This window comes from Aegilops tauschii, chromosome 1 (genome assembly GCF_002575655.3).
Source record: "Aegilops tauschii subsp. strangulata cultivar AL8/78 chromosome 1, Aet v6.0, whole genome shotgun sequence".
NCBI classification, from domain to species: Eukaryota; Viridiplantae; Streptophyta; class Magnoliopsida; order Poales; family Poaceae; genus Aegilops; species Aegilops tauschii.
In genome coordinates this window covers 433475536-433763760 of record NC_053035.3, presented here as the reverse complement: position 1 = coordinate 433763760, position 288225 = coordinate 433475536, and the positions used below count along the sequence as shown (strand labels likewise).

Below are 288225 nucleotides of genomic sequence, written 5' to 3'. Positions count from 1 at the left end.
CGTTCCCGTATCCAGTCCAAGCCCGTGGTTACCCGGCCGGAGGCGCAAGCTGCATGCCGTGCGAAACAGTGGGTGGCGCAGGACATATCGAACCGGTCTGACTGCGGGTCGTTAAGGCCAACTCCGCCGCGCGACCCTATCCTGTCCGTCCCCGTCTGTTTGGGATAAAACAGACAAACCAGACGGCCCAGCGCGCGGGCGCAAACGGACTTTTATCCGTTTTGTGTCCGCTTTCGACCCATCCCTGGTCCAACTTTGCGCCGGTTTTGGGGTGAAACGGACAGAGCGCGGACGGGCGGAACGCGCGCGCTTGTCCTCCCCTGGCCCGCCTGTTGGTGGCACAAAGCAAAACCCCCCGCCCACCCATTTGGTGCCATTCCCACCAAACCCTCGCACGTCTCTCTCGCCACCCCTCTCCCTCCCCCGTCCATGGCCGACGCCGACCGAATTCCGGCGGCCTGGCCGTCGACCCGCCCGGAAAGGTGAAAAAGAAGGCGGCCAAGGCACCAAGGAAGCCACGGTCGGAGTGCACGCCGGAGGAGATCGCCAAGTTGGACGCCGAATCAGCGAAGAGGAGGGAACGGAGAGCGGTCGTCAAGGTCAATGCCGCCGCGGCCAAGTTCGCCGCCCAGCGCGATGCGATGGAGGCCGCGCGGCACAAGGCCACGGTCGACAAGAAGGAGGACATCGTCAACAAAGCGCACACCCTCCTCATGCTTGGCATGGATCGTCCCGCCGGTTTCCCTGCAGCGGCCGTCGGCCCGGCGAGCACAGGCTCGTCGGTCGCCCAGCCTCAGCACTGCCTGTCGCCGACGTCGCGGACCACGCCCATGTTGCCCGGCTTTCCTCCACCAAGGCACGACGGCCAGACCCGTTTCTCGGGGTCGCCGGACGTCGGCTTGTTCGCGCCGTCCATACCGCGCCCCGCGGCCGTCATCGACCTCAACGTCACGCTTGGGTCCAGCAGCGGCGGCCGCCGTCCGTCGAGATGCAAAGCAAGCAAGCACGGGCACCATGCCGGCCCCTGCGTCTTGTTTGACGGAATGCCAACACCAACGCCATCGGTTGACGACCCCTTCTACAACCAGTACATGGAGGACGTGATCTTCGAGGGTGGGAATGGTCGTGCCTACGACCCCGAGGAGACCCAAAGTCAGGATGGCCGCGCCCAGTACGTCCCCGATGAAGAGGCCGACGATCGTGCTAACTACGACCATGGTGACTCGTGGCATGAAGATGATGACATCTATGTCGAAGGTGATGGTGATGAAGAAGGCAATGACGTTGATATTAGTGGCGAGCCATGTTCATCGATGAGCTCACCCAAAGAGCGGAAGCACAAAAGAAGAGGAAGAGCATTCACACGGGTTCATATACACAAGATGAGGACAAGTTGATTTGCCAAGCTTGGATGGAGATTAGCCAAGATCCGAGGACCGACGCACAACAAAAGGGCATTGTTTTTTGGACGAGAGTCCACAAAACATTCCATGAAAGGAAGATGTTTGAGCCCTACCAAATTACAAGCAACCGTGGCATCGGCTCGATTCAAAAGAGGTGGTTGTTCATCCAACAAGAGTGCAACAAGTATTGCGCCGCATTTGAGAGCGTTGAAGCACGACCCGTGAGTGGTCTCGGCGTTGGGAACATGGTATGCTCTCCTCTTCCTAGTCCTTTCCTTGCTATGGCCATGAGATTTCGGCCTTGTATATGTTTGCATGTTCACTTGTTGTTGATCATGTCGTGTAGGCATTTCAATCTTTGGAGGCATTCAAGGCCCGGCACAATGGCAAGCCATTCACTCTTACGCATTGTTTGACAATCATCAATAATTGCCCTAAGTTCAAGGACCAATACCGTGAACTTCAAAGGAAGAGAGGATTGAAGACGGCCAAGTTCTCCAGAGGTGGAGATGGCGAGGCGTTGAAGAGGCCGAGGGGCAAGACCAACTCCAAGGTTGACGACATACGTGATGCCTCATCCATGGCATTGCATGACACTTTGCATGGCATGATGTCTCAAAAGAATGTGAGGGACGTGAAGAAGCGGCAAAGCAAGGATGAGCAAATGAAGCAATACCTAGACCTTTAAAGGAAAAAGCTTGAGATGGAGGAGGTGGCCAAGAGGAGGAAGATCGACATGGAGGAGGCGGCCCGACAAAGGCAGCTAGACATGGAGGAGGCGGCCCGGCAAAGGCAGCTCGACATCGAGGCCGACAACGTCAAGGCCAGGCAGAGGCAGCTCGACATAGAGGCCACCAATGCCGCCACCAAAGCGAAGGAGGTGGCCCTTGCGATCATGAGCGTGGACTTGTACGAAGATGAGCGAGAAGACGAGGGCCTGGTTCGAGGCCAGGCAGAAGGAGATGCTCGACGCCGAAGGCCTGAACTAGGTCGTCCGATTGGCCGTGGCCGTTGTCGGAGTAATGGGCCACGAGTAGCCTAACTCGAGTCCAGAACCTTTCAAGACATCGGGGCCGGCTGCGCCCCTCAAGACGTCAAGATAGAGCGCCGCCTTCTGGTGGCCGGCTGGCCAAACGGCCGACTGTCAAAAGACGGCCATGCTCAGGAAGGCGACTCCAAGACGGGCCGACTCCTAGCAGGCGGCCTCCAGAGAGGTCGGCTCCAAGCAGTCGGCCCATGGCGCCCTCAAGGTCTGCGCACCCATTAAGAAGACGAGACAGGGTGAGGCTACAGTATAGCCCATCACCCCCATATCCAGGGCCGGGCATGACCACAGTGCTCCGTACAGGCGGAGATCTCCGCCCGACGCGGCACTGTTGCCACTCCACCCCTGACGTCACCCCTGTCAGGCGGAGCCCTGCTCCCACGACCGCCTGTCGGTACGGCCTGAAGACGGCGGGCCCTACCAGGAGGCGAGAGTCCGGAAGACGGCGGAAGCCTCACCAGTCGGACCTGAGGGAGGTCGGCTCCTAGCAGTCGGCCCGTTCCTTCCTCGGGGCCCCACGCGCCATCAACCAGATAAGACGCGGTGTGGCTACAGTGATCTCCCACCAAGCGGCGGGACTGTAGCCACGCCCCCCTGACCAAGCCTGCGTCATTAGCATCACATCTACAGTAATCAGCAGCCGGCAAGACCCGCGAGCGGCGGGAGCGGCCTGTCGGCGCCGTACCAGACCAGTCGGCGGGGCCCATCAGGCGGCGGGCCCCAGCAGCCGGCGGAGAAGCTGGCGACCGGAGACACTGACAGCCGGGTCCTACACCCGTCCGGATTACCATTGTACCCCTGGGGGGTAGGCCTATATAAACACCCCAGGGCACCCATGCAAAGGGTTCCAACCTGTTAGAATTAGACTCACACCTAGGGGGAGAGGAGAGCAAGCTCTGCCTTCTTCTACCTCTAGCATACAGCTCGAGGAGCACCTTTGTACACACTAGTGCCTTAGTGATCATGCGGAGACCCCGTAGAGTAGGACTAGGGGTGTTATCTCCTAGGAGAGCCCCGAACCTGGGTAAAATGCGCCGGCGTTCGTGTCTACGCCTCATTCCGCTTCCAGGCACCGGCGACGTTCTACTTGCTCCCACCATGATAAGCCATCCATTGGCATATGTCGCACCCAACCCCCGACATTTGGCGCCCACCCTGGGGTGAGGTGCATCGTCTCCCGGAGACCTGTTCTGGACGGGAACCCTGTTCCTTCCTGGCGAGCGCAGCCAGCCCGGCACGCCCGATGGCATCTGCGCCGACGCGCTGCACGTCGCGGAGGTCGCCTGCGCGGCGAGCTGCCTCGCTGATCTTGTTGGCCAGATTCGCCTCTCCGACGAGCCCGCGTCTGATGCGGGCATCGACGGCCCTGAGAGCCGCCTCGTGAGCCTCCTCGATCAGCTCCACGTATCCAGCGAGCCTGCTGCTGACTTGGAGTCGGTTGGCTCCACCGACCCGATGTTGGTCGACTCCGACACGGCGTCGCTTGACGCGTTCTCCACCAACGTGGTGGTCTACGACGAGCCGCTTCCTTGTGCGGACAGCGGCGGCAGCACCGTCACGGAGGTGCTCGTCATCAGCCACGGCGAGCACTCTGGCGGAGGTGGCCAGGATCCGTTGCAGGCGGCGATGTAAGACCTGACTGCGCCCATCCCGAAAGACGCCGATGCTGAGACGCCGGAAGCACGCCGTGTCCAGCTCGTCGAGAGCGCCAACCGGCTGGCCAGCATGAGACGCCTTTCGGAGGCCTACCAGCGTGAGATGGACCGTGCCGTCGGCAGCACGCCGGCTCCCGGCGGGCCTAGCCGCATTGGCCAGATCCGGCAGCGTGGTGCGACCATCGCCAGCATGTTCGGGACCGATCTTCCCGTCTACGCCACGCCTGCGGAGAACATACGGGCTGCCCAGGCGGCAGCAGGCGAGCTAGACAAGCTCGAGGGCGACGAGCGTCGCCACATGACGGAGCAAGTCCAGCAGCTCCTCGACGTGGCTGCTGAGCAGTAGGAGGCCGGGTGCCGCACTGAAGCGCCCAACCGGCGAAACGACGACCCGCCTCCTCGCCGAGACCAAGGCGCGACGTCCCGGACGCCGACTGGTGGCGTCCGCGATAGAAGAGACAAGAAGCCGGCTGCTAGCCGCAGCCGGACTCACATCACCATCGAGCCGACCAAGACGGCCGCCCAAGAGCAGTGCGGCGGCAAAACGACTGTCCGTCTCCTCCCCCCCGCAGGGAGAGGCGTATTTCCCCGCCGCCTATTGATCACCCGTCACTCGGCGACCGCCTTGGCCGCCGGGAAGGAATCGGAGAAAACGATGCCCGCCACCGGATCGATTGCCTCAATCGATCCCTGGCGCTAGAAGAAGAAGATGAGCTGGGTCCGCCTTGCTTCGGCCCCCGCAACCGAGACGAGCCTTTCCCCAGAGGGTTCACGCTCCCCAGAGATACGCCCAAGTATACCAGCTCCGTTAAGCCGGAGGACTGGCTGATCGACTACTCAACAGCCGTCAGCATCGCCAACGGCAACAAGCGTGTTGCCGTGAAGTACTTTCTGCTCATGCTCCAGGGCACAACCCGGACGTGGCTGAACAGCCTGAAGCCCCGCAGCATCAACAGCTGGGTTGACTTCACCGAAGCATTCATCTGCAACTTCACCAGCACGTACAAGCGGCCGCCCAAGCCTCGCCAGCTCTCCTTATGCGTCTAAGGCCCCAACGAGTCGACCCGTGACTACCTCACGCGCTGGGCCGAGCTGCGCAACTCTTGCGAGGGCGTGCACGAGGTGCAGGCCATCGAGTACTTCATTGCCAGGTGCCGAGAGGGCACCCTCCTCAAGCACAAGCTCCTCTGCAACGAGCCGGCGACCCTCGACGAACTGCTGATCATAGCAGACAAGTACGCCACGGCCGACTCCTCCATGAAGACGGAGATCCAAGTTAACGTGTCGGGCAAAGTGGCCCCTCAAGCTCCTCGGACCCCGGCTGGTGAAGTCAGCCGGCGACAGCAACCGAACGACAACAAGCGCAAGGCTCTGCAGTCGGCTTCCACGAGCCGGCAGGTGGCAACAGTCGAAGATCAGCAGCCGGAAGGGTAGCCTCCCCCCAAACGCCAGAAGGGCGGCAAGCCCAATTGGATACCCGCCTTCTCGTACGAGCAGACTCTCGATGCACCCTGCAAGTTCCACAGCGGCGCGAAGCCGTCCAATCACACCACTCGGGAGTGCCACTGGCTCACCAGGATCGCCAAGGGTGACGGACTCCAGCCTCCTTCGCTTGCCGGCCCGCCGCCTCCTCCTCCTCAGCAGCCGGCGGTCCGACCAGTCGGTGCGATACAAGATGAATACCCTGAGGAGCATGGAGCTTATGTCGTGTTCACCAGTGTGGCCGACGACAGGCGCAGCAGACGGCAGCAGCAACAAGAAGTAAATGCAGTAGCATCAGAGACTCCCGAATTCATGCATTGGTCTGAGAAGCCCGTCAGCTGGAGCAGAGCCGACCACCCGGAGGTGATGCCCAATCCCGGCTCTTATGCTCTGGTGTTGGATGCCACCTTTGCCACGGAGAGGCGAGCTGCTCGCTTCTCCCGAGTTCTAATAGATGGCGGCAGCAGCATCAACATCCTGTACAAGGATACTATGGAGAAGTTAGGGATCAAACAAAGGCAGCTTCAGCCCAGTCGGACAGTATTCCATGGCATAGTTCCTGGCCTTTCCTGCTCACCAATCGGCAAGACCCAAATAGATGTCCTCTTCGGAGACAAAAATCACTTTCGCCGAGAGCCAGTGTGGTTTGAAGTGCTGGACCTTGAGAGCCCCTATCATGCGCTGCTTGGCCGGCCGGCTCTGGCCAAGTTCATGGCGGTCCCCCACTATGCTTATCTCAAAATGAAGATGCCGAGCTCCAAGGGAATCCTGACCATAGCAGGGGACTACAAGAAGTCGTCCGCCTGTGCAGCTGACAGCAGCCGGCTAGCCGAGTCCCTCGTGATTGCAGCAGTGAAGCGGCTCCTTGAGCGGGTTGTAGCTATGGCAGGCAAGCAGCCGGAAATGTCACCCAACCCCAAGGAGTCGGAAGCCGAGGGCTCGTTCAAGCCGGCCAAAGAAACAAAGAAGATACCCTTGGACCCGGAGCACCCGGAGAGGCACGCTGTCATAGGTGCAAACCTTCACAGCAAATAGGAAGGCGAGCTCGTCGATTTCCTCCGTGAGAATCGGGACATCTTTGCATGGTCTCCCAAGGACATGCCGGGTGTTCCGACGGATTTCGCCGAGCACAAACTACATGTCCGACCTGATGCCAAGCCAGTCAGGCAGCCCTTGCGCCGCCTGTCAGAAGAGAAGAGAAGAGTTGTTGGAGAAGGCATAGCCCGGCTTCTAGCAGCCGGCTTCATCATGGAAGTGTTCTTTCCCGAGTGGTTAGCCAACCCGGTCCTTGTGCTAAAAAAGAATAAGAAGTGGCGCATGTGTATCAATTATACCAGCCTCAACAAAGCATGCCCCAAAGATCCCTTCGCCTTGCCGAGAATCGACCAAGTGATAGACTCCACAGCCGGATGCGAGCTGTTGAGCTTTTTGGATACATACTCAGGGTATCATCAGATCAAGCTAAACCCGGCCGATAGGCTGAAGACCGCCTTCATCACGCTATTCAGATCCTTCTGTTACCTGACCATGACGTTCGGCTTGAGAAATGCCGGCGCCACGTTTCAGCGTTGCATGCAGAAGTGCCTCCTCAAGCAACTCGGCAGAAACGCCCACGTCTATGTGGACGATGTGGTGGTGAAGACGAAAAAGCATGGAACGCTGCTAGAAGACCTCAAGGAGACCTTTGAGAACTTGCGCCGATTTCAGATCAAGCTCAACCCAGAGAAATGCGTCTTTGGAGTACCAGCCGGCCAGCTTCTTGGCTTTCTGGTCTCAGAGCGCGGCATAGAGTGCAACCCTGTGAAGATCAAGGCCATCGAGAGGATGGAAGTACCCACCCGACTGCTGGACGTGCAAAAATTCACCGGCTGCTTGGCATCCATTAGCCGTTTCATTAGTCGGCTGGGCGAGAAGGCTCTTCCCCTGTACCAGCTCATGAAGAAGACCACTTTTTTCGAGTGGAACGACAAGGCGGATGAAGCTTTTCTCCAGCTAAAGAAGATGTTGACCACTCCGCCTGTCCTGGCGGCTCCGACTCCCAAGGAGCCCATGCTCTACATCGCCGCCACCAGCCGGGTGGGCAGCACAGTCATAGTGGTGGAACGCAAAGAAGAAGGCAAGGCACTGCCAGTTCAGAGGCCGGTGTATTACCTGAGTGAAGTACTATCCGCCTCCAAGCAAAACTACCCCCATTACCAGAAGATGTGCTATGGCGTGCACTTTGCCGCCAAGAAATTGAAGCCATATTTTCAAGAGCACCCAATCACTGTGGTCTGCACAGCTCCACTTGGCGAGATCATTGGAAGCTGAGATGCCTCAGGCCGAGTGGCCAAATGGGCCATAGATTTGGCCCCCTACACCATCTACTACCAGCCTCGCACCGCCATGAAGTCACAAGCACTGGCCGACTTCCTCGTCGACTGGGCCGAGACCCAATACCTGCCGCCAGCGCCAGACTCCACCCATTGGCGGATGCACTTTGATGGTTCCAAGATGCGCACCGGATTGGGAGCCGGCATCGTCCTCATCTCTCCCAAAGGCGACAAGCTCAGATATGTGCTGCAAATCCACTTTGCCGCCTGCAACAACGTTGCCGAGTACGAAGCACTCATTCACGGGCTCCGGCTTGCTAAGGAACTCGGCATTCGCCGGATCCTGTGCTATGGTGATTCCGACTTGGTGGTCCAGCAGTCGTTGGGCGACTGGGATGCCAAGGATGCAAACATGGCGAGCTACCGCTTCCTCGTACAGCAGCTCAGTGGATACTTCGAGGGGTGCGAGTTCCTTCATGTGCCAAGAAATGACAATGAGCAAGCTGATGCCTTGGCACGGATCGGCTCCACCCGGCAGGCAATACCAGCCGGCGTCGCCCTGCAACGCCTCCTCAAGCCGTCTGTCAAGCCGTCACCAGAATCAGACTCCATCTTCGTGTCGGCTCCTCCTGAAGCAGTTGGATCCGACTTGAGGACCCCAGCAGCCGGCGCGGGGACTTCGACAGGCGGCTCGGGGACTGCAGCAGTTGCACCCGGCCCGTGGACTTCAGAACCCGGCTCGGGGACTGCAGCAGTCGGCCCGGGGATTTCGTCGACTCAGCAAGCGGCAGCCGACTCCAACCCGCCGCCTCCCGGCCCAACTGCCCTCGTGCAAGTAGCAGTCCTAGCAGTCGAAGAAATTGCAGCACCTTCATGGGCCCAGCCCATCCTCAACTTTCTGGTGAACAAAGAGCTGCCGACTGATGAGATCTCGGCCCGGCAAGTGCAACGCCGGGCAGCAGCGTACACCATCATCAACAGAGAACTTGTGAGGCGCAGTGTCACTGGTGTCTACCAGCGCTGTGTATAGCCAGAGCAAGGCCAAACAATCCTCAAAGATATCCATCAAGGCGAGTGTGGTCACCATGCGGCTTCAAGAGCACTCGTGGCCAAAGCTTTCCGCCACGGTTTTTTCTGGCCGACTGCTCTAGAAGACGCCAAAGACTTGGTCCAGAAATGCAAAGGGTGTCAGAAGTTTCGCTCCAAGCCACATCAGCCGGCTTCTGTACTCAAGACCATCCCCATTGCCTGGCCCTTCGCTATTTGGGGGCTGGATATGGTGGGACCATTCAAGACAACACGCGGCAGCATGACTCATCTGCTTGTCGCGGTGGAAAAGTTCACCAAATGGATAGAAGCAAAGCCAATTAAAAAATTGAATGGTCCGACTGCTGTGACTTTCATCTCCGACATCACCATCCGGTATGGCATACCACACAGCATCATCACCGACAATGGCACAAACTTTGCCAAAGGCGCCTTGGCCCGTTTCTGCGCGACGCAGGGCATCCGACTGGACGTAGCGTCCGTTGCCCATCCGCAGTCAAACGGCCAAGTGGAGCGGGCAAACGGCCTCATTTTGTCCGGCATCAAGCCCCGACTGGTCGAGCCTCTGGAGCGTTCGGCCGGCTCTTGGCTCGATGAGCTGCCGGCCGTCCTCTGGAGCCTGCGCACAACTCCGAACAAGTCAACCGGCTTTACGCCTTTCTTCCTCGTCTACGGTGCCGAGGCTGTCATCCCGACAGACATAGAATTCGACTCCCCTCGAGTCACCATGTACACCGAAGAGGAGGCAGAAGAAGCACGACAAGACGGCGTCGATCTGCTCGAAGAGGGCCGGCTGTTGGCACTCAGCCGGTCCACCATCTACCAGCAGAGCCTGTGCCGATACTACAACCAAAAGGTCAAGCCAAGATCCTTCCAAGAGGGAGACCTTGTGCTCCGGCTGATCCAGCGAACAGCCGGCCAGCACAAGCTCTCGGCACCTTGGGAAGGCCCCTTCATCATCAGCAAGGTGTTGGGCAACGACTCCTACTACCTCATCGACGCTCAGAAGCCTCGAGCACGCAAAAGAGATGACTCCGGCAAGGAGATGGAGCGACCATGGAATGCAAACCTCCTTCGAAGGTTTTACAGTTGATGCAGTATGTACCACGCCAACTTTTGTATTAAGTACGAAGACTTCGGGTCCCCCGAGAAGAGCTCAGGGACTGCCCTCTTTATCTATATGATAAGTATTATGCCTATCAGCGTGTTATTTCATTTAGTCCGCCTAGCACCGGGTTCGACTAGTCGACCCGGGGACTCGCCGCCTTGTGCTATGTAATGCTTCATGCAGTCGGACAACTAATGTGTTGGCACTTAAGCCTTCTCCTGCCAGAAGCCGCAGCTCGCAGAGCGACTGTTCGGCGGGCAGGAGTCAAGGTAGAAAAGGTGTCCGCATGAAAAATGGCCAAGGACCCAAAGCATACACATAGTTCAAGCCGGTTTCCTGTTCGCCGACTGGCTGCCGAGCAGCCAGCCAGCCGGCTTCTACTTAACTTGCTAGAAGACTCTAATCGGCTAAGTACTTGCCTTCCCGAAAGTGGCTAAGTACTTGACCCAGCCACAGTCCGCAGAGCGGCTGTTCGGCTGGCAAGACGGCAACTGAGGGAAGGCGGCAAAGGAAAAAGGCCAAAGAGCAGAAAGCAAGGAAAGATGGAACCCGGCAAAATATTTACATATCAAAAGGCCATTGGCCAACATTCAATAGAAGTTTGAAATACACCCCGCAGGTGGAATTGTGCGAAGTTAACAAAGTTTGTCGAGACTGATGAGCAGGTAAAAACAAAAGGTAAATTGGCAGCCTAGGAAGCAGAAGACGGGTTCGGCGGAACGGTGGAGTCGGTGGTGCCGGTTGGTGGAGCGGCCGGCTGGTCGGTCTCCGCTTGGTTGCCTTCAGCAGCAGCCGGCTCGCTCGGGCGTGGCTCATTGCTGGAGGCGCGGTCGAGCTAAGGCTGGCCGTCCGCTCCGACCTCTGGCGCCTCCTCTTCACCTTCCTCCTCCTCCTCGTCCTATCCCTCGTCGCTGGAGTCGATCACCTCGGCCGAGTCCTTGCCATCCTCCGGGTTCAGCCCGAACCACTCTGGTGGCGCCTCGGCACCGTTCTCGGCCAGCTCCGGGATGAAGATGCTGGTGTTGGTGTACTCGGCGATTACCGCCGCCCGCTTGACAAGATCACCCTCCACCGCCACCAGCTCCTCCTGGGCCTCCTGTCGAAACGTGGTCAACTGGGCTAGATTTAGCCCAGGGTACCACGCCTTGACGAATTCCAAGGCCCGGCGTGCCCCGGCCCGGGCCGAGGAACCCTTCCAAGCCTCAAGGCGGTCGGCCGCCACCTCCAGCCAGTCGGCAGTCCGGCTGGGTGTACGTGGAGCCGGCATGTCTGGCCACAGGGCGGCGATCGCCTGGGCGCCAACGCGCTGAAGACGGCGCAACATCCGATGAGCCGGCCAAAGACGGGCCTCGATGCTGAGGAGCTATTCGCTGAGGGTCCGGGGGGCGTCGGCAGCAATCTGTGCGCCTTCCGCCCTCCGCTCTTCACGATCAGCCTCGATGGCTTGATTGGCGGCGTTAGAGTGGCCGGGGAAGAAGTCTGCCCAAACAGAAAGCAAAAGAGCCGAAGTTAGAAACAAGAAGCCGGCTTGGTCAGAAGCCGGCGGCTCAAAAAAAAGAGCAAAGAGAGAAGCTCACCGTCGACCATGTCCTCAATCTCGCCGAAGCCGGCAGTCAGCAGTGCCTCCTTGTCGGTCCAGGCAGAGCGCTCGGTCTCAAACTCGGCAAGGAGACCGGCATCCTTGTCCTCCGCCTCCTTCTGGGTCTTCTTGAGAAGCTCCGCCTGCTCCGCCAGTTGCGTGACTAGCCAGTCATGCTCCTCGGCCAGCTTGTTGCAGTCCGCCTCCTTGGCACGCAGCGCGGTGTTGGCTTCGCCCAACTGCTGCTGTAGGGCGGCATTGGCCTCTGCAAAAGTAGAAAAAAAAAGGACATCAACAATCAACAAAGAGAGATATAGTTGCCAGGAAGATCTGGCCCGACTGCTCAGCAGTCGGCCCGAATCTCGGGGACTACAGCCCGCGGGTGCGCCGGCGCGCCCCCGCAGAGAAAAAAGTTATCAAATATCAGCAGAGAAGAAGAACAGTTGCCGGGAAGATCCGGCCCGACTGCTCAGCAGTCGGCCCAAATCTCGAGGACTAAAGCCCGCGGGTGCGCCAGCGCACCCCCGCAGAGAAAGAAAAAGACTTACTCCGGCTCTCCGTCAAGTCGACGGTCCGTTGATCCAACTCCTGGACTTTGGAGTTGAAGGCGGCTGCACGGAGGTTGTGATAATCCTGCAGCAAAGATATCAGCCAATATTAGTACTCGAAGCTTGCGAGTTAAAGTTCCGAGCCGCCTGCTCAGCAGACGGCCCGAAACTCGGTGACTACACCTAGTGGGTGCGCTGGCGCGCCCCCACGGAGCAATACAAGAATTAAAAACAATGAAGCAAGAAGCATATCCGAACGGCTGCTCGCGACTCCAGGAACGCATTGTTGCAGCGCTTGAGTGCGTCGGCTTCAGCGCGGAGCTTGGCCTGGACGTCCAGGATCGCCTGATTCAAAGGGCCGGTCCCGCCTCCCCGCACCCAGTCAGCGGGCGCGGCGCTAGTCGCCTCGGCATCCGGGATCGAGGAGCTCGCGGCTGCGGCCTCCAGCGGGCGTGGCGCCGAAGCCGCCTTTGCGAGCCGGCGGCGTGAGGGTGTGCGGACCTCGGGAGTCGGGCCCATCACCATCTCGTCTCCGGCTGGTGGCCCTGGCGAATCAGCCGGTTGCTTGTCTCGTGCCTCCTCAGAAGGTGGTGGCGGGGGCACGATTACGTCCGACATGACGACATCGCCGCGGTCCCTCTCCATGACCGGGTGCTCGTCGCCGGCCCCCCCGGCCGGCACCACGAACCCTGGCGGTGGCGGCGCGGAGCTCAAGGGGATGACGAATAGCGCCGACTAGCGGCGCGCGGCCTCTTCGGCCCGTTCCTTCGCCGCGGTAGCGGCCTTGGCCTCCGCCAGCTTCTTCAAGGCGGCGGCTTCCGCCCTGTCTACCTCTGCCTTCTCCAGGCGGGCGGCTTCCTGCTCCTCGCGCGCCTCCCGCGCGTTTAGCTCCGTTGCCTCCCGGAGGTCGGCGGCCGGATCGATTCGCCGGGTGGTGGTGGAGGTCTCCGCCGACCCGACGATGGAGGCGGCGGCCGACTTCTCGAGAGAGAGCGAAGCCCTGAATCAAGAAAATAAAGCAAAGGATGTTCAGAAAAGATCGGCAAGAAAGAAGAGCACAAGGAAAAGATACTTACGCCGACACCATAGGAGGCGCCTTTGGGAGCTTCTGGTACTTGGCCGCCTTCGCTGCGGCCTCCTTCCGCCTGGTCGCGGCAGTCGGATTCTTGGCGGCGCGCTGCCGAACAAGACGGTGCCTTGTTTACGCTTGCGCGTGCTGCCTCGAGCAGTCGGCTCGACGGAGGGGCCCGTGTCCGCCCTGCCGGCGCCCCGCGCAGGGCGCGGATCGTCTTCCTCCTCCTCATCATCGGGCTAGGTCTCGATGCCACCTTCTTCAGAGCCACCTGCTTCGTAGACGCCGCCTGTCGCGGTGTCCTCCAAGGCGGCTGCCCCCAAGTCGGGGTCGTCCACGTCGCTCAGCGCCCGGTCCGGCTCGTAGTCACCACCCGCCCCTACGATGGCGGCCGTCGCGTCCGACATGTAGATCTGTTTCAAACAATGAGAGGCCGGCTGATCAAGACCAAGATCAAGATTAAGGCAAGGATCAAAAAGAAAGAATTGGAAAACTTACCGCGGGCGGCGGGTCGGCGCGGGAATATGGCCGCTTGCCGAAGCTCCAAGACCCCTCCAGCTTGAAGCCGGAGATCTCGTTCACCAAGTTTGCGACCTCGGCAGCCGGCATCTCCTTGGTGCTCAGCCGGCACGGGTCGTGATGCCCGCTCATCCGGTTGATCAGGTGCGGCCGGCCTTGGAGCGGGAGAACCCGGCGCGCGACGAAGACAACCAACAAGCCGGTCACCTTGAGGCCTTCGGTGTTGGTCAGCTCCCGGAGTCGTTGGATGGCGGCGGCGCCGTCTGCTAACACCGGCTTCGGTTTGTAGCCCCAGCTGGTCCGAGGCTCGGCCGGCGGGCCGGCTACATAAGCCGGCAGGTTGATGAAGTCGGCGGCCGGGTCCACGTTCTCCACGTAGAAGTAAGATTGCTGCCACATCTTGACCGACTGTGGCAGCTTGATGGTGGGGAAGGCGTTCTTCGGCGACGGCCGGCGAACCGCGATGAAGGCACCACACTGGGCAGCCACCTCCCAGACAAAGGTGCCCAGCTTGGTGTAGAAGAAAGCTCCCCACAGCTCGATGGTGGGAAGGATGTCGAGATAGCCTTCGCACAGCGTGACGAAGGCGGTTAGGAGCATCACGGTGTTGGGCGTGAGGTGATGAGGCTGGAGGTGATAAAATTCAAGAAACGAGCGGAGAAAGCCGCTCGCCGGCAGGCCAAAGCCGCGGATGAAGTGCGAGCGGAAGACGACCCGCTCGCCCTCCCCCGGCGCCGGCGAGATCTCTCCCTCCCGCGGCACGCGCGCCTTCATGTGACCCGCACCGGGAAGGCGGCGCGTCTCGCGGAGGAAGGTGATGTGGTCTTCGTGGACGTTCGATCCATCCCAGTCTCCTCCCCGCTCGCGCGCCATGGAGAGCTCGACGGAGGAAATGGCGCGGCGGGGGAGATGAGAATGGAGCGGGGCAAAGAGGGCTCGGGGCGGACGAGCTTGACGGAGACGAGCTGCGGCAGCGCTCCGGCGTGGCTCGGGGGCGCTGCGGCGAGAGGAAAAAGAAGGAGGCAAGAACGGGGTGGATGGGTGCGCGTGCTCCGCCGCTCCCTCTCTCCCCCCACTTATAGCCTGCGGGCTATGAAGCCGAGGGGGCGGGCGTGGGATTGTGGGATTAACTGTGCCCACGACCCCACGTTCCCACCTTTACCGCGCGAGTTACTGCGCGCAGTAACTCCGTATGGAAACTCAACCGCTCGCCTCGGCCGCAGCGGATCCGCTGGCGTGCCGAGGCCCGGTGGTGGCGGGCCCGGCCCGCAGTCGCGTCCCATCACGCACGTGGGCTGCCAGGCTGACCCGGCTGGCTGGCGCCACGTGGTGCACCCACGACAGGCGGCGGGCCTAGAAGCTTAGCTAGCACGCCGCCTAGTTCCCGCCGTTACATTCGAAATTCCAGATAGATCCGACTGGACGCGTCCGACTCCCCTCAGGTGGCTTGCCAGGAGTCGGATGAAGCTTCCACCCATAAGCACCCGGAGGGGGAAACTGTTGAGGCTTCTCGGCTCCTCAGCCGCGGCGCCTCACCAGCTTCGGGGACTACTGTCGGAGTAATGGGCCACGGGTAGCCTAACCCGAGTCCCAGAACCTTTCAAGACATCGGGGCCAGCTGTGCCCCTTAAGACGTCAAGATAGAGCGCCGCCTTCTGGTGGCCGGATGGCCAAACGACCGACTGTCAGAAGACGGCCATGCTCAGGAAGGCGGCTCCAAGACGGGCCAACTCCTAGCAGGCGGCCTCCAGAGAGGCCGACTCCAAGCAGTCGGCCCATGGCGCCCTCAAAGTTTGCGCCCTCATTAAGAAGACGAGACAGGGTGAGGCTACAGTATAGCCCATCACCCCCGTATCCAGGGCCGGGTGTGGCCACAGTGCTCCGTATAGGCGGAGATCTCCGCCCGGCGCGGCACTGTTGCCACTCGACCCCTGACGTCACCCCTGTCAGGCGGAGCCCTGCTCCCACGACCGCTTGTCGGCACGGCCTGAAGACGGCGGGCCCTACTAGGCAGCGAGAGTCCGGAAGACGGTGGAAGCCTCACCAGTCGAACCCGAGGGAGGCCGGCTCCTAGCGGTCGGCCCGTTCCTTCCTCGGGGCCCCACGCGCCATCAACCAGATAAGACGCGGTGTGGCTACAGTGATCTCCCACCAAGCGGCGGGACTGTAGCCACGCCCCCCCAGACCAAGCCTGCGTCATTAGCATCGCAGCTACAGTAATCAGTAGCCGGCAAGACCCGCGAGCGGCGGGAGCGGCCTGTCGGCGCCGTACCAGACCAGTCGGCAGGGCCCACCAGACGGCGGGCCCCAGCAGCCGGCGGAGAAGCCGGCGACCAGAGATACTGACGGCGGGTCCTACACCCGGCCGGATTACCATTGTACCCCTGGGGTAGGCCTATATAAACCCCCCAGGGCACCCATGCAAAGGGTTCCAACCTGTTAGAATTAGACTCACACCTGGGGGGAGAGGAGAGCAAGCCCTGCCTTCTTCTACCTCTAGCATACAGCTCGAGGAGCACCTTTGTACACACTAGTGCCTTAGTGATCATGCGGAGACCCCGTAGAGCAGGACTAGGGGTGTTATCTCCTAGGAGAGCCCCGAACCTGGGTAAAGTGCGCCGGCGTTCGTGTCTACGCCTCATCCCACTTCCAGGCACCGGCGACGTTCTACTCGCTCCCACCATGATAAGCCATCCATTGGCATATGTCGCACCCAACCCCCGACAGCCGTTCTTTTTGGAGGCTGGCATGGGTGCCGCCCGCCCGCTGGGCCGCTGGCTGTGTGCCGGCGAGAAAAACATTCATTTTGGAGGCCGGCTGTGTTGCCGGCCGCTGGCTGTGTTGCCGGCGAGGACAACTATTCATTTTGGAGGCTGGCTGTGTTGCCGGCTGCTGGCTGATGCCGGCGATGGACGTGTAGACCGCTGGCTGTGTTGCCGGCGTGATGAACTGGGGCCGCTGGCCTGATGAACTAGGGCTTGGCATTTAAAAGTTGCTCCTTTTTTTAAAATAGACGCGGACAGGATGGGGCAAACGGATGTGGCCGCGTGCTAGGCGCACGGCCATCGCATCCCAGGACACGCCCGTACACGACCCCATTGCCCTACCCAAACGGACAGAATCCGGACAAAACGGATGTCTGTTTGGGGTTGCGCGGTGGAGTTGGCCTTAAGATCCGTGCTTGAGCCGCTTCTGCCCGCTCACTCAAATGATGATCTCTTTCACGACGTCATCCACCGGTCCTTGACCTCAGCGGAGACGGTCGCCCGTCGTCGCCACAGCAAAAATGCCAAGGCATTGCGGCTAGGCGTCAGGGAATCTGAGCGGCTAGCACGGCGAAGACTCGTGCCGCCCAACGCCTAGCTGGTGTTGGGGATATCGTGCGATATAATGCCAGGGGGTGGCTTATCATGGATGGGGACAAAAGTACATCACAGGGCTCTAATGCCTGGGAATCTTACCCGAGGCTCTCGTAGGAGATAACACCCCTAGTCCTGCTCTGCGGGGTCTCCGCATGATCACTATCTCAACAAGGTAGCTACAAGCTTGCTCCTTGAGCTGTTTGGTTAGAGGAGGAAGAAGAACAAAGCTAGCCCTACTTTCCTCTCTATGTGTGTGTCTGATCTCTAAGGTTCTGAACCCTTTGCATGGGTGACCGGGGGTTTATATAGGCCTACCCCCAGGGGTACAATGGTAATCCGGCCAGGTGTAGGACCCGGCCGTCAGTGTCTCTGGTCGCCGGCTTCTCCGCCGGCTGTTGGGGCCCGCCGCCTGTGGGTCCCGCTGGCTACCGTGATCTCGGCCGGCAGGTAGGGCCCGCCGCCTGTGGGTCATGCCGACTGTTTTGCACTGTTGCCTTGCTCCTGATGACGGAGGCTTTGTCTGGGGGAGCGTGGCTACAGTCCTGCCGCCTGGCGGGCGCTACTGTAGCCACACCCCGTCTTATCTGGTTAATGGCGCACAGACTCCGAGGAATAAAGGGGCAGCCTGCTGGAAGGCGGCCCACTCCCGCTGCCGCCTGGTGGAGCGTCGCCACCTTCTAGGGCTCGCCGCCCGCGGGCCGTATCGACGGGCCATCGTGGGAGCATGGCTCCCCATGACGTAGGTGATGTCACGGGCCGCGTGGGAACAGTGCCGCGCCGGGCGAGGGGTGTCCGCTTGATACACCGCACTGTAGCCACGCGCTGCCCTGGATTCGAGGGTGGCAGGCTGCCCTGTAGCCACGCCCTATCTTGTCATGATAATGTGGTGCTAACTTCGAGGGGACGAGGGGCCGCCTGCTAGGAGTCGGCCTCCCTCATGGCCGTCCTCTAGGTTCCGCCGCCTTCTAGCAGCCGGCCGCTTGAACCAGCCGGCCCAAGAAGGCAATCGCTCATCCGAGAGATGTGAGGGGCGCAGCCAGCCCCGATGTCTTGAAATACTATGGGGGGCTGATGAGGCTACCCGTAGTCATTTACTCCGACAGCCGGCCTTCCCTACTCATCCTCGTCCACTAATGGCGCGGCCGCCGCCGGCACCAGCGATGAATGCCCCGCCCCCCAAAAAAATAGCAGCATATGCCGAAAAGTACTACCGCCTGCCCGGAGACCCCAAATGGTGAAGCCGGGCGGGTCGCCTATCTATCCTAAGTCGTTTATTACTCATTGATTGTATTGGATCGATGAACTCAGTATACTTTGTGAATTTGGTATATCTATGTCTGATCCGATGAACTCAGTATACTTTGTGAATTTGGTATATCTATGTCTGATCTACGCTAGGTTCAATTTATCTACGTATTGTTGACCATGTTGGAGTTTAATGTATTAGGGGTTCGGACCACCGCCGTCCGCGGCGAAGACACGGGGGCCAAATTTAGCAAGTCCATTTGTAGATGCTCTAACGGAACCCCGTTTAGTTTCAAAGAAATTTTCATGTGAAACCCAACCTTAACATCCTACGGTTCAAGTTTGCTATGTCGAGTGGCCCAACATGGATCAACAGCATATATAGACTGGAATAAGGAAGATGCAACAGCAAGAGGACGGGCAAGCCGCACCTGCGGCCCTAGTTTGCTCTACTAGATGTCTAAAATAAAACCCAGTGACCCAGAATGTAGAATAGCACGAACAAGCGCACAGTAAACCAGCATCCACATGCATTCCTGCTACGTGCACCACGGCACCAGGACCCCAGCTGGCAGATACATACATCATACATTCTGCTACAGACATCTGTACGGGCACAGCATGTTCAGCACTTCAGCTACTACAACTACAAGGGTTTCTCCTACCCAAGTTACCCAGCAACGCCTACTAACCGGCGGCAACGGCGATGAAACCAGAAGGCAGCCCAAAATGGGACACAGGCGACCGACATCGTCGAACGCATCGCCGCACCGATCGCACCACCGTCAAACGGTTACTACCACTACAGCGTTCCAAAATACAGGGAACCGTCGACCTCATGACCGGAGGCCCGAGGAGCGGACCCTTCACTCGTCCGGCACCACCTCCATGTTCTGCTCCTCGTACCTCACCCCGACCAGGAACTGGATGCTCACCTGCACAACCAGGACGGCATTGTCATCGAAACAGATCACCCCCGAACACATACATCACCGTTGACGTCGAGTTTGGTATGAAGGGCGTACCTGCTTTGGGTCATACACGGCGAACTCGTTGTACTCGAGCGGCCCGTGCTCGTTCCCCGACGGCACCAGCTTGCCGCAGGGCACCTTGACGCCGTCCCTCCAGGTGAGGTGCTCCGACTCGTCCGTCGTCTTCCTCCCCACCCCCTTCACGCCAAGCTTCTTCTCCTCCAGGGATTTCACATCCTATATATCGTGTCCAAAACAGAAGGACAGCATCAGTAGTGAGTAACAACAGGTTTAAAAACATCCTGACATATGTGGGTATGCATTACACAGGGTGGATCGAGTACCTCTGCTCCTGGTGTGCCTGTTATCTCTTTGATCTCTTTCCCCAGAGAGGCCACTGCCAAGACCAGGTATCCTTCTGGACGGTCCACCGCCGTATAGCCATAACGAGCGGCTTCAGCCGCCGCGTCCGAACAGACTAAGGCTCGACCAAACTGCACCAACAGCATATGAGATTTCAGCACCATGCTCAGCCTATCTACTGGCACAGGGATCGACCACGTAACAGAAGAATTACCATGTATCCGGGCACAGGCAGATGACAAACAGCAGGCAGGAAACCTTTATGCAGATGCCTAAGCAGGTTTGAGCTTCTCGTTCCTGAGCAAAACAAGAGGTTGACAAGTTTAAAAATCAAGTGACAATATCAGCAATCAGCAACACATCAGGTGACCACAAGATGCACGGACGTACCACACCAGAGAAGAACTTTGTTTGGCAGTTTCTTTATTTCTTCATAAGAAGGGAATGCACTGGATTCAACAGCATATATCCGATCCACAGACACACCGTAGACCTGAAAGAGAGCAGATCATAAGCCAGTACCATGGGTGAAGAAAAGCTAAAAGCATAGCAGAGTACGACATATTACCACGTCGTCGACCTTGACCGGTTCATATGTTTTCTCCAGGTACTTGACAATCATCTTGTAATCCTCTGAGTCTTCAGGAACGCTGTTGATTGAACAACCCAGTTTCTTGTAGCATTCGGACAGCGGATCATCTAAGGTTGAATCGAACATATCTCCTATGAGATGAGACGCAACATTTATATCACGGATCGTCTCGAAACCAGAGGCCACCTGCATTCCAAACAAACCTTGAGATCATCATGAATAGGTCAACTGATTGGAGATGGTGTGAGAAGTGTGGCATGCAAACGTACATTGTCAGCAATCTGTTCAAACCCCCTCATTATATACGGCCGAGTTGTGGGGAACAGGGTGAACCACTTGTTGCTTATCTCTATCCACAATGCATCAGCAGCAGGGCCAGACTCCGGCGCTGCTTCCGCGTCTCGGATCCATTCAAGTAGCACTTCCTCCCCTGCCAATTGGAACAGTTGATGATATAGACTGACACGTGAGGCAAGCAGAAATGTTTGAGGGCAAACCTCTCTTCAAATGGAGATCCGTAAGCATCCCAACAGGAAGATCAGGCAGATCCTGGGCCATCTCTGTCAGAGCATACCTGTGACACAGACCAGTAGGTAACATTTTTACCATCTCTTGGCAAACTGATGGCCCCTAAATTTAGGAGGCTATACTATTACATCCATTTCAATGATTCCCCAAGAAACATAGACATGTTGTTTTCCAATTATTTCCCTAGACAAATTTAATCGACATTTTCAACTAGCGACACAGAAGTTAACTGATACCTATATATTTCTTGTCCGCACAGTTGCTTTAGAAGAAAAGAAATGGCAGGGTCAAGCTTGCAGTGTGCTGCTGCAGCTCCCAGCTGACGGAGTGCTGCACCTCCATGACGCACGTCAAAACCAACATCCTGCCAAGAAAAGAAAAAAACAGTGATGTTTCTGGGTGCTACTCCAAAGCATGGAACCAGAGAAAGAAGAAACTAAAAGATGTACCATGTCTAAGGGGTACATCTTCATACTCTTCTTCTCAAACTTCTTCTCTCTCTCCCATGGCTCGAACTCATTTCCAGTGACCTCCTCAAATAGACGGGCAAATTCCTTGATAGCATCATTGACACAGTTACCAAAATCCTCGACCCGTTCCTCTGCCATCTGATCATGGCCAATTGGACCCTTCTTGTAGAAAAGGTGCAGCTGTTTTTCAGGTAGCATGATCAGCTGCATAATGCAGAACCTGCATAGATAGAACAGTTTCTAAGTGCTTGAATCAATGTACACTTCACCTCCACTCAGGCCTCATCGCATATGATATAAAACACAGAAGTACATACTGGTTCATCTCAGATCCTAACTCGCAAATTGAACACGCGCAGTTGTAGATGATGCCATCCTTCTCGAAGATATGCCCACCGTCCTTGTCCAGTTTAGAGTCCTTGTGCACCGATCGTTTGCCAGCAAGTTTCAGCTGCCCAACCAAAACAGAGCTATTGATTACCTGACTGGAGCTGCAATTATTGAAAGTGCAGAAGTAGAAGGCAACTGATTACCTCTGCAGCCAAAGTCTCGATGGCCTCCTCGCTTGGATCAAGCTTGTCCAGCGGCAGTCCTCTGCCCTCCGGAACAACATCCGATACAATATCATAAGCAGCCAAAGGCTGGGCTTCCTTCTTCTGAATGCTATCAACTATCCAGTTCTCACTCACTACTGGAGTTCCACGCTCCCTGCGCATGCATGGTTCAATTGTGAAACGAACACATGATCAGAAAGCGTAATGTGCAGGAGGTAACATTCCATCTAAAGTAAAAATTAGATAGAAATGAACTGCTTCCATATGTGCTAAACACATTTTGGAGCATTGACCATATTGGAAGACAAGAAAGTGAACGGCAAGGGATTATTACAGTGCTTCAGCAAATCCTCCTGAGCCCCCCTTGTCTCTCTCGGCTGGAGAAGCAACTACACATGTGACACCTGCAAGGCAAAGGCACAGACATCAGCAACGGCAGCAGTTCATAGATGATGCAACAGAAAGGATAGTCCTACACGACACCCACCAAGCACAGAATTATTCACTTTCCCTCCATGGTTCAGAATCTGCTCCTTGAAATAAGCCTGGCCATTTTCAGAAGCAATAGAATCAGATATGTGCAACTCGTAACCATAATGTAGAAGGGGGGACAATGTTCAAATACTATACGTGTGAGCGTGACATCCGTCCGGACAATGCAATCATCATGCCCGAGAAGATATGTGCCTCTTCGTCCACATCACGCTTAGGGTACCCCTTCCCTTCTTGCTGCTTCAGCCACTGCAGGGGAACAAGCCAATTATTTCAGATTGTAGACCGCTCGCCAAGTGAATGCAGCACTGGTAAAAAAATATACTAGGAAGAGTGTGGCCTCATTACCTTGTTCACAAAATCATTGCTGATGTCCTCCGGCACCTTTATAGGATCAGACCTCCTTGGAGGATTGCTGCTGCTGAAAATGCAGCTTGCCCACTCACTGTATTTGCCAGTGCACTTATACTTCCACCCCTTGCACTCGAGCTGGCCACCACACATTGGGCACTTCTCAAGCGGCCCGTAAAACATCATATCCTCACTGAAATCGTCAAGCATGTTGTTAACATTTGGCAGAACATTTAGCATCTATGAGCAAATCATCAAGCATGTTGTTAACATTTCACTCTGAATGTCAAATGGACTAATACCAGATTTGCACAACTGCATCTTCTGGTCCAGAAGCGTCTTGATCATTGGCTTCGAGGATCTTGCGCATGTCCTCCACGGAGAGGTGCTCTCTTATGGCCTTGCAGAAGTCTTCAAACTCTTTCGTTGAGTTTTCCTTCCCATCTAGCTCAGACTCCCCACCCTTGAGCTTCTTGGTCTTCGTTGGTGCCTCCGGCTCGACCGGCTTCTTGTTCTTGGAGGGTCGCTCCTTTCCCCCTTCCTGCTCTTTGTGCTCTTCCTTCTGCCCTTTTGGGGCATTTTTTCCTTCTTCAGCCGCATGAGTCCGTGATCTTGTCTCGTGTACCTCCAAGGACATCAACATTTTCGTGAGCAACATACAGATACTAGGGGGAAAAGAAGTGAGCCATACATTCGATTCAACGGCTACGGACCTCCTTTCCGGAGATCAAGTTTCTACTGGCCTAACCACGGGTCTTGATCACAAAGTTCTAAGGTCAATTCTCTAATGAGAACAGACTCTGTCCACAAGGGCCATCAAGCCAACTATATGGAAGGACCCAGTCCCACATTCCCGCTCGTGTTCCGTTTTCCTTGTGGTTCCCGTAGTCGAAGCAGCTTAAAGAAGGTCAGGTTTGGAACTCGTGAGGGATGTTTCGTTGCATGTGGATCTTCCGCGCCTACTTTGTCCTAAATTTGGAAATTATGATGTATTTTTTACATCCTCAAGGTTCATGCCACATGCGAGTAATGCCTGAGGAATACGCCATCATAATTTCTGAAGGATGGTAAATAACTCGAATCCATTATATATGAGGACATTTCAGAGTCGGAAACACAGCAAGCTAAACTACACAAAAAGAAATGCAAGAACACGGAGATATTTGTCATACACATACATCAGAAAGGAAATAATCAAAAAACAATTCACTAAAATCTAAATCTAGAACTCCTGGTTCTAGTAAAGCACACCCCCTCTCAATACGAATAGCAAACTTTATACAGATAGGAGTGACCAGTTACTGCCATTATTTTTACATCCTCGAGATTCTTGCCAGATGCAGTAATGCCCATGTTCACAGTTGAAACTGGGAAATAAGTCGGACCACAAACATCACATACGAGGGCATTTCAGGATCAGAAAACAAAGATAGGTGGAACAAGAGGTCATCATAATCCCTAAAGGATGGTAAATAACTCTGAATCCGTCACCTACGAGAGCATTTCAGAATCAGAACCATGGCAAGCTAACTGCAGACAGAAAAGGAAATGCTAGTTGAACTGGGACAGGCAGCAAGAACTCGTCGGTGTGCTTGCCTGATCCATTGCAGCCATGAGCAACCAAGGATCGAGCAAAAAGACGCGACCAAATCACTAGATTAGCAAGAACGACTACCACAGGGCAATGTCAATCGGCGGCGTTTAGAGAAATGCATAGAGCGGTTCAGAGGACGACGCGGGAGAGCGGTACCATGGTGGCCGGATTGCGGTGAGATGGAGGCGCCGAGAAGCATCAAGGTCCCGGTCCGTCCTTATCCCGGGGCCTAAATAGGCGGGGCGGCGAGCAGAGGGGGGGGGGACTGGGGACTGGGGACTGGGAGGAGTTTGGGTGTCGCCGCCCGTGCGCTCCAGGTGTGGCCTCGCCCGCCTGTCCCCGTGACACGTCGCCTGCCGCCCGCTCTCATGCAGCCCGCTCTCGGCGAGCGCACCGAGGAGGAAGTGGGAGATGTGGGGGGAAACCAGCAGAGCCAGTTGGCAGAGGACCTCGGAGGCTCGGATGCGGTCGGATGAAACCGGCCGCGGTGTCCACCTCCGATTTCTCTGCCTCGTTATTAATTTTTATAAATTTTATAAGTATACTACTTCGTCAAAAACGATCTCATATTATGAGATGAGAAGAGTATAAACTAAAATGCATTAATGGCCATTTATCTTATCGAAGGTGCTCTGGTCACTCTAGTGAGAAAAATGTGATTTATGTTTAGGTATTTGATCGACACGGCACGGGGTTTCAGCCGGCAAATGCACAGCCATGCTATGTGTTTTCCGCAAAATCATTAGGACTTTTTATGGTTTTGCAAATTGTGCTCTGCCTTGCCGAGTTTGCATACGATCAGAGGCGGCTGGGCATGGGCGAATGATCACCGAGTGTGGATGGAGAGTCGTTGCCAAAATGCTTGTCCTCTAACCGAAAGAGGTGGTGATGTCTTCTTCTCGTTGACCCGTAGGTGCTCCACCTCCTTAATTACGGTAAGCCCAAACTACTCAATCTCCTCTTAATACCATGTTTCTGGAATTTTACTCATCAAAAATGGGCTTCTTTATCTTGACATTGTTGGTCGTTAGCGGTACAAGATGATTTAGATTAGGAAATGTGCTAATGTTTGGGCAGGGGTTCGGGGTAGGGTTTTTGTTTCGAAAATAAATAAATTGAACGCAACCTGTGAAACAATTATGATCATGGAGATTATTGTTGAAAGTTTAGGCGGCAATTATTTCTACGTAGAGTTAACCATGGCGGGTACTTTCTTTGGCACCGGTAGTAATCAATCCTAAGTTAATGGCCATGGCATTTGGTATGACTATCTAGATAAGGATATATGGGTGCCTCTTCTAGTTGAGAACATCATGGAGGAGATTCAGTATGCCATGGTAAGGTTAAAGGTTATTACTTTGTATTTATACTTGTAGTCAACATGAATGGTTCAAGATAAATTAGAACTGAGGATGACACAAGAAAATGCCTTGATTTCGTGTCAATTGGGACCATTTTCAGAGTATTTATCTTGATCATGATGAGAGCTTGAGGGCCATCATTTTGGATGATGTTCTGGAGTTCCCACTAGCTTACTTGCCCCCAATTCTCAGCCCTTCGAAGCCAAGGAACAATGTCCAAAGAAAGACACACTCAAGTCAAGTAGAAGACCCTAAGGCAGAGCATGTCATCAATTCAGAAAGTGTCCCAATGCCTATATAAATTGTGTATCCAAAGCTAGACATCGACAAAATGTTCTAACCTAGAGGCCACAAAGCAAGACGCACAGAGCAAGGTGGAGCATGAAGACTAGAAGTAAGAACAAGTTTGTCTTTGTCGTGGAGGAAGAAGATTCAACAAGAGGTGATAAAACATCAGATTATTGAGATTTAGATTCGGTCTAGGAAAATAGTGGATAATGATTATGACATAAGTGGTGGTGTATATAAATAATGTTGATGAGGATGAAGCTGAGAAGACAAAGAAAGAATATCAAACGAGAAAGAGGTGGAGAAAGGGTACAATAAAGAAAAGAGAAAATTTTCACTCATGATGACTCTGAAGGAGAGGATCTTTAGGCATGAGAGTCAGATGAAGAATCCGTCCAATTAAAATTCAAAACTTCCAAAAGGAACAAAAAATATCCTAGTGTCGAACATCACACTGCCATAGTCGCGGCCATCGAAGCATGGTGAGCAACGACATTGACATCCTCTCAATGTCACTCGAAAGTGAAGATATTCGCTGTTTTACGTCGATGTTGTGGCCCTCGCCACCTTCGGGGTGGAGCAGAGAAACCAACATGTGCATTAGGCATCAAAAAAAGTTTTGCACTACGAGATGCCAAAACTTTCAACACAACTAGCGAGCAAACATGTTTTAGTAACTATATGCTTCTACTTCTAATAAACCCTTGGTCTCAACTAGTGTTTTCTCTTGATTTCGTCATCTCTTTGCATATTATATGAACTTATATAATTTCTGCTATTTATTATTTGCTTGCGTCCATCCTTCATTTTTTGTTGATGGACTAAGACTTGACGCATTTTGTTTTTTATTCAATGGAGATTTTGTTTTATATGAGCTAATCCAACATCACACTATACTAGTTTGCGCTCCGGTGTACTATGTGAGAACTTCTGATTCGGCGGTGCTCTACGCGAGGAGTAGTACACAAATCATGCAATCATTTTCGCTCTCAGTTTCCATCTCTGTGTCACAATCATGATTATGTTTTATATAAAAAATGATTATCCTAACCATGTCCAAATTCATATTAGCAACAGGCCCTAAGAATGAAAATTTTCTAGTGGATCCAAAAATTCATAAGTGGAGGTAGTGTGACCATCAAAGTTAATGATGATGTAGGTCATTACTTTCAAATAAAAAAAGACTACGGGAGGGTGATCCCATGTCCACAATGTTATTTAACATTGTTACTAACATGTTGGATATTCTGAGTGAATGCACCAAGCATGACTATCAGATTGTAGGAGTAGTGGTACACCTTGTGGATGGTGGCCTCTCTATTATCCAATATGTCGATGACATAATTCTTTTTATGGAACATGACCTGGACAAGGCTCGAAATCTGAAACCCTTGCTTCCATCGTTTGAGAATCTGTCGGTCCCAAAATTAACTTCCATAAAAGCGAACTTTTCTGCTTTGGAGAAGCCGTTGAGGCGGCTGCCAATTATGCCGACCTGTTTGGTTGCGCACATGACCAATTCCCCATTAAATATCTGGGGATACCAATTCACTATCGGCATCTTACCATTGCGGAGTGGAAACATGTAGAGGAGCGTCTAGAGAAATGGTTGAGCAGTTGGAAAGGCAAGTTGCTCCCAGCTGTAGGAGGCTGGTTTTGATTAACTCTGTCCTCACAAAGATGGTTCTCTATATGCTTTCTTTTTTCCAACTCCCAAAAGGGGTCCTGCAAAGGCTGGACTATTTTAGATCCAGTTTCTTTTGGCAAGGAGACTATGAAAAGAAAAAATATAGGCTAGCCAATGGAGCATGGTTTGTAGGACGAAAGACCAAGGTGGCCTTGAAATTTATGACCTACAGGTCAAGAATGAGGCCCTACTTAGTAGATAGTTGTTCAAACTTCTTACGAAGGATGATGTTTGGCAAACCATGCTGCGCGAGAACTATCTAGGCCAAAAGGCAGTGTCTCAGGCCTATTGAAAGCCTGATAACTCACTTTTGGGCTGGCCTAATGGTGGCAAAGAAGCATCTCTTTCGCTTTGGGTCTTTTCGATAAAGGACGGGTCAGATATTCGTTTCTGGGAAAGACATATGGCTAGGCAATGCCAGTCTCCGAGAACAACACCCAACCTTGTATACCATTGCTCGCGATAAGAATAATACTATTGCACAGGTGCTCAGTTCATGCCCTCCGAATATTTGGTTTAGGAGGGATTTGATTACCCTGACTTATGTCATCGCATAATCTTTTATTTCGGTCGGATTCGATTAACCTGACACAAGGTTAGGATGTGTTTTGCTGGAACCTTACTGCATCGTGGTCTTTCACAGTAGACTCTATGTACCGTGCACTCACACATTCTAAGGTACCAGTGAGTAATAACAAGAAAATTTGAAAGTCGAAGATTTCACTAAAAGTTAAAATCTTCAAGTGGTATTTTTATAGGGGAGTTGTGTTAACCAAACACAATCTTGCACGATGAAACTGGCTAGGGAGCAAGCAGTGTTGCTTTTTGGCTCATGACGAGACAATCAAACACCTCCTTTTCCAATGTAAATTTGCATGTTCTACATGGTAAGTCACCCAAATAGCGTCAAATTTGTATCCACCCATAAGTGTTGCCAATATATTTGGTCATTGGCTGGACAGTATTCCAAATAGGTTCAAACGCTAATAAGAGTGGGAGCGTATGCCTTACTTTGGTCGCCTTCACTATGTAGAAAAGATCTGATTTTAGTGACAAAAAAGCTTATCCTCTACTGGTTATTTTTCATTGTACACACTTGCTTCGTACTGGTCTACGCTACAACGACGGGAGCACCAACCGTTGTTCAAGACAGTGTGTACGCAGCAGGCGACTACTGAGGTTTTTTCCGAACATGAGTGGCAGCATAACCTCTGGATCGATCCACTACCACTTTCGACATAGGCATAGTGTCAGTTTATAGGACTATCATTAGAAATTTGTCGGTTTTGTTAATTTCCTTTCATCAGACTTTTGGTGTTTGGTTGGGTGCATCCTAATTATGCAGAGACCGGGAGTTAGTCATAATGTTTTGTATCAGCATGATGCTATATTTTGAGATAATAAAAATTCTCTTTATAAAAAGAAAAGGGTAATACACATCAAGTAGATAATGAAGATTTGACAAATGAACTTTAACATGAACCGGATACTTCAAAAATTAGCATGAACAAACTCACGTTACTTTTGTTCTATGGATGACCACGAACAACACTCACGTGCCACCTTTGACCATGACCAAACTTGTAGCAACAATTCTCTTTCTTTGATGACCATAGTCGCGGGCACCACGCATGGTAGGCAACGATGTCAATATCCTCTCCATGCTGCTCGCAAGCGAAGATAATCCGCATTCTATGACGTTGTCATGGGCCTCACCATCTTCGGGGCGGAGTAGGAAAACCAACATATGCATTAGGCATCAGCAAAACTTTTGCACTCGGAGATGCCAAAATTTTCAACATGACTAGCGAGAAAACGTGTTTTAGTAAGTGAGTGCATTCCACTTCTAATAAACCATTGATTAAGAGGGGAGGTGGCTATGGCCTCCTCCTCAGCGTGGGTTGATCAATGGACTTCAACCCCTGGGCCTGGTCCAGCATTTTCTCGATGATTTGTCATCTCTTCGCATCTATACTAAAGATTCCCAAGCTCGTCCTCAACGAGGGCGAGGAGGGAGTCGAGAGTGATGGTGAACTGCGAATGAAGCAAGCAGGGGCAATCAAGAGAAGGTTGACAGCGATCAAGGGAGAGGACGAGGGAGGCACTTACAAGGGGCGTCGAAGGACTGGCGACGATAGATGGCGTCCTGGAGGCGGGCTCATAGGGTGGTCTTGCCGGCGGCGATGTTGTTGTCCTTGACAGGCACACTGTCACCTCCAGCGCGTGCCATGTCCTTGACGAGGGCGAGGGGTCGAGGGTGACGGTGAACTGCAATTGAAGGAAGCAGGGGTAGTCAGGCGCGGGAGGTAGACCCAAGGAAGGAGTAGGAGGGGCACTTAACTAGTGGAATGACAAGAGCAACCCAGACATGCATGCATAAACTTGGCCAACCGGACGTGCCACATGGCTCTGGCATCTGCTTCCTGCAGCGTTTTGGGCATGCCTGACTACTTCTGGAACGTGACAACCATCCTCCACCGGTGTGCACTTAAGAGTCACTCCACCCCTTTACACTTTGTATGTTTAAGTGGAAGTTGTGCAGAACCTTCCTCGCCAGTGTCTTCAATTATGTATGTTGATACTTTCTTCTGTCAAAATTATTCAAAGCAAACTAGGATTGATCTAAAACAAAACTTTGGAGATATGTTTGTTGTTAACCACACTTTCACTATGGTTTTGCTAAAATTCTGTTCTACCAAGACATAATGTCTTAATCAATGCTATATTCACTAGATCTTGCACGGAGATCCATGCAAATTTCTTTTGCAGTTTTTCTCTTTTTAATATTTTATTTGTAACTAAACATAATGATCCTCTTTTGTAATCGCTAACCCAGATTGCAACCCATGAACACACAAGGAAACACGGAAATATATAGTGGTCGCTAGGTCCGGTTACTCAAACACGGCTGGCTAGCTTAGGCATCTCCAACACCGACCTCTAAATCGGACACGGTATCCGTCCGCGGACTGGTCCAGACTAGTTCATGGACATGGATGTGGGAGTCGGTCATCCACCGCATCCTCTAAACATCCGTCCAGGTCCGGCCAATTTAATGAAAATGGCAAGATTTTTGCCTAGTTTGAAAAAGAAAAACATTGAGAGGGAAGAGAAAAACAAACATGAGAAGCATAAAAAATAAACAAGAAGTAGACGTGTAGGAACGGTCACTTGTAGACCAACACACACTTTAGCAGTATCCTATGGGGACGGAGAAAATGTCTTGGACGCATCAATGGGCATGTACATGATAATGCTCTACCCAGTACAGTACCCGTGCATTACAAGAGATTTCCAGTTTCAGTATATATGGCAGTGATCACGGGATTACTGGCATGTGACTCATTGAGTGGGCTGAGCGATCAGACAAAAATTTGCACTAAAATCCAACGTTACACCCTAGTAGTTTGCACTCTATGAACTTCCAAACCTGTCTACTGCGTCACGTGCATCTATTATTATTCAAATAAAAAGCCAGAAGGACATATGAATCAAATGAACATTACCCTATCTCTTGAAATAATTTTATGAATGATGGTAACCAAAGGATCTAAACTCTAAAGCATTTCAGTTTTGATCATTTAGGAGAATGGCTGTGGAGCATTACAAATTTATTTAGAGCATAAAAAAGAAAGGATGATCTGAAACATGGTAAACAAATGGATAGGAACCCAAAAGTTTCCATGGATGATCAACATACATGAACACAGATCAAATAGAATGTGCCCAGACTTCGGTGCTAATAGAACATGGACAACATTTGGAGAAGGGAAAGAATGGATCTAGAACATGATCATTTGCTCCACGTGAATGACACAAGGTAGTGTTCATTAATTTCCCAGGGGATATTCCCGAATTCTCATGCCCCGACCGACTTCACCACATCGCCGCGGACAAGGCCGGTAATAACATATTATATATGAACACCAAGGCAAAATAAAAATATTATATTAAACTTTTATATTCTTCTAAACATATTATTTCATCAAACTACAATCTAAATGATGAGGACATGACTACCTTGGATACGACCAAAAATATTGCATACATATATATTTGTGAGGTGATTTCTAATGCAAACTATGCAATAATTTATTTATGTCATCCAGGAGAAAGATACTTCATAAACTTCTGTGTCATGTTTAATTGCAGGTGTATGGGACGTTTGTACAATCCACATATGAAGATAAAGGAAAAAGAGAAGTTTATGTGATGTTCAAAAAGTCTCCTCACGTCACTTTTAGGCCAAGAGAAGATAGAGTCCAAGTCTCTCACGTTCCAGATTCAGATTCGGACTGCACAGACATACCTGACTCAAAACGCCAATAACTCTTTCATACGGACTCCGAATTGGGTGATTCTTATTTTTTTGAAAGTAGATTTCGTGCACTTTCCAACCCAATTGGATTCACCTTCAAATTCATTCGGAGCGTTGAGTTATGGACGAAACAATCTGATGCTGCAGCAGAATCCGAGTCAAACTACAAGTCCAAAGATGTTACGTCACCTCCACTTGGGCCCATTGGCCTCTTGTACGACCTAGGGTTAGTTTTAGGCTGCCTTGGAACGTCCTCCCACCTCCTTGGCCGCCATCCCTTGCTCCTATATAAGTAGATCCATCTAGTAGCTTTTTCCTTGGAATTTGTTTAGTTAAAAGTTAGCCAACGCAACTTCGTGTACTTCGTTTGTGTCCAACGACCAGACCAAGACCGCTTCCGGATCCCCACCATTATCAATACTTCATCTATATTCGCAATATTCAGATTTCTTTATCATATTCTTGCTTGTTCTTCAATTGCTTGCAGGAATAGACCTTCGTGGTCAGATTGATCGTGCTCCAGCGTGGTCAATAACCTCTCGGAGTTGGTTTAGCGATTGCTAAGGCGCAACGTCGTGCACGTTTGTAGTCGGATCGTCAAAGTCGTCTCCACCAAATCGATAGTTATCATCTCATCGAAAGATCGGGACCCTCACCTCTATCAACTGGTATTAGTTTTCAGGTTGCTCGGTGAGAATTTCCAGTTTTCCCTAGATTAGATTTATTTTCTTACCTATTGTCCAAGAAAAAGCCACAAAAAAAGTTAGATCTATTCGTCCTTTGTCCAAGCCAGTCTGAGCCTTTGCAATTTTCTTTTCATTGTTTGCATTATTGAATTATCGGTTGCATCGTCGTGTCGAGTTGCTGGTCTTAGCGTCTAGTTCTTTAGAGTTTCGAGTTCTGTTCACATGTCGTCACGCCGCCGCCGCACCATCATTATCGCCCTGCCATATACCACCACCGCTTATCCGCTACTTCTCTGAGTCCATATACCACCACCGCTCCGAGTTCATATACCACCACCGCTCCGAGTTCATATACCACCACCAATCCGAGTCCACATATACCACCGTCATATACCATCACCAGTCCGAGTTCCTCCAGATTCATCTCTGCCACCAGTCTGAGTCCAATGTTTGTTCCTTTATTTTCGAGTTCCAAAGCACGCGCTACTACGAGTCGTGAACAAGTCGGATTCCCCAACTTCCGTGCTACCCGTACAAGAAAAATAGTTCTAGTTTAAAAAAAACAAAGTCTGAAAAATTCTGGCTAGGCAATTTTTAGACCATTTGTAGACTTTTTCGAAAAAAATTGTTCCGGAGCAAAAAAAAGAGAAAAAAATTCAGAGTTGCTCCTCCCTTGTTTACATGCAGCGCCGTGATTTTGTTAGTGTTCTAGGCTCGCGTCTCTAGCACGGTCTAGCCTAGGACCAGCACAATAACATCGTTGAGCGTTTATTCAACATTGCACCTCTGAATTGATTAATCCTAATCTTTTGCTACCAAATATTTAAGCCTTCCAAGCTCCACATATTTCTACACCATGTATACGTACGTTCCCCTGGCAATAGTTTTACTTAATCTTCGAAGTTATTTGACACCGCTGGTTGCCTGTCACCACCTGCTGCATGGTAAGAACTTGTAAGATATTGGTATTTGTTATACTGTGAGCGTTTTACCTCCACATCCTAGTAGTTCATACGAACATTATTCTCGGATTTTGTTTCTTGTTTTCTACTAACTATGGCAGGTTCCGGAGTTGTTAGTTCTTGGGCTTCATCGATCGTGGGAGATTTGTCATCATCTACGAAAATACAACAACCGTCACAAGAGGAGCAACAACATAAGAATGCACATAATCAGGTTAATGTTTCCATGCCACCATTTACTGGTCGTTTTAGGCTTGATTTATATATTGAATGGGAGTACCAAATAATGCTATATTTGCTTCCCATAATTTTGATGAGCATGAAAAATTTCAAGCTGCGGTTAGTACTTTCAATAGCTTTGCTTTAGTTTGGTGGAGTGAATATTGTCGGTTAAACCCTAATTTTATACCTACTACTTGGGATGATTTAAAACTTGTCAAGATTCGTTGATGTTTATTATACTCGTGGCATGATGAAGAAATTACAACATTTAAAACAAGGCACTGACACTGTATCAAAATATTATGATGATTTAAAAACTACCTTGTTGCACTCATTTTTAGAAGAAAGTCAAGAAGATTTTATGGATATATTTTGGGAAGGATTAAACCGTGATATTCAAGAGATACTAATTAATGAAGGGTGTTATCCTATGGACCATTTGTTTCATCTTGCTTGCAAAGCTGAACAGAATATAAAACGACGTGTTGCCCACAAGGAGAACAAGCGCACGGTGCACATTCCAAGAGTTGATACGATTGTTTCTTCAACTACTGGGCATACTATGACAACCACATCCATTGTTGTGAGGACTACATTACCTACACTATGTGACATATCACCACCGAGAGTGCCTACATCATCTGAGTTGATCATCAAATGTAATGACAAAGGTACTGATCTTCCACCTCCACAGGAGTATGATGAATGCCTTCTCAATTTCAATGCACCATGTGATGACCTACCCACTACTTTGATCACATGCATCACCTATTTTAGAGGACTATGTTGATGATTTGACTTTTCCATGTGATCAAACAAATGCAATATCAACAATGTCGAGTGCATCCATTGAATTAACTGTTGATGCAAAAGAACTATGTGAATTAGGGACTAAATCAGATTTGGATCAAATACATTTGAAAATAATTGTGCCAATGTTTAATCATTTTGATATGACCTCTAATCTTGGTGATGATTATGTGACCAATGACTTATTGCATGTTTGCTTATTTAAGCATGTTATAGCATGTAAATTTGATGCAAGTAAGGTTTATTCATCAATATTCGGATGGTTTAGTGATGAACATTGTCAACCTTTTGAAATGAATAAGAGTTTCACTTATATGTGCAAACTGAGTTGCAATATTTTCCTGCCTTCTACTTCTTATGATAATATTTTGGCTTCAGATTTTATGAACTATGAAAGTTACTCATGTATACATGTGTCACTTGTGCAAAACCAAGGGAAGTAAAAAATGGATGACATATACATATACAACATATACACCTTGTCTCTTTTGTTAGCTACATTTCAGATTAAGCAACACCGAGGACGGCTTTGTTTTCAAGAAAGGGACGATGATGATGACATGACTACCTTGGATACGACCAAAAATATTGCATACATGTATATTTGTGAGGTGATTTCTAATGCAAACTATGCAATAATTTATTTATGTCATCCAGGACAAAGATACTTCACAAACTTTTGTGTCATGTTTAATTGCAGGTGTATGTGACATTTGTACAATCCACATATGAAGATAAGGGAAAAAGAGAAGTTTAGGTGTTGTTCAAAAAGTCTTCTCACGTCACTTTTGGGCCAAGAGAAGATAGAGTCCAAGTCTCTCACGTTTTGGATTCAGATTCAGACTTCACAGACATACCTGACTCAAAACACCAATAACTCTTTCATACGGACTCCGAATTGGGTGATTCTTTTTTTGTTGAAAAGTAGATTTCGCGCACTTTCCAGCCCAATTGGATTCACCTTCAAATTCGTCCGGAACGTTGAGTTATGGACGAAACAATCTGATACCGCAACAGAATCCGAGTCAAACTACAAGTCCAAAGGTGTTACGTAACCTCCACTTGGGCCCATTGGCTTTGTACGACCTAGGGTTAGTTTTAGGCTGCCTTGGGACGTCCTCCCACCTCCTTGGCCGCCACCCCTTGCTCCTATATAAATAGATCCATCTAGCAGCTTTTTCCTTAGGATTTGTTTATTTAAAAGTTAGCCAACGCAACTTCGTGTACTTTGTATGTGTCCAACGACCAGACCAAGGCCGCTTCCGGATCCCCACCATTATCAATACTTCATCTATATTCGCAATATTCAGATTGCTTTATCATATTCTTGCTTGTTCTTCGATTGCTTGGAGGAATAGATATTCGTGGTCAGGTTGATCATGCTCCAGCGTGGTCAATAACCTCTCGGAGTTGGTTTAGCGATTGCTAAGGCGCAACGTCGTGCACGTTTGTAGTCAGATCGTCAAAGTCGTCTCCACCAAATCGATATTTATCATCTCATTGAAAGATCGGAACCCTCGCCTCTATCACTAAAAGAGTACGATGTTTTGCACTTAGTTGGCATAGTTAATCACACAACAATATTGCTAGATATTAAATATTGTATTCTTTGTCATACGGTTGTAACGTACATTAGTAAAAATATGCCAAGTTTAAGTTATATCTCTTAACAAGAGTTTATTTTGATTCATATTTTGATGATTTGCATAAATTATATAGTGTACACATATATAGATATATTTGTGCGGGTGTGTGCACCTATGTTTATTTTAATATCGTTAAATATCATGATAGAGTTTTCTAAAACATATTGTTTAACAAAAATCTTAAAAGTGGTTTCTAGTGTATTTTAGGTAAATATTTGTAGAAATTTATAGAGTATAATTGAGTAGTTGGCAAAGAAATCTTGCAAATTATGCTCAGTTATAAATTGACAATATGTGCATCCTCTTTCCTTGATACTGAAGTAACATTGCTTATAGTAACCATTTGTGGAATAATGAAAATGATGTCAATTCTATTTGTGCATAATGTGTTTGGATTTATCTAGTGTAAGTGTCGGTCTTTCAAATCAAAATTTGTGCATGGAATTGCACATATAAATCTACTTAACACAATGTTGATTATAATTATTCGGACGTCCATCAGAGCCTAACTACACTTAATCCCAGTAGTGGTTTGTTTATAAATAGTACATGCTATTGGTTTGCAATGTGGACTTTGCTCATTCAAATTTAGAATTTTGTTTCCCCCACATATTCTATGATATTTTGACCGAAATCGCTAATTAAGGGATACCCCTTGCAAATGCCACTCCCACCTTCTCAGATTGGGACAAGTAGCAGACTGTATGTACACCACCTACCACAACTTGGGATTTTTTTTCGTAGATCATTTATTCAAAATGTTTTTGTCTCTTAAATCATGCGTCCAAATCGCGAACATAGTTGGATTTCTTTCGTAATGATCTTTGAAACTAGATCTCATGTTAACAGGTATCGACGAACTTTTTCATGAAAAAACTTGGAGGAAAAAATTCTGAGCCGGAAGCACGATTTCCTCCCACGTTTTTTCCCTTTCTGAGAGGCACAACTACCTCTTGCGGAAGCAAATCTGTGCCTCTCAGGGAAGTAAAAAAATGGTTTTTTCCCTTTCCGAGAGGCACAACTATGCCCCCCGTAAAAGCAAACTTGTGCCTCCACGAGAAGCAAATTTGTGCCTCACGCAGAAGAAAAAAAATGTGTTTTCCACTTTTCAAGAGGCACGGTTGTGCCTCACATGGAAGCAAATATGTGACTCCACGAGAAGAAAATATATGTCTCTCATGGAAGAAAAACACGTTTTATTCCCTTTCTGAGGGGCACAACGGTGCCTCTCGTGGAAGAAAACCTGCGCAAACTTGTTTTTCCTTTTTCCGAGAGGCACAACTATGCCTCCACGAGAAGCAAATTTGTGTCTCTTGCGGAAGCCAAAAAGGATAGAATGCATTTTTCATGCAATTTTTTTTCTAAAACCTAGGGAAAACCGGGCAAAAACCGATCTAAAACCCGAAAACGCGTACATAAAAACAAAACAAAAAATCCAAGGGAGGGCGCAGAACGCGACACGTGACGACGGCTGAGAGCACGCCACTTGACACGCTATCGGCCCACCAAAAGTGACATTTACAGGGCTTCCGCAAGGAGTACCCCGTGATTGGTTGCTATCTCTTTTGACCTAATGGATAATAGCATGGTGCTTATAACAATATAATTCAGTGTTTGGGGCCGTCATCCTCTCAGGGCCCGGGGTGGCCGCCAAGTTTGCTCGGCCTATGGGTTGGCCCTGGCTGCAGCACTCGACTATGTAGCTCATCTTCTCCTTCTGCTGCTTGAACACGAGCATTGCCGGAGTCATGGCCACCTTGACAGCGTCCGACACGGTGACAGTCACCTTGTATGTCTCTGAGGCCTGCTCGGATACCTTTGTCACTGTCCTTGTCAGCGTGCCCATGTGGGTGCAGCTGTCGAACACGACCACCATAGAAGGGTAGTTGAGGTTGCTGACAACGCCAGGCAGAGTCGTCATGCAATTAGCAGTCCGAATGAACCTCCTATATGTGATTATATGATGCAAATAAAGTCTCAATACATATCTATATGTGATTATATGATGCAACTAATAATTATAAGATACATATACTCAACTATAAATAACTACTAAATGAATACAATGTGAAGTGCGGAGGGGAGGGGGGCAAATGCCCCCATCCACTCCATAATGATGTTGATGTTAACTTCTAGAAATCATTTTTTATAATTTATTTAAGTATGTACATATATTGATCCCTTATTTAAGATAGACCTTGGCTACCACTCCATAATGATGTTGATGTTAACTTCTAGAAATCATGTTTGGGGCCCTGCGTAAAGGAGTGAAAATTGACACCATATAAGAAAGTGTGATGAGGGAAGGAGAGAGCCCGGTATATATAGACGGTCGTGTGCTACATTCCCCTTCCTTTGCCTTTGAGGTGGATGTGCTATTTGAAGGAAATATGCCCTAGAGGCAATAATAAAGTTATTATTTATTTCCTTATATCATGATAAATGTTTATTATTCATGCTAGAATTGTATTAACCGGAAACATAATACATGTGTGAATACATAGACAAACAGAGTGTCACTAGTATGCCTCTACTTGACTAGCTCGTTAATCAAAGATGGTTATGTTTCCTAGCCATAGACATAAGTTGTCATTTGATTAACGAGATCACCTCATTAGGAGAATGACGTGATTGACTTGACCCATTCCGTTAGCTTAGCACCCGATCGTTTAGTATGTTGCTATTGCTTTCTTCATGACTTATACATGTTCCTCTGACTATGAGATTATGCAACTCCCGTTTACCGGAGGAACACTTTGTGTGCTACCAAACGTCACAGCGTAAATGGGTGATTATAAAGGTGCTCTACAGGTGTCTCCAAAGGTACTTGTTGGGTTGGCGTATTTCGAGATTAGGATTTGTCACTCCGATTGTCGGAGAGGTATCTCTGGGCCCACTCGGTAATGCACATCACTATAAGCCTTGCAAGCATTGTGACTAATAAGTTAGTTGCGGGATGATGTGTTACGGAACGAGTAAAGAGACTTGCCGGTAACGAGATTGAACTAGGTATCGAGATACCGACGATCGAATCTCGGGCAAGTAACATACTGATGACAAAGGGAACAACGTATGTTGTTATGCGGTCTGACCGATAAAGATCTTCGTAGAATATGTGGGAGCCAATATGGGCATCCAGGTCCCGCTATTGGTTATTGACCGGAGACGTGTCTCGGTCATGTCTACATAGTTCTCGAACCCGTAGGGTCCGCACGCTTAAAGTTACGATGACAGTTTTATTATGAGTTTATGTATGTTGATGTACCGAAGGAGTTCGGAGTCCCGGATGAGATCGGGGACATGACGAGGAGTCTCGAAATGGTCGAGACGTAAAGATCGATATATTGGAAGACTATATTCGGACTTCGGAAAGGTTCCGAGTGATTCGGGTATTTTTCGGAGTACCGGAGAGTTACGGGAATACGTATTGGGCCTTATTGGGCCATACGGGAAAGAAGAAAAAGGGCCTCAAGGGTGGCCGCACCCCTCCCCTTGGTCTGGTCCGAATTGGACTAGGGAAGGGGGGCGCCCCCTTCCTTCCTTCTCTTTTTCCCTTCCTCTTTTCCTATTCCATATGGGAGGTGGAGTCCTACTAGGACTAGGGAGTCCTAGTAGGACTCCACACTTGGTGCGCCCCCTCCTAGGGCCGGCCTCCTCCTCCCTTGCTCCTTTATATACGGGGGCAGGGGGGCACCCCAGAGACACAACAATTGATCCTTGAGATCTTTTAGCCGTGTGCGGTGCCCCCTCCACCAAATTACACCTCGATAATATCATTGCGGAGCTTAGGCGAAGCCCTGCGTCGGTAGAACATCATCATCGTCACCATGCCGTCGTGCTGACGAAACTCTCCCTCAACACTCGGCTAGATCGGAGTTCGAGGGACGTCATCGAGCTGAACGTGTGTAGAACTCGGAGGTGCCGTGCGTTCGGTACTTGATCGGTCGGATCGTGAAGACGTACGACTACATCAACCGCGTTGTGATAACGCTTCCGCTGTCGGTCTACGAGGGTACGTGGACAACACTCTCCCCTCTCGTTGCTATGCATCACCATGATCTTGCGTGTGCGTAGGAAATTTTTTGAAATTACTACGTTCCCCAACACTATTTGCTTCTTGGCTGTGCAGCTAGTGGTGATTGATGGGTATTAAAATCAGTAAAACTAGCTAGGCCCTTCCACAACGATTTGTGAACCATAACCATCCGATATGGCTTATGGATACATCAGATCGTTCGGTCGTCCGACGGAGTGTCCCTCAACCTCGATCTAGTTGGGAAATAGGAACATAGTTTGTGCGTTGTAACAGCGAATACACTATTAAAACATTGTCATGACAATGTTTTAATAGGCAAGGAAAAACATAAAAAGGCTATATGTTTTTTTACCTCCTCGCCGCATCCTGATTCATGCCCTTCTTGCCTATTGTGTACAGCGACGTGACACCGTGCACACCATTGGCTAATACCAAATCTGCTTTAGGAGTTTTTCTACATTATAGTTTTCACCTATATATTTTTTGTAAGAAGTAAGATCATGATTCAAATAAAGTTGTTCATGCTGACCACTGCTCGCCCAATAATTGTTGGGGAACGTAGCAGAAATTCAAAATTTTCTACGCATCACCAAGATCAATCTATGGAGTTTACTAGCAACGAGAGGGAAGGAGTGCATCTACATACCGTTGTAGATCGCGAGCGGAAGCGTTCAAGAGAACGGGGTTGATGGAGTCGTACTCGTCATGATCCAAATCACCGATGATCCTAGCGCCGAACGGACGGCACCTCCGCGTTCAACACACGTACGGAGCAGCGACGTCTCCTCCTTCTTGATCCAGCAAGGGGGAAGGAGAGGTTGATGGAGATCCAGCAGCACGACGGCGTGGTGGTGGAAGTAGCGGGATTCCAACAGGGCTTCGCCAAGCGCTGCGGGAGGAGGGAGATGTGTCACGGGAGGGAGAGGGAGGCGCCAGGGCTTAGGGTTTGCTGCCCTCCCTTCCCCCCACTATATATAGGGCCAAGGGAGAGGGGGGGCGCAGCCTTGGCCCTTCCTCCAAGGAAGGGTGCGGCCAGGGAGGAGTCCATCCTCCCCAAGGCACCTAGGAGGTGCCTTCCCCCTTTAGGACTCTCCCTTTATCTTATCTCTTGGCGCATGGGCCTCTTGGGGCTGGTTCCCTTGGCCCATATAGGCCAAGGCGCACACCCCACAGCCCATGTGGCCCCCCGGGGCATGTGGACCCCTTGGTGGACCCCCGGACCCCTTTCGGCACTCTCGGTACAATACCGATAATGCGCGAAACCTTTCCGGCGACCAAAACAAGACTTCCCATATATAAATCTTTACCTCCGGACCATTCCGGAACTCCTCGTGACGTCCGGGATCTCATCCGGGACTCCGAACAACTTTCGGGTTACCGCATACTAATATCTCTACAACCCTAGCGTCACCGAACCTTAAGTGTGTAGACCCTACGGGTTCGGGAGACGCGCAGACATGACCAAGACGACTATCCGGTCAATAACCAACAGCGGGATCTGGATACCCATGTTGGCTCCCACATGCTCCTCGATGATCTCATCAGAGGAACCACGATGTCGAGGATTCAATCAATCCCGTATACAATTCCCTTTGTCAATCGGTATGTTACTTGCCCGAGATTCGATCGTCGGTATCCCGATACCTTGTTCAATCTCGTTACCGGCAAGTCTCTTTACTCGTTCCGTAACACATCATCCCGTGATCAACTCCTTGGTCACATTGTGCACATTATGATGGTGTCCTACCGAGTGGGCCCAGAGATACCTCTCCGTTTACACGGAGTGACAAATCCCAGTCTCGATTCGTGCCAACCCAACAGACACTTTCGGAGATACCTGTAGTGCACCTTTATAGCCACCCAGTTACGTTGTGACGTTTGGTACACCCAAAGCATTCCTACGGTATCCGGGAGTTGCACAATCTCATGGTCTAAGGAAATGATACTTGACATTAGAAAAGCTCTTAGCAAACGAACTACACTATCTTGTGCTAGGCTTAGGATTGGGTCTTGTCCATCACATCATTCTCCTAATGATGTGATCCCGTTATCAACGACATCCAATGTCCATGGTCAGGAAACCGTAACCATCTATTGATCAACGAGCTAGTCAACTAGAGGCTTACTAGGGACATGGTGTTGTCTATGTATCCACACATGTATCTGAGTTTCCTATCAATACAATTCTAGCATGGATAGTAAACGATTATCATGAACAAGGAAATATAATAATAACCAATTTATTATTGCCTCTAGGGCATATTTCCAACAGTCTCCCACTTGCACTAGAGTCAATAATCTAGTTCACATCACCATGTGATTAACACTCACAGGTCACATCACCATGTGACCAACATCCAAAGAGTTTACTAGAGTTAACAATCTAGTTCACATCACTATGTGATTAACACTCAATGAGTTCTGGTTTGATCATGTTATGCTTGTGAGAGAGGTTATTAGTCAACGGGTCTGAACCTTTCAGATCCGTGTGTGCTTTACGAATATCTATGTCATCTTGTGGATGCTACCACGCGCTACTTGGAGCCATTTCAAATAACTGCTCTACTATACGAATCCGGTTTACTACTCAGAGTCATCCGGATTAGTGTCAAAGTTCGCATCGACGTAACCCTTTACGACGAACTCCTTTTCACCTCCATAATCGAGAAAATTCCTTAGTCCACTAGATACTAAGGATAAGTTCGACCGCTGTCATGTGTTCCATTCCCGGATCACTATTGTACCCCTTGTCCAACTCATGGCAAGGCACACTTCATGTGCGGTACACAGCATAGCATATTGTAGAGCCTACGTCTAAAGCATAGGGGACGACCTTCGTCCTTTCTCTCTCTTCTGCTGTGATTAGGTCTTGAGTCTTACTCAATACTCACACCTTGTAACACAGCCAAGAACTCCTTCTTTGCTGGTCTATTTTGAACTCCTTCAAAATCTTGTCACGGTATGTATTCTTTGAAAGTATCATCAGGCGTCTTGATCTATCTCTATAGATCTTGATGCCCAATATGTAAGCAGCTTTATCCAGGTCTTCCCTTGAAAAACTCCTTTCAAACAACCCTTTATGCTTTCCAGAAATTTTACATCATTTCGGATCAACAATATGTCATTCACATATACTTGTCAGAAATGTTGTAGCGCTCCCACTCACTTTATTGTAAATACAAGTTTCTAACAAACTTTGTATAAACCCAAAAACTTTGATCACTCCATCAAAGCGTATATTCTGACTCCGAGATGCTTGCTCTAGTCCATGGAAGGATCGCTGGAGCTAGCATACCTTTTAGCATCCTTAGGACAAAACCTTTCTGATTGTATCACATACAACCTTTCCTTACGAAAACTGGTAAGGAAACTTGTTTTGACATCCATCTGCCAGATTTCATAAACGCAGCTAATGCTAACATGATTCCGACGGACTTAAGCATCGCTATGGATGAGAAAATCTCATTGTAGTCAACTCCTTGAACTTGTGAAAATTCTCTTTGCCACAAGTCGAGCTTCATAGACGGTAACATTACCGTCCATATCCGTCTTCTTCTTAAAGATCCATTTATCTCAATGGCTTGCCGATCATCGGGCAAGTTCACCAAAGTCCATGCTTTGTTCTGATACATGGATCCTATCTCGGATTTCATGGCTTCTAACCATTTGTCGGAATATGGGCCCACCATCGCTTCTCCATAGCTCGTAGGTTCAGTATTGTCTAACAACATGATATCTAAGACAGGATTACCGTACCACTCAGGAGTAGTACATATCCTTGTCGACCTACGAGGTTTGGTAGTGACTTGATCCGAAGTTTCATGATCACTATCATAAGCTTCCACTTTAATTGGTGTAGGTGCCACAGGAACAACTTCCTGTGCCCTGCTACACACTAGTTGAAGTCATGGTTCAATAACCTCATCAAGTCTCCACCATCCTCCCACTCAATTCTTTCGAGAGAACTTTTCCTCGAGAAAGGACTCGTTTCTAGAAGCAATTACTTTTGCTTCCAGATCTGAAATAGGAGGTATACCCAACTGTTTTGGGTATTCTATGAAGATGCATTTATCCGCTTTGGGTTCGAGCTTATTAGCCTGAAACTTTTTCACATAAGCATCGCAGCCCCAAACTTTTAAGAAACGACAACTTAGGTTTCTCTATAATGATGTTGATGTTAACTTCTAGAAATCATTTTTTATAATTTATTTAAGTATGTACATATATTGATCCCTTATTTAAGATAGACCTTGGCTACCACTCCATAATGATGTGATGTTAACTTCTAGAAATCATGTTTGGGGCCCTGCGTAAAGGAGTGAAAATTGACACCATATAAGAAAGTGTGATGAGGGAAGGAGAGAGCCCGGTATATATAGACGGTCGTGTGCTACATTCCCCTTCCTTTGCCTTTGAGGTGGATGTGCTATTTGCTTCTTGGCTGTGCAGCTAGTGGTGATTGATGGGTATTAAAATCAGTAAAACTAGCTAGGCCCTTCCACAACGATTTGTGAACCATAACCATCCGATATGGCTTATGGATACATCAGATCGTTCGGTCGTCCGACGGAGTGTCCCTCAACCTCGATCTAGTTGGAAAATAGGAACATAGTTTGTGCGTTGTAACAGCGAATACACTATTAAAACATTGTCACATTGTCATGACAATGTTTTAATAGGCAAGGAAAAACATAAAAAGGCTATATGTTTTTTTACCTCCTCGCCGCATCCTGATTCATGCCCTTCTTGCCTATTGTGTACAGCGACGTGACACCGTGCACACCATTGGCTAATACCAAATCTGCTTTAGGAGTTTTTCTACATTATAGTTTTCACCTATATATTTTCTGTAAGAAGTAAGATCATGATTCAAATAAAGTTGTTCATGCTGACCACTGCTCGCCCAATAATCTCATAACCGGACTCGCCAAGATAAAGAAGAGGTGCCGTGTTGTATTTCTATGATGTTATTGTTTTCTATACATGCAATGGTAGTTTCCTAGGAAAATATTATGAATAAAACAAATGAAAGAACAACAAGGGATGATTTTGTCGGATCCGACACGAAGGTATATAAAAATAGATCAAGACCACGATCAATTGACATATAAATCTTATTCCAAATGGACAACCGAAATTCTGCAAATGAATGACAATTGAGAAACTGTTATTAGGGTTGAAATGAGATTGGTATATGAGATGAGTGTTTCCTCCTAATTTTACTTTTCAATCGGTCACTTGGAAGAATGAATGACTGTTATGTTTCTAGTGATTTGGTTAGAACTTGAATTCAATGTTGTATGCAGCACTACTTGACTGCCTTAGCACTACTTGACTGCCTTAGCACCTTTTCTAAGACACATGTACTAATTCAGATCATGGCCCTTCCTGAACCTAACCATCCGGCCTATTTCCACGTAAGGGTAACAAAGGAAGTAGCGTCAATAGTTCTAGGGCCATCAAGCAGTAATGATATGACAATATCTGTGCTATGTGGTAGATAGATTATTTGTTAATTATTTGAGATTTCATGATATTGTTTTAGAAGATTTCATGGATATATTCTACTTTACTTCCTTTTGCATATTTTGGTTCCAACATTAGCATAATTGTGATCTGAATTATGCTAATGTTGGAACCAAATATGCAAAAGGAAGTAAAGTAGAATATATCCATTGATGAGAGTGGGGCATTTTGGAGGCGAAGCTACCCGAGTCGCGTTATCTGGGCCATAGGTTGTTACGTTGTGATGGTGCTGCTGTGGACGTTGGAACCACACGGCATTTGAGCCCATTTTTTTGAACACCCCAAAACAAGTGCTTAAAAGTTTTGAAAAAAATTGACCAAGTGGAGGCAGTGGGCGCAGGAGGCGGCGACAGCCTTTGAGGCGGTGGACGTCGGCGAGGCGGAGCCGCATTCTCCGGCACCCCGTATGGTGCAACAGTCTAGGCGCCACAACCGCGTCGTGGTGAATGTCGCCGGCTCGTCCTAGGATGGATCCATCATTGATCTGGCGTACACCGACACCGTTCGGATTTCGGGCTCTGACGAGGAAGAGTAGGGCATGAGAGACGGCGGTGCCTTGAGTCTCATGAGCCGCCTCGTGTCCCATGCCCTACTATACCTTATCGGCGACGGGACCAACACTCTGGGGAGCGCAGCCGGTCGCCGGACATGGCCACGGCGGAGCCGGACGAGCTCCGCTTAAAGATCGGTTTATGTTCTATGTAATAATATGGATTTGAGGTTTGTAATTTGAGGTGTCCGGTTGTAGAAACAAATATTTGAGGCGTGACCGATCACTGTCCGCGGGCGCGCCCCGTCGCGTCCGCGGGCTTTGATGGGTCGTATTTGTCAAGTCCGACTATAGATGCTCTTAATACTGATATTTAAGTAATGAACCTTTGCATGGTGAATCTTCTATATCTAAATAGCTACCCCACTAACTATTTTAGAGCACCATGCCATCTCATCAATCCCAATAAATTTTAAAAGTAACTGCATGCATGCATGCAACCAATTTCCGCGCCAACGCGCAGGTGTCATATATCTAGTATTCAAAGTATCTGGAACCATTAACATATACATTGATAATGCCACCCGCTTATGGATTTTGAAAGAAGATCAACGCCCAGGAAACATGGGACGTTGTTGTAAAGCTATCACAGGCACAATCACCGGATACTTCTGTCCATTGATATTTTGTTAATAATCGAAGAGAGGATTCCTCTTACGAGGGGGGGGGGGGGGGGGGGGGGGGGGGGGGGGGGATTCCTCCAACCTCTACACTTGAAGGTGCACATAGTCGCAATACTTCTAAATGAAAAGTACCGAAGTCCACCTGATGACCTAGTCTCTTCCGTTCGATGACTACCCCTTCATCCGGAATTACTTGTCGGAGAATGATAAAAATGAATATATCTAAAACTAAAATATGTCTACATACTTTCATTTCTCCGACACATATTTTCAAACAAAGGGGGTAATATCTTAATAGATTATACTCACGAAAATATCCATTCTCCATCAATAGACTAGCTCTATGAATCTTGGTTATTTGGTAAGCTAACAATAAAATGACAATTTACATAGTACATACATTGTTTTTTAATATGAACCTTGGAGATACACAAAATCTTCCCGTGCCAGAAAAAAAAATGATCTTCTCAAACAATATCATGAAATCTCAAATAATTAACAAATAATCTATCTACTACATAGCACAGATATTGTCATCTCATTACTGCTTGATGGCCCTAGAACTATTGACGCTACTTCCTTTCTTACCCTTACTTGGAAATAGGCCCGATTGTTAGGTTCAGGAAGGGTCATGTTCTCAGTACTTAACATAGACACTACGTCTGACATGGTGGGCTGGTCATCTGCATTCTCTTGCACACAGCTTAGTGCAATACTAACGCATCTCATTATATCTGATGAAGAAATATCCAAAGCCAGCGATGCATCTAGGAGCTCAAGGCACCTTTTTTCCTTCCATGACTTCCATGTCTTCAATGATTTTATTATAGAATACATCAATGTCACTTCATAAAACAAAATTAATGTCAATATATGTACTAGATACAAAGAAGACTCACGTCCCCAAGAAGGTTGAAGAAGCTCCCTTGTTGGTCGAAACACGAGTTTCTTTTTCCACTAATTATCTCAAGAATTAGTACACCGAAGCTGAATACGTCAGATTTGGTGGAGAAAGATTCCAGCAGAAGCATACTCAGGAGCCGAGCCATATAACCACTGAAACAGTACCAAATGGGACACATATTAATGTATTTTCTGAACTTGTGTTGAAATCAGCATGGACTGATATGTAGAAACAACTTACTATGTCCCAACAATCCTTGTTGTGTTTCCTTCAATATCATCTGAGCTGAATATCTTTGCAAGTCCAAAATCTGAAATTTTAGGTTGCATTTCATTGTCCAATAGAATGTTGCTTGCTTTCAGATCTCTGCGTATGACCCGCAACCGAGAGTGCTTGTGCAAATATAGAAGCCCTTGCGCTATGCCTTCAATTATTGCTAGGCGTTTATTCCACTTTAGTAAAGCCCTTTTTGTGTCATCTGCTAATAAGTTGAACATACATATAAAATTATGACATGCCTTCAGTTAGGAAGTCAGTGATGGCTCATCTAAAAGAAAAGTCAAGAAATTATAGCCCAGGATGGCATTCCTAGAGAGACGGAAGTAGTACCAAAAATAAAGAAGTCCAAACTCTTATTTGGCAAATATTCGTATATCACCATTTTCTCCCGCCGTTGAGAGCAACATCCCAAGAGCCTAACCAAATTTGTATGCTGGAGCTTGGCTATGAGTTGGACTTCATTTTTGAACTCTGTGAAACCTTGTCCAGAATTTGAAGCAAGTCTCTTAATAGCCATCTCCCGCCCATCTGGAAACTGGCCCTGAAGGTCAAAAAATGGTTAATGATGTCCCTTTTCAGTTTTTTTTAGAGCTGGATGTATCTCGTAACCCAAGGCTAGCCATGCCTAAACACAATCAACGTTACTTGAATAAAATGTAAACTTAGGTACGATGTAATTATAAGATAGAACTCCCTATAAATAATATCATTTTGGACATGTGTCGAACATGTAAATTTGACCATTACATCTCGTATGGGTTTGTTAGTAAAATGAAAAAAAATGGAAGTTATATTTTTAAGAAGAATGTAATGACGTTATGTTCACTAGACCAATCTAAATACCTTATAATGTATTGACTACTTCTAGTTTTTTTGCAAGCTTTCACAACGTCATCTATTTTGCAGACCGGCATAATGATGAATAAGTTATTTTGCAACTATGGTATGGTATTTCTTTATATTTTGCACACCATTCCATTTTACCTTGTATACAGGGCCAAAGCCCCCTTGTCCCAATTTATTTTCGTCTGAGAAGTTACTTGTAGCATTCGATATTTGCGAGAAGTCGAAAAAAGTGAACTCTGAATCCTTTCCTTCTAACCCCCAAACTAATTCATCTTCGTTGACATTTATGTTAGGCTTGTCCTGCAAGCCAGCCTTTTCTGAATATAGAAACAAGAATGCATGTTAGATTTTGATCAACGCAACCGTTTGCAAGGAGTGTCTGATAGCAATATAGCATCTCGAAAACTTACCTTTCTTGTGTGCTCTGATCAATACAAAGCAAACAATGAAGCAGAATAAAGTTGCTAGTAGAGGGACGATGATGGCGTTGACCAAAATCTTCAAGTTACGATCTAGCATAAAAAATTTGACATGGGTACAAGTGGTTAGTTGAATAATTTGATGTTGCATACTGCCATGTATGTACACATCAAGTTTGTAATCCTTAATTTAGGAACGATTGCTATCTTTATATTACTCCGTCAGGAATTACTTGTCGATCAAACGGATGTATCTAGATGTAGGGAGTATAATACATGCAACTCTCTTGTCTGGTTCAAAATTTTTTTTAGGGGCGATTGGGATGATACAACGTGACTGAGGGCACGGCCTGTAGACTTTCATAAACGGAGAGTGGGAGACATAAAAGAAGAGTCAATTACACAGGTGGTGCTAGAACTTGGTGCAAATGGTCACTTTGGTGCTAGAAGTTGTGGTGTACATCGAAGTGGTGCAAAAACTTGGCTTGGGCGTGCAAATATTAACAGAAAAAGATTTCGGCCAGGTTTCGAACCGCGACTACAGGCTACCAAAATCTCCACCCTACACGTTGATTCGTTCAATAATTGATAACAGCCATATAAATATTTAGTAAGGACACATGTGGAGCTTAAGTGGGCTGCAGATATTGTAACCCTAGAGCCGCCGTCGAGTAGCGTTTTTGCTCCCTACCGCCGATCTTCTGAGTTTACCAGGAGCGCCGGGGCTTGTGTCCTCGGTTGCGGCGGCTCTAGGGTTCCACAAAGTCACCCGATCAGTTGGTTCTCATCGGGTAAGAGATCTACATGGCATCTGACGGAGCCTCGGGCTCCTCGGGGGTCAACGAGATGGAGAAGATGATGCAGGAACTAGGGCTGAAGGAGGAGGATCTTGATGATGTGATCTTCAACGAGAGAGAGGCGCCGCAACCAGAACCTAGATGGATTGCGCTGGCCCGGGTCAACACCAATAAAACCTATAGCCAGACATGGTTCTATAGAAACATGCGATCTGCATGGGATGTAGCGCAACAGGTGAAATTCAAGCCTCTCGAGGACAACCTCTATACGGTCCAGTTCGCTTGTCTTGGGGATTGGGAGAGGGTCATGCAGGATGGCCCATGGAATTTCAGAGGAGATGCGGTGATCCTAGCACCGTATGATGGGATCACAAAACCATCGACAATCAAGCTTGAGACAATTGATATCTAGATACAGATCCATGATGTCCCTGACTTGTATGCTGTTATGGTGCCACAGCTTGCATCAAAGATGGGGGAGGTGCTCTTTGCAGAGACCAATTCACATGATTTCACTGGTAACTTCTACCGCGTCTGGGTGCGAATCAATGTCTTCAAACCACTAAAAAACGCAGTGTCCATGATCAGAGGGGGCGAAAGGCAGATTTACAGAGTCAAATACGAAAGACTGCCGGATTGGTGTGTGGTATGTTAGGCCACCTGTATAAGGAGCATGGAAACGGAGTTCATCCTCCATTGGCTTTGGTTTTTAAGGAGCTCAGATCGGAATGGTTTATGCATAATGGTCAAGGACCTGGTGAGGGACAGGGCCGCAGAGGGGGTAGACGTGGTGGTCGAGCTGGAGGTCGCACAGGCTGGCGATCGGAGGGGAACCGATCAGCAGGTCGTTTTGCTGATGAGAATAGGAACCAAGACCACCAGGGTTATGGCAAAGGAGGAAAGGAACATAGTTCTGAACAGCCTGCTGATGTTGATATGTCAGACCCAAGCAGAAAGAGAATTGATAGGAAGGAAAGGGAGAACAACATGCCAGCATCCGGGACGTCACACAATGTTAACCCTAGCAAGCTCCAACTGGCCATTGTGCCGTCGGCCACAACACTAACCAGTCCACCTCCTCGGAGAGACCTGAAAAGGACTAAGGTGGATGGGGAGGAAAGCGAAGAGGGTACAGGTACTGTGAGAAATTTGGCGGGCTCCTTCGAGGAGCGCCGCCGAGCCCAATGAGTGTACTGAGCTGGAACTACCGTGGCGCGGGCAAACCTGCGGCAGTTCGAGAACTTCGCGAGTTCGCGAGGAAGTTTGCCCCTACCGTGCTTTGCATCGTTGAAACTCAAATTTCAGGAGCACGTGTAGAATCATTTTCGAGTACATTGGGTTATGATAATGCCTATGCTATAGATAGCCAAGGCAGAAGTGGCGGGATTGGAATTTTCTGGAACAACAATATTAGCATTGAGATTTTGGGTGACTCGGTATACCACATTGATGCAAAAATTGTGGAGAATGGAAGAGATCCGTGGAGATTAACGTGTGTTTATGGTGAGGCCCAAACTCACTTGCGGCACCAAACATGGGACCTGTTGAAGGGTTTGTCTGCTTACAACCCTCTCCCATGGCTTTGTATTGGAGACTTTAATGAAGTTTTACGTCCGGACAAGCATGAGGGTGTTGCAAACCGTAGCAATGCCCAGATTCAGGGATTTCGAGACGTTGTTGACGTATGCATGTTGATGGATCTGGGCTATCAAGGCAGGTTCTGGACTTTCGAGAAGAAAGTGACGGGAGGCTCCTACACCCGTGTCCGTCTGGACCGAGCGCTGGCAACTTCTGAATGGTCCACCATGTTTCCTTTGGCAAGAGTAACACACATAACTTCGGCATCATCTGATCACGGACCGATAGTTCTGCAGCTTGAGGAAAACATACCTCGGTCAAAACCTAGTTTCCGCTACGAGGTTATGTGGGAAGGCCACGAATCATGGAGGGACACAATCACAGCCAGGTGGAATGAGAACCCAGGCGAGACAAGTGTGGAGGCGTTACGCAACAAACTTACAGAGCTGTCCAGCACCCTCGCTAAGTGGAATGCTGACACGTTTGGGAGTGTCCCAAAGGAAATAAAAAAAAGCAAAAGCAGAACTGGAAAGGCTCCGCAATGCTCCTTCTCGGACCTCGCCGAATCATATGGAGATTAAGCTGAACGAACGTCTCGTTGAGCTTTACCATAGAGAGGAGATTATGTGGAGACAGAGATCAAGGATAACATGGTTAGCTGAGGGTGATAGGAACACTAAGTTTTTTCACATGAGAGCAAATATGAGGAGGAAGAAGAATATGATAAGGGCGCTTTCTAATGCGCTGGGTATACGCACAGACAATTCGGTAGAGATGAAACAAATGGTGACCGATTTTTACCGCAATCTATATTCCTCAGAAGGGGTCCAGGGCGTGGATGAGGTCCTACAGCACGTACCACAGAAAGTTACCCATGAGATGAATTCTGCTCTATGTGCTCCATACACTGTTGATGAGGTAAAGAATGCACTATTTCAGATGTTTCCCACGAAGGCCCCGGGGCCAGATGGGTTTCCAGCACATTTCTATCAGCGTCACTGGGATATATGTGGGGCTGAGGTAACCAATGCAGTGCTCAGGATAATAAGAGGCGAAGAGAGTGCGACGTGCATAAATGATACTATTCTGGTCCTAATACCCAAGGTACCGGATCCCACTCTCCTAACACAGTTTAGGCCTATCAGTCTATGCAATGTGCTTTACAAGATAGTGTCGAAAGTGGTAGCCAACAGGCTAAAGTTGATACTACCGGATATCATTTCGGATGAACAGTCCGCCTTTGTCCCTGGAAGGTTAATTACTGATAATATCATCTGTGCCTACGAATGTTTGCATTTCATGAAGAGGAATAAATCTAAATCCAATAGTTTTTGTGCACAGAAGCTGGATATGATGAAGGCCTATGATAGGCTTGAATGGCCTTACCTAAATGCAATTATGGGCAAACTTGGTTTTGCAACATCCTGGATTGATATGGTGATGAGCTTGATCACCTCTGTATCTTTTTCAGTCATGTTCAATGGTGAGAAGTTGGAAAGTTTCACGCCGACAAGAGGTATTCGGCAGGGAGATCCTATTTCCCCTTATCTTTTCTTGATTGCAGCGGAGGGCCTTTCGTGCCTTTTAAAACATAGTTCTCAGTCATCATCCCTTGGTGGGATAAAGGTGGCTAACACTGCTCCAGCAGTAAATCACCTCTTGTTTGCAGATGACAGCCTGCTGCTTTTTAAGACAAGTACTCAGGGGGCAAATGAGGTTTCAAACCTACTGGATGCTTATTTTCAGCATCAGGTCAGAGAATCAACCATGATAAATCTTCAATCTTTTTTAGTAGAGGATGTCCTGTGAGTCTTAGAGAGGAGGTGAAAAACATTCTTAATGTTCAAAATGAATCTCTAAGTGATAAGTACCTAGGCATGCCTACAGATGTGAGACAGTCAAGGAATGGAGCTTTTAAATACCTCAGAGACAGAGTGTGGGAGAAAATAAAAGGTTGGATGGAGAAATTGTTGTCAGCAGCAGGCAAGGAGGTACTGATTAAATCAGTGGCCCAAGCTATTCCAGTGTTTTCTATGTCTTGCTTCCGGTTGCCTAGAGGGCTATGTGAAAGTGTAACGCAAACCTTCTTGGGTTGCCTGGGATTTGATGACAAGACCAAAGAGTTTGGGTGGCCTTGGTTTCCGGGATATAGAAATTTTTAACCTGGCCTTATTGTCAAGACAAGCATGGAGAATCTTGAATGAACCATCAACTTTAAGTGCTAGAATTCTCAAAGCTGCATATTTCCCAAACTGCTCTATTCTTGAAGCAGACTTGGGGGCACACCCATCCCAGGTCTGGCGTTCTATTCTAGATGGGAGAGATATTGTCAAGCAAGGAGCAATTAGAAGGATTGGAGATGGTGCTTCAACTAGCATCTGGTCACAAAACTGGATACCCAGGACAGGGGTGATGAAACCTATCTCATCACTTGTACCAAATCCTCCACGCTTGGTTTCGGAGCTGATTGACCACTCCATGGCGTCATGGAGGGAGGACTTAATTCGCCAGGTGTTCCTTCCGGTTGATGTTGAGGCAATCTTACAAATCCCACTCTGCTCATGGCAAGTTGATGATTTTTGGGCTTGGCAAGAGGATAATAAAGGCCGGTTCTCTGTCCGATCTGCGTATCGTATGGTTCTCAAAATGAAAATCAGCCGCGAGGCGTGGCTAGAAGAAAGAGAGGACCCATCAAATTCGGAGGCTGAATCCAAGGGATGGCTATCACTCTGGAAGACCATGGTACCACCGAAGTTGAGATTTTTTGCTTGGCGTTTAGCACAACATTCACTCCCCACGGGAGATGTGCTTCTTCACTGCAACATGGCAACAACTGGCTCATGTCCTCTCTGTGGAGCGCATGACAATTGGCGCCACGCCTTGCTGGAGTGTACTGCATCCCGTTGTGTATGGGCTTTGTCAAACGAGGAACTGGTTGAGCATATGACCATGACTACGCAGACAGATGCTAAGCTCTGGCTCTTCTCAATGAGCGAGTCCCTCCCGCCGGATCAGTTTCTGTTGATGACTGTAACTTTATGGGCAATATGGAGCGCTCGCCGGAAGGTGATACATGAGGATATCTATCAAACTCCTTTTGCAACTGACAGATTCATCATGTCTTATCTCGCGGACATTGAGTTTCTACAAAAGAAGAAGGACATGCCACTTTCGATGCCGAAAACAAAGCCAAGGTCTTGGATAGCGCCACCACCTGAGCACATGAAGATCAATGTGGATGCAGCTGTTTCCAGGACAGGGAGGTTTGGTGCTGCTAGTGCTATATGTAGGGATGAAGCAGGAGGTTTTGTGGGAGCATCGACACTTGTTCTCAATAACATCTTTGATCCCCAGATTCTCGAGACCATAGCAATACGAGAAGCTATAGCTCTTGCTCAAGATCTCTATATCAACAAGATGACCATAGCATCCGACTGCAAGGTGGCCATCGATGCGATCAAGGAGGGGAGTGCTGCAAATTTTGGTGCAATAATCAGAGAAGTTAAAGATACCTCTAGTAATTTTTCTTCTTGCTTTTTTAGTCATGAGTTCAGGACCTCAAATGAGGAGGCCCATAATCTCGCAAAGTACGCTTTATCCTTAGAGTTTGGCCGCCATGTTTGGCTAGGTCAGCCCGGAGATCTTGTATTCGTCCCTACAAACATTGTGACGCAATAAAGCTTTGTGAGATTCTAAAAAAAAGATATTTTAAAACATAAGTAATAAAAATTATGATTTGTTTGTTATCCATTGAGAACGTCGTAACCGGAACATCGTATTGGTTGGACAGGTTTGCTCTCTTACCTTGGTCGCGTGTTTGAGTCCTGGCCTCCCCTTTTTCCTGATAATTTTGACCAGCGGGATGAAAAATGGCACTTAGATATGGATTTCTTTTTGCCAAAATATATATTCCGAGGGAGTTCTCAAAAAAAAAATCAGGCCACACACCCCCTCTCCAAGGTCCAGTGGCTGACAGCAGGACCCATGCGCCTAGTCAGCGCAGATTCCATATACCATTGCATGTTCGAGCCAAGTTTTTGCACCACTTTGATGTACACCGCAACTTCTAGTATCAAAATGACCGTTTACGCCAAATTCTAGCACCATCTATGTAATTGACTCATAAAAAACTTGTACTTTTTTTTTGCGAGTGAAAAATTTGTATTACTCAACCACCAAAAGATTACAATCAGCGGAGGCTGGCTCAACCGCAATAGAGGGACCAGAGCCGATCCAAGTCATGGTTCTACCCTCAACACGAGTAAAATTTGCTAGACTATCGCTAACCTTATTTTGTGAGCGGCTAACATGAGTAATACTATTTTCTCGAAGAGACAAGAGATATATAATCTCTTTAACTAAAGAAGCATAAACCGATCTATCGTGGTCTCGACCTTGGATCATCTTAACTGCATTGTCTGTGGGCTCAAGTACATTTATGGTGGGAGTATAACATCAAATTAATAAGAGTACTACCCCTATCTTAAGAACACCTGCTAGTTTTGGGAAATCAGGAAGATGCATGTTCGTAATTTGCTTACTCTTGTATATCTGGCTTGGCAGAACGACAGGCGCCGGCGACGGCGTCGCAGTCGTGTGTGTCGTCGTGTTCCTTACGTTTCATCCAACACCCGACGATCCAATGCTTTTCATATACATGGGCTGGCGTTGGTAGAACTGGTGAGTACCGTACCTGAAATTGCACCACACACCGACAACCCATGCACCTTGCCGGCTGACGACGGAGCTAGAGCTAGAGTATGTCCCAACGAACATCTTCTTGATGCCGTCGAGGCAGTCCCGGCAGTCATCAGGCGGCAGGTCTTGGTTGCACTGCGCCAAAGAGTAGATCGACGCGGTGGGGCGCCGGTGCTGTTGACATCGACGCGGCCGGTGGCGTACCTCGCCGTCGTCAAGCTGTACGCCGCCATCATGGCGATCTCGTCGATCATCTCACTGACGACGCTCTCGCCGTTGCCAGGATGCATGGGCTTGACTTTGACGTCGTCGGGCCAGACGACCACTAGTAAACTTTCGGTGGCATTACTGCCGTATGAGGCGAAGTCATGGCTGGAGTAGCTGAGGACGCATTTCTCGTGCAGGGCACGAGCGTCCCTGTTCAACGGGCACAGCTGCTGCACGTCGCCGAACGCGGCGCCGATGCAGTCGCCGCAGGCGGACGCGTCGCCGCGGCAGAGCCCGAGGCCGTAGACGGTGTGCGGGGCAGCGCCGACGGAGCCCTTGGTGAAGAGGCCGGACGAGGCGTTTTTGCGGAGCGCGGCGGGTAGCAGCTCAAGGTTGGCCCCGTAGGTGCTTTGGGCCGTGTAGTCGCCGCCGGTGACGCCGCCGCAGAGGTGTCCCAGTGGATCGGCATCGCCAAATGGCAGCAAGTAGGCAAGGAGCAGGGCCAGGACGATCATGACGCGCTGGTTCTGGATAAGCATCCGCGGGAAAGTGAGAAGAGAGGAGGAGCCGCATGCATGCGGATCGAGATATACATCGGCATCGATGAGTAGGAAAACCTGCTCTTGCCGGCAGTCTGATCGATCGGTCCAGTGATGCATGCACGGATGGCTTCCCTTGCCCGTACGTTTTTTGCAGCTGGGCTCCTACCCTTTTTCTGGATCGATGATGTCCACGTCTTAGCTTGCCTAGTCAAATTAGTATTTTGCTACTACTATATGACTGTAAAGAACACACGGATGTGATGGTCATGCATGTATCTGTTCATCAGGAGCGCATGCAATCTATTTATATCTACGGAGCTGCTAAAAAGTCGACTATGCAGCCGTTCGATCTCGTGTTGCTTGTAGATTCACGCTGGCCCACTTTTGTCTTTGTTTCAGCCTGTGTACGTCACAGACCGGCCCGTTTTGCTTGTTTTTTTTTGGAGCGATTCTTCTGATGTCTTGTTTGGGCCGGCCTTGATTCGCGCGAGCATCTCGCGTTTCTTTTTGTGGGCTGGGGTAGGTGAAGAGGAAGTGGCAGCCCCATGGTAATTAAGAGGAGGGGATTGGCAGTTGTGAGTCCATTTCATCCTCTGTCTCTCTCTATCCTTTCTCTGTGAAAATCCGAAGATCTCTGAAGCGAATCGAAGAGAAATCGCCGTGCTCCTCCACAGCCAACGAGAGGATGGGCGACGCTGCGCTGATGGTGACTGCAATCCCATCTTTTCTTTTTCTTTTCTGTTTGTTAGTTGGTGAGATACAGTAGATCTGAGTGGATTTTTTGGGTTTCATTTTTTGTTTGGACCAAGTCCAGATTAGTAGATCTGAAGCATAGAATCATCCCCTTTTTTATTCAACCGGGGGTGGTAATGTAGTGCGTATATATGAAGGGATTTGAGTCCAGATTATAGCCTTGAAGCATACAGTGGTCAGTCTATTTTTGTTTGTACGCTTCTTGCTTCAGATGTCTAGGTCTCAAGAAGTGGTTCTCTCATATCCCCTAATTTGGACTTCGGACATCTAGATCTATCACTGATCCATCACCTAGGGAGAGGTTCAGTCCCTTGTTTGTTTATCTTAGTCCAGGGTAGTAGCTTTTTAAGAATATGATTTTCGGCAGAAACAATTTTTTTGTGAACATGTTTGAGGAATATTACTTAAATCAAATCCCCTCATGTGTATTTGCTGAAGCTATCACTAAGGGTGGTTCAGTCATTTGTTTGTTTATTTAGATTACCATAGTTGTTCAGTAGCATGTCTCTTTTAAAAGAAAGAGAGATTATCACTGAATGTACAAGTAGGAGTGGGTATCTTTTATTTGTTTTTTCAGAACCCCTATCTAACCAGTAGCATGTTATTTGAAATATTTTCTTTTGTAAACAAGAGAGATTACTACTGAATTGTATCACTAGAGATTACACTGAAATCTTTTTTCTCTATAGAATGTATCAGTAGCATGTTTACTTGTTTTTGCCAGTGCTTTTGCTAAGACCCTATTTAATTAGTAGCATGTTCAATTTTTTTTCCACGGAATCAAAAGATAATGATTACTGCAACTAAGTTTCCAGCAGCAGCATGTTTTTTCAGTTTTCTTTTTTTGCTTAAACCATATGAATCAGTAAGATGTTCATTTTTTGTGTATGAATCAAGATATTATGGTCTCTTGATAGATTCATCTTTTTTTATCTCCACTTCGTAATGTAAATATATATTTTTTGGTCATCAGCGGCGACGCCAATGAAAATGATCATTATCTAGAAATCCTTTTTGTTCAGAAACATACAAGTATCACACTAAAAATCATTAGCTGAATATGTATGAGTCTCACTAGCACAAATTAATGTTTTGGCGGCTTTTTTATGTGCAGAGGAGATGGTTTGCAGAGTTTGCCTGAGCCCTTGCTACCGCGAGAGCAGGTCAAGCGACATTAGCATGTATGTCTGGGAGTTTAAAAACACAGGGATAAATCAGCAGCCTGTATTTTTTCATTGTATGATCCTTATTTTTTAGTTTGTACTCATCATCACGGAATATATTATTTTTTGAAGCAGAGGGGAGCCCCTAGTTTAACTAGTTGTTTACATTGAATTTTTTTAATCCAGCGCGTCAAGCTCTTCTGATTCATTTTTCTGAACCCATGTAGAATGTAGAATGTGGAATGTAGATTTTTGTAGGATTTCAGGGTTTTGATGTTCATGTTCAAAACCATGTAGACTTGTTGCTTGTTCCCGTCATTTCCTGTAGGTCATATTCCAGTCCTTAGTCATGCCTAGAAATATATGCTAGTTTCTAGACTGAATTTTTAGGTTGTAGCAGCTTGACCTTTTTACATCAGTGCTTGATGCATCAGGTAGATTCATGATTGTTTGTTTCTTTTGATTTATTTTGTGTTACAATCTTTTTTATCCAGTCTAGGACACACATACTGTCATGATAGGTATTTTTTTACTTTTCAATTTTTCGGCCATGATTGTTTTTCATAACCACGAGGGTGCTTTTTCTAATTTTTTACAATGATTATTTACTTCATTTGTTTTGTTTTCACTTTTTTTCCGTGTCAACAAAATAGATTGTGCCATGCAACGAAAGGAATAGTTTCAACAACCTGACAGGAGATACGCTGAAGTTTAAGGCAAACAAACGGGCGTACACCGTCAACTGCCACAAGGGGCCTAGAGAGAGTGCAATGTATGGGAGTGAGTGGAGGAAGTTTGTTTCAGACAACAAGTTGGGGAAGGGTCAGCTGGTTCTCTTCTACTTGGACCAGCCTTCCCCAAGGGCAGTTGTCTGTGTGATTCAATTCGGGAATGACACTAAAGATGAAGGATCCAAGGATGATGATGACTGCATGGAAGTTCCAGATGAAGAAGACGAGGATGGAGAAGCCAACAAAAAACGATGATGACGACATGATTCGCACTAGGGTTCTTGATCTGACTCAAGAAGAGGAATCAGATCTGGGAGGGCTCCTTCTGCTCAGCAATGGGTTCATAGGGTTGCCATTTTGTGCACCGCCTCACGAGGACTGATGTTTTTTTTGGGGAGCATGGTATGTATCCATTTTCTCACTGTTTTTTTTCTTTTTTCTTTTTTGCATGTATAGTTTTTAAGTAAGTGGTGCAAACACTTTTGTTCTATGTTAATCCTGAAACGGGGATCTTTTGCATTAGTGAAACTGTTATTTCTGAAATTTGTTTTTTACTTTTGTTTTTATTAGTTTAACTATAACTCAAAACCTTTCTTGAAATCTCTTAAATCTGGAAATGTTTTTACTTTTTCTTGCTAGTTTTAATCTGAAATTGCTTTTTAATTTGTTTTAATCCCACACTAGGCATGCAACTACATGTCTTGTAGCTTGGTCTCAACTAAGGGGCGGGGGACCTTTGTTTTGTCGGAGGGGGCAGCGTCGAGAGAGATGGGGCCGAGTTGCATGTCCCACACTAGGCATGCAACTGCATGTCTTCTAGCTTGGTCGCAACTTGGGGGGGGGGGGCTTTGTTTGGTCGGAGGGGGCGGCGTCCAGAGAGATGTGGGCCCAATTGCATGTCCCACAATAGGCACGCAACTGGATGTCTTCTAACTTGGTCGCAACTGGGGGACCTTTGTATTATTAGAGGGGGCAACGTCGAGAGAGATGGGGCCCAGTTGCATGTCCCACAATAGGCACGCAATTGCATGTCTACTAGCTTGGTCGCAACTGGGGGGACATTTGTTTTGTTGGAGGGGGCGTCGAGAGAGATGGGGCCCAGTTGCATGTCCCACACTAGGCATGCAACAAACATGTCTTCTAGCTTGGTCGCAACTAGGGGGGCATGGTTTTGTCGGAGGGGGCGGCGTCGAGAGAGAGTGGGCCAGTTGCATGTCCCACAACAGGTTCACAATTGCATGTCTTCTTACTTGGTCGCAACTGGGGGGGGGGGCCTTTGTTTTGTCGGAGGGGGCGGCGTCGAAGAGAGGGAGCTCAGTTGCATGTCCCACACTAGGCATGCAACTACATGTCTTCTAACTTGGTCACAGCAGGGGGAACCTTTGTTTTGTCGGAGGGGGTGGTGTTGAGAGAGATGGGGCCAGTTGCATGTCCCACACTAGGCATGCAACTGCATGTCTTCTAACTTGGTCGCAACAGGGGGAACCTTTGTTTTGTCGGAGGGGGTGGTGTTGAGAGAGATGGGGCCAGTTGCATGTCCCACACTAGGCATGCAACTGCATGTCTTCTAATTTGGTCGCAACTGGGGGAGACCTTTGTTTTGTCGGAGGGGCGGCGGCGAGAGAGATGGGGACAGTTGCATGTCTCACACTAGGCACACAACTGCATGTCTTTTAACTTGGTTGCAACTGGGGACATTTGTTTTGTCGGATAAGGCGGCGTCGAGAGAGAGTGGGCCAGTTGCATGCCCCACAGCAGGCACGCAACTGCATGTCTTCCAGCATGGTTGCAACTGCATGTCTTATAACTTGGCTGCAACTCAACCTCCATTTTTTGTTCTAGGGGAAGATGCGTTAGTTGCATGTCCCATAACAGGCACGCAATTGCATGTCTTCTAACTTGGTCGCAACTGGGGACCTTTGTTTTGTCGGAGGGGGTGGCGTCAAAAGAGACGAGCCCAGTTGCATGTCCCACAATAGGTGCAACTGCACGTCTTCTAACTTGGTCGCAATTGGGGGGGCTTTGTTTTATCGGAGGGGCGGCGTGTAGAGAGAGGGGGTCGAGTTGCATGTCCCACTGTAGACACGCAACTGCATGTCTTATAACTTGGTCGCAACTGGGGGGGGCTTTGTTTCGTTGGAGTCGGAGGGGGGGCGACGTCGAGAGAGATGGGCCAATTGCATCTCCAACAACAGGCGCAACTGCATGTCTTCTAACTTGGTCGCAATTGGGGGACCTTTGTTTTGTCGGAGGGGGCGGCGTGTAGAGAGAGGGGGGGCAGTTGCAAGTCCCACACTAGACACGCAACTGCATGTCTTCTAACTTGGTCGCAACTGGGGGACCTTTGTTTTGTCGTAGGGGGCGGAAGCGAGAGAGAGGCGGCCACTTGCATGCTCAACCATTGTCACGCAATTGCAATGCCTTTTCAACACACACGCAACTACATGTCTTATAACTTGATTGCAACTGGGACATTTGTTTTTGCCGGAGGGGGCGACGGTAAGAGGGAGGGCGCTAACTGCATGTCCAACTATACTCATGAAACTGCATGTCTTCTAGCATGGTCATAACTTAGTGTCTTCTAACTTACTTGCAAGTAGGGGCCTTTGTTTTGTCGGAGGGGCGGCAGTAAGAGAGAGGGGGCAACTAGTCATGCAATTCCAAGCGCTGTCCCCTAGACTATAACTACATGTCTTTTTACAAACATTTTTCACAACTAGACTTTTCTGCCTGGTCGGAAGGGGGCAGCTTCCCCGTGAATCCTCTACCATCGCTATGTGTCACACGAGCACCATAACACCCCCGTTTTCTGCCATGCCCGCAAACACAAATCAAGCACCCGATCTCACTACTAGTTTGTGTTTTTTCTTTTTTTTCTTTTTTTTAATCATATACAATTTTTTCCTTTTTTATTTTTGCATTTTTTTTGTTTCCCAAGGATTAAGAAAAAAATATATTTTTTGTATCAGATTCTTACAGCGGAGCTCATTTTCTCAAAAAAGGAGCATATTAAAGGAGAGAAGAGTTACTTGTCGAGATCCTCGGACACATTTTTAATGTTGTTGTGAAGGAACGGAGTGACTATAGACGGTGTGTTGCTGTTTTTTTATTTTCCTTTAAGTCTCTGGAATATGGACCCAGGCTCAACATCTTTCTAGAGGCCACCCAGCGGCACTGTTTGAATTGAGAAATGAGCATAGACAAAGAGAGGAAACGAGAGAGGAAGGAAGCCGCATCACGGGGGCGGGCACATCAAAGTTTTCCGCGGCGGAAGTCGTCGGCGACAAGATGCTCGGCGCCCCTCCAGACTCCTCGCGCCCTGCTGATGAGGTAAGCTACAGCCCCTTTTCCCCTCTCTCCCCTCCATCCCCCCAAATTGTGCCCCCATTTGCGTGTACACGGGGTGAAATCAAGCTGCGGATGTCAATTTTCTATAGTCTAGGGTTCGATAATCTGTTGAGAATCACGATTCCAAGAGGGAATTGCAAGTCGAGAAGAGGGATTTTTGGTGTTTTTCTGTGCTTTTTTGCGCGAATCATGAATCTGAGACAGTGAATTAGTGTTTGTCGGCTCGAGCTTGTACTTTTCTGTGGTCGGAGTGACTCTGGTTGGATGGATGGTTGTGCACAGCTGCCGCGACAGGAGGATTCGCCAGCAGTTGTGCTGCTGTGCATCTGGATGGGGAACTGGCGGGGTCTGCCGTGAGGTGGTGGGCGCCGGTGGTACTGCCCGACGAAAAGGGGGCAGGGGCAGCGCGGCTGTCTTCTCCATCGTCCACCGGCGCTGCCCTGGTCAGTGTACGTCCTGGACTCACCAGATCCGGACCCAGGCCCCATTCTCATGGTTGGAATTTGCACCCCGGACGCATTCACATTCACTCTTTTGATCTGCACATTTTTTGTTTTGGTAGGAGTACATCTGAATTTTATGTGCTTGATGAGAGTGTCAATCTAATTCTGTTCATTGTCAGTAGACATTCTGTGTTTGTGAATTTACAAAGTATCCAAGTTCACTGTTAGTAGACATCTCTGAATTACTTAAGCAACATGCTTGTAAGTGGTCAGTCCTCCTGTAGTACTACCGTGCAAGTGATCTGCACCTGTTAGTTGTTTGCGTGCACGTATATATATGATGTAGCTACAGAATTCCTAATGCCAGTTTTTGAGACATATATGGTGCCCCGACCCATTCCCTGTTGTATGTATGTTTTTGGTGGCATGAGGATGCCACTGCTGCTATTTTTTAAATGTTTGAGTTAACTGATGCATACAGTTGAACAAGACTCTGTTTGATTTCATTCAGGTTGGCCTTAGTGAGGTGGTTTTTTGATGTTTTTTGTATATGAATACTTGAAAACAGAGATGATGAAACTGGTGCTTTTTCTATGAAACAGTTAATTTATGCATGTTTTTCTGTATATGAAATTATTCATCACTGTGGATATGCTTTTTGCTCTAGTGTGAAACAACTTTAAACTGGTTTTGAAGCAGAGCACATTTTTTGTTAGAGCCTCACATTTTCTGTTTGTTTGCTTGACAGTGTCTGTTCATCACGACTAATTACGGGATTTGCCTGGGTTCTAGTCAAGAAGTATAGTTCATAAAGCAGAGTAGGAAACAATTTTTTTTTGTTTTTTTACATCGTCTGGGCCCACAAACAAACAACTTCATGACCCAGCCCAATCACAACAATAAAGTGAGCAGCCCAGCCCAAAAGTAACAAACAAACAGGGGGGAAAAGAGAATAAGCCCAGGTGCTTAGCCGGATACAACCCAGAAGAAAGAGAGCTAGTTAACAGGCCTAATATACATGTGATGACGTCAGCCGACTGAGACTTCGCGAAGTCTCAGTCGACTTAGACCTAGACAAACCCTTATATCTATATCTATACCCTATTAATAAAACAAGGTGCGTTTTTTATTTTTTTATCCGTTCACCCACATTACTATTTTTATTTTCTGAGATTTTTCTACTATTAGAGATGGTACTAATTTTCGGGAGCAACTAGTTAACGAGCGCTCCTTCGGGAGCCTCGTAACGATCAGCGCCACTGGCGCGCTCTCAGCCATTCGCCACGTGTCGCGCTCTCGACGCTCCCTCCGGATTTTTTTTTATTTTTTCGCACGCGTTTTTGGCTTTTTAAACGGTTTTTTCTGGGTTTTTTCGACATTTTGGTTTTCCCCCGGTCTTTCTTAGCTTTTCGATCAAAAAAAATTTCAAAAAAAAATTTTTGCGTGAAAAAAACATGTTTTCTTTTTTTTTTCTTTCGCGAAAGTCACGGTTTTTCTTCTGCGAGAGGCACGGTTGTGCTTTAGCGAGAGTCACGGCCGTGTCTTTCGGAAACGAAAAAAAACGTTTTTTCTGTTTTTTTTTCTTTCGCGAGAATCACGGTTTTGCTTCCGCGAGAGGCACGGTCGTGCTTTCGCGAGAGTCACGGCCGTGCCTCTCGGAAAGGGAAAAACAAAACGCGTTTTCTGTTTTTTCTTTCGCGAGAGTCACGGTTTTGCTTCCCCGAGAGGCACGGTTGTGCTTTCGCGAGAGTCACGGCCGTGCCTCTTGGAAAGGGAAAAAAATACGCGTTTTCTGTTTTTTTCTTTCGCGAGAGTCACGGTTTTGCTTTCACGAGAGGCACGGTTGTGCTTTCGCGAGAGTCACGGCCGTGCCTCTCGGAAACGAAAAAAACGCGTTTTGTTTTTTTTTTTCTTCCACGAGAGTCACGGTTTTACTTGCACGAGAGGCACGGTTGTGATTTCGCGAGAGACACGGGCGTGCCTCTTTAGGAAAGGGGAAAAACCGTGCTCCCGGTTCGGTTTTTTCGCCCGGTTTTTTTCGTGAAAAAAAAGTTCGTCAAAACCTATCAACATGGGATCTAGTTTTGAAGATCTTGACGCGAGGAATCCAACGGTGAAAACGGTTCGAGATTTGGACGCAGGTTTAAGAGATAAAATGTTTTGAATAAACGGATTTATGAAAAAAAGGAAAACTTCCAGGTTGCGACAAGTGGCGCGCTGTATGTGCGCCACTTGTCGCGATCTGGGAAAGTGGAGTGTTCTTTGCAACGAGTACTCCTTAACTAGTGATTTCGCTAATTTTCATTTTGTGGTATTGGGTTATGAAAAAACGTTCGGTGCTGTTATTGGGCCACATTTATTTTATTGGGCTAAAGGTGTGTTATATACAATGAATTTTTTCCCATGTGCATGGGCTGTCACCCACATGGGCCGCGTGCATGTTTTGATATTTTTTATTGTTTGATGCCCATGTGGGCCCGGTCTGCATATATGGGGCTGAAGCCCAACAAGAGGAGACAAAAATAATTGCTTGTGTGATGATTTGAACCCACAACCTCCAATATACGGCAGATCCTATTTGACGCTCGTTAGCGTCAAAAGGTCGTGCCTTCGCTGAGGCGAGCGTACAGATGGGCCGGCCCACGTAAGGGATTCACACGTTATTCGTTCTGTGCTGCTTTCTTTGCTGTTTCCTGCTTTTTTTTGTTTTCATTTTTCTTCTGTAGTTTCTTTGGTTCAGTTTTTTCAATGTTTTGTCCAGTTTTTAGTTGTTTTGTTCTAATTTTTTTCCTTTTACCTTTCGTTCTTTTCCTTTTCGTTTACTTTATGTTGTTTTCTTCTCATTTTTATGTGTTATACAAAAGTTCAACGTGTATTACAAAAATGGTCATCGTATATTAAGAAATGTTCAACGCATATTATTGAAAAGTTAATCATGCAATATATAAATGTTCATCGTTACAAAAATATTCATCGTACATTAAGAAAATGTTCACGATATATTACAAAAAAGTTCACCGTACATTACAAAAATGTTCAACGAATACTACAAAATGTTCCTGTGTATTTGAAATTTGTTCAGCGTATTTTGCACAAATGTTCAATGTATATTCGAAAAAAATTCAATGTATATTTGAAACATGTTCAATGTATATGTTAAAAAATCAGTGTATATTACAGAAAATTTCAAGGTACATTTGAAATTGTTCAGCGTACATAAAATATTGTTCATGTTTTTCAAAAGAAAATTCACTTTGTTTTTAAAAGAAACGCGTTATGAAGATTTGTTCACGTTTTCAAACTTTGTTCGCATTTTTAATAAATTTTTTTGCATTTTTTCAAGAAATATTGAAAAGATTGAAGAAAGAAAAAACGGATCTGCCATAATAACTGTAGTACTTATAAACTAGCGCTGCAGTTCACCCTTTTAGTTACTTTCCTGAGGTAGCGAGTTCGAAGTTCGACTCCATGCGCCAATTAAAGGCTTTCTCAACTCTTAATTACGACGCCTGATAACGGGCCGGCCCGTTTTGCGCGCCTTTTAGCGGAAGGTCGTCATTTTGACGCACGCGGGCGTCGAGCAGGGACTCTCCCAATATACCATTACTTACAATATTACCAACTGAGCTAGATCAGCCTGTGTTGCATTAGAATGATATTCTTTCTATTAAATAGCGTTTTTTTATGTCCCATACGTGGGCTGGCTGGCCAGTCCACACAACACCTAAAAATATTGGCTTACCTTTTCAGCTAATTAAATAGTACCACCTTGGACTTTTACATGAAATACCCCCAATTTATATATGTATGTGAGTTATCTACACCAAGCCAACTCAAGAACGAAAGAGAGAGAAAGTGTGGGTCTCCATATCCCAAAGGAAAATATGGCAAGGAGCGAGGGGCGGATTGGCGTATATTAAATGAGATCTTCTTGAGAATTGAGGGGAAAGAGAGAGGCGAAATTAATTGGGATTGGCTGAAATTAAAAGGAAATAATCAAGGCGCTATGAATCAAATATGGAAGGATAAAAGCAAGCAACAAATCATGTCAAATAACATGCGTGAACGTGTCATCTAAGTTGAGACGCCATGAGTATGGAAGGGAAAAGGAAGCAAGAAATAAGGTCAAATAATATGTGTGGCGTGTGACCTGGTAAAAGAAGAAGGTACAGACCATGGTGTCTAGGACATGGACATATTTTTCCAAAAGAAGATGCATATTGAAATCCTCACGTTGTCGGAGTAATGGCCCACGGGTAGGCTAACCCGAGACCCAGAACCTTTCAAGACATCGGGGCTGACTGCGCCCCTCAAAACGTCAAGATAAAGTGCCGCCTTCTGATGGCCGGCTGGAGGAATAGCCGGCTGTCCATAGGCGACCGAGTTCCAGAAAACGGCGTCAAGACATACCGATTCCTAGTAGGCGGCTTCCAGAGAAGCCGGCTCATAGCAGTCGGCCCGTGGCCCCTCAAAGTCTGCGCCCTCATCAAGACGAAGTGCCGCCTTCTGGTGGCCGGCTATTCCTCCATCCCCCCAAATCCAGGGCCGGGCGTGGCCACAGTGCCCCGTACAGGCGGAGATCTCTGCACGGCGCGGCACTGTTGCCACTCCCCCCTTGGCGTCATCCCTGTCAGGCGGAGCCCTGCTCCCATGACCGCCTGTAGGTACGGCCTGAAGACGGCGGGCCCTACCAGGCAGCGAGAGCCCGGAAGACGGCGGAAGCCTCACCAGTCGGACCCGAGGGAGGCCGGCTTCTAGCAGGCGGCCCGTCCCTTCCTCGGGGCCCCACGCGCCATTAACCAGATGAGACATGGAGTGGCTACAGTGATCTCCCACCAGGCGGCGGGACTGTAGCCACGCTCCCCTGACCAAGCATGCGTCATTAGCATCACGGCTACAGTAATCAGCAGCCGGCAAGACCCGCGAGCGGCGGGAGCGGCCTGTCGGCTCCGTACCAGACCGGACGGCGGGACCCACCAGGCGGCGGGCCCCAGCAGCCGGCGGAGAAGCCGGCGACCAGAGAGACTGACAGTCGGGTCCTACACCCGGCTAGATTACCATTGTACCCCTGGGGTAGGCCTCTATAAGCCCCCCAGGGCACCCATGCAAAGGGTTCCCAACCTGTTAGAACTAGACTCACCCATAGAGGAAGGAGAGAGCTAGCCTTGCTTTCTTCCACCTCTAGCAAACAGCTCAAGGAGCACCATTGTACTCACTAGTGCCTTAGTGATCATGCGGAGACCCCGCAGAGCAGGACTAGGGGTGTTATCTCCTAGGAGAGCCCCGAACCTGGGTAAAGTGCGCCGACGTTCGTGTCTATGCCTCATCCCGCTTCCAGGCACCGGCGACGTTCTACTCGCTCCCACCATGATAAGCCATCCATTGGCATATATCGCACCCAACCCCCGACATTTGGCGCCCACCATGGGGCGAGGTGCACCGTCGTCCGAAGACCTGTTCTGGACAGGAACCCTGTTCCTCCCTGGCGAGCGCAGCCAGCCCGGCACGTCAGACGGAGTCTGCGCCGACGCGCTGCATGACGCGGAGGTCGCCGGCGTGGCGAGCTGTCTCACCGATCTCGTTGGCGAGATTCGCCTCTCCGACGAGCCCGCGTCTGATGCGGGCACCGATGGCCCTGAGAGCCGCCTCGCGAGCCTCCTCGATCACCTCCACGTCACCAGCGAGCCTGCTGTAGACTTGGAATCTGTTGGCTCCACCGACCCGATGCTTGTCGACTCCGACACTGCGTCGCTTGACGCGTTCCCCACCAACGTACTGGTCTACGACGAGCCGCTTCCTCGCGCGGAGAGCGGCGGAAGCACCGTCACGGAGGTGCTTGTCATCGGCCACAGCGAGCACTCCGGCGGAGGTGCTCATGACCCGCTCGATGCGGCACTGCAAGACCTGACGGCGCCCATTCCAGAAGACGCCGACATCGAGATGCTGGAAGCATGCCGCGCCCAGCTCGTCGAGAGCGCCAAGAAGCTGGCCAACATGAGACGCCTATCGGAGGCCTACCAGCGCGAGATGGACCGCGTTGTGGGTGGCACGCCGGCTCCTGATGGGCCTAGCCGCATCGGCACGGTCCAGCAACGCGGCGTGGCCATCGCCAGCCTGTTCGGGGCAGGTCGCCCTGTCTACGCCACGCCCGCAGAAAATATACGAGCTGCCCAGGCGGCAGCAGAAGAGCTGGACAAGTTCGAGGGGAAGAGCGTCGCCAGATGGCGGACCGCGTCCAGCGAATCCTCGACGCGGCTGCTGAGCAGCACGAGGCCGGCTGCCGCACTGAGGCGCCCAACCGGCAAAATGACGATCCGCCTCCCTGCCAAGATCAAGGCGCGACATCCCGGACGCCGACTCGTGGCGTCCGCGGAAGAAGAGACAAGGAGCCGGCTGCCAGCCGCAGCCGGACTCGCCTCACCATCGAGCGCGACCAAGATGGTCGTCCAAGAGCAGTGGAACGACGGGATGACTGTCCGCCTCCTCCCCCTCGCAGGGAAAGGCGCGTCTCCCCGCCGCCTGTTGAGCACCCGACACTCGGCGACCGCCTTGGCCGCCGAGAAGGAGTCGGAGAGAATGATGCCCGCCACCAGATCGACCGCCTCAACCGATCCCTGGCCCTAGAAGAAGAAGATGAGCTAGGTCCGCCCTATTTTGGCCCCCGCATTCGAGATGAGCCCTTCCCCAAAGGGTTCACGCTCCCGAGAGACACGCCCAAATACACCGGCTCCGTGAAGCCGGAGGACTGGCTGGTCGACTACTCCACAGCCGTCAGCATTGCGAACGACAACAAGCGCGTTGCCGTGAAGTACGTTCCGCTCATGCTCCAGGGCACGGCCCGGACATGGCTGAACAGCCTGAAGCCCCGCAGCATCAACAGCTGGGTTGATTTTATCGAAGCCTTCATCCGCAACTTCACCAGCACGTACAAGCGGCCGCCCAAGCCCCGCCAGCTCTCCTTGTGTGTCCAAGGCCCCAACGAGTCGACTCGCGACTACCTCACACGCTGGGCCGAGCTCCGCAACTCTTGCAAAGGCGTGCACGAGGTGCAGGCCATCGAGTACTTCATCGCCGGGTGCCGAGAGGGCACCCTCCTCAAGCACAAGCTTCTCTGCGATGAGCCGGCGACCCTCGACAAGCTGCTGAGCATAGCAGATAAATACGCCACGGTCGACTCCTCCATGAAGGTGGAGATCCAAGTTGATGCATCTGGCAAAGTAGCTCCTCCGGCTCCTCGGGCCCCGGCTGGTGATACCAGTCGACGTCAGCAACCCAACGACAACAAGCGCAAGGCCATGCAGCCGGCTTCCACAAGCCGGCAGGTGGCCACAGTCGAGGACCAGCAGCCAGAAGGGCAGCCTCCATCCAAGCGCCAGAAGGGCGGCAAGCCCAATTGGCTGCCCGCTTTATCGTATGAGCAGACTCTTGATGCACCCTGCAAATTTCACAGTGGCGCGAAGCCGTTCAACCACACCACCCGGAAGTGCCATTGGCTCACCAGGATCGCCAAGGGTGATGGCCTTATGCCTCCTCCGCCTGCTGGGCAGCCGCCTCCTCCTCCACCCCAGCAGCCGGCAGTGCGACCAGTCGGAGCCATACAAGACGAGTGTCCCGAAGAGCACGGAGCTTACGTCGTGTTCACTAGCGTGGTCGACAACAGGCACAGTAGACGACAACGACAGCAAGAAGTAAACGCAGTGGCATCAGAGACCCCTGAGTTCATGCATTGGTCCGAGAAGCCCATCAGCTGGAGCAGAGCCGACCACCCGGAAGTAATGCCCAACCCCGGCTCCTATGCCCTGGTTCTGGATGCCACTTTTGCCACAGAGAGGCGAGCTGCTCGTTTTTCCCGAGTTCTGATAGATGGTGGCAGCAACATCAACATCCTGTACAAGGATACCATGGAGAAGTTAGGAATCAAACAAAGACAGCTTCAGCCCAGCCGGACTGTATTCCATGGCATAGTTCCTGGCCTTTCCTGCTCACCAATCGGCAAGATCCAGATAGACGTCCTCTTTGGAGACAAAGATCACTTCCGCCGAGAGCCAGTCTGGTTTGAGGTGGTGGACCTTGAGAGCCCATACCATGCACTAATTGGCCGGCCTGCTCTGGCCAAGTTCATGGCGGTCCCCAACTATGCTTACCTCAAGATGAAGATGCCGAGTTCCAAGGGAATTTTGACCATAGCAGGGGATTACAAGAAGTCGTCTGCCTGCGCGGCAGATAGCAGCCGGCTGGCCGAGTCCCTTGTGATCGCGGCTGAGAAGCGGCTCCTTGACCGGGTTGTGGCGATGGCAGGCAAGCAGCCGGAAATGTCACCCAACCCCAAGGAGTCGGAAGCTGAGGGCTCGTTCAAGCCGGCCAAAGAGACAAAGAAGATACCCTTGGACCCGGAGCACCCGGAGAGGCACGCTGTCATAGGAGCAAATCTTGACAGCAAATAGGAAGGCGAGCTCGTCGATTTCCTCCGTGAGAATCGGGATATCTTTGCATGGTCTCCCAAAGACATGCCGGGTGTTCTGATGGATTTCGCCGAGCACAAATTGCATGTCCGGTCTGATGCCAAGCCAGTCAGGCAGCCCTTGCGCCGCCTGTCAGAAGAGAAGAGATAGCCCGGCTGCTGGCAGCCGGCTTCATCGTGGAAGTGTTCTTTCCAGAGTGGCTGGCCAACCCAGTCCTTGTGCTGAAGAAAAACAAGCAGTGGCGCATGTGTATTGATTATAGCAGCCTCAACAAAGCCTGCCCCAAAGACCCATTTGCTTTGCCAAGAATTGACCAAGTGATAGACTCCACAGCCGGAGGCGAGCTGTTGAGTTTTTTGGACGCATACTCAGGGTATCACCAGATCAAGCTGAACCCGGCCGACAGGCTGAAGACCGCCTTCATCACGCCGTTTGGAGCCTTCTGCTACTTGACCATGACGTTCGGCTTGAGGAATGCCGGCGCCACGTTCAACGTTGCATGCAGAAGTGCCTCCTCAAGCAACTCGGCAGGAACGCCCACATTTATGTGGACGATGTTGTGGTGAAGACGGAGAAGCGTGGAACGCTGCTAGAAGACCTCAAGGAGACCTTTGAGAACTTGCGCCGATTTCAAATCAAGCTCAACCCGAAGAAATGCATCTTTGGAGTACCAGCCGGCCAGCTTCTTGGCTTCCTGGTCTCAGAGCGCAGCATAGAATGCAACCCCGTGAAAATCAAGGCCATCGAGAGGATGGAAGTGCCCACCTGACTGCTGGACATGCAGAAATTCACCGGCTGCTTGGCGTCTATCAGCCGCTTCATCAGTCGGCTGGGCGAGAAGGCTCTTCGCTTGTACCAGCTCATGAAGAAGACCACTTTTTTGAGTGGAACGACAGGGCGGACGAAGCTTTTCTCCAACTCAAGAAGATGTTGACCACTCCGCCTGTCCTGGCGGCTCCGACTCCTAAGGAGCCCATGCTCCTCTACATCACCGCCACCAGCCGGGTGGTCAGCACAGTCATAGTGGTAGAACGCAAGGAAGAAGGCAAGGCACTACCAGTCCAGAGACCAGTGTATTACCTGAGTGAAGTGTTGTCAGCCTCCAAACAAAACTACCTCCACTATCAGAAGATGTGTTACGGCGTGCACTTTGCCGCCAAGAAACTGAAGCCATACTTCCAAGAGCACCCAATCACGGTGGTCTGCATAGCTCCGCTTGCTGAGATCATTGGAAGCCGAGATGCTTCGGGCCGAGTGGCCAAATGGGCCATAGATTTGGCCCCCTACACCATCTACTACCAGCCTCGCACCGCCATCAAGTCACAAGCACTGGCCGACTTCCTCGTCGACTGGGCCGAGACCCAGTACCTGCCGCCAGCGCCGGACTCCACCCATTGGCGGATGCATTTTGATGGTTCCAAGATGCGCACCGGTTTGGGAGCCGGCATCATCCTCACCTCTCCCAAAGGCGACAAGCTCAGATATGTGCTGCAAATTCACTTTGCCGCCTCCAACAACGTCGCCGAGTACGAAGCACTCATACACGGGCTCCGGCTTGCCAAGGAACTCGGCATTCGCCGGATCCTGTGTTATGGAGACTCTGACTTGGTGGTCCAGCAGTCGTCGGGCGACTGGGACGCCAAAGATGCAAACATGGCGAGCTACCGCTTCCTCGTACAACAACTCAGCGGATACTTTGAAGGGTGCGAGTTTCTCCATGTGCCAAGGAATGACAATGAGCAAGCAGATGCCTTGGCACGAATCGGCTCCACCTGGAAAGCGATACCAACCGGCGTGGCCCTACAACGCCTCCTCAAGCCGTCTGTCAAGCCATCGCCAGAGTCGGATTCCATCTTTGTGCCGGCTCCTCCTGAAGCAGTCGGATCCGACTTGAGGACCCTAGCAGCCGGCACGAGGAATTCGGCAGGCGACCCGGGGACTGCAGCAGCCGCACCCAGCCCGGGGACTTCAGAGCCCGGCTCGGGGACTGCGGCAGTCGGCCCGGGGACTTCATCGACGTAGCAAGCGGCAACTGACTCCAACCCACCGCCTCCCAGCCCAACCGCCCTCGTACAAGTAGCAATCCTAGAAGTTGAAGAAATTACAGCGCCTTCCTCGGCTCAGCCCATCCTCAACTTTCTAGTGAACAAAGAGCTGCCGGCTGACGAGATCTCGGCCCGACAAGTGCAACGCCGAGCTGCAGCATACACCATCGTCAATAGAGAACTTGTGAGGCGCAGTGTCACTGGTGTTTCCAGCGCTGCGTAGAGTCATAGCAAGGCCAAGCAATCCTCAAAGATATCCATCAAGGAGAGTGTGGTCACCACGCGGCTTCAAGAGCACTTGTTGCCAAAGCTTTCCGCCATGATTTTTTCTGGCCGACTGCTCTAGAAGGCGCCAAAGACTTGGTCCAGAAATGCAAAGGGTGCCAGAAGTTCCGCTCCAAGCCTCATCAGCCGGCTTCTGCACTCAAGACTATCCCCATTGCCTGGCCCTTTGCTGTCTGGGGCCTGGACATGGTGGGACCATTCAAAACAGCGCGAGATGGCATGACTCATCTGCTTGTCGCGGTGGGCAAGTTCACCAAGTGGATAGAAGCAAAACCAATCAAGAAATTGAATGGTCCGACTGCTGTGACTTTCATCTCCGACATCACCATCCGGTATGGCATACCACACAGCATCATCACCGACAATGGCACGAACTTCGCCGAAGGCGCCTTGGCTCGTTTCTGCGCAACGCAGGGCATCCGACTGGATTTAGAATCTGTAGCACATCCGCAGTCAAACGGCCAAGTGGAGCGAGCAAAGGGCCTTATTTTGTCCGGCATCAAGCCCCGACTGGTCGAGCCTCTGGAGCGTTCGGCCGGCTGCTGGCTCGACAAGCTGCCGGCCATCCTCTGGAGTCTGCGCACAACCCCGAACAAGTCAACCGGCTTCACTCCTTTCTTCCTCATCTATGGTGCCGAAGTCGTCATCCCGACAGACATAGAATTCGACTCCCCTCGAGTCACCATGTACACCGAAGAGGAGGCAGAAGAAGCACGACAAGACGGCGGCGATCTGCTGGAAGAGGGCCGGCTGTTGGCACTCAGCCGGTCCACCATCTACCAGCAGAGTCTGCGCCGATACTACAACCGGAAGGTCAAGCTGAGATCCTTCCAAGAGGGAGACCTTGTGCTCCGGCTGATCCAGCAAACAGCCGGCCAGCACAAGCTCTCAGCGCCTTGGGAAGGCCCCTTCATCATCAGCAAGGTGTTGGGCAACGACTCCTACTACCTGATCGACGCTCAGAATCCTCGAGCGCGCAAGAGGGACGACTCCGGCAGGGAGACGGAGCGGCCATGGAATGCAAATCTCCTCCGAAGGTTTTACAGTTGATGCAGTATGTACCACGCTACCTTTTGTATTAAAGTACGAAGACTCCGGGTCCCCCGAGAAGAGCTTGGGGACTGCCCTCTTTTATCTATATGATAAGAATTATGCCTATGAATGTGTTATTTCCTTTATGCCGCTTGGCACCGGATCCGACTAGTCGGCCCGGGGACTCGCCGCTTCGTACAATGAAATGCTTCCCGCAGCCGGACAAGTAATGTGTTGGCACTTAAGCCGTCTCCTGCCAGAAGCCGCAGCTCACAGAGCGACTGTCTGGTGGGCAGGAGAAAGGAAGAAAGGGTGCCCACATGAAAAATGGCTAAGGACCCAAAGCATGTGCATAGTTCAAGCTGGCTTCCCGCCTCTACGACCGGCTGTTGAGCAGCCGGCCGGCCGGCTTCTACTTAACTTGCTAAAACGTTCTAATCGGCTAAGTACTTGATCTAGCCACAGTCCGCAGAGCGGCTGTCAGGCTGGCAAGACGGCAACTAAGGGAGGGCGGCAAAGGAAAAAGGCCAAGGAACACAAAGCAAGAAAAGATAGAACTCGGCAAAAATATTTACATATCAAAAGGCCCTTGGTTGACATTCAACAGAAGTTTGAAATACACCCCGCGGGTGAAATTGTGCAAAGTTAACAAGTTCGTTCGAGACTGATAAGCAGGTAAAGCAAAAGATAAACTAGCAGCCTAGGGAGCAGCAGACGGGTTCGGTGGATCGGAGGAGTCGGTGGCGCCGGTTGGTGGAGCGGCCGACTGGTCAGTCCCCGCTTGGTCGCCTCCAGTGGCAGCCGGCTCGCCCGGGCGTGGCTCGTTGCTGGAGGCGCGGTCGAGCTGAGGTTGGTCGTCCGTTCCGACCTCTGGCGCCTCCTCTTCGCCTTCCTCCTCCTCCTCGTTTTCCTCCTCGCCGCTGGAGTCGATCACCTCGGCCGAGTCCTCGTCATCCTCCGGGTTCAGCCCGAACCATTCTGGTGGCGCCTCAGCGCCGTTCTCAGCCCGCTCCAGCACGAAGACGCAGGTGTCGGTGTACTCGGCGATTGCCGTCGCGCGCTTGACAAGGTCATCCTCTACTGCCACCAGCTCCTCCTGGGCTTCCAGCCGAAACGTGGTCAACTGGGCTAGATTTAGCCCAGGGTACCACGCCTTGACAAACTCCAAGGCCCGGCGTGCTCCAGCTTGGGCCGAGGAGCCCTTCCAGGCCTCAAGACGGCCGGCCGCCACCTCCAGCCAGTCGGCAGTTCGACTGGGAGTGCGCGGTGCCGGCATGTCCGGCCACAGGGCGGCGATTGCCTAGGCGCCGACACGCTGAAGACGGCTTAGCATCCGGTGAGCCGGCCGAAGATGGGCCTCGATGCTCAGGAGCTGCTCGCTAAGGGTTCAGGGGGCGTCGGCAGCGATCTGTGCACCTTCCGCCCTCCGTCCTTCGCGATCAGCTTCAATGGCCTGATTGGCGGCGTCAGAATGACCAGGGAAGAAGTCTGCCAAAACAGAAAGCAAAGAGCCAGAGTTAGAGACGAGAGGCCGGCTCAACCAGCAGCCGGCAGCTCAAAGAAGGAAAAAGAGGGAAGCTCACCATCAACTATGTCTTCAATCTCGTGAAAGCCGGAAGTCAGCATCGCCTCCTTGTCGGTCCGGGCGGAGCGTTCGGTCGCAAACTCAGCAAGGAGGCTGGTCTCCTTGTCCTCCGCCTCCTTCTGGACCTTCTTGAGAAGCTCCGCCTGCTCCGCCAGTTGCGTGACCAGCCGGTCACGCTCTTCAGCCAGCTTGCCGCACTCCACCTCCTTGGCACACAGCGCGGTATTGGTTTCGCCCAGCTGCTGCTGCAAGGTGGCCTTGGCCTCTGCGAGAGCAGAAAAAGAAAAAGGCGTCAGTAACCAGCAGAGAAGAAGCACAGTTGCCGGGGAGATCCGGCCCGACTGCTCAGTAGTCGGCTCGAATCTCGGGGACTACAGCCCGCGGGTGCGCCAGCGCACCCTCGCGGAGAAAGAAGTCGTCAATATCAACCCAAAGAAGATCAGTCGCCAGGAAGATCCGGCCCGACTGCTCAGCAGTCGGCCCGAATCTCGGGGACTACAGCCCACGGGTGCGCCAGCGCGCCCCCGCAGAGAGATAAAAAGACTTACTCCGGCTCTCCGACAAGTCGACGACACGTTGATCCAACTCCTGGACTTTGGAGTTGAAGGCGGCCGCACGGAGGTTATGATAATCCTGCAGCAAAGACATTAGCATTCGAAGCTTGCCAATTAAAGTTCCGAGCCGCCTGCTCAGCAGCCGGCCCGAAACTCGGAGACTACACCCAGTGGGTGCGCTGACGCGCCCCACGAAGTAATACAAGAATTAAAAACGAAGAAGCAAGAAGCGTACCCGGATGGCCTCTCGCGATTCCAGGAACACCTTGTTGTAGTTCTTCAGAGCGTCGGCCTCGGCGCGGAGTTTGGCTTGAACGTCCAGGATCGCCTTGTTCAGAGGGCCCGTCCCACCTCCCCGCACCCACCCAGTGGGCGCGGCGCCGGTCGCCTCGGTGTACGGGATCGAGGAGCTTGCGGCGCCGGTCTCCAGCGGGCGTGGCGCCGAGGCCGCCTTGGCAAACCGGCGACGCGTCGGGGTACGAACCTCAGGAGTTAGGCCCGTCGCCATTTCGTCTCCGGCCGGTGGCGCCGGTGGATCAGCCGGCTGCTTGTCCCGCGCTTCCTCGGAAGGTGGTGGCCGGGGCACGATTACGTCAGGCATGGCGACGTCGCCGCTGTCCCTCTCCATGACAGGGTGTTCGCCGCCGGCTTCCCCAGTCTGCGCCACGAACTCCGGTGGTGGCGGCGCGGAGTTCAGGGGAGTGATGAATATCGCCGACTGGCGGCGCGCGGCTTCTTCAGCCTGCTTCTTCGCCGCGGTGGCTGCCTCGGCGTCCGCCAGCTTCTTCAGGGCGGCAGCCTCCGCCCTTTCCACTTCCGCCTTCTCCAGGCAGACGGCCTCCTGCTCTTCGCGCGCCTCCCGCGCGTTTCGCTCCGTTGCCTCCCGGAGGTCGGCGGCCGGGTCGATTCGCCGGGCAGTGGCAGAGGTCTCCGCCGACCCAACGATGGAGGCGGCGGCCGACTTCTCAAGAGAGATCGGGGCCCTAGATCAAGGGAGACAAAGCGAAGAAACTCAGACAAGATCAACAAGGAGAAAGTACGAGAGGAAGGCAGTACTTACGCGGACACCAGCTGCGGCTCCTTCACCGCCTTGCGGAAGCGGATGGCCTTCGCGGCCGCTTCATCCCGCTTAGTAGCCGCGGCCGAGCCCTTGGGTTTCTTCGGCCGGCTGGCGAACAGGCTCGGCTCGGCCCTGCGCTTGTGTGCACCACCTCGGGCTGTCGGCGCGGCAGACGAGCCCACGCCCTGCTGGTCGGACCCCGGCTGGCGCCGCGGGACGACTTCCCCCGCGTCGTCATCTGGCCAGTCCTCGAGGCTGGATCCGAGCCCTGAGCCGCCTGCTTCGCTGCCTCCTCCCTCGGCGTCGTCCTCCAAGCCCGCCGCCCCCAAGTCGGGGTCATCCATGTCGCTCTCCGCCCGATCGGGGAGGAATTGACGCTCCGGCCCCGCGGCGCCGGCAGCCGGCTGGAGGAGGAGGCTCTGTTCAAAGGCCGATTGGTCAGGTTGGACAAACGGAACTCGGCAAAAAAGAAAGAGAAAGAGAAGGAAAGGAAATTTACCATAGGCGGGGGGTCGGCGCGAGAATACGACTCCTTGCCAAACCGCCACTCCTCCGTGAGCTCGCAGTTCGCAAGGTAGTTCACCATGTGGGCTACCTCCGCGTGAGGCATCTCCTTGGTGCATAGTCGGCTCGGGTCCCGATGCCCGCTCATCTGACAGATCATGTGAGGGCGGCCTTGGAGCGGGAGCACCCGGCGCGCCACGAAGGTGGACAGCAAGTCGGGCCCGGTCAGGCCCTCCGACTGTGTCAACATCCGGAGCCGCGCGGTGGCGGCGGCTCCATAAGGCGACAGTGTCTTGGCCCGGTACGACCAGTTGGGCCGCCTCCTAGCCGGCGGGCCGGCTGCGTAAGCCGGCAAGTTGACCCAGTCGCCCTCCGGGAAGACGCTCTTCACGTAGAAGTACGACCGCTGCCACATCTTCACCGACTTGATCAGCGTGATGGGAGGAAACGGATTTTGGGCCGCCGGCCTCCGCACCGCAATGAAAGCGCCGCATTGAGCCGGCACGCCCGCGACGAGGGTGCCGAGCTTGGTGTAGAAGAACTCCCCCCAAAGCTCAATGGTGGGGAGGACGCCGAGGAAGCCTTCGCACAGAGTGACGAAGGCGGACAACAGCACCACCGTGTTTTGGGTGAGGTGGTGCGGCTGAAGATTATAGAACTCGAGGAAGGACCGGAAGAAGCCGCTCGCCGGCAGGCCAAGGCCCCGCAGGCAGTGCGAGCGGAAGACGACCCGCTCGCCCTCCTCCGGCGCCGGCGAGATCTCCCTCTCCGGCGCGAGGTGGACCTTCACGTAGTCCTTGCCGGGCAGCCGCCGTGTCTGGCGGAGAAAGTCGATGTGGTCTTCATGAACTTTGGAGCCGTCCCATGCTCCGGAGCGCGCCGTAGGGGGCGTGGGGTTGGCAGATGACCTCATCGGAGACAAACCACCGCAGCGCTCGGTGTGGCTTGGAGGCGCTACAGCGAGAGGAAGAAGAAGGAGGAAAGAATGGGGTGGAGGGGCGCACGTGCTCCGCCGCTCCCCCCTCCCCCTACTTATAGGCCTACGGGCTACGAAGCCGAGGGGGCGGGCGTGGGATCGTGGGATTAACTGTGCCCACGACCCCACGCTCCCACCTTTATCGCGCGAGTTACTGCGCGCAGTAACTCCACGGGGAAACTCAACCGCCCGCCTCGGTCGCAGCGGATCCGCTCGTGTCCCAAGGCCCGGTAGTGGCGGGCCCCGCCCACAGGCGCGTCCCATCGCGCGCGTGGGCTGGAAGGCCGACCCGGCCACTCAACGCCACATGGCATGCCCACGACGGGCGGCGGGCTGGAAACTTAGCAAGCAAGCCACCTGGTTCCCGCCGTCGCGATTCAAAGTTCTGGACAAGCCCGCGTGGCTGAGGCCGACTCCCACTAGGCGGCTCGGCAGAAGTCTGACGAAACTCCTCCGCGAGCACTCGAAGAAGGAAACTGCTGAGGCTCCTCAGCTGCTCAGCTGCGGCGCCTCACCAGCTTCGGAGACTACTGTCGGAGTAATGGGCCACGGGTAGGTTAACCCGAGACCCAGAACCTTTCAAGACATCGGGGCTGACTGCGTCCCTCAAAACGTCAAGATGAAGTGCCGCCTTCTGGTGGCCAGCTGGAGGAATAGCCGGCTGCCCATAGGCGGCCGAGTTCCAGAAGACGGCATCAAGACAGACCGATTCCTAGTAGGTGGCTTCCAGAGAAGCCGGCTCCTAGCAGTAGGCCCGTGGCCCCTCAAAGTCTGCGCCCTCATCAAGACGAAGTGCCGCCTTCTGGTGGCCGGCTGGAGGAATAGCCGGCTGCCCATAGGCGGCCGAGTTCCAGGAGACGGCATCAAGACAGGCCGACTGCTAGTAGGCGGCTTCCAGAGAAGCCGGCTCCTAGCAGTCGGCCCGCGGCACCCTCAAAGTCTGCGCCCTCATCAAGAGGACAAGGCAGGGTGTGACTACAACGTAGCCCATCCCCCCAAATCCAGGGCTGGGCGTGGCCACCGTGCCCCGTACAGGCGGAGATCTTTGCACGGCACGGCACTGTTGCCACTCCCCCCTTGGCGTCATCCCTGTCAGGCGGAGCCCTGCTCCCACGACCGCCTGTCGGTACGGCCTGAAGACGGCGGGCCCTACCAGGCAGCGAGAGACCGGAAGACGGCGGAAGCCTCGCTAGTCGGACCCGAGGGAGGCCGGCTTCTAGCAGGCGGCCCGTCCCTTCCTCGGGCCCCCCCGCGCCATTAACCAGATGGGACACGGAGTGGCTACAATGATCTCCCACCAGGCGGCGGGACTGTAGCCACGCTCCCCTGACCAAGCATGCGTCATTAGCATCACGGCTACAGTAATCAGCAGCCGGCAAGACCCGCGAGCGGCGGGAGCGGCCTGTCGGCTCCGTACCAGACCGGACGGCGGGACCCACCAGGCGGCGGACCCCAACAGCTGGCGGAGAAGCCGGCGACCAGAGAGACTGACAGCCGGGTTGTACACCCGGCCAGATTACCATTGTACCCCTGGGGGGTAGGCCTATATAAGCCCCCCAGGGCACCCATGCAAAGGGTTCCCAACCTGTTAGAATTAGACTCGCCCATAGAGGAAGGAGAGAGCTAGCCTTGCTTTCTTCCACCTCTGGCAAACAGCTCGAGGAGCACCATTGTACTCACTAGTGCCTTAGTGATCATGCGGAGACCCCGCAGAGCAGGACTAGGGGTGTTATCTCCTAGGAGAGCCCCGAACCTGGGTAAAGTGCGCCGGCGTTCATGTCTACGCCTCATCCCGCTTCCAGGCACCGGCGACGTTCTACTCGCTCCCACCATGATAAGTCATTCATTGGCATATGTCGCACCCAACCCCCGACACACGTACATAAACAAGGACCCACTAAATCCTCGCGTATATAAAACAGACCCATATACATCTGAGGTTCGATGCAAAAAAAAACATCTGAGGTTATATGGGTGGCCAACACTTACATTTTTTTAGGGACACACATACATCTATTGATATGTATGACTGATCTAAATGCATCACAGAAAAAATTCTCATACTCGTGAAAACATAGATCATCATGAGGCAATGTCTATATGTTCAATTTCGTTTTGAAAAAAATAAGTTTCCAGTCAAAACATAATATGAGCGGACATGAAAACAAATATAAAGATTAAAAACAAAATATGCAACCGTTAAGAGCATCATCAACATCATCTATAGTTTCAGCTATCGATCCAAATATGTATGATTTTCACAAAAAAGTATTAAAGATTGATAAAAATGAATGGCGAGAAAAGGAAGAACAAGAAATAGTGTATCCCATTATTTGGTGCACATACGAATGTATTAACCAATAATTAAAGATACATAACAAAAAAATTATCCCAAGTCCAATAGTTATTCCTCGAGATATATATGGAAATTGCTTAAATCATATTATATATTTGAATTATATGTCAATTCCAATGTGAGGGAGATAGATACTGCATTAGGACCTGCACTTTTGAACTTAGATCGGCCGAGAGAGGAGAAACAATGCACAAGTGGCCAGTCTTTGGAAAATATTCATGGGTCGCAGCAGTATGAAATTCTCGTAAGCTGGCAGGGCAAGAATTTTGATGTGGAATGGACATTTGAGAAGGGAAGGACTGACAATGGATAACATCCATCGCAAGGCAACAATGCAAACACATCAACATTACATTTGCAAAGATGCAACAAAGAAGAAACAAACATGTCACTACTAGGAAAAGGCCTACTAGTGGTGCACCAGTTTTGCCTACTAATGGCGCACTACTGGTGCGCCACTAGTACCACGCCACTAGTATTAAATACTAATGGCGCACCACTGGTGCGCCATTAGTATCTGGTATACTAATGACGCATCACGCCGTGCGCTGTTACTATCTGACTTAGTAATAGCGCACCACATAGAAATGCGCCATTAGTAACAAAATTTTTTTTAAATATTTTTTCGGAATTTTTTTAATTTTTTTCTTAATCTCGGGTCACTATGGCTTAATCTCGGATCAATATGCTTAATCTCAAGTCAAATCGCACTAAGTGGTCAAACTTCCCGGAAGGTCACCCATCCTAACACTACTCCAGCCCGAGCGCGCTTAACTTCACAGTTCTATCCAACCCCAACACCACCTCACTTAACAGGCACTTGTTGATATATCTACCATATCAATCCTATTAAACCTTGTTGATGTCTAGGACTTTGTTCATGTTCATGAGTATGATGAAATTTTGAAAAATATTTCAAACTTCCCGGTCATATTACGTATCATTTTTTGAAAAAAAATTCCAAAAAAAAATTCAACACCAATTTTTTTCTGTTACTAGTGGCGCACCTAGCAAATGGTGCGCCACTAGTAAGTTTGAAATTTTTTGAATTTTTTTGCCTCTAGATCTTGAAAGCCCCGTAACTTTTTTTCTGTTAGATTTTTGAGGATTTTGAAAATGTTTAACGGGGTTTCCCCCATTAAATTCGGATGTAACTTTTCGAGTAGATGATTTTTCATATAAAAAACTTTTTAATCCGAGTTCGTATGCAAAAGTTATGCCCATTTTACAAATTCCAGAAAGATTTTGCAAATAAAGTCGAAATTCATATTTGTAAATTTTCCCAACAACTAGACCACATATCACATGGGAAACTTATTTTCTTTTATTTTTTTGACATTTCCATTATTTTCTTTTATTTTTTAAAAAACTGAAAAGGCGGTCCAGGGGGTGCATTCGATGGAATTTTTGGGTCAAGTTAGTAATGGCGCACCGTGGGAGTGGTGCGCCATTACTAGTTTAAAAAAATAAAAAAAAATGAAAAAAATTGAATTTTTTTTACTAGTGGCGCACCGTGGATGTGGTGCGCCATTACTAGTTAACTAGTAATGGCGCACTATTCCTTGGTGCGCATTACTAGTTTTGGGAAAAAATAAAAAAACTGAATTTTTTTTGAAAAAAAATTACTAGTGGCGCACCGTGGATGTGGTGCGCCATTACTAGTTTAACTAGTAATGTCGCACTATCCCCTGATGCGCCATTACTAGTTTAAAAAAAATTGTTACTAGTGGCGCACCGTGAATGTGGTGCGTCATTAGTATTTGGACACTAAAGGCGCACCAACACATGATGCGCCATTAGTATATAGTAGTGACGCACCACATGTCTGGTGCGCCATTAATGTCCATATCATCTATAACCCTTTTCCTAGTAATGCGTACTGCATTCTCTCTACTAAGCTTTGAAAAAAAGGTAAATTCATGCTTTGGGGCACCTTTTGTTTCAACTCGACAAAGTGAAGAAGCCAAGTGGGGATACGGGTGGGCCACTATGTTAAAATAGAGAACATGGCTCCATGGGGAAGGGATGTCGGCAATTCGGCATGCCTATTTGACTAGGACATTTGACTTTTTTCTTCCCGTTTCAACGCACGGACATGCTTACTAGTATTAGCTCAAGTGTATTGCGGGTCAGGGCCAAGGCATGTGCAGTCTGTGCCCGCACATGGCCCCAAGTTTGTAGGGCCCCGAATTTCATAGGCAGCCCGTAGGCTCATTAATCACATGACCTCTTACGCACGAAAAAAACGGCCCATAGGACCATCAATTTCACAAACCGATCAGGAAAAAGGTTATTATTGCTATTTATTCACTCCTACCAGATTCGAACCCGCAACCTCTCCTAGTAAAAAACTGCGACAATCAAGTCAGCTGTTGAAGTCTGCAGTCCCGATAAAGGATAAATATTTATAGTTACTCCTGCCTCTGTATATTTTCCAAAATGCCTCATTCATCTAAACTTGGAGGCGTTTTTGTTTGATGGATTCATACATCCCAAACGCCTTAGTATATCCAATCGCTTGAAGCATAATGAGGAAACAACTTTGATTTTTTTAGTGTTTTCATCAAAGAAATCTATATTTGATGTTTTACGCACGCATCCTGCACATGGAGGATGACTCGGTCTAGCACCACAAGCGCAAACATACGTTCTTTCTTAACGAGGTAGCCCATCTTAGAGTTTAGCATAGGGCCCCTGATCTTGCCGGCCCGGCCCTATTTATTTGCACTGGTGACTATTTGTCTTCTCTTGTGGACATAGAACAAGGTTGTTGATTGCCTACTTCACATATGTAAAGGTATATTTAGGACAAAAAAGAGTGCAACCGAGGAACCATGTTAGCAGACCATGGTAGCATGTAAGACATAGTACTTTGTAAAAGTTCAGCGGCGCCGCAAAGCGCGCTAACGCTTCTAGTATTTATGTATACAGAACCATAAATTCTTCAATAGGTAAAGCTCGAAGCTCGTGAGCTAAACGAGTAGCTCGTGACTCGGCTCAAATTGACTCGAACTCGAAGAATAACGAGTCGAGCCAAGCTTTATTTTAAGATTGTTTATAGACCAAGTTAAACGAGCCGAGTTCACGAGTACTCGTGTAACTCGTTAGGCTCGGTATAAAAATCAGTCACCCAACACCACCTTGCATCCCAGCCAGTCGCATATAGACACAACACATGGCTCATCCGCATAATACTAGGCCCAAACGCTAAGGAGACACGCGCCATGATTCCTCTCCTTCCATCCGTAGCGAAATAGTGAGAAACCAGTCTATCGATTCCCCTCCTATCTCCTTTGTTTTTGAATCGTGAGTTCGCGATGGCAGCAATGCCGCGTAAGTCCACCTCTCGGGTCATGTACATGTTACTAACTTGCTGATTATTGTGGTCAATGTGGAATTGTGGTCATGTACATGTTACTGACTTGCTGACATGTTGATGGTACTGACAATTGTAAGTTAAGCTACTTACACTTGTTTGTGAACATTGTACATGCTTAATATATGCACATATTACATTCCCAATTAATAATTTGTTATCATAATGTTTTACGTTCACACCTATAACGAACTTAACAAGCTAAATGAGCTAGCTCGCGAGCTATACGAGTCGAGCCAATCTTGGATTTGAGCTCGTTATGGTAGCGAGTTGAGTCGAGCTAGCTCGTTAACTAAACGAGCTCTAGCGAGTCGAGTCGAGTTGGCTCGACTCGGCTCGAATTCCAGCCCTAGGTAAAGCTATAAAAACTATTGGTTGTAGTTGCTCTTTTGTAGCTCACATAAATGACCATTAAATTACTGTACTTTTCCCGTCCCGAATTGCTTGTCGCGAAAATGAATGTATCTAGATGTTTAATTCTGGACGGATGGAGTAGTCAATATGACAGAGCAATATAAGATCTTGAATAGTAGTATGAAAAAGAAGACTAGGATGTGCTAGTCCCATGTAGAAAGTCTAGTTAGCTCTTAAGTGATATGGAGAAAAATAAGCTAGCACCTTGACATTTCGTTAGACTAGTTTTCAGCATCCAGAGTCTCTGGAAAAGTTGGAGCTCAGACGATTGGACGGTTAGAAATTCCTGCGCGTGCGGCGCGGGCGCGATAGTGGCCGCTAACAACCAGTGGACTGGACTAAAGCGCGACCACAACAGGGCGCCATCCGCGCGCAGTTCCGACGGCATCCTCCACGACTCATGTTTTTGCCACCGGGAGACCAAGTCATTGCAGTCTGCATGCGCCTTGGTCGATAGATATGGATCTATCACGTTCCGCCACCTGCACCGTCGCGGCCGTCGCCGTCGTCTGCCTCATGTTGCCGCGTCCCTGCGCGCCGGCCGGCGACCAGCTGGCCGTCGGCGAGCTGCTCTTGCTCGGGAAATCCGTCGTGTCCGACGGCGGCGCCTTCGCTCTGGGCTTCTTCGTCCCGGACGATGCCACCCCGGCCAGGCAGTACCTCGGCATATGGTACAACAACATCCCCGGCCGCCCCACCGTCGTATGGGTGGCCAACCGGGAAACACCACTCTTCGCCAACCGCACTTCCTCCTCCTCCGGCCCGGCCCCGGCGCTCGCGCTGGCCAACGACTCCACCCTCGTCCTGTCCGGCGCCGACGGCGGCGTTCTTTGGACATCCGGCGTGCCCTCCGTGGGTACCTCGTCCTCGTCCTCATCCGCCGTGCTTAGGAACGACGGCAACCTAGTCGTCCGGTCGCCGAACGGGACCGCGCTGTGGCAGAGCTTCGACCACCCGACGGACACCCTCATCCCGGGCATGAAGGTCCGGATGAGCCACCGGACGCTGCGGGGTGACATCTTCGTGTCTTGGAAGTCCCCCGGCGACCCGGCGCCGGGAAGCTTCTCCTACGGCGTGGACCCCGGTACGTACATCCAGCTGCTCCTGTGGAACGGGACGCGCCCCTACTGGCGCTCTCCCGTGTGGACGGGGATCGCCGTCACCACCAACTACATCGGTGCTGGCACCGTCATCTACACGGCGGTTGTCGACACCACCGAGGAGATCTCCACGGCCTTCACTGTCTCCGACGGCGCCTCGCCCACGCGCTACGTGATCACCAGCTCGGGCGAGTTCCAGGTCGTCAGCTGGAACGGCACCGCGTCGGCCTGGGCAACGCTCGATTCGTGGCCAGGGTCCAGCGGGTGCAGCCGGTACGGCTACTGCGGCGCGTACGGGTACTGCGACGTCATGGCGGCGGCGTGCAGGTGCCTCGACGGCTTCGAACCGGCCAACGCGGCGGAGTGGAGCGACGGCAGGTTCGAGCAGGGCTGCCGGCGGAAGGAGGCGCTGCCGCCGTGCGGCGTCTTGGATGGGGAAGGATTCCTGCCGATGCCGAGCATGAAGGTGCCGGACAAGTTCTTGCTGGAGGGCGGCAACCGGAGCGCGGAGGAGTGCGCGGCGAGGTGCGCGGCGAACTGCTCGTGCGTGGCTTACGCGTACGCCGACCTGCAAAGCAGCAGTGCCAAGGGGGAAGTGAGCCGGTGCCTCGTCTGGGTCGGGGACCTCGTCGACACGCAGATGATCGGCGGGCGCATGGCTGTCAACGGCGAGACGCTCTACCTCCGGGTTGCCGTTGCTGCTGCTGCTTCCAGAGGTATACGAAGGCAACCGAGGTGAACTTTGGGTCCAGGGGTGTATATACACCCTATATAAAAAAATAATTTAATAATTGAATAAAAAAGTTAGAAAATTCTGAAAATATTTTTGAAATAAACTTGATCTTTCATTGTACTGGTAAAAATATTTCACAAAATGAAAGATTTTCATGGACTTCTTTTCAAAATAGACAAAACTTTCGGTCAAAATAGCATGACTTTACCGAACTAATTCTGCTACACCTACTACCCATCCCGTAAACTGATTTCCATGAGTTTAGGATTTTCGCAGTATCAAACACCAAAAATGCTAAACACACGGAGCTGCTACGGGACTTTCCAACTATACTTTACCAATGCCCCCCACCCTCGTATACCTGGCCATGGGCCGCGCCCGGCCGGGCCTAAAAAAGCCCACGGCAAAAAACTGAGGCCCAGGCCCTACCATCGGGCCTAGTTTTCAAGCCCAAGCCCGACCCATCTGGTAAAAAGCCCTTAGGGCTTAGGGCCATGGGCCGGGCGTGGCCTCTTCCTTAAAATGCCAATATGCCAAGCCCAAGCCCGTCCAAGCCCTGCTGGTGGGCTCAAAACTCAGGCCCAAGCCTGGCCCACGGGCAAGCCCATCAGGCCTAGGCTCTGGATTTTAGGGCTGGGCCGACAGGGCCGGGCCGGAGATGGCCAGGACTACCCCCCTCCCCCCTGCCCTGATTTTCATGGGGATGGGCCCCCGGCCTACCCCTTAATCCAATCAAGAATTGACAACTCAATCTCGGTCCGTAAAGGTTAAGTAAACGTCCGTGGATGTAGCATCGCTCGTACAAACTCACCAAACGCAAGGCATGGCTAGATGGTGGAAAACCCGCGCATTTTATAAAAAGCTCAATGAAAAATGTATTTCTGAGTTTTTAAGATCGTGGCAAAACACATAGAAATTACTTACCCTTTTGTAAATTGTAATCTTTTATGTAAAATAATACCAATCGATCATTAGCCACATGTGTTAATAACAAACTTACTTACCATTGGGATAGAAAGCAAAGATACACTTTACCGGGTAATTTTCCATTTACCATGTGTGTGGTTTTTCCATAATTGTTCCAAACTAAGAATTACGACACTAGGTTAAAAAAACATTCTGAAAACTTTCTCATTTCACTCCTCAAGCAGGTTCGTTTGGCCAAAATTTGTCAAATTTCTGTTAGGATTTTACCGAATTCTGTAAAGAAAATCGCCCCTTTGGCCGATTCAGTTCTTTGATCAAACTTTGCCTGCATTTGCATGTGCAGGAAGAAATGCAAGCAAAAACGCACTGAAAATTGTGCTGCCGGTGGTAGCAAGTGTCCTGATGCTCACATGCATTTTCTGTTTATGGTTCTGCAGGCTCAAAGGTACACTAATTTCATTAAGCAAAATTTCAGTGATAAATTTAAACTAAACTACCAAACGGTCAGCTTGGTAGGCTACCAACAAACAATTCCAATCAAAATTTAAACTAAACTGAAGCAAAGAAGTACAGATAGGTTTATTTTTCTTCCACTCTTTTAGTCATCTCTAAACATGTCATGCTCATGCATTTGGTGATGGAATATATTACAGACAAGGGAAGAAGAACCAACTCAACCGAGAGCCAAAACAAGCTGACCGCGTCTAATTGGAATGAAATGGGCCAAGGAGATCACACTGAAGATCTTGAGTTGCCATGCATACGGTTTGCCGACATTGTTACCGCCACACGGAACTTCTCCGAAACATGCATGATCGGACGTGGAGGCTTCGGCAAGGTTTACAAGGTACTATATATTTTTTACCTATTTTTCTAATTTTCAGTCCCTTGAAACTTTCTCATCCGATGCGAGGAACAGTTTTAACACCTTATAAACATTGGTCGATGCACCCCAATGACAGTACAGTAATCTTTATCTCACTTGTTTCTTGCTCATTCGAAAGGGAACATTAGACAGGGGTCAAGTGGTTGCTATCAAGAGGCTGAGTAAAAATTCAGATCAAGGAGCAGAGGAGTTCAAGAACGAGGCCATTTTGATCTCCAAACTTCAGCACAGGAACCTGGTTCGTCTCCTTGGCTGCTGCACCGAGGCAGCAGAGAAGCTGCTCATCTACGAGTACCTGCCCAACAAAGGCCTGGACACCATCCTCTTCGGTACGTATACATTCAGGTCTCTTTGATTCATAGGATAGGGATATCATGAGAATAGAATAACCATAGGAAATAAGATGACATGTATCTCAATTTCTATAGGAAAAAGATGTCATTTGATTCATATGATAGAAACTTTTTCACTGGGTCTAGGGCTCTAGGCCAATTTTTTTCTTCTTATTAATCTGAAGTATTGGTTCCTATCCTACATAGGAGTAAGTATCCATTCCTACAAACCAAAGGGCTCCAAAGAAGAATTTCTGTAAAATTCCTATCCTTTAGAATTTCTACAAAATTCATGTAAACCAAATGAGGCCTAAGTAATAAGAGTACTACAGCAAGTTACTGAACTTATTCTTTGCCACAGTTCATCAAGTTTGTTTGCTGTAGACAGTGCAATGAAATCGGTGCTAGACTGGCCGACGCGGCTGGGGATCATCAAGGGCGTGGCGAGGGGGCTCCTCTACCTACACCAGGACTCTCGGCTGACGGTGATACACAGGGACCTCAAGGCCAGCAACGTGCTGCTGGACGCGGAGATGAGGCCCAAGATAGCGGATTTCGGCATGGCCAAGATTTTCGGTGACAACCAGGTGAAGGCCGACACCAAGCGCGTCGTCGGAACATAGTGAGTAATCTCAACACTTGGGTGAATTTACAGAAAGGAAAAAGGAGGGTTCACTTTGGTTTAAGTTGGCTATTACTAGCATTTGCCATAAATTACTGTAGCACCTCCCCTGACAAACAAACAAAAAATGTGTGGACAGTGGCTACATTGCTCCCGAGTACTTGACGGCGGGCGTCTTCTCCGTCAAATCCGACGTGTACAGCTTCGGCGTGCTGCTCCTGGAGATTGTGAGTGGTGTCAGGATCAGCTCTTCCGATGGCATCATGGAGTTCCCGAGCCTTATTGCCTTTGTAAGCACCTGCATTAATTAGAACTGCCAAGTTCATGCAGTTAACTTCCTTTCTCAGTACAGTCCATTCCATGTTATTATGTCTAATTCCATATGTTGCTTCGTGTAGGCATGGAGCTTGTGGAGGGAAGGGAAGGCAAGAGACCTGGTGGATCCATCCATGGCAGGGAGCTGTTCAACTGATGAGGCATTGCTCTGCATCCACGTCGGGCTGCTCTGCGTCGAGGACGAACCAAGCAGGAGGCCGCTCATGTCATCCGTCGTGTCCATATTTGAGAACGGAAGTGTGTCCTCCATGTCGCTCCCGACGCCGATCCAGCCTGCATATTTCACAATGATGGAAGAGAGGAGAGACGATACTGTGAACACCAGAAACACAATGACCATGACGGTTCTCGAGGGAAGGTAGCATCAGTGCACTCCGAATGCTTGTAGCTTAGAGCATCTCAAAACTGCCGTTCAGAGTACTTTGGGCGAAAGACAGTGCTTCAACAACAGATGATGTTCAACAACAGATGATGTATATGCATATGATGATGCAAATTATTTCATTATGCCAAAAAAAGGCCTCCTGCTTCTACATATTTGGAGCGCCGCTACCGGTGATGTAAAAACACAATCGTAATGAAACCGGTCTTTTTAAGGCACTTTATGCCAAAAACATGCAAGTTGCGACACGTCTGACCATTTATCGTTCCTTTTTTATCGTGAAAACTTCAGAAAATACAAAATTTGTCGAAAACCAAAACAACTTGTCATGATGCCTTAAATTTATCATACAAGGTCGTGAAACAGATTTGGGGCCTTTCAAGAATTTCGAGAAACAACGTGTTATCGGACGGAGCGTTCTGTCCTACCTAGACACTCTCCGTTGAACATGATCTAGTTTGGGAAATTCTTGAAATGACTCCATCTTTTACAAGCAGGTGAGAATTCCCATGTAGGCATTCATGCTAGGTTTGAACGATTTCCGACACCGTATGCAACTTGTGGCATGTCCGACCTTTTTTGACCGAGAAACTCCAAAAAAAAAATCAAAATTTTGTTGAAAAACAAAATAAGTTGGCATGGTGCATTGAATTGGTCATACAAGGCCATAAAAAATAGGGTAATTTCAAGGATACCGAAAAACAACGTGCTCTCAGACGGAGACTTCTGACCTACCCGAACACCCTTCGTTGAACATGGTCTATGTTTGGACATTCTTCAAATGAACCCAACATTTGCAAGCAGGTGAGCATGCCCCATGGTAGGCATCCATGTCAGGTCTAAATGATTTTTGACACTGTATACAAGTTCTGACATGTTAGACCATTTATCGGCCTCTTTTAACTGAGAAAACTCCAGAAAATGCAGAAATTGTTAAAAAAAATAACTTGGCATGGTGCCATTAATTGGTCATATAAGCTCATGAAAAGAATTGGGGTCAATGGATGCAAGGAGACTTGCTCTCAAACGGAGTTTACTAGCCTCCCGAACACCCTCCGTTGAATATGGTGTTTTTTAGACATTCACGAAATGACCTCAGCTTTTGCCAGCAGGTGGGCACATCCATGGTAGGTATCCATGCCAGAATTGAAGAAGAAAAAAAAATGTCTGCCACATGTAGCGACGATTGTGTGCTTGCGATAAGGACGTCAACTCCATGGGCCAAGCTAACTAGTTGCACAAAAAAATCACGAATTTGAAAAAAGTTCGTGAATTGAAAAAAAAATCATTGATTTGAAAAAAAATCACGATTTTGACAAAAAAGTTTACGAAGTTGATAAAATATTATGAATTTGAAAAACATTCATTCATTTGAAAAAAGTTCACGGATTAAAAAACAAGTTCATAAATTTGAAAAAGTTCACAAATTTAAGGAAATATTCATGAATTTAAGCAAATGAAAAATAAAATAGAAAATAAGAAAAACAAAGAATAAAATAAAAAATAAACAAGAAAACTAGACCGAGAAGATGCACAACAAGAAGAATAAAAGAAGTAATTAAGCATAACTAGTGAGGTGTCCGAGATGATTACCGTGGGTGGAAGTAAACCAAAAGGTTGGGAGTTTGAATCCTAGGCACCTATTTTTTGAAGACTGAAAAAAGAAAAGAAGAGAAAAGAAAAATGGGCCATGCCGGGATGGAGGGGTGTGCGCCGATTTGTATGACGGGCGGGCTGATCGGCTGTGTATGTCTATGTACAATTCGTAGTGCCACATACCGAGGTGAGTATACCTTATGATCAAATGATGTGAGGGGGGGGGGGGTGTATCGAAGTAAGGCTCTATGGTCATGTGGCCATGACTTTCGGTAGAATATTTCCAAATTTTCATATCTCAAGACATAAAATGGTCTTTGTGAGCAGTTCTCAAGGTTCAGTTGATTCGAATCCAACGACTCACCTTTTTCACTATTTCTTCTGTTCATCCTTTGTCATCTTTCTCTTCCTGTCCTGTGCCCTAACCCAACAACCAATCCCCTCTAGCGGTGCTATTTGCTCGGACTATCTTTTCAAACCTCAAGCGGAAACGGGTTTTCTTTTCGGCGATGGTGCTCCATCCCAACCCTTTCATCACTAACACTCTCCTCACCTCCGCCAGCGTTGTCGCTCCATGTAGGTTTCACCCCCCCCCCCCCCCCCCCCCCTCGCTCTAGTTTTCGCCTCCACTGTCATCGCTGCATCGTGTCATCTCTGCCTCCAACGTGGTACGAGTATGAACCATGAAGAAATTGCTCGGTTGGGAGCTGATGTGATTTAAAAAAAATGGTTGCCTGATCAATAAACCTGGCGTGTCAGGTCTACAAAGTGGTCTCTCCTCTTGGTGTCACAAAAGAAAAACTTCCTTTTTCATTTCATTTCTTTTCTTTCGATAAGACCTCACTCTGCTTTCCTCTGCTCTGCTCCTACTCGTGTCCCGGTCACGCCACCTCCCGACCCCCCAAATCGCGAGACCACCCGCGGCGGCTGGCCGGCCGGCGGGATAGGCGACGAGGCGAAGTAACTCGAGACGGCGCGGGCGGACCGCTCCGTGTGGCTCATGAAGCGCTCCCCCATCGTCTCCCAGGCCCGGCAGGGCGCCTCCGCCTCCTCCAGCGAAGCTAACCCTAACCCGGCCGTCGCCAAGGTCGTGCTGTCCCTCGACCCCCTCAGCTCCGCTGAGCCCTCCCTCCAGGCAAGGACCTCGCCCCGCCCAGCACCCTGATGTTCCCCTCTTTTTTGATTGGTGTGCGAATTTGTTGAGTAGAGTTGCCTCGATTAAGCTGCAGAAACCAATGGGTTGGTACGGTAGAGTTGATGATCTAATTGGATGGCATACTGCTTGATAAGAATAAACTAGGGCTAGAGACAATTGTGCTCATGAACAACAACCTTCCTTCTAGTATATATATAATTTGGGGATTATTTTGAGTCCACAGGCTAGGCTAGGAACAAGCTTGGGGAAGACTGGTCAAACTGCAGTATAATTTCTTGGTAGCTGAAGAAGTGGATGGGCAAATCATATGTTTGATGCTAGAATTGATTGAGTGGGTGGGTTGTTTTTGTTCGAGAGAAACTGCTCTTTGCTAGATTTAATTAACTGTGTTTTGCATACACTATGAAGAGCATACAGATCTTATGCAGATTGAACTTAGTACATATAAGATGCTCATTTGAAGAACTGGATGGCATACTGCTCTGTCCTAACTGTTAATTTTTCTTCATTCTATGCAAGTATCATTCTCAGTATTTCTTGCTTGTGGTGCTTATCGTTCTTACATCATGTTATTTGGGATGACAGTTCAAGATGGAGAAGGCTCCAACTAGGGAAACTAGCACTTGCAGTTTACCAAAGAGTTCCTCCTTGAATATGTCCTTGAATTTAAGGAAATGAAAAATGAAAGAGAAAAAGAAGACAAAGTAAAGAATAAAAAATTGCGGTAAAAACAAAAATAACAAGAAAACTAGACTGAGAAGATGCACAATGAGAAAAATAGAAGAAGTAATTAAGCACAACCAGTGATGTGTCCAAGTTGGTTACACTGGTAGAAAAAAGGCCTTTAGTCCCGGTTCGCAAAGGCCTTTAGTCCCGGCTGTGCAACCGGGACTAAATATGCGCGACTAAAGACCCCCCCCCCCCCTTAGTCGCGCCTCTTACGAACCGCGACTAAAGGCTTTAGTCCCGGTTCTTGTGGCTGACCGGGACTAAAGGCCCGTCCTTTAGTCCCGGTTAGTCCCGGTTCTCGTGGCTAACCGGGACTAAAGGCCTCCTCCGCAGGTTTAAACCTGGTTTTTTTGCGAATTTTTTTAATTTTTTTAATTTTCAAATTTCTGAATTATTTTAACCTCTAATCTCTAATCACCACCCCTCATCACTGCTTAATTTATCCTCTAATCTCTAATCACCCCTCATCATTCCAAATCATCTAACTTCCCGGACGGTCACCCATCCTCTCACTACTCCAGCCTGAGCACGCTTAACTTCCGGGTTCTATTCTTCCTCGTTTCCAAGTCTGCACTTGTTGTTTTCCTGACAATAGTAGGATGTCAATTCTATTAACCCTCAGGAATTTAGCTTGAGCATGAAGTGACACATTTCACTGTTTGAGTTTGAAGCTATTGTTTTAAAAAACAATAATTATTTAGTAACACTAATATTTCTGGAATAATTAGTTTGACCATTGTTTGACCACAGTTTGACCACAGTTTGACCAGATTTGACCAAAATTTAAAAAAATAAAATAATTATTTCGTAACACTAATATTCTAGAATAATTAGTTTGACCATTGTTTGACCACAGTTTGACCACAATTTGAAATTTTTTGATTTTTTTTGCCTCTCCAGATCTTAAAAGCCCCGTATCTTTTTTTCTGTTAGGCTTTTGAGGATTCTAAAAATGTTTAACGGGTTCCCCCGGTTAAATTCGGATGTAACTTTTCGAGTAGATGATTTTTCATATAAAAAACTTTTTCATCCGAGTTCGTATGCAAAAGTTATGCCCATTTTAAGAATTTCCAGAGAGATTTTGCAAATAAAGTCGAAATTCATATTTGTTAATTTTCCCAACAACTAGACCACATATCACATGGGAAACTTATTTTATTTTATTTTTTGACATTTCCATCATTTTCTTTTGTTTTTTCTAAAACTGAAAAGGCGATCCACCGGGGGGGGGGGGGGGTAGAGTTTGAAAATGAGGCCTCAAATCCCTTTAGTCGCGGTTGGCCAGACCAACCGGGACTAAAGGTTCGGGCCATTAGTCGCGGTTGGCCAGACCAACCGGGACTAAAGGTCTAACCTTTAGTCCCGGTTGGCCTGGCCAACCGCGACTAAAGGCCTTTGGGCCAGCCTGAGGACCTTTAGTCCCGGTTGGCCAGGCCAACCGGGACTAAAGCCCCTCCCGTCCGCCAGCGCGCGCTGGGCCCAGATAGTTGGTCGCGGGTCTCCTCCCGAACCGCGACTAAAGACCCCTTTGGTCGCGGTTCGATTATTTTGGGGACTAATGGCGGCGTATGGAAGCCTCTTTTTCTAATAGTGTTACCATGGGTGGAAGTAAACCAACAGGTTGGGAGTTTGAATCCTACCTCAAGCACCTATTTTTTGAAGGTTGAAAAAAGAAAAGAAAAAAAAAAAAAATGAGCCATGCACGGGACGGACGGGTGTGCGCCGGTTTGTATGACGGGCGGACGGATCGGCTGTGTAAGTGTGTATGTCTACGTACAACTCATAGGTGCTACATAGGAAGGTGAGTAACCTTATGATCAAATGATGTGAGGGAGATGTACCGAAGTAAGGCTCTATGGTCACGTGGCCATGACCTTTGGTAGAAGATTTTCAGACCTGAAGACATAAAAATGGTCTTTGTGAGCACCTAACTGCTTGCTTCTCAAGGTTGAGTTGATTCGAATCCAACGACTCACATTTTCTACTATTTTTTCTGTTTATCCTTTGTCATATTTCTCTTCCTCTGTCCTGGCCCAACAATCAATACCCTCTAGTCGTGCTATTTGCCCGACCATCTTCCCAACCTCAAGGGGAAAAAGGTTTTTCTTTCTAGCGATGGTGCTCAACCCCCAACCCTTGCACCGGCAACACCCTCCTCGCCTCGTTGTCGCTCCACGTAGGTTCCGCTCCCCCCTCGCTCCAGTTTTCGTTCGCTGCACCCTATCACCTCTGCCTCCAACGTGGTAAGAGCGTGAACCAGGAAGAAATTGCTCGGTTGGAAATAGAGAGTTGTATCAATTATAAAAGAGGAAAAACATACCATTTGTTGTTGCTTGGCACAAGAAACACTTATAAACAGAAGTATTCCCTCATGCGCCAGGGAAAATTAGATGCTAGATTTTTCTATTTAGGGAGTGGCCATAATGGCTAGCTTTATTAACTTAAACAACGATTACATCATTTGCCAGGACAGAAAGGATCCAGTCTGGAGGGTCATCAACCCATTTAAAAGAAATTTATTCAAATAACTAACTTTGGCTGCTAGTTATTATCATGAGCAATTTTAACATGGTCCCTCTTAGCTCCTCTTTTCACATGATATAGTTAGTATCGCGTTATTCCAAAGTGGTGGAACACATTACATAACATGGACACCAATGTGGCGATACAATGAACATGCCTACACGGATCACCTCGAGAAGCAAGCAAAAAACCACCTATATAGTCCTTTTCCTAAGGGATAATTAGATTTATGCCCCTAGTTGTGTCCCACTTGTCCGTTTTACCCCTAATTACCAAAAGTCACCGGTTCTGTCCAAATCACTTTGCTCCTCTTATGCTTTTGCCCTTTGACTGTTTGACCGTCAGTTTGCAAACTTCATAACTAATTCATACTAAATCAGAAAAATGCAAATAAGATACCAAAATGTTCAGAAAAACATCACCTATATGTCAGTGTCATTTGCATTCATGAAAAAAGTGTTGGAAAGTGCCCATTCGAGTTTTAGCTCATATGCTACCACCATGAATAGTAAAATCTAAAAAAGTTCAAAAAAATTCAAAAATAATTTGGTGGCAAAGAATGGCAAATGTATTAAGTGCCTGCCAAGTTTCATCAGGGAATAACATTCGTGGGTGCCGCGGCAAGAAAAACAATCAACACTCCAAAATAGATTATTTTTTTGCCACGACTTCCACGAATGTCGTTCCCTAATGAAACTTGGCAAGCACTTAGAACACTTGTCGTTCTTTGCCACCATAAATTTTTTGAATTTTTTTAGAGTTTACTATTCATGGTGGTATCAAAAGAGCTAAAACTCGGATGTGCACTTTCCAACACTTTTTTCATGAATGCAAATGACACTGACATATAGGTGATGTTTTTCTGAACATTTTGGTATCTTATTTGCATTTTTTTGATTTTGTATGAATTAGTTATGAAGTTTTCAAACTGACGATCAAACGGTCAAAGGGCAAAAGCATAAGAGGATCAAAGTGACTTGGACAGAACCGGTGACTTTTGGGAATTAGGGGTAAAACAGACGAGTGGGACACAACTAGGGGCATAAATCTAATTATCCCTTTTCCTAAACACAACCAAAAAAGGTTTATCGCTTACAGTCCCATGTCTTATCCTTATAAACATGCAAACCTAGGTCTCTGCATGGCCCCTTGTCAACACATGAAACTATCTTATATCCCGAGAGATCTATGCCATGCCTCTCAACCCGGAACACCCCAAACGATCTTAGGCCCTCTTCACTGCCGGCGGCCACGTGTTTAGGCTCTCCTGATGACGACTCCGGCACCTGCCCGGTAATGTGCCAATATAGCACATCAGAGCAAAAGCTTCTCAAGTCGTGGAACTCATCAGGAGAGGCATGGCACATCAGAGCAAAAGCTTCTCAAGTCGTGGTGATCTAACTGGATGGCATACTGCTTGATAGGAATAAACTAGGGCTAGAGACAATTGTGCTCATGAACAACAACCTTCCTTCTAGTACTCCACAGGCTAGGCTAGGTACAAGCTCGGGGAAGACTGGTTGAACTGCAGTATAATTTCTTAATAGCTGAAGAAGTGGATAGGCAAATCATATCTTTGATGCTAGAATTGATTGAGTGGGTGGGTTGTTTTTGTTCGAGAGAAACTGCCTTTTGCTAGATTCAATTATGTAATCACTGTATTTTGCGTACACTATGAAGAGCATACATATCTTATGCAGATTGAACTTAGTACATATAAGATGCTCATTTGAAGAACTGGATGGCATACTGCTCTATCCTAACTGTTAATTTTTGTTCATTCTATGCCAGTATCATTCTCATTATTTCTTGCTTGTGGTGCTTATCGTTCTTACATCATGTTATTTGGGATGACAATTCAAGATGCAGAAGGCTCAAACTAGGGAAACTAGCACTTGCAGTTTAGCAAAGAGTTCCTCCTTGAATATGCTCTTCCTTCTCCTCCTCCAGCTCCTTGCCATCACCACCCTCCCTTTCTCTGCCAACAACGCCACCCAACTAGTCTATGACACGGAGGGCAATGTGCTAAGTAGCAAGCAAAATTACTACATCCTCCCTGCTAAACGTGCGACCGGCGGGGGCCTCAGAGCTTTGCCTACTGGCCTGCGGTGTCTGCACTTCGTGTTCCAGGAGCGCAACGAGGCTGTCTTCGGCACCGCCTAGCGATTCACGCCACTACCAGAACACGCTTCAGCCAGCGAGCCGATTCGCCTGTCGAGCGACATCTGGATCGAGTTCCATGATTTTGATAGCTTTTGCTCTGAAAGGCTAGATTGGCACCTTACCAATCAGGTACCGGATTCGTCATCAGGAGAGCCTAAACACGTGGCCGCCGGCAGTGAAGAGGGCCTAAGATCGTTTCCGGTGTTCCGGGTTGAGAAGCATGGCACAGGTCTCTTGGGATATAAGATAGTTTCATGTGTTGACAAGGGACCATGCAAAGATGTAGGTTTGCATGCTACTAAGAACAAGACGTGGCTGACCGTGAGCAATAAGCCTTTTATGGTTGTCTTCAGGAAAGAGAGGTTATAGGTGTTTTTAGCTTTTGCTTGTTTCTGGTGTTGATCTGTGCGCAAGTCCATTGTATTGCAACAGGAAATGCTTCTGGCACGAGTCAAGAATGTGCTGTATTCTGCATACAGTATGAAGAACATGTACTGATCTTATGCAGATTAAACTTGGTGCTTCGAAGACGCTCATTTGAAGAACTAGATGGCATACCGCCCTGTCCTAACTGTTGATTGTTGTTCATTCTTCTATGTCGGTGTCCTACTCATTTTTTTCTTGCCTGTGGTGCTAGTGCTACCATTCTTACGTCATGTTATTTGCAATGACAGCTCAAGATGGAGATGCCTCAAACTAGGGAAACTAGCACTTGCAACTTACCAAAGAGTTGCCCCTTGAATATGTTCTTCCTCCTCCGTCTCTTCGCTATCGCCATCCTGCCTTGCTCTGCCAACAACGCCACCCAACTGGTCTATGACACAGAAGGCAACGAGCTAAATAGCAAGTCAAATTACTACATCCTCCCAGCCAAACCTGCAAGCGGTGGCGGCCTCAAAGCCATCCCAACCGGTCTACGGTGCCTACATTTTGTGGTCGAGGAGCGCAGCGAGACGACTCTCCTCGACACGCCCATGCGATTCATGCCGTTGGCAGAACACGCTTCTACCACTGAGCCGATCCGCCTTTCGAGTGACATATGGATCCGCCTTTCGAGTGACATATGGATCGAGTTTCACGACTTGAGAAGCTTTTGCTCCGAAAGGCTAGATTGGCACCTTACCGAACAGGTGCCGGAGTCGTCATCAGGAGAGCCTAAACACATGGCTGCCGGCAGTGAAGAGGGCCTAAGATCATTTGGGGTGTTCCGGGACGGATCTCTCGGGATATAAGATAATTTCATGTGTTGGCAAGGGGCCATGCAGAGACCTAGGTTTGCATGTTTACAAGGACAAGACATGGCTGACTGTAAAGGATAAACCTTTTATGGTTGTGTTTAGGAAAAAGACTATATAGGTGTTTTTTTGCTTGCTTCTTGAGGTGATCCCTGTAGGCGAGTTCATTGTATCGCCACTGTGGTGTTCATGTTATGTAATGTGTTCCCCCACTTTGCAATAAAGCGATACTAACTATATTATGTGAAAAGAGAGGCTAAGAGGGACCATGTTAAAGTTGCTCATGATAATAACTAGCAGCTATAGTTAGTTATTTTAATAAGCTTTCTTTTAAATGGGTTGATGACCCTCCAGGCTGGATCCTTTCTCTCCTGGCAAATGATGTAATTGTTGTTTAAGTTAATAAAGCTAGCCTTGATGGCCTCTCTCTCAAAAAAATAGAGCATCTATTTTTTCCTGGCGCATGAGGGATACTTTTATTTATGAGGCGTGCTACGTGTCTGCCGGCTGATGTTTTTAAAAGATCGGCCGGGTCGCGAGCCATTAGATCTGGCTGGCATATGGCGTCCAACGGCCGCATCATTTGTAACAGAGTTTATGTTGCAGAAATTTGCAACAAAGATGATGCTGCAGTTTTTTTTTTCATCTTCATTCACTTTTTCATCTTCGACGGCTTGGTTGATGCCCCAAGTCTAGAAGCCCAAGCACGCAATGAAGCACTTGCACTGGCCCAAAATCTCAACTTGTCACATATGGTGATAGCTTCGGACTGCATGCAAGTTATTTCAGACATCAATGGAGCTACACTATCTTCTTTTGCTTTAGTTTTGAATGAAATAGGTGATAGAAAGAAAGACTTTGTAAAAGTTACTTTCCTTTTTGAGAATAGGGAGGCAAACCGTGAAGCACATGTCTTAGCTAAGGCAACTTCATCCCTCCATGTAGGTCGGCATTTGTGGCTAGGGAACCCAACTGACATTGCTTGTATTCCTTCGGTTTTGAACATTGAATAAATCCCTAGTTCATCTAAAAAAAAGTCCAAGATTGGCACGAAAAAAAAAGGCACCACATCAGATGACATATCTGATTGAGACCAAACTATGTCTCAGTCAGCTGAGTTCTAGGCGGTCCCTTCATTTTTTAAATGGAGCCGGGGAGCTCCTCCTTGTTTGTCTAAAAACAAGTTCTAATATTTTCTAAGCAATGTTTGATGGAAATATTTTTTTGAAGCACTTTTTAGATATAATCACAATATTTCTGGTCGTATGAAACATATTTTGTCTACGTAAATAAAATATACCGATGCAACTTCTATTTTTGTTTGTTCGAAAATGGTCATATTTAATTGTATATTTTTTGAACAGTCAATTCCAACTAATTTTTATTTGCGGGGGACGCATATTCTAACTAGAAGACCAAAATATAACAAGACGGAGCAATCTCCGGTTTCCATGCAAACGCACTCCCCAGTCTGATCCAAACAAGAAAACTCTGACCGTATGAAAACAATTTTTAGTTGCCATAGAAATAATTTGGGTCTGTCTAGGGCACATCTAGATTGAAAATCCATTTCTGCACCCGAGCTCATCTGCACCCGCGCCGACGGAAAAATCAAAACAAATACTAGAAAAATTCAAAAAAATTCAAATAAAATTTGTGTGGTAGACAATTTGATGCATGAGGCCCGCTCCAAATTTCAAATCATTTGGACATATGAGTAGCTCTCAGCAAAAAACACAAATTGGGAGTCTGTAAAAATGTTTACTGTTCATATACTGTTTTGACCCGATTTGTCTTTTTTGCTGAGAGCTGCTCATATGTCCAAATGACTTGAAATTTGGACGGGCCTCACGCATCAAATTGTCTACCACACAAATTTTATTTGGAATTTTTTGAATTTGTTTTGAGTTTTTTATGATTTTTTTCTAACCGGGTGCAGATGAGCCTGGGCACCAAAACACCCTACTCACATCTAGATGTGCTATAGTTATTGTACATCTAAATGAGTGAATCAAGTATAAAGAGGAAAAGAAAAAAATATTCACACGAATCTCAACATAAGATCAATAATATAGGACATAGATGTGCAATACTTATGGCACATCTAGATGTGCTTTAGCAAAATTAAAATAAATTTAATCGAAAACAAACAAAGATCCTTTTAGGGTCCAAAGCAAAAAGATTATGTAGGAAGGCAAACCAAAATTTAGGAAGGCAAGATCCTCACGATTGGTACGCACTACACTAACGTGATCGCAGGCTTCAGGACGCCCGCCGGGATCGGCTTGCGCACGCCGTCCTTCTCCTCGGCGCGCCCCGCCACCAGGATGTACCGGCCGCTGGGCTCGTTGCCACCCACGGCCACAGTGATGGCCGTCTCCTCCTCATTGTGCACGGACAGCGTCGTCGTGCTCGAGCCGAACGGTGCGCAGCCGGCGAGGCTGCCGTCCATGTTCACGTCCTGATATATACAAGCAGCACACAAGTGCACGATGCAAATGAGCTAACTGGGCTCATGGTGTGCTACACACCTAGCTGCATGCAAGTTACTTGATCGACTGTGCGCTGCACCTGTACATATACATACCTGAGTGCTTGCCGCCATCTTACGCGAGTGGGAGTGAGAGCAGATTGACCGGAAGCTGTGAGTGAAGATGTTCGTCGGATTGATCTGCTGTGTGAGTGAGGGAATGGATCACGGTGCGCTGCGGTAAAATCTGCGGCGGCCGTCGATGTTGAGTCGATCGAGATTGATATAGTCGAGTCGTTATTGTGAAATAGTTTGGAAAGCGTAGAACCCTTTGTCTCGGGCCGCATTGTATATATTGAGGCAAAGCCTTGATGCACACGTTACAGAGAGATCGAGAGAGAGAGAGAGATCGATCGTGAGGAGGAGATCGACCAGGAGGTCGTTATAGAAGATAAGGGAGAAGAAGAGATAGAAGTTTAAACACCTCTCATATCCCTATACAATAATTCTAACACCCCCCCTCAATGTAAACCTCAAGCCTTACTAAGGTTGTGATTGTACTTGAACTCGTCTAGTCTTCTCTCGGTCAAGGGTTTAGTGAACCCATCAGCAAGTTGATCCCCTATGGGAATAAACCGAATCTCAAGCAGCTTTCGAGCTACTCTTTCTCTGACAAAATGAAAATCCACTTCAATGTGTTTTGTTCGTGCATGAAAAATAGGATTTGCTGAAAGGTAAGTTGCACCAATATTGTCACACCATAACCGTGCAGCCTTTGGAGCTTTAATTCCAAGCTCATAGAGTAATGTTTGTATCCACATCACTTCAGCTGTAGCATTTGCCAACGACTTATATTTAGCCTCTGTACTTGATCTTGAAACAGTAGCTTGCTTTCTTGCACTCCATGACACAAGATTAGATCCCAGAAACACGGCAAAACCACCAGTAGATCTCCTATCATCAGTACACCCTACCCAGTCCGCATCAGAATATGCAGTAACAAGCAAGGAAGAGGACTTGACAATCTGAAGTCCAAGCCCTTGAGAATACTGAAGATACCTTAGAATTCTTTTAACTGTTGTCCAATGAGTAGTTCTAGGAGCATGCAAATATTGACTACCTTGTTTACTGAGTAAGAGATATCAGGACGTGTAAGGGTCAAATACTGCAAAGCACCTACAACACTCCTATAATTTGTTGCATCCTCTGGACCAAGAGCTTCTCCACTGTCAACTGTAAGCTTTTCTGAAGTGGAAATTGGTGTACTGACTAGTTTGCAATTCTCCAATCCCACCCCCTTTAGAACATCAGCTGTATATTTCTCTTGTGATAGAAGTATGCCATCTCTGATTTGCTTTACCTCTATGCCAAGAAAATAGTGAAGTCACCTAGATCCTTGAGAGCAAATTCAAGCTTTAAATCCTTAAGCAAACAAGCAGTGGCCTCTTGACTTGAACTAGCAACAATTATATCATCAACATAAACAAGCACAAAAACAGTGATATTGCCTTTGCTATAAAAGAACAAGGATGTATCTGTCTTGGATGATGTAAACCCAAGATGTTGTAGCAGCATGCTCAACCTAGAATACCATGCTCTTGGAGCTTGCTTCAGGCCATATAAGGCTTTGTCCAACTTACATACATAATGTGGTGTGCTGTGATTTTCATAACCTGGTGGTTGCCGCATGAACACTTCTTTCTCAAGAACACCATGAAGAAACACAATCCGGAACATCTAGCTGTCTTAAGCTCCAACCTCTGGAAACAGCAATGGACAAAACAAGACGAATAGTAGTTGCTTTAACCACGGGACTAAAGGGATCATCATAATCAATTCCAAACCTTTGCTTGAAGCCCTTTGCAACCAACCTTGCCTTGTTTCTGTCTATACTTCCATCAGATTTTCTTTTAATTTTGTATACCCACTTACAATCAATTATATTAGCACCACGTTGCGGTGGTACTAGATGCCAAGTCTGATTTTTTATAAGTGCATTATATTCATTATCCATGGCTTCCTTCCAATCCTTGTTAGCAAGAGCATCATGCAGATTAATAGGTTCGCCAGTAGTGGCAAGAAAAGCACGCTTAGTCGGATTATACTTTATTGTACCATCATTGTATTGTTTTTCCTTGACAATACCAGACCGAGACCTGGTGTGTCGACGAGGAGGTGAAGGAGCCAGAGAAACAGTTGATGTTGATTGTGGCGCAGGAGATCTTGCTGCTTCAGCGTTGTGCACAGAAGATCCAGGCTGATCGGGCTCCTGATCCAAGGAAGATTGGCGCTGCTGGTGCTGCTCCTCGTCTGACGTGCAGCCAGAACCGACCGACGAATCAGAACCACCCAGTGGGTCCCGCGTTGTCGCAGCAGGATCGACAGGATCGGCCGCTGGGTCCCCAGGCGATGTGGCGGCCAGGGACTCGCTCCCCCCCCGCACGCCTCGCTCGATGGGCGTCTCGGGGCGCGCAAGAGAAGGTTGGCGCGACGCGCCTGGACTGGTGCGGCCCACCCGGTCGGCTGCGCTATCGGCCACCAGGGGGCGCAGGGGCGAATCTGCGCGGGATCGCGTGCCTGTAGTCTGCCGCAAATCCGTCTGGGATCGCGCGCTGGCAGCAGGATCAGCATCGGAGACCGTTTCTGGTTTGTCCTGTGTGCGCATAAAATGACAAGTAGAATCTGCACAAAAGGCATTAGAAACACAATTTTCTGTGGATTTTTGCACATGATCATGATCAGTTAATTCACCCCCGTGATCAGGATGTGTAGTAGAGTCTGATAGAAGTGCGATTTCTGCACGAAGCAAAGCGCCCGCATTGGGATGAAGTTTGGAAAAAGGAAATAGTGTCTCATCAAAGATAACATCACGAGAGATATAGATGCATCCGGTAGATGGTTCAAGACATTTGTATCCTTTATGAAGATTACTGTATCCAAGAAAAACACACTGTGTGGAATGGAACTCGAGTTTGTGATGATTGTATGGACGTAAGTTGGGGTAACAAGCACACCCAGTTTTTTTGAGATAATTGTAATCTGGCTTTTGATTATACAATCGTTCTAAAGGGGTAGAGTTGCCAATAACCTTGCTGGGGAGGCGATTGATAAGATATGTGGCTGTGATAAAGGCCTCATCCCAATACTTGAGAGGCATGGACGCATGAGCTAAAAGAGAGAGAGACCAACTTCAACAATATGACGGTGTTTGCGTTCAGCAAAGCCGTTCTGCTGATGAGCATGAGGACAAGGCACATAATGAGTGATCCCAATGCTACGGAAAAAGGAGTTGAGTTTTTCATACTCCCCTCCCCAGTCACTTTGGACCGATATAATTTTCCTATCAAAGTGTCTCTCAACAAGTTTCTGAAATTCTTGGAAGATGGAAAAAACTTCAGATTTATACTTGAGCAAATAAATCCATGTAAACTTGCTGTAATCATCAATGAAGCTAACATAGTATTTTTTTCCGACCAAATGAATCTCGGGCATGACCCCATACATCACTGAAAATCAATTGTAAGGGAGCATGAGAGACACTAGTAGACTTAGGATAAGGAAGCTGATGGCTCTTGGCACATTGACATGCTTCACAGACAGACTCATTATTTGAACTAAGTGACAAAGGAAGATTGTCTTTATTGACTACTTGCCTAACTATGACTGATGAGGGATGACCTAATCTTTGATGCCACCTCGCCAAAGAGGGCTTGATGACGGAGTAGACTCGACGATGCTTGTTGCTAAGTGCTCCGGATGAGATGGGGTAGAGGCCGCCAATGCATCTACCGCGATAGAGAAGTGCCCTCGTTGCCCGATCCTTAATGAAAAAATAGCGAGGGTGAGTCTCAAAGAAAACATTGTTATCGGTGGCTAAACGAGACATAGAGGCAATGTTTTTGTCAGCTTGAGGAACATGAAGAACATCCTTAAGAACTATATCACGTTGAAGATTAGGGGAATTAAGCGAAACTTGACCAATGTGACAAATATCCATACCTTTACCAATGGTGGTGTGGATCTGATCGGTGCCATGGTACGTCTCGCGAAGGGCAAGTTGCTCTAGCTCATTGGTGACGTGGTCCGTAGCACCGGAGTCAACATACCAGACGCCGTCCCCGCCTTGCTCGCACATAGCGGCTACAACCAAACGAGCATCCGGGACGAAATTTTCATCATACCGATGCCAACAGTCGATGACCTCATGACCGGCCTTCTTGCAGAGCTGACAGCGAGGGCGGCCATGTGAGGAGGAGGGGCGGCGGCCAGTGTTGGAGTTGAAGCCGCCACCCCCATGGTTGTTGCCGTAGCCGCCGCCCTCGGTGTTGTGGCCGTATGTGCCACCAGAGCGGGCGCCATCGCCCGAAGACGCGCCACGTCCGCGACCACCGCCACGGTTGTCGCCCTGGTGACCACGGCCACGGCCGCGACCCCGTGAAGCGGAGTATGCAGATGATTGCCGGAGATCGCCGCCGTGGAGGAGGGTGAGGCGGGCATCAAAACTGAGGAGCTGACTGTGCAACTCCGGAACCGTGATCGGTTCTACCCGTGCAGCAAGAGCAGAGACGACATGATTATATTCCATGTCAAGGCCAGCAAGAATCTTGGAGACGATCTCCGGATCGGAGAGCGCCGACGCTGTGCACGCGACTTCATCGGTGAGGGTTTTGATCTTGCCGAGGTACTCTGCCATGGACATGTTACCTTTTTTAAGGTTGGTGAGCTCAATGTGGGTGTTGATCGCCTGCGCTTGACTCTGAGCGGCGAACATGTCGTTGATGGCGCGCCACACCGCGGCCGGCGTCTGGATCGTGGCCACCTGGGAAAGAATCTCGCGGGAAAAGGAACCCATCAAGAACCCTTGAAGTTGTTGTTGTTGGGCATACCAGAGATTGCGGGCGAAGTTGACGACTTGCTCTTCTTTGCCATCCTTGGTGATGGTGAGAGTGGCCGACGGTGGCGGGCTCGTTGCGTCGAGGTGGTGCTCCATCTGGGCACCCTTGATCTGGGGAAGCACGATGGCGTTCCAAAGCAGGAAGTTCCCCCTTGTCAGCTTCTCGTGTGGTGGAGATCCGAGAAAAGAATTGGTGGCTGTGGATGAGGAAGCAAAGGTGGAGGCGGAGGAGGTGGTGGTGATCGCGCCCATGATGTTGGGCGACATGGCGGCGGAGGTGGTAGACATGGCTCGGTCGCGAAGGTAGCTAGATGCGATCTCTTTCAATCTGATGAGGAAGAGGCTCTGTTACCATGTGAAATAGTTTGGGAAGCGTAGAACCCTTTGTCTCGGGCCGTATTGTATATATTGAGGCAAAGCCTTGATGCACACGTTATAGAGAGATCGAGAGAGAGAGAGAGAGATCGTGAGGAGGAGATCGACCAGGAGGTCGTTACGGAAGATAAGGGAGAAGAAGAGATAGAAGTTTAAACACCTCTCCTATCCCTATACAATAATTCTAACAGTTATCACATGATGGAAAGAGTAACGGTGAAGAGCGATAACGAACGAGGCACAAACCGGAAGCAACGGACTCTCTCTGGCATGCATGCTCGCATGCTGCTGCAGCTCCTAGTAACTTAGACTAGTAGAATGCATAGGCTACTAGTCTATGTTACTATCTTCATAGTGGGTAGTGTCATATGTGTGGTAACATAGATGAGTTTATTACTTTGTAGACACATTTTACATTGGTAAGCGCTATGTGATGGTAACATACTATGTTACTCTATTTGACTCTCTCCTCATTAACTACTTGCCACCTCATCATTTTTGCTTATATGGCATCTATGTTACTACTTATGTTACTCCCACTATGACTAGCCTTAGGCTAGCCATAGTGGGGTAACTTAGGTAGTAACTTAACACATTCCAAGACAATTTTGCTTATATGACAAGTATTTAATGAGGAAAGAGGTGTTTGCGGTAACATAATATGTTACTGTAACATAGCACTTTCTGAGGCAAAATGAGTCTATGAGCTAATAAATGAAGCAATCTATGACACTACTACTATGTTCGTTTGCACTATGAAGATAGTAACTTAGACTAGTGTCATAAGCATGATACTAGTATAAGTTACTCTCCACTATGACCAGCCTTAGTAACAGTGAAGATTGCACAACACAAGGGCTGAGACCTTCCTCGCTAGTGCTACTATTTCCCAAACGATATATAGGGTAGGATAAAGCACGTACCTGCCATTTAATTCCTCGACGGCGAAACGAAAGGCGTACGTGCCAACTTGCTTGCAGCCGCCCCACTTGCAGTGACGACCATGTAACTAATTCGTGTTAAATTCAAGCGTGGCGTTGCAATGCATGGCTTCAAGTTACATACAAAAAACGGCTTCACGCTACATTCGTGTCGAGTGCCAAAAAAGCTTCTCCTTTGCAGGTAATTTTTCATTGTATACATTCGCTTCGTACTAGTCTACGCTACAACGATCGGAACACCAACCGCTGTTCAAGGCAGTGTGTACGCGGTTGAAGCAGACGACTACGGAGGTTTTTTTTCGAACATGGATGGCAGCATAGCCTCTGGATCGATCCACTACCACTTTCGACATAGGCATCGTGTCGGTTTATAGGACTACCATTGAAAATTTGTCGGTTTTGTTAATTTCCTTTCATCAGACTTTCGGCGTTTGGTTGGGTGCATCCTAGTTATGCAGAGACCGCAAGTTAGTCATAATGTTTTGTATCAGCCTGATGCCACATTTTGAGATAATAAAAATTCTTTTTATATATAAAAAGGTAATACACATCAAGTAGATAATAGAGATTTGACAAATGAACTTGAACTGGATACTTCAAAAATTAGCATGACCACGAACAACACTTACGTGCCACCTTTGACCATGACCGAACTTGTAGCAACAATTATCTTTCTTTGATGACCATAGTCGCGGGCATCAACGCATGGTAGGCAACGATGTCAATATCCTCTCCATGCTGCTCGCAGGCGAAGATAATCCACATTATATGACGTTGTCATGGGCCTCGCCATCTTCGGGGCGGAGTAGGAAAACCAACATATGCATTAGGCATCAGCAAAACTTTTGCACTCGGAGATGCCAAAATTTTCAACATGACTAGCGAGAAAACGTGTTTTAGTAAGTGAGTGCATTCCACTCCTAATAAACCATTGATTAAGAGGGGAGGTGGCTATGGCCTCCTCCTCAGCGTGGGTTGATCAATGGACTTCAACCCCTGGGTCTGGTCCAGCGTTTTCTCGATGATTTGTCATCTCTTCGCATCTACTAAAGATTCCAAGCTCGTCCTCGACGAGGGCGAGGAGGGAGTCGAGAGTGACGGTGAGCTGTGAAGTAGGGGCAATCAGTATAGGAGGGTCTGCATGGATCAAAGGGAGGAGGATGAGGGAGGCACTTACGTAGAGCGGGGTGTCGAAGGACTGGCGACAGATGGCGTCCTGGAGGCGGGCTCATAGGGTGGTCTTATCGGCGGCGATGTTGTTGTCCTTGACCGGGATGGACACCGTCCCCTCCAGCGCACGCCATGTCCTTGACGAGGGCGGGGAGGGAGTCGAGGGTGACGGTGAACTGCGATTCAAGGAAGAAGGGGCACTTAAATAGCGGAACGACAAAAGCAACCCAGACATGCATGCATGCATGAACCTGGCCAACCGTACGTGCCAAATGGCTCCGCCATATGCTTCCTGCAGATAGCGATTTCCGTTTTGGGCATGCCCGACTACTTCTAGAACGTGACAACCATCCTCATCCGGTGTGCACTTAGAGTCGCTCCACCCCTTCACACTTTGCATGTTTAAGCGGAAGTTGTGCGGAACCTTCCTCAGACGTGTCTTCAGTTATGTATGTTGATATTTTCTTCTATCAAACTTATTCAAACCAAAACATTGGAGATATGTTTTGGTGTTAACCGCACTTTCGATATGGTTTTGCTAAAATTCTGGTCTACCAAGACTTAGTTATGCCTTAGTCAATGCTACATTCACGAAATCTTGCACGGAGATCCATGCAAATTTCTGTTTTAGTTTTCTCTTTTTTTAATATTTTTTGTAACTGAACATAATAACCCCCTTTTGTAATCGCTTACCAGGATTGCAACCCACGAACACACATCGAAACAATCATAGAGGCCAACATCAGGAGAGTACACGGAAACATATAGTGGTCGCTAGGTGCGGTTGCTCAAACACGGCTGGCTAGTTTACCAACACCGACCTCTAAATCGGACATGGTATCCGTCCGCGGACTGGTCAGTACAACATCCTCTAAACATCCGTTTAGGTCCGGACAATTTAATGAAAATGGCAAGATTTTTGCCTAGTTTGAAAATAAATCACCGAGAGGGAAAAGAAAAACAAATAGGAGAAGCATAAAAAATAAACGCATGAAGTAGACGCGTAGGAACGGTCACTTTTAGATCAACACACACTTTAGCAGTATCATATGAGTAGGCAGACGGACAAAATGTCATGGACGCATCAATGGGCATGTACATGATAATGCTCTGCTCCGTATAATACCCGTGCATTACAAGAGATTTCCACTTTTATATATATGACAGTGATCATGGGATTACTGGCGTGTGATTCATTGAGTGGTCTGAGTGACCCTTGTAGACAAGGTTGCAATCAAACAATTTTGCACTTAAATCCAACATTACACCCTACTAGTTTGCATTCTATGAACTTCCAATCCGTCATGTGCATTTAGTATAATTTATTCAAATAAAAAGCCAGAAGGGCATATGAATCAAATAATGAACATTACCCTACCTCTTGAAATAATTTTATGAATGATGATAACCAAATGATCTAAACTCTAGAGCATTTTAATTTTGATCATTTAGGAGAAATGGCTCTGAATCATTACAACTTTATTTAGAGCATAAAAGAGAAAGGATGTGGAACATGGTAAACAAATGAATTGAAATTCAAGTTTCCATTGAGGATCAGCACATGAACATAGATCCAATGGAATGTACCCAAACTTCGGAGAACATGAACAACATTTGGAGAAGTGGAAAAATGGATCTAGAACATGATCGTTTCCTCCACATGAATGCCACAAGGTTCACCACGATGTGTTCATTGATTTCTCAGTGATATTCCCGAATTCCCATGCCCCGACCGGCTTCACCACGTCACTGCAGGCAGGGCCGGTAATAACATATTATGGACCCCCGGGCAAAATAAAAATATTATATTAAAGTTTTATATTCATCTAAACATATCATTTCATGAAACTACAACCTAAAAGAGTATGATGTTCTACACTTAGTTGGCATAGTTAATCACACAACAATATTGCTAAAAATTAAATATTGTATTCCTTGTCATACGGTTGTAACGTACATCGGTAAAAGATATGCTAAATTTAAGTTATATCTCTTAACAAAAGTTCATTTTGGTTCATATTTGATGATTTGCATAAATTATATAGTATATACATATATAGATATATCTGTGCGGGTGTGTGCACCTATGTTTATTTTAATATCATTAAATATCATGATAGAGCTTCCTAAAGCATATTGTCTAACAAAAATCTTAAAAGTGGATTCTAGTGTATTTTTAGGTAAGTATATTTGTAGAAATTTATAGAGTATAGATTGAGTAGTTGGCAACCAGATTTTGCAAATTAAGCTCAATTATAAATTGACAATATGTGCATCCTCTTTACTTGATACTTGATACTGAAGTAGCATTGCTTATAGTAATCACTTGTGGAAAAATAAAAATGACGTCAATTCTATTTGTGCATAATGTGTTTGGATTTATCTAGTGTAGGTATCAGTCTTTCAAATCGAAAGTTGTGCATAGAATTGCACATATAAATCTACGTAACACAATGCTCATTATAATTAACGTCCATCAGAGCCTAACTACACTTAATGTCACTAGTTGTTTTTTTATACATAGTACATGCTAATGGTTTGTGGACTTTGCTCATTCAAATTTAGAATTTTGTTTCCCCCACATATTCTATGATATTTTGACCCAAATCACTAATTAAGTGGGTACCCCTTGCAAATGTCACCCCCACCTTCTTAGGTTGTGACAAGTAGCGAACTGTATGTATGCCACCTGCCGGAACCTGAGATTTTTTCCTTCTCTCATAGATCATTTATTCAAAATGTTTTTGTCTCTTAAATCGTGCGTCCAAATTGCGACCACCGTTGGATTTCTTGCGTCCATATCTTTGAAACTAGATCTTATGTTAATAGGCTTCGACGAACTTTTTTCACGAAAAAAACTTGAAGAAAGAAAACCCGAGCCAAAAGCACGATTCCCACTCCCTCCACATTTTCCCTTTTTGAGAGGCACATCTGCCTCTTGCAGAAGCAAATCTTTGTCTCCACGAGAAACAAATCTGTTCCTCTTGCGAAAGGAAAAAATGTTTTCCCCTTTCCGAGAGGCACATCTACGCCCTCTTGTGAAAATTAACTTGTACCTCCCAGAGAAGCAAATTTATGCCTCACGCAGAAGAAAAAAACGAGTTTTCCCCCTTTCTAAGAGGCACAGTTGTGCCTCTCATGGAAGCAAACTTGTGCCTCCACGAGAAGAAAATCTATGTCTCTCATGGAAGAAAAAAAAAGCAAGTTTCATTCCCTTTCCGAGAGGCACAGTTGTGCCTCTCATGAAAGAAAATATGTGCCTCCACGAGAAGCAAATATGTGCCTCTCGTGGAAGAAGAAAAAGGTGTTCTGTTCCTTTTTTCGAGAGGCACAGTTGTGCCTCCACGAGAAGCAAATTTGTGTCTCTTGCGGAAGCCAAAAAAATATAAAATGTATTTTCCATGCAATTTTTTCCAAAACCTAGGGGAAACCGGGCAAAAACCGATCTAAAACCCAAAAACGCATAGAGAAAAAAATAATCTTGAGGGAGCGCGCAACATGCGACACATAGCGACGGCTGAGAGTGTGCCACTTAATGCGCTATCTGCTCACCAAAAGTGACCTTTGCGGGGCTCCCGCAAGGAGTACCCCTTGATTAGTTGCTATCTCTTTTGACCTAATGGACAATAGCATGGTGCGTATAATAGTATAATTCAGTGTTTGGGGCCCTCATCCTCTCATGGCCCGGGGTGGCCGCCCTGTAGGCTCGCCCTATGGGTTGGCACTGGCCGCAAAACTAGACTATGTAGCTCATCTTCTCCTTCTGCTGCTTGAACACGAGCGTCGCTGGAGTCATGGCCACCTTGACAGCGTCCGGCGCCGTGACAGACACCTTGTATGTCTCCGAGGGCTGCTCGGAAACCTTTGTCACTGTCCTCGTCAGCGTGCCAACGTGGGTGCAGCTGTCTAAGACCACCACCATAGAAGGCTAGTTGAGGTTTTTCACGCCGCCGGGAAGAGTAGTCACATGCAGTTGGCCATTCAGGAACGAACCATCTATATGTGATTATATGATGCGGAGTGGAGGGGGGCAAATGCCCCCGTCCACTCCATAATAATGTTGATGTTATCTTCTAGAAATCAATTCTTTATAATTTATTTAAGTACTAGCACAAATGCCCGTGCGATGTAACGGGAGAAAACAGGACCCGGAGAAAACATGGATGGAGACTGCCGCCTTCTATTTCAACACGGCATCCTATTTTAAAAATAGTAACTGGTTCAAAGTTATTCAATCAAATACTAACGGTTTATTCCTATAGATTTTTTTAAACAGTTTCGAAGTTATAATTCACTTCTGTGATGCTTAGATTAGAGTACGTATAGGTATGTGCTTCGCTGAAGAGAAAGGGCGAGGAATGAATGTGCGTCGAAACAAGCGCTAAAGTTTCTCTCTCGCATCGTGTCTCTCCCTCGACCACTGTGCGCTTCATCAATCTATCGGCTTCACAAACTAATGCTTAAATTGTAAATCAAATTGGAAGATCAAATGCAAGCACCATGCAAGAGAACTGAATGAGATGACACAAGAGCTAGCTAGCTTTTGTTTTTACGGTAAAAACCACTGTAATTGGGCCAATGAACCCTGAGCTTTTCTCAATGTAATATCATAAACAGTGTAACTATTATTTGATACCAATAAAGGGAACCACCATCACCTCCCCTAAAAGAAGCAGCAGACTGCCCACGAATTTCCATACTTTTGCATGTTCTACTTCAACTATCTGCCTTGATCCTTCATCAAGAAACACGTTCCTCGATACAACTTCCTGAAAGTTAGAACAATATCACGGGCATAGCCAATACATCACTATTACTTTGTGAAAGTTTCTGCTGAACTATCCTTACTGTATGTTCTAAAAAATAGAACTCTCCTCCCTGTACGAGAAAAGCACACCTACAACGGCAGAACTGCATCAACTATGAAATATACCACACTGATTCTACAGAAAACAGGAACACCAAGAGAGAGTGAGGTATAGAAACAAACATGTCAATTATTATTAAGTAACCAACAAAAGGGTCGTGGGAAGCAAATATATATAGAAGCATCTCAAGAAAAAAAAGATGCACAACAATAAATAACTGAAGCTAATTTGTAAAATATTGGCAGCAAATTAATGTAGAATATTGATATTTGGCACTTTATATGACAATGAGAAAATAAGCCAGGATGAGTCACCTCAAATAATTTAACCGTATCATCTTCATTATGGTTCAAATGAGAGAGAAAATAGAAAGGCATTAAGCAAAAATTCCTTGTCAGCAACCATTGCACATATTTAGTTTTAGAAAGTACAATAGTTCATTTTGCATACAGAAACAGGTCAACATTCTAGAAACAGATGTGTTCTTCATCTAAAGTCCAATTGACATAAAAAATTCAAGTTGCAGCTGCATTCTGTTGATACATTGCTCAGCAAATTTTTAGAATTATAAGTCAACTTCCAGTACAAAGTATGACTACCGCATCTTAAAAATGCACATCTAATAGCTTGTAAACATGGTCAAATTGATGCCTCCTAATTTCGCATATATTTTTCCAAGCAATACAATATTTCTTCTCGCATACCTACAGTGTATATATTGTTCACAAGAGAATGAGAGAAGACCATGATCTTCCCAGGCTCTGCATGTAAGAGGAGCAACAAACCTAATTGAACTACAGCTTGTTGACCGAACATGGGGCTGGTCGTGGGCGATGTTGGCGCCTGTGCTCTCCTAGGTGAGGTGGTGAGTGCGCCTGTTGAATGGCGGCCATGGAGCTCCAAATTGGAGGAGGAGAGGGTGGTCTCCAGTCTTACTCCATCGGTTGGTAGCCATGGAGCCCCAATTTAGAGGTTGAATGGATGTTGGATTCCGCCATACTCGTGGAGAAAGATAAATGCAGTGTTTCGGTTGGACCGAACTCGGGAACTGTCTAGCTGTCAAAATTTGTGATGTGAGCAAAACCATGGACAGATATAAACTGAAAACCAATACAGTTTATTTTATACAAGTACGCTTTGAAAGAAAAAACCCACATAAAGAGGGTCCAAAGTTGATGATGAGAGGCAAACTAATATACCCATATTTGAAGTATGGTCATGGAAGCAACCTGCATTGGAAGGGTGTGCCATGGTCCAGTAAGTATGACCTTTACGAAAAATGGTAACTGAACAATGCAAGGAATCTATGAACAGTGCATATAGAAATCTGAATGGTATATAAATGAACAATTACCACTTACTCGAGTATTTAACAAAAAAACTACCACAATTCATGAAACCATGCCTACAAACTATCACTTTACAAATTTGTGCCAAAAACAACTATTTTCTCACTAATCCTTGACTAAAAATTATCAAGTCTGAAAAGAGCCCGATTTGACTCGTTTAAACGCGTTTCCGACTAGTTTGACACACATATAAGCGGACTAAAAAAGCAATCAGGTCCCTAGTTTTTTTTCAAATAGCATAAGCGGGCATGCAGCAGCGGCGGCCGCAAGTAGCAGCGGCGGCATGCATCGACGGTGGCTTAGCTCGGGCTGCGTCCGTGAGCTAACTAGCTCCGGCTAGCCGCGGTACGCACGGGAGCTAGCTAGCTTTGGCTGTGTCCGTCCGTGGTGCGTGGAAGCTAGCTAGCTCCGCCCACCCAAGGAGCAGCAGCGGAGGCAACAGTCGTCGCCCGCCCGAGAGCACCAGCAGCAAGGAGCAAAGCGCGGCCAACGGAGGAGCGGACACCAGCAACGGCTGGCCGCGGCCGGCGCTAGAGCACGGGCCTCGAGGCGCTGCTCGACGACGGCGGCCATGTCCACCACGGAGAGCGCCATGAACGAGCTCGGATGCGTGCTATGGCCGCCACCAAACACGGCCGGCGTAAAGGGACTCCATTTCTTTTTTTTTTCAAAATTAACAGGGATTCGATTGCTTTTTTGCGAAACTTATGGGGACTAGATTGCCTTTTTAAGGGAGATATAGGAGGATCAAGAAGATAGACACTGACGTGTGGGCCAAGTCTATCATAATCGAGTTTAAACGAGTCGAATCGGGCTCTTTTCAGACTTGGTAGTTTTTAGTCAAGGATTAGTGAGAAAATGGTAGTTTTCGTCACAAATTTTAGTTTTTTGTTAAATACTCCACTTACTCAATAGGTCCAGTGAGATACGATGTAGCACTTTGGCAGCCAAATTATCTTGCAAAATGCAAATACAGTACATAAATTATTGGATTTGCCACCAGAATAGCAAATTCAGGTTAAAATTTTATGTCAACAAACACATATCGGTTCCGGTAGGTAATATGCAGTGAAGACTCCATGTTGTAAACGTATCACACAGATGCTACATTGCCATTTTGAAAGGATAAAGCAGAGTAGAGCTAGCAGCAACTGAAAGTCTGAATACTAAAACTATCTAGCCTCTGCACCACGGCTAGCTCTACCATGTGAACTATTTGCTACAGAGTTAATAAATGTCTGAATGATTACCAACATGAACATGAGTTGCATCCTCGTTTGATTTACTCCATTGACCCCAATCCAATTTCTTCACTCCTTGAAGCCGCAACGTTTCACTTCCTGACATAGCATCCTGTTCATCAGTCATGTTCTCAGTGTACTGTACATTTGCCATTTGCTGAAGAGTTTCTACATGGCACATCAATTTAAACTTCAGACAGCAAGCAAGTTTCGACATAGCCAGCAAACCTCAAGTACAAGAAGCTCAGTACCCAATCCTTTCGTCGGTTGATTAACTATGTATTGGAAAAGGCATTTAAGCTCCGTGGAAAGATGCTTCTTGTAGATGTTCAAGTTTATTGGTTCAGAATAGAAGCATGAAGATAAAGATTGAAGATAATAACAATACTGGGAAGGAAAACACAAGCACCCCAGTGATTAGAAGGTATATAGAACTATTGCTTGCATTTTCAAAGCATTAGGATTGAAGACTAATCCAAAGAGCCGTAATTATCTAATGCGGTTAACCAAAATAATAACAAAAATCTGTTGTCTTGGCAAATCGGTGATATTTCGGTGTGCACTTCTATAGATAAAAGGTTAATATTTTCTTATCATTGGACATTTGGATTTAATCTACATGCTTGCAAATTCAAAACAAAATCAACGTAGCAATTTTCAGGAACCAACAAAAGGCAGTGTCGGGGGTTTGGCGCGACATATACCAAATGATGGCTTATCATGGTGGGAACTAGTAAGACATCGCTGGTGCCTGGAAGCGGGATGAGGCGTAGACACGAACGCCGGCGCACTTTACCCAGGTTCGGGGCTCTCCTAGGAGATAACACCCCTAGTCCTGCTCTGCGGGGTCTCCGCATGATCACTAAATCAACAAGTAGCTACAAGTGCTCCTTGAGCTGTTTACTAGAGGGGGAAGAAGGGCAAGGCTAGCTCTCTCCTCTCTCTACGTGGTGTGTGTGAGTATCTCAGGGGCTGAACCCTTTGCATGGATGCCCTAGGGGGTTTATATAGGCCTACCTCCCAGGGGTACAAAGGTAATTGGGCCGGGTGTAGGACCCGGTTGTTAGTGTCTATGGTCGCCGGCTTCTCCGCCGGCAGCTGGGGCCCATCGTCTGGTGGGACCCGCCGGTTGTCTCGTGTTTGGTCGACCGGCCGCGCCCGCCGCTGGCGGGTCCTGCCGGCTGCTTAGTACTGTAGCCGTGCGGCTGATGATGCTTGCTTTGTCGGGGAAGGCATGGCTACAGTCTCGCCGCCTCGTGGGCGTTCACTGTAGCCATTCCCCGTCTCTTCTGATTAATGGCTCACGAACTTCGAGGGAGGGGAGGGCTGCCTGGTCAAGGCTCGGCCTCCCCCTGAGCCGACTAGTCGGGACTCGCCGCCCTCTGGCTTCTCACAGACAGGTGGGGACCATCGTTGGTGGACCGTACCGACAGCCCGTCGTGGGGGCATGGTCTTCTCTGCCATGGGTGACGTCATGGGCCATGTGGTAACAGTGCCGCGCCGGGCGGGGGATGTCCGTCCAGTACGTTGCACTTTGGCCACGTTCCGCCCTGGATTCGGGGGTGGCGGGCTGCACTGTAGCCACGCCCCGTCTCGTCATCGTAATGTGGGTGCTAACTTTGAGGGCACGGGGGCCGCCTGCTAGGAGCCGGCCTCTCTAGAAGCCGCCTGCTAGGAGTCGGCCCTCTTCGAGGCCGCCTCCCGGAGTCCGCCAGCCTTCGGGAGCCGGCCGCTTGGACCAGCAGGCCTCAAGAAGGCGGCACTTCGCCCTTGATGCTTGAGGGGCGCTGCTGGCCCCGATGTCTTGAAATGCCAGGGGAGACTGATGAGGCTACCCATGGTCATTTACTCCGACAGTAGTCCCCGAAGCTGATGGGGCCCCGTGGTTGAAAGGGCGTGAAGCCTCAGCAGCTTCCTACTCCGAGTGGTTGGCAATCATGCTTCGTCCATCTTCTGAGGCGCCGACAGCTAGGAGTCGGCCGTGACCAGGCGGGCCGCCTGGTGTTTTCGAAATGTAGAGGCGGGAGCCAGGTGGCGTGCTGGCCAGGTGCCAGGCCGGCCGCCTGCTACCCGCACGCCACGTGGCGCCAGCCTGTCGGGTGGGCCTGCCAGCCCAGGCACGCGACGGGACGTCGCTGCAGGCTGGGGCCCGCCACTACCGGGCCTCGGCGCGCGCAGATCCGTTGCGGCCGAGGCGAACGGTTAGGATTCCGCGGCTCAGTAACTACACGCCGCTATCGCGTGGCAAATGTGGGGGCGTGGGTCGTGGGCGCAGTTAATCCCACGCCCCCCAGATTCTCGACCCCTCGGCTTCGCCGCCTGGCGCTATAAGTAGGGGGGAGGAGGGGGCGGCAAGCGCACGCGCCACCTACTCTCCCTTCATCTCTTTCTTCCTCCTTCCTTTCTTTACCGATGCGGCGCTCCTGCCTCTCTGCCGAAACGCCGCCGCAGCTCGTCGTCGCCGAGCCCTTTTCCTCTCGCAGCGCCGCCGCTCTTCTGTGGGTCGCTTGCTCTTCGCCGCACCGCACCTCCATCAAGCTCCAAGCTCTCATGGCGCGTGACAAGGCGAACTCCGGCGCCTGGGACGGCTCCAATGTCCACGAGGATCACCTCGAATTCCTCCGCAACACGCGGCGGTTGCCCGAGGCGGGCTATGTAGAGGTGCGCGTCCCGCCGGCGAAAGAAATCACGCCGGTGCCGAAAGACGGCGAACGCGTCGTCTTTCGGTCACACTTTCTTCGTGGCTTCGGCTTGCCGGCTAGCGGCTTTCTCCGCTCCTTCCTCAAATTCTACCACCTCAAGCCTCACCACCTCACATCAAACACGGTGGTGCTGCTGTCGGCCTTCGTTACGCTCTGCGAAGGCTACCTCGGCATTCTCCCCACCCTCGAGCTCTGGTGCGAGTTCTTCTACACCAAGCTTGGGGTTGCCGCCAAGGACACGCCGGCTCAGTGCGGAGCATTCGTCGCGGTACGACGCCCAGGAGCCGGGAACTACTTCCCGCCCATCAGCTTGACACAATCGGTCAAGTTGTGGCAAAAATCTTACTTTTATGTCAAGAACGCCCACCTGACGGCCGACTTCATCAACCTACCGGCTTATATAGCCGGCCCGCCAGGCGAGCCTCGCACCAACTGGACCTTCAAGCCGAAGGCGCTATCGGCTGCCTCCACTGCCGCTATCACCCGGCTCAAGGTGATGGTGGAGTCGGAGGGCCTCCAGGGGTCGGATCTTCTGACCGCCTTCATGGTGCGCCGGGTGCTCCCTCTTCAAGGCCGGCCTCATATGATCAGTCAAATGAGCGGACGCCGAGACCCGTGCTGACTGAGCACCAAAGAGATGCCGAGCACGGAAGTGGCCCTGCTGGTGAACCATATCTCGAACTGCAAGCTCCCGGAGGAGGAGTGGCACTTCGGCAAGCTGTCGTATTCTCGCACGCGTCCGCCGCCCGCAGTAAGTCTCTAACTCGCTTTCCTTATAACTTGTCGGGTTCTGCTTTGCCGTCTGATCAGTTGGTCATGATGCAGATCTCCACGACCCAGGCGGCGGCCGACGCCCTGGAGCAGGACCATGAGTACCTCCCGGACAGGCCGGTGAGCGATGCAGACGACCCCAACTTGGGGGCGGCCGCCTTGGATGAGGCTGACGTCATAGGCGGCGGTGGCGGAGCAGGCGGCTCCGGAGGAGGAGGCGGCCTCGATGAATGGCCGGACGACGACGGGGAGGAGGTCGAGCCACGTCGCTCGCCTGGTGCCAACAAGACGGGCGTGAGTTCCTCAGCCGTGCCGGCCGCACCAGTCGGCGCGCGGAAGCACCGAGCAGGCCCACCGCAGTTCGGCAGTCGGCCGAAGAAATCGAAGAACACGGCCGCCGTGAAGGCGGTCCTGTTCCAGAAGGCCACGAAGCAGCCACCGATGGTGTCTTCGTAAGTTTTTGCTATCCCTTGTGTTTCCTTTTCTTTTGCTAACTCCTTCTTTTGTGTTTCTTCTTGTCTTGAACAGGGCCCCGCTCTCTCTTGAGCGGTCTGACTTCGCGTCCGTGATCGGGATGGCGGAGCGCTCCACCAACACCCGCCGTGTAGACCCGTGCGCCGAGCTCCTGGCGGCAACGAAGCAGAACGCGCAGGAGGCGCGCGAAGAGCGGGAGAGGGCGGAGAAGGAGAAGGTGGACGTGGCCAAGGCAGCGCAGGAGGAGGCCAACGCAGTGGCCAAGGCCCAGGCGGACGCCGCGGCTAAGGCCCAGGCGGACGCGGCCGCCAAGGCACAAGCAGAGGAGGCAACCCATGGCCGAACCCCGCAACTCATCATCCCTCTGCGCGGTGCGCCGCCGGCGCCAGAGATCCATGCGCCGACTAGAGGAGCCGGCGACGACCAGCCGGTCATGGAGAGGGGAGGGAGCGAGCCCGTTGTTATGGTGGCAGAAGCGACCCTGCCCATGCCGACCGTCAACACTCAGGCCAGTCGGCCTGAGGTGCCGCAAGCGCCACCAGTTGGTAGCGAGCTGGTGGTGGGGGCGACCCCGGTGGTGCGTACCCCGGTGCGTCGCGGTGTAGAGAAGGCGGCCTCAGCGTCACGGCCGCAGGAGGCCAGGGCGGCGAGCTCGTTCACCCCTAATACAGTGGCCACCAGCCGCGCCCCGCCAGAATGGACGCCTGGGGGCAGCACGGCCGTCTTGAACACAGCCGCGCAAGACGTCCGGGCCCTGCTCCAGGCCCAGGGCGCCGCCCTTCAGGAGTACACGAAGGCGTTCGTGGGGACGCGAACCGCCGTTCGGGTATGCCTTTGTTTTTTATTCTTGTCTTTGTAATCTTCCGTGGGGGTGCGTCAGCGCACCCACTGGGTGTAGTCCCCGAGTTCCGGGCCGGCTGCTGAGCAGGCGGCCTAGAACTTTCAGGTAGGTTCGAGTGCTGACTTGCTTTCTCTTCTTGTCGTCTTCCTTGCAGGACTACCACAACATCCGTGCGTCCGCCTTCAACTCCCATATCCAGTAGCTGGCCAAGCAGAACGCAGACTTGGTTGAGAGCCGGAGTAAGCACTCCATCTTCTTTCTCTTGTGGGGGCGCGTCAGCGCACCCGCTGGGTGCAGTCCCCGAGATTCGGGTCGACTGCTGAGCAGTCGGGCCGGATCTTCCCGGTGTTTTCGTGTTTCTTCGTTGATTGTTGATCGTACTTTCTTTTTCTTGTCTTTGCAGAAACCAACGCCGCCTTACGGCAGGACCTGGGCGAGGCCCAAACCGCGCTGCGCGCCAAGGAGGCGGAGTGCAGCAAGGCTGCTGAGGAGCGCGACCGCCTGATCAAGGAGCTGGCTGACCAGGCGGACCGTCACAAGGCGGCCCTTCAGAAGGCGAAGGACAACGAGACCAGCCTCCTGGCCGAGTTCGAGACTGAGCGCTCGAACTGGGGCAAGGAGAAGAAGGCTCTGACCGATGGCTATAGCGAAATTGAGGACATGATCGATGGTGAGTTGCTTCTTCCTTTGTATGGTCGCCGACTGCTGATGAAGTCGGCTTCTTGCTTCTAATATTTTCATCTTGTGCAGAGTTCTTCCCTGGCTATTCCGTCGCCGCCGGCCAAGCCATCGAGGCACACAACGATGAGCGAATGGGCGAAGGCGCGGAAATCGCGCCCAACGCGCCCCGGACCCTCAGTGAATAGCTTCTCGCCATCCAGTCGCGCCTTCAGCCGGCTCATCGAATGCTGCGCCGTCTGCAGCGCGTTGGAGCCCAGGTGCTGTCCGCCCTCTGGCCCGAAGCCAACATTCCGTGCACCCCCAGACGGACTGCCGACTGGCTGGAGGTGGTAGCTGGCCGCCTTGAGGGGTGGAAGGGCTCCTTGGACCAGGCGGGTGCACGCAGGGCCTTGGAATTCGTCAAGGCCTGGTACCCCGGGCTGGACCTCGACCAGATGGCCACTTTCCGGTAGGAAGCTACCGGGGAGTTGGCGGCGGTGGCTGCTAAGCTCACTCAGCGTGCAGCGGCGATCGCCGAGTACACCAACACCGACAACTTCATCCCGGAGCTGGATGAGGAGGGTGCCGAACTGCCGACCAACTGGTTCGGGCTGAACCCGGCTGATGGCGAAGACTCGATGGAGGAGATAGCCTCCAGCGATGAAGGTGAAGGCGAGGAGAGCGAGGATGGCGAAGACGACGTGCCGGAGGGCGGAGCGGATGACCAACCTCAGCTCGATCGTGCCTCAAGCAGCAAGCCGCGTGCGGATGCGTCAGCTGCTGCCGGAGGTGACCAAGCCGAGATTCACCAGCCGGCCACTCCACCAGCCGGCGCCGCCGACTCCACCAGCCTGCCAGACCCGCCTGCTGCTCCTCTGGCCTAGGCGGCCAGTTTTATCTTTCCTGCTTAGTACTTTATTTTGAAGAAAACTTGTTAATTCGCGCAATTCCACCCACTGGGGGTGTATTCAAACTTTGTTGAATGCTGGCCAAGGGCCTTTTGACGTGTAAATATAATCTCGCGCGAGATGTGCTTTGCCGATTTCTACTTTTCTTGCTTTCTGTTCTTTGGCTTTTTTCTTTGCCGCCTTCCCTCAGCTGCTGCCTTGCCAGCCATACGGCCGCTCTGCGGTCCGTGGCTAGGTCAAGTGCTTGGCCACTTTGGGGAGACAAGTACTTAGCCGTTTTTAGAACGTAGCAAGGTAAGCAAGAAGCCGGCCGGCTTCTCGTCAGCCAGTCGGAGAGGAAAGGAGTCGGCTTGGGCTATGTGAGTACCTTGGTCCTTAGCCATTTTTCATGTGGGCACCATTTCCTGCCTTTGACTCTTGCCAGCCGGACAGTCGCTCTGCGAGTTGCGGCTTGTGGCAAGAGAGGGCTTAGGTGCCGGCACACTACTTGTTCGACTGCAGGTAGCACCGACATAGTACAAGGCGGCAAGCCCCCAGGCCGATTGGTCGAACCCGGTGCTAGGCAGAAGAAAGAAATAACACATTCATGGGCATAATACTTATCATATAGATAAAAAGGGTAGTCCCCGAGTGCTCCTCGAGGGACCATGATGTCTTGCTACTTAATACAAAAGGTAGCATGGTACATACAGCATCAACTATAAAATCTTCGAAGGAGATTTGCATTCCATGGGCGCTCCGACTCCTTGCCGGAGTCATCTCTCTTGCGTGCTCTGGGCTTCTGTGCGTCGATGAGGTAGTAAGAGTCGTTGCCCAAAGCTTTGCTGATGATGAAGGGGCCTTCCCAAGGGGCTGAGAGCTTGTGCTGGCCGGTTGTTCGCTGGATTAGCCGGAGCACAAGGTCTCCCTCTTGGAAGGATCTGGGCTTGACCTTCCGGTTGTGGTATCGGACCGGCTGAGTGCCAACAGCCGGCCTTCTTCCAGCAGATTGACGCCTTCTCCTCGTGCTTCCTTCGCCTCCGCCTCCGTGTACATGGTGACGCGAGGCGAGTCAAACTCAATGTCGGTTGGGATGATGGCCTCGGCACCATATACGAGAAAGAATGGAGTGAAGCCGGTTGACTTGTTTGGGGTGGTGCGGAGGCTCCAGAGGACAGCCGGTAGCTCGTCGATCCAGCAGCCGGCCAAGCGCTCTAGTGGCTCGACTAGTCGGGGCTTGATGCCGGGCAAAATGAGGCCATTTGCTCGCTCGACTTGGCCGTTTGACTGCGGATGGGCAACGGACGCTAAGTCCAGCCGGATGCCCTGCGTCACGCAGAAACGGGCCAAGGCACCTTTGGCAAAGTTGGTGCCATTGTCAGTGATGATGCTGTGTGGTATGCCGTACCGGACGGTAATGTCTGCGATGAAAGTTATGGCAGCCGGACCATTGAGTTTCTTGATTGGCTTTGCTTCGATCCACTTGGTGAATTTCTCCACAGCGACAAGCAGATGGGTCATGCCGCCGCGTGCTGTCTTGAATGGTCCCACCATGTCCAGCCCCCACACGGCAAAGGGCAGGTGAGAGGGATGGTTTTGAGTGTGGAAGCCGGCAGGTGTTGCTTGGAGCTGAATTTCTGGCATCCCTTGCAATGCTTGACCATGTCCTTGGCATCCTCCAAAGCAGTCGGCCAGAAGAAACCATGGAGGAAAGCTTTGGCGACAAGGGATCTGGAGGCCGCGTGGTGGCCACACTCGCCTTGGTGGATATCTTTGAGGATTGCTTGGCCCTTCTCCTGCTCTATGCAGCACTGGGAGACTCCAGTCACGCTGCGTCTGACAAGCTCTCTGTTTACTATCGTGTAGGCTCATGCCCGGCGCTGCACTTGCGGGCCGAGATCTCATCTGTCGGCAGCTCCTTGTTCGCCAGAAACTTGAGGATGGGTTGTGCCCATGATTGTGCTTGAATTTCTTCTGCTGCTACCACAACTACTTGTACTAGGGCGGTTGGGTTGGGAGGTGGCGGGTTGGAGTCGGCCACCGCTTGCTGCGTTGTTGAAGTCCCCGAGCTGGGCTCTGAAGTCCCCGGGCCGACTGCTGCAGTCCCCGGGCCGGGCTCTGAAGTCCCCGAGCCAGGTGCAAGTGCAGCAGTCCCTAAGCCGCCTGCCGAAGTCCCCGGGCCGACTGCTGAGGTCCCCAAGTCAGATCCGACTGTTCCAGGAGCAGTCGGCACAAAAATGGAGTCTGATTCTGGCGAGGGCTTGATAGACGGCTTGCGGAGGCACTGAAGGGAGACGCCGGCTGGTATTGCTTGACGGGTGGAGCCGATTCGTGCAAGGGCATCAGCTTGCTCGTTGTCGTTCCGTGGCACGTGAAGGAACTCACACCCTTCAAAGTATCCGCTGAGCTGCTGGACAAGGAAGCGGTAGCTCGCCATGTTTGCATCCTTGGCATCCCAGTTGCCAGACGACTGTTGGACCACCAAATCTGAGTCGCCGTAGCACAGGATCCGGCGGATGCCGAGTTCTTTGGCCAGCCTGAGCCCGTGTACGAGCGCCTCATACTTGGCCACATTGTTGGAGGCGGCAAAGTGGATTTGCAATGTATATCTGAGCTTGTCGCCTTTGGGAGAGGTGAGGACGATGCCGACTCCCAAACCGGTGCACATCTTCGAGCCATCAAAGTGCATCCGCCAATGAGTGGAGTCCGGAGCTGGCGGCAGGTACTGGGTCTCGGCCCAGTCGACGAGAAAGTCGGCCAGAGCTTGGGACTTGATGGTGGTGTGTGGCTGGTAGAAGATGGTGTAGGGTGCCAGCTCAATGGCCCACTTGGCCACTCGGCCAGACGCATCTCGGCTTCCGATGATCTCAGCAAGCGGAGCAGTGCAGACAACCGTGATTGGGTGCTCTTGAAAGTATGGCTTTAGCTTCTTGGCGGCAAAATGCACGCCGTAGCACATCTTCTGGTAATGAGGGTAATTCTGCTTTGAGGCTGACAGCACCTCGCTCAAATAGTACACAGGCCTCTAGACCGGCAGTGCTCTGCCGTCCTCTTTGCGTTCCACCACCACGACCGTGCTGACCACCCGACTGGTGGCGGTGATGTAGAGGAGCATGGGCTCCTTAGCAGCCGGAGCGGCCAGAACAGGCGGCGTGGTCAACATCTTCTTCAACTTGAGAAAAGCTTCATCCGCCTTGTTATTCCACTCGAAATGAGTGGTCTTCTTCATGAGCTGGTATAGGAAAAGAGCCTTCTCGCCCAGCCGACTGATGAAGCGGTTGATGGATGCCAAGCAGCCGGTGAACTTCTGGACGTCTCGCAGTCGGGTGGGTATCTCCATCCTCTCGATGACCTTGATCTTGACAGGGTTGCACTCAATGCCGCATTCGGAGACCAAGAAGCCAAGGAGCTGGCCGGCTAGTACTCCGAACACACACTTCTCCAGGTTGAGCTTGATTTGAAATCGGCATAGATTGTCAAAAGTTTCCCTGAGATCTTCCAGGAGCATGCCGCGCTTCTCCGTCATCACCACAATATCGTCTAAATAGACGTGGGCATTTCTGTCGAGCTGCTTGAGGAGGCACTTCTGCATGCAAAGCTGAAACATGGCACCGGCATTTCTCAAGCCAAATGTCATGGTTAGGTAGCAGAAGGCCCCGAATGGTGTGATGAAGGCGGTCTTAACACGGTCGGCCGTGTTCAGCTTGATCTGGTGATATCCTGTGTAGGCATCCTGGAAACTCAACCGCTCGCATCCGGCTGTGGATTCAATCACTTGGTCAATCCGAGGCAAAGCAAATGGGCCTTGGGACAGGCTTTGTTGAGACTGGTGTAATCAATGTACATGCGCCACTTGTTGTTCTTCTTCGGTACAAGGACTGGGTTGGCTAGCCATCCTGGAAAAAACACTTCCATGATGAAGCCGGCTGCTAGGAGTCGGGCTATCTCTTCACCAACAATTCTTCTTTTTTCTTCCGACAGTCGGCGGAGGGGTTGTCTGACTGGTTTGGCATCTGCTCTGACATGTAGCTTGTGCTCGGCGAAATCCGTCGGAACACCCGGCATGTCTTTGGGAGACCATGCAAAGATATCCCGATTCTCATGGAGGAAATCGACGAGCTCGCTTTCCTATTTGCTATCTAGGTTAGCACCTATGACAGCGTGCTTCTTCGGGTGCTCAGGGTCCGAGGAAATCTTCTATGTTTCTTTGGCTGGCTGGAAAGAGCCCTGGGTCTCTAACTCTTTGGGTTGGTGATATGTCCGGTTGCTTGCTGGCCATGGCCACCACCCGGTCCAGGAGCTTCTTTTCAGCGGCGATCACCAGGGACTCGGCCAATCGGCTGCTGGCTGTAGCACAGTCGGCCGACTTCTTGTAGTCTCCAGCTATAGTGATAATGCCCTTAGTTCCTGGCATCTTCATCTTGAGGTAGGCATAGTGTGGTACTGCCATGAACTTGGCCAGAGCAGGTCGGCCAAGCAGTGCATGATAAGGGCTCTCCAGGTCTACTACCTCAAACCAAATTGCTTCGCGACGAAAATGATTCTTGTCTCCGAAGAGGACATTTATCTTGATCTTGCCGATTGGTGAGCAGGAAAGGCCGGTACAATGCCGTGGAAGACAGTCCGACTGGGCTGGAGCTGCTTCGCTTTGATGCTCAACTTCTCCAAGGTATCGCGGTAAAGGATGTTGATGCTGCTGCCGCCATCTATCAGGACTCGGGAGAAATGAGCAGCTCGCCTCTCTGTTGCAAAGGTAGCATCCAATACCAGGGCATAAGAACCCAGGAAAGGCATCACTTCCGGGTGGTCAGCTTGGCTCCAGCTGATGGGCTTCTCGGACCAGTACATGTATTCTAGGACTTCAGTGGCGACAATGTTGACCTCTTGGTGTTGCTGACGCGGACTGCGCTTATCGTCAGCCTGGCTGGTGAAGACAACGTAGGCTCCATGCTCTTCAGGAAATTCATCTTGGATGGCGCCAACTGCTGGGCGAGCCGCCGGCTGCTGGGGAGGCGGCGGCGGCTGGCCAGCAGGCGGGCGAGGCAGCAGTCCTTCGCCTTTGGAGATTCGGGTGAGCCAGTGGCACTTCCGGGTGGTGTGGTTGGACGGCTTCGCACCACTGTGGAACTTGCAGGGGGCATCGAGGGTTTGCTCATAGGAGAAGGCGGGCAGCCAAGCCGACTTGCCGCCTTTCAAACGCTTGGGTAAGGGTTGCCCCTCTGGCTGCTAGTCTTCGTCCGTTGCCACCTGCCGGCTGGTGGAAGCCGGCATTCGGGCTTTGCGCTTGTTGTCGCTCTGTTGCTGGCGCCGACTAGAGTCGCCAGCCGGCGTTCTGGGAGCCGAAGGGAGCACCTTTCCAGAGGCGTCCACCCGGAGCTCCAACTTCATGGAGGAGTCGGCAGTGGCGTACTTGTCTGCTATGATCAGCAGCTCGTCGAGTGTAGCCGGCTCGTCGCAGAGGAGTCGATGCTTGAGGAGGGTGCCTTCTCGGCACCCGGCGGTGAAGTACTCTATGGCCTGCACCTCGCGCACCCCTTCGCAGGAGTTGCGCAGTTCCGCCCACCGCGTCAAGTATTCGCGGGTGGACTCGTCAGGGCCTTGAACGCACAGCGAGAGCTGGCGGGGCTTGGGCGGCCGCTTGTAGGTGCTGGTGAAGTTGCGGATGAAGACCTCAGTGAAATCTACCCAGTTGTTGATGCTGCGGGGCTTCAGGCTGTTCAGCCACGTCCAGGCCGTGCCCTGAAGCATGAGCGGAACGTACTTCAGGGCGACGCGCTTGTTGCCGTTTGCTATCTTGACGGTCATGGAGTAGTCAACCAGCCAATCTTCTGGCTTCATGGAACCGTTGTACTTGGGCGTGTCTCGTGGGAGCGAGAACCCTTTGGGGAAGGGCTCGTCGCGTATGCGGGGGCCGAAACAAGGTGGGCCCAACACGTCTTCTTCTTCTAGCGCCTGGGATCGAGCAAGGCGGTCGATCCGGTGGCGCGCGTCATTTTCTCCGACTCCTTCCCAGCGGCCCAGCCGGTCGCCGAGTGTCGGGTGCTCAACAAGCGGCGGGGAAGCGCGCCTCTCCCTGCAAGGAGGAGGAGGCGGATAGTCGTCCCGTCGTTCCACTGCTCGTGGGCGGCCATCTTGGTCGCGCTCGATGGTGAGGCGTGTGCGGCTGCGGCTAGCAGCCGGCTCTTTGTCTCGTCTATCGCAGGCGCCGCTAGTCGGCGTTTGGGAGGTGGCGCCTTGCTCTCGGCAAGGGGGCAGGTTCTCAACCCGCTAGCCGGGTCCTTCTGCGCGGCAGCCGGCTTCTTGTTGCGCGGCAGCCGCGTCAATGAGCTGCTGAACGCGCTCCGTCATGGAGCGACGCTCGTCGCCCTCGAGGTGGTCGAGCTCATCAGTTGCCTCCTGGGCGGCTCGTATGTTCTCCGCGGGCGTGGTGTAGACAGGGCGGTCTACCCCGAATATGCTGGCGACCGCAGCGCCGCGCTGCCGGACCGTGCCGATGCGGCTGGGCCCGCCAGCAGCCGACATGCCGCCAACAGCGCGGTCGATCTTGCGCTGGTAGGCCTCTGAGAGGCGTCTCATGGTGGCCAACTTCTTGGCGCTTTCGACGAGCAAGACACGGCGGGCTTCCAGCGTCTCGGTGTCAGCATCTTCTGCGATGGGTACAGACAGGTCTCGTAGCGCCGCCTCAAGCGGGTCTAGGGCGCCGCCACCAGAAGCTCCGTCATGGCTGATGACGAGCACCTCCATGATGGTGCTGCCGCCGTTGTCGGCGCGAGGGAGAGGGTCATCGATGACCACCACATTGGTGGGGAAGGCGTCAAGCGATGCCGTGTCGGAGTCGACAAGCATCGTCAGTGGAGCCGATCGACTCCAAGTCGGAGGCGGGCTCGTTGGCGATGTCGAGCTTGCCAAGGAGATCGACGAGGCAGCTCTCGGAGCTGACTGCGCCCGCGCCCGCGGATATCGCCAGCAAGGTCAGCGAGGCCAGCCACTGCGCAGGCAAGCTCTACGCCACACAGCGCGCCGGCGCAAACGCCATCGGGCGTGCCGGGCTGGCTGTGCTCGCTAGGGAGGAACAAGGTTCCCGTCCAGAATAGATCTCCGGACGACGGTGCACCTAGCCCCACGGTGGGCGCAAAATGTCGGTGGTTTGGCGCGACATATGCCAAAGGATGTAGTCCTGCTCTGCGGGGTCTCCGCATGATCACTAAATCAACAAGTATCTACAAGTGCTCCTTGAGCTGTTTGCTAGAGGGGGAAGAAGGGCAAGGCTAGCTCTCTCCTCTCTCTACGTGGTGTGTGTGAGTATCTCAGGGGCTGAACCCTTTGCATGGATGCCCTGGGGGTTTATATAGGCCTACCTCCCAGGGGTACAAAGGTAATTGGGCCGGGTGTAGGACCCGGCTGTCAGTGTCTATGGTCGCCGGCTTCTCCGCCGGCAGCTGGGGCCCGCCGTCTGGTGGGACCCGCCGGTTGTCTCGTGTTTGGTCGACCGGCCGCGCCCGCCGCTGGCGGGTCCTGCTGGCTGCTTAGTACTGTCGCTGTGCGGCTGATGATGCTTGCTTTGTCGGGGAAGGCGTGGCTACAGTCCCGCCGCCTGGTGGGCGTTCACTGTAGCCATTCCCCGTCTCTTCTGATTAATGGCTCACGAACCTCGAGGGAGGGGGAGGGCCGCCTAGTCAGGGGTCGGCCTCCCCCTGAGCCGACTGGTCGGGACTTGCCGCCCTATGGCTTCTCACGGACAGGTGGGGACCGTCGTTGGTGGACCGTACCGACAGCCCGTCGTGGGGGCATGGTCTTCTCTGCCATGGGTGACGTCATGGGCCATGTGGTAACAGTGCCGCGCCGGGCGGGGGATGTCCGTCCAGTGCGTTGCACTGTGGCCACGTTCCGCCCTGGATTCGGGGGTGGCGGGCTGCACTGTAGCCACGCTCCGTCTCGTCATCGTAATGTGGGTGCTAACTTTGAGGGCACGGGGGCCGCCTGCTAGGAGCCGGCCTCTCTAGAAGCCGTCTGCTAGGAGTCGGCCCTCTTCGAGGCCGCCTCCCGGAGTTCGCCAGCCTTCGGCAGCCAGCCGCTTGGACCAGCCGGCCTCAAGAAGGCGGCACTTCGCCCTTGATGCTTGAGGGGCGCTGCTAGCCTCGATGTCTTGAAATGCTAGGGGAGACTAATGAGGCTACCCATGGTCATTTACTCCGACAGGCAGATCGAGTGCATCTTTAGTAGCACGTACGAACTGAACAAAACATTTGACAGTAGCATCGACATTGCTATTTCTACAGCACCACCTAAACAAAGAAATTCGGATAAATTCTAATTTAACCATGTTTTGCTATATAAAACCACAACTAAATTAATTCTACCTTGTTGGGACCTGTAGTAGTCAGAGCTTGTCGTCGACCACGTTTCCCACATCAGAGAGCACATCCTTGAGATCACCAAACGATTTAGCCAGTGGCTCATTCCCGAGCACCTTGCCTTCAAACAACAGAGACCACCATGCAGACTCCCTTGATTGCAGACTTGAGCCCCCCAATTTCTTCTGCAAACCTGGCTTCGCAGACCTAGGGATCACAACTGTCGAAGTGGGAGCTTGAGAGGATGGCTTAGGAACCAAATGCACCCTAAACCATTATACAGAAATTGGTTTATTTACGGATGTGCCAAAACATAAGCTAACTACAATACTTACAATACAATAGTTATGAAATTCTTACACAGGGAGGAAGCATGCAAACAATGGCTACCCTTCATGGCAAGTATTTCTTCGAGAATATCCAACATTTTCCAGACTGAGCTCCTGTTGATTTTAGAAAAGCAAGATAGCCGTTCTTCTCCTATTTGAAAAGGCAGTTCTCATAAATATAACATAAAGAACGGTTTTTCCTAGCTGGGCTACGCGGTATCCCTATCTCAGCCTTCTATTCTTGCCCATGTTTTACGGAGATATGTGCACGCAGCAGTTGGCGCCAGATGCTTTCCTTAATCATCTGCCGCGAAGTCTACGAATTTCTAATTTTGGACGGGCCTTAGTAGGCCACTGTTCACGACATGACTTGACGTGCGCAGCTACAGCTGTATTGCCTGCTCACCGCTTTATGCCCCGGATCGACGCCTCTACTCTCGTGCTTTCCATCAGACAGCTCTCTGGGTTCTTGCGTGCATGACCAAAGTTCTTAGGCTAGCCACAATGGTAGTAACATAGAGTAGTAACATGCCATGTTACTACTCTATGTTACTATCTTTACAATCGGGAGTAACATATGTGTGGTAACATACAACACTTCATTTATTAGGCTATAGACTTATCTTGCTTTGATATGTGTGATGTTATTCATACTAGTAGTAACTAGCTATGTTATCACATGCCTCTCATTCTTCATTTGTTGCTTACTACATCATCTATTTTATCTAGATATGTGTGATGTTACTACCTATGTTACTCCCACTGGGTAGGCTTATTGCCACACCGGCCAAATTTGGCTATGTACGTTAATATGTTTAATCCACGTGGCCAGCGCCAAGTTCAAAGACTGAGAAAGTGTGCTGGCGAGTCTGTAAACCCCATCCCATTTGCTACAGTTGCAATTGCATTCATCGCCTATCTGCCTCCTATCTTAATCACCATTGGGTAACTGGGGCGGTGAATCTCTTGAGTCACTAGCACATTGCATGGTATCCTCTGAATGAGAAAGACAGGTGGGTCCATATGTGCTCCCAGTGTCATAAAATAAAAACTAACCCCATCAGGTGGGTGTGAAAAAAGAACCCGCTCCACCCGTGAGCACAAGACCGGCCGCAGCCTCCTTTTCAGCACCTCCTGCGCCCGGGATGCTCTGCATGCTACATGTACTATTAAAATAATTAAGGGAGGCGGGTGGAACAGAGGAGCGGCTGGAAATGATGTAAATACAATAGTTGGGGCGGGCTGTGCGGGTGGATCCCGGGACCGACCATCACCGCAGACTAGGGGTGACATTTTTTTTAAGATACATACAAGCATGTGTATCATATATTAGAGAGAGAAAGGGGTAAAGAGCCCCATCCGCCAGAGTCTTACATGCGATTACAATACATGCCGACTCCCCATCCACCCACAAGCTAACCAACTATTCGCCCGCTACCCACCTAGCTAGAGAACCAAGGAAGGGGGAGAGGTCGCCCTTGAGCAGACCAGCCGCACTCCAAGCCCGGGCCTCGCTCTCAACCCTAGCGATCACCACCTTGGAAGAGGGGGTCGCCCCTTCAAAAACTATCGCATTCCGATGCTTCCAAAGTTCCCACAGTACCAGAGACACCATGGTCTGTATGTCCTTCGCTTCCTTCTTGGAGGGGGCCCTCCGGGCGCAGGCATTGCACCACTCCACCACCGCGTCGCCGGCCTCCGGAGTGAGCTCCGGTCTACCGAGCGCACCAAACACCTGGTGCCACACTACTCTGGCGAGAACGCACTGGATGAGCACATGATTCAAGGTCTCTGGCTCTTGATCGCACAAGGGGCAAGCAGCCTGGTGGGGCAAGCCGCGGCGAGCTAAACGGTCCGAGGTCCAACATCTATTTCTTCCCGCCAGCCAAGCAAAAAATCGGCACTGCCTCGGCGCTTTCGAGCTCCAGGCCATCTCCGCGAACGGTGCTGATTCCATGCCCAAAACTTAGCCGCATAAGCTGATCGAGCAGAGTACATCCCGCTCGCCTCCCAGGCCCATGCCGTCGAATCCTCCACTGTAGGCCGGAGTTCCACCTCCATAACCCTCTCCCAGAGCTCAAACACCTCAGAAAGCATCGTGGTGTCTATATCTGGCCCAATATCCAGGGCCCATGCCCCATTCCTCATGGCCTCATGCTACCTCTTGAGCACTGCGTTGGTTTTTCCTTGAAGAGGAAAGGGTGATGCAGTAAAGTAGCGTAAGTATTTCCCTCAGTTTTTGAGAACCAAGGTATCAATCCAGTAGGAGGCCACGCACGAGTCCCTCGCACCTACACAAACAAATAAATTCTCGCAACCAACGCACTAAGGGGTTGTCAATCCCGTCGCGGTCACTTACGAGAGTAAGATCTGATAGATATGATAAGATAATATTTTTGGTATTTTTATGATAAAGATGCAAAGTAAAGAAAGCAAAATAAAAACGGCGAAAGAAATAGCTTGTTGTCGGGAGATTAAATATGATGGAAAATAGACCCGGGAGCCATAGGTTTCACTAGTGGCTTCTCTCGAGAGCATAAGTATTACGGTGGGTAAACAAATTACTGTTGAGCAATTGACAGAATTGAGCATAGTTATGAGAATATCTAGGTATGATCATGTATATAGGCATCACGTCCGAGACAAGTAGACCGACTCCTGCCTGCATCTACTACTATTACTCCACACATCGACCGCTATCCAGCATGCATCTAGAGTATTAAGTTCAAAAGAACAGAGTAACGCTTTAAGTAAGATGACATGATGTAGAAGGTTAAATTCATGCAATATGATATAAACCCCATTTTGTTATCCTCGATGGCAACAATACAATACGTGCCTTGCTGCCCCTACTGTCACTGGGAAAGGACACCGCAAGATTGAACCCAAAGCTAAGCACTTCTCCAATTGCAAGAAAGATCAATCTAGTAGGCCAAACCAAACTGATAATTCGAAGAGACTTGCAAAGATAACCAATCATACATAAAAGAATTCAGAGAAGATTCAAATATTGTTCATAGATAAACTTGATCATAAACCCACAATTCATCGGTCTCAACAAACACACCGCAAAAGAAGATTACATCGAATAGATCTCCACAAGAGCGGGGGAGAACATTGTATTGAGATCCAAAAAGAGAGAAGAAGCCATCTAGCTAATAACTATGGACATGAAGGTCTGAGGTAAACTACTCACACATCATCGGAGAGGCTATGGTGTTGATGTAGAAGCCCTCCATGTTCGATGCCCCCTCCGGCAGAGCTCCGGAAAAGGCCCCAAGATGGGATCTCACAGGTACAGAAGGTTGCAGCGGTGGAATTAGATTTTTGGCTCCGTATCTGGTAGTTTGGGGGTACGTAGGTATATATAGGAGGAAGAAGTACGTCGGTGGAGCAACGTGGGCCCCATGAGGGTGGAGGGCGCGCCCCCCTACCTCGTGCCTTCCTGGTTGATGTCTTGACGTAGGGTCCAAGTCCTCTGGATCACGTTCGTTCCGAAAATCACGTTCCCGAAGGTTTCATTCCGTTTGGACTCCGTTTGATATTCTTTTTCTGCGAAACTCTGAAATAGATAAAAACAACAATTCTGGGCTGGGCCTTCGGTTAATAGGTTTGTCCCAAAAATAATATAAAAGTGTATAATAAAGCCCAATAATGTCCAAAACAGAATATAATATAGCATGGAACAATAAAAAATTATAGATACGTTGGACACGTATCAAGCATCCCAAGCTTAATTCCTGCTCATCCTCGAGTAGATAAATGATAAAAACAGAATTTTTGATGTGGAATGCTACTTGGCATAATTTCAATGTAATTCTCTTAATCGTGGTATGAATATTCAGATCCGAAAGATTAAAGACAAAAGTTTAATATTGACATAAAAATAATAATACTTCAAGCATACTAACTAAGCAATTATGTCTTCTCAAAATAACATGGCCAAAGAAAGTTATCCCTACAAAATCATATAGTCTGGCTATGCTCTATCTTCACCACACAAAGTATTTAAATCATGCACAACCCCGATGACAATCCAAGCAATTGTTTCACACTTTTGATGTTCTCAAACTTTTTCAATCTTCACGCAATACATGAGCGTGAGTCATGGATATAGCACTATATGTGGAATAGAATGGTGGTTGTGGAGAAGACAAAAAAAAGGAGAAGATGGTCTCACATCAACTGGGCGTATCAACGGGCTATGGAGATGCCCATTAATAGATATCAATGTGAGTGAGTAGGGATTGCCATGCAACAGATGCACTAGAGCTATAAGTATATGAAAGCTCAACAAAAGAAACTAAGTGGGTGTGCATCCAACTCGCTTGCTCACGAAGACCTAGGGCATTTTGAGGAAGCCCATCATTGGAATATACAAGCCAAGTTCTATAATGAAAATTTCCCACTAGTATATGAAAGTGATATCATAGGAGACTCTCTATCATGAAGATCATGGTGCTACTTTGAAGCACAAGTGTGATAAAAGGATAGTAACATTGTCCCTTCTCTCTTTTTCTCTCATATTTTTTTTATTTGGGCCTTTCTCTTTTTTTTTTAGTCCGGAGTCTCATCCCGACTTATGGGGGAATCATAGTCTCCACCATCCTTTCCTCACTTGGGACAATGCTCTAAAAATGATAATCATCACACTTTTATTTACTTACAACTCAACAATTATAACTCAATACTTAGAACAAAATATGACTCTATGTGAATGCCTCCGGCGGTGTACCGGGATATGCAATGAATCAAGAGTGACATGTATGAAAGAATTACGAACGGTGGCTTTGCCACAAATATGATGTCAACTACATGATCATGCGAAGCAATATGACAATGATAGAGCGTGTCATAATAAACGGAACGGTGGTAAGTTGCATGGCAATATATCTCGGAATGGCTATGGAAATGCCATGATAGGTAGGTATGGTGGCTGTTTTTGAGGAAGGTATATGGTGGGTGTATGATACCGGAGAAAAGTACGCGATATTAGAGAGGCTAGCAATGGTGGAAGGAAGAAAAGTGCGTATAATCCATGGACTCAACATTAGTCATAAAGAACTCATATATTTATTGCAAAAATCTACAAGTTATCAAAGCAAAGTATTACGTGCATGCTCCTAGGGGGATAGATTGGTAGGAAAGGACCATCGCTCGTCCCCGACCGCCACTCATAAGGAAGACAATCAATAAATAAATCATGCTCCGACTTCATCACATAACGGTTCACCATACGTGCATGCTACGGGATCACAAACTTTAACACAAGTATTTCTCAAATTCAAAACTACTCAACTAGCATGACTCTAATATCACCATCTCCATATCTCAAAACAATTATCAAGTATCTAACTTTTCATAGTATTCAACACACTCATAAATATATTTTTACTAATCTTGAATGCCTATCATAATTAAAGCAAACTACCATGCTGTTTTATAGGACTCTCAAAATAATCTAAGTGAAGTATGAGAGAACAATAGTTTCTATAAAACAAATCCACCACCGTGCTCTAAAAGATATAAGTGAAGCACTAGAGCAAAAACTATATAACTCAAAAGATATAAGTGAAGCACATAGAGTATTCTAACAATTTCCGAATCATGTGTGTCTCTCTCAAAAGGTGTGTACAGCAAGGATGATTGTGTCGAACTAACAAACAAAGACGCAAATAATACAAGATGCTCCAAGCAAAACACATATCATGTGGTGAATAAAAATATAGCTCCAAGTAATGTTACCGATGGAAGTAGACGAAAAGAGGGGATGCCTTCCGGGGAACCCAAGCTTTGGCTTTTAGGTGTCCTTAGATTATCTTGGGGTGCCATGGGCATCCTCAAGCTTAGGCTCTTGCCACTCCTTGTTCCATAATTCATCAAATCTTTTACCCAAAACTTGAAAACTTCACAACACAAAACTTGGCAGAAAATCTCGTGAGCTCCGTTAGCGAAAGAAAACAAAACACCACTTCAAGGTACTATAATGAACTCATTCTTTATTTATATGGGTGTTAAACCTACTGTATTCCAACTTCTCTATGGTTTATAAACTATTTTACCAGCCATAGATTCATCAAAATAAGCAAACAACACACGGAAAACACAATCTGTCAAAAACAGAACAGTCTGTAGTAATCTGTAACTAACGCAAACTTCTAGGACTCCAAAAATTCAGCAAAAATAGGAAGACCTAGAAAATTTGTTTATTGATCAGAAGCAATTGGAATCAATATTTTATCACGTTCTGGTGATTTTTAACAATTATTTTCGTGAACAGAAAGTTTCTGGAATTTTCAGCAAGATCAAATAACTATCATCCAAGAAGATCCTATAGGTTAAACTTGGCACAAACACTAATTAAAACATAAAACACATCTAACCAGAGGCTAGATCAAATATTTATTCCTAAACAGAAGCAAAAAAGCAAAAAACTAAAAATAAAATTGGGTTGCCTCCCAACAAGCGCTATCGTTTAACGCCCCTAGCTAGGCATTGATAATTTTAATGATGCTCACATGAAAGACAAGAATTGAAGCGCAAAGAGAGCATCATAAAACATGTGACAAACACATCTAAGTCTAACATACTTCCTATGCATAAGCATCTTATACGGAAACAAATGATCATAGCAAGCAAAAACTAGCATATGCAAGGAAGTGGAAAGAAACAATAGCAATCTCAACGTAACGAGAGGTAATTTAGTAACATGAAAATTTCTACATCCATATTTTCCTCTCTCATAATAATTACATGTGGGATCATCAGAAAATTCAACAAAATAGCTACCACATAAAATATTTTCAACACAATCCACATGCATGCAAAGTTGACACTCTTCCAAAATAGTGGGATTAACATTAACTAAAGTCATGACCTCTCCAAACCCACTTTCAATAATATTGCAAACACTATTATCAATATCATATTCATCATGGGGCTTAAATAAATTTTCAAGATCAAAACACGAATCACCCCAATCATGATCACTGCAACAAGTAGTAGACATAGCAAAACTAGCAACCCCAAGCTCAGGGTTTTGCATATTATTAGCACAATTGACATCAAGAGAATTTATAGTAAAATCATTGAAATCATGCTTTTCATCGAGGGAACTATCAAGCATGGGTGCAATAGCAACAATCTCATTTTTAACATAAGGAACTATAGCAAATTCGTCTTCATAAATATTGGCATCATGGCCACAAGAATAGCGAGCATCATGTTCATCAAGGGATATTTCAACCAAATCATCGGAATCATCATTATCTATAGATTCATGCATATCATTATTTTCTTCCAAAGCAACGGTCATTCTTTCAATAAATTCTTGGACATAGACATTATGAGCAAAGTTTTCATTGCAATATTTAAGTATGACGGAATTTTCAGATTTGTTGAGAGTAAAATCATACTTTTCAATCAAAGAAGCAACTTCATGAGCACCCTTAAAAACGACAAATTCTTCAATTTGTTCGATATCATAGTAGCTATAAACACCCTTTGCATAAGAAGATAAGATTTCATTATCATTGAACTCCATAGGTAGGGAAGGTGTTTTTTAGGGTTCTTAGAGCAACAAGTAAAATCACAAATTTCATAAAGATTCCAAGCATAGCATAGCAAACTATTTATATGATACCATCAGAGCTTCCCTTTTTCAGACAAATGATGACGCACAAAATGAGCATGCTCATCTAAAGATTTCCCATCAACTAGGCTAGTTGGGGTTTCAACACGAGCGCATAAGGATCGAAGATGATCCAAGTAGAACACTTTAAGTGGATCCATATCAATAGATTTTCAGCAAGCGAAGATGCAAACATATAGAAGGCACAAGGAAACACAAACAAAGATACATATGGGAAGAAGGCGAACGAAAAAGAGAGGGCGAACAAAACGGCGAGGGTGAAGTGGGGGAGAGGAAAACGAGAGGCAAATGGCAAATAATGTAATGCGGGAGATAAGGGTTTGTTATGGGTACTTGGTATGTTAACTTTTGCGTAGACTCCCCGGCAACGGCGCCAGAAATCCTTCTTGCTACCTCTTGAGCACTGCGTTGGTTTTCCCTTGAAGAGGAAAGGGTGATGCAGTATTTCCCTCAGTTTTTGAGAACCAAGGTATCAATCCAGTAGGAGGCCACGCACGAGTCCCTCGCACCTACACAAACAAATAAATCCTCGCAACCAACGCACTAAGGGGTTGCCAATCCCTTCGCGGCCACTTACGAGAGTAAGATCTGATAGATATGATAAGATAATATTTTTGGTATTTTTATGATAAAGATGCAAAGTAAAGAAAGCAAAATAAAAACGGCGAAAGAAATAGCTTGTTGTCGGGAGATTAAATATTATGGAAAATAGACCCGGGGGCCATAGGTTTCACTAGTGGCTTCTCTCGAGAGCATAAGTATTACGGTGGGTAAACAAATTACTGTTGAGCAATTGACAGAACTGAGCATAGTTATAAGAATATCTAGGTATAATCATGTATATAGGCATCACGTCCGAGACAAGTAGACCGACTCCTGCCTGCATCTACTACTATTACTCCACACATCGACCGCTATCCGGCATGCATCTAGAGTATTAAGTTCAAAAGAACAGAGTAACGCTTTAAGTAAGATGACATGATGTAGAGGGATAAATTCATGCAATATGATATAAACCCCATCTTGTTATACTCGATGGCAACAATACAATACGTGCCTTGCTGCCCCTACTGTCACTGGGAAAGGACACCGCAAGATTGAACCCAAAGCTAAGCACTTCTCCAATTGCAAGAAAGATCAATCTAGTAGGCCAAACCAAACTGATAATTCAAAGAGACTTGCAAAGATAACCAATCATACATCAAAGAATTCAGAAAAGATTCAAATATTGTTCATAGATAAACTTGATCCTAAACCTACAATTCATCGGTCTCAACAAACACACCGCAAAACAAGATTACATCGAATAGATCTCCACAAGAGAGGGGAGAACATTGTATTGAGATCCAAAAAGAGAGAAGAAGCCATCTAGCTAATAACTATGGACCCGAAGGTCTGAGGTAAACTACTCACACATCATTGGAGAGGCTATGGTGTTGATGTAGAAGCCCTCCGTGATCGATGCCCCCTCCGGCGGACTCCGAAAAAGGCCCCAAGATGGTATCTCACTGTTGGGGATCGTAGCAGAATTTTTAAAATTTCCTACGCATCACCAATATCCATCTATGGAGTATACTAGCAATGAGGGGAAAGGAGTGCATCTACATACCCTTGTAGATCGCGAGCGGAAGCGTTCCAATGAACGAGCTTGATGGAGTCGTACTCGCCGTGATCCAAATCACTGATGACCGAGTGCCGAACGGACGGCACCTCCGCGTTCAACACACGTACGGAGCAGCGACGTCTCCTCCTTCTTGATCCAGCAAGGGGGAAGGAGAGGTTGATGGAGATCCAGCAGCACGACGGCGTGGTGGTGGATGTAGCGGGATCTCGGCAGGGCTTCGCCGAGCTTCTGCGAGAGGGAGAGGTGTTGCAGGGGAGGAGGGAGGCGCCAAAGGCTGTAGTACTGCTGCCCTCCCTCCCCCCTTTATATAGGCCCCCTGGGAGGGGGGGCGCCGGCCAAGACCCATCTGCATGGGGGGGCGGAGGCCAGGGGGGAGACTTGCCCCCCAAGGCAAGTAGGGCGCCCCCCCACCCTAGGGTTTCCAACCCTAGGCGCAGGGGGGGAGGCCCATGGGGGGCGCCCCAGCCCACTAAGGGCTGGTTCCCTTCCCACTTCAGCCCATGGGGCCCTCCGGGATAGGTGGCCCCACCCGGTGGACCCCCGGGACCCTTCCGGTGGTCCCGGTACAATACCGGTGACCCCCGAAACTTTCCCGGTGGCCGAAACTTGACTTCTTATATATAATTCTTCACCTCCGGACCATTCCGGAACTCCTCGTGACGTCCGGGATCTCATCCGGGACTCCGAACAACTTTCGGGTTTCCGCATACTCATATCTCTACAACCCTAGCGTCACCGAACCTTAAGTGTGTAGACCCTACGGGTTCGGGAGACATGCAGACATGACCGAGACGCCTCTCCGGTCAATAACCAACAGCGGGATCTGGATACCCATGTTGGCTCCCACATGTTCCACGATGATCTCATCGGATAAACCACGATGTCGAGGATTCAATCAATCCCGTATACAATTCCCTTTGTCAATCGGTATGTTACTTGCCCGAGATTCGATCGTCGGTATCCCAATACCTTGTTCAATCTCGTTACCGGCAAGTCTCTTTACTCGTACCGCAATGCATGATCCCGTGACTAACTCCTTAGTCACACTGAGCTCATTATGATGATGCATTACCGAGTGGGCCCAGAGATACCTCTCCGTCATACGGAGTGACAAATCCCAGTCTCGATCCGTGCCAACCCAACAGACACTTTCGGAGATACCCGTAGTGTACCTTTATAGTCACCCAGTTACGTTGTGACGTTTGGCACACCCAAAGTACTCCTACGGTATCCGGGAGTTGCACGATCTCATGGTCTAAGGAGAAGATACTTGACATTGGAAAAGCTCTAGCAAACGAACTACACGATCTTTGAGCTATGCTTAGGATTGGGTCTTGTCCATCACATCATTCTCCTAATGATGTGATCCCGTTATCAATGACATCCAATGTCCATAGTCAGGAAACCATGACTATCTGTTGATCAACGAGCTAGTCAACTAGAGGCTTACTAGGGACACGTTGTGGTCTATGTATTCACACATGCATTACGATTTCCGGATAACACAATTATAGCATGAACAATAGACAATTACCATGAACAAAGAAATATAATAATAACCATTTATTATTGCCTCTAGGGCATATTTCCAACAGTCTCCCACTTGCACTAGAGTCAATAATCTAGTTACATTGTGATGAATCGAACACCCATTGCGTCCTGGTGTTGATCATGTTTTGCTCTAGGGAGAGGTTTAGTCAACGGATCTGCTACATTCAGGTCCGTACGTACTTTACAAATATCTATGTCTCCATTTTGAACACTTTCACGAATGGAGTTGAAGCGACGCTTGATATGCCTGGTCTTCCTGTGAAACTTGGGCTCCTTGGCAAGGGCAATAGCTCCAGTGTTGTCACAGAAGAGAGTCATCGGGCCCGACGCATTGGGAATCACCCCTAGGTCGGTAATAAACTCCTTCATCCAGACTGCTTCCTCTGCTGCCTCCGAGGCTGCCATGTACTCCGCTTCACATGTAGATCCCGCCACGACGCTTTGCTTGCAACTGCACCAGCTTACTGCTCCTCCATTCAAAATATACACGTATCCGGTTTGTGACTTCGAGTCATCCAGATCTGTGTCGAAGCTAGCGTCGACGTAACCCTTTACGACGAGCTCTTCGTCCCCTCCATAAACGAGAAACATATCCTTAGTCCTCTTCAGGTACTTCAGGGTATTCTTGACCGCTGTCCAGTGTTCCATGCCGGGATTACTTTGGTACCTTCCTACCAAACTTACGGCAAGGTTTACATCAGGTCTGGTACACAACATGGCATACATAATAGACCCTATGGCCGAGGCATAGGGGATGACACTCATCTTTTCTCTATGTTCTGCCGTGGTCGGGCATTGAGCCGTGCTCAATTGCACACCTTGCAATACAGGCAAGAACCCCTTCTTGGACTGATCCATATTGAACTTCTTCAATATCTTGTCAAGGTACGTACTCTGTGAAAGACCAATGAGGTGTCTTGATCTATCTCTATAGATCTTGATGCCTAATATATAAGCAGCTTCTCCAAGGTCCTTCATTGAAAAACACTTATTCAAATAGGCCTTTATACTTTCCAAGAATTCTATATCATTTCCCATCAATAGTATGTCATCCACATACAATAAGAGAAATGCTACAGAGCTCCCACTCACTTTCTTGTAAACACAGGCTTCTCCATAAGTCTGTGTAAACCCAAACGCTTTGATCATCTCATCAAAGCGAATGTTCCAACTTCGAGATGCTTGCACCAGCCCATAGATTGAGCGCTGGAGCTTGCATACTTTGTTAGCATTCTTAGGATCGACAAAACCTTCCGGCTGCATCATATACAATTCTTTCTTAAGGAAGCCATAAGGAATGCCGTTTTGACGTCCATCTGCCATATCTCATAATCATAGTATGCGGCAATTGCTAACATGATTCGGACGGACTTCAGCTTCGCTACGAGTGAGAAAGTCTCATCGTAGTCAACCCCTTGAACTTGTCGATAACCCTTAGCGACAAGTCGAGCCTTATAGATGGTCACATTACCATCCGCGTCTGTCTTCTTCTTAAAGATCCATTTGTTTTCTATGGCTCGCCGATCATCGGGCAAGTCAGTCAAAGTCCATACTTCGTTTTCATACATGGATCCTATCTCAGATTTCATGGCTTCTAGCCATTTGTCAGAATCCGGGCCCGCCATCGCTTCTTCATAGTTCGAAGGTTCACCGTTGTCTAACAACATGATTTCCAGGACAGGGTTGCCGTACCACTCTGGTGCGGAACGTGTCCTTGTGGACCTACGAAGTTCAGTAGTAACTTGATCCGAAGCTTCATGATCATCATCATTAACTTCCTCCCCAGTCGGTGTAGGCACCACAGGAACATCTTCCCGCGCTGCGCTACTTTCCGGTTCGGAAGGGGTGACTATCACCTCATCAAGTTCCACTTTCCTCCCACTTAATTCTTTCGAGAGAAACTCTTTCTCCAGAAAGGACCCGTTCTTGGCAACGAAGATCTTGCCTTCGGATCTGAGGTAGAAGGTATACCCAATAGTTTCCTTAGGGTATCCTATGAAGATGCATTTCTCCGACTTGGGTCCGAGCTTTTCAGGTTGAAGTTTCTTGACATAAGCATCGCATCCCCAAACTTTTAGAAACGACACCTTAGGTTTCTTCCCAAACCATAATTCATACGGTGTCGTCTCAACGGATTTCGACGGAGCCCTGTTTAAAGTGAATGCGGCAGTCTCTAAAGCATAGCCCCAAAATGAGAGCGGTAAATCAGTAAGAGACATCATAGATCGCACCATATCCAATAGAGTGCGATTACGACGTTCGGACACACCGTTTCGCTGGGGTGTTCCAGGCGGCGTGAGTTGTGAAACGATTCCACATTTCCTTAAGTGCGCACCAAATTCGTGACTTCAATATTCTCCACCACGATCTGATCATAAGAATTTTATTTTCCTGTCACGTTGATTCTCAACCTCACTCTGAAATTCCTTGAACTTTTCAAAGGTTTCAGACTTGTGTTTCATTAGGTAGACATACCCATATCTACTTAAGTCATCAGTGAGAGTGAGAACATAACGATATCCTCCGCGAGCCTCAACACTCATTGGACCGCACACATCGGTATGTATGATTTCCAATAAGTTGGTTGCTCGCTCCATTGTTCCGGAGAACGGAGTCTTGGTCATCTTACCCATGAGGCATGGTTCGCACGTGTCAAATGATTCGTAATCAAGAGACTCCAAAAGTCCATCTGCATGGAGCTTCTTCATGCGCTTGACACCAATGTGACCAAGGCGGCAGTGCCACAAGTATGTGGGACTATCGTTATCAACGTTACATCTTTTGGTATTCACACTATGAATATGTGTAACATCACGTTCGAGATTCATCAAGAATAAACCATTGACCAGCGGGGCATGACCATAAAACATATCTCTCAAATAAATAGAACAATCATTATTCTCGGATTTAAATGAGTAGCCATCTCGAATTAAACGAGATCCAGATACAATGTTCATGCTCAAAGCTGGCACTAAATAACAATTATTGAGGTTTAAAACTAATCCCGTAGGTAAATGCAGAGGTAGCGTGCCGACGGCGATCACATCGACCTTGGAACCATTCCCGACGCGCATCGTCACCTCGTCCTTTGCCAGTCTCCGTTTATTCCGCAGTTCCTGTTTTGAGTTACAAATATGAGCAACCGCACCGGTATCAAATACCCAGGAGCTACTACGAGTACTGGTAAGGTACACATCAATTACATGTATATCACATATACCTTTGGTGTTGCCGGCCTTCTTGTCCGCTAAGTATTTGGGGCAGTTCCGCTTCCAGTGACCACTTCCCTTGCAATAAAAGCACTCAGTCTCAGGCTTGGGTCCATTCCTTGGCTTCTTCCCAGTAACTGGCTTACCGGGCGCGGCAACTCCCTTGCCGTCCTTCTTGAAGTTCTTCTTACCCTTGCCCTTCTTGAACTTAGTGGTTTTATTCACCATCAACACTTGATGTTCTTTTCTGATCTCCACCTCCGCTGATTTTAGCATTGAATATACCTCGGGAATGGTCTTTTCCATCCCCTGCATATTGAAGTTCATCACAAAGCTCTTGTAGCTTGGTGGAAGCGACTGAAGGATTCTGTCAATGACCGCGTCATCCGGGAGATTAACTCCCAGCTGAGACAAGCGGTTGTGCAACCCAGACATTCTGAGTATGTTCTCACTAACAGAACTATTTTCCTCCTTTTTACAGCTGAAGAACTTGTCGGAGACTTCATATCTCTCGACCCGGGCATGAGCTTGGAAAACCATTTTCAGCTCTTCGAACATCTCATATGCTCCATGTTTCTCAAAACGCTTTTGGAGACCTGGTTCTAAGCTGTAAAGCATGCCGCACTGAACGAGGGAGTAATCATCTGCACGTGATTGCCAAGTGTTCATAACGTCTTGATTCTCTGGGATTGGTGCTTCACCTAGCGGTGCTTCTAGGACATAATCTTTCTTGGCAGCTATGAGGATGATCCTCAGGTTCCGGACCCATTCTGTATAGTTGCTGCCATCATCTTTCAGCTTGGTTTTCTCTAGGAACGCGTTGAAGTTGAGGACAACGTGGGCCATTTGATCTACAAGACATATTGTAAAGATTTTAGACTAAGTTCATGATAATTAAGTTCATCTAATCAAATTACTCAATGAACTCCCACTCAGATAGACATCCCTCTAGTCATCTAAGTGAAACATGATCCGAGTTAACTAGGCCGTGTCCGATCATCACGTGAGACGGACTAGTCAAGATCGGTGAACATCTCCATGTTGATCGTATCTTCTATACGACTCATGCTCGACCTTTCGGTCCTCCGTGTTCCGAGGCCATGTCTATACATGCTAGGCTCGTCAAGTCAACCTAAGTGTATTGCGTGTGTTCCAAGGCCATGTCTGTACATGCTAGGCTCGTCATCACCCGTTGTATGCGAACGTTAGAATCTATCACACCCGATCATCACGTGGTGCTTCGAAACAACGAACCTTCGCAACGGTGCACAGTTAGGGTGAACACTTTCTTGAAATTATTATAAGGGATCATCTTACTTACTACCGTCGTTCTAAGCAAATAAGATGCAAAACATGATAAACATCACATGCAATCAAATAGTGACATGATATGGCCAATATCATTTTGCTCCTTTGATCTCCATCTTCGGGGCACCATGATCATCTTCGTCACCGGCATGACACCATGATCTCCATCATTGTGTCTTCATGAAGTTGTCACACCAACGATTACTTCTACTTCTATGGCTAACGCGTTTAGCAACAAAGTAAAGTAATTTACATGGCGTTATTCAATGACTCGCAGGTCATACAAAAAATAAAGACAACTCCTATGGCTCCAGCCGGTTGTCATACTCATTGACATGCAAGTCGTGATTCCTATTACAAGAATATGATCAATCTCATACATCACATATATCATTCATCACATCTTCTGGCCATATCACATCACATAGCACATGCTGCATAAACAAGTTAGACGTCCTCTAATTGTTGTTGCAAGTTTTTTACGTGGCTTGTATAGGTTTCTACCAAGAACGTTTCTTACCTACGTAAAACCACAACGTGATGTGCCAATTTCTATTTACCCTTCATAAAGACCCTTTTCATCGAATCCGTTCCGACTAAAGTGGGAGAGACAGACACCCGCTAGCCACCTTATGCAACTAGTGCATGTCAGTCGGTGGAACCTGTCTCACGTAAGCGTACGTGTAAGGTCGGTCCGGGCCGCTTCATCCCACAATACCGCCGAAACAAGATAAGACTAGTAGCGGCAAGAAGAATTGGCAACATCTACGCCCACAACTGCTTTGTGTTCTACTCGTGCATAGTAAATACGCATAGGCCTGGCTCATGATGCCACTGTTCGGGATGGTAGCAGAATTTTTAAAATTTCCTACGCATCACCAATATCCATCTATGGAGTATACTAGCAACAAGGGGAAAGGAGTGCATCTACATACCCTTGTAGATCGCGAGCGGAAGCGTTCCAATGAACGAGGTTGATGGAGTCGTACTCGCCGTGATCCAAATCACCGATGACCGAGTGCCGAACGGACGGCACCTCCGCGTTCAACACACGTACGGAGCAGCGACGTCTCCTCCTTCTTGATCCAGCAAGGGGGAAGGAGAGGTTGATGGAGATCCAGCAGCACGACGGCGTGGTGGTGGATGTAGCGGGATCTCGGCAGGGCTTCGCCGAGCTTCTGCGAGAGGGAGAGGTGTTGCAGGGGAGGAGGGAGGCGCCAAAGGCTGTAGTACTGCTGCCCTCCCTCCCCCCCTTTATATAGGCTCCCTGGGAGGGGGGGCGCCGGCCAAGACCCATCTGCATGGGGGGGCGGCGGCCAGGGGGGAGACTTGCCCCCCAAGGCAAGTGGGGCGCCCCCCCACCCTAGGGTTTCCAACCCTCTGCACAGGGGGAGGCCCATGGGGGGCGCCCCAGCCCACTAAGGGCTGGTTTCCTTCCCACTTCAGCCCATGGGGCCCTCCGGGATAGGTGGCCCCACCCGGTGGACCCCCGGGACCCTTCCGGTGGTCCCGGTACAATACCGGTGACCCCCGAAACTTTCCCGGTGGCCGAAACTTGACTTCCTATATATAATTCTTCACCTCCGGACCATTCCGGAACTCCTCGTGACGTCCGGGATCTCATCCGGGACTCCGAACAACTTTCGGGTTTCCGCATACTCATATCTCTACAACCCTAGCGTCACCGAACCTTAAGTGTGTAGACCCTACGGGTTCGGGAGACATGCAGACATGACCGAGACGCCTCTCCGGTCAATAACCAACAGCGGGATCTGGATACCCATGTTGGCTCCCACATGTTCCACGATGATCTCATCGGATAAACCACGATGTCGAGGATTCAATCAATCCCGTATACAATTCCCTTTGTCAATCGGTATGTTACTTGCCCGAGATTCGATCGTCGGTATCCCAATACCTTGTTCAATCTCGTTACCGGCAAGTCTCTTTACTCGTACCGCAATGCATGATCCCGTGACTAACTCCTTAGTCACACTGAGCTCATTATGATGATGCATTACCGAGTGGGCCCAGAGATACCTCTCCGTCATACGGAGTGACAAATCCCAGTCTCGATCCGTGCCAACCCAACAGACACTTTCGGAGATACCCGTAGTGTACCTTTATAGTCACCCAGTTACGTTGTGACGTTTGGCACACCCAAAGTACTCCTACGGTATCCGGGAGTTGCACGATCTCATGGTCTAAGGAGAAGATACTTGACATTGGAAAAGCTCTAGCAAACGAACTACACGATCTTTGAGCTATGCTTAGGATTGGGTCTTGTCCATCACATCATTCTCCTAATGATGTGATCCCGTTATCAATGACATCCAATGTCCATAGTCAGGAAACCATGACTATCTGTTGATCAACGAGCTAGTCAACTAGAGGCTTACTAGGGACACGTTGTGGTCTATGTATTCACACATGCATTACGATTTCCGGATAACACAATTATAGCATGAACAATAGACAATTACCATGAACAAAGAAATATAATAATAACCATTTATTATTGCCTCTAGGGCATATTTCCAACACTCACGGGTACAGAAGGTTGCGGCGGTGGAATAAGGTTTTTGGCTCCGTATCTGGTAGTTTGGGGGTACGTAGGTATATATAGGAGGAAGAAGTACGTCGGTGGAGCAACATGGGCCCCACGAGGGTGGAGGGCGCGCCCAGGGGGGTAGGCGCGCCCCCCTACCTCGTGCCTTCCTGGTTGATGTCTTGACGTAGGGTCCAAGTCCTCTGGATCACGTTCGTTCCGAAAATCACGTTCCCGAAGGTTTAATTCCGTTTGGACTCCGTTTGATATTCTTTTTCTGCGAAACTCTGAAATAGGCAAAAAAACAGCAATTCTGGGCTGGGCCTTCGGTTAATAGGTTAGTCCCAAAAATAATATAAAAGTGTATAATAAAGCCCAATAATGTCCAAAACAGAATATAATATAGCATGGAACAATAAAAAATTATAGATACGTTGGAGACGTATCACCTCGCAGACGGTGCGAGCAGCTCGGACCTTCTTTCGCACCCGCATGTACAGGCCTGGCACGAGGTCCTGCACCCTCATGCCCTGGATCCACCTGTCCTCCCATAAGAACGCATTCTTGCCATTGCCAATTCTCGTGATCGTCGCGGCCTGAAAGATCTGGCGAGCCTCGCGGGGAACCTCAATGTGAAACTCCACCCATGGTCGTGAGGCGTCCGTGTGTTGAAGCCACGGCCAGCGGGCTTGGAGGGCGTAGTTAAGCCATGTGAGGTCCGGAATTCCGAGCCCTCCCGCCCACTTGGTCGCACAGACCAACCTCCAAGCAACCTTGCACTGGCCACCGTTGGCCTCCGCTTTCCCGCACCAGAGAAAGCCCCGACAAAACTTTGAAATAGCCGTGATCGTCTTCTGCGGCATGTTGAGCGCCAGCATCGCATGTATCGGGATAGCACAAAGGACAGATTTGATGAGCGTTAGCCGACTGCTTATGGGCAGCATCGCCCCCTTCTAGTGAGGCAGCATGCGTGCCACCTGATGAACCAAGTCGTGCAGCTGCGGGGTGACAGCTTTCGGATGCTCAAGGGGAGACCCAGATATTTGCATGGGAAGGCCCCAATCGTGCATCCCAAGGAAGATGCGATGAGCCTTGACTGATCTTTTGAACACCTTATGGGCACGGCCGAGGTTTTGGCTAGGTTCACTCGAAGGCCCGATGCCTGTCCAAAGGCATCCAACAGGTCTATGCAGAGCTGCAGCATGGTCTCCATCGGCTTAAGGAAAAGAATGACGTCGTCCGCAAAGATGGGCATCCTCTGGTGCAGCCCGGATCGCGCAAGGGGGGCAAGCAAACCTCTCTCAGCAGCAAGGGAGAAGAGCCGATGCAGCGGCTGAAGGAAATATGCCCTAGAGGCAATAATAAAGTTATTATTTATTTCCTTATATCATGATAAATATTTATTATTCATGCTAGAATTGTATTAACCGGAAACATAATACATGTGTGAATACATAGACAAACAGAGTGTCACTAGTATGCCTCTACTTGACTAGCTCGTTAATCAAAGATGGTTATGTTTCCTAGCCATAGACATAAGTTGTCATTTGATTAACGAGATCACCTCATTAGGAGAATGACGTGATTGACTTGACCCATTCCGTTAGCTTAGCACTCGATCGTTTAGTATGTTGCTATTGCTTTCTTCATGACTTATACATGTTCCTATGACTATGAGATTATGCAACTCCCGTTTACCGGAGAAACACTTTGTGTGCTACCAAACGTCACAACGTAAATGGGTGATTATAAAGGTACTCTACAGGTGTCTCCAAAGGCACTTGTTGGGTTGGCGTATTTCGAGATTAGGATTTGTCACTTCAATTGTCGGAGAGGTATCTCTGGGCCCACTCGGTAATGCACATCACTATAAGCCTTGCAAGCATTGTGACTAATGAGTTAGTTGCGGGATGATGTGTTACGGAACGAGTAAAGAGACTTGCCGGTAACGAGATTGAACTAGGTATCGAGATACCGACGATCAAATCTCGGGCAAGTAACATACCGGTGACAAAGGGAACAACGTATGTTGTTATGCGGTCTGACCGATAAAGATCTTCGTAGAATATGTGGGAGCCAATATGGGCATCCAGGTCCCGCTATTGGTTATTGACCGGAGACGTGTCTCGGTCATGTCTACATAGTTCTCGAACCCGTAGGGTCCGCACGCTTAACGTTACGATGACCGTTTTATTGAGTTTTGCTGTACCGAAGGAGATCGGAGTCCCAGATGATATCGGGGATATGACGAGGAGTCTCGAAATGGTCGAGACGTAAAAATCGATATATTGGACGACTATATTCGGACTTCGGAAAGGTTCCGAGTGATTCGGGTATTTTTCGGAGTACCGGAGAGTTACGGGAATACGTATTGTGCCTTATTAGGCCATACGGGAAAGAAGGAAAAGAGCCTCAAGGGTGGCCGCACCCCTCCCCTTAGTCTGGTCCGAATTGGACTAGGGAAGGGGGACGCACCCTTCCTTCCTTTCTCTTTTTCCCTTCCTTTTTTCCTATTCCATATGGGAGGTAGAATCCTACTAGGACTAGGGAGTCCTAGTAGGACTCCACACTTGGTGCGCCCCCTCCTAGGGCCGGCCTCCTCCTCCCTTGCTCCTTTATATACGGGGGCAGGGGGGCACCCCAGAGACACAACAATTGATCCTTGAGATCTCTTAGCCGTGTGCGGTGCCCCCCTCCACCATATTACACCTCGATAATACCGTTGCGGAGCTTAGGCGAAGCCCTGCGTCGGTGGAACATCATCATCGTCACCACGCCGTCGTGCTGACGAAACTCTCCCTCAACACTCGGCTGGATCGGAGTTCGAGGGACGTCATCGAGCTAAACGTGTGTAGAACTCGGAGGTGCCGTACGTTCGGTACTTGATCGGTCGGATCGTGAAGACGTACGACTACATCAACCGCGTTGTGATAACGCTTCCGCTGTCGGTCTACGAGGGTACGTGGACAACACTCTCCCCTCTCGTTGCTATGCATCACCATGATCTTGCGTGTGCGTAGGAATTTTTTTGAAATTACTACGTTCCCCAACAGTGGTATCAGAGCCTGGTTTTATGCGTTGATGCTATGCACGAGTAGAACACAAGTGAGTTGTGGGCGATATAAGTCATACTGCTTACCAGCATGTCATACTTTGGTTCGGCGGTATTGTGAGATGAAGCGGCCCGGACCGACATTACGCGTACGCTTACGCGAGACTGGTTTCACCGTTGCGAGCACTCGTTGCTTAAAGGTGACCGGCGGGTGTCTGTCTCTCTCACTTTAGTTGAACCGAGTGTGGCTACGCCCGGTCCTTGCGAAGGTTAAAACAGCACCAACTTGACAAACTATCGTTGTGGTTTTGATGCGTAGGTAAGAACGGTTCTTGCTAAGCCAGTAGCAACCACGTAAAACATGCAACAACAAAGTAGAGGACGTCTAACTTGTTTTTGCAGGGCATGTTGTGATGTGATATGGTCAAGACATGATGTGATATAATGTGTTGTATGAGATGATCATGTTTTGTAACCGAGTTATCGGCAACTGGCAGGAGCCATATGGTTGTCGCTTTATTGTATGAGATGCAATCGCCATGTAATAGTTTTACTTTATCCCTAAGCGGTAGCGATAGTCGTAAAAGCAATAAGGTGGCGAGACGACAACGATGCTACGATGGAGATCAAGGTGTCGCGCCGGTGACGATGGTGATCGTGACGGTGCTTCGGAGATGGAGATCACAAGCACAAGATGATGATGGCCATATCATATCACTTATATTGATTGCATGTGATGTTAATCCTTTATGCATCTTATCTTGCTTTGTTTGACGGTAGCATTATAAGATGATCCTTCTCTAAATTATCAAAGTATAAGTGTTCTCCCTGAGTATGCACCGTTGCGAAAGTTCTTCGTGCTGAGACACCACGTGATGATCGGGTGTGATAGGCTCTACGTTCAAATACAACGGGTGCAAAACAGTTGCACACGCGGAATACTCAGGTTAAACTTGACGAGCCTAGCATATAACAAATATGGCCTCGGAACACGGAGACCGAAAGGTCGAGCGTGAATCATATAGTAGATATGATCAACATAGTGATGTTCACCATTGAAACTACTCCATCTCACGTGATGATCGGACATGGTTTAGTTGATATGGATCACGTGATCACTTAGAGGATTAGAGGGATGTCTATCTAAGTGGGAGTTCTTAAGTAATATGATTAATTGAACTTAAATTTATCATGAACTTAGTCCTGATAGTATTTTGCAAATTATGTTGTAGATCAATAGCTCGCGTTGTTGCTTCCCTGTTTTATTTTTGATATGTTCCTAGAGAAAATTATGTTGAAAGATGTTAGTAGCAAAGATGCGGATTGGATCCTGATCTGAGGATTATCCTCATTGCTGCACAGAAAAATTACGCAGATGCAGACGTTATGAACATTTGGCTAGCTCAATATGATTACTACTTGATAGTTTAGTGCACCATGCTTAACGGCTTAGAATCGGGACTTCAAAGACGTTTTGAACGTCATGGACCATATGAGATGTTCCAGGAGTTGAAGTTAATATTTCAAGCAAATACCCGAGTTGTGAGATATGAAATCTCCAACAAGTTCTATAGCTAAAAGATGGAGGAGAATCGCTCAACTAGTGAGCATGTGCTCAGATTGTCTGGGTACTACAATCGCTTGAATCAAGTGGGAGTTAATCTTCCAGATAAAATAGTGATTGACAGAATTCTCTAGTCACCATCACCAAGTTAGTAGAACTTCGTGATGAACTATAATATGCAAGGGATGACGAAAGTAATTCCCGAGCTCTTCGTGATGCTGAAATCGACGAAGGTAGAAATCAAGAAAAACATCAAGTGTTGATGGTTGACGAGACCACTAGTTTCAAGAAAAGGGCAAAGGGAAAGAAGGGGAACTTCAAAAAGAACGGCAAGCAAGTTGCTCCTCAAGTGAAGAAGCCCAAGTCTGTACCTAAGCCTGAGACTAAGTGCTTCTACTGCAAAGGGACTGGTCACTGGAGGCGAAACTGCCCCAAGTATTTGGTGGATAAGAAGGATGGCAAAGTGAACAAAGGTATATTGGATATACATGTTATTGATGTGTACTTACTAGTGTTTATAGCAACCCCTCAGTATTTGATACTGGTTCAGTTACTAAGAGTAGTAACTCGAAACGGGAGTTGCAGAATAAACAGAGACTAGTAAAAGGAGAGGTGACGATGTGTGTTGGAAGTAGTTCCAAGATTTATATGATCATCATCGCACACTCCCTATACATTCAGGATTAGTGTTGAAACTAAATAAGTGTTATTTGGTGTTTGCGTTGAGCATGAATATGATTTGATCATGTTTATTGCAATACGGCTATTCATTTAAGTTAGAGAACAATTGTTGTTCTGTTTACATGAATAAAAACCTTCTATGGTCAAACACACCAACGAAAATGGTTTGTTGGATCTCGATCGTAGTGACACACATATTCATAATAGCCAAAAGATGCAAAGTTAATAATGATAGTGCAACTTATTTGTGGCACTGCCGTTTAGGTCATATTGGTGTAAAACGCATGAAGAAACTCCATACTGATGGGATTTTGGAATCAATTGATTATGAATCACTTGATGCTTGCGAACCATGCCTCAAGGGCAAGATGACTAAAACGCCGTTCTCCGGAACTATGGAGAGAGCAACAGATTTGTTGGAAGTCATACATACAGATGTATGTGGTCCAATGAATATTGAGGCTCGTGGCGGATATCGTTATTTTCTCACCTTCACAGATGATTTGAGCAGATATGGGTATATCTACTTAATGAAACATAAGTCTGAAACATTTGAAAAGTTCATATAATTTCAGAGTGAAGTGGAAAATCATCATAACAAGAAAAATAAAGTTTCTACGATCTGATCGTAGAGAAGAGTATTTGAGTTACGAGTTTGGCCTTCAGTTAAAACAATGTGAAATAGTTTCACTACTCACGCCACCTGGAACACCACGGTGTAATGGTGTCCGAATGTTGTAGTCGTACTTTATTAGATATGGTGCGATATATGATGTATCTTACCGATCTATCACTATCATTTTGGGGTTATGCATTAGAGACAGCTGCATTCACGTTAAATAGGGCACCATCAAAATCCGTTGAGACGACGCCTTATGAACTGAGGTTTAGCAAGAAACCAAAGTTGTCATTTCTTAAAATTTTGGGGTTGCGATGCTTATGTGAAAAGTTTCATCCTGATAAGCTCAAAACCCAAATCGGAGAAATGTGTCTTCATATGATACCCAAAGGAGACAGTTGGGTACACCTTCTATCATAGATCCGAAGGCAAGACATTCGTTGCTAAAGATGGATCCTTTCTAGAGAAGGAGTTTCTCTCGTAAGAAGTGAGTGGGAGGAAAGTAGAACTTGATGAGGTAACTGTACCTGCTTCCTTATTGGAAAGTAGTTCATCACAGAAATCTGTTCCTGTGACTCCTACACCAATTAGTGAGGAAGTTAATGATGATGATCATGTAACTTCAGATCAAGTTACTACCAAACCTCGTAGGTAAACTAGAGTGAGATCCACACCAGAGTGGTACGGTAATCCTCTTCTGGAGGTCATGTTATTTGACCATGATGAACCTACGAACTATGAAGAAGCAATGGTGAGCCCAGATTCCGCAAAATGGCTTGAGGCCATGAAATCTGAGATGAGATCCATGTATGAGAACAAAGTGTGGACTTTGGTTGACTTGCCCGATGATCGGCAAGCAATTGAGAATAAATGGATCGTCAAGAGGAAGACGGACGCTCATAGTAGTGTTACTATCTACAAAGCTAGAATTGTCGCAAAAAGGTTTTTCGACAAGTTCAAGGTGTTGACTACGATGAGAGTTTCTCACTCGTATCTATGCTTAAAGTCTGTCTGAATCATGTTAGCAATTGCCGCATTTTATGAAATATGGCAAATGGATAAACAAAACTGCATTCCTTAATGGATTTATTAAAGAAGAGTTGTATATGATGCAACCAGGAGGTTTTGTCAATCCTAAAGGTGCTAACAAAATATGCAAGCTCCAGCGATCCATCTATGGACTGGTGCAAGCATCTCGGAGTTGGAATATACACTTTGATAAGTTGATCAAAGGATATAGTTTTATACAGACTTGCGGTGAAACCTGTATTTACAAGAAAGTGAGTGGGAGCACTACAGCATTTCTGATAAGTATATGTGAATGACATATTGTTGATCGGAAATAATGTAGAATTATTCTGCAAAGCATAAAGGAGTGTTTGAAAGGAGTTTTTCAAAGAAAGACCTCGGTGAAGCTACTTACATATTGAGCATCAAGATCTATAGAGATAGATCAAGACGCTTGATAAGTTTTTTTCAATGTGTACATACCTTAACAAGATTTTGAAGTAGTTCAAAATAGAACAGTCAAAGAAAGAGTTCTTGCCTGTGTTACAAGGTGTGAAATTGAGTAAGACTCAAAGCCCGACCACGGCAGAAGATAGAAAGAGAATGAAAGTCATTCCCTATGCCTTGGCCATAGGTTCTATAAAGTATGCCATGCTGTGTACCAGATCTATTGTATACCCTACACTGATTGCAAGGGAGTACAATAATGATCTAGGAGTAGATCACTGGACAGCGGTCAAAGTTATCCTTAGTAGAATAAGGATATGTTTCTCGATTATGGAAGTGACAAAAGGTTCGTCGTAAAGGGTTACGTCGATGCAAGTTTTGACACTAAATCTAGATGACTCTAAGTCTCGATCTAGATACATATTGAAAGTGGGAGCAATTAGCTAGAGTAGCTCCATGAAGAGCATTGTAGACATAGATATTTGCAAAATACTTACGGATCTGAATGTGACAGACCCGTTGACTAAAATTATCTCACAATCAAAACATGATCACACCTTAGTACTCTTTGGGTGTTAATCACATAGCGATGTGAACTAGATTATTGACTCTAGTAAACCCTTTGAGTGTTGGTCACATAGAGATGTGAACTATGGGTGTTAATCACATGGTGATGTGAATTATTGATGTTAAATCACATGGCGATGTGAACTAGATTATTGACTCTAGTGCAAGTGGGAGACTGAAGGAAATATGCCCTAGAGGCAATAATAAAGTATTATATATTTTCTTATATCATGATAAATGTTTATTATTCATGCTAGAATTGTATTAACCGGAAACATAATACATGTGTGAATACATAGACAAACAGAGTGTCACTAGTATGCCTCTACTTGACTAGCTCGTTAATCAAAGATGGTTATGTTTCCTAGCCATAGACATGAGTTGTCATTTGATTAACGGGATCACCTCATTAGGAGAATGACGTGATTGACTTGACCCATTACGTTAGCTTAGCACCCGATCGTTTAGTATGTTGCTATTGCTTTCTTCATGACTTATACATGTTCCTATGACTATGAGATTACGCAACTCCCGTTTACCGGAGGAACACTTTGTGTGCTACCAAACGTCACAACGTAACTGGGTGATTATAAAGGTGCTCTACAGGTGTCTCCAAAGGTCATTGTTGGGTTGGCGTATTTCGAGATTAGGATTTGTCACTCCGATTGTCGGAGTTGTGACTAATGAGTTAGTTGTGGGATGATGTATTACGGAACGAGTAAAGAGACTTGCCGGTAACGAGATTGAACTAGGTATCGAGATACCGACGATCGAATCTCGGGCAAGTAACATACCGATGACAAAGGGAACAACGTATGTTGTTATGCGGTCTGACCGATAAAGATCTTCGTAGAATATGTGGGAGCCAATATGGGCATCCAGGTCCCGCTATTGGTTATTGACCGGAGAGGTGTCTTGGTCATGTCTACATAGTTCTCGAACCCAAAGGGTCCGCACGCTTAAAGTTACGATGACAGTTTTATTATGAGTTTATGTATGTTGATGTACCGAAGGAGTTCGGAGTCCCGGATGAGATCGGGGACATGACGAGGAGTCTCAAAATGGTCGAGACGTAAAGATCGATATATTGGACGACTATATTCGGACTTCGGAAAGGTTCCGAATGATTCGGGTATTTTTCGGAGTACCGGAGAGTTACGGGAATACGTATTGGGCCTTATTGGGCCATACGAGAAAGAAGGAAAAGGGCCTCAAGGGTGGCCGCACCCCTCCCCTTGGTCTGGTCCGAATTGGACTAGGGAAGGGGGGCGCCCCCTTCCTTCCTTCTCTTTTTCCCTTCCTCTTTTCCTATTCCATATGGGAGGTAGAATCCTACTAGGACTAGGGAGTCCTAGTAGGACTCCACACTTGGTGCGCCCCCTCCTAGGGCCGGCCTCCTCCTCCCTTGCTCCTTTATATACGGGGGCAGGGGGCACCCCATGGACACACTTGATATACGATATTTTAGCCGTGTGCGGTGCCCCCCTCCACCAGATTACACCTCGATAATACCGTCGCGGAGCTTAGGCGAAGCCCTGCGTCGGTGGAACATCATCATCGTCACCACGCCGTCGTGCTGACGAAACTCTCCCTCAACACTCGGCTGGATCGGAGTTCGAGGGACGTCATCGAGCTGAACGTGTGTAGAACTTCGGAGGTGCCGTGCGTTCGGTACTTGATCGGTCGGATCGTGAAGACGTACGACTACATCAACCGCGTTGTGATAACGCTTCCGCTGTCGGTCTACGAGGGTACGTGGACAACACTCTTCCCTCTCGTTGCTATGCATCACCATGATCTTGCGTGTGCGTAGGAAAACTGTTGAAATTACTACGTTCCCCAACAGTGGCATCCGAGCCTGGTTTTATGCGTTGATGCTATGCACGAGTAGAACACAAGTGAGTTGTGGGCGATATAAGTCATATTGCTTACCAGCATGTCATACTTTGGTTCAGCGGTATTGTGAGATGAAGCGGCCCGGACCGACATTACGCGTACGCTTGCGCGAGACTGGTTTCACCGTTCGGAGCACTCGTTGCTTAAAGGTGACTGGCGGGTGTCTGTCTCTCTCACTTTAGTTGAACCGAGTGTGGCTACGCCCGGTCCTTGCGAAGGTTAAAACAGCACCAACTTGACAAACTATCATTGTGGTTTTGATGCGTAGGTAAGAACGGTTCTTGCTAAGCCCGTAGCAGCCACGTAAAACTTGCAACAACAAAGTAGAGGACGTCTAACTTGTTTTTGCAGGGCATGTTGTGATGTGATATGGTCAAGACATGATGTGATATAATCTGTTGTATGAGATGATCATGTTTTGTAACCGAGTTATCGGCAACTGGCAGGAGCCATATGGTTGTCGCTTTATTGTATGAGATGCTATCACCATGTAATAGTTTTACTTTATCACTAAGCGGTAGCGATAGTCGTAAAAGAAATTATTTGGCGAGACGACAACGATACTACGATGGAGATCAAGGTGTCGCGCCGGTGACGATAGTGATCATGACGGTGCTTCGGAGATGGAGATCACGAGCACGGTGCTTCGGGGAGGGAGATCACAAGCACAAGATGATGATGGCCATATCATATCACTTATATTGATTGCATGTGATGTTAATCCTTTATGCATCTTATCTTGCTTTGATTGACGGTAGCATTATAAGATGATCTCTCACTAAAATTTCAAGATAAAAGTGTTCTCCTGAGTATGCACCGTTGCAAAAGTTCTTCGTGCTGAGACACCACGTGATGATCGGGTGTGATAAGCTCTACGTTCAAATACAACGGGTGCAAAACAGTTGCACACGCGGAATACTCAGGTTAAACTTGACGAGCCTAGCATATGTACAGATATGGCCTCGGAACACAGAGACCGAAAGGTCGAGCGTGAATCATATAGTAGATATGATCAACATAGTGATGTTCACCATTGAAACTACTCCATCTCACGTGATGATCGGACATGGTTTACTTGATTTGGATCACGTAATCACTTAGATGATTAGAGGGATATCTATCTAAGTGGGAGTTCTTAAGTAATATGATTAATTGAACTTAAATTTATCATGAACTTAGTCCTGATAGTATTTTGCAAATTATGTTGTAGATCAATAGCTCGCGTTGTTGCTTCCCTGTGTTTATTTTTGATATGTTCCTAGAGAAAAATTATGTTGAAAGATGTTAGTAGCAAAGATGCGGATTGGATCCGTGATCTGAGGATTATCCTCATTGCTGCACAGAAGAATTATGTCCTTGATGCACCGCTAGGTGACAGACCTATTACAGGAGCAGATGCAGACGTTATGAACGTTTGGCTAGCTCAATATGATGACTACTTGATAGTTTAGTGCACCATGCTTAACGGCTTAGAATCGGGACTTCAAAGACGTTTTGAACGTCATGGACCATATGAGATGTTCCAGGAGTTGAAGTTAATATTTCAAGCAAATACCCGAGTTGTGAGATATGAAATCTCCAACAAGTTCTATAGCTAAAAGATGGAGGAGAATCGCTCAACTAGTGAGCATGTGCTCAGATTGTCTGGGTACTACAATCGCTTGAATCAAGTGGGAGTTAATCTTCCAGATAAAATAGTGATTGACAGAATTCTCTAGTCACCATCACCAAGTTAGTAGAACTTCGTGATGAACTATATATGCAAGGGATGACGAAAGTAATTCCCGAGCTCTTCGTGATGCAGAAATCGACGAAGGTAGAAATCAAGAAAAACATCAAGTGTTGATGGTTAACAAGACCACTAGTTTCAAGAAAAGGGCAAAGGGATAGAAGGGGAACTTCAAGAAGAATGGCAAGCAAGTTGCTGCTCAACTGAAGAAGCCTAAGTCTGGTGCTAAGCCTGAGACTAAGTGCTTCTTCTGCAAAGGAACTGGTCACTGGAGGCGGAACTGCCCCAAGTATTTGGTGGATAAGAAGGATGGCAAAGTGAACAAAGGTATATTGGATATACATGTTATTGATGTGTACTTACTAGTGTTTATAGCAACCCCTCAGTATTTGATACTGGTTTCAGTTGCTAAAGAGTAGTAACTCGAAACGGGAGTAGCAGAATAAACAGAGACTAGTAAAAGGCGAGGTGACGATGTGTGTTGGAAGTAATTCCAAGATTGATATGATCATCATCGCACACTCCCTATACTTTCGGGATTAGTGTTGAAACTAAATAAGTGTTATTTGATGTTTGCGTTGAGAATGAATATGATTTGATCATGTTTATTGCAATACGGTTATTCATTTAAGTTAGAGAACAATTGTTGTTCAGTTTACATGAATAAAAACCTTCTATGGTCATACACACCAACGAAAATGGTTAGTTGGATCTCGATCGTAGTGATACACATATTCATAATATTGAAGCCAAAAGATGCAAAGTTAATAATGATAGTGCAACTTATTTGTGGCACTGCCATTTAGGTCATATTGGTGTAAAGCGCATGAAGAAACTCCATACTGATGGGATTTTGGAATCACTTGATTATGAATCACTTGATGCTTGCGATCCGTGCCTCATGGGCAAGATGACTAAAACGCCGTTCTCCGGAACTATGGAGAGAGCAACAGATTTGTTGGAAATCATACATACAGATGTATGTGGTCCGATGAATATTGAGGCTCGTAGCAGGTATCATTATTTTCTGATCTTCACAGATGATTTGAGCAGATATGGGTATATCTACTTAATGAAACAGAAGTCTGAAACATTTGAAAAGTTCATACAATTTCAGAGTGAAGCGAAAATCATCGTAACAAGAAAATAAAGTTTCTACGATTTGATCGTGGAGAAGAGTATTTTAGTTACGAGTTCGGCCTTCAGTTAAAACAATGTGAAATAGTTTCACTACTCACGCCACCTGGAACACCACAGTGTAATGGTGTGTCCGAACATCGTAATCGTACTTTATTAGATATGGTGCGATATATGATGTCTCTTACCGATCTACCACTATCGTTTTTTGGGTTATGCATTAGAGACAGCTACATTCACGTTAAATAGGGCACCATCAAAATCCGATGAGACGACGCCTTATGAACTGTGGTTTGGCAAGAAACCAAAGTTGTCGTTTCTTAAAGTTTGGGGTTGCGATGCTTATGTGAAAAAGTTTCATCCTGATAAGTTCAAACCCAAATCGGAGAAATGTGTCTTCATAGGATACCCAAAGGAGACAGTTGGGTACACCTTCTATCACAGATCCGAAGGCAAGACATTCGTTGCTTAGTATGGATCCTTTCTAGAGAAGGAGTTTCTCTCGAAAGAAGTGAGTGGGAGGAAAGTAGAACTTGATGAGGTAACTATACCTGCTCCCTTATTGGAAAGTAGTTCATCACAGAAACCAGTTTCTGAGACACCTACACCAATTAGTGAGGAAGTTAATGATGATGATCATGAAACTTCAGATCAAGTTATTACTGAACCTCGTAGATCAACCAGAGTAAGATCCGCACCAGAGTGGCACGGTAATCCTGTTCTGGAAGTTATGTTACTAGACCATGACGAACCTACGAACTATGAAGAAGCGATGGTGAGCCCAGATTCCGCAAAATGGCTTGAGGCCATGAAATCTGAGATGGGATCCATGTATGAGAACAAAGTATGGACTTTGGTTGACTTGCCCAATGATCGGCAAGCCATTGAAAATAAATGGATCTTCAAGAAGAAGACTGACACTGATGGTAATGTTACTGTCTATAAAGCTCGACTTGTTGCGAAAGGTTTTCGACAAGTTCAAGGGATTGACTACGATGAGACCTTCTCACCCGTAGCGATGCTTAAGTCTGTCTGAATCATGTTAGCAATTGCCGCATTTTATGAAATATGGCAAAAGGATAAACAAAACTGCATTCCTTAATGGATTTATTAAAGAAGAGTTGTATATGATGCAACCAGAAGGTTTTGTCAATCCTAAAGGTGCTAACAAAATATGCAAGCTCCAGCGATCCACCTATGGACTGGTGCAAGCATCTCGAAGTAGGAATATACGCTTTGATAAGTTGATCAAAGGATATAGTTTTATACAGACTTGCGGTGAAGCCTGTATTTACAAGAAAGTGAGTGGGAGCACTACAACAATTCTGATAAGTATATGTAAGTGACATATTGTTGATCGGAAATAATGTAGAATTATTCTGCAAAGCATAAAGGAGTTTTTCAAAGAAAGACCTCGGTGAAGCTGCTTACATATTGAGCATCAAGATCTATAGAGATAGATCAAGACGCTTGATAAGTTTTTTCAATGAGTACATACCTTAACAAGATTTTGAAGTGGTTCAAAATGGAACAGTCAAAGAAAGAGTTTCTTGCCTGTGTTACAAGGTGTGAAATTGAGTAAGACTCAAAACCCGACCACAGCAGAAGATAGAAAAAGAATGAAAGTCATTCCCTATGCCTCGGCCATAGGTTCTATAAAGTATGCCATGCTGTGTACCAGATCTATTGTATACCCTACACTGATTTTGGCAAGGGAGTACAATAGTGATCTAGGAGTAGATCACTGGACAGCGGTCAAAATTATCCTTACTGGAATAAGGATATGTTTCTCGATTATGGAAGTGACAAAAGGCTCGTCGTAAAAGGTTACGTCGATGCAAGTTTTGACACTAATCTAGATGACTCTAAGTCTCGGTCTAGATACATATTGAAAGTGGGAGCAATTACCTAGAGTAGCTCCGTGCAGAGCATTGTAGACATAGGAATTTGCAAAATCCTTACGGATCTGAATGTGACAGACCCGTTGACTAAGATTATCTCACATTCAAAACATGATCACACCTTAGTACTCTTTGGGTGTTAATCACATAGCGATGTGAACTAGATTACTGACTCTAGTAAACCCTTTGGGTGATGGTCACATGACGATGTGAACTATGGGTGTTAATCACATGGTGATGTGAACTATTCATGTTAAATCATATGGCGATGTGAACTAGATTATTGACTCTAGTGCAAGTGGGAGACTGAAGGAAATATGCCCTAGAGGCAATAATAAAGTTATTATTTATTTCCTTATATCATGATAAATGTTTATTATTCATGCTAGAATTGTATTAACCGGAAACATAATACATGTGTGAATACATAGACAAACAGAGTGTCACTAGTATGCCTCTACTTGACTAGCTCGTTAATCAAAGATGGTTATGTTTCCTAGCCATAGACATAAGTTGTCATTTGATTAACGAGATCACCTCATTAGGAGAATGACGTGATTGACTTGACCCATTCCGTTAGCTTAGCACTCGATCGTTTAGTATGTTGCTATTGCTTTCTTCATGACTTATACATGTTCCTATGACTATGAGATTATGCAACTCCCGTTTACCGGAGGAACACTTTGTGTGCTACCAAACGTCACAACGTAAATGGGTGATTATAAAGGTACTCTACAGGTGTCTCCAAAGGTACTTGTTGGGTTGGCGTATTTCGAGATTAGGATTTGTCACTCCAATTGTCGGAGAGGTATCTCTGGGCCCACTCGGTAATGCACATCACTATAAGCCTTGCAAGCATTGTGACTAATGAGTTAGTTGCGGGATGATGTGTTACGGAACGAGTAAAGAGACTTGCCGGTAACGAGATTGAACTAGGTATCGAGATACCGACGATCAAATCTCGGGCAAGTAACATACCGGTGACAAAGGGAACAACGTATGTTGTTATGCGGTCTGACCGATAAAGATCTTCGTAGAATATGTGGGAGCCAATATGGGCATCCAGGTCCCGCTATTGGTTATTGACCGGAGACGTGTCTCGGTCATGTCTACATAGTTCTCGAACCCGTAGGGTCCGCACGCTTAACGTTACGATGACAGTTTTATTGAGTTTTGATGTACCGAAGGAGTTCGGAGTCCCAGATGAGATCGGGGATATGACGAGGAGTCTCGAAATGGTCGAGACGTAAAAATCGATATATTGGACGACTATATTCGGACTTCGGAAAGGTTCCGAGTGATTCGGGTATTTTTCGGAGTACCGGAGAGTTACGGGAATACGTATTGGGCCTTATTGGGCCATACGGGAAAGAAGGAAAAGAGCCTCAAGGGTGGCCGCACCCCTCCCCTTGGTCTGGTCCGAATTGGACTAGGGAAGGGGGACGCACCCTTCCTTCCTTCTCTTTTTCCCTTCCTTTTTTCCTATTCCATATGGGAGGTGGAATCCTACTAGGACTAGGGAGTCCTAGTAGGACTCCACACTTGGTGCGCCCCCTCCTAGGGCCGGCCTCCTCCTCCCTTGCTCCTTTATATACGGGGGCAGGGGGGCACCCCAGAGACACAACAATTGATCCTTGAGATCTCTTAGCCGTGTGCGGTGCCCCCCTCCACCATATTACACCTCGATAATACCGTTGCGGAGCTTAGGCGAAGCCCTGCGTCGGTGGAACATCATCATCGTCACCACGCCGTCGTGCTGACGAAACTCTCCCTCAACACTCGGCTGGATCGGAGTTCGAGGGACGTCATCGAGCTGAACGTGTGTAGAACTCGGAGGTGCCGTACGTTCGGTACTTGATCGGTCGGATCGTGAAGACGTACGACTACATCAACCGCGTTGTGATAACGCTTCCGCTGTCGGTCTACGAGGGTACGTGGACAACACTCTCCCCTCTCGTTGCTATGCATCACCAAGATCTTGCGTGTGCGTAGGAATTTTTTTGAAATTACTACGTTCCCCAACAGCGGCTCCATCATCGGGATGAAGAGCACGGGAGAAAGAGGCCCCCCTGCCTGAAACCTCTTCTATTGCAAATGGGCGTGCCCGGCACCCCATTCACAAGCACCCGCGTGGAGGAAGTCGAGAGGAGGTCGATGATCCAGTCAATCCACCGTCGTCCAAAACCCAGAGATGAAAGCAACTCAATGGCAAAAGGCCATTGCATCGTGTCGAAGGCTTTCGGGATGTCAAGCTTAACCATGACGGAGGCGTTCTTCAGAGCCATGATGGGGACAGCGCTGGGGAATCTCACTGTTCACGTAGCCTGCCCCTTCAGACTAATCACTCTGTGACTACTGGAATACTACTGTTGGTACTGGCACTAGCACACATCTCAATACCGTGGCCAACGGCGCAGATAAGGGGCACCGCGTAGGACGAGCTACAAAGAAACTTTGCGATATAACAAAACGAATACAACTGACCAGGAAGTACTTGTTTGCTTGTGCAAATGATTGAGAGGAAATACACCTTTTTTTAAGGAGCTATGGGTCTCGCTCCCCTATTTCCAACAAACGCTCAACCTATATTCGAAGGTTGCAAGTTAGTCACGGGGTAGAAAACTGGCAACATGGGAATGGAAACCAATATTCTTTCATCGGTTGTCTGGAGCTAACAAATTAGGATTGTCCTCACCTGCACTCTAAAGAACGTCAGGATTCAGACTGCCATACCGCCGCTTGCAATGCTCAAATGTTGCAGGTTTCACAGGGCACATCCAATTGCTGCAACCAAAGTGTGAGATGGCCAACTTTCCGGCCATCCAAGACAGGCAGTGTGGTATCGAGCTCGGTCCAGTGATCATCCGGATCAGATCTAATGAGACAGGAAGAGTAGTCACGCAGTTGGTCGTCCGTTCAGGAACGAACCATCTATATGTGATTATATGATGTGGAGTGGAGGAGGGCAAATGCCCCCGTCCACTCCATAATACTCCCTCCATTCCCTTATACAAGGTCATAAACTCAGATTACAAGTACCAAGGTAAAATTTAATGGGTGTTTTGCAAGCCAACTTTTCTTTTCGTTAATCAGGATCATTAATGCTCCGCATGCACGCAAGCAAGGAATAGGAAGAAGTAGCTCAGTGTCATTATGACTACATGCATGCAAATACTAAACAAGTTGCTTGTATGAGGAAATATCATTAGTTTTTGTCTCGATTACCGTTAATGGCCTTGTATAGATGTAAAATGTATTTTTCAAAGTGGTCTTGTATAAAGGAATGAAGAGAGTAATGTTGATGTTATCTTCTAGAAATCAATTCTTTATAATTTATTTAAGTATGTACACATGTTGGCTTATTTAAGATAGACCTCGGCTACCACATCTTTTGCCATGGCCTTGGGCTGGCCCTGCGCAGCGGAGTGAAAATTGACACCATTGAGAAGAAAGTGAGCTGAGGGAGAGAGAGAGAGAGAGAGCGCCCGGTATATATATAGACGGTCGTGTGCTACACTCCCCTTCCTTTGCCTTTGAGGTGGATGCGCTATTTGCTTCTTGGCTGTGCAGCTAGTGGTGATCGATGGGTATTTAGTACAGTAAAACTGAGCAAGCTAGGCCCTTCCACAACGATATGCGAACCATAACCATCCGATATGGCTTATGTATACACCAGATTGTTCGGTTGTCCGACGGAGTGTCCCTCAACCTCGATCTAGCTGGAACTAGGAAAATTGTCCGTGCATTGCAATGGGGAATACACGATTAAACCATTGTCATCACAATGAAAATACGCAAGGAAAAACATAAAAATATCATATGTTTTTACCTCCTCGGCGCATCCTATTGATGCCCTTCTTGCCTATTGTGTACAGCAACGTGACAACATACACAGCCTTGGCTAATATCAGATCTACCTTAGGAATTTTTCTACATTATAGTTTTGACCTGTATATTTTCTGTAAGAAGTAAGATCATGATTCAAATAAAGTTGTTCATGTTGACCACTGCTCGCCAAATAATCTCAAAATAATCTATGCATGACCGGACTCGCCAAGATAAAGATGAGGTGTTGTATTTCTATGATGTTATTGTTTTCTATACATGCAATGGTAGTTTACTAGGAAAATGTTATGAATAAAACAATTGAAATAACAACAATGGATGTTTTTCTGGGATCTGACATGAAGATATATAAAAATAGATCAAGGCCACGATCAATTGACATATAAATTTTATTCGAAATGGCCAACCGAAATTCTGCAAATGAATGACAATTGAGAAACTGTTATTAGGGTTGAAATGAGATTGGTATATGAGCTGAGTGTTTCCTCCTAATTTTATTTTTCAATCGATCATTTGGAAGAATGAATGACTGTTACGTTTCTAGTGATTTGGCCAGAACTTGAACTCAATGTTAAATGCAGCACTACTTGACTCCCTTAACACATTTTTTAAAAGTACATGTGCTAATTTGATAATCCAGATCAGAATTATGGAACCAAAATATGCAAAAGGAAGTAAAGTACAATATATCCATTGAAGATAACTACTAAAAGCATAATTCCATACTCGTGCTAGCTGACTTGTATTATTCTTGTAGCATGATACTACTACGGCTTGCTTGTTTGATTAACTACAGGGTCGGTAGTCCTATTTCACCATGGTTCCACTTTTTGTATTCATCATGCACCGTGATATTTTCCACTTGTGTCTTGTGTGTAAACTGAAGCTATCAGTTGTGTGCGGTGTGAGATCCATCAAAATGCTTTCCACTAATACATTGCTGATCATAAATGTTCCTTCACCTAGCGCTCCACTTCCCCTGCGCCTAGCGCCGGCGGTCACCTCCTGCGCTGCCCTCCACTCCGGAGGCGGCGACCACCCTCCTAGGCGGTCTCCCTCTCTGGCTCGAGTTCGTCGGAGTCCGGCGCCCCCTCGCCTTCTCCGCCCCGTGTGGAGCCGTCCCCTCCCCCACTCCCCCCGCGCCGCAGCTGCGGTCCACCATCGTCGTCCCAGAGATCTTGGGCACTCCCTTTGGTCCTGTGGTTCAGGGCGGGGCGGCGGGACCTTCCTGTGCTCCGGCCCGCCGGCTGGCTAACAGGAGTTGGCAGATCAAGGAAAGTAGGCGCCCGCGTGCTCCGCGGCCGCACGCTCTGCGCCAGCAGCGCCGCCGCCAGGATGGGAGGATGCGCGTGTTGACTGCTGCTCGTCCCCTCCCTCCTCCAAGCTGCCGGTGGAGCTGTACGGCTGCTGCTACAACTACGGCAGCGAAGGCCACATCTCCAGGGAGTGTACCAACCCCACGCTCTGCGTCCAGTGCCGTGGACCTGGCCACACCTATCGTCGGTGGAACAGCAGCCGCGCCTGCCGCCTGCTCTCCGGCCTACGGCAGCGGATGGCCCACCCTTGGCATCGTCTCCGGCCTTGCCTAGGCGCTCGCCGTCGGTCCTGCCGCCCACGCCGCCTGGCCCTCCGCCTCCTGGTGCGGTGCGTCTGTGGATTCAGGTGGTGCGGGAGGCGCCCGTGGCACAGCCGCCGTCGGTGGGGGAATCTGCGGGCCTGGTCTTCTCTGCCCCGTTCGGTCTGCTGGAGGGCCAGCTGCCGCGGCAGGAGCTTCGCGATGATGATCCGGTGCAGGCCTGCTTCCTCGAGGCGGCGGAGGACACAAGGATGCTTGAGGCGGAGCTGGCACGGGCGGTGCTGGTCACCGTCATCGGCACCAGACCAGAGGTGGATGTAGGTTCTGCGGCGCGTGCGCTACATTCGGCGTTCGGTGTCGGCCCGGCGGAGATGTCCATCCGTCGTTTCTTCCCAGAAGACTTCCTTGTGCTTTGCCATGACGGGGCGCTGCGTGATCGCATGGTGCGGGTTGGGCGTGCCGATGCATCCTGGTTCGAGCTTTCTCTGCGACCATGGCTCTGGCAGGCTCAGGCCACGGCGGCGTCCCTGACCTACCTCGTCCCTGTCTCGTTGCGGGGCGTGCCCGCCCATGCCTGGAGCCAGAGAACATCGAGCGTGATCTTGCGGGGACTCGGCTATGTCATGGGCATGGACGAGGACACGGCGAGCAGGGCGGACATGGCGGATTTTCGGGTTTGGCTCCGCACAGACCGGCTCAGGCAGATACCAAGGCGGCGCATTCTGTTCATCGACGAGCCCAGGCGCACCCTCTGGTCTGGAGGAGGGGGACGGCGGTCGACTGCTGGGTGGTGCTCCACGGCCCTATGGTACCCCATCGACATCACGGTGCTGGTGGATGTGATCGAGGATGGTGGGATGTCCGAGGATTGACCGGCGCCCCCAACTCCGCCACCGCCTCCATCGCCGCCTTCAGCGAATGATGACCATGGCCAGGGCCCGGCCGGAAGAGGATGTCAGGGAGGACATGTTTGCCATTCTGGTGGAGGTTCGGCGAGTACGGCAGAATCGAACCAGGAGCGGCCCGAGGGGCCACATGGTCAGCAACATGGTCAGCAACAGCTGCGTTGCAAACGTCAAAGGTTCTTTTGTGGATAGGGTAGACCAGCCAATCGGAGGAGATGGGCAGAGGGACGACAGCTGTCCTCGCTCGTGGGCGGCGTCACGTGCGGCCCCAGGTGTGGCTGTGATGACCGTTGGCTCCCCGCCCTCGGTTCAGCTTGCCAGACGGCGACAAGGTGTGCAGTTGGAGCCGACAGCCTTGCAGGTGTTGGCGCCCCGCGCATCAGAGCTCGTTCCAGATGGTGGACAGCGGTGCGAGGAGTCGGTTCGGATTGGCTCGGTGAGAATCCCGCTGCAGGGCCTGGCCGAAGAAGAGTCTTGTTGTGATGGGTTAGGTGAGATAGGACGAGAGCTGTCGCTGTCTGGCAGCACGGAGGATGGGGACATGCAAGTGGATCCCTGGGAAACTTTTCAGGTCAGCCTATCGGAGGGAGACAGCAGTCCAGCACGGGACCCAAGACCAGGAACGCCTCTCCAAGGGGATCTGGTGGCCCATATGGATGTGCTGGAGGGGCCGGCGTGTGATCCCGTGCCGGCAAATTTGACAATTTTGACCTCGAAACGAAATAAATTCACAGAATGAACTGGGTGCGAAATTATTTAACACCCCTGACCCTTTTGTGTAGCGCCCGCCACGCCGGCGCCACACCCTACGATGCAGCGCCTAGCTCTGGGGCGTTGCACCTCTGTCCACCGTGGCAGCCCATGGGCCCGCACCCAGCAATGCAACGCCTCCGAGCTAGGCGCCGCATATGTAATGTGCAACGCCTAGCCGCTAGGCACCGCATATGTAATGTGCAGCGCCTAGCCGGTAGGCACCGCACATGTAATGTGCAGCGCCTAGCGGCTAGGCGCTGCACTGTGACTTATCCAGCCACTTGGCTGGGCCCCCTCCCCCACCCCCACACCACACACTCTCTCACTCTCTCCCCGAGCTTTGCCCCCTCTCCCACTCTCTCCCCCTCTCAAATCTTCTTCCAAATCTTGCAAATTTGAAGAATTTGTCCGTGGATTTCGAAGTCAAACCCTCCCTCAAGGTAATAATCTCTGATCCCCTTGTTTTGATCCAAGTAAAGTTCTCCCATTGCTCATTTGTTGTTAGTTTGGGGAAACCCTAGTTTTGTTTGGATCTAGAGATTTGCATGGAGATGTGAGATGTTTGTTAGCCAATTTCTATGATTAGGCTTTGTTAGTATGCTAGGGTTATTCTTATGGGTGTTCTTATGTTGGTGCTAGGGTTAGGTTTAGGGCTAAGGTTATGGTTAGGGTTATGGTTATGGTTAGGGTTAGGGTTATGGTTAGGGTTAGGGTTGTTGTTTCATATTTATATTAGGGTTTGTATTCAGTGTTAATCCATGGATTAGTACTCATGGAAGCAATGTTACCTTGTGTTCTTTGAATGCTTATAGGGATGGGAAGAACATGTGTGTTTGTTCATCATGGGGACAAAGACGCCTTTTTGAAAGGCAATAAAGAACCGGACCTGGATGAGTTTGACATGGTGTTTGATAGTAGTCCTAGCTATGCGGAGCTCTTGCAACAAGTTAGGAAAGATTTGAATTGGATGGACCCTAGTGATATCATTGAGTTGGAGGGAAGGCATAATGTTGGTTTTGGAATGCACATCCGTTGGAAGACAATGCGTGTCAACTCGGAGCAACGTTGGGTTGCATACAAGGAGACGGTGGCCGAATCACTAGACAAGGCTCTTGAGTTATTTGCAACGAAGAAGGTTGATTCAAGTTTGCATTTGGACTTGAACCGGAACCCCTCCCCTTTGGTTGCTAGTAGCCCCCTACCCTTGAAGCGAGATGAAATTGTTGAACCTCTTTTGACCCAAGAAGTGAGGCCAACATTGAGCCCGTATAGAAACAACCAAGATGAATCTTTGCAAGAGGACAATGATGAGTATGCGGACGATGACAATGAAGTTGATCTCCATGACAACAATGTGGGTGATCTCGACAAATATCATTTGCAAGAGACAATGGACCATTCCATCCCTTTTTCCCGTGCATATGCATCGGACTCGGATGACGATGGTCCCGATGAACAAGTTGATGCGGAGGGGTTCACGGTGAAGGAGGCCGAAGCTTTCGAGAAGGTATTTGGTCGGGATCATCGGACTACATTGTTCAAGGATGTTAGTCTCGCGGATGAAGCCGTGGTAGATGGTGGCCAATGTGTACCTCTTGGGGTTAGGCCAAGCTCTCACCGTGATTTGGTAGACGACAAGAACCGGATTGCTAAAGGTTCTAAGTTCGACAGCTTGTTGGATTTGAAGATGTGGCTCGACAACTACTCGGTTACGCATTATCGTCCACACAAGGTGGTGCACTCGGACGTCAATGTGCGCTACACGGTTGCATGTGCATGTGAAGATGAAAAGGAGGTCCAACTTGGACTTACAAGAGGCCGTGGTGGTGGTAGAGGTCATGGAAAGGAGGTCCAACAAGGATTGGCAAGACGCCGTGACGGTTGTCCGTGGATTGTGCGTGCAAGACCATGGAAAGGAGGTCCTACTTGGCATGTAGTGAGTTGTGTGCCAACTCACATGTGCCAAGGCAAAAGGGTGGATGGCAAGATTGTGTCCGAAGACCACAAACAACTCACGTCCGAGTTCATCGCTTACAGGCTCTCCAACTCAATATCCACACTTCCAACAATGAGCGTCCAACATGTCATTGACCTTGTGAAAGCCATCTTTCATTACAAGGTGAAATACGGCAAGGCATGGAAGGCGAAGCAAGCCGCATTTAAGATGTTGTATGGTACATAGGAGGAAGCATACAACCGAATCCCTAGGTTGTTTTTAGCCATGGCCGCGACAAACCCGGGCATGGTTCATGTGGTCGAGCCTCATGGGCACCAAACAACGGTTCATGAAGGAAGGAAAGTCAGAGTATTTGGCCGTGCTTTTTGGGCGTTCGAGCAATGTGTGAGGGCTTTCGAACATTGTAGGCCGGTCATCGCAATTGATGGCACGTTCTTGACCGGACAATACAAGGGCACCTTGTTGGTTGCGATAGCAAGTGATGCCAATAACCGGGTGTTGCCATTGGCATTTGCTTTGGTTGAGGTGGAAAACAATGACAACTGGGAGTGGTTTCTGCATCTTTTGAGGACGAAGGTGTTACCCGCTGAAAGGGAAATTTGTGTCATATCGGATCGGAATCAAGGAATTCTTAACGCGGTGGAGATTGACATTCCCGGGCATGCTCCGTTGCACCATCAATGGTGCATGAGGCACTTTTGTTCGAACTTCTATAGGGCATGTGGCCTTAAGGAGTTGGCCAATGATCTTCAAGATTGTTGTCTCGCTTTCTCCGATAAGCGCTTCGCCACTTTGTACAACAAATTGCTCGCACACAAAAAACTTGATCCCGGGGGTCAAGATTTTCTCAATAGGCACATTCAATACCGGAACAAGTGGGCACGTGCTTTTGATGAAGATGGCTGGAGATACGGTCAAATGACAAGCAATATGGCCGAATGCTTCAATTGGGTGCTCAAAGGTGCACGTGGATTACCCGTGACGGCAATAGTTCAATACAGATTTGACAAGATGAATGCGTACTTTGTAAAGTACTCGATGGAAACCGATGCACAGATAGCGGGTGAGAACCCACGGAAGTACAAGTACAAGTTCCCACCCAAAGTTGATGAATGGTTGGTATTTCAATCATGGAAGGCGGACTCAGAAGAAGCTATATTATATGACAACGAAGAGTGGAAGTACGAAGTGAAAGAGCCAGGAGGAACCACAAACGATGGCCGGCAACATGGAGGTCGGGCTTTCAAGGTGTCGTTAACACAATGTGATTGCACTTGCGGGAGGCCATTGTTGCTTCATCTCCCAAGTTGAAGGTTGTTAAACGGGGTAGACGTAAGACAAAGCGTCTTAGAGGCGACATGGACGGATGGGGCCATGGTGGGCGCCGCGAAGCGGGCAACGACCAATTCCAAGAGCCTCGTGAGAGCTCCCGTTGTGGGGAGTGCAAAGGTCATGGCCACAACAAAAGAAAATGTACGAAACCAAGGAAAAGGTCCAAGAAAAATGATGCAAGCACAAGCCAACAAGGAGCTACACAAGGGAGCCAACCAAGTGGTAGCCAACCTAGTGGTAGCCAACAAGTGCCAAGCCAACCAAGTGGTAGCCAACCTAGTGGTAGCCAACAAGTGCCAAGGCAACCAAGTGGTAGCCAACACGTGCCTAGCCAACCAAGTGTTAGCCAAAGAGGATCTAGGCAACAAAGAGGTCAGCAACTTGGACTTACAAGAGGCCGTGGTGGTGGTAGAGGTGGTGGTGGTGGTCTCGGCCGTGGTGGTGGAAGAGCTCGACGTGGTGGTAATGGCCGTGGTGATGGTCTCGGCCTTGGTGATGGTCTTGGCCTTGGTGGTGGACTTGGCCGTGGTGATGGACAAGCGCAAGTTCGTTATAGAGGAATGTTTGGATACCTAGATGGACCGTTTCCGTATGTTCCTCACTAACTATAATGTATCATATGTTCTTGTTTTTTCATATGTTCTTCTTTTTCATATGTGCTTCCATTTGTTCTTATTGTCCTTACTAACCATTATGTTTCACTCATTGTAGGTATGGCGGCTTCCCAACCCAACAAACCAATGATGAAGGAGGATGGCGAAGACGAGATGGCGGGATGGTGGGAGAAGGCTGCGAAGAAGCTTAGAGAGGAGGATGCGGCCAAGCTAAAGAAGAAGAAGGAAGAGGAGCTTCAGAAGGAGAGGAAGCGAAAACAGACTGCGGCAAATGTGATGCGCGCTAGGGAGCAAGCGTTGATGAGGAAAGTTGCGGAGGCACAGAAGAAGCGTCAACATGATTTTGAAGAAAGAACCATGAAGCTTTGGGCAATTGCAGCTGAAAAAGAAGAGAGGGACAATCAGATATTCAAGGAGAGGGTGGTTAAGGAGGCTCACCTCATAAGAAAAAGGGAGGAGGAAGAGGAAGAAGAGAGGAAGAAGAAGAAGGGAAAGGGGCCTTGCTCTACGCAATAGAGCTATGTCTCCTCTTCGATTTGGTTGTGAACTACTATGTGCCGTGAACTACTATGTCTCCTCCTCGATTTGGTTGTAAGAACTACTATGTGCGGTGAACTACTATGTCTCCTCTTCGGTTTGGTTGTAAGAACTACTATGTGTCGTGAAGTACTATGTGTTATGAACTACTATGTGTCGTGAAGTACTTCGTGCATATGTTCTTTTCACAGTTGTTTGCTTCCTACGTATCAATCCTACTTCACATCTGGCGTGGAGTAACTTGCCATACTTCTGGCAAGTTACAGACCTGTGCAGCGCCTAGCTTGGAGGCGCCGCACTCTACAGTGCAACGCCTAGCTCGCAGGCGCTGCACTGTAGAGTGTGACGCCTCCAAGCTAGGCGCTGCACAGGTCTGTAGCTATCCAGAGAGCAACAGAAGTATGGCAAGGTACAGACCTGTGCAGCGCCTAGCTTGGAGGCGCCGCACTCTACAGTGCAACGCCTAGCTCGCAGGCGCTGCACTGTAGAGTGTGGCGCCTCCAAGCTGGGCGCTGCATAGGTCTGTAGCTATCCAGAGAACAACAGAAGTATGCCAAGTTACAGACCTATGCAGCGCCTAGCTTGGAGGCGCCGCACTCTACAGTGCAACGCCTAGCTCGCAGGCGCTGCACTGTAGAGTGTGGCGCCTCCAAGCTAGGCGCTGCACAAACACTTAGCAATTTTTTTGCCTCAAACTGGAGGCCTACCTTCTGTGCCTCCTCCCCCCTCTACTGGGTCATTTTCAGCCACAGTTCAACAATTCGTATAAGAAACATTAAGGTTCAAAAAGGGTTCACCACAGACATCATTTCTTAGAAAGGACCATCACAATAAGTTCCAGTTTAACATAGAGCTACCACCACTCCAAGTTCAACGACATAACAGGTACGACCACTCCAAGTTCAACGACATAACAAATTGCACTCTAAGTTCAACATTATAAAAAAAAGACGATGACTAGTGCTTTCCACGCTTGCTGGCTCCTCCCCCCTCTTGACGCTTATCTTCTTCACCTTCCTAGGAAGAGGAACCCGGTCCGGCTCCGGCTCCGGCTCCGGTTCGACATCGTCATCCAAATAGTCATCCAAAGCCGCCATCCGCGAGGTGCCGACCGTCCTTTTGCCTCTTTGGCCTCTTTGAGTGAAGTCTTTAGGTGTGTACTTGTTGATTCCCTTCCTAGGCTTCAACTCGTATGCAGATCGAGCCTGGTACGTCCCCAAGGTCATATCATCAGCAACCTATGCATCAACAAAAGATATGGAAAGACCGTGTGTGAGGATATAGTTAGCAATGCATCAACAAATGGATATATATCGTCATGACATACCTCTTGGGTGACCACACCCACATCCTCATCCTCGAAAGGTTCACCATGGCTCTGCCCCGAAGCGGGATCGGATGGTGTCGCCGACCTAGACCATTCTGGTGATACATACTCGGGGTCACGACAACCTAAAAGGTTTGATAGCCGCCTTAACTTTTGGCCCTGGCGCTGCAACATGTACAAGTGAATGAGACATAGAACGTACCAACATATCTTAAGTGCTAGTTTGAAGGAGATGTGAACCTTAATGAATGCTCGAAGTGCACCTTCCCCATCGCTTTTGCCAGCCGGGGTTGTTTCCAGAATAGTCTCGGTCTCATCAGCTGCTTTCTTGATCTGGGCACGCTATGAACAGAAATGGTATCAAAGTGTTAGGCAAGCGAAGATGTGAAAAGTGCGAATGGAAAAGAAAAAAGGGCTAACCACAAAGTTCATCATTGGAGCTGAAGGGATCACCGAGTTGCCTTTCTTGACTAATGCGTTGTACTGGTGCTGGGCTACCTCATCAAAAACGGTGGGTTCTTCCAGAATCTCCTCAGCATACGCCGGCTGGCATACCTCCATGCGGGTACTTGCAAGAAACCATGTGAGATAGTTGTTGAACGCGATCGGGCAGTGCTCACGAAGCTGGGCTCGTTTTCTAGCCCTTGCTTGCTCCACACTAAGAGCAAACTACACGACATACTTCCTGTGATGGTTGGCCCAATCCTTGATCTTCCGCTGCTTTTTCCTATCCAACCTACAAGTTAGAAACAGAATATTAGCATCATCGAAACCGTCGAGAAGCTGCTAAGTGCTCAAGGTTAATTATATCTTACGCGTGTAGCAACTTGTCCGTGTCCTCCCACTCCGGCGGGTGTGGCTGGAACAAACCAAACTGGCGGAACACCCGATGTGGCAGGTGAAGCTCAACCGCCCAGTTGCATATCAGTGGGCACCGCATATGCCAGAGATCCCTATCCCTAATGCACATCGGATTCAGCCTGAACTCTATAGGGTTACCAAAACTCTCTCCTTTTCCATACGGCTCCCATTCCACCTGCAAAATGGGATTGAATGCAAAATTGATATCGAGTTACGATACAAGCATGATAATCACTTATGCAATGTTGGTTCACCTGCTCAGGCGTGATCGCGTCCAGCTCGCTCTTGTACAACTTGTACATTACCGAGGGATCATCCGTCGTCTCATTTAACACATCCCACTTGTAAGCCCAAGTGGGGAGCCGTAGTGGGTCGTCTTTATCGTCCCAATCCTCATACTTCACGGTCTTCGGTCGTCCAACCGGCAAACGCTCCCAACTCCATATGGAAAGTGCGAGCAGACAACCACCAATACCTCCAGTGTGCCTACAACTGGCTTCGTCCAACTGCACATAAAAGAGAACATGGTCAAATTTGCCGCAAGAGCGCATTGATAATGTATCAATGAAGTGAAAAGGAAACAACTTCATACCTGTCGATACAAGTAAGCTAGTGTCGCCGAACCCCAACTCCATTTGCTATCGAAGACGGTCAACGCCTTCAGCCACATCCATGGAGCATTCTTGCATGTGCCATCAGCAAACATTGTCCTGGATATCACGTACCACATGTAGACACGAGCATATGTCTTCACCATGTCCTCATTAGCATCCACTAGTAGAAAACAGGGCATAGGTCACAGGGCAGTTTTCACATTAGCCCCGGTTCAGTCACGAACCGAGACCCATGGGGGCATTCGTCCCGGTTCGTGAGCCCAGGGGGCCGGCCGGGGCCTCGTGGGCATTGGTCCCGGTTCGTATGGAACCATTTGTCCCGGTTCGAGCCATGAACCGGGACTAATGGTCCTCGCTCCTGGCCCACAACCATTTGTCCCGGTTCTTGGCATGAACCGGGACAGAACGCCCGGATTTAGTACCGGTTCATGCCACGAACCGGGACCAATGAGGTGCCTATATATACCCCTCGCCCGCGAGCAGAGCACTCCAGTGCTCTGTTTTTCTCTGGCCGGCGAGGGGAGGGCTTTGTGGTGCTCTAGCTCACCTCCTATGCACATGAGGTGTTCGATGGAATGCCCGAGCCACACTAGTTAAGCTTTGTCCTCTCGAAGCTCGACCTCAAAGCTCCATTTTCCTCGAGATTTGTCTAGGTTTAGCGGCCCATCACGTCCCATTCCCGTCTTCACCGCCGTCGACCGCCCGCGCCGATCTCGTCGCCGGCAACACCGTGGTGAGCCTCTTGTTCTTATCTTCTTTTTGAAAGAAAAAAAATTCTTACTTTAGATAGATACTTGTCTAATTTTCTTACTATTTTATTCCTTCTTATTACATAGTGCGATGGTTTTGGTATCCGCCCCCGTCGGCCCTCGTCCTGTCTATGATTCGGATGTGGTATATATTATCTTTTTATAACTATTTGATTCATTTATTGTTTATGACAAATATACCAACCAGCGTGACATAGATTTTATTTTTCTAGGAGGTGGTTGAACCGGAAATTCTAACCGACCCTATTGTCGAGAGGTTAAATTTAGTTGAAGAAGAAAACAATTACTTGAAGGAAAAAATAAAAAAATTGAGGAGGAGAAGATGATATTGGAGTTGCATGTTGCGGATGTCGTCGATGATCACAAGATCAAGATGGATGCAATGCGCTTGAAGATTAGAAAGATTAGAAAATATGCCATTCATACCAAGGCTTGGTATCATTATGCCGTTGGATCAATTGTTACCTTGGTTGCGATTATGATCGCATTTCTTTTCGCATTGAAATGTTTTACATAGTTACAATGTATGGTTTAATTAATTAGATGCTCTGGAGAGCTATATATATGTTGTTAGATGAGAACTATGTATGTACTTTGGTTCTAATGTGATGATGAACTTCTATTAATTTGGTCACTTAATTATCTATTCATGATGTTCTGTAATGGTTTTTGACACACTTAATTATATATAATGCACGCAGATGAACCGGCAATGGATGTACGGTGACAGACACACCTCCGAGTACATTAAGGGCGTGCATGATTTTCTCGAAGTGGCTGAGGCAAACAAGCAGAATGGTTTTATGTGTTGTCCATGCCCTACATGTGGGAATACGAAGTCTTACTCTGACCGGAAAATCCTTCATGCCCACCTGCTTTACAAGGGTTTCATGCCACACTATAATGTTTGGACGAGGCACGGAGAAATGGGGGTTATGATGGAAGACGGCGAAGAAGAAGAGGACGATGACAACTATGTGCCCCCTGAATACGGTGATGCTGCAACGGGGGAAGCTGCTGAAGATCAAGAGGAACCAGACGATGTGCCCAATGATGCTGCAAGGGGGGAAGCTGCTGAAGATGAAGAGGAACCAGTGCCCGATGATGATGATCTCCGCCGGGTCATTGTCGATGCAAGGACGCAATGCGAAAGTCAAAAGGAGAAGCTGAATTTCGATCGCATGTTAGAGGATCACAAAAAAGGGTTGTACCCCAATTGCGAAGATGGCAACACAAAGCTCGGTACCGTACTGGAATTGCTGCAGTGGAAGGCAGAGAATGCTGTGCCTGACAAAGGATTTGAGAAGCTATTGAAAATATTGAAGAAGAAGCTTCCAAAGGATAACGAATTGCCCGACAGTACATACGCAGCAAAGAAGGTCGTATGCCCTCTAGGATTGGAGGTGCAGAAGATACATGCATGCCCTAATGACTGCATCCTCTACCGCGGTGCGTACAAGGATCTGAACGCATGCCCGGTATGCGGTGCATTGCGGTATAAGATCAGACGAGATGACCCTGGTGATGTTGACGGCGAGCCCCCCAGGAAGAGGGTTCCTGCGAAGGTGATGTGGTATGCTCCTATAATACCACGGTTGAAACGTCTGTTCAGAAACGAAGAGCATGCCAAGTTGATGCGATGGCACAGTGAGGACCGTAAGAAAGACGGGAAGTTGAGAGCACCCGCTGACGGGTCGCAGTGGACAAAAATCGAGAGAAAGTACTGGGCTGAGTTTGCAGCTGACCCAAGGAATGTATGGTTTGGTTTAAGCGCGGATGGCATTAATCCTTTCGGGGAGCAGAGCAGCAATCACAGCACCTGGCCCGTGACTCTATGTATGTATAACCTTCCTCCTTGGATGTGCATGAAGCGGAAGTTCATTATGATGCCAGTTCTCATCCAAGGCCCTAAGCAACCCGGCAACGACATTGGTGTGTACCTAAGGCCATTAGTTGAAGAACTTTTACAGCTGTGGAATGAAAACGGTGTACGTACGTGGGATGAGCACAAACAGGAGGAATTTAACCTGCACACGTTGCTGTTTGTAACCATCAACGATTGGCCCGCTCTCAGTAACCTTTCAGGACAGACAAACAAGGGATACCACGCATGCACGCACTGTTTAGATGACACTGAAAGTATATACCTGGACAAAAGCAGGAAGAATGTGTACCTGGGCCATCATCGATTTCTTCCGACCAACCATCAATGTCGAAAGAAAGGCAAGCATTTCAAAGGCGAGGCAGATCACCGGAAGAAGCCCGCCATGCGTACCGGTGATCACATACTTGCTATGGTCAATGATTTACACGTAATCTTTGGAAAGGGTCCCGGCGGACTAGCTGTTCCGAATGACGTTGAGGGACACGCACCCATGTGGAAGAAGAAATCTATATTTTGGGACCTACCCTACTGGAAAGAGCTAGAGGTCCGCTCTTCAATCGACGTGATGCACGTGACGAAGAACCTTTGCGTGAACCTGCTAGGCTTCTTGGGCGTGTATGGGAAGACAAAAGATACACCTGACGCACGGGAGGACCTGCAACGTTTGCACGAAAAAGACGGCATGCCTCCGAAGCAGTATGAAGGTCCTGCCAGCTACGCTCTTACGAAAGAAGAGAAAGAAATCTTCTTTGAATGCCTGCTCAGTATGAAGGTCCCGACTGGCTTCTCGTCGAATATAAAGCGAATAATAAATATGCCAGAGAAAAAGTTCCAGAACCTAAAGTCTCATGACTGCCACGTGATTATGACGCAACTGCTTCCGGTTGCATTGAGGGGGCTTCTACCGGAAAACGTCCGATTAGCCATTGTGAATCTATGTGCATTCCTCAATGCAATCTCTCAGAAGGTGATCGATCCAGAAATCATACCAAGGCTAAGGAGTGATGTGGCGCAATGTCTTGTCAGTTTCGAGCTGGTGTTCCCACCATCCTTCTTCAATATCATGACGCACGTCCTAGTTCATCTAGTCGACGAGATTGTCATTCTGGGGCCCGTATTTCTACACAATATGTTCCCCTTTGAGAGGTTCATGGGAGTCCTAAAGAAATATGTCCGTAACCGCGCTAGGCCAGAAGGAAGCATCTCCATGGGCCATCAAACAGAGGATGTCATTGGGTTTTGTGTTGACTTCATTCCTGGCCTTAAGAAGATAGGTCTCCCTAAATCGCGGTATGAGGGGAGACTGACTGGAAAAGGCACGCTTGGAGGGGGGAACTCAATAATATGCAGGGACGGATATTCTTGGTCTGAAGCACACTACACAGTTCTACAGAACTCTACCTTAGTGACCCCATATGTCGATGAACACAAGAACAGTCTGCGCTCCAAACACCCGGAGCAGTGTGACGACTGGATTACATGTGAACACATCAGGACTTTCAGCAGTTGGTTGGAAACACGTCTCAGAGGTGACACCACTGTTTGTGATGAGTTGTACTCGTTGTCCAGGGGACCATCTTCGACTGTATTGACTTACAAAGGATACGAGATAAATGGGAATACATTTTACACGATCGCCCAAGATCAAAAGAGCACCAACCAAAACAGCGGTGTCCGCTTTGATGCAGCAACCGAGAGGGGAAAGGACACATATTATGGTTACATAATGGACATATGGGAACTTGACTACGGACATGATTTTAAGGTCCCTTTGTTTAAGTGCAAATGGGTCAATCTGTCAGGAGGCGGGGTACAGGTAGACCCACAGTACGGAATGACAACAGTGGATCTGAACAATCTTGGGTACACTGACGAACCGTTCGTCCTAGCCAATGATGTGGCACAGGTTATCTATGTGAAGGACATGTCTACCAGACCGAGGAAAAGAAAAGATAAGGAAGCGAATACATCATACGATGAGCCAAAGCGGCACATAGTTTCTTTCAGGAAAAAGGGACATTGTGGGAGTGGAGGGCAAGACAGACATGTCTGAAGATTATGAAAAGTTTCATGAAATTCCTCCCTTCAAAGTCAAGGCTGACCCAAGCATCCTGATAAACGATGAAGATTATCCATGGTTACGGCGCAATAAGCAAATGACACAAGCGAAGAAAAAGTGAAGACTTTCTCCCGCAACTATTATGATGATAGCATGCCAACTTTGTAATAGACGAGTATGATACCATTGTCCGTTTTGTACAAGAAGTGCATCTAGTTTTTGGTGTAACCCTCTCAACTTTCTTGCACATGCAATGTGGATGAAATGATGATACCATGCCAACTTTCAACCTTTTCAGAGTTCATTTGAAATGCTTTATAAGCCCTGAGTGCAGAGAGGTTAGGCCCGTATGCCTTCTTTAGAGAGGAGCTCGACAGCTCAGGCGCACCGCACCTTATAAACAGGTGCGGCTCTCTCTTAGCTAGCGAGGTGGGACTAAACTCACCACCACGCCGCTGTGCAAGGCCATTGGTCCCGGTTGGTGGCACGAACCGGGACCAATTCCACCCTTTGGTCCCTGTTGGTGCCACGAACCGGTACTAATGAGGTTGTGGCCCCACGAGCACCTTTAGTACCTGTTCGTGGCACAAACCGGTACTAGAGTTTCTTACTAGCTAAGCAGTTTTTTAGTCCCACCTCGCTAGCTGAGAGGCACTAGGAGCGGTTTATAAGCCCTGAGTGCAGAGACGATGAAGAAGAGGCGCAATGCTCACGTTGCTTAGCTTCAAGCCTTGAGGAATAAGGTAGACTGCATCGAGCTATGTGCAGTGCAGTCTACACTATTCCGAAAGGCTTGAAGCAAATCAACGCGCATTGCGCCTCTTTTTTATTTTTAATCATTAAAAGCAAAAAGAATTTTCATAAAGAACTTTTTTTGATAGAAACTTTAATAGCAGAAATAATTATCATAAAGTAAAATAAATAAGTAATTAGAAACAAAATAAAATAAAATAAATAAGTTTTTTGTTGTAAGTAGAAATAAAACAAAATAAATATAGCAAAAAAGAAAATAAAAAAAACTAAATACAGCAAAAAGAATTTTCATAAAGAACTAATGGCACTAATAGAAAGTTTATATGTTTTCTAAAACTAATGGCACTAACAGACAGTTTATAATTTTGCTGACCTAAAAGCAAAAAGAATTAAAAAATAAAGCAAAAAACAAAAGAAAATAAATAATGCAAAAAATTTAAAAAACTGCCACCTATTGGGCCACCACGGCCTGAATACGACTAGAAACCCAACCTGGGCCAGGATTCAGGCCCACAGAAGGCCCAATAGGCCAACAGACAGCACAGTGTGACATTAGGCCCGTAAGCCTGCATTTGAGAGTTGCTCGAGAGGGCAGCCGCAGTGGAGCTTATAAACCACTCCGAGCCCCTCTCAACTAGCGAGGTGGGACTAAACTTTTGGCCGCGGGCAGCGCAAGGCCTTTGGTCCCGGTTGGTGGCACCAACCGGGACCAATGCCCCCCCTTTAGTCCCGGTTGGTGCCACCAACCGGGACCAAAGGCCGCCGCTTCCCGCCCTTTGGGCTGCTGAAAAGAGGCCCTTGGTCCCGGTTGGTGGCACCAACCGGGACTAATGCCCACCTTTAGTCCCGGTTGGTGCCACGAACCGGGACTAAAGGCTTTGCTATATAAGTCCACACTTAGGAAATTTTCGACATACCTCGCCAGTTGCCCCCGACGCCGCCAGGCTGCCCGTGCTCGCCGTCGCCGCCCGCTCCTCATCGCCGTCGCCCCGCGCCCTTGCCTCGACGGGTCGCCGCCCGGTGCTCGTCGCCGTCGCCCTGCCCCCACGCGCCGCCCCGCCTCGTGCTCCCCTGCTCTCGCGCGCCGCCTCGGCGCCCCGAGCCCCCCTGCCCGGCCCGCGCGTGCTCGCCGGCGTCCTCGCCGCCCCCGCCCCGTCCCGGCCCCGTGCGCCGGCGCCTTCGCCGCCCCCGCCCCCGCCGTCGCCATCGTCCTAGCCGCCCCCGCTGTGAGAGCCGCCGCCCCGGCTCTGTTTTTTATTTTTATTAGTTTAATTTTTTTGTTCATATGTGATGTATATGTGTATGTGGCTATAATGTATATGTGAACAAAAAAAAATTGTATGTATGTAGATGTTCAAAATGAATGAATATATATGTCAAAAATGTTTTTTTGTTCATAGAAAGTTTTTTGTTCATATATAGAAAGTTTTTATATATGACAATGGATATATATTCGATATATATGAGAAATGATGATCCACATGGAAAAGTTTTATATATGCAAAAGTTACAATTTTAGAAAAGTTTTATATATCTAGCTAGGAAGGGAAGAAGAAGAAAAAGAAGGATAGGAAAGAAGAAAATAAGAAGAGGAAAGAAAGAAGAAGAGGAGAGGAAGAAGAGGAGATATAAATAAGAAGAGGAAAAAAGAAGAAAAAGAAGAGGAGAAGAAGAAAGGAATAGAGGAGAAGAAGAAAAAATAGAAAATATTCTATTTTTTCTTCTTCTCCTCTATTCCTTTCTTCTTCTCCTCTTTTTTCTTCTTCTTTTTATTTCTTCTTTTTTTTCTTCAATCCTCTCCTCTATTCCTTTCTTCTTCTCTCCTCTTTTTATTTCTTCTTCGTTTTCTTATGTTTTATCGGGTCTGTCGTCGTCGATATATACCCCTCCCGATAACTTCAACACGAGGGGGGATAACTTCAACACGAGGGGGTCGATATACCCCCTCCCCGATAACATTATTTTCCCGTGTATATATGTCGTCGTTGTCGATATAACCCCCTCCTGATAACTTCAACACGTGGGGGGGGGGGTCGATATACCCCCTCCCCGATAACATTATTTTCCCGTGTATGTATGTTGTCGTTGTCGATATTACCCCCTCCCGATAACTTCAACACGAGGGGGGATAACTTCAACACGAGGGGGGGTCGATATACCCCCTCCTCGATAACATTATTTTCCCGTGTATGTATGTCGTCGTTGTCGATATAAAACCCCCTCCCGATAACTTCAACACGTGGGGGGGGGGGTCGATATATACCCCCTCCCCGATAACATTATTTTCCCGTGTATGTATGTCGTCGTTGTCGATATATATAACTCCCTCCCAGATAACTTCGACATGATGGACGGTCGATATGTATACCCCCTCTCGACCGTGATAACTTATACCACGGGAGCACCCCCCGGCCCTCTCGCTCGACCAAAACTCTCGAGGACACCCAAACCCTAAAAAAACGATGTCGGTCTCCTACCCCCTCCCGCCGCGCCCCTACCCTTGAAGCGTTGCCTAGGCCACCCCAAACCCGGAATAAGCCAGGTCTACGTTTGCACTAATATATCCACCTGCTGTCATGTTTGTGTAATAATTGCCATGTTGTAATATTTGCAGAAACAATGGAGCACGGACGAGATGAGCAAGCAGAAGAGGTGTTGGGGGACATAATCTTAGCCGGAGGTGATATCTTGTCGTATCTTAACGACAATGATGGTCTAGAAGAACAGGGTGAAGAAGCAGGCTGCGGTGATCGAAGAGTGGAGGAGGAAAGACATGATTATGATGGCTCCGGTGACCCAATGCTGGTGCAAGAAGGAGCCCGTGGTGACGGCTCCGGTGAACGAACAGAGTCCGGCCAGGTAAATATATTAGTTAAGCCTGTGCTGACTAGCTAATTGATGCATTCATTGTTTTGGTATGTACACATATTAATTAACACTCGTCTTTCTTCTTTTTTCTAGCCCTCCGGATCGAGCACAACTGCGGTAAAAAGACGAGGCCCGAAGAGAAAGTTGCGCTTGGATGAAAGGTTTGAGATCACAGCAATCGCGCGCGACGGCCAACCGATTGAACCCCTCCGGATGGCATACTGCTTTTGCTGCTCAGTGCGGGGTTCTAGTTAGGGACAAGATCCCGATCAGCATCCACCAATGGTATAAGCCTAAGAAGGAAGACCCTGAGGTGTCTTATGTCAATGATATGCAGAAAGATGATCTTTGGACTGAGCTGAAGGCAAATTTCACCCTACCGCCAGAGGAGGATCCGGAGAAGCCAGTTATAGAGCAATTAATCAAGTCTCATGCTCTTAAGAAGATGGCAGACCTATTCAGGAGGTGGAAGAATGAGCTGAAAACGTTTGTCGACAAAGAAGAGACACCTGAATTCATCGGCCGGTATGAGAAGATCAGAGATCACTGGCCCGCATTTGTGGCCCACAAGACATCGGAAAAGAGTAAGAAGATGTCAGCGACAAACAAGATGAATGCTGCGAAGAAGAAGCTTCACCATCGCACGGGGTCAGGTGGCTACCTCAAAGCCCGGCCTAAGTGGGCCAAGTCTGAGAGGGATCTGCTTGATAAAGGGATCGAACCACAGACAATGAACTGGCCAGACCGTTGCCGGACTTGGTTCTTCGGGGCTGGCGGAACCTTGGACCCTGTATCAGGGAGGTGTCGTTGGACGGACGAGCAACTTGCAATACCCGTCAAGAAGATTCAGCACTATATCGATGCAGCACAGCAAGGGACGTTCGTTCCAGACAGAGAGAACGACGAGCTCACAATGGCCCTCGGGAATCCTAAGCACCCTGGACGGACACGAGGCACGCCAGGCTCCGTTCCGTGGAAGGCTGGTTTTCCGGACGCGGACGGTTACAAAATCCAGGAGAGGAGGAAAAAAGTGGAGCAGATCCAAATTCAGCGTCTGCACGAAAGGGTTCAAGTGCTAGAGGAACGAGACAGCAATAGAGATGCCGAAACTGCCCCCGAAGCTACACCGCCATCTCAGCGTAGAAGCAGCGTGGCTTCCACCGAGCTGCCTCAGCTGGAGCATGCGGCTACTCCTAGCTACCCCGTGGATGCTATCACGGAGTCTCAACATTGCCACCTTATGGCGGAATGGCAGAACTTGAAAGTCAAGGCGGCTGTTGGCTCTGTTTTACCTACTGAACCCGGCGCAACCTACCACTGCCGGCCGATTCCTGAAGGATATGCTAGGGTGCTGGTGGATGAAATAACGGAGGGATTTGAGGACCTCCAGCTTGACCACCCTACCGGTGAAGGGGAGACTCGGCTGGGTTTAGCTCTGAAGACTCCATGCCTATGGCGGAAGGAGCTCATCAAGCTTCCGAACTGGACGGCTCGGGCGAGTAAGGGCACTCCGCCTCCTCCTCCGGCGAGTGATCAGGGCACTCAGCCTCCTTCTCCGGCGCGTGGCGGCACTCCGCCTCCTTCTCCACCAGCGCCGGCGCGCCAGAGCAGCCAGCCTCCTCCTTCTCCGCCTCGTCAGCAAGGGCGGAAGAGACCCGCCGCCGCTGCGGCTGCTCCGGCGCGTCGTAGTCCTTCTCCGCCTCGTAAGCAAGGAAAGAAGACAGTCGCAGCCGCTCTGTCTGCTCTGCCGGCGTCTAGCAGTACAGCTGCCAGAGGCGGGAGGCAATACAGATTCGGTCCTTCTCTGAAGACTCCAGAGAAGTTACCATATGAGAGGACCAAGGAGGAGAACGCGAAGATCGTGCGAGCCGAAGTGAAGAACTTCTTTGAAGGGGTCAAAGCAAAGAAACATCCACCTCCGGAGGAGAAGGTAGATCCGGTGAAAGCAAAGCGCACTCTGGCTGCCCTGACAAAACCACCAAAGTCTCCGCCAAAAGGCAACTATGAGCGCATTCTTGCAAAGGCATATGCCGAAGCGGAGCGGTCGGGAAGTACTGTCAGTGATAAAAGGATGAAAGAACGACGAGCTGGGAAAAAAATTGCCCAGCTCGGCGAACAAGAGAACCAATCGTGCCCCCAGCTCAAGGTGTCAAAAGACATCGTTGCTAATGATCCGGGTATGGTGCCCGGTTATACCGATCTTGGAGATTACCTGCCCGACGATGTACATTATGAAATCATGGAGGTGGACGAACACAAATACCATTACGGGAAGCCTCTCGTCAAAGATGTCAAATCTCTAAGCACGATGATGCGAAGACTACATGATTGGTACATGAAAACCTGCAGAGAGTCTGATGGGATGAGTACTTTAACGCTGAGAGTTAAACCGGAGCATGACCTCGTTGGAATTGAACTGCTGAATGTTCCATTTGAGGATTTCTTCCAGTTTTACAATCTAAAGTCCCTCGATAAAACAACGATCACTTGCTACTGTCTGTAAGTAGTACTACTTCGGTGATATTGGGTTCATTAACACAAATCTCATAGATGACTATCAGGTTAAATTTCATGCCAAAGATACCGAGGCCAACTTGCTACAATCGTTGGTAATAAATCAAAACAAAGATATAATACTCTTTCCTTACAACTTCAAGTGAGTGTTACTGTCTTCTGCATATTCGGTTTCCCTTTATTAGTCCAGGTTATGGTAATGTAATTGATGACTTATGCATGCATGCGCAGCTTCCACTATATTCTCCTAGAGATTAAGCTTGAGCCGGGAGTAGTAACCGTCTTAGACTCGAGACGAAAAGATCCCCAGGACTATGCGAACATGACTTAAATGCTCCAGAAGTAAGTTAAATTGATCATTATCCACCATATCAGCAACTTTGTTCATTTCCTGATATCAAGTAATTGTTTTCTTTGTCTGGCAGGGTTTGGAGAAAATTCACCTCAAAAGCCCCGGGACTGCCGAACCAGCTGCAATTTAGACACCCGAAAGTAAGTACTATAGTAGCATGTTCCGCGCATCTCCTAGTGATTCAAGCGCTAGTTTGATCAATACCATTTAGCATGCTTGCTTATCAGTTTGATTGACCTCTATTTCTTGTAAAGTGGTTGTGGCAGCAACCCGGGAATAATTACTGTGGATACTACATTTGCGAGTCCATCCGCTACCATACCTATGAGCGTAAACAATAATATTCACAATTTTATTTTATTACCATCATTTGTGTTGAGTTTCATTTATTCATATATATATATATATATATATATGTATTGACCCCCTTCTTCAAATTAGATTTTTCGGAAGCGGGATCAACTCCTAGCACCAGATCGTATGCGAGGAATTCAAGAGGAATTGGCGGCATTCTTCCTTGACCACGTGATCGCTGAAAACGGAGAATACTATGTGGACCCTGTGTTCCTACAATATAATTAGGAGATTGTATTATAAGAGATAATTGTTGTATATATGTAGCCGGTAGTGTCGGATAGATATACGAGAACTTGTTGTTCGACCAATATCTCGGAGAAGGAGAGGTGGTCGATATCACTTCTCTCTGTATGCATATATATATATGTTCATGACGATCTTCTGTTTCCTTCATTTGATTACTAGCTAGCGTGTCTACTCCTCTCCATACGTATATAGTACGTAGCGTCGACAAAGCACGGAGATAAGAGAGGACACTTCTCTCTATTAATTAGCTAGCTAACACAATATATGAAACACCTAAATTAACCCCCCAGAACCACCCCCTTTCAAAAAAACAAAAACCTCAGCTCCTGCCAGGTGCTGACGCGTGGATGCCTATTGGTCCCGGTTGGTGACACCAACCGGGACCAAAGGCCCTCCTGCCTGGGCTCCCCGCACCGGCCACGTGGGCGGCCTTTAGTCCCGGTTCGTGTAAGAACCGGGACTAAAGGGCTAGGGCATTAGTAACGACCCTTTAGTCCCGGTTCCAGAACCGGGACTAAAGGCCCTTATGAACCGGGGTAAAAGCCCCTTTTCCTACTAGTGATCATCAGGGCAATGACAGAAGTTCGATGATATCCACGTGAAAGTAGCGCCCGCTGCGACTCTTTCCTTCTTCTTATCTTCTGCTTCTGGTTCCCGAGGCTCCGGAGGAACCATACCGATAAGGGCTTGCATCTGCGCGCGCCACCCGTCAGAATCGGTGTTCATACATAAAGGATTGCCATCGATAGGAAGACCGGTGATCATAGCAATATCCTGCAGCGTCACGGTCATCTCCCCGGTCCGAAGATGGAAAGTGTGTGTCTCCGGCCTCCAATGATCAATAAGCGCGGTGAGTGCTGCAGCATTGTTGGGTGGCGTCGACCGGCGGAGCAACTGAATGAAAGGGAGAAGTCCTGCCTCCCTTACATACGGTGTGTACCGCTCATCATAGCGCATCCCTCCAAGGCTGATCCCGTGAGACCGAAGCTTCAGAGGTGCAAGCTCCTACAAACAAACAAATCATAACATTACATATGGGGCATTTGTGTTTGAAAAAAATACAAAATTCATAACACCGGCCACTTTCAGTATTACCCGCTGCTGCACCGACATAGCGTACGACCGGTGTTGTTTGTCCCAATGATCATCGAGAAGCCAAACCATCCTAACAATTTCAACAAAGCATTCTTGTCAACACGATTATCTTTTCAATTCAAAAAAACTAAAGTAGGCCTACTACATGCAAGATTCAAAGCATATGTATCCAAAGCATTTTTCTCAATACGAGTATAATTTCAGTACAAATAAACTAAACTAGGCCTACCTCATACAAATAACTTTTCCATAGAAATAACATGTCAATCTATATATCCAAACTATATAAATAACATGTCAACCTATCTATCCAAACCACATTCTAATCTAACAAGGGTTCCCCAAATCTAATATATGCAAGATTCAAACAAAAGTTCCCCAAATCTAATACATGCAAGATTCAAACAAGGGTTCCCCAAATCTTCAAAATATAATATTTTCTAAGGATAGAAAGAAGGGGATCGGAGGAGAGTACCTTCTACGATGGATTGGTGAAGAAATGCACAGACCAAATCGTCGGATCAGAAGGATTTGGGAGAGGGGATTGAGAGGGGGAGTGGAGAGGGCCGCCGCCCTGTTTGTTCTGTAACTGGCAATGGGGTGGGTGGGGGAGGAGAGGGCTGGCGCGGTTGCAGATAAGTCACAGTGCAGCGCCTAGCCGCTAGGCGCTGCACATTACATGTGTAGCGCCTAGCGGCTAGGCGCTGCACATTACATGTGCGGCGCCTAGCTCAGAGGCGTTGCACTGCTGGGTGCGGGCCCATGGGCTGCCACGGTGGACATAGGTGCAACGCCCCAGAGCTAGGCGCTGCACCGTAGGGTGTGGCGCCGGCGTGGCGGGCGCTACACAAAAGGGTCAGGGGTGTGAAATAATTTCGCACCCAGTTCATTCTGTGAATTTATTTCGTTTCCAGGTCAAAATTGTCAAATTTGCCTCCCGTGCCATGCAGGCCTATGCATGGGGAGCAAGAGGCCCCACTGGGAGATGGAGCAGGCCAATCGGCGAAGCCAGCGCCATGCACTCCTGCGCCCATGCATGCGAGTCCGGATGCCTCTTTCCACGTTGATGTGGGGGGCTTCTGCGCGGGTATGTGCTAAGGCTCTCACCGGTTCTGCCCAGGCCAGCTACTTGTGCGGGTGGCAACCCAGGCCGCCAGGCAAGGAAGAAGTAGAGGATGGAAACAACTCCAAGGCGCAGCGCAAGGATTGCTAAGCATGCAGTGTCAAAGCAACAACAGGTGCTGATTAGAAAATTGTGCCTGGCAAATGAGGGTGAGGTCATCTCGGACGATGCATTGCGGATGTAAGTCGACTTGTTCTCACGCCCACTCTCGGAGGCGCACATCGCGGCGGTCTTGGCCCTGTTTGGCTGGGAGTCACCTCCGGTGCCCTTGTTGGATGGCCTCGGAGTGGTCTAGTTGTTGTGCCGACTACGTGGACGCGTGGGGGTATGAAATGAATGCACAACCGTTGAAAGTGTTAGTGTGGAATGTACGTGGGCTAAACGCCCGGGCTAGGAGCAACGCCCTTTACCAGGTGGTGACAACAGCCAACCCGGCTATTGTTTCTCTTCAAGAAACCAGGCTGCATGATGTATTGATAAACATTGTTCGACAATGCCTCGGAAATAAATATGGAAATTTCTTCTACTTGCCGGCACAGGGCACTCGGGGTGGGATTTTGGTGGCTTGGGATGCACCCGTCACCCAATTGTCCAATCCACACTATACTCACCATACATTGACCGCACTCGTCAAGTGTCCGGAGGATGAGCAGGCATGGTGGCTCACATGCGTGTACGGTCCGTAGGAGGAGGCTCACAAGCTAGAGTTCTTGCAGGATTTAGTTGACATTCGGGACTTGCACGCGGGTCCTTGGTTGGTGGCTGGAGATTTCAACCTGCTGGCTAGGCAGGAGGATAAGAGCAATGCTCTGATTAACCGAAGGATGTTGGGAAGGTTTAGAGCCAAGTTAAACTTGCTTGAGCTCAAGGAGCGTTATCTCAATGGGAGGCGCTATACATGGTCAAACGGGAGGCAAAATGCGACATTGGAGAAAATAGATCACGTGTTTGTCTCCAACGAGTGGGATGAAGCATTCCCATCATGCTTGCTCTCTGCCCTTGGGACAGCGGTTTCGGACCATTGTCCTCTCATGTTGGATATGAACATGGACATAAGTACGCGGAAAAGATTCAAGTTCGAGGCTTTTTGGATCAAAGCGGAGGGGTTCGTGGATACGGTACGGATGGCATGGGATTCGACGGCGGTGGCTACAAATGACTACCTAACACTCCATAAGAAGTTGAGGGCCACGGCGATCAATCTTCAGCGGTGGAGCGCCCGTTGGATTGGGAATGTGAAACTTCAAATCTTGATTGCAATGGAGGTGATAAAACAGCTGGATACGGCCATGGAATCTAGGGCGCTCTCGGATGCGGAGCGGGATTTGAGGAGTTGTTTGAAGAGGAAGCTACTTGGGTCGTGTTCCCTTGAGAGAACCATTGCAAGGCAGCGATCGAGATTGTTGCAGCTGCGTGAGGGTGACGGTAGCACAAGGCTTTTCCATCAGCAAGCGAGTCATCGGCAAAGGAAGAATGTTCTCCGGATGGTAAAGTACAATGGGAACGTCTACTCCGGGCAAGATGAGGTGGCGTTCGCGGTGGATGCGCATTTTGGTGCGGCATTTGGCAGTACTACCTCCAGGAACTACACACTTAACCTACATGAGTTGGACTTGCCGTAGCTGGACTTATCTCAGTTGGAGGAACCTTTCACCTCTAAGGAAGTGGAAAGCGTCATCAAAGCTATGCTTCCGGATAAGGCGCCAGGACCGGATGGGTTCACTGGCCGTTTTTATGCCACATGCTGGAACATTATACGAGTGGACTTCATGAAGGCCATGAACTGTTTCTACAATGGGGATGTTCGTGGAATGGCTGCAATCAACAAGTCCCTAGTGACTCTTCTGCCCAAGAAGGATGGTGCTCTGGAGGTGACAGATTTTAGGCCGATCAACCTTGTTAATGGGGCTATAAAAATCTTCGAGAAAGTGCTTGCGTGCAAATTGGTGATGCAGTTGCTGAAGCTTGTGGGCAATCATCAGAGTGCTTTCGTGAAGGGCAGATCCCTACATGACAACTTCATGTTGGTGCAAAGTACAGCTAGCAAGCTAAATGCCCTACGGAACCCAGCGGTGCCGCTCAAGCTAGATATATCGAAGGCATTTAATTCTATTCAGTGGCCTTTCCTGATTGAGGTGATGCAGCATCCCTAGGTGGCGGTCTTGGATCTGTGGGATTCTTGCAACATCCACCACCAAGGTTATGGTGAATGGAGACCCCGGGGACACCGTTTACAACTGCAAGGGGCTAAGGCAGGGTGACCCGATATCGCCAATGCTATTCATCCTCACCATGGAGCCTCTACAAAGGATGTTTGAGCGAGCCACGAGCAGAGGCATTTTGGAGCCTTTGGCGTGTTCTGGAGTGAGGCAACGTTTATCCATCTTTGCGGATGACGTGGTGGTGTTCATCGAACCAAAGCCAGTGGAGCTGGAGATTAGCAAGCGAATCTTTGAGATGTTTGGGGAAGCGTCGGGGCTGCGGATAAATATGGCAAAATCAGTGGCTCTCCCTATAAGATGCAATGATCAGGAAATCACATTGGCTAGTGTGGAGCTGGGATGCCCGAGAGGATCCTTCCCAATCAAGTACCTGGGTTTACCGTTGTCTCTAAGGAAGCAATCACCGGCGCAGTTGCAATACCTTGTCGACCAGATGGCAAACTATTAGCCGAAGTGGAAGGCGGCACTAATGCCAAAGAGTGGACGGCTAACTTTGGTCCAGTCAGTACTATGCGCCATGCCCATCCATGCCATGATGGCTTTGGATCTCCCGATGAAGACAATAGCTGCGATGAACAAGGTGTGCAGAGGGTTCCTTTGGTGCCGGAGGGCCGCTGCAAATGGTGGCAACTATGCTGTCGCCTGGGACTCGGTGTGCACACTGAAATGGGCGGAAGGCCTGGGGCTGCCAAACCTTAGATGGCTAAACGTGGCCATGCAGGCCAGATGGCCATGGCTCGAACGGGTGGACACTAGCAGACCATGGAGTGAATTTAACATCAGAGTTCCAAGGAAAGCGAAAAGACTCTTCCAGGCAGCAACTAGGAGCGAAGCACATGCTGGGCTCAGTACACTTTTTTGGGAAGATCGTTGGATTTTTGGTCTGAGGGTGCAGGACATTGCACCAACTATATATGGCTGGATCTCGCGGAGAGTCATATCGACGAGGCTGGTTGCACAGGCCATAGAGGATGGGTCTTGGGCATTAGATGTTGGCCCCGAGCTAGGAGAAGAGGCACTACAGGAATTCCTCTCGTTATGGTTAAGAGTATGCGCATGGGAGCCAAACGCGGATGTGCCGGATACGATATCTTTGGCATGGGAGACAAATGGCCAGTACTCGGTGAGGTCGGCATACGCGGCAATGTTTTGGGGCCGGACTGTTGAGCCCATGGCGGAGCTGACATGGAAGTCTCAGGCACCTTCCACTTGCAAGTTCTTTACATGGCTTGCGTTGAGGGACCGATGTTGGACCTCGGATCGACTCGCACGGAGAGGATTACCGCGTCAGGACGCATGCCCTTTGTGCGACCAGCAGGAAGAAACGACAAACCATGTGCTACTAACATGCGTGTTTGCCAGATCGGTATGGGCTATCACATGTCAAGCTTTGGGCAAGTTGGACTGGACGCCGACGCCACGGGACTCCCTTGGCCCATGGCTACGGGAGAAGCAAGAGCCATGTAACCTACGAAGGAAGGATCTGCATACAATTTTCATTCTAACACTTTGGGAACTGTGGAAGCATCGCAATGCTATTGTGTTCGACGGAGCGTGCCCTTCGATTAGTGTGCTCCTGAGTAGGGTGAGGTCCGAGGGCATGACTTGGCTGGGTGCCGGAAAGTTTAAAGGGAATGTTGATCCTTTCTTTCGTGGATTGCTTAGGTGGGCTAGTAGTGAGGAGTGAGTTGTAACGAAACCCTTATGAACTATGGTGGAGGCACTCTTTTGCCTTTCTTCTTTAATATATAATATGCACACTCGTGCATATTCGAGAAAAAAATGTTCCTTCATGTATGGCTAACAAAACGATGCCAATTTATGCATTTGCAAACATCTAGCATGCATTGCTTCTCACCAAAGTATAGTGTTCAGGGGGTTATAGACACATGCACAGGCGTCACTATGAAGTGAATTATCCAGTGCTAGTCCTTTGTGTGGACCATCCTTTCCTTCCTAGTCATCGTTGTGCTCCACACCGGACTACGGTTTCCTGGTGTACCCTCAGAGAGAGCTGCACGAGAGGCGGCGTGACCCGGAGGGGGCACCCGAGGAGGCATTGCGAATTAAGATGTTGGCTGGGAGGGATGGAGGAGTAGTCTTGTGCGTCGACGTACTCGACAGAGGGCATCTTCTCCGTCAAGTCCGACGTGTACAGCTTCGGCGTTCTGCTCCTGAAGATTGTGAGTGGTGTCAGGATAAGCTCTTCCGATGGCATCATGGAGTTTCGAAGCCTTATTGCCTCTGTAAGCACCTGCATTAAAACTGCCACGGCCACACCAAGTTCATGCAGTTAAAACTTAAAACTGCCACGGCCACACGGCAGATCCTATTTGACGCCCGCAGGCGTCAAAAGGACGTGGCTCCGCTAAAGCCTCCACACCCGACGCCCCATTCGGCCGGCCCACGGGCGCGATGCTTTTTCTTCTTTTTCCTGCTTTTTTCATTTCCTTTTTTTTGTTTCTATTTCTTTCTTTTCTTTTACGTCTTTTTTTCTTTTTTGTTTTCTTTTTCATGTATTATACACAGTTCATTGCATATTTATATACGAAAATGTTCATCGTATATTTAATAAAATGTTCATTGTGTATTTTAAAATTGTTCAACATATATTCACAAGAATGTTTGATGCATATTTAAACATTGTTCATCGTATATCACGAAAATGTTCAATGTGTATTTAGATATTTGTGCAGCATATATCAAAAAATGTTCAGTGTGTATTTAAAAACTGTTCAGTGTATATCACAAAATGTTCAGTGTATATTTAAAAATTGTTCATCATTTGAAATTTCAAATTTTTGTTCATGTTTTCAATAAATGTTGATGTTTTTAAAAGTTTGATCCAATCTCTAAATTTGTTCACGATTTTCAAACGTTATTTTATTTAAGGAAGATTGTTTTTTTTTCAAGAAATGTTGAAAAGTTTGAAAAAAAGAAACAGAGCTGCTGTTGCACATAGTAGTTTTACTTATCAGGTGATGCAAATTGGTTCTTAAAGTGGGGCGCTCCAAACCTAACACTAGAACATGTTAGGTCTGTTCGTTGGGATGAGGTATCCACTAGAGGCAGCTTGCGAGTTTGAGCTTTACTCGTGCAATAATTTTCTGGCGAGTTTTTTTTACACGCCTGTATTTTGCTAGCTCCAACTGGGCCGGCCCGTTCGCGATTCTCTTAAGCGAAGGCTCGACAGCCTGACGCTCACGGGAGTCATACAGGGGGTCTCCGGCCACACGCCCACACCAAGCTTAGCACCGGGGGCATTCCGGTGCCGCCGGTCCGCGAGGCCGGCTCAGACCGGATGCATGCTCCGGCAAGGAAGTTCCGGGTGAGGCTGTCGCCGGAGGAGAAGCGCGATTGAGCTGGCCCAATAGCCGGCGAGGCGAGCTGAGGCATTGTGTGCGCATTGGGCCAATGCCATAGGCGTGTTTTTTGTTTAATTTGTTTTGTATTTCTTTCCTTATTTATTTAATTTTCAGATTTGACATAATAGAACCAGTTAAATTTCAAACAATCATTTATTTTGATTCCTGCTTATTCCTTTTTTATATATTTTATTTATTTATTCACGGTTATTCATATATTTATTTATTTATTTATTCATAATTATTCAATGTTTAAATTTTGAAAACATGGGGCCATTTCTCTCTTGTCGACAAAACCACGTGCTCGCCGATGCACCCATATGAGCTAGTCCGACACCCTCCTTTCAACAGGTGGTTTTTTCAACTTTCGAGAAATGACCCAAACTTTTTGCAGCTGACTGGCATGGACAAACGAGGCATTCATGCATGAAGATAACGACTTATGACACCGTTTAGACGTTGTGACACGTGTGACCATTTATCGGCCGTTTTTCAACAAATACTTCAAAATATGAAAAATTGCCGATGTGAAAACCACTTGGCATGGATGCTTGAGTTGGTCATACAAGCACATGGAAAAAAGATGGGTCCATTTCTCTCTTGTCGAAAATAGAGTTATCTACAAATATTAAATAAAAATAATAACAAATAAATATAATATAAAGAAATTTTAAATAATTAATTGAAGTAGTAATTTGAAACAGTTATTTAAAAATATTAAATAATAAGAATAATGAGAAGAATAAATAATTAAAACTAGGGCCAACAAGTATTTGAAACCGTATATTAAATTAGTAATTTAAAATAGTTATTTAAAAATATTAAATAATATAATAATGATAAAAATAAATAATTAAAAGTGGGTTCAACAAGTATTTGAAATCATAAACTAAATTAGACAATATAGGGGGTCTTGTAATTTTGTTTCCCACACAAGATTAACAAAATGCATGTTCTCTTTTATTTATTTTGTTTATGTACTAGGTACACAGACTCACCCATAATTTACCTTTTAGTTAGATAGGCAACCCAATTTTATTAATTACTTGAAGGAGTACATGTAAGGAGGGCATTGGAACAAACACAAATATACAAGCTCCCTAATAACATGAAAATTTTACATCAAAGTATTTCAAAGTCATCGTTTATATCTTGCATCTCGATTTTCTTCCATCCCGATGAAAAAAATAAGACAAAATAAGCACAGCAATGTAAAGCAGATTGCCGAACCACTAATTTATTGCCATACAATGGGGAAGTGGGGGAGGAGATCAATGATCATGAAAGAACAAACAAGGGCACCAAAAGTACTCACAACACCATTACCTCCACCACCACCAAGTTAGGTCGATGCACCAGTCGACTATCCACTGGATCGGGAGGCATGTTTTATCGAGACATGCACATGTTCTTTGGTATTGGTCGCAATGACCACAGCAAGACGGGATAGAACCTTCATACCTTTATTTTGATTAGTGCACGAGTTTAGTTGCTTTATGCTTTATTCTTTGTGTTGATCGGTGCACAAGTTCATCATATCACTACGCATGTTCTTGTTATGCAATGAGTTGCACCATTTTGTATCATTTTGATACTAATTATGTGGACGAGATTGAATTTCTTGAGTAATTTTCATAACATGAAGACGACCCGCTCCTTTCGTATTTCTCCTCTCTTTTGTCCCATCCTCCCTTCGGGGTATGAATAGATCAATGTAGTATGGCCATATTTTGTTTGGTATTGAGGCGGATTGTGTTGACCTCCTTTACCTAACAATTGTATTTTTTGCCAACTTTATTATTTGGCCATCTAACTTTTTGTCTATTGTTGCACTTAGTTTCTCATGAATGAAGGTGCATAATAAATTTACTTCAGCACAGGAAACTTGAGCAACAACAAACTAAACCTAAATCAAGGTTAAAATAAGCCAATAATTAAATCACCATTTTAACCCCAAAGGAGTGTGTCTAAGACACTTTTCTAGTAGGGTAAGATAATAAAATTGTAGATCTATAGTAATTTTTCTATGTTACCCAGAAAGAATTATTGCTCCCCGCTATAGTCAAACGGTCATGACCAACAACCTTCCTTCTAGTACTCCACAGGCTAGGCTAGGTACAAGCTCGGGGAAGACTGGTTGAACTGCAGTATAATTTCTTAATAGCTGAAGAAGTGGATAGGAAAATCATATCTTTGATGCTAGAATTGATTGAGTGGGTGGGTTGTTTTTGTTCGAGAGAAACTACCTTTTGCTAGATTCAATTATGTAATCACTGTATTTTGCGTACACTATGAAGAGCATACAGATCTTATGCAGATTGAACTTAGTACATATAAGATGCTCATTTGAAGAACTGGATGGCATACTGCTCTGTCCTAACTGTTAATTTTTGTTCATTCTATGCCAGTATCATTCTCATTATTTCTTGCTTGTGGTGCTTATCGTTCTTACATCATGTTATTTGGGATGACAGTTCAAGATGCAGAAGGCTCAAACTAGGGAAACTAGCGCTTGCAGTTTACCAAAGAGTTCCTCCTTGAATATGCTCTTACTCCTCCTCCGCCAGCTCCTCGCCATCACCACCCTCCCTTGCTCTGCCAGCAACGCCACCCAACTAGTCTATGACACGGAGGGCAACGTGCTAAGTAGCAAGCAAAATTACTACATCCTCCCTGCTAAACGTGCGAGCGGCCGGGGCCTTAGAGCTTTGCCTACTGGCCTGCGGTGTCTGCACTTCGTGTTCCAGGAGCGCAGCGAGGCTGTCCTCGGCACCGCCCTGTGGTTCACGCCACTACCAGAACACGCTTCAGCCAGCGAGCCGATTCGCCTGTCGAGCGACATCTGTATCGAGTTCCATGATTTCGATAGTTTTTGCTCTAAAAGGCTAGATTGGCACCTTACCGGACAAGTGCCGGAGTCGTCATCAGGTGAGCCTAAACACGTGGCCGCCGGCAGTGAAGAGGGCCTAAGATCGTTTGCGGTGTTCCGGGTTGAGAAGCATGGCACAGGTCTCTTGGGATATAAGATAGTTTCATGTGTTGACAAGGGGCCATGCAAAGATGTAGGTTTGCACGCTACTAAGGACAAGACGTGGCTGACCTTGAGCAATAAGCCTTTTATCGTTGTCTTTAGGAAAGAGAGGTTGTAGGTGTTTTTTATTTGCTTGTTTCTGGTGTTGATCTGTGCGCAAGTTCATTGTATTGCAACAGGAAATGCTTCTGGCACGAGTCAATGTGCTCTATTCTGCATACAGTATGAAGAACATATACTGATCTTATGCAGATTAAACTTGGTGCTTTGAAGATGCTCATTTGAAGAACTAGATGGCATACCGCTCTGTCCTAACTGTTTATTGTTGTTCATTCTTCTATGTCGGTGTCCTACTCATTTTTTTCTTGCCTGCGGTGCTAGTGCTATCGTTCTTACCTCATGTTATTTGCAATGACAGCTCAAGATGGAGATGCCTCAAACTAGGGAAACTAGCACTTGCAACTTACCAAAGAGTTTCTCCTTGAATATGTTCTTCCTCCTCCATCTCCTCGCCATCACCACCCTGCCTTGCTCTGCCAACAACGCCACCCAACTGGTCTATGACATAGAAGGCAACGTGCTAAATAGCAAGTCAAATTACTACATCCTCCCAGCCAAACCTGCGAGCGGTGGTGGCCTCAAAGCTGTCCCAACCGGTCTACGGTGCCTACATTTTGTGGTCGAGGAGCGCAGCGAGACTCTCCTCGGCACACCCCTGCGATTCACTCCGTTGCCAGAACATGCTTCTGCCACTGAGCCGATCCGCCTGTCGAGTGACATATGGATCAAGTTCCACGACTTGAGAAGCTTTTGCTCTGATGTGCTAGATTGGCACCTTACTGGACAGGTGCCGGAGTCGTCATCAGGAGAGCCTAAACACGTGGCCGCCGGCAGTGAAGAGGGCCTAAGATCGTTTGGGGTGTTCCGGGTTGAGAGGCATGGCATAGATCTCTCGGGATATAAGATAGTTTCATGTGTTGACAAGGGGCCATGCAGAGACCTAGGTTTGCATGTTTATAAGGATAAGACATGGCTGACTGTAAGCGATAAACCTTTTTTGGTTGTGTTTAGGAAAAGGACTATATAGGTGGTTTTTTGCTTGCTTCTCGAGGTGATCCGTGTAGGCATGTTCATTGTATCGCCACAGTGGTGTCCATGTTATGTAATGTGTTCCACCACTTTCGAATAACGCGATACTAACTATATCATGTGAAAAGAGGAGCTAAGAGGGACCATGTTAAAATTGCTCATGATAATAACTAGCAGCCAGAGTTAGTTATTTGAATAAATTTCTTTTAAATGGGTTGATGACCCTCCAGACTGGATCCTTTCTGTCCTGGCAAATGATGTAATCGTTGTTCAAGTTAATAAAGCTAGCCATTATGGCCACTCCCTAAATAGAAAAATCTAGCATCTAATTTTCCCTGGCGCATGAGGGAATACTTCTGTTTGTAAGTGTTTCTTGTGCCAAGCAACAAGAAATGGTTGGTGAATATTATAGAATCACAGCGCGTATTCATGCAGTATTAGTTTCGGGGACAAGGCTAGTTGCTAGATAGGGTGCAGTTGACCTATATTCTACTCCCTCCTTCTCAAAATTCTTGTCTTGGATTTGTCTAGATATGGATGTATCTAATACTAAAACGTGACTTGATACATTCGTATTTAGACAAATCTAAGACAAGAATTTTGGGACGGAGGGAGTACAAGAGGGTGGCAGTAGTATCGTGTTGGGTGTATTTGTCGTCCTGCCTTTGTGGTCATGTGTCTTCATGATTCGTAAGTAGTTGGCATGCTTGTTGGTGTGTTCTTCTTCAACTGTCATGAGCAAGTTTATAATGGTTTTGATATGATTTTCCGTAAATTAACTGGGCGACTCTCTCCTTCTTAGTTAATGGATGAGGCTATTACTTTTGTCTCCGTTTTAAAAAAAAGAACATGATTTTTTTAGTGGAGTTACTGCGATGATTCATGCGCTTGTGGCCACCAACTATTCCAACACATCATGGCTGTAGTACACAATCTACCTATTTATACTTATCTTCTAAAAAACATAATCATGGAATCGTTTTATTTTGCAGATAATAAAATCTGTGTTTCAAATAGTTCACTTAGCTTTCAGGGGAACTCCTCGCTGGCTATCCGGGGCCACATGACCAGGACTCCCACCAGGAACGATGCAAGCCGAACGAAACCGTGGTAGCAACTAGCAAAGAAGATAGTCGGCCAGGCCCCATATTGACAACATGCCGGGTAAGTATGTTTCTCACCTTTTTTAGCGTTGCCCATGTTTTGACCCTTGCAGCTGGGTGGATATTATGTTTTTCCATGTCTATCCGGACTCAGCCATACGTAAACAACGACGGCCAACCAACTCCCTCACGACTTCACTTGTCAACATGAGTCCACCACGCACTCGAGGCAAAGTACACGGGCCCAGATTGATCTGCGATAAAGATCAGTGGCTAGGAAGGATGTCATGTGTAAGTGCGACAACTATGAACAAACAGTTGCTATGATCCAGGGGTAGTTATCCCTATTTGTTAGCCTGTTCGATGCTTTTAGATGTTCATTACCTTTTGCATTCTTGTTTATCCAACGCATTTTGATGTTAATTTATAAAGCAGCCCCTCTTTAAACATCTAGGAAAGCAAATGAATCCAAGGGAGATGACTTTTGCCGACACGGCTAGCGTCGCATAAAATATATGTGTGTTGCCTGGTATTTGGAGTCTGGTGTGCCCGGATGGCACCGAGCTGTGTTGGTTGTTCTGAGTAGGAATCTCCGGTCAGACCACAGCGTTGAAAGCCAGGCAGGGTCGTGCACCATGGGAGGTGTGCGTAGTGGCCTTTCCTTGGACCCGACTGTTGGGTTGCTTTGGACGGCGAAAGAAGGAGATGGGCTTGGACTTCTATCTTGGTAAATACAAACGAATACAAGCGAACTATGTGAACGATAAAATGGCCCATAAGTAAACTGTTTGATGACAACAACTACATATGTCCATTCTATAAATAAGCCGCAAAGACCGTTAGCATGAACAAAAACACATACAAGGAACGATATTCGAGTTGGTATTCCCGAGTCCGCACGTTCTTTTGCGCGTGTCACGGTATTGTTTCTTGCTATCTCTGGTTATCATGTTGTTGGATCCCTTACTTATTGTCATGTACTTGTTGATTTAAGTTACAGGAAAAAAAATTCAATGATGGAAATGAGAAGCAGCATGTTGAAAATCATGATAAGCCTGAATTGTAGCTTATCAGAAAGGGTTGGGTAATCAATAATCCTACACCTACGTTAGGTAGTTACGTAACCTTACTTAATCTTCAATAATCTAATCACCCTCCCCCCGATTTTCATGGGGTGGGGCCCCAGCTATTTCTTCTTTCAATCTAATCACACCAAGTCAGCTGTTACGTAACTTTACCTATAATATGTACGTAGGTGTAACAAAGCCCGTTGGGTAATACAGAGGTTCGTTGGGCAGGCGTTGAAATATTTAAAATATGATAAAAACTACTACCTACTCCTTGTGCTGACGGCTTAGATAGGTGGAGTTCTTGGTCACTTCTTCCAGCCACTCTAGAGGGTCTTTGGAGCCATGGCCATGGCGAACATTACATTTTCCAGCCCCTTGGCGTTTGCGTTGTCAAAGGCGCGCTTCTTGCTTCCTCCTCAGCTCTTGCTGCTGTTGCTGCTAGGGTATCTCTTTGTCTGACCAATAGGCCTTTTGCTTTAATCGTCTTCATCAGATTTAGGAGTACAATACCTTCGCTTACAAAATACAATACCAGTTACCTTAGAATGTGAAAATTATGCGCGTGTATATGAGCGCTTCCGTTTGTACTGTGTTAAAAAAATATAAAAATTATACAACCTTATTTCTTACGTGTCGTCACTTCAATCACATGAGCGTATGATTACCGTTGTACACAAAAATAATGCATGATGTAATTAGATTGGTATAAATACATAGTTTCTTATCAGATGGATTCACTGTCAGGCGTGGGCCAAATCCACGAGGAGAGGTGTGTTGTCCCCTTTCTCCATGGTGAAGGTCTGGAGCATCTGCTTCCCCGTCGCCGTCATGACCTCCACGATGTACCTGCCGTAGAAGCCCCTGAACTTGAAGTCGCCGTCGCCGTCGACGTTCCCGCGCGCGTCCGCCTTCCACTCCTTTTGGAGATTGAGGAACATCTGGCCGGCCTCGTTGACAGTGCCGTCGGCGTCGACAAGCCAGGAGTTGTTGCGCCACATGGTGCCCTGCATGAACCCCCAGAAGATGATACCCTCCACCGCCGGGTGCGCGCACGCCTCCCGAAGCACCACCTCCAGGTCCTTGGCGCAGAGGTCGGCGTCGTATTCGGGCACGTCCAGCTCGGTGAACCAGACGGGCACGCCCGTCTTGGCGAGCCTGTCGATGGCGGCGCAGATGACCTCCCCGACCGGGTTCTGCATGTGGCCCTGCAGGCCGATGCCGCGCACCGCCACGCCGCAGCCATGCATCTTTTTATCTAGGCTTTCAAAATGTTCTTCGGTAAGCATTTTCTTTTCAATAGCATCTAGTCTTTTCATAACATGCTCCAAAGTCAAAGTTGTTTCATTAATCATAAGAGGTGATGAGCCCACTAACTTCCTCATAGCACTAAAAGCATCAACAGAGGGACACATCAAGAAAATTTTCACCAATAATCGTATCAAGAACAAATCTATACCAAGTGGTGATGCCCACATAAAAACAGCGAAGAAGAACAACGATAGATTGCTTACGGATAGATCTATTATGAGCATTGCAAATCCTATACCAAGCATCTTTTAAATTCTCTCCTCCCCTTTGTTTAAAGTTCAGAACCTCGTTCTCGGGAGTGCACGCAATAGAGGAAGAACTATCCATAACGGCAAAAGTAACAAATAAGATTGCACTCAAAAACAGATCCCACAAGAAAACGGCGAACAAAAAAGAGGACAAATAAAACGGCAAATTTTTGTGAAGTGGGGGAGAGGAAAACGAGAGGCAAATGACCAAATAATGTAAATTGCAAAGAGATGAGATTTATGATTAGGAACCTGGTAGGTGTTGATGATGTCTCCCCGGAAACGGCGCCAGAAATTCCTTTTGACGTCTGCTAGAACTACGTCGGTATTTTCCCAAAGAGGAAGGGATGATGCAGCACAACAACGGTAGGTATTTCCCTCCATGATGAGACCAAGGTTATCGAACCAGTAGGAGAACCACGCAACACTACGTGAACGGCACCTGCACACAGATAACAAATACTCGCAACCCGACGTATTAAAAGGGTTGTCAATCCCTTTCGAGTAACGGCGCCATAAATTGGCAAGTAGACGGGGTAAAAATATGATAGATTGGATAAATAGATCTCGCGGGAACGCGGGATAAAATAAATAAGAATAAATTGCAGCAACGTATTTTTGTATTTTTGGTTTAATAGATCTGAAAATAAAAATAGATCACAAAGGCAAATATAATAAAGAAGAGACCCGGGGCCCGTAGATTTCACTAGTGGCTTCTCCCGAGAAAAATAGCAAGCGGTGGGTAAATGAATTACTGTTGGGCAATTGATAAAACTTCAAATAATCATGACGATATCCAGACAAGTATCATTATATAGGCATCACGTCCAAGATTAGTAGACCGACTCCTGCCTACATCTACTACTATTACTCCACACATAGACCGCCACTACTAGGAAAAGGCCTACTAATGGCGCACCAGTTTTGCCTACTAATGGCGCACTACTGGTGCGCCACTAGTATCACGTCACTAGTATTTTTTACTAATGACGCACCACTGGTGCGCCATTAGTATCTGGTATACTAATGGCGCACCAGGCAGTACGCCATTAGTATAGGCCACGGTGCGCCATTAGTATGCCTCCCAGGGGGCCATATTTACCCATGTGCTTTGCCATACTAATGGCGCACTGCTGGGTAATGCGCCATTACTATCCTTTGGCATACTAATGGCGCACGTTGGGGTGATGCGCCATTAGTATGTATATTAGGGATTTTTTTTTCTTTTCTGATATTTGCACAGATTACAAAATATATTATTGGACAGAATATAAACAGCACCACACAGCAACAGCAGATTCATCGAATACAATAGAAGATTAGTCTCCGAATACAATTCACCATATTAATCTCCGAATTCAAAAGACCGAACAAAGATAGAACATTACAAGTCTCGAGACCGCGAGTAGCGAGTTTGTCCAAAGTAATACTAATCCTAACAAGTCCTACTAATCATCATCATACAACTTCTACTCGTTATTAATAACAAGTCATACGATCATCATCCTGATAGTCATCGAACCAACCCTACTTAATTGTTCTTAGCACATGATCATCAGTATAGGCAGGACCTAAATACCCTATTTAAGGTAAAATAGCATAAAACAATATAGACCCTGACTCTCCATTATGGAGAATGGAGATCATCCTGTCTCCAATTCTTGCGCGGCGCTTCCTTTTGCTTCCAAGAACCTCCTTACGACTGTCCATACATTTTTTTCATTCTCTGATTAGCATGTCTCCACTTCTTCTAGAAATCCAGTATGGACAGTTGAGATTCGTAGGATGACCTAGATATAAGTTCAAAACACGAAGGCTGCCATTCTGATACATCAAATGAGGCACACAATCCTCTGGGATTCTCTGTTGAAAAACATAGTAATAACTTCATAGTTAGCAATGATGTACTAGTTTTAGAAGTATGCAAAAGATGCACGGATGTCGTAATAGTAAAAAATCTTACCAGGGTATCTCCATGGTAGTTACCGTAGTTCAACACGTGCACTAGTGGCACGTATTGACCATAATGTTGAGGAGTTTGATTGTAGATATTGTAATTCTCAAGATCAGTACAAAATCCGACCAATGATTTTTCTCCTGATAAGTTAACTCGGAGCCATTGGTGTATTGGGTGTTGTCTATCATGTTCCGCACATTTTTTGAACAATCAAAATAAGCTGTCAATGGAAATAAGTTGTCAACTATTTTGAAATAAACAATATAAATTAATTAGTAATTAACTATGTTTGAGAAACTCACATAGCGGTAGAACTGGAGGCGTATCAACAAGGACCCAAATGTCCATATTGTCTTGGTCGATGTCAGGATCACCAAGATCCATGGTGACAAGCATACCCTCATCAAAACCTTACATCTTGCAAAATGCTTCTCAATTTTTGCAACCAAAATGGGTTACGCTCTCAGCATTATACAGATTTACTTCAAAATCCACATCATGATGTGTCCTTAGGTGAATTTTCTTCGTTTCAAAATTTTCATGATCTTCAAAATCCATCCTCTCCAAGACATAGCGTCTTGCATGGCATGGGATAAACTATACTCGAATTGTAAAAGATGAAATTACACGTTGAAATAGTTGAAGTCATGCTTAATTATGAAACAAACACTTGTCGTCGTTGCGTACCGTTTCAACTTTGAAGGTCTCCTCGAGCTTAATGCTGAAGCGCCGATCATCGTCCAGGTGAGGCCTGTCGCACAGACCTCGACCGTCGTGGCACCAGTCGCACTCCCCCGGGAGACTTTCGTCGTCCGATGACGACATTTCCTATGTTCATAATTCAAAACTACATCATCTCTGTTGGGTCCAATAAGATAATCCACAGTGTGGTGAAAACACGCCCTTCGAACTGGTTTGAGCAATTGGTGAATGGAGATGGTCTAAGATTTTCAGTAGTAAGAAGTGAAGTGGTAATTTTGAGAGCAAATGGTTAGGATGAGTGGTTCCTCTTTCCTGTTTAGCTTTACAATAGAATATTGTTAGTCATGCACACTTGTGCATTTTCAGCCAGGCCCAGTGGAGTTGGCCTAAAAACATTTCTTTCTTTAAGCCTGCTACATCCATCTCAAGTATTTATGGTCAATGGTTAGCAGGGCCATCCAAATAGAATATGTGGTATGGGCTTTTTTAGTAGGTCATCCTACCAGATTAGGGTTTATCGATGACGAGCAACTGACATTAGTAATAACTATGAGTAGATATCACACTTCTATATGTATAACACAAGAGGCAGTTGATCCTACTTAATTAAGTACTAAGACCCCGGCCCATGCATTAGTCACAAGTACCCCATATGTCCTATTTTTAGCAAAGTCATGCTAAAATTCATGGAAAATTTCAGCATGACCTTTGCTGAAAATAGGACATATGGAGTACCCGAATTTGCCGGAACGAAAGTTAATCGACATTCCAGCAAACTCAAGGGCCTCTCGGGGTACAGCAGCAGCATCACAAGTTGACAAAATTCCCAAGTAGTACAGTAGCAGCATCACAAGTAGTACCAATGAACATATAGTCCAGCACATTCTGAATTTCGATAAATGACAGCAAGTTAACTCATGCTGACAGCAACAAACTTATAACAACATAAATGAAATTGCAGTTGTACGATCATAAACTTATAACAACATAAACTCATGCTGACAGCAACAAATTGCAATGATCAAGCTATCTGAAAACAGAGTACTTGTTGATTAACTATCAAGCTATCTGAAAACAGAGTACTTGTTGATTAACTATCAAGCTATCTGAAAACAGAGTACTTGTTTATTAACTGGTAGGGTAGATAAGAGACTGCAAATTAAATAGCCATATATCCATCTTCTGAGCTATGAGCCATGGACCATCCACCCCATGAACTAGGAGTGTCATGCAGCATAAAAACTGCCAGTGGCCAGAAGAACTGCACCAAAGCAACTGGAGTTTTGCAACTATGTGATAGTGAACAACACAAGAGGTGTTGCTGCACCAAAGAGATTGTGTATTGGTCCTTGTTTGCTGACCTCTTGTTTGTTTCCTCTGTGCCAAAACTTACTGTCTGGTTCTGAAACTGATACAGTGACAAGGGAAAAAGAAAATGGGCATCAAAACCAAACAATGTGCTAATAGTAGTAGGAGTACTAACATGACTAAAGTCACTTCTGCAAAAAAAAGGAAAGGATCTCTTGCCCCCATTGCCAAGAATCTTTGGTGCTTGAGAGGGAAGCTTGGTCACTTTACAAAACTGAACCCCCCACACCACCAGTAGAACACAGCCATTCTTAAAGCTAAAGTTTTTATGCTTAAAACCTTCTTAAATAGCAGTGCTTAGAACAAGATAGTCCCAAGTCCAGGCCACCTCCCCCTCCCTAGTTACACCACAACATCCATCCAGACTCAAGTATTCTGACAAAGCAAAATGTGATTTCAAGGTGGGGTAGAAGTAGGAGCGTGAGAGTAACTGTTTTCATTTTCTTCCTTTTTCGTGTTTGTTGTGTGTTGACACTTATCACAGTACCCAAGTGTGTATCAAAGAAGAGAATGCAGCTTGTGGAAAGGATGCCACTGCTTTCTTCAGTTTCAGTTCAGAAGGTTGGTGTCTATCTGAATCTGTGTGTTTCTTTTGCAGGCTCCCAACGCAATGGTGGATCAGATGGGGCTAACAGTGGTGCCATTGGCATATGATTCGTGCAGGGGAAAATGAGCAGGGATTTTGATAAACAAAGAGAAGTGAATTTGGGTGGAGGGGTGAGACCTGGAACACTAGAGGCCGGAGGGGGTCGAAGCAGAGGTTGAGTACGCGAAGCTTCGTCAGTTCCCGAAGCCCCTCGACGTTGGCGATCTTGTTCCTGACAAACTGCACACACGCACACATGAGATGCGGGAGACGAAGAAGAAAACTAGAAAGGGAAGAAGAGAAGGGGAAGATGGACAACTGCTGGGTGGTGCTGCTGGAGATGCTGTCGGGGCGGCGGGCGCTAGACAAGAAGGAGGAAGGAGGAAGGAGGAGAGGGACCTGGGCGGGCGCGGCCGGTCGCCGGAGGGGTCGGGGTCGGGGTTGGGGTCGGGGTCGGCGGCGGCGGCGGCGTCGAAGGGATGGCTCGAGGGCGTCCGAGCTCGTCCGGGTCCTCGTAGTCGAAGAGGAAGACGGCGGCGGTCCTCCTGGGCGCCTCGGTTGGTCGTGGGAGGCTGGCGGCCACGTGCTTCGCGAGTCGGCGCGGGGGCGGCGGCGCGGGGGAGCTGCAGTGGTGGGGGCGCGGGGGCGGCGGCGCGGGGGAGCTGCAGTGGTGGGGGCGCGGGGGCGGCGGGGGTGGAGTCCGGCGGGGATGAAGTCCGGCGGGGGTCGGGGAGTTACTGGCGAGGGAGAGGACGAAGGGGATCTGGCGAGGGAGAGGGAGGAATTAGCTAGGGGGAAACTTACTAATGGCGCACCCCGAAGCGGTGCGCCATTAGAATGTTTTTTTAGATAGCAATGGCGCACCCACGATCGGTGCGCCATTAGTAATCTTTTTTTTTATATAGCAATGGCGCACCGGCCAGAGGTGCGCCATTAGTAATCTTTTTTTTATATAGCAATGGCACACCAGCCAGAGGTGCGCCATAAGTAATTTTTATTATTATTATTTTTTGCTGCATCTAATAATTTTTTAGAAAATGAATATGAATATGAAACAGTAATAATTTTTTATAAAAACAGTAATATTTTTTGTGACGGTGGAGCGGGCCGGGGAGGGTGCGGGGGGTCGTCGGCGGCGGTGGAGCGGGCCGGGGAGGGTGCGGCGATGGAGCAGGGGAGGGTGCGGTGGGTCGTCGGCGGCGGTGGAGCAGGGGAGGGTGCGGTGGGTCGGCGGCGGCGGTGGAGCGGGGGAGGGTGCGGGGGGTCGGCGGCGGCGGCCGGTGGAGCGGGGTAGAGGGTGCGGGGGGTGCTCGGCGGCGAGGGGGACCGGATCTGGCGAGGTGGGATAGCGATCGAGATGGAGGGGGATCGAGATCAAGTGTCCATGAAATATACACTAATGGCGCACCGGGGAACAGTGCGCCATTACTAGTTTAAACTAGTAATGGTGCACTGTACACTGGTGCGCCATTAGTAGTTTTGCAAAAAAAAATAGTAGTGGCGCACTATTGGGCCGGTGCGCCATTAGTATGTTTGGAAAAATAAAATAAATTTTTTTGTTACTACTGACGCACCGTCTGTCTGGTGCGCTATTAGTGTCTTTCACACTAATGGCGCACTAGCACATGGTGCGCCACTGCTATATAGTAGTGGCGCACCACATGTCTGGTGCACCATTAGTGGCCATTCCATCTATAGCCCTTTTCCTAGTAGTGCGCTATCCAGCATGCATCTAGTGCATTAAGTTCATGGAAAAATGGAGTAATGCAATAAGAATGATGACATGATGTAGACAAGATCTATTTATGTAGAAATAGACCCCATCTTGTTATCCTTAATAGCAACGATACATACGTGCCGGTTCCCCTTCTGTCACTGCAATCAAGCACCGTAAGATCGAACCCATCACAAAGCACCTCTTCCCATTGCAAGATAAATAGATCAAGTTGGCCAAACAAAACCCAAATATCGGAGAAGAAATATGAGGCTATAAGCAATCATGCATATAAGAGACCAAAGAAGACCCAAATAATTTTCATGGATAAAAAATAGATCTGATCGTAAACTCAAAGTTCATCGGATCCCAACAAACACACCGCAAAAAGAGTTACATCATATGGATCTCCAAGAGACCATTGTATTGAGAATGAAAAGAGAGAGAAGAAGCCATCTAGCTACTAACTACGGACCCATAGGTCTACGATGAACTACTCACGCATCATAGGAGAGGCACCAATGGACATGATGAATCCCTCCATGATGGTGTCTTGATTGGATCTGGTGGTTCTGGAACTTGCAGCGTCTGGAATTGATTTTCGTCGACTCCCCTAGGGTTTATGGAATATTGGGGTATTTATAGAGCAAAGAGGCGGTGCAGGAGGCCACCGAGGTGGGCACAACCCACCAGGGCATGCCTGGGCCTCCAAGCGCGCCCTGGTGTCTTGTGCTCACCTCGGGCTCCCTCTTCGGTACTTCTTCGTCCCACTGGATGTCTTCTAGTACATAAAAAATCCCCAAAAAGTTTCACTGCGTTTGGACTCCGTTTGGTATTGATTTCCTGTGATGTAAAAAACATCAACTGGCACTTGGCACTATGTCAATAGGTTAGTACCAAAAAATGATATAATATGACTATAAAATGATTATAAAACATCCAAAAATGATAATATAACAGCATGGAATAATAAAAAAGTATAGATATGTTGGAGACGTATCAGCATCCCAAGCTTAATTCCTACTCGTCCTCGAGTAGGTAAAGGATAAAAACACAATTGTTGATGTGGAATGCTGCCTAACATGTCATCCCATGATCTTTTTTTTGTAGCATGGACATTTGGACTTTTATATGGTTCAAAGCAATAGTCTAGTTTTGATATGAGGACTGATACGTCCATTCTGCATCATGCTTTTATATTGATATTTATTGCATTATGAGCTGTTATTACACGTTATATCCCAATACTTATGTCTATTCTCTCTTATTTTATAAGGTTTACATGAAGAGGGAGAATGCCGGCAGCTGGAATTTTGGGCTGGAAAAGGAGCAAATATTAGAGACATGTTCTGCACAACTCCAAAAGTCCTGAAACTTCATGGATAACGTTTTTGGAATATATAAAAAATATTGGGCGAAGAAAGTACCAGAGGGGGCCACCAGCCAGCCACAAGGGTGGAGGGCGCGCCCTACCCCCCTGGGCACGCCCCCCGACCTTGTGGGCCCCCTGGCAGGCCTCCGGTGCCCATCTTTGGCTATATGGTGTCTTTCACCCTGGAAAAAATCAAGAAGAAGCTTTCGGGACGCAGCGCCGCCGTCTCGAGGCGGAACCTGGGCAGAACCAATATAGGTGTAATGCCCCGGACACACCCGCCGGTGGTCGTTACTCCTAGCGAGATCTATACTAGCCCCACAGATCAATACTAGTCTTTTCTGCGCACTTTGTCCTCACTCGTGCGCACCCGGGAGCAACTTCCCGGTCGGTCACCCATCCTGAAACTACTCCAAGCTGAGCACGCTTAACTTTGGAGTTCTGTTCGAATGGGCTCCCGGAAAAGAAGGACTTCCTTATTGATATGAGTAGTCTATAATCCCTAATAAGCCAGGCTATCACATAGACCCCCACTTAGAGGAACCGACGTCCTCGTCGGGCCACAGGAACGTTCCCTCTTGGCACATACGTCTGTGCATCCAGTCCGATACATGTGCCAAGCCGTGTGCCACGACGGGTCACAAACGTCATGAACAACATGACCGTGCACCTGTCCACAAACATCCGTGTAACCGCAAGGGTCGGCTCTGATACCAACTTGTAACGCCCCAGACACACCCGCCGGTGGTCGTTACTCCTAGCGTGATCTAGATTGGCCCCACAGATCAATACTAGTCTTTTCTGCGCACTTTGTCCTCGCTCGTGCGCACCCGGGAGCAACTTCCCGGTCGGTCACCCATCCTGAAACTACTCCAAGCTGACCACGCTTAACTTTGGAGTTCTGTTTGAATGGGCTCCCAGAAAAGAAGGAATTCCTTATTGATATGAGTAGTCTATCATCCCTAATAAGCCAGGCTATCACACTAGGGCTCCGGCGGAGCTGTTCTGCCGGGGAAACATCCCTCCCGGAGGGGGAAATCGTCGCCATCGTCATCACCATCGATCCTATCATCGAGAAGGGGTCAATCTCCATCAACATCTTCACCAGCACCATCTCCTCTCAAACCCTAGTTCATCTCTTGTATTCGATCTTGGTCCCAAAACCTCAGATTGGTACGTGTGGGTTGCTAATAGTGTTGATTACTTCTTGTAGTTGATGCTAATTGGTTTATCCAGTGGAAGATTATATTTTCAGATCCTTAATGATAATTAATACTCCTCTGATCTAGATTCTGAATATGCTTTATGAGTAGTTACGTTTGTTCCTGAGGACATGGCAGAAGTCTTGTTATAAGTAATCATGTGAATTTGGTATTCGTTCGCTATTTTGATGAGATGTATGTTGTCTCTCCTCTCGTGTTATGTGAACGCCGACTAGATGACACTTCACCATTATTTGGGCCTACGGGAAGGCATTGGGAAGTAATAAGTAGATGATGGGTTGCTAGAGTGACAGAAGCTTAAACCCTAGTTTATGCGTTGCTTCGTAAGGGGCTGATTTGGATCCATATGTTTCATGCTATGGTTAGGTTTACCTTAATACTTCTTTCGTAATTGCAGATGCTTGCGAGAGCAGTTAATCATAAGTGGGAGGCTTTTCCAAGGAAGCGCATCACCCAAGCACCGGTCCACCCACATATCAAATTATCAAAGTAACAAACACGAATCATATGAGCGTGATGAAAACTAACTTGACAACAATTCCCATGTGTCCACGGGAGCCCTTTGCTTTATATAAGAGTTCATCTAGGCTTGTCCTTTTCTACAAAAAGGATTGGGCCACCTTGCTGCACCTTAGTTACTTTGTTTAATTGTTACCCATTACGATTTATCTTATTACAAAACTATTTGTTACCGATAATTTCAGTGCTTGCAGAGAATACCTTGCTGAAAACCACTTGTCATTTCCTTCTGCTCCTCGTTGGGTTCGACACTCTTACTTATCGAAAGGACTACGATAGATCCCCTATACTTGTGGGTCATCAAGACTCTTTTCTGGCGCCGTTGCCGGGGAGTGAAGCGCCTTTGGTAAGTGGAATTTGGTAAGGAAACATTTATATAGTGTGCTGAAATTTACTGTCACTTGTTACTATGGAAAATAATCCTTTGAGGGGTTTGTTCGGGGTATCTTCACCTCGACCGGAACCACAATTAGCTACCACTCAACCTACTGCACCTACTAAAAATATTTATTATGAAATTCCTTCGGGTATGATAGAGAAACTGCTAGCTAATCCTTATGCAGGAGATGGAACATTACATCCTGATATGCACCTAATCTATGTGTATGAAGTTTGTGGATTATTTAAGCTTGCAGGTATGCCCGAGGATGTGGTCAAGAAGAAAGTCTTCCCTTTATCTTTGAAGGGAAAGGCATTGACATGGTATAGGCTATTGGATGATATTGGATCATGGAACTACAACCGATTGAAATTGGAATTTCATCAGAAGTTTTATCCTATGCATATAGTTCATCGTGATCGGAATTATATATATAACTTTTGGCCTCGTGAAGGAGAAAGAATCGCTCAAGCTTGGGGGAGGCTTAAGTCAATGTTAGATTCATGCCCCAATCATGAGCTCTCAAAAGAAATTATTATTCAAAACTTTTATGCTCGGCTTTCTCATAATGATCGATCCATGCTCGATACTTCTTGTACTGGTTCCTATATGAAGAAGGATATTGAATTCAAATGGGATTTATTGGAAATAATTAAACGCAACTCTGAAGATTGGGACCTCGACGAAGGTAAGGAGTCAGGTATAAACCTTAAGTTTGATTGTGTTAAATATTTTATGGATACCGATGCTTTTCGTGACTTTAGCACTAAATATAGACTTGACTCTGAGATAGTATGAATCTTTTGCTACTCATGTTGATCTCCCTAAGGAGAAGTGGTTTAAATATCATCCTCCCATTGAAGTTAAAGTAGTAGAACCTATTAAAGTTGAAGAAGAAACTATTAGTTATAATGTTGATCCTATTGTTCCGACTACTTATATTGAAAAACCACCTTTCCCCATTAGAATTAAGGATCATGCTAAAGCTTCAACTGTGGTTAACAAAAGCAATATTAGAGCACCCAAACCTTCTGAAAAAATTAAAGTTGAACCTAGCTAGTATTGCTATGGTTAAAGATCTCTTGGTTGGTAATATTGATGGGCATGTTATTTATTTCTGTGATGGAGCTGCTAGAATTGCTAAACCCGATATGAAAGGTAAACATAGACCTATTGTTGGCATGCCTGTTGTTTCTATTAAAATATGAGCTCATTGTTATCATGGCTTATGTGATGTGGGTGCTAGTGTGAGTGCAATTCCTTATACCTTATATAAAGAAATCATGAATGATATTGCACCGGCTGAGATAGAAGATATTGATGTTACTATTAAGCTTGCTAATAGAGATACTATATCACCAATTGGGATTGTTAGAGATGTTGAAGTCTTGTGTGGGAAAATTAAATATCCTACTGATTTTCTTGTTCTTGGTTCCCCACAAGATAATTTTTGTCCCATTATACTTGGTAGACCCTTCTTGAATACTATTAATGCTAAGATAGATTGCGAGAAAGATATTGTTACTGTTGGTTCAGGGGACATGTCTCATGATTTTAATTTCTCTAAATTTTGTAGACACCCCAAGATAAAGAATTGCCTAGCAAGGATGAAATTATTGGTTTGCTTCTATTTTCGTGCCTCCTATGATCCTTTAGAACAATATTTGCTAGACCATGAAAATGATATGTTTATGAATGAAAGAAGGGAAATAGATGAAGTATTCTTTAATCAAGGACCTATTTTGAAACACAATTTGCCTTTTGAAATCCTTGGGGATCCTCCTCCACCTAAGGGAGATCCCATGTTTGAGCTTAAACAATTACCTAATACTCTGAAATATGCTTATCTTGATGAAAAGAAGATATATCATGTTATTATTAGTGCTAACCTTTCAGCATGAAGAAAAGAAATTATTGAAAACTCTTAAGAAGCACCATGCCGCTATTGGATATACTCTTGATGATCTTAAGGGCATTAGTCCCACTCTATGTCAGCACAAAATTAAATTGGAGAAAGATGCTAAACCGGTTGTTGATCATCAACGACGATTAAATCCTAAGATGAAAGAAGTGGTAAGAAATGAAATACTAAAGTTTCTGGAGGCAGGTATAATTTATCTTATTGCTGATAGTCAATGGGTAAGTCATGTTCATTGTTGTCTCTAAGAACGGAGGTATTACTGTAGTTCCTAATGACAAGAATGAATTGATTCCTCAAAGAATTGTTACAAGTTATAGAATGGTAACTGATTTTTGCAAATTAAATAAAGCTACTAGAAAAGGTTATTACCCTCTACCTTTTATTGATCAAATGCTAGAAATATTATCCAAGCATACACATTTTTGCTTTCTAGATGGTTATTCTGGTTTCTCTCAAATACCTGTGTCAAAAGAGGATCAAGAGAAAACCACTTTTACTTGCCCTTTCGGTACCTTTGCTTATAGACGTATGCCTTTTGGTTTATGTAATGCACCTGCTACCTTTCAAAGATGTATGACTGCTATATTCTCTGACTTTTGTGAAAAGATTGTTGAGGTTTTCATGGATGATTTCTCCGTTTACGGAACTTCTTTTGATGATTGCTTAAGCAACCTTGATTGAGTTTTGCAGAGATGTGAAGAAACTAATCGTGTCTTGAATTGGGAGAAGTTCCACTTTATGGTTAATGAAGGTATTGTCCTGGGGCATACAATTTCTGAAAGAGGTATTGAAGTTGATAAAGCTAAAGTAGATGCTATTGAAAAGATGCCATGTCCTAAAGATATCAAGGGTATAAGAACTTTCCTTGGTCATGCTGGTTTCTATAGGAGGTTTATTAAAGACTTCTCTAAAATTTCTAGGCCTCTCACTAATCCCTTGCAAAAAGATGTTCCTTTTGTTTTTGATGATGATTGTGTAGAAGCATTTGAAATACTTAAGAAAGCCTTGATTTCTGCACCTATTGTTCAGCCAGCTGATTAGAATTTACCCTTTGAAATTATGTGTGATGCTAGTGATTATGCTGTTGGTTCTGTTCCAGGACAAAGAGTTGATAAGAAATTAAATGTTATCCAGTATGCTAGTAAAAGTCTAGACAGTGCCCAGAGAAATTATGCTACCACTGAAAAAGAATTTTTAGCTGTTGTATTTGCATGTGATAAGTTCAGACCTTATATTGTTGATTCCAAAGTAACTGTTCACACTGATCATGCCGCTATTAAATATCTTATGGAAAAGAAAGATGCTAAACCTAGACTTATTAGATGGGTTCTCTTGCTACAAGAATTTGATTTGCATATTATTGATAGAAAGGGAGCTGAGAACCCCGTTGCAGACAACTTGTCTGGGTTAGAAAATATTCTTGATGACCCACTGCCTATTGATGATAGCTTTCCTGATGAGCAATTAAATGTCATAAATGCTTCTCGTAGTACTCCATGGTATGCTGATTATGCTAATTACATTGTTGCTAAATTTATACCACCTAGTTTCACATACCAGCAAAAGAAAAAGTTTTTCTATGATTTAAGACATTACTTTTGGGACGACCCACACCTTTATAAAGAAGGAGTAGATGGTGTTATTAGACGTTGTGTACCTGAGCATGAACATGAACAGATCCTACGCAAGTGCCACTCCGAGTCTTACGGAGGACACTACGCTGGAGATAGAACTGCACATAAGGTATTGGAATCTAGTTTCTATTGGCCCACTCTCTTTAAGGATGCTCGTAAGTTTGTCTTGTCCTGTGATCAATGTCAAAGAATTGGTAATATTAGTAGACGTCAGGAAACGCTTATGAACTATTCACTTGTTATTGAACCATTTGATGTTTGGGTCTTTGATTATATGGGACCTTTTCCTTCCTATAATGGGTATACACATATTTTAGTTCCTGTTGATTACGTTACTAAGTGGGTAGAAGCTATTCCAACTAGTAGTGCTGATCATAAAACTTCTATTAATATGCTTAAAGAAGTTATTTTTCCGAGGTTTGGAGTCCCTAGATATTTAATGACTGATGGTGGTTCACATTTTATTCATGGTACTTTCCGTAAAATGCTTGCTCAATATGATGTTAATCATAGAATTGCATCTCCATATCATCCTCCGTCTAGTGGTCAAGTAGAATTGAGCAATAGAGAGATTAAATTAATTTTGCAAAAGACTGTTAATAGATCTAGAAAGAATTGGTCTAAGAAACTTGATGATGCATTGTGGGCTTATAGAACTGCTTATAAAAATCGTATGGGTATGTCTCCGTATAAAATGGTTTATGGAAAAGCATGTCACTTACCTCTTGAGCTAGAACATAAGGCATATTGGGCTATTAAAGAGCTCAATTTTGATTTCAAACTTGCCTGTGAGAAGAGGTTATTTGACATTAGCTCTCTTAATGAATGGAGAATCCAAGCCTATGAGAATGACAAGTTGTTTAAAGATAAAGTTAAAAGATGGCATGATAAAAGGATACAAAAGCGTGAGTTTAATGTAGGTGACCATGTTTTGCTATACAACTCTCGTTTAAGATTTTTTGCAGGAAAACTTCTCTCTAAATGGGAAGGCCCTTATATCATCGAGGAGGTCTATCGTTCCAGTGCCATAAAAATTAATAATGCCGAAGGCAAAAATCCGAAGGTGGTAAACGGTCAAAGACTCAAACATTATATCTCGGGTACTCCCATAAATGTTGAGACCAATATAATTGATACCGTAACCCCGGAGGAGTACATAAGGGACACTTTCCAGAATGTTTTAGACTCTGAAAAGGAATAGGTATGTGGTACGGTAAGTAAACCGACTCCAAAACGTTTCCAATGATAAATTTTCTCTGTTTTGGAATATTTAAAAAATTAGGAAAATTAAAAGTAGTCCAAAAGAGACACAAGGCCACCACAAGGGTGGAGGGTGCACCCTACCCCCCTGGGCGCGCCCCACGTCCTTGGGGCTACCTCGTATGCCCTCCGGACTCGGTTTTCTTGCACAATACTTCTTATGGTCGTTAAAAATTCATTATATAATCTCCCGAAGGTTTTGACCACGTACCACGCAAATATCTCCTATTTTTGTTTCGAGCTGTTTTCTGCCAGAGTTTTCAAGGCCAAGCATCATGTCGTCCCCCTCCTCCAACAATGCAGGCGACGATGCATGGCTGATGAAGATAGAGATGAAGCGAGAAGAACTCAGGAAAATCAACAAGGATGATAAAATCAAGAAGGCCGCAGAAGATCAAGCTCCGACAGCCGAAAAAGAAGACATCCTTCAACCTCACTACGATTATCTTACTCCTTCTGAAATTGAGGCTTTCAAGATCATTGAAATAGTTTGTGTGCAAAACAAGTATCTGACTTGTGAAAATATTCTGTTGCAAGAGTACATCACCGCACTCAAGGGCATTATTCGCAAATTGGAGAATCTCCTACGCTCGATGTGTGACATGACTTCATCAACAACTCCATCATCACCACCCCCAAAAAAGAGATCTAAACACATGGGTATGGGCACTCCCCTTGGCAACTTCCAAGCCTGGGGGAGTGCCCCAGTATCGTATCACCATCACATCTTTATCTTTATCGCTTTTCTTAGTTCGATCCTTTTGGTTATGGCTTGATCTAGTAGAATAAAGTTTTTAGTATGATCTAGCTTTGAGTTTTGCCTTATGTTCCCTCTATGTAATCGAGTTCATGAGATATATAATAAAGAGTAGTTTTGAGTTGAGGGCTTTGCTTTCTTGCTATGATCTTGAGGGAATTAAAGAAAGAATAAAAGAAATAAAAAGATCATATATTGATCTTATGGAGAGTAATGACTTCACATATAAAGAGTATGATGAATAAAAGTTGTTGAGAGTTGACAAACATAGTTTTGGTCATTGTTGCAATTAATAGGTAGTAATAAAGAAAGAGAGGCTTCACATATAAATATACTATATTGGACATCTTTTGTAGTTGTGAGCACTCATTAAAATATGACATGCTAAAAATTTGATGGTGGACAAGGAAGACAACACAATAGGTTATGTTTTCTTATATCCGAATAGAAGTTATATTGTTTTGGATCATACAAGATATTGAGCTTGCCTTTCCCTCTCATGCTAGCCAAATTCTTTGCACCAAGTAGAGATACTACTTGTGCTTCCAAACATCCCTAAACCCAGTTTTGCCATGAGAGTCCACCATACCTACCTATGGATTGAGTAAGATCCTTCAAGTAAGTTGTCATCGGTGCAAGCAATAAAAATTGCTCTCTAAATATGTGTGATCTATTAGTGTGAAGAAAATAAGCTTTATACGAACTTGTGATATCGAAGAAATAAAGCGATGGACTGCATAATAAAGGTCTTTATCACAAGTGGCAATATAAAGTGACGTTCTTTTGCATTAAGATTTTGTGCATCCAACCATAAAAGCGCATGACAACCTCTGCTTCCCTCTGCGAAGGGCCTATCTTTTACTTTTATCTTCTACCCGTATACAAGAATCATGGTGATCATCACCTTTCCTTTTTATACTTTTTCCTTTGGCAAGCTCTATGTGTTGGAGAGATCCGAATATATATATATATCCCCTCGGATGTAGGTTTTTCATAAAGTATTATTGTTGACATTACCCTTGAGGTAAAAGATTGGGAGGCGAAACTATAAGCCCCTATCTTTCTTTGTGTCCGATTGAAACTTTGTACCCATAAGTATCGCATGAGTGTTAGCAATTGTGAAAGATTATATGATAGTTGAGTATGTGGACTTGCTGAAAAGCTCTTATATCGACTCTTTCCGATGTTATGATAAATTGCAATTGCTTCAATGACTGAGATCATGGTCTGTTAGTTTTCAATGAAGTTTCTGATTCGTACTTTATCTTGTGAATGAATTGTTACTTTAGCATAAGAAATTATATGGCATTATATGTTGCTGTTCTAAAGATGATCATGATGCCCTCATGTCCATATTTTATTTTTATCGACACCTCTATCTCTAAACATGTGGACATATTTATCGATATCGGCTTTCGCTTGAGTACTGATACGTCCATTTTGCATCATGCTTTTATATTGATATTTGTTGCATTATGAGCTGTTATTACACGTTATATCACAATACTTATGCCTATTCTCTCTTATTTTATAAGGTTTACAAGAAGAGGGAGAATGCCGGCAGCTGGAATTCTGGGCTGGAAAAGGAGCAAATATTAGAGACCTATTCTGCACAACTCCAAAAGTCCTGAAACTTCAGAGAGAACGTTTTTTGAATATATATATATATATATATAAAATATTGGGCGAAGAAAGTACCAGAGGGGGGCCACCAGCCAGCCATAAGGGTGGAGGGTGCGCCCTACCTCCCTAGGTGCGCCCCCCGACCTTGTGGGCCCCCTGGCAGGCCGCCGGTGCCCATCTTTGGCTATGTGGTGTCTTTCACCCTGGAAAAAATCAAGAAGAAGCTTTCGGGACGAAGCGCCGCCGTCTCGAGGCGGAAACTGGGCAGAACCAATCTAGGGCTCCGACGGAGCTGTTCTGCCGGGGAAACATCCCTCCCGGAGGGGGAAATCGTCACCATCGTCATCACCATCGATCCTCTCATCGAGAGGGCATCAATCTCCATCAACACCTTCACCAAAACCATCTCCTCTCAAACCCTAGTTCATCTCTTATATTCGATCTTCGTCCCAAAACCTCAGATTGGTACCTGTGGGTTGCTAGTAGTGTTGATTACTCCTTGTAGTTGATGCTAGTTGGTTTATACGATGGAAGATTATATTTTCAGATCCTTAATGATAATTAATACTCCTCTGATCTTGATTATGAATATGCTTTGTGAGTAGTTATGTTTGTTCCTGAGGACATGGCAGAAGTCTTGTTATAAGTAATCATGTGAATTTGATATTTGTTCGCTATTTTGATGAGATGTATGTTGTCTGTCCTCTAGTGGTGTTATGTGAACGTAGACTAGATGAGACTTCACCATTATTTGGGCCTAGGGGAAGGCATTGGGAAGTAATAAGTAGATGATGGGTTGCTAGAGTGACAGAAGCTTAAACCCTAGTTTATGCGTTGCTTCGTAAGGGGCTGATTTGGATCCATATGTTTCATGCTATGGTTAGGTTTAACTTAATACTTCTTTCGTAGTTGCGGATGCTTGCGAGAGGGGTTAATCATAAGTGGGAGGCTTGTCCAAGCAAGGGCAGCACCCAAGCACCGGTCCACCCACATATCAAATTATCGAAGTAACGAACGCGAATCATATGAGCGTGATGAAAACTAACTTGACAACAATTCCCATGTGTCCTCGGGAGCGCTTTGCTTTATATAAGAGTTTGTCCAGGCTTGTGCTTTGCTGCAAAAAGGATTGGGCCACCTTTCTGCAGCTTAGTTTCTTTATTTACTTGTTACCCGTTACGATTTATCTTATCACAAAACTATCTGTTACCGATAATTTTAGTGCTTGCAAAGAATACCTTGCTGAAAACCGCTTGTCATTTCCTTCTACTCCTCGTTGGGTTTGATACTCTTACTTATCGAAAGGACTACGATAGATCCCCTATACTTGTGGGTCATCAAGGACTTAAATACTCAAGCATACCAACAAGCAACCATGTCTTTCAAAATATCAACGCTGAAATAAGTTATCCCTAGCCCATCATGGTCAATCATTGATCCATTTCATGAAACACACTCGCATATTATCTACACCCAATGCTCAGGTACGATCATAGTGCCCCTTAGTTGGTGCTTTATAAGAGAAGATGGAGACTCAAATAAAAATAAAAATTGCATAAAGTAAAAGAAAGGCCCTTCGCAGAGGGAAGTAGGGATTTGTAGAGGTGCCAGAGCTCAAAGCGAAAAAGATAGAGATAAAAACATTTTAGGAGGCATGTTTTTCCTATCAACGAGAACGATCGAGTAGTTCCCAATACTTTCCATGCTAGATATATCATAGGCGGTTCCCGGACAGAAATTAAAGTTTATTCCTTTTTCAACCATACTTTCACTTTCCATGGCTAGCCGTATCCATGGGTGCCTTCCATACCAACACTTTCCAAGGAATTTATTATTTGACAACATAAACTAAATTCATTTTTCATTTCGGGACTGGGCATCCCTAATACCTTTGCCTTACTCTCGTGCAATGACAAGTGAATAAACACTCATCTTGAGAATAATATATCTAGCATGGAAATATATTAGCCACCCCCTATCGTTTCGTGAACGGTACGAGCACACAAAAGAGAGATTTATTTTGAAAATTAGAGATGGCACATAAAAATTTGCTTAGAACGGTAAAAGAATACCACATATAGGTAGGTATGATGGACTCATGTGGCAAAACTGGTTTAAAGGGTTTTGGATGCACAAGTAGTGATCATACTTAGTGCAAAATGAAGGCTAGCAAAAGATTGAGAAGCGACCAACCAAGAAACGAAAAATCTCATAAGCGAGCATTAAGCATAATTAACACCGAATAATGCACCACAAGTAGGATGTAATTTCAGTGCATAGCTATTGACTTTCGTGCTTGCATAGGGAATCACAAACCTTAAAACCAATATTCTTACTAAATCATAATTACTCATCAACATAACTCACATATCACATCATCATATCTCAAAACTATTACCAAGAATCAAGTTTATTTTGTCCAATGATCTTCATGAAAGCTTTTATTATATCCTCGTTGGATATCTATCACTTTGGGACTAATTTTCATGTGTTGCTTTTGATGAGCTCAAACAAATATAAGTGAAGATCATGAGCATAATATTTCTTTCTCTCAAATTAATTTAAGTGAAGTAAGAGAGAATATCTAAAAAAATACTAACTCTCAAATAAATCTAAGTGAAGCAAGAGAGCATTTCTTCAAAAATACTAAAGCACACCGTGCTCAAAAAGATATAAGTGAAGCACTAGAGCAATTCCATAGCTCATAAAGATTTAAGTGAAACATAGAGAGCAATTCTAACAAGTCCTGGCATAATTTTGGCTCTCTCAAATAGGTGTGTCCAGCAAGGATTCAATACTTCAAATAAAAAGCAAAACAAGCAAAGACTCATATCATACAAGACGCTCCAAGCAAAACTCATAGTATGTGACGAATAAAAATAGTTCCGAGTAAAATACCGATGGTCGTTAGAAGAAAGAGGGGATGCCACTCAGGCATCCCCAAGCTTAGTTGCTTGCTTCTCTTTGGATAATAGATTGGAATTCCATGGGCATACCCGAGCTTAGGCTCTTCTTACTCCTTATTCCTTCATCCATCGTAACATCACCCAAAACTTAAAAACTTCAATCACACAAAACTCAACAAAACCTTCGTGAGATCCGTTAGTATAAGAAAGCAAATCACTACTATAAGTACTGTTGTAAACCCATTCATATTTTATTCTTGCATTATATCTAATGTATTCCAACTTTTCTATGGCAAAAACTCTTCAAAGAAAACCATAGAATCATCAAAACAAGTACACAACGCAAAGAAAACAGAATCTGTCAAAAATAGAACAGTCTGTAGCAATCTGGGTATTTCGAATACTTTTGTCACTCCAAAAATTCTGAACAATTAGGACCACGTGAGCAATTTGTATATTAATCTTCTTCAAGAATAATTGGTATTTTATCATGCTTCTGTTAAAAATGAGAATTATTTTCGTGAGTGCAGAAGTTTCTGTTTTTCAGCAAGATCAAATCAACTATCACCCAACATGATCCCAAAGGCTTTGCTTGGCACAAACACTAACTAAAACACAAAAAACACAATCATAACAGTAGCATAATTGTGCAAACACTCAAGAACAGAAAGCAAAAGACAAAAATAAATTTTATTCATTGGGTTGCCTCCCAACAAGCGCTATTGTCTTACACCCCTAGCTAGGCATAAAGCATGGATCTAAGTGTTGTCATCTTTGTTTCCCAATTCTTCAATCAAGCAATTAGAACTTTTCAGAGATTTAGCATATATATTTTCAATGAAAATACTCCTAGGAACAAGTTTAAGGAATTCATTCTTGCCCAAGGGATCTCTTATAACTTCAACAAAATCTGGGTGAATACTAATCATCTTAAGATCTTCTTTGCTGTTATTACTAGAAGTTGCACCCTTGTTCTTAGTGACTCGAGCAATCTTGCCAATCTTTACGGGAGTTTTTTCAATAGCTTTAGCGGAAGCAAACGCCGTGCTTACATTACTAAAGATCTCTTCCAATTTATCGATACGAGAGGGGCTTTCTTCAATTCTTTCATGAACTACGACCCCTTTTTTCAACAACTTAAAAACTTCTCCCGCTTTTGACCCAAATTTAGTAGAAAAATTATGCATCTTTTTATCTAGGCTTTCAAAATTTTCTTTAGTAAACATTTTCTTTTCAATAGCATCTAGTCTTTCCATAACATGCTTGAGAGTCAAAGTTGTTTCATTAATCATAAGAGGTGGTGACCCACTAAATTTCCCATAGCATTAAAAGCATCAAGAGAGGGACACGTCAAGAAATTTCCACCGGTAATCGTATCAAGGACGACTCTATACCAAGTGGTGATGCCCACATAAAACAGTGAAGAAAAACAACGGTAGATTGCTTACGGATAGATCTATTATGAGCATTGCAAATCCTATTCCAAGCATCTTTTAAATTCTCTCCTCCCCTTTGTTTAAAGTTGAGAACCTCGTTCTCGGGAGTGCACGCAATAGAGGAAGAACTATCCATAACAGCAAAAGTAGCAAACAATATTGCACTCAAAAACAGATCCGACAAGAAAACGGCGAACGAAAAAGAGGGCGAATAAAAAGGCAAATTTTTGTGAAGTGGGGGAGATGAAAACGAGAGGAAAATGACCAAATAATGTAAATTGCAAGGAGATGAGATTTGCGATTAGGAACCTGGTAGATGTTGATGATGTCTCCCCGGCAACGGCGCCAGAAATTCCTTTTGATGTCTGCTAGAACTACGTCGGTATTTCCCCAAAGAGGAAGGGATGATGCAGCACAACAACGGTAGGTATTTCCCTCCATGATGAGACCAAGGTTATTGAACCAGTAGGAGAACCACGCAACACTACGTGAACAGCACCTGCACACACATAACAAATACTCGCAACCCGACGTATTAAAGGGGTTGTCAATCCCTTTCGGGTAACGGCGCCAGAAATTTGCAAGTAGACGAGATAAAAATATGATAGATTGGATAAGTAGATATCGCGGGAACGCGAGATAAAATAAATAAGAATAAATTGCAGCAAGGTATTTTTGTATTTTTTATTTAATAGATCTGAAAATAAAAGCAAATAAAAATAGATCGCAAAGGCAAATATAATAAAGAAGAGACCCGGGGGTCGTAGATTTCACTAGTGGCTTCTCTTGAGAAAAATAGCAAATGGTGGGTAAACGAATTACTGTTGGGCAATTGATAAAACTTCAAATAATCATGATGATATCCAAGCAATGGTCATTATATAGGCATCACGTCCAAGATTAGTAGACCGACTCCTGCCTGCATCTAGTACTATTACTCCACACATTAACCGCTATCCAACATGCATCTAGTGTATTAAGTTCATAGAAAAACGGAGTAATGCCATAAGAATGATGACATGATGTAGACAAGATCTATTTATGTAGAAATAGACCCCATCTTGTTATCCTTAATAGCAACGATACATACGTGTCGGTTCCCCTTCTGTCACTGGGATCAAGCACCATAAGATCGAACCCATCACAAAGCACCTCTTCCCATTGCAAGATAAATAGATCAAGTTGGCGAAACAAAACCCAAATATCGGAGAAGAAATACGAGGCTATGAGCAATCATGCATATAAGAGATCAAAGAAGACTCAAAGAACTTTCATTGATAAAAAATAGATCTGATCATAAACTCAAAGTTCATCGGATCCCAACAAACACACCGCAAAAAGAGTTACATCATATGGATCTCTAAGAGACCATTGTATTGAGAATCAAAAGAGAGAGAGAGAGAGAGAGAGAGAGAGAGAGAGAGAGGAAGCCATCTAGCTACTAACTACGGACCCGTAGGTCTACAATGAACTACTCACGCATCATCGGAGAGGCACCAATGGACATGATGAACCCCTCTGTGATGGTGTCTAGATTTTGGTTCTGGAACTTGCGGCGGCTGGAATTGATTTTCGTCGACTCCCCTACGGTTTCTGGAATATTGGGGTATCTATACAGAAAAGAGGCGGTGCGGGAGGCCACCGAGGTGGGCACAACCCACCAGGGCGCGCCTGGGTCTCCAGGCGTGCCCTGGTGTCTTGTGCTCACATCGGGCTCCCTCTTCGGTACTTCTTTGGCCCACTGGATGTCTTCTGGTCCAAAAGAAATCCACAAAAAGTTTCGCTGCGTTTGGTATAGATCTCCCGCGATGTAAAAAACATGCAGAAAACAGCAACCGGCACTTGACACTATGTCAATAGGTTAGTACCAAAAAATGATATAAAATGTTTGTAAAACATCCAAGAATGATAATATAACAGCATGGAACAATAAAGAATTATAGATACATTGGAGACGTATCAGTAGCATCTCTCCAATAAAAGATAACATGGCATGATGAGGAAATTGTAGCTTAAATTGCAATATTTATAAGTAGGATTATACATGGCATAACTGCATATAGGCATCACGTCCAGATATTCATAGACCGATAATCCTACATATACGTAACCCGCTAAGAAGATCTACGAAAGCTTCTTATCTAATCTCCTCAGCCCCCCTGATTTTTAGGTGGGTGGGCCTCTTCCCTCCTAATGATCCACTAATAACTCTCCACGTTGCTATTTATGTAAAGCACGTAACAAATATTACGTAGGTATAGCATTGCCCTTCATAGACTGTTAATCCAACACGATCTATAGCTAATACTCTACCCCAAGACTGTTATCCAGCATGCGTGTCAAAGTATTAACTAAAACAGAGTATTGCATTAAGTACAATGGCATGATGTATATAGTATATTGCCTTCACACTAAACTTAAAGGACAATTATACAACTATCCTTAGTGGCAGCAATACAATACAATACAATACAATACAATACAATAGAAGCATTTTCACTTTCTTTCGCTGCAGTGGATTACTTGCAAGATTGAACCCAACTAACATACACAACTCCCTCTTGGAGATCATTCATCTAACCATTATTAGTGCAAGACTAATAGATTGGAGAGCATATATGTCTACAGATTATGCAACAAACAACTCACAATCCATGAATAAAACATATATAATTATGATCATAAATGAAAATTCATCACACTGCAACAACACACCATAAAAATTACACTCAGATGGATCACAACCATCTAGGCCGCTCATGGGATTGTATTAAAGAACAAGGTAGAGATTATCATCTAGTTACTGCTACAGACACACAGTTTAAAGGAAAGTACTCACTATCGATCATGGTGACAACAAGGGTTGGTGTAGATGGTCACCATGGTAATTTTCCCTTCCGGCAAAGTACCGGAAAAGGCCTCCAGATTGAATCGCGATGGAACAAAGAGGTGTTGTGGCTCTGCTGGTGAAAAACAATGCTATAATTATTTTTTAGTCCCAGTTATTATCAAGCTTTACCTTTGTTTAAACATGCATGCATATGTAATAATTTATTCTGGGAGCATGCTCCACAGTTTTTATAATCATGCCATAGATTTCAGCATTCCTATTCCAATTGCCTATGATGAAGATGAGTCTCTTTGTCTGACAGGGTTGTGGTTGGGTGACTCACACCGGCGGCTACCAGAAGCGGCTAAATTTTGTGTTTTGACCCTTTTGTCAAAGTAAGTCCAGATTGGACCCTGGTTCATAAAAAATTTAGGATCTGACCCTTTTTCTACCACCATTGGGCTCGGCGATAGGGTAGCACAGCCTACCGCCAGCGTCTTTGGCAGTAGGACTTACCGGCACCGTCACGTCTGTTTGATGTGGAAAAGCCCTACCGCCAAGGTTCTTGGCGGTAGCCCATTATACCCTACTGCCTGTGTCCGGGGCGGTAGGATCTGCACTAATTCCCAGCAACCATGCATGCATGTAGTCCATTCCCATCGAGTGTCGTCTTCATTATGCTGCTTCACTGCAATCACATGCAATTATTTAAGTATGTATATGGCCACATGCATGCTCCTAACTAGTAGCTAGCTAGTGGCTAGGCTAGGTACAAGACTAGCAGGCTGGCCATACGTTGATGTTACACGACAGACGGGAAGCAGGGCTAGGTACAAGAGGCAGGCAGCAGAGCTACATACCACGGGCAAGACAAACAAGACTGTAGTACGAATGACGCCGTGTCAGTCGCAAGCACACTCTCATGTTGCACTGCCTACCACCATGCTCTTTGGTGGTAGGGTTGCACACCCTACCGCCAAGGGCTCTGGCGGTAGGGTATTTTTGATGTTAGACATGGGTAACAGCGCAGTTAAGTCCTACCGTCAAGGCACGTGGCGATAGGTAGTTATACCCTACTGCCAGACACTATGGCGGTAGGAAAAAGGGTCAGATCCCAAAATCTTTACGAACCAGGGTCAAATCTGGACTAACTTTCGCAAAAGGGTCAAAACACAAAATTTAGCCACCAGAAGCAATGCAGCCACAATCGTTGGGAGAAGGGCGAACTTTCGACGTCACCAATGTCAGACTAGATGGAATTTTGTCCCAACGGCCCTCTTAATTGCTCGGGTGTGAGCTACTCCCTTCGTTCGGAAATAAGTGACTATGCTTTAGTTCAAATTTGAACTAAAACAACGTCACTTATTTTCAGACGGAGCGGGTACAAAGATATTGGAACCAATTGTTATTTTTGATACGGATTTGAGTACACCTAGAGCTAAATCTTGGGTGCATATTGTGCAACAGCTTGCTGACAACATGATCACCTGGTCGATTACAAGGTGTAGTTTCTGAATGGGAGTCGGCAGGTTCATCTGCCTCATTTTTTTTGAGGGGCAGGTGCATCTGCCTCATTTGCCACAGGGTGGACAGGGTGGGCCGCGGCCCACCCTAGGACTTTGAGCCAGCCTGTATAGGATAGGATTATTAAGACATGGGCTAGGGGGGAAGAAGCCCAGCAAGTGCTGCCAGAAAGAGCGGTCGGGGGAGAAAGAAGGCCGAACGCACCACATGCACAGCGCACAAGCACACCGCACCACACGAGACAGCCGCACAACCCTTGTCTCGCTCGATTCAGATTCGCCGCCTGCTTCCTTGCTTCGTCGTTGTAGCGTCGCCTCGCCGGCCACCAGGAGGAGCTATCCTGAAGCCCGCGGGCATCGGCCCTGCGTGCTCCGCGCGTCGTCTGGCCGCCATGCAGCAGCGCGCCCAGTCGGCAGCCGCCCTGGCCCTACTACTGCTTGCCGGAGCCGGCGAGTCGCCCACGGGCCACGGCGCCCAGTCCACTCAGGTGCACAGATTGGGAGACTGAGGGAGAGGTACTGGCCTCAAATCCCCTTTGGCCGATTACAGTTAAATTTCTTTGCTTGTCTGACTCTTGACAGGGAATGGAAACAGAGATGCAATGTTATATACTCCCTCCTTTCCGGTTTATAGGGCTTATACCAAAATTTTAGTTTTTTCATTTTATAAGGCTCAATTTGGTTGTTTCCCATCACATATTCAGATTTCAAGGTGCATTAAATCATTGCATGCAAGTATTAAGAGAAAATTGATCAATACATGTACTTTATGCATGCATGCATTGCAATTAATGCATTGATAAACATATTTTTTTGAGGAAAACAAGAGCATTAATTAGGTGTTTTTGCAAACTACAAAAAGTATTCCACCACTCACCATCTACCTTGGTTGGTAAGATTTTTGAATTGAGCCCCATAAACCGGAAAGGAGGGAGTATTACATAGATGAGTTCTGTTTTCTAGTTGTAGACGAATTTAATTAGATGCAGCACATAAATAAATGTACCGATGAAATCATACCCATATTACTGCAGAATTATTGAAAAAATAAAGAGCACCAGAAACCTTGCTTCTATTTTTGAGAGACATGCTAGGAAGATAGGGAAGAAAGCTAGTATATGCGAACCAGATGTACAGGGGACTGCAGATGTGGCCGAAGAACGAACTAAATTTTTTTGGGGGCGGCCCATCCTGTTGTCAAATGCAAGCTCCGCCACTGGTTAGCATCATTAGTATAATCCAAATTGATACTCCCTTCGTCTCCATAATGTAAGACCATTTTACAAGCTAACATAGCTTGCAAAAAGATCTTCATTATGGGATGGGCGGAGTATGGTCCAGGTCGATGCATGTATATGGTGCTATGTAACCAAAACATTCGCGGTATAAAGAGAAGAAAGAGGCAGCATGACCGGAGCCATTGGCTAAGTTGTTTATGGCAGGTGCTCGTGATATTCTGATGTGACTGATCTGTGGGCAAAACCCAACCAGCAGAGTGCAATGCAGGCCGATGCTTACCCATCTCTGAGCTATGACTGCTTTCTGAGAAAAGAAGGGTATGACAAGTGCTCTTGGCCAAAAGTTTTTGTCTGTCCGTATTCGGCAATGCTACATCTACGAACGAGTTAGCGAAAGGCTACATAATTAGCCATATGGCAGATTGTGATTGGGATGGGGGGAAGGAGGGGCCCACCCCACTTAAAATCAGGGGGCCGAAGAGAATTATCGAAGGAAAGTTTACGTAGCCTTTCGTAACTTGTTTCGTAGGTGTAGGATTATTGGTGCGTATTAGTCAGTTTTGATGTTAGCGATCCTTGGGAAAGTTCCGACCCTGGTTTGGTTCACTAAAATATTTAGCTGCACCTTTATATCAATCTGTGCAATATAATCTTTCCCCAATATCTTCCCATGACATGGTCGCACGCATATTTCAAGATATAAAGTTGGCATAATGTATAAAATTGTGCAGTTGCTTAAATACCCATTAGAAACGCACATAGGATACAATTTTTATTATTTCTAGTGTTCGTTGTACTACCATGATTGAAGATGAATAGATTGAAAGTTTTTTCGCAAAAAAAAAAAACACACACACACATAATACGTCCGTGGTTACATCTTTGCATTCCACGGCACAATGGTCATGTGAGGCTTAGTTAGTTATGGACTTATAGGAACCTACTAGGATGCATATATATAGCAGCTGCTAGTTAGGAAAATATTTTCATGGCTCGCAGCCGAGAAGGCATGTCGATCTCCAAGAGTATAGAGGAGGAGAGAGCCAAGCGTTGCATAATGTGGATCTCCTTCGTCTCTAGATCAAGCACGGCCAGAAAATCACATAAACCATTTAATGGCCCATGCCAGGGCAGGCTTATCTGCATAAAAACGACACTCCTCCTCTCGCCCAAGGGCCTAAACCAAACATGAAGATACCAGTGGGGAAGAACCCTGGGGTCTAGCGATCGTAGCTTCTTCTCCACATCGATCACAGTCTCTAGGGTCCAACCACCGGCTGAGAGCTGATGCCACACAGAGATGGTGCACCCAACATTGACGACCAGCTTTAGTAGCGTGTGCCCGTCTCTCGTGGAGTACGACCCCAGGTGGAACCGGCGTCCTGCTTTGTAGCTGGTGATGGGGCTGGGGAGGCCAATTGTGCCAGGTTTCTCCATGCAGACGTCGTAGGTGAAAATCTCGCCGCCATGCCGCCCCAGCCAGTGGATGACACCTCCGTGGAGGACGACAGTGGTGGCATCACGACCAGTTCCGAGCCACCGCTGCAGGAAGAAGTTGTCGTGGGTCATGACGGGCCCCCAGGTGCCGGTCGATGATACGAACGTCCGGAATTTGATGGCACGTGTGGTGCCTCTATTGGTGTCAGACGATTTATCGAAATAGCCGACGAATAGCAGGAAGGAGCAGTCAATGCCGTCTGCGGCGGTGATCAAGACGCACTTGAGAAAGCATCCCATATCATTCGAGATGCCTGGTACGGTGGTTCGGAGAGGAAGGTGCGGTCACCGCTGATGGGGTCGTACACGCACATGTCAGAGTCGCTGCCGACGACGTGGTGATAGCGACGGTGAAGGAGGACGAGGCCGCCACGAGACGTCATGGGATAGTACTTCTCGAAAAGATCACCCGCGTTGCGTGACATGAAAGATGACAGATGGTCGTCGCAAAACAACACGCCGGCGGGCGTGGCTGGGTGCACCAAAGAGAGGGACGGCGGTGGAGCCTCCGCATCATCGTGTGTCTGGAGGTAGGCGAGGATGCACGAAGGCACGATGTTGCCGTGCTGGGTGACGGGCAGCGGATGAAAGACGGACTGAGAAAGTCATGACGAAGGAGCTTGCATAACGCGGCGCAGCGGACGAGGGTGCGGATGTCGGAGCGCGCGACGATTTCAAGTAGCAGATCCGCAGGGAGCGCCCACTCCATCGCGGCCGGTGACGCCGGCGCCTCCAGCGTGCACGCGTTTTGTTGCCGGCGTACCAGCGATGCCATTGCAGTGCAACGTGTTTGAGGTCGAGACCGTAGCTAGCTTGATTTTTCTGACAGTATATGAGACCGTAAGTAGTACGGAGTATATAGCTTAGCTAGAGCTGGGGACGTATTTATATTGTGTAAAGCCAATTCAAGTCGAATTCGACCTGGAAACAGAATCCGCCATAGACGGCTATCAGACACAAACATACTACTCCTACTAGTCTACTACTCTCTCCAATCCATATTAGTACATGTTTTAGATTAGTCTACATACGGATGTATTAGGGAGTATGAATTAGAGTATAAAGTACGTCCGCTACTTACTATATACTACGATGATATCCCGAAAATTGCAAGGAAACGACACTAATCGTCGTCTGCCTCTGCCTCAACAAGTCTACGATGAATATAGAGACCCCCTAGTCCCTACAAAAACAACAACCTTTTTGTTTCACACAGAAAGATATATGACACATTATTTCCAAAAAATCACAGCTCAGAAGTTTATATCCATTACTTTTTTTAAGTGAGTTTATATCCATATTGCTTATTCATCAGGCGGTGCCAGTTCCTTTCCCCTTCGACAAGACGTACGTGGTCATATTTGTCAACTTGCATGTACTGTAACGTTGGCCTGTACACGTAGCATGTAGAATTGGAGGAAACCACACAGCATTTGCAAAAAAATAAGAACAGCTTAACAGAGCAAGGATGCAGCCATGCAGGGCATACCTTTTTGACCTTGTCGGAGAAGATTAGCGTCGCCGGTGATTGACTGCTCAAAGTTGATACATCTCCTATGGTTGTTGCCTCCTGGGTGGTATACCCATCTAGAGGCGGCAAATCTATTGTCTGTACGGCAAATGATGAACGTGTTGTGCTATGGACGGATATACATACACCTTTAGTCAGGGCCTAGCTATAGATTTGTACTTTATGTTGAAATATGAGATGGGCCTAGAGCCCATATGACAATTTCAGATTTAATCATAAGGGCCCATGTAGGTGGCATGACAAGGTGGTGGGAAGTTTAGTCCCATACCGCTAGTGGAAGGAGAGTTGGAGTGGTTTATAAGGGATTCTCTCCGTCATGCTATTGGAGCTTGAGAAGAAAAGAAGCCCTCGCGCACTCCTCCTCCTCTAGCCGTGTCGCGCCGCGGGTTGCAGGATTGAGCCGAACCGAGCTCACTCCTATGCGCTTCTTTTTGCCGGTCAGGAACGGAGAGTCTTTGACAGGTAGGGCCACGATCTGAGACGTCGAATCATGGGCTACCGACTTGAACGTGGGTTCAGCCCACGTCTCTCCACGCGCGGCTGCACATATATATGTGGGGCTCTGCCAACCCTAGCCGCCGCGAAATCAGAACGCATGTCCATCTCCGCCTCAACGCCCACGTCGTTCCTCTGCTGCTGCTGCCGCCGGCGACTCCATCCCGTTCACCGCGTACACGGTTGACGGGAGAGCAGGCCTCCGAAACCCCGCCTCTCCGGGTCCTGTACGGGAGAGGGGCGATTAGGTTTTTGGGTAGTGACTACGCGACTGCTCGCTTCTGTTCATCTACGTCCGCATCACCTTCGTCATCACCATGTCGACCGACGCCGACCGTGCCGCCGCTGAGAAGGCCGAGGCCGACAAGAAGGCCGCCGAGGATGTTGCGGCTGTTGCCGCCGCCGCCGCCGCCGCGTGGCCGATTGGAGGGTATACATCGCTTATCCCTCTCGTGTTTCTTTCTGTTGTAGCAGTACTAGCGATATATGTAGATGTTTCTACTATGTGCGTAGTACATGCTCTGTTAGATCGTAATCAGTGTGTTATCAATGATGTCCATGTCATGCTCATGATTTATTCATGGATTAATTTAATCGAAAAACTGCCTATTTATTTATCAATCCAAAAACCTAAATTGTGTAGGAGTTTTTCGAATTCTAGTTTTGCTGCTGCACTAAAACCACCTTATGGCTCACGGCCATGAACGTGTTCTGGGTCGCCGTTGTGACTCCCACAGGAACGATCGCTCCTGAACAGGAGAAGGCGTTCAAGGCGGCCACTGTCATGTTTCTCGGGGCAGTTCTGAGCGTGATTGGAGATAAGCTGGTTGACACATATTTGCATGTGCGGTCTGCCAAGGACTTGTGGGAGGCGCTCGAATCTAAGTTCGGGGCGGCCGATGCAGGGAGCGACATGTATATTATAGAGCAGTTCCACGATTACAAGATGGTTGAAAACGGTCCTGTATTGGAGCAGGCTCATGACATAATATGCATTGTTAAGGAGCTTGAGCTTCTTAAGTGCGAGTTACCGGGCAAGTTTGTCGCAGGCTGCATAATCGCTAAGCTCCCCAATTCCTGGAGGATGTCATTGGCCATCTGAGTGTTGAGCAGAATTCAAGGGCAAAGGACTCGCACGGAAAAGGGGTCGAAGGAACTTCTGTGGCCAATATGGTGCATCAGAAGAACTCCAATTCCCACAAGCCCAAGGGAAAGAACGGTGTCCAACAGAATGCCGACTTTAAGAAGAAGGGTAAGAAGACCTTCAAGAAGAACAAGAAGTATGAGGGCTGCTTTACTTGTGGTTCGGTTGAACATTGGGCCAACAAGTGCCCAAACAAGTACAAGAAGCCAGGGCAGGACTCTAAGTCTGTCAATATGATTGTGAGCAACAATGAGAGTGGTGCATCTGGGTACGGTAATTTATTTGATGTATTTTCAGTTTGGCCGTCCACCGATTGGTGGGTCGACACAGGTGCAGGTGTTCATGTGTGTGCTGACATTTCATTGTTTTCTTCTTACCAGGCCACAGGTCACGGGTCCGTACTGATGGGGAATGGCGTGAATTCTTCTGTTCTTGGTGTTGGCACGGTCGATCTGAAGTTTACTTCGGGAAGGATCGTGCAGCTGAAGAACGTGCAGCATGTCCCCGCCATCAAGAAGAACCTCGTTAGTGGCTCCCTTCTATGTAGAGAAGGGTTTAAGTTGGTATTCGAGTCTAATAAATTAGTTGTTACGAAATATGGACTATTTGTTGGAAAGGGTTATGAATGCGGAGGCATGTTCCGCCTTTCTCTTGCAGATCTATGTAATAAAGTCGTGAACAATATTCATTTGAGTGTTAATGAATCTGAAGTCTGGCATTCACGTCTTTGTCACATTAGTTTCGGCGTTATGACGCGGCTAGCAAAATCGAATTTAATCCTGAGTTTCACTTTGGCCAAAGGTTCTAAGTGTCATTCGTGTGTGCAATCTAAGCAACCTCGCAAGCCTCACAAGGCAGCAGAGGGGAGAGACTTGGCGCCACTGGAACTCATACATTCTGATCTTTGTGAGATGAATGGTGTGTTGACTAAAGGTGGAAAGAAATATTTCATGACTTTGATAGATGATTCCACTAGATATTGGTATGTATATCTGTTAAATACTAAAGATGAGGCTCTACACTACTTTAGAATCTATAAGGCAGAAGTTGAGAATCAACTTGAAAAGAAAATTAAACGAGTCCGGTCAGATCGTGGTGGAGAGTACTTCTCGAAAGAGTTTGATTCCTTTTGTGCGGAACACGGTATTATTCACGAGAGGACGCCTCCCTACTCACCCCAGTCAAATGGGGTTGCCGAGCGGAAAAACCGTACTCTAACTAATTTGGTTAACGCCATGTTAAATACGTCGGGTTTATCCAAGGCATGGTGTGGGAGGCTATAATGACATCATGTCATGTCCTCAATAAAGTTCCGACAAAGGATAACGAGATCACTCCTTATGAGAAGTGGACCAAGAGAAGGACAACACTCTCGTACTTACGTACTTGGTGCTGCTTGGCGAAAGTTAATGTGCCGATCCCCAAAAAGCGTAAGCTTGGACCAAAGACTGTGGACTGTGTTAATTTGGGCTACCCTATGAATAGTGTTGGCTATAGATTTCTAGTAGTGAAATCTGAGGTACCTGACATGAAGGTCGGTACAATTATGGAGTCTAAGGATGCTACATTCTTTGATGACATTTTCCCCATGAGAGATGTACAAAGCACTTCTAGACAGGAATCTGAGGAGACTCCTGAACCTGCCATTCTGATGAAATATTATAAACAAACACATGATGAAAATCCTGAGGAGGATAATGAGGAAACCCTTGGTAGGGGCAAGAGACAAAGGACTGTAAAGACCTTTGGTGATGATTTCTTCATATACCTCGTGGAGGATAATCCCACTTCTATTTAAGAAGCTTATGCATCTCCAGAAGCTGACTACCAGAAGGATGTGGTCCGTAGCAAGATGGATTCCATCATGGCTAACGGGACTTGGGAGCTTACTGAACGTCCTTATGGTTGCAAACCATTGGGATGCAAGTGGGTGTTCAAGAAGAAGCTTAGGCCCGACGGTACGATAGAAAAGTACAAGGCTAGCCTTGTGGCCAAGGGCTACGCCCAGAAAGAAGAAGAAGATTTCTTCGACACTTATTCACCTGTGGCCAGACTGACCGCCATTCGAGTATTACTCTCGTTGGCGGCCTCGCATGGTCTTCTCATTCATCAGATGGATGTTAAGACGGCTTTCCTGAATGGAGAGCTAAAGGAGGAAATCTAGATGCAACAGCCTGATGGCTTTGTGATAGATGGTCAAGAAGGAAAGGTGTGTAAGTTGGTGAAATCTTTGTATGGCCTGAGACAAGCGCCTAAACAATGGCATGACAAGTTTAATGAAACGTTGACATCTGTTGGCTTTGTTGTTAATGAGGCCGACAAATGTGTATACTATCGCTATGGTGGGGGCGAAGGAGTTATACTGTGTTTGTATGTTGATGATATACTGATATTTGGAACTTATCTCAAGTTGATCGAGGAGGTTAAGTCTTTCCTATCTCAGAACTTTGAGATGAAGGACCTTGGAGTGGCTGATGTTATCTTGAACATCAAGCTATTGAGAGATGATGAGGGTGGGTTACACTTCTGCAATCCCATTATGTTGAGAAGGTGTTGAGTCGCTTTGGATATTCGGACTGCAAACCATCTCAAACACCATATGATTCTAGTGTGCTGATTCGAAATTCTAAAGGCACAGCTATAGATCACTTGAGATACTCTCGGATTGTTGGTTCACTCCAGTATCCAGCGAGCGCAACGAGGCCTGACATCGCATTTGCTATTAGCAAACTGAGCCGATTTGTTTCCAAACCGGGCGATGTACATTGGCGTGCTCTTGAGAGAGTTATGCGCTATCTGAAAGGTACTATGAACTATGGACTTCACTATACCGGATACCCGTCGGTACTTGAAGGGTATAGTGATGCGAATTGGATCTCTGATGCTGATGAGATGAAGGCCACAACTGGGTATATGTTTACTCTTGGAGGTGGTGCTGTTTCCTGGAAGTCTTGCAAGCAAACGATCCTAACAATATCGACAATGGAAGCAGAATTAACAGCATTAGACACATCGGGTGGCGAAGCGGAATGGCTTCGAGATCTGTTGATGGACTTGCCAGTGGTTGAGAAGCCGGTTCCGGCCATCCTTATGAACTGCGACAATCAAACAGTTACTATCAAGGTGAAGAGTTCAAAGGACAACATGAAGTCCAACAAACACATAAGAATGAGATTGAAAGCTGTCAGAAAATTGAGGAACTCCGGAGTGATAGCATTGGATTATATTCAAACGGCTAAGAATCTGGCAGATCCCTTTACTAAAGGGCTATCACGTGTTGTGATAGATAGCGCATCAAGGGAGATGGGTATGAGACCCACATGAGTTGCCATGGTAGTAACCCAACCTATGTGATCGGAGATCCCGTGAAGTAGGACCTGGGAAAACAAGCCAGTGGTGAACTGAGGAGAGTAACTTTACTAACCCACTCCGTTGGAGATGCAATACTCTCGGAAACTGTATGGAAGGATGACTACTGTCTTAATGTGTTCCAAGGCTTATATGTATAAGCAAGATGCTATCCTACAGAGCGATCTTTGGAGGAACACACCTATATGAGCCCGACTGCTGGTCACAGTCTATGAGATTGGGGCGATCTCCAGCAAGCTCATGAACAGGCCAGGAGTCTGACTAATATGCTCCACCCGAGGGGTCGGCCTTCGGCAGCCTCGTATCAGTGAGACTTGTGGTGAAACTTCTTGACGCCAAACTGACAATTCAAGGCATAGTCCATTGTTTAGTTGTGAAGGAGTGTAACTACTTGGTCTAGGTGTAGCTCAACCTTAATCGGTCTCCACTGAGATGCTGGTATATCAAAACAGCGTTTGGAACAAAGGACGAGTGGGCCCCTGAGATCTGGTGGGGGATTGTTGAAATATGAGATGGGCCTAGAGCCCATATGACAATTTCAGATTTAATCTCTAAGGGCCCATGTAGGTGGCATGGCAAGGTGGTGGGAAGTTTGGTCCCATACCGCTAGTGGAAGGAGAGTTGGAGTGGATTATAAGGGATTCTCTCCCTCATGCTATTGGAGCTTGAGAAGAAAAGAAGCCCTCGCACACTCCTCCTCCTCCGCTCGCCTCGTCACGCCACGCCTCGTCACGACGCGCTGCGGGTTGCGGGATTGAGCCGAGCCGAGCTCACTCCTATGCGCTTCTTTTTGCCGGTCAGGAACGGAGAGTCTTTGACAGGTAGGGCCACGATCTGAGACGTCGAATCATGGGCTACCGACTTGGACGTGGGTTCAGCCCACGTCTCTCCACGCGCGGCTGCACATATATATGTGGGGCTCTGCCAACCCTAGCCGCCGCGAAATCAGAACGCATGTCCATCTCCGCCTCAACGCCCACGTCGTTCCTCTGCTGCTGCTGCCGCCGGCGACTCCATCCCGTTCACCGCGTACACGGTTGACGGGAGAGCAGGCCTCCGAAATCCCGCCTCTCCGGATCCTGTACGGGAGAGGGGCGATTAGGTTTTTGGGTAGCAACTACGCGACTGCTCGCTTCTGTTCATCTACGTCTGCATCACCTTCGTCATCACCATGTCGACCGACGCCGACCGTGCCGCCGCTGAGAAGGCCGAGGCCGACAAGAAGGCTGCCGAGGATGCCGCGGCTGCTGCCACCGCCACCGCCGCCGCCTGGCCGATTGGAGGGTATACATCACTTATCCCTCTCGTGTTTCTTTCTGTTGTAGCAGTACTAGCGATATGTGTAGATGTTTCTACTATGTGCGTAGTACATGCTCTGTTAGATCGTAATCAGTATGTTATCAATGTTGTCCATGTCATGCTCATGATTTATTCATGGATTAATTTAATCGAAACACTGCCTATTTATTTATCAATCCAAAAACCTAAATTGTGTAGGAGTTTTTCGAATTCTGGTTTTGCTGCTGCACTGAAACCGTCCCCGTTTACGGGGACGTACTTTAAGCGTTGGTAGACTAAAACCACCTTATGGCTCACGGCCATGAACGTGTTCTGGGTCGCCGGTGTGACTCCCACAGGAACGATCGCTCCTGAACAGGAGAAGGCGTTCAAGGAGGCCACTGTCGTGTTCCTCGGGGTAGTTCTGAGCGTGATTGGAGATAAGCTGGTTGACGCATATTTACATGTGCGGTCTGCCAAGGACTTGTGGGAGGCGCTCGAATCTAAGTTTGGGGCGGCCGATGCAGGGAGCGAGATGTATATTATAGAGCAGTTCCACGATTACAAGATGGTTGAAAAGCGTCCTCTATTGGAGCAGGCTCATGACATAATATGCATTGTTCAGGAGCTTGAGCTTCTTAAGTGCGAGTTACCGGGCAAGTTTGTCGCGGGCTGCATAATCGCTAAGCTCCCCAATTCCTGGAGGATGTCATTGGCCATCTGAGTGTTGAGCAGAATTCAAGGGCAAAGGACTCGCACGGTAAAGGGGTCGAAGGAACTTCTGTGGCCAATATGGTGCATCAGAAGAACTCCAATTCCCACAAGCCCAAGGGAAAGAACGGTGTCCAACAGAATGCCGACTTTAAGAAGAAGGGTAAGAAGAACATCAAGAAGAACAAGAAGTATGAGGGCTGCTTTACTTGTGGTTCGGTTGAACATTGGGCCAACAAGTGCCCAAACAAGTACAAGAAGCCAGGGCAGGACTCTAAGTCTATCAATATGATTGTGAGCAACAATGAGAGTGGTGCATCTGGGTACGGTAATTTATTTGATGTATTTTCAGTTTGGCCGTCCACCGATTGGTGGGTCGACACAGGTGCAGGTGTTCATGTGTGTGCTGACATTTCATTGTTTTCTTCTTACCAGGCCACAGGTCACGGGTCCGTACTGATGGGGAATGGCGCGAATTCTTCTGTTCTTGGTGTTGGCACGGCCGATTGGAGGGTATACATCGCTTATCCCTCTCGTGTTTCTTTCTGTTGTAGCAGTACTAGCGATATGTGTAGATGTTTCTACTATGTGCGTAGTACATGCTCTGTTAGATCGTAATCAGTGTGTTATCAATGTTGTCCATGTCATGCTCATGATTTATTCATGGATTAATTTAATCGAAAAACTGCCTATTTATTTATCAATCCAAAAACCTAAATTGTGTAGGAGTTTTTCGAATTCTAGTTTTGCTGCTGCACTAAAACCACCTTATGGCTCACGGCCATGAACGTGTTCTGGGTCGCCGTTGTGACTCCCACAGGAACGATCGCTCCTGAACAGGAGAAGGCGTTCAAGGCGGCCACTGTCGTGTTCCTCGGGGCAGTTCTGAGCGTGATTGGAGATAAGCTGGTTGACACATATTTGCATGTGCGGTCTGCCAAGGACTTGTGGGAGGCGCTCAAATCTATGTTCGGGGCGGCCGATGCAGGGAGCGAGATGTATATTATAGAGTAGTTCCACGATTACAAGATGGTTGAAAACGGTCCTGTATTGGAGCAGGGTCATGACATAATATGCATTGTTAAGGAGCTTGAGCTTCTTAAGTGCGAGTTACCGGGCAAGTTTGTCGCAGGCTGCATAATCGCTAAGCTCCCCAATTCCTGGAGGATGTCATTGGCCATCTGAGTGTTGAGCAGAATTCAAGGGCAAAGGACTCGCACGGAAAAGGGGTCGAAGGAACTTCTGTGGCCAATATGGTGCATTAGAAGAACTCCAATTCCCACAAGCCCAAGGGAAAGAACGGTGTCCAACAGAATGCCGACTTGTGGTTCGGTTGATAAGAAGACCTTCAAGAAGAACAAGAAGGATGACGGCTGCTTTACTTGTGGTTCGGTTGAACATTGGGCCAACAAGTGCCCAAACAAGTACAAGAAGCCAGGGCAGGACTCCAAGTCTGTCAATATGATTGTGAGCAACAATGAGAGTGGTGCATCTGGGTACGGTAATTTATTTGTTGTATTTTCAGTTTGGCCGTCCACCGATTGGTGGGTCGACACAGGTGCAGGCGTTCATGTGTGTGCTGACATTTCATAGTTTTCTTCTTACCAGGCCACAGGTCATGGGTCCGTACTGATGGGGAATGGCGCGAGTGCTTCTGTTCTTGGTGTTGGCATGGTCGATCTGAAGTTTACTTCGGAAAGGATCGTGCAGCTGAAGAACGTGCAGCATGTCCCTGCCATCAAGAAGAACCTCGTTAGTGGATCCCTTCTATGTAGAGAAGGGTTTAAGTAGGTATTCGAGTCTAATAAATTAGTTGTTACGAAATATGGACTATTTGTTGGAAAGGGTTATGAATGCGGAGGCATGTTCCGCCTTTCTCTTGCAGATCTATGTAATAAAATCGTGAACAATATTCATTTGAGTGTTAATGAATCTGAAGTCTGGCATTCACGTCTTTGTCACATTAGTTTCGGTGTTATGACGCGGCTAGCAAAATCGAATTTAATCCCGAGTTTCACTTTGGCCAAAGGTTCTAAGTGCCATTCGTGTGTGCAATCTAAGCAACCTCGCAAGCCTCACAAGGCGGCAGAGGAGAGACACTTGGCGCCACTGGAACTCATACATTCTGATCTTTGTGAGATGAATGGTGTGTTGACTAAAGGTGGAAAGAAATATTTCATGATTTTGATAGATGATTCCACTAGATATTGGTATGTGTATCTGTTAAATACTAAAGATGAGGCTCTACACTACTTTAGAATCTATAAGGCAGAAGTTGAGAATCAACTTGAAAAGAAAATTAAACAAGTTCGGTCAGATCATGGTGGAGAGTACTTCTCGAAAGAGTTTGATGCCTTTTGTGCGGAACACGGTATTATTCACAACAGGACGCCTCCCTACTCACCCCAGTCAAACGGGGTTGCCGAGCGGAAAAACCGTACTCTAACTGATTTGGTTAACACCATGTTAGATACGTCGGGTTTATCCAAGGCATGGTGGGGGAGGCTATAATGACATCAAGTCATGTCCTGAATAAAGTTCCGACAAAGGATAACGAGATCACTCCTTATGAGAAGTGGACCAAGAGAAGGACAACACTGTCGTACTTATGTACTTGGGGCTGCTTGGCGAAAGTTAATGTGCCGATCCTCAAAAATCTTAAGCTTGGACCAAAGACTGTGGATTGTGTTAATTTGGGCTACGCTATGAATAGTGTTGGCTATAGATTTCTAGTAGTGAAATCTGAGGTACCTGACATGAAGGTCGGTACAATTATGGAGTCTAAGGATGCTACATTATTTGAGGACATTTTCCCCATGAGAGATGTACAAAGCACTTCTAGACAGGAATCTGAGGAGACTCCTGAACCTGCCATTTCGATGGAATATTATAAACAAACACATGACGAAAATACTGAGGAGGATAATGAGGAAACCCTTGGTAGGGGCAAGAGACAAAGGACTGTAAAGACCTTTGGTGATGATTTCTTCATATACCTCATGAGAATAATCCCACTTCTATTTAAGAAGCGTATGCATCTCCAGAAGCTGACTACTGGAAGGATGCGGTCCGTAGCAAGATGGATTTCATCATGGCTAACGGGACTTGGGAGCTTACTGAACGTCCTTATGGTTGAAAACCATTGGGATGCAAGTGGGTGTTCAAGAAGAAGCTTAGGCCCGACGGTACGATAGAAAAGTACAAGGCTAGGCTTGTGGCCAAGGGCTACGCCCAGAAAGAAGAAGAAGATTTCTTCGACACTTATTCACCTGTCGCCAGACTGACCACCATTTGAGTATTACTCTCGTTGGCGGCCTCGCATGGTCTTCTCATTCATCAGATGGATGTTAAGACGGCTTTCCTGAACGGAGAGCTAAAGGAGGAAATCTAGATGCAACAGCCTGATGGCTTTGTGATAGATGGTCAAGAAGGAAAGGTGTGTAAGTTGGTGAAATCTTTGTATGGCCTGAGACAAGCGCCTAAGCAATGGCATGACAAGTTTAATGAAACGTTGACATCTGTTGGCTTTGTTGTTAATGAGGCCGACAAATGTGTATACTGTCGCTATGGTGGGGGCGAAGGAGTTATACTGTGTTTGTGTGTTGATGGCATACTGATATTTGGAACTAATCTCAAGTTGATCGAGGAGGTTAAGTCTTTCCTATCTCAGAACTTTGAGATGAAGGACCTTGGAGTGGCTGATGTTATCTTGAACATCAAGCTATAGAGAGATGATGAGGGTGGGATTAGACTTCTGCGATCCCATTATGTTGAGAAGGTGTTGAGTCGCTTTGGATATTCAGACTGCAAACCATCTCAAAAACCATATGATTCTAGTGTGCTGATTCGAAAGTCTAAAGGCACGGCTATAGATCAATTGAGATACTCTCAGATTGTTGGTTCACTCCAGTATCCAGCGAGCGCAACGAGGCCTGACATCGCATTTGCTATTAGCAAACTGAGCCGATTTGTTTCCAAACCGGGCGATGTACATTGGCGTGCTCTTGAGAGAGTTATGCGCTATGTGAAAGGTACTATGAACTATGGACTTCACTATACCAGATACCCGTCGGTACTTGAAGGGTATAGTGATGCGAATTGGATCTCTGATGCTAATGAGATGAAGGCCACAACTGGGTATATGTTTACTCTTGGAGGTGGTGCTGTTTCCTGGAAGTCTTGCAAGCAAACGATCTTAACAAGATCGACAATGGAAGCAGAATTAACAGCATTAGACACATCGGGTGGCGAAGCGGAATGGCTTCGAGATCTGTTGATGGACTTGCCAGTGGTTGAGAAGCCGGTTCCGGCCATCCTTATGAACTGCGACAATCAAACAGTTATTGTCAAGGTGAAGAGTTCAAAGGACAACATGAAGTCCAACAAACACATAAGAATGAGATTGAAAGCTGTCGGAAAATTGAGAAACTCCGGAGTGATAGCATTGGATTATATTCAAACGGCTAAGAATCTGGCAGATCCCTTTACTAAAGGGCTATCACGTATTGTGATAGATAGCGCATCAAGGGAGATGGGTATGAGACCCACATGAGTTGCCATGGTAGTAACCCAACCTATGTGATCGGAGATCCCGTGAAGTAGGACCTGGGAAAACAAGCCAGTGGTGAACTGAGGAGAGTAACTTTACTAACCACTCCGTTGGAGATGCAATACTCTCGGAAACTGTATGGAAGGATGACTACTGTCTGAATGTGTTCCAAGGCTTATATGTGTAAGCAAGATGCTATCCTACAGAGCGATCTTTGGAGGAACACACCTATATGAGCCCGACTGCTGGTCACAGTCTATGAGATTGGGGTGATCTCTAGCAAGCTCATGAACAGGCCAGGAGTGTGACTAATATGCTCCACCCGAGGGGTCGGCCTTCAGCAGCCTCGTATCAGTGAGACTTGTGGTGAAACTTCTTGACGCCAAACTGACAATTCAAGGCATAGTCCATTGTTCAGTTGTGAAGGAGTGTAACTACTTGGTCTAGATGTAGCTCAACCTTAATCGGTCTCCACTGAGATGCTGGTATATCAAAACAGCGTTTGGAACAAAGGACAAGTGGGCCCCTGAGATCTGGTGGGGGATTGTTGAAATATGAGATGGGCCTAGAGCCCATATGACAATTTCAGATTTAATCTCTATGGGCCCATGTAGGTGGCATGACAAGGTGGTGGGAAGTTTAGTCCCATACCGCTAGTGGAAGGAGAGTTGGAGTGGTTTATAAGGGATTCTCTCCCTCATGCTATTGGAGCTTGAGAAGAAAAGAAGCCCTTGCACACTCGTCCTCCTCCTCCGCTCGCCTCGTCACGCCACGCCTCGTCACGACGCGCCGCGGGTTGCGGGATTGAGCCGAGCCGAGCTCACTCCTATGCGCTTCTTTTTGCCGGTCAGGAACGGAGAGTCTTTGACAGGTAGGGCCACGATCTGAGACGTCGGATCATGGGCTACCGACTTGGACGTGGGTTCAGCCCACGTCTCTCCACGCGCGGCCGCACATATATATGTGGGGCTCTGCCAACCCTAGCCGCCGCGAAATCGGAACGCATCTCCATTTCCGCCTCCACGCCCACGTCGTTCCTCTACTGCTCCTGCCGCCGGCGACTCCATCCCGTTCACCGCGTACACGGTTGATGGGAGAGCGGGCCTCTGAAACCCCGCCTCTGCGGATCCTATACGGGAGAGGGGCGATTAGGTTTTTGGGTAGCGACTACGCGACTGCTCGCTTCTGTTCATCTACGTCCGCATCACCTTCGTCATCACCATGTCGACCGGCGCCAACCGTGCCGCCGCTGAGAAGGCCGAGGCCGACAAGAAGGCCGCCGAGGATGCCGCGGCTGCTGCCACCGCCACCGCCGCCGCCTGGCCGATTGGAGGGTATACATCACTTATCCCTCTCGTGTTTCTTTCTGTTGTAGCAGTACTAGCGATATGTGTAGATGTTTCTACTATGTGCGTAGTACATGCTCTGTTAGATCGTAATCAGTGTGTTATCAATGCTGTCCATGTCATGCTCATGATTTATTCATGGATTAATTTAATCGAAAAACTGCCTATTTATTTATCAATCCAAAAACCTAAATTGTGTAGGAGTTTTTCGAATTCTGGTATTGCTGTTGCACTGAAACCGACCCCGTTTACGGGGACGTACTTTAAGCGTTGGCAGACTAAAACCACCTTATGGCTCACGGCCATGAACGTGTTCTGGGTCGCCGGTGTGACTCCCACAGGAACGATCGCTCCTGAACAGGAGAAGGCGTTCAAGGAGTCCACTGTTGTGTTCCTCGGGGCAGTTCTGAGCATGATTGGAGATAAGCTGGTTGAGGCATATTTGCATGTGCGGTCTGCCAAGGACTTGTGGGAGGCGCTCGAATCTAAGTTCGGGGCGGCCGATGCAGGGAGCGAGACGTATATTATAGAGCAGTTCCATGATTACAACATGGTTGAAAACCGTCCTCTATTGGAGTAGGCTCATGACATAATATGCATTGTTCAGGAGCTTGAGCTTCTTAAGTGCGAGTTACCGGGCAAGTTTGTCGCGGGCTGCATAATCGCTAAGCTCCCCAATTCCTGGAGGATGTCATTGGCCATCTGAGTGTTGAGCAGAATTCAAGGGCAAAGGACTCGCACGGTAAAGGGGTCGAAGGAACTTCTGTGGCCAATATGGTGCATCAGAAGAACTCCAATTCCCACAAGCCCAAGGGAAAGAACGGTGTCCAACAGAATGCCGACTTTAAGAAGAAGGGTAAGAAGACCTTCAAGAAGAACAAGAAGGATGAGGGCTGCTTTACTTGTGGTTCGGTTGAACATTGGGCCAACAAGTGCCCAAACAAGTACAAGAAGCCAGGGCAGGACTCCAAGTCTGTCAATATGATTGTGAGCAACAATGAGAGTGGTGCATCTGGGTACGGTAATTTATTTGCTGTATTTTCAGTTTGGCCGTCCACTGATTGGTGGGTCGACACAGGTGCAGGCGTTCATGTGTGTGCTAACATTTCATTGTTTTCTTCTTACCACGCAACAGGTCACGGGTCCGTACTGATGGGGAATGGCGCGAGTGCTTTTGTTCTTGGTGTTGGCACGGTCAATCTGAAGTTTACTTCGGGAAGGATCGTGCAGCTGAAGAACGTGCAGCATGTCCCCGCCATCACGAAGAACCTCGTTAGTGGGTCCCTTCTATGTAGAGAAGGGTTTAAGTTAGTATTCGAGTCTAATAAATTAGTTGTTACGAAATATGGACTATTTGTTGGAAAGGGTTATGAATGCGGAGGCATGTTCTGCCTTTCTCTTGCAGATCTATGTAATAAAGTCGTGAACAATATTCATTTGAGCGTTAATGAATCGGAAGTCTGGCATTCACGTCTTTGTCACATTAGTTTCGGCGTTATGACGCGGCTAGCAAAATCGAATTTAATCCCGAGTTTCACTTTGGCCAAAGGTTCTAAGTGTCATTCGTGTGTGCAATCTAAGCAACCTCGCAAGCCTCACAAGGCGGCAGAGGAGAGGCACTTGGCGCCACTGGAACTCATACATTCTTATCTTTGTGAGATGAATGGTGTGTTGACTAAAGGTGGAAAGAAATATTTCATGACTTTGATAGATGATTCCACTAGATATTGCTATGTGTATCTATTAAATACTAAAGATGAGGCTCTACACTACTTTAGAATCTATAAGGCAGAAGTTGAGAATCAACTTGAAAAGAAAATTAAACGAGTCCGGTCAGATCATGGTGGAGAGTACTTCTCGAAAGAGTTTGATGCCTTTTGTGCGGAACGCAGTATTATTCATGAGAGGACGCCTCCCTACTCACCCCAGTCAAACGGGGTTGCCGAGCGGAAAAACCGTACTCTAACTGATTTGGTTAACGCCATGTTAAATACGTCGGGTTTATCCAAGGCATGGTGGGGGGAGGATATAATGACATCATGTCATGTCCTCAATAAAGTTCCGACAAAGGATAACGAGATCACTCCTTATGAGAAGTGGACCAAGAGAAGGACAACACTCTCGTACTTACGTACTTGGTGCTGCTTGGCGAAAGTTAATGTGCCGATCCCCAAAAAGCGTAAGCTTGGACCAAAGACTGTGGACTGTGTTAATTTGGGCTACGCTATGAATAGTGTTGGCTATAGATTTCTAGTAGTGAAATCTGAGGTACCTGACATGAAGGTCGGTACAATTATGGAGTCTAAGGATGCTACATTCTTTGAGGACATTTTCCCCATGAGAGATGTACAAAGCACTTCTAGACAGGAATCTGAGGAGACTCCTGAACCTGCCATTCCGATGGAATATTATAAAAAAACACATGATTAAAATCCTGAGGAGGATAATGAGGAAACCCTTGGTAGGGGCAAGAGACAAAGGACTGTAAAGACCTTTGGTGATGATTTCTTCATATACCTCGTGGAGGATAATCCCACTTCTATTTCAGAAGCGTATGCATCTCCAGAAGCTGACTACTGGAAGGATGCGGTCCGTAGCGAGATGGATTCCATCATGGCTAACGGGACTTGGGAGCTTACTGAACGTCCTTATGGTTGCAAACCATTGGGATGCAAGTGGGTGTTCAAGAAGAAGCTTAGGCCCGACGGTACGATAGAAAAGTACAAGGCTAGGCTTGTGGCCAAGGGCTACGCCCAGAAAGAAGAAGAAGATTTCTTCGACACTTATTCACCTGTCGCCAGAATGACCACCATTTTGTTGGGGAACGTAGCAGAAATTCAAAATTTTCTACGCATCACCAAGATCAATCTATGGAGTTTACTAGCAATGAGGGGAAGGGGAGTGCATCTACATACCCTTGTAGATCGCGAGCGGAAGCGTTCAAGAGAACGGGGTTGATGGAGTCGTACTCGTCGTGATCCAAATCACCGATGATCCTAGCGCCGAACGAACGGCACCTCCGCGTTCAACACACGTACGGAGCAGCGACGTCTCCTCCTTCTTGATCCAGCAAGGGGGAGGAGAGGTTGATGGAGATCCAGCAGCACGACGGCGTGGTGGTGGAAGTAGCGGGATTCCAACAGGGCTTCGCCAAGCGCTGCGGGAGGAGGGAGGCGCCAGGGCTTGTGTATTGCTGCCCTCCCTTCCCCCCACTATATATAGGGCCAAGGGAGAGGGGGGCGCAGCCTTGGCCCTTCCTCCAAGGAAGGGTGCGGCCAGGGAGGAGTCCTTCCTCCCCAAGGCACCTCGGAGGTGCCTTCCCCCTTTAGGACTCTCCCTTTTCCTTATCTCTTGGCGCATGGGCCTCTTGGGGCTGGTGCCCTTGGCCCATATAGGCCAAGGCGCACCCCCTACAGCCCATGTGGCCCCCTGGGGCTGGTGGACCCCCTTGGTGGACCCCCGGACCCCTTTCGGCACTCCCGGTACAATACCGATAAAGTGTGAAACTTTTCCGGCGACCAAAATAAGACTTCCCATATATAAATCTTTACCTCCGGACCATTCCGGAACTCCTCGTGACGTCCGGGATCTCATCCGGGACTCCGAACAACTTTCGGGTTACCGCATACTAATATCTCTACAACCCTAGCGTCACCGAACCTTAAGTGTGTAGACCCTACGGGTTCGGGAGACACGCAGACATGACCGAGACGACTCTCCGGTCAATAACCAACAGCGGGATCTGGATACCCATGTTGGCTCCCACATGCTCCTCGATGATCTCATCGGATGAACCACGATGTTGAGGATTCAATCAATCCCGTATACAATTTCCTTTGTCTATCGGTATGTTACTTGCCCGAGATTCGATCGTCGGTATCCCGATACCTTGTTCAATCGCGTTACCGGCAAGTCTCTTTACTCGTTCCGTAACACATCATCCCGTGATCAACTCCTTGGTCACATTGTGCACATTATGATGATGTTCTACCGAGTGGGCCCAGAGATACCTCTCCGTTTACACAGAGTGACAAATCCCAGTCTCGATTCGTGCCAACCCAACAGACACTTTCGGAGATACCTGTAGTGCACCTTTATAGCCACCCAGTTACGTTGTGACGTTTGGTACACCCAAAGCATTCCTACGGTATCCGGGAGTTGCACAATCTCATGGTCTAAGGAACTGATACTTGACATTAGAAAAGCTCTGAGCAAACGAACTACACGATCTTGTGCTAGGCTTAGGATTGGGTCTCGTCCATCACATCATTCTCCTAATGATGTGATCCCGTTATCAACGACATCCAATGTCCATGGTCAGGAAACCGTAACCATCTATTGATCAATGAGCTAGTCAACTAGAGGCTTACTAGGGACATGATGTTGTCTATGTATCCACACATGTATCTGAGTTTCCTATCAACACAATTCTAGCATGGATAATAAACGATTATCATGAACAAGGAAATATAATAATAACCTATTTATTATTGCCTCTAGGGCATATTTCCAACACATTTGAGTATTACTCTCGTTGGCGGCCTCGCATGGTCTTCTCATTCATCAGATGGATGTTAAGACGGCTTTCCTGAACGGAGAGCTAAAGGAGGAAATCAATATGCAACAGCCTGATGGCTTTGTGATAGATGGTCAAGAAGGAAAGGTGTGTAAGTTGGTGAAATCTTTGTATGGCCTGAGACAAGCGCCTAAGCAATGGCATGACAAGTTTAATGAAACGTTGACATCTGTTGGCTTTGTTGTTAATGAGGCCGACAAATGTGTATACTATCGCTATGGTGGGGGCGAAGGAGTTATACTGTGTTTGTGTGTTGATGACATACTGATATTTGGAACTAATCTCTAGTTGATCGAGGAGGTTAAGTCTTTCCTATCTCAGAACTTTGAGATGAAGGACCTTGGAGTGGCTGATGTTATCTTGAACATCAAGCTATTGAGAGATGATGAGGGTGGGATTACACTTCTGCAATCCCATTATGTTGAGAGGGTGTTCAGTCGCTTTGGATATTCGGACTGCAAACCATCTCAAACACCATACGATTCTAGTGTGCTGACTCGAAAGTCTAAAGGCACAGCTATAGATCAATTGAGATACTCTCAGATTGTTGGTTCACTCCAGTATCTAGCGAGCGCAACGAGGCCTGACATCGCATTTGCTATTAGCAAACTGAGCCGATTTGTTTCCAAACCGGGCGATGTACATTGGCGTGCTCTTGACAAAGTTATGCGCTATCTGAAAGGTACTATGAACTATGGACTTCACTATACCGGATACCCGTCGGTACTTGAAGGGTATAGTGATGCGAATTGGATCTCTCATGCTGATGAGATGAAGGCCACAACTGGGTATACGTTTACTCTTGGAGGTGGTGCTGTTTCCTGGAAGTCTTGCAAGCAAACGATCTTAACAAGATCGACAATGGAAGCAGAATTAACAGCATTAGACACATCGGGTGGCGAAGCGGAATGGCTTCGAGATCTGTTGATGGACTTGCAAGTGGTTGAGAAGCCGGTTCCGGCCATCCTTATGAACTGCGACAATCAAACAGTTATTGTCAAGGTGAAGAGTTCAAAGGACAACATGAAGTCCAACAAACACATAAGAATGAGATTGAAAGCTGTCGGAAAATTGAGAAACTCCGGAGTGATAGCATTGGATTATATTCAAACGGCTAAGAATCTGGCAGATCCCTTTACTAAAGGGCTATCACGTATTGTGATAGATAGCGCATCAAGGGAGATGGGTATGAGACCCACATGAGTTGCCATGGTAGTAACCCAACCTATGTGATCGGAGATCCCGTGAAGTAGGACCTGGGAAAACAAGCCAGTGGTGAACTGAGGAGAGTAACTTTACTAACCACTCCGTTGGAGATGCAATACTCTCGAAAACTGTATGGAAGGATGACTACTGTCTGAATGTGTTCCAAGGCTTATATGTATAAGCAAGATGCTATCCTATAGAGCGATCTTTGGAGGAACACACCTATATGAGCCCGACTGCTGGTCACAGTCTATGAGATTGGGGTGATCTCTAGCAAGCTCATGAACAGGCCAGGAGTCTGACTAATATGCTCCACCCGAGGGGTCGGCCTTCGGCAGCCTCGTATCAGTGAGACTTGTGGTGAAACTTCTTGACGCCAAACTGACAATTCAAGGCATAGTCCATTGTTCAGTTGTGAAGGAGTGTAACTACTTGGTCTAGGTGGAGCTCAACCTTAATCGGTCTCCACTGAGATGCTGGTATATCAAAACAGCGTTTGGAACAAAGGACAAGTGGGCCCCTGAGATCTGGTGGGGGATTGTTGAAATATGAGATGGGCCTAGAGCCCATATGACAATTTCAGATTTAATCTCTAAGGGCCCATGTAGGTGGCATGAGAAGGTGGTGGGAAGTTTAGTCCCATACTGCTAGTGGATGGAGAGTTGGAGTGGTTTATAAGGGATTCTCTCCCTCATGCTATTGGAGCTTCAGAAGAAAAGAAGCCCTCGCGCACTCCTCCTCCTCCGCTCGCCTCGCCTCGCCTCGTCACGATGCGCCGCGCCGCGCCGCGCCGCGGGTTGCAGGTTTGAGCCGAGCCGAGCTCACTCCTATGCGCTTCTTTTTGTCGGTCAGGAACGGAGAGTCTTTGAAAGGTAGGGCCATGATCCGAGACATCGGATCATGGGCTACCGACTTGGACGTGGGTTCAGCCCACGTCTCTCCACGCGCGGCCGCACATATATATGTGGGGCGCTGCCAACCCTAGCCGCCGCGAAATCAGAACACATTTCCATCTCCGCCTCCACGCCCACGTCGTTCCTCTGCTGCTGCTGCCGCCGGCGACTCCATCCCGTTCACCGCGTACACGGTTGACGGGAGAGCAGGCCTCCGAAACCCCGCCTCTCCGGATCCTGTACGGGAGAGGGGCGATTAGGTTTTTGGGTAGCGACTACGCGACTGCTCGCTTCTGTTCATCTACGTCTGCATCATCTTCGTCATCACCATGTCGACCGACGCCGACCGTGCCGCCGCTGAGAGGGCCAAGGCCGACAAGAAGGCCGCCGAGGATGCCGCGGCTGCTGCCACCGCCACCGCCGCCGCGTGGCCGATTGGAGGGTATACATCGCTTATCCCTCTCGTGTTTCTTTCTGTTGTAGCAGTACTAGCGATATGTGTAGATGTTTCTACTATGTGCCTAGTACATGCTCTATTAGATCGTAATCAGTGTGTTATCAATGCTATCCATGTCATGCTCATGATTTATTCATGGATTAATTTAATCAAAAAACTTCCTATTTATTTATCACTTTATTGACCAAACATTGTACGTTAGGCAAAATTGAGGAATCTCGAGGAGAAGCCCTTAGATAGCACCGAGTATTATTGAAAAATAGCAATTCTGCATTATGTGGAGGGATGAAATATCGCCATCTTGATCTTTTGCGTTTTTTTCATGCTGCCGTAGGCCCCGGGATGAAATATCGCCGGGGAATGATGTTTGCAATCTTCAGGACAGATAATAGGAAACCAACTGAGCATTGCTTCACGTGTAACTTTATAGTTCAAGATAGTATGCCTTTATTTTCTGATATGTTTTGTCAAGTTGATTATGATGACGTTGCTTTGAACATTGGACCAGTGTTGATAAAAAAAGTAGATTTGGTATGTCCTTCTTGGACAGGACCAAACCTAGCACGGTTGGCAAGGTGGTGTTCAGACACCCAAGCCACCAGGACGGGGCTTGCGTGCTCCCTCGACGTGCTCTCATCGGTGCTCCCGTTCCACCATTTTCCATCCGACGGTTACACAAATTCTTCATCCCACCTCTCTTTTCTTGATAAAATAAAGGACTTAAACTCCAGCATTTCCACCTGTCTCCCCCGTATAATACTCAAACAGCCACCGTATTAGCTTCTACCAGCGGCGAGCCGTCCAAGCTGACGGTGAGGACCTCACGGCAGTGATGACCGCAACGTGGCCAACGCCCGGCAGGCGGCGTATATGGTACAGAGGTTGATGCCAGAGGTAAGCTGACCCGGACGAGGACGGCGTACTTTTTGACGATCGCGGCGTGCATGCCGGCGTAGTCCTTACGTCAACGCCGGAGGTCAATCAGTCCGCCGCGCGTGCTAGGACGGAAATAAAGGCTGTGGACGGCTCGGCATGGGTGGCGGCACTTGTACGAGGCTCGCAGAACTCCTCCACGTCCACGCAACCGTGGTTGTCGGCGATGATGCGTGCGAGTACGATCATGGTGGACAGCCCGTCGCACGGCACGGTGATGCCCAGCTTGCCCAAAGAGTTCCCTGTCTCCTCCACGCACCTATCACCGTTCCGGTTGAACAGCTCGAACATGCCCCGCGCGGTCTGCCGAGCATGGAAGAGCTGGAATGCGGTGCTCAGTAGCTGTACGCTGGTGACCTGCTCGGAGATGGCCAGCTGGTGGCAGGAGCATGGCGAGCTCGCCGTGGGAATGGTGGCCTTGACCTCATCCAGCGCCAGGCGTGGAAGAGAGAAAACATGTAGATGTAGCCGTCCACTAGCTGCACACTGTCACCGGTGATCTTCTCGGAGACGGCGAGCCGGTGGCAGGAGTGCGGCGAGCTCATCGCGTGGGGCACGACGGCACAAGAGGCCATTCACGCCAACATCAAGATAAGATGCGTATTACTCCTAGATTAATGTGGTTGCATTACGGAAGGAATGGGTAGTACTATATCGGTATTTGTGATTTCTTTTGGTGATTAAAAGGAACGTGGGATGAGGAAAATTACTGGCACCGTACGATGGCAAATTAACGGAAGCGGAGCATAGATAGGAGCACGGAGGCAGAGCAGGCAAGCCACGTCCAAGCCACCAGCGATTCGAGCTTGCCTCTGTGGCGCGTGCTTATTTCTTTTTAACACGGTATATATGCAGACACTCATACATATATACATACATCCACCTTTATAAACGCGCGCGCACACACACTCTATTCCTATGAGCACCTCCGAGAGACTGAGCCGGCATATCATCTTGAGATTGACGAAGTCGCCACAGACGCCTCATAGTCTACGGGAACATCTCCTCCCACTGAACGCACATCGCCGACAAGTCTGAAATAAATCATGAAAAATGCGAGTACGGGTGTCAAATTTAGGACTTAAACTCTGGTAGGCTAGGAATATCACTGTCCCCTAACCATCTAATCATAGCTTGGTTCGTCATGTTCTTATATTGAGGTGGAGAAAATCTCTCGATGACACTCAACTTTTTTTTACGCGACACCAGAGGTAGAGCTCTTCATGGCAATGGCAAGAAAAGATAAATGTATTTACGAGCATAAAGAGGAGCGCCACGGGGCGAGTTGAGAGGCGTGGACACATCTAGCCTTTTCTCTTTAACACAATACAATCGAAGCCTACACTCATCCCTATGAACGCACGCACGCCTTACCCCTATGAGTACTTCCGAGAGACTTAGCCGACATACCATCTTGAAATTTCATGAAGTCACTATCACTAGTAGAAAACAGGGCTTAGGTCACAGGACAGTTTTCACATTAGTCCCGGTTCAGTCACGAACCGGGACTAATGTGAGCATTGGTCCCAGTTCGTGCGACCAGGGACCTGCCGGGCCTCGTGCCACCAACCGGGACCAATGAGTTCCCTATATATACCCCATCGCCACAGCAGAGCACTCCAGAGTGCTCTGTTTTTTCTGGCCGGCGAGGGGAGGGCATTTGGGTGCTCTAGCTCACCTCCTATGCACATGAGGTGTTCGATGAAATGTCTGAGCCACACTAGTTAATCTTTGTCCTCTCGAAACTCGACCTCCGAGCTCCATTTTCCCCGAGATTTGTCTAGATTTAGCGGTCCGTCACGTCCCGTCCCCGTCTTCACCGCCGTCGATCGCCCGCGCCGATCTCGTCGCCAGCACCACCGTGGTGAGCCTCTTGTTCTTATCTTCTTTCTGAAAGGAAAAAATTCTTACTTTAGATAGTTACTTGTCTAATTTTGTTACTTTTATTATTCCTTCTTATTACATAGTGCGATGGTTTTGGTATCCGCCCCCGTCGACCCTCGGCCTGTCTATGATTCGGATGTGGTATATATTATCTTTTTATAACTATTTGGTTCATTTATTGTTTATGACAAATATACCGAACAACGTGACATAGATTTTATTTATCTAGGAGGTGGTTGAACCGGAAATTCTAACCGACCCTATTGTCGAGAGGTTAAATTTAGTTGAAGAAGAAAACAATTACTTGAAGGAAAAAATAAAAAAAATTGAGGAGGAGAAGATGATATTGGAGTTGCATGTTGCGGATGTCGTCGATCATCACAAGATCAAGATGGATGCAATGCGCTTGAAGATTAGAAAGATTAGAAAATATGCCATTCATACCGAGGCTTGGTATCATTATGCCGTTGGATCAATTGTTACCTTGGTTGCGATTATGATCGCATTTGTTTTCGCATTGAAATGTTTTACATAGTTTCAATGTATGGTTTAATTAATTAGATACTCTGGAGAGCTATATATATGTTGTTAGATAAGAACTATGTATGTATTTTGGTTCTAATGTGATGATGAACTTTTATTAATTTGGTCACTTAATTATCTATTCATGATGTTCTGTAATGGTTTTTGACATACTTAATTATATATAATGCACGCATATGAACCGGCAATGGATGTATGGTGACAGACACACCTCCGAGTACATTAAGGGCGTGCATGATTTTCTCGAAGTGGCTGAGGCAAACAAGCAGAATGGTTTTATGTGTTGTCCATGCCCTATATGTGGGAATACGAAGTCTTACTCTGACCGGAAAATCCTTCACACCCACCTGCTTTACAAGGGTTTCATGCCACACTATAATGTTTGGACGAGGCACGGAGAAATAGGGGTTATGATGGAAGACGGCGAAGAAGAAGAGGACGATGATAACTATGTGCCCCCTGAATACGGTGATGCTGCAACGGGGGAAGCTGCTGAAGATCAAGAGGAACCAGACGATGTGCCCAATGATGCTGCAAGGGGGGAAGCTGCTGAAGATCAAGAGGAACCAGTGCCCGATGATGATGATCTCCGCCGGGTCATAGTCGATGCAAGGACGCAATGCAAAAGTCAAAAGGAGAAGTTGAAGTTCGATCGCATATTAGAGGATCACAAAAAAGGGTTGTACCCCAATTGCGAAGATGGCAACACAAAGCTCGGTACCGTACTAGAATTGCTGCAGTGGAAGGCAGAGAATGCTGTGCCTGACAAAGGATTTGAGAAGCTATTGAAAATATTGAAGAAGAAGCTTCCAAAGGATAACGAATTGCCCGACAGTACATACGCAGCAAAGAAGGTCGTATGCCCTCTAGGATTGGAGGTGCAGAAGATACATGCATGCCCTAATGACTGCATCCTCTACCGCGGTGCGTACAAGGATCTGAACGCATGCCCGGTATGCGGTGCATTGCGGTATAAGATCAGACGAGATGACCCTGGTGATGTTGACGGCGAGCCCCCCAGGAAGAGGGTTCCTGCGAAGGTGATGTGGTATGCTCCTATAATACCACGGTTCAAACGTCTGTTCAGAAACGAAGAGCATGCCAAGTTGATGCGATGGCACAGTGAGGACCGTAAGAAAGAAGGGAAGTTGAGAGCACCCGCTGACGGGTCGCAGTGGAGAAAAATCGAGAGAAAGTACTGGGCTGAGTTTGCAGCTGACCCAAGGAACGTATGGTTTGGTTTAAGCGCGGATGGCATTAATCCTTTCGGAGAGCAGAGCAGCAATCACAGCACCTGGCCCGTGACTCTATGTATGTATAACCTTCCTCCTTGGATGTGCATGAAGCGGAAGTTCATTATGATGCCAGTTCTCATCCAAGGCCCTAAGCAACCCGGCAACGACATTGATGTGTACCTAAGGCCATTAGTTGAAGAACTTTTACAGCTGTGGAATGGAAACGGTGTACGTACATGGGATGAGCACAAACAGGAGGAATTTAACCTGCACGCGTTGCTGTTTGTAACCATCAACGATTGGCCCGCTCTCAGTAACCTTTCAGGACAGACAAACAAGGGATACCACGCATGCACGCACTGTTTAGATGACACTGAAAGTATATACCTGGACAAAAGCAGGAAGAATGTGTACGTGGGCCATCGTCGATTTCTTCCGACCAACCATCAATGTCGAAAGAAAGGCAAGCATTTCAAAGGCGAGGCAGATCACCGGAAGAAGCCCGCCATGTGTACCGGTGATCACGTACTTGCTATGGTCAATAATTTACACGTAATCTTTGGAAAGGGTCCCGGCGGACTAGCTGTTCCGAATGACGCTGAGGGACACGCACCCATGTGGAAGAAGAAATCTATATTTTGGGACCTACCCTACTGGAAAGAGCTAGAGGTCCGCTCTTCAATCGACGTGATGCACGTGACGAAGAACCTTTGCGTGAACCTGCTAGGCTTCTTGGGCGTGTATGGGAAGACAAAAGACACACCTGAGGCACGGGAGGACCTGCAACGTTTGCACGAAAAAGACGGCATGCCTCCAAAGCAGTATGAAGGTCCTGCCAGCTACGCTCTTACGAAAGAAGAGAAAGAAATCTTCTTTGAATGCCTGCTCAGTATGAAGGTCCCGACTGGCTTCTCGTCGAATATAAAGGGAATAATAAATATGCCAGAGAAAAAGTTCCAGAACCTAAAGTCTCATGACTGCCACGTGATTATGACGCAACTGCTTCCGGTTGCATTGAGGGGGCTTCTACCGGAAAACGTCCGATTAGCCATTGTGAAGCTATGTGCATTCCTTAATGCAATCTCTCAGAAGGTGATCGATCCAGAAATCATACCAAGGCTAAGGAGTGATGTGGCGCAATGTCTTGTCAGTTTCGAGCTGGTGTTCCCACCATCCTTCTTCAATATCATGACGCACGTCCTAGTTCATCTAGTCGACGAGATTGTCATTCTGGGGCCCGTATTTCTACACAATATGTTCCCCTTTGAGAGGTTCATGGGAGTCCTAAAGAAATATGTCCGTAACCGCGCTAGGCCAGAAGGAAGCATCTCCATGGGCCATCAAACAGAGGATGTCATTGGGTTTTGTGTTGACTTCATTCCTGGCCTTAAGAAGATAGGTCTCCCTAAATCGCGGTATGAGGGGAGACTGACTGGAAAAGGCACGCTTGGAGGGGGGACTCAATAATATGCAGGGACGGATATTCTTGGTCTCAAGCACACTACACAGTTCTACAGAACTCTACCTTGGTGACCCCGTATGTCGATGAACACAAGAACAGTCTGCGCTCCAAACACCCGGAGCAGTGTGACGACTGGATTACATGTGAACACATCAGGACTTTCAGCAGTTGGTTGGAAACACGTCTCAGAGGTGACACCACTGTTTGTGATGAGTTGTACTCGTTGTCCAGGGGACCATCTTTGACTGTATTGACTTACAAAGGATACGAGATAAATGGGAATACATTTTACACGATCGCCCAAGATCAAAAGAGCACCAACCAAAACAGCGGTGTCCGCTTTGATGCAGCAACCGAGAGGGGAAAGGACACATATTATGGTTACATAATGGACATATGGGAACTTGACTACGGACATGATTTTAAGGTCCCTTTGTTTAAGTGCAAATGGGTCAATCTGTCAGGAGGCGGGGTACAGGTAGACCCACAGTACGGAATGACAACAGTGGATCTGAACAATCTTGGGTACACTGACGAACCGTTCGTCCTAGCCAATGATGTGGCACGGGTTATCTATGTGAAGAACATGTCTACCAGACCGAGGAAAAGAAAAGATAAGGAAGCGAATACATCATACGATGAGCCAAAGCGCCACATAGTTCTTTCAGGAAAAAGAGACATTGTGGGAGTGGAGGGCAAGACAGACATGTCTGAAGATTATGAAAAGTTTCATGAAATTCCTCCCTTCAAAGTCAAGGCTGACCCAAGCATCCTGATAAACGATGAAGATTATCCATGGTTACGGCGCAATAAGCAAATGACACAAGCGAAGAAAAAGTGAAGACTTTCTCCCGCAACTATTATAATGATACCATGCCAACTTTGTAATAGACGAGTATGATAACATTGTCCGTTTTGTACAAGAAGTGCATCTAGTTTTTGCCGTAACCCTCTCAACTTTCTTGCACATGCTATGTGGATGAAATGATGATACCATGCCAACTTTCAACCTTCTCAGAGTTCATTTGAAATGCTTTTCAATTTTAGGGTCTTATAGCTCAAAATAATTAGTAAATGCATGAAAAATAACAGGCCAAAAATTAAAAATTATGCCACCTACTGGGCCACCACGGCCTGAATATGATTAGAAACCCATCCATGGGCCAGGATTCAGGCCCGCAGAAGGCCCAGTAGGCCCACAGGCATGTACAGAGAGGTTAGGCCCGTAAGCCCGCTTTAGAGAGGAGCTCGACAGCTCAGGCGCACCGCACCTTATAAACAGGTGCGGCTCTCTCTCAGCTAGCGAGGTGGGACTAAACTCACCACCATGCCGCTGTGCAAGGCCATTGGTCCCGGTTGGTGGCACGAACCGAGACCAATTCCACCCTTTGGTCCCTGTTGGTGCCACGAACCGGTACTAATGAGGCTGTGGCCCCACGAGCACCTTTAGTACCGGTTCATGGCACGAACCGGTACTAGAGTTTCTCACTAAGCAGTTTTTTAGTCCCACCTCGCTAGCTGAGAGGCACTATGAGCGGTTTATAAGCCCTGAGTGCAGAGACGATGAAGAAGAGGCGCAATGCTCACGTTGCTTAGCTTCAAGCCTTGAGGAATAAGGTAGACTGCATGGAGCTATGTGCAGTGCAGTCTACACTATTCCGAAAGGCTTGAAGCAAATCAACGAGCATTGCGCCTCTTTTTTATTTTTAATAACTTATTACAACTCTGGACTTCTTGTGTTCCGACAAAATAAAATAAACTTTAATATAATTTATGAAACTAAAATTAACAAAGTATTTTCTGTTCAAAACATTATAAGAAACCTCTATTATTATTGAAACTAAAATCATATAAAATTGACAACTAAAATTATCGAAGTATTTTCTGTTCAAAATCATTAAAAGCAAAAAGAATTTTCATAAAGAACTTTTTTTGATAGAAACTTTCATAGCAAAAAAATTATCATAAAGTAAAATAAATAAGTAATTAGAAACAAAATAAAATAAAATAAATAAGTTTTTTGTTGTAAGTAGAAACAAAACAAAATAAATAAAGCAAAAAAGAAAACAAAAAAACTAAATACAGCAAAAAAATCATAAAGAACTTTTTTTCATAGAAACTTTAATAGCAAAAAGAATTATCATAAAGTAAAATAAATAATTAATTAGAAACAAAATAAAATAAAATAAATAAGTTTTTTGTTGTAAGTAGAAACAAAACAAAATAAATAAAGAAAAAAAAACAAAAAAATTAAATACAGCAAAAATAATTGTTGGGGCGCTGCCCGCTTAGCCTTCCAACCCTCAGGTTTGCAAATACAGGCCCAGAAGGGCTAGGAGGCTAAACGGGCAGCGCGCCAAAGTTAGGACCAGAAGCCTGCTATAGAGAGGAGTTCGAAACAGCAGCCGCGCCGCGGCATTTAAACTGGTGCGGGCGCCCCTCGGCTAGCGAGGTGGGACTAAACTTTTGGCCGCGATGCGGACAGCAAAAAAATTGTTGGGGCGCTGCCCGCTGGGCCCTCCAACCCTCGGGTTTGCAAATACAGGCCCAGAAGGGCTAGAGGGCTCAACGGGCAGCGCGCCAAAGTTAGGCCCAGAAGCCTGCTATAGAGAGGAGTTCGAGACAGCAGCCGCAGCGGGGCTTATAAACCACTCCGAGCCCCTCTCAACTAGCGAGGTGGGACTAAACTTTTGGCCGCGACGCGGGCAGCAAGAGGCCTTTGGTCCCGGTTGGTGCCACCAACCGGGACTAAAGGGGTGCATTGGTACCGGTTCGTGGCACCAACCGGGACCAATGCCCCCCCTTTAGTCCCGGTTGGTGCCACCAACCGGGACCAAAGGCCGCCGCTTCCCGCCCTTTGCGCTGCTGAAAAGGGACCTTTGGTCCCGGTTGGTGGCACCAACCGGGACTAAAGGGTGGCATTGGTCCCGGTTGGTGCCACGAACCGGGACCAATGCCCTTGCTATATAACCAGGACTTGTGAAAATTTCACATCTCCCTCGTCTCCCTCGCCAGTTGCCCCCGCCGCCAGGCTGCCCAAATCGCTCGCGCGCTCCTCGTCGCCGTCGCCGCCGCCGGCCGCCATCCCCGTCTCCCCGTGCCCCGCGCCCGAGCCCACGCCGGCCGCCGCCCCGTGCCCCTGCCCCGTCCCCGAGCACGCACGGCCGCGCCCCTGCGCCCCGGCCCGCTCCCACCATTGTCGTCGTCGCCGACGCCCGCCCCCACTGCCGCCCCTACCTCGACGCCGCCCCTCCTCCCCGTTCGGTCCGGCTCCGGCGACCCCCTTTCCTCCCTGTCCCCTCGATCCTCTTCATATAATTTTTTTTCATATGCATATTTTGATTATATGGATGGATGGATGATGTATATGTTCATTATATGGATGGATGGATGATGTATGCTTTTTTCATATAATTTTTTTAGGCAGATTTTTAGAATTTTTTGTGTATGTATGTTATGTTTATATGTATGTATGTATGTTCATATGTATGTATGTTTATATGCAAAGAAAATGTATGAATGGTCATATGCAAAGAAAATGTATGTATGTATGTTCATATGCATATGCAAAGAAAATGTATGTTCATATGCATATGCAAAGAAAATGTATGTTCATATATATGATGATATGTTCATATAAAAAGGAAAATAAGAAGAGGAAGAAAGGAGAAGAAGAGGAGAGGAAGAAGAGGAGAAATAAATAAGAAGAGGAAAAAAGAAGAAAAGGAAGAGGAGAAGAAGAAAGGAATAGAAGAGAAGAAGAAAAAATAGAAAAAATTCTTTTTTTTTCTTCTTCTCTCCTCTATTCCTTTCTTCTTCTCCTCTTTTTTTTCTTCTTTTTTTTCTTCGATCTTCTCCTCTATTCCTTTTCTTCTTCTCCTCTTTTTATTTCTTCTTCGTTTTCTTATGTTTTATCGGGTCTGTCGTCGTCGATATACCCCTCTCCCGGTAACTTCAACACGAGGGGGGGTCGATATACCCCCTCCCCGCCGATAATATTATTTTCCCATGTACGTATGTCGTCGTTGTCGATATAACCCCCTCCCGATAACTTCAACACGTGGGGGGGTCGATATACCCCCTCCCCGATAACATTATTTTCCCATGTATGTATGTCGTCGTTGTCGATATATATAACTCCCTCCCAGATAACTTCGACATGATGGACGGTCGATATTTATACCCCCTCTCGACCGTGATAACTTATACCACGGGAGCACCCCCCGGCCCTCTCGCTCGACCAAAACTCTCGAGGACACCCAAACCCTAGAAAAAAACGATGTCGGTCTCCTACCCCCTCCCGCCGCGCCCCTACCCTTGAAGCGTTGCCTAGGCCACCCCAAACCCGGAATAAGCTAGGTCTACGTTTGCACTAATATATCCACTTGCTGTCATGTTTGTGTATAATTGCCATGTTGTAATATTTGCAGAAACAATGGAGCACGGACGAGATGAGCAAGCAGAAGAGGTGTTGGGGGACATAATCTTAGCCGGAGGTGATATCTTGTCGTATCTTAACGACAATGATGGTCTGGAAGAACAGGGTGAAGAAGCAGGCTACGGTGATCGAAGAGTGGAGGAGGAAAGACATGATTATGATGGCTCCGGTGACCCAATGCTGGTGCAAGAAGGAGCCCGTGGTGACGGCTCCGGTGACCGAACAGAGTCCGGCCAGGTAAATATATTAGTTAAGCCTGTGCTGACTAGCTAATTGATGCATTCATTGTTTTGGTATGTACACATATTAATTAACACTCGTCTTTCTTCTTTTTTCTAGCCCTCCGGATCGAGCACAACTTCGGTAAAGAGACGAGACCCGAAGAGAAAGTTGCGCTCGGATGAAAGGTTTGAGATCACAGCAATCGCGCGGGACGGCCAACCGATTGAACCCATCCGGACAAAGGATGCATTTGCTGCTCAGTGCGGCGTTCTAGTTAGGGACAAGATCCCGATCAGCATCCAGCAATGGTATAAGCCTAAGAAGGAAGACCCTGAGGTGTCTTATGTCAATGATATGCAGAAAGATGATCTTTGGACTGAGCTGAAGGCAAATTTCACCCTACCGCTAGAGGAGGATCCGGAGAAGCCAGTTATAGAGCAATTAATCAAGTCTCATGCTCTTAAGAAGATGGCAGGCCTATTCAGGAGGTGGAAGAATGAGCTGAAAACGTTTGTCGACAAAGAAGAGACGCCAGAATTCATCGGCCGGTATGAGAAGATCAGAGATCACTGGCCCGCATTTGTGGCCCACAAGACATCGGAAAAGAGTAAGAAGATGTCAGCGACAAACAAGAAGAATGCTGCAAAGAAGAAGCTTCACCATCGCACGGGGTTAGGTGGCTACCTCAAAGCCCGACCTAAGTGGGCCAAGGCTGAGAATGATCTGCTTGAAAAAGGGATCGAACCACAGAGAATGAACTGGACAGACCGTTGTCGGACTTGGTTCTTCGGGGCTGGCGGAACCTTGGACCCTGTATCAGGGAGGTGCGTTTGGACAAACGAGCTTTTGAGAATACCAGTCAAGAAGATTCAGCAATATATCGATGCAGCGCAGCAAGGGACGTTCGTTCCAGACAGAGAGAACGACGAGCTCACAATGGCCCTCGGGAATCCTGAGCACCCTGGACGGACACGAGGCACGCCAGGCTCCGTTCCATGGAAGGCTGGTTTTCCGGACGCGGGTGGTTACAAAAGCCAGGAGAGGAGGAAAAAAGTGGAGCAGATCCAAATTCAGAAGCTGCACGAAAGGGTTCAAGTGCTAGAGGAACGAGACGGCAATCGACATGCCGAAACTGCCCCCGAAGCTACACCGCCATCTCAGCGGAGAAGCAGCGTGGCTTCCACCGAGCTGCTTCAGCTGGAGCATGCGGCTCCTGCTAGCTACCCCGTGGATGCTATCACGGAGTCTCAACATTGCCACCTTATGGCGGAATGGCAGAACTTCAAAGTCAAGGCGGCTGTTGGCTCTGTTTTACCTCCTGAACCCGGCGCAACCTACCACTGTCGGCCGATTCCAGAAGGATATGCTAGGGTGATGGTGGATGAAATAACGGAGGGATTTGAGGAGCTCCAGCTTGACCACCCTACCGGTGAAGGGGAGACTCGGTTGGGTTCTGCTCTGAAGACTCCATGCCTATGGCGGAAGGAGCTCATCAAGCTTCCGAACTGGACGGCTTCGGCGAGTAAGGGCACTCCGCCTCCTCCTCCGCCTCCTCCTCCGGCGAGTGATCAGGGCACTCAGCCTCCTTCTCCGGCGCGTGGCGGCACTCCGCCTCCTTCTCCGCCAGCGCCGGCGCGCCAGAGCAGCCAGCCTCCTCCTTCTCCGCCTCGTCAGCAAGGGCGGAAGAGACCCGCCGCCGCTGCGGCTGCTCCGGCGCGTCGTAGTCCTTCTCCTCCGCCTCGTAAGCAAGGAAAGAAGACAGCCGCACCCGCTCCGTCTGCTCTGCCGGCGTCTAGCAGTACAGCTGCCAGAGGCGGGAGGCAATACAGATTCGGTCCTTCTCTGAAGACTCCAGAGAAGTTACCATACAAGAGGACCGAGGAGGAAACCAGGAAGATCGTGCGAGCCGAAGTGACAAACTTCTTTGAAGGGGTGAAAGCAAAGAAACATCCACCTCCGGAGGAGAAGGTAGATCCGGTGAAAGCAAAGCGCACTCTGGCTGCCCTGACAAAACCACCAAAGTCTCCGCCGAGAGGCAACTATGAGCGCATTCTTGCAAAGACATATGCCGAAGCGGAGCGGTCGGGAAGTACTGTCAGTGATCAAAGGTTAAAAGAACGACGAGCTGGGAAAAAATTGCCCAGCTCGGCGAACAAGCGAACCAATCGTGCCCCCGCTCAAGGTGTCAAAAGACATCGTCGCTAATTATCCGAGTATGGTGCCCGGTTATAGCAATCTTGGAGATTACCTGCCCGACGATGTACATTATGAAATCATGGAGGTGGACGAACACAAATACCATTACGGGAAGCCTCTCGTCAAAGATGAAAGATCTCTAACAACGATGATGCGAAGACTACATGATTGGTACATGAAAACCTGCAGAGAGTCTGATGGGATGGATACTTTGACGCTGAGAGTTAAACCGGAGCATGACCTCGTTGGAATTGATCTGCTGAATGTTCCATTTGAGGATTTCTTCCAGTTTTACAATCAAAAGGCCCTCGATAAAACAACGATCACTTGCTACTGTCTGTAAGTAGTACTACTTCTGTCATTAAGTCTCTCTATATAGGTCAGCTCTTTCATTGCATGTATTTATAATTATCCTCACTATATTATGCAGATTGAAGATTGCCGAATTGAAGAAAAGACAAATCGGTGATATTGGGTTCATTAACACAAATCTCATAGATGCATATACGGTTGAAAAATATCCCAAAGAAGCCGAGGCCAACTTGCTACAATCGTTGGTATTAAATCAAAACAAAGTTATAATACTCTTTCCTTACAACTTCAAGTGAGTGTTACTGTCTTGTGCATATTCGGTTTCCCTTATTAGTCCAGGTTATGGTAATGTAATTGATGACTTATGCATGCATGCGCAGCTTCCACTATATTCTCCTAGAGATTAAGCTTGAGCAGGGAGTAGTAACCGTCTTAGACTCGAGACGAAAAGATCCCCAGGACTATGCGAACATGACTCAAATGCTCCAGAAGTAAGTTAAATCGATCATTATCCACCATATCAGCAACTTTGTTCATTTCCTGATATCAAGTAATTGTTTTCTTTGTCTGGCAGGGTTTGGAGAAAATTCACCTCAAAAGCTCCGGGACTGCCGAAGAAGCTGCAATTAATCACCCGAAAGTAAGTACTATAGTAGCATGTTCCGCGCATCTCCTAGTGATTCAAGCGCTAGTTTCATCAATACCATTTAGCATGCTTGCTTATCAGTTTGATTGACCTCTATTTCTTGTAAAGTGGTTGTGGCAGGAACCCGGGAATAATTACTGTGGATACTACGTTTGCGAGTCCATCCGCTACACGACCTGTGAGCGGGGCTACACTGAAGAACAATATGAAGTGCGTAAGCAATAATATTCACAATTTTATTTTATTACCATCATTTGTGTTGAGTTTCATTTATTCATATATATATGTATTGACCCCCTTCTTCAAATTAGATGTTTCGGAAGCGGGATGAACTCCTAGCACCAGATCGTACGCGAGGAATTCAAGATGAATTGGCGGCATTCTTCCTTGACCACGTGATCGCTGAAAACGGAGAATACTATGTGGACCCTGTGTTCCTACAATTTAATTAGGAGATTGTATTGTAAGAGATAATTATTGTATATATGTAGCCGGTAGTGTCGGATAGATATACGAGAACTTGTTGTTCGACCAATATCTCGGAGAAGGAGAGGTGGTCGATATCACTTCTCTCTGTATGCATATGTTCATGACGATCTTCTGTTTCCTTCATTTGATTACTAGCTAGCGTGTCTACTCCTCTCCATACGTATATAGTACGTAGCGTCGACCAAGCACGGAGATAAGAGAGGACACTTCTCTCTATTAATTAGCTAGCTAACACAATATATGAAACACCTAAATTAACCCCCCAAAACCCCTAAACCACCCCCTTTCAAAAAAAACAAAAACCTCAGCTCCTGCCAGCTGCTGACGCGTGGATGCCTATTGGTCCCGGTTGGTGGCACCAACCGGGACAAAAGGCCCTGCCTATTGGTCCCGGTTGGTGGCACCAACCGGGACCAAAGGCCCCCCTGCCTGGGCTGGCAGTAGCGGCCACGTGGAGGACCTTCTGCCCCGGTTCGTGTAAGAACCGGGACTAAAGGGTTAGGGCTTTAGTAACGACCCTTTAGTCCCGGTTCGAGAACCGGGACAAAATGCCCTTTCAAACCGGGGTAAAAGCCCCTTTTCCTACTAGTGTATATGCATCTCGTAGTCGACGGAAACGTCTCCTTGCACTGAACAAATATCACTGTAAGCCTGAAATAAATCAAGGATAATGCAAGCACCAATGACACATCTAGCTAGCGAAAAGGGTGTTTGCCAAAATTTCAGTTTATATTGTTATTAAACCATGACATGTTATTGTAGCTATTGTTGTGATTGAAAAATCAATTTCAATAACTATAGAACAGTATAAAGAAAATCCTTAGATTACGAGTGTTACATGTGTAGTAATAGAAAGGAGACCTGCGAACCAACCTATGGTTGGATGGTTAGAGGGACTGTGGTATCCCCAACCCACCAAGATTCAAATCTTGATGCTCGCATTTATTTCTGGATTTATTTCAGTATTTTCGGCGATGCGTATTCAGTGGGAGGAGATGTTTCCGTCGAAGACGAGGTAAAAAGAGACCTCCCTTGAAATAAGCAAGACGTGCTTTTATCTCTACTCCTAATGGACGACTTGGTGAATAGTCCGCGCGGTTTATTTTCGCTGGTTTTTTTCGTCATCCTCCCACCTCCGTTTTATTTTCGTCATCCTCCCACCCGCTATCCTTCTGCGAAAAAACCGGTGCCAAAAAAACCCAACGATCGTCCCTCTCTCTCTCCCTCCCGCTGCGACCCCTCCTCTCGATCCACCCCCTCCCGCTGCGACCTCTCTCTTTCCCTCTTTCTCCCACTCCACCGCCGCCGCCCCGCCTCCCGCTCCGCCGCCGAGAGGCTATCGAGGAGGCGGCATCGATATCCGAGAGGAGTCGCCCTTCGCCGCCGCCGAGATCCCGTGCCTCTCTACAGATCCCTCTCGCTCTCCTCTTCGCCCATCCATCTGGATCGAAAGTCGAAACCCGCCTCCCCTATGTCTCTGCTGGTGCTCGACGGAAGACGAGGGCGGCTCCTCCCAGCGATTCCCCGTGGTCCTCGGCGGAGGCGACGACTAGGTCAGTCCTCTTTCTCTGGCTCACCCAATCCGCCACCGAGGTCCGGGAGGAGCCGCCGCCGCACCGTCTTCCTCCTCCGCCGACCTCCAAGGCACCCTACTCGTGGGACACCGCCGCCTCGCGGAACCCGAGGGCAAGGCAGGGCGTGATCGCGTTGCGGTCGAGGTCCAAGATCGCTGCCGCTGAGGTCCAAGATCGCCGCCATCGACCTCTGAGATCGCCATCCCTCTCTATTTCTGGTTCGCTGGCCTCTCTCCCTTTTACATCTCTCTTTGGTGCGCGTGCATCGTTGTCGGTGTCCACTATCGGCCGCCTCCGCCGTCGATTGGTGCCCCCATGTCGCTACCGACTCCGACGAGATCTCCTATTTCCAACATATGCAGTCGCCTCACTGTTCTGGCCCCATGTGCCTCCTCTTCCTCTTGCAGTCCCATCCTCGTCCTTGCTGGTGCTCCACACGTATATCCAACGGTGACGGCGACCGACGGGCTGTGGGCCTACCAGAGGGCGCGGCAGGCGACAGCGCAAGGCCGCTCGCAGCAGGGCGCGTGGTCGATGCTCACGACAATGGTGGGCGTGAGCATGGCACAGGCAGCGGCCAGGTGCATGCGAGTGGTAGCCGGCGAGGACATGTTGATGTTCATCCGGGCCACACGGTGAGTATTCTCTGTTTATGTGAATAGATCCATCAGCCATAAGGCTGCACCATCTCCAAGTATTTCTGGGTCAATCGCAGTGCAGGATAGATCACAAAGAGAAGACTACCGCTGGTTCGAATGCTCTCCCCTCTTTGCAGTTAATTAAATAGATCTGTTAGCTGCTTAACTGCTACAACTGATTGTATCACCGGCCGGTTACTTTGGGTGAATTGGGCAGAACAAATTACGCCATGTATGTTCCATCTCATTTTGTTCAACACTTGTGCTTTTCGTAATTGGGAGTCTCCAAGTTTTGATTCCATTTATTAGAATGATTGCTACTATCTGCTTGATGAATGGAATGTGAAGATTGTATAAAACAGTAGGATTTTCAATTTGTATGCTCGTCCAGTAACTGAGTTTTTACACGTTTCATGATACAGTAATTGTGCAAATGTGTTAGACTTTCTAATTACTTTTGCAGTGCCATTTAATTGTTAAACTTTCTAATGGGCATGCTTCTCAGATCCAAGGCATGGAGAACTCCAAGGAGTTTGCTGACAAGCTGTTCGGGATATGTCGAGGCAGAGGAACATTGAGCCAGATGAAGGCATTAACAAGGATCAGCTCAGAGAGGTCTAGACGGAGATTACTGACCACATCTTGGACTAAGCTATGTTCAGTTTAAGTCGATCTAACATACTGATGAAAATTTTCTTTTGGGTGTCTCACATTAACAGGTGGAACATGAACATTGATGGGATGCTCACAGAAGATGAGGTCAAGAAGGTGGCTACGCAAATGATCACAAAGAGAAGACTACCGCTGGTTCGTCTTCCCCCGCCCCTTCAACTATGTTCACGTCTGCACATCTATCTATTGATATTGTTTGGGATTTTTTTCCAGGGCCTTTTGATCGACCACGCGATTCAAAAAGCTCTTTAGTGCAGTTTGCAACAAAAAAAACCAGAGGATTGGTCGTTTGTAAGGGTGGATATCTCAGAGGCGGCAGCCACCCGGATTGGAATTTAATTTCAATCTATTTCCCTGTCTGAAGTTTCATACTAGATGGTATGTTCCTATGATGTGATTTGTTTATGGAGATGGAGAGATGTGTAGGCACTTGTTAGTTTAGAATTTTGTGATAAGATGAAACTAACTACTGATCTGATATGCTCTTAGAGTTGCAAGTGGTACTATGTTCCTACGTGTTGGGGAACGTAGTAATTTCAAAAAAATTCCTACGCACACGCAAGATCATGGTGATGCATAGCAACGAGAGGGGAGAGTGTTGTCCACGTACCCTCGTAGACTGACAGCGGAAGCCTTATCACAACGCGGTTGATGTAGTCGTGCGTCTTCACGATCCGACCGATCAAGTACCGAACGCACGGCACCTCCGAAGTTCTACACACGTTCAGCTCGATGACGTCCCTCGAACTCTGATCCAGCCGAGTGTTGAGGGAGAGTTTCGTCAGCACGACGGCGTGGTGACGATGATGATGTTCCACCGACGCAGGGCTTCGCCTAAGCTCCGCGACGGTATTATCGAGGTGTAATCTGGTGGAGGGGGGCACCGCACACGGCTAAAATATCGTATATCAAGTGTGTCCATGGGGTGCCCCCTGCCCCCGTATATAAAGGAGCAAGGGAGGAGGAGGCCGGCCCTAGGAGGGGGCGCACCAAGTGTGGAGTCCTACTAGGACTCCCTAGTCCTAGTAGGATTCCACCTCCCATATGGAATAGGAAAAGAGGAAGGGAAAAAGAGAAGGAAGGAAGGGGGCGACCCCTTCCCTAGTCCAATTCGGACCAGACCAAGAGGAGGGGTGCGGCCACCCTTGAGGCCCTTTTCCTTCTTTCTCGTATGGCCCAATAAGGCCCAATACGTATTCCCGTAACTCTCCGGTACTCCGAAAAATACCCGAATCACTCGGAACCTTTCCGAAGTCCGAATATAGTCGTCCAATATATCGATCTTTACGTCTCGACCATTTCGAGACTCCTCGTCATGTCCCCGATCTCATCCGGGACTCCGAACTCCTTCGGTACATCAACATACATAAACTCACAATAAAACTGTCATCGTAACTTTAAGCGTGCGGACCCTTTGGGTTCGAGAACTATGTAGACATGACCGAGACACCTCTCCGGTCAATAACCAATAGCGGGACCTGGATGCCCATATTGGCTCCCACATATTCTACGAAGATCTTTATCGGTCAGACCGCATAACAACATACGTTGTTCCCTTTGTCATCGGTATGTTACTTGCCCGAGATTCGATCGTCGGTATCTCGATACCTAGTTCAATCTCGTTACCGGCAAGTCTCTTTACTCGTTCCGTAATACATCATCCCGCAACTAACTCATTAGTCACAATGCTTGCAAGGCTTATAGTGATGTGCATTACCGAGTGGGCCCAGAGATACCTCTCCGACAATCGGAGTGACAAATCCTAATCTCGAAATACGCCAACCCAACAATGACCTTTGGAGACACCTGTAGAGCACCTTTATAATCACCCAGTTACGTTGTGACGTTTGGTAGCACACAAAGTGTCCTCCGGTAAACGGGAGTTGCATAATCTCATAGTCATAGGAACATGTATAAGTCATGAAGAAAGCAATAGCAACATACTAAACGATCGGGTGCTAAGCTAACGTAATGGGTCAAGTCAATCACGTCATTCTCCTAATGAGGTGATCCCGTTAATCAAATGACAACTCATGTCTATGGCTAGGAAACATAACCATCTTTGATTAACGAGCTAGTCAAGTAGAGGCATACTAGTGACACTCTGTTTGTCTATGTATTCACACATGTATTATGTTTCCGGTTAATACAATTCTAGCATGAATAATAAACATTTATCATGATATAAGGAAATATATAATACTTTATTATTGCCTCTAGGGCATATTTCCTTCAGTCTCCCACTTGCACTAGAGTCAATAATCTAGTTCACATCGCCATGTGATTTAACATCAATAATTCACATCACCATGTGATTAACACCCATAGTTCACATCTCTATGTGACCAACACTCAAAGGGTTTACTAGAGTCAATAATCTAGTTCACATCGCTATGTGATTAACACCCAAAGAGTACTAAGGTGTGATCATTTTTTGATTGTGAGATAATTTTAGTCAACGGGTCTGTCACATTCAGATCCGTAAGTATTTTGCAAATATCTATGTCTACAATGCTCTTCATGGAGCTACTCTAGCTAATTGCTCCCACTTTCAATATGTATCTAGATCGAGACTTAGAGTCATCTAGATTTAGTGTCAAAACTTGCATCGACGTAACCCTTTACGACGAACCTTTTGTCACTTCCATAATCGAGAAACATATCCTTATTCTACTAAGGATAACTTTGACCGCTGTCCAGTGATCTACTCCTAGATCATTATTGTACTCCCTTGCAATCAGTGTAGGGTATACAATAGATCTGGTACACAGCATGGCATACTTTATAGAACCTATGGACAAGGCATAGGGAATGACTTTCATTCTCTTTCTATCTTCTGCCGTGGTCGGGCTTTGAGTCTTACTCAATTTCACACCTTGTAACACAGGCAAGAACTCTTTCTTTGACTGTTCTATTTTGAACTACTTCAAAATCTTGTTAAGGTATGTACACATTGAAAAAAACTTATCAAGCGTCTTGATCTATCTCTATAGATCTTGATGCTCAATATGTAAGTAGCTTCACCGAGGTCTTTCTTTGAAAAACTCCTTTCAAACACTCCTTTATGCTTTGCAGAATAATTCTACATTATTTCCGATCAACAATATGTCATTCACATATACTTATCAGAAATGTTGTAGTGCTCCCACTCACTTTCTTGTAAATACAGGTTTCACCGCAAGTCTGTATAAAACTATATCCTTTGATCAACTTATCAAAGTGTATATTCCAACTCCAAGATGCTTGCACCAGTCCATAGATGGATCGCTGGAGCTTGCATATTTTGTTAGCACCTTTAGGATTGACAAAACCTCCTGGTTGCATCATATACAACTCTTCTTTAATAAATCCATTAAGGAATGCAGTTTTGTTTATCCATTTGCCATATTTCATAAAATGCGGCAATTGCTAACATGATTCAGACAGACTTTAAGCATAGATACGAGTGAGAAACTCTCATCGTAGTCAACACCTTGAACTTGTCGAAAAACCTTTTTGCGACAATTCTAGCTTTGTAGATAGTAACACTACTATGAGCGTCCGTCTTCCTCTTGACGATCCATTTATTCTCAATTGCTTGCCGATCATCGGGCAAGTCAACCAAAGTCCACACTTTGTTCTCATACATGGATCTCATCTCAGATTTCATGGCCTCAAGCCATTTTGCGGAATCTGGGCTCACCATTGCTTCTTCATAGTTTGTAGGTTCATCATGGTCAAATAACATGACCTCCAGAAGAGGATTACCGTACCACTCTGGTGTGGATCTCACTCTAGTTTACCTACGAGGTTTGGTAGTAACTTGATCTGAAGTTACATGATCATCATCATTAACTTCCTCACTAATTGGTGTAGGAGTCACAGGAACAGATTTCTGTGATGAACTACTTTCCAATAAGGAAGCAGGTACAGTTACCTCATCAAGTTCTACTTTCCTCCCACTCACTTCTTACGAGAGAAACTCCTTCTCTAGAAAGGATCCATCTTTAGCAACGAATGTCTTGCCTTCGGATCTATGATAGAAGGTGTACCCAACTGTCTCCTTTGGGTATCATATGAAGACACATTTCTCCGATTTGGGTTTTGAGCTTATCAGGATGAAACTTTTCACATAAGCATCGCAACCCCAAAATTTTAAGAAATGACAACTTTGGTTTCTTGCTAAACCTCAGTTCATAAGGCGTCGTCTCAACGGATTTTGATGGTGCCCTATTTAACGTGAATGCAGCTGTCTCTAATGCATAACCCCAAAATGATAGTGATAGATCGGTAAGATACATCATATATCGCACCATATCTAATAAAGTACGATTACAACATTCGGACACCATTACACCGTGGTGTTCCAGGTGGCGTGAGTAGTGAAACTATTTCACATTGTTTTAACTGAAGGCCAAACTCGTAACTCAAATACTCTTCTCTACGATCAGATCGTAGAAACTTTATTTTTCTTGTTATGATGATTTTCCACTTCACTCTGAAATTATATGAACTTTTCAAATGTTTCAGACTTATGTTTCATTAAGTAGATATACGCATATCTGCTCAAATCATCTGTGAAGGTGAGAAAATAACGATATCCGCCACGAGCCTCAATATTCATTGGACCACATACATCTGTATGTATGACTTCCAACAAATCTGTTGCTCTCTCCATAGTTCCGGAGAACGGCGTTTTAGTCATCTTGCCCTTGAGGCATGGTTCGCAAGCATCAAGTGCTTCATAATCAATTGATTCCAAAATCCCATCAGTATGGAGTTTCTTCATGCGTTTTACACCAATATGACCTAAACGGCAGTGCCACAAATAAGTTGCACTATCATTATTAACTTTGCATCTTTTGGCTATTATGAATATGTGTGTCACTACGATCGAGATCCAACAAACCATTTTCGTTGGTGTGTTTGACCATAGAAGGTTTTTATTCATGTAAACAGAACAACAATTGTTCTCTAACTTAAATGAATAGCCGTATTGCAATAAACATGATCAAATCATATTCCTGCTCAACGCAAACACCAAATAACACTTATTTAGTTTCAACACTAATCCTGAATGTATAGGGAGTGTGCGATGATGATCATATAAATCTTGGAACTACTTCCAACACACATCGTCACCTCTCCTTTTACTAGTCTCTGTTTATTCTGCAACTCCCGTTTCGAGTTACTACTCTTAGTAACTGAACCAGTATCAAATACTGAGGGGTTGCTATAAACACTAGTAAGTACACATCAATAACATGTATATCCAATATACCTTTGTTCACTTTGCCATCCTTCTTATCCACCAAATACTTGGGGCAGTTTCGCCTCCAGTGACCAGTCCCTTTGCAGTAGAAGCACTTAGTCTCAGGCTTAGGTACAGACTTGGGCTTCTTCACTTGAGTAGCAACTTGCTTGCCGTTCTTTTTGAAGTTCCCCTTCTTTCCCTTTGCCCTTTTCTTGAAACTAGTGGTCTCGTCAACCATCAACACTTGATGTTTTTCTTGATTTCTACCTTCGTCGATTTCAGCATCACGAAGAGCTCGGGAATTACTTTCGTCATCCCTTGCATATTATAGTTCATCACGAAGTTCTACTAACTTGGTGATGGTGACTAGAGAATTCTGTCAATCACTATTTTATCTGGAAGATTAACTCCCACTTGATTCAAGCGATTGTAGTACCCAGACAATCTGAGCACATGCTCACTAGTTGAGCGATTCTCCTCCATCTTTTAGCTATAGAACTTGTTGGAGATTTCATATCTCACAACTCGGGTATTTGCTTGAAATATTAACTTCAACTCCTGGAACATCTCATATGGTCCATGACGTTCAAAACGTCTTTGAAGTCCCGATTCTAAGCCGTTAAGCATGGTGCACTAAACTATCAAGTAGTCATCATATTGAGCTAGCCAAACGTTCATAACGTCTGCATCTGCTCCTGTAATAGGTCTGTCACCTAGCGGTGCATCAAGGACATAATTCTTCTGTGCAGCAATGAGGATAATCCTCAGATCACGGATCCAATCCGCATCTTTGCTACTAACATCTTTCAACATAATTTTTCTCTAGGAACATATCAAAAATAAACACAGGGAAGCAACAACGCGAGCTATTGATCTACAACATAATTTGCAAAATACTATCAGGACTAAGTTCATGATAAATTTAAGTTCAATTAATCATATTACTTAAGAACTCCCACTTAGATAGATATCCCTCTAATCATCTAAGTGATTACGTGATCCAAATCAAGTAAACCATGTCCGATCATCACGTGAGATGGAGTAGTTTCAATGGTGAACATCACTATGTTGATCATATCTACTATATGATTCACGCTCGACCTTTCGGTCTCTGTGTTCCGAGGCCATATCTGTACATATGCTAGGCTCGTCAAGTTTAACCTGAGTATTCCGCGTGTGCAACTGTTTTGCACCCGTTGTATTTGAACGTAGAGCTTATCACACCCGATCATCACGTGGTGTCTCAGCACGAAGAACTTTTGCAACGGTGCATACTCAGGAGAACACTTTTATCTTGAAATTTTAGTGAGAGATCATCTTATAATGCTACCGTCAATCAAAGCAAGATAAGATGCATAAAGGATTAACATCACATGCAATCAATATAAGTGATATGATATGGCCATCATCATCTTGTGCTTGTGATCTCCCTCCCCGAAGCACCGTGCTCGTGATCTCCATCTCCGAAGCACCGTCATGATCACTATCGTCACCGGCGCGACACCTTGATCTCCATCGTAGTATCGTTGTCGTCTCGCCAAATAATTTCTTTTACGACTATCGCTACCGCTTAGTGATAAAGTAAAACTATTACATGGTGATAGCATCTCATACAATAAAGCGACAACCATATGGCTCCTGCCAGTTGCCGATAACTCGGTTACAAAACATGATCATCTCATACAACAGATTATATCACATCATGTCTTGACCATATCACATCACAACATGCCCTGCAAAAACAAGTTAGACGTCCTCTACTTTGTTGTTGCAAGTTTTACGTGGCTGCTACGGGCTTAGCAAGAACCGTTCTTACCTACGCATCAAAACCACAATGATAGTTTGTCAAGTTGGTGCTGTTTTAACCTTCGCAAGGACCGGGCGTAGCCACACTCGGTTCAACTAAAGTGAGAGAGACAGAGACCCGCCAGTCACCTTTAAGCAACGAGTGCTCCGAACGGTGAAACCAGTCTCGCGCAAGCGTACGCGTAATGTCGGTCCGGGCCGCTTCATCTCACAATACCGCTGAACCAAAGTATGACATGCTGGTAAGCAATATGACTTATATCGCCCACAACTCACTTGTGTTCTACTCGTGCATAGCATCAACGCATAAAACCAGGCTCGGATGCCACTGTTGGGGAACGTAGTAATTTCAACAGTTTTCCTACGCACACGCAAGATCATGGTGATGCATAGCAACGAGAGGGAAGAGTGTTGTCCACGTACCCTCGTAGACCGACAGCGGAAGCGTTATCACAACGCGGTTGATGTAGTCGTACGTCTTCACGATCCGACCGATCAAGTACCGAACGCACGGCACCTCCGAAGTTCTACACACGTTCAGCTCGATGACGTCCCTCGAACTCCGATCCAGCCGAGTGTTGAGGGAGAGTTTCGTCAGCACGACGGTGTGGTGACGATGATGATGTTCCACCGACGCAGGGCTTCGCCTAAGCTCCGCGACGGTATTATCGAGGTGTAATCTGGTGGAGGGGGGCACCGCACACGGCTAAAATATCGTATATCAAGTGTGTCCATGGGGTGCCCCCTGCCCCCGTATATAAAGGAGCAAGGGAGGAGGAGGCCGGCCCTAGGAGGGGGCGCACCAAGTGTGGAGTCCTACTAGGACTCCCTAGTCCTAGTAGGATTCTACCTCCCATATGGAATAGGAAAAGAGGAAGGGAAAAAGAGAAGGAAGGAAGGGGGCGCCCCCCTTCCCTAGTCCAATTCGGACCAGACCAAGGGGAGGGGTGCGGCCACCCTTGAGGCCCTTTTCCTTCTTTCTCGTATGGCCCAATAAGGCCCAATACGTATTCCCGTAACTCTCCGGTACTCCGAAAAATACCCGAATCATTCGGAACCTTTCCGAAGTCCGAATATAGTCGTCCAATATATCGATCTTTACGTCTCGACCATTTTGAGACTCCTCGTCATGTCCCCGATCTCATCCGGGACTCCGAACTCCTTCGGTACATCAACATACATAAACTCATAATAAAACTGTCATCGTAACTTTAAGCGTGCGGACCCTTTGGGTTCGAGAACTATGTAGACATGACCAAGACACCTCTCCGGTCAATAACCAATAGCGGGACCTGGATGCCCATATTGGCTCCCACATATTCTACGAAGATCTTTATCGGTCAGACCGCATAACAACATACGTTGTTCCCTTTGTCATCGGTATGTTACTTGCCCGAGATTCGATCGTCGGTATCTCGATACCTAGTTCAATCTCGTTACCGGCAAGTCTCTTTACTCGTTCCGTAATACATCATCCCACAACTAACTCATTAGTCAGAACTCCGACAATCGGAGTGACAAATCCTAATCTCGAAATACGCCAACCCAACAATGACCTTTGGAGACACCTGTAGAGCACCTTTATAATCACCCAGTTACGTTGTGACGTTTGGTAGCACACAAAGTGTTCCTCCGGTAAACGGGAGTTGCGTAATCTCATAGTCATAGGAACATGTATAAGTCATGAAGAAAGCAATAGCAACATACTAAACGATCGGGTGCTAAGCTAACGTAATGGGTCAAGTCAATCACGTCATTCTCCTAATGAGGTGATCCCGTTAATCAAATGACAACTCATGTCTATGGCTAGGAAACATAACCATCTTTGATTAACGAGCTAGTCAAGTAGAGGCATACTAGTGACACTCTGTTTGTCTATGTATTCACACATGTATTATGTTTCCGGTTAATACAATTCTAGCATGAATAATAAACATTTATCATGATATAAGGAAATATATAATACTTTATTATTGCCTCTAGGGCATATTTCCTTTACTACGCTGCGTCGACCCGAGCAGTTGCGAGAGCGAATGAAGTTGCGGTTGCACGGACAAGCTTGTGGAGGTGTTAGTATGCACGCATGCGTCCCTGATTTGGAGCATGCCTCTGGCCTGGTAGGATTCTCGCTCTGCCCCGACCTCAAGGGCGTTCCTCTATCTGTGTCGTGCTCGGGACCATGCACTAATGCAGGTGCGGTTCTTCAGCTTTTCTTTGTCTTTTTCTTGGTATGTATATCTCTCAATCTTGTGAGCCGTGATTTTCATGCTGCCATGTATGCCATTGTGTCCTGTATAATGATTCTTCTTATTATTTTTGAATGGCATAATTATTCTTATTGAGGCACTGCCGCTGCCTAATTTGCTTATAGAAATAACATACTAATTAATACAGGGAGAGAGTACGATTTTTTGACACAATCTGCAGTACCCGTGAGCCTGCCCATAGGTAGATATGGATACATTTTGTAGCTTCCATTCTTGTTTTCTCTCATTAAAATTATGGATTTGGAAACTAATCATGGAGTGTCTAGATTGCCTGCTATATTACCAAGTGCGCTGAAGGAAAAGCTGCTGCCACTGTTGATGACCACTCTAGGTGATATAATTCATGTTTGCTTTGTTGTTTTACTAACTTCCTGTAGCATATTGGTTCCATCTTTTTTTTTTGCATCATGGTACATTATTCTCATCTTGATATATATCATTTGGTCAACTGAAGATTTGAGTGCAGGGTAGAATTCTTGGTTGATTTTAGAATTTCGTTGTTGATTAGTTGGCCAACAGACTTTTATGAAATTCAAGGCATCATTTAGTGTACTATATGTCATATTTGTCTTGTTTCTATACTCACAATATTTCCGCATCATCTGAACAAATGATGCTAAATTGATATAATCATTTTGGATCAGTGTCATCTTCTCAATGCTGAACAGCCAAAATATATACATAGTGAGCATTCCACCGCACATGCTCATACGTCATATTTATGTACTGTTTAACACGGCAAAAATTGGTCAAACATTTAAACATTTCTACTGTTTAACACAACCAAAGTATATACATAATGATCAGTCCTTCGCTGCACGTTAGATCTAGCCTCCCTCCCTTGACACCATTCTTCTTGCTTATTATTATTTATTTTAAAAATATCTTTAGTTTTATTTTCTAGCTACTTCAATTCATTTGTATATGGTTAGTTCCATCGCACTACCAGGATGATCCATGGCTGGTCGCGGACGATCACCTGCGAGGACGATTCATGGCCGGTTGGGGATGGTCAGTTCCATCACACTGCGAGGAGATGATTCATGGCCAGTCGGGGATGGTCACCTGCGGTGAGCACAAGTACCTCCTCCATATCCTCCCTATACTAGCACCCTTGGCGATGAAAATGACAGCCAGGAGAATCCCTCCTTCACACCTCTTTTCCATCTCTGTCAGATTGTCCTCTCCAGCAAGGTGTCTATGCATGAATCATATTTATGATTTCTTTGCATTTTTAACAATTAATATAGATTTTTGTACCCACAGCCCGAAGGCCAACCTTAATACTGGACCTCGAAAGGGGCATGTGGCCAACCATGCCGGAGGATGCAGAGGAGTTGTTTGGGAATGTTATCATCAGAGGACCCAAGAAGCAACCCACCACAGATGCATGGACCAACCACGCAAGTCCATTGTGAGTTTGATGCTTCTCATGTGTTCACTGTGGTGCAATGAAGATCTGATGGGCAATGGTCTCATGACATTTCCTTTCTAAAAACTTAAATTTATAGCTTGCAATCCATCTGTGGCGAGGGTTCATGACAGACAAGCCAATAGATTTAGGGGTCCACACCGTGGGAAGGTTATGGCCAAGAATGAGCTGGAGGTTATTGCTTTGGCGACGCCGAAGGCCGTTCACGCAAAGAGGAGATGTGCCTGGTGACGAGAAGTCTTAGACCACCGGTGAGTTTTGCTTCCTATCAATTCAGCAGTGTGTGTACATGTTCAGAATTGTTGGCTACAAACACTTGAATTATCTCCAATCATGTACTTCAGGTTCTACCATCTTCCATATTTACCATGTTTTGTCACTTAACAAAATTTACATAACTATTTTGTGTATGTATGCAAAATTCTGTAGAAACTTAATGCAGAATTATGAACAAAATTATCATTCAGTATTAAGAATTTACATTTATCATAAGAAATGGCAAACTCATAGGTATTTCAATCTAGAAATTACAATGCAATGTTCAGGGAAGATGGCGAGCTTCTAATTAGCGGTAACTTTATTCTGTTGAAACCGAAAGATATGGATGAGCCATGATAATGAGTGTTAGGGGATTGGACGGCACGGCGTAAAAAGATATCATTTTTACTAAATAACTTCATTTTCCGCAGAAACTTCCTTGCACTAAACTTACAATATTGGCTTCTCCAGATGTACATAAGCTATTAGCTCTTAGCTCTATTTAATTCCACTCATATTTACGAAAGTGCTCTTTTGATCCCGAGTTCACAATCTCCCTGATGAACAGTAAAATCCAAAAAATTAGTTAAAGAATTCAAAAAAATTCTGGATTTAAACATCGATGAAAGTGTTAACTTCCTGCAAATTTTGGTGATGAAATAACACTGGTGGAGGTCTGGACAAAAAGAAAAAAATCGATGCTCCAAAATGCTTCCGAGAACAAATCTTTTGGAGCGTCGATTTTTTTGTCCAGACCTACACGAATGTCATTTCATCAAAAGCATTTGCAAGAAGTTAAAACTTTCATAAATTTTTATAAAAAATCAGATTTTTTTATATATTTTTACTGTGTTTTCAGATTTTACAGTTCATCAAGGAGCATGTGAGCTCCGGTTCAAATACTACACGTCTTCATATTTATTCCTATTCTCCTTTTGTCATTTTTTACATCTAGGCATATAGTGTTTTGTTGTGTCTCAAAGTTTTACCTTTTTAAAAGTGATATGTGTTTATATATTTGTGGATGTTTTTGTTGCTGGTATATATTCTCAAGTGATAATCATCATATCTTGTCAATCTCTATGTTATGAGAGGTATAAAAATGTAATCGGATCTAAATTTGATAGTATGCTACCTTGGCCAATATACTGCATCATGTGAAGGCTGCAAGGTTGCACCTTGGAGTTCAAATTTTGGTGTCTTCGCATTGAAGGATTCAATCCATCGACTTTGGAGTTTGAACATGTCACTTGTGATGGGGAGAGGAAGAGATGACTTGCATACACTGGACAATGAGTGTGTTAGCAGCGTGGTGGCTCAGGACTGTACAAGTTGTAGTAGCCCCTTCCTTTATAAATGTTTTATTTTGATTGGAAGCACCTTATAATTAGCTAATATATGGATTTCATTTACATCGTCTGTCCAAGTATGCGAGGCCCATGAGACGGGCATTAATCACTTCTCTTTTTTGTCAGTATTTTGATAGGGGACCTATGTATATGGGAAGGAGTTAGTATCATGTAAATCGTATCATCAATTTAAGGATCCTCATGTTTTCTTACTTTTCAACACTTATTTGTGATTTTGTTCACAAGTTTTCAATTTCATTATGTAGAATGAAGATAATATTTTTGTTGTATTTTTTGTCTATGTAGAGGATACAAGACATCATATTAAGTAATCAATTAATGAAATAATGAATTAACTTACGTATGTGTATGTTTATGCCTCGCTCTTTGTCCCTCCTAGCGAGAGGGCGACGATAAGGATTGTTGTCTTCGGGTGTCCCCCAACGTGGTTCACGGGTTGGCGGTGTGAGGAAATGTGTGACTATGGAGGGAGCTCAACAATTGGGCTACAATGATAGGAAGAAAGGATGTGATGGGAAGAGAGTGGTTGATTGCAAATAAAGTGTTAGCTATGTTGCAGCGATTGTCCACACAGCTGAATTTGGAGAGCCTACCGGCTGCCCGTTTGATGTCCAAACATGCCCAAGTATACAAGGAAGAAATGATCTTCGACCTTGAAGACAACTTTAGTCATTTGTTTAATTCATTTATATGCATTGTATTGTAGCCCGTAGCAACGCACGGGCGGTGTACTAGTTAATCGATAATGTCTCTGCTCTTACCCGTCTCGCGGTCACGCGATCCGCACGTGCCTCTCTAGACTAGTCTCTCTCCCCGTCTTCCGCCGCGTCAGATCACGCGCCGCTCCTCCCGGTCGCCCTAGCGCCGCCACCGAACGATCCCCCGACCCCCCAGACCACGAGACCACCCGCGGCGGTTGGCCGGCGCAGGGAT

At 47.3% G+C, this 288225-nt stretch overlaps 9 protein-coding genes and 1 long non-coding RNA gene across 28 annotated transcripts in view; 6 read left to right on the top strand and 4 right to left on the bottom strand.

Moving 5' to 3' along the window:
- Window positions 1-18890: 18890 nt before the first annotated feature.
- Window positions 18891-24718, bottom strand: LOC109736986 (protein ADP-ribosyltransferase PARP3). 2 transcript variants are annotated; one of them, XM_020296208.4, is made up of 18 exons: window positions 24449-24718; window positions 23001-23323; window positions 22696-22891; window positions 22486-22596; window positions 22343-22400; window positions 22190-22259; window positions 21835-22009; window positions 21619-21752; window positions 21281-21521; window positions 21068-21195; window positions 20801-20877; window positions 20573-20733; window positions 20280-20489; window positions 20102-20204; window positions 19926-20008; window positions 19693-19842; window positions 19403-19585; window positions 18891-19312 (listed from the first exon to the last, which is right to left on the bottom strand). In XM_020296208.4, exons 1-18 carry the CDS (start codon window positions 24449-24451, stop codon window positions 19244-19246), a joined length of 2475 nt encoding a protein of 824 aa, XP_020151797.1. In that variant the 5' UTR covers window positions 24452-24718; the 3' UTR covers window positions 18891-19243. The 2 variants fall into 2 exon arrangements, with proteins under 2 accessions (XP_020151797.1, XP_073356560.1); XM_073500459.1 differs by lacking the exon at window positions 24449-24718 and having other exon boundaries at window positions 23001-23341.
- A 22628-nt stretch (window positions 24719-47346) lies between these two features.
- LOC109743075 (cysteine-rich receptor-like protein kinase 10) lies at window positions 47347-57286 on the bottom strand. Of its 9 annotated transcripts, none has more exons than XM_073500449.1 (9): window positions 56372-57286; window positions 55635-55671; window positions 55343-55485; window positions 49447-49548; window positions 49175-49353; window positions 48521-48731; window positions 48152-48392; window positions 47907-48063; window positions 47347-47817 (listed from the first exon to the last, which is right to left on the bottom strand). In XM_073500449.1, the coding sequence occupies exons 3-9, from the start codon at window positions 55374-55376 to the stop codon at window positions 47515-47517; spliced, it is 1227 nt and encodes a 408-aa protein (XP_073356550.1). In that variant the 5' UTR covers window positions 55377-55485; window positions 55635-55671; window positions 56372-57286; the 3' UTR covers window positions 47347-47514. The 9 variants fall into 9 exon arrangements, with proteins under 9 accessions (XP_073356550.1, XP_073356559.1, XP_040245125.1 ...); XM_073500458.1 differs by having other exon boundaries at window positions 48152-48389; window positions 56372-56741; XM_040389191.3 differs by having other exon boundaries at window positions 55635-57286.
- A 257-nt stretch (window positions 57287-57543) lies between these two features.
- LOC109743079 (uncharacterized) lies at window positions 57544-64095 on the top strand. The gene is made up of 5 exons (XR_005756841.3): window positions 57544-57983; window positions 59145-59211; window positions 59847-60326; window positions 62894-63254; window positions 63555-64095. It is a non-coding gene; the product is annotated as an uncharacterized lncRNA (long non-coding RNA).
- A 22645-nt stretch (window positions 64096-86740) lies between these two features.
- Window positions 86741-91914, top strand: LOC109743073 (G-type lectin S-receptor-like serine/threonine-protein kinase B120). 2 transcript variants are annotated; one of them, XM_020302151.4, is made up of 7 exons: window positions 86741-88180; window positions 89468-89569; window positions 89778-89971; window positions 90129-90339; window positions 90727-90964; window positions 91104-91254; window positions 91363-91914. In XM_020302151.4, the coding sequence occupies exons 1-7, from the start codon at window positions 86824-86826 to the stop codon at window positions 91660-91662; spliced, it is 2553 nt and encodes an 850-aa protein (XP_020157740.1). In that variant the 5' UTR covers window positions 86741-86823; the 3' UTR covers window positions 91663-91914. The 2 variants fall into 2 exon arrangements, with proteins under 2 accessions (XP_020157740.1, XP_073356538.1); XM_073500437.1 differs by lacking the exon at window positions 89468-89569 and having other exon boundaries at window positions 86743-88180.
- A 2176-nt stretch (window positions 91915-94090) lies between these two features.
- LOC109743074 (uncharacterized) lies at window positions 94091-204090 on the top strand. The gene is made up of 4 exons (XM_073500436.1): window positions 94091-94413; window positions 202308-202895; window positions 203283-203903; window positions 203936-204090. Exons 1-4 carry the CDS (start codon window positions 94279-94281, stop codon window positions 204062-204064), a joined length of 1473 nt encoding a protein of 490 aa, XP_073356537.1. The 5' UTR covers window positions 94091-94278; the 3' UTR covers window positions 204065-204090.
- Window positions 179419-180113, bottom strand: LOC141023429 (serine/threonine-protein phosphatase 7 long form homolog). Its single transcript, XM_073500394.1, has 3 exons — window positions 179865-180113; window positions 179565-179785; window positions 179419-179485 (listed from the first exon to the last, which is right to left on the bottom strand). Exons 1-3 carry the CDS (start codon window positions 179910-179912, stop codon window positions 179419-179421), a joined length of 336 nt encoding a protein of 111 aa, XP_073356495.1. The 5' UTR covers window positions 179913-180113.
- Window positions 204091-205889: 1799 nt separating the features above from the next.
- On the bottom strand, window positions 205890-236199 carry LOC141037135 (endo-1,4-beta-xylanase 1-like). The gene is made up of 2 exons (XM_073506372.1): window positions 235829-236199; window positions 205890-207512 (listed from the first exon to the last, which is right to left on the bottom strand). The coding sequence occupies exons 1-2, from the start codon at window positions 236197-236199 to the stop codon at window positions 206867-206869; spliced, it is 1017 nt and encodes a 338-aa protein (XP_073362473.1). The 3' UTR covers window positions 205890-206866.
- A 37785-nt stretch (window positions 236200-273984) lies between these two features.
- On the top strand, window positions 273985-275190 carry LOC109743077 (uncharacterized). The gene is made up of 4 exons (XM_040395173.3): window positions 273985-274251; window positions 274760-274869; window positions 274974-275061; window positions 275140-275190. The coding sequence occupies exons 1-4, from the start codon at window positions 274000-274002 to the stop codon at window positions 275176-275178; spliced, it is 489 nt and encodes a 162-aa protein (XP_040251107.1). The 5' UTR covers window positions 273985-273999; the 3' UTR covers window positions 275179-275190.
- Window positions 275191-283969: 8779 nt separating this feature from the next.
- On the top strand, window positions 283970-285796 carry LOC120964453 (uncharacterized). Of its 9 annotated transcripts, none has more exons than XR_012184908.1 (5): window positions 283970-284158; window positions 284360-284413; window positions 284499-285302; window positions 285483-285646; window positions 285744-285796. XR_012184908.1 is itself a non-coding variant. In XM_040389166.1 (4 exons), the coding sequence occupies exons 1-4, from the start codon at window positions 284467-284469 to the stop codon at window positions 285772-285774; spliced, it is 414 nt and encodes a 137-aa protein (XP_040245100.1). In that variant the 5' UTR covers window positions 283970-284466; the 3' UTR covers window positions 285775-285796. The 9 variants fall into 9 exon arrangements, 1 of the variants encoding a protein (XP_040245100.1); XR_012184905.1 differs by having other exon boundaries at window positions 283970-284413; window positions 284499-284563; window positions 285165-285302; XR_012184907.1 differs by having other exon boundaries at window positions 284360-285302.
- A 2264-nt stretch (window positions 285797-288060) lies between these two features.
- LOC109743070 (uncharacterized) overlaps window positions 288061-288225 on the top strand; it is a 3905-nt gene continuing 3740 nt past the window's right edge. The window contains exon 1 of the mRNA XM_020302149.4: window positions 288061-288225. This exon is cut by the window's right edge and continues 190 nt beyond it. Within this exon, the coding sequence (XP_020157738.1) occupies window positions 288224-288225 (2 nt within the window). The 5' untranslated portion in view covers window positions 288061-288223.

Bases quoted from the DNA above. Each gene is read 5' to 3' on its own strand.
- LOC109736986 (XM_073500459.1), bottom strand. From the start codon at position 23,341: ATGTTGATGTCCTTGGAGGTACACGAGACAAGATCACGGACTCATGCG. The intron at 21,522-21,618 runs GTATGTACTTCT...CTATCTATGCAG, and splicing joins TTAGGATCTGAGATGAACCA to GTTCTGCATTATGCAGCTGA. The intron at 20,878-21,067 runs GTATCAGTTAAC...TCTGTGTCACAG, and splicing joins TGCGGACAAGAAATATATAG to GTATGCTCTGACAGAGATGG.
- LOC109743075 (XM_073500444.1), bottom strand. From the start codon at position 49,606: ATGCAACATCAAATTATTCAACTAACCACTTGTACCCATGTCAAATTT. The intron at 48,732-49,174 runs GTAAAATGGAAT...TTTGACCTTCAG, and splicing joins GCTTTGGCCCTGTATACAAG to GGCCAGTTTCCAGATGGGCG. The intron at 47,818-47,906 runs GTGAGTCTTCTT...AAATCATTGAAG, and splicing joins TCTTCAACCTTCTTGGGGAC to ACATGGAAGTCATGGAAGGA.
- LOC109743073 (XM_020302151.4), top strand. From the start codon at position 86,824: ATGGATCTATCACGTTCCGCCACCTGCACCGTCGCGGCCGTCGCCGTC. The intron at 88,181-89,467 runs GTATACGAAGGC...TTGCATGTGCAG, and splicing joins TGCTGCTGCTGCTTCCAGAG to GAAGAAATGCAAGCAAAAAC. The intron at 91,255-91,362 runs GTAAGCACCTGC...TGCTTCGTGTAG, and splicing joins TCCCGAGCCTTATTGCCTTT to GCATGGAGCTTGTGGAGGGA.
- LOC109743074 (XM_073500436.1), top strand. From the start codon at position 94,279: ATGAAGCGCTCCCCCATCGTCTCCCAGGCCCGGCAGGGCGCCTCCGCC. The intron at 94,414-202,307 runs GCAAGGACCTCG...TTGGGATGACAG, and splicing joins CCGCTGAGCCCTCCCTCCAG to TTCAAGATGCAGAAGGCTCA. The intron at 202,896-203,282 runs GTAGGTTTGCAC...TTGCAATGACAG, and splicing joins ACAAGGGGCCATGCAAAGAT to CTCAAGATGGAGATGCCTCA.
- LOC141023429 (XM_073500394.1), bottom strand. From the start codon at position 179,912: ATGTACAAGTTGTACAAGAGCGAGCTGGACGCGATCACGCCTGAGCAG. The intron at 179,786-179,864 runs GTGAACCAACAT...CCCATTTTGCAG, and splicing joins ACGCGATCACGCCTGAGCAG to GTGGAATGGGAGCCGTATGG. The intron at 179,486-179,564 runs GTAAGATATAAT...TCTAACTTGTAG, and splicing joins ACGGACAAGTTGCTACACGC to GTTGGATAGGAAAAAGCAGC.
- LOC141037135 (XM_073506372.1), bottom strand. From the start codon at position 236,199: ATGACCCACGACAACTTCTTCCTGCAGCGGTGGCTCGGAACTGGTCGT. The intron at 207,513-235,828 runs GTATCTTCATGT...TGATGCTTTTAG, and splicing joins CCCAGGGTTCTTCCCCACTG to TGCTATGAGGAAGTTAGTGG.
- LOC109743077 (XM_040395173.3), top strand. From the start codon at position 274,000: ATGTGCCTCCTCTTCCTCTTGCAGTCCCATCCTCGTCCTTGCTGGTGC. The intron at 274,252-274,759 runs GTGAGTATTCTC...CATGCTTCTCAG, and splicing joins ATGTTCATCCGGGCCACACG to ATCCAAGGCATGGAGAACTC. The intron at 275,062-275,139 runs GTTCGTCTTCCC...ATTTTTTTCCAG, and splicing joins CAAAGAGAAGACTACCGCTG to GGCCTTTTGATCGACCACGC.
- LOC120964453 (XM_040389166.1), top strand. From the start codon at position 284,467: ATGGATTTGGAAACTAATCATGGAGTGTCTAGATTGCCTGCTATATTA. The intron at 284,564-285,164 runs GTGATATAATTC...GTATATGGTTAG, and splicing joins ACTGTTGATGACCACTCTAG to TTCCATCGCACTACCAGGAT. The intron at 285,303-285,498 runs GTGAGCACAAGT...TTGTACCCACAG, and splicing joins GTCGGGGATGGTCACCTGCG to CCCGAAGGCCAACCTTAATA.